At 55.9% G+C, this 215,290-nt stretch overlaps 12 protein-coding genes and 1 non-coding gene across 24 annotated transcripts; 6 read left to right on the forward strand and 7 right to left on the reverse strand.

The window, feature by feature from the left end:
- The first annotated feature begins 640 nt into the window (after positions 1–640).
- On the forward strand, positions 641–1,399 carry LOC122491100 (keratin-associated protein 12-2-like). The gene has a single exon (XM_043593450.1). The coding sequence runs from the start codon at positions 800–802 to the stop codon at positions 1,139–1,141; it is 342 nt and encodes a 113-aa protein (XP_043449385.1). The 5' UTR covers positions 641–799; the 3' UTR covers positions 1,142–1,399.
- A 12,516-nt stretch (positions 1,400–13,915) lies between these two features.
- LOC122491098 (keratin-associated protein 12-2-like) lies at positions 13,916–14,648 on the reverse strand. Its single transcript, XM_043593447.1, has one exon. It carries the CDS (start codon positions 14,614–14,616, stop codon positions 14,191–14,193), a length of 426 nt encoding a protein of 141 aa, XP_043449382.1. The 5' UTR covers positions 14,617–14,648; the 3' UTR covers positions 13,916–14,190.
- Positions 14,649–16,623: 1,975 nt separating this feature from the next.
- Positions 16,624–17,387, forward strand: LOC122491099 (keratin-associated protein 12-1-like). 2 transcript variants are annotated; one of them, XM_043593449.1, is made up of 2 exons: positions 16,624–16,878; positions 16,909–17,387. In XM_043593449.1, the coding sequence occupies exons 1-2, from the start codon at positions 16,756–16,758 to the stop codon at positions 17,104–17,106; spliced, it is 321 nt and encodes a 106-aa protein (XP_043449384.1). In that variant the 5' UTR covers positions 16,624–16,755; the 3' UTR covers positions 17,107–17,387. The 2 variants fall into 2 exon arrangements, with proteins under 2 accessions (XP_043449384.1, XP_043449383.1); XM_043593448.1 differs by having other exon boundaries at positions 16,670–17,387.
- A 2,795-nt stretch (positions 17,388–20,182) lies between these two features.
- Positions 20,183–21,677, reverse strand: LOC122491094 (keratin-associated protein 10-7-like). The gene is made up of 3 exons (XM_043593444.1): positions 21,222–21,677; positions 20,733–20,918; positions 20,183–20,672 (listed from the first exon to the last, which is right to left on the reverse strand). The coding sequence occupies exons 1-3, from the start codon at positions 21,675–21,677 to the stop codon at positions 20,487–20,489; spliced, it is 828 nt and encodes a 275-aa protein (XP_043449379.1). The 3' UTR covers positions 20,183–20,486.
- An 8,147-nt stretch (positions 21,678–29,824) lies between these two features.
- LOC122491091 (keratin-associated protein 10-7-like) lies at positions 29,825–31,013 on the reverse strand. Of its 4 annotated transcripts, none has more exons than XM_043593441.1 (2): positions 30,397–31,013; positions 29,825–30,366 (listed from the first exon to the last, which is right to left on the reverse strand). In XM_043593441.1, the coding sequence occupies exons 1-2, from the start codon at positions 30,946–30,948 to the stop codon at positions 30,115–30,117; spliced, it is 804 nt and encodes a 267-aa protein (XP_043449376.1). In that variant the 5' UTR covers positions 30,949–31,013; the 3' UTR covers positions 29,825–30,114. The 4 variants fall into 4 exon arrangements, with proteins under 4 accessions (XP_043449376.1, XP_043449375.1, XP_043449377.1 ...); XM_043593440.1 differs by having other exon boundaries at positions 29,825–30,351; positions 30,382–31,013; XM_043593442.1 differs by having other exon boundaries at positions 29,825–30,345; positions 30,376–31,013.
- Positions 31,014–56,327: 25,314 nt separating this feature from the next.
- Positions 56,328–57,911, reverse strand: LOC122491089 (keratin-associated protein 10-12-like). The gene has a single exon (XM_043593437.1). The coding sequence runs from the start codon at positions 57,834–57,836 to the stop codon at positions 56,745–56,747; it is 1,092 nt and encodes a 363-aa protein (XP_043449372.1). The 5' UTR covers positions 57,837–57,911; the 3' UTR covers positions 56,328–56,744.
- A 4,133-nt stretch (positions 57,912–62,044) lies between these two features.
- Positions 62,045–63,134, forward strand: LOC122491095 (keratin-associated protein 10-7-like). The gene has a single exon (XM_043593445.1). The coding sequence runs from the start codon at positions 62,087–62,089 to the stop codon at positions 62,798–62,800; it is 714 nt and encodes a 237-aa protein (XP_043449380.1). The 5' UTR covers positions 62,045–62,086; the 3' UTR covers positions 62,801–63,134.
- A 17,519-nt stretch (positions 63,135–80,653) lies between these two features.
- On the forward strand, positions 80,654–134,277 carry TSPEAR (thrombospondin type laminin G domain and EAR repeats). The gene is made up of 11 exons (XM_043593452.1): positions 80,654–80,884; positions 106,503–106,741; positions 108,617–108,707; positions 111,137–111,293; positions 112,651–112,782; positions 113,476–113,702; positions 115,143–115,329; positions 116,488–116,717; positions 128,467–128,654; positions 130,885–130,986; positions 133,536–134,277. Exons 1-11 carry the CDS (start codon positions 80,786–80,788, stop codon positions 133,687–133,689), a joined length of 1,806 nt encoding a protein of 601 aa, XP_043449387.1. The 5' UTR covers positions 80,654–80,785; the 3' UTR covers positions 133,690–134,277.
- LOC122491096 (keratin-associated protein 10-7-like) lies at positions 86,811–88,176 on the forward strand. The gene is made up of 2 exons (XM_043593446.1): positions 86,811–87,382; positions 87,461–88,176. The coding sequence occupies exons 1-2, from the start codon at positions 87,100–87,102 to the stop codon at positions 87,901–87,903; spliced, it is 726 nt and encodes a 241-aa protein (XP_043449381.1). The 5' UTR covers positions 86,811–87,099; the 3' UTR covers positions 87,904–88,176.
- LOC122491088 (keratin-associated protein 10-11-like) lies at positions 94,403–104,768 on the forward strand. Of its 3 annotated transcripts, none has more exons than XM_043593434.1 (2): positions 94,403–95,050; positions 103,813–104,768. In XM_043593434.1, the coding sequence occupies exons 1-2, from the start codon at positions 94,484–94,486 to the stop codon at positions 104,434–104,436; spliced, it is 1,191 nt and encodes a 396-aa protein (XP_043449369.1). In that variant the 5' UTR covers positions 94,403–94,483; the 3' UTR covers positions 104,437–104,768. The 3 variants fall into 3 exon arrangements, with proteins under 3 accessions (XP_043449369.1, XP_043449370.1, XP_043449371.1); XM_043593435.1 differs by having other exon boundaries at positions 94,409–95,635; positions 104,470–104,768; XM_043593436.1 differs by having other exon boundaries at positions 94,410–95,055; positions 104,046–104,768.
- An 8,714-nt stretch (positions 134,278–142,991) lies between the features above and the next one.
- On the reverse strand, positions 142,992–148,734 carry LRRC3 (leucine rich repeat containing 3). Its single transcript, XM_043593453.1, has 2 exons — positions 148,575–148,734; positions 142,992–147,944 (listed from the first exon to the last, which is right to left on the reverse strand). Exon 2 carries the CDS (start codon positions 147,784–147,786, stop codon positions 147,013–147,015), a length of 774 nt encoding a protein of 257 aa, XP_043449388.1. The 5' UTR covers positions 147,787–147,944; positions 148,575–148,734; the 3' UTR covers positions 142,992–147,012.
- Positions 148,735–159,284: 10,550 nt separating this feature from the next.
- Positions 159,285–214,023, reverse strand: TRPM2 (transient receptor potential cation channel subfamily M member 2). Of its 6 annotated transcripts, none has more exons than XM_043593455.1 (33): positions 213,902–214,020; positions 210,242–210,514; positions 209,405–209,493; positions 200,368–200,536; positions 199,675–199,855; positions 197,427–197,593; positions 195,940–196,120; positions 194,947–195,008; positions 193,684–193,884; positions 190,860–190,962; positions 187,443–187,564; positions 186,909–187,262; positions 184,479–184,616; positions 183,028–183,157; positions 182,695–182,840; positions 182,107–182,219; positions 180,961–181,174; positions 180,151–180,269; positions 179,509–179,641; positions 178,927–179,098; positions 173,709–173,892; positions 172,745–172,926; positions 172,377–172,509; positions 170,688–170,775; positions 168,745–168,832; positions 167,662–167,819; positions 166,846–166,922; positions 166,494–166,595; positions 165,117–165,203; positions 164,451–164,556; positions 162,791–162,892; positions 161,246–161,362; positions 159,285–160,613 (listed from the first exon to the last, which is right to left on the reverse strand). In XM_043593455.1, the coding sequence occupies exons 2-33, from the start codon at positions 210,404–210,406 to the stop codon at positions 160,530–160,532; spliced, it is 4,467 nt and encodes a 1,488-aa protein (XP_043449390.1). In that variant the 5' UTR covers positions 210,407–210,514; positions 213,902–214,020; the 3' UTR covers positions 159,285–160,529. The 6 variants fall into 6 exon arrangements, with proteins under 6 accessions (XP_043449390.1, XP_043449389.1, XP_043449393.1 ...); XM_043593454.1 differs by having other exon boundaries at positions 159,285–160,655; positions 213,902–214,019; XM_043593456.1 differs by lacking the exons at positions 159,285–160,613; positions 161,246–161,362; positions 162,791–162,892; positions 164,451–164,556 and having other exon boundaries at positions 166,846–166,885; positions 213,902–214,023.
- Positions 164,421–164,497, reverse strand: LOC122492515. Its single transcript, XR_006299689.1, has one exon. It is a non-coding gene; the product is annotated as a Z6 small nucleolar RNA (small nucleolar RNA).
- Positions 214,024–215,290: the final 1,267 nt, after the last annotated feature.

A 215,290-nucleotide genomic window follows, 5' to 3' on the forward strand; every position in this document is an offset into this window, starting at 1 on the left:
GCCGGCTTTCAGGCCCGAGACGTCAGGCGAGAGCCCCAGGGAGGAGAGGAAGACCCACCGCTGACTCAGCCCATCACCCGGGTCCCAAGTGACCCTGTGTGTCCATCCGCGGCCCCCCGGCCCTCACGCGCTTCCCGGGGACGCCCCTGCTTCCTGTAGGGCCGCACCCCTGTGCAGCGGATGCCCTGGCTTTGTGCAGCCTGCTTCTCTAATGATGAGGTTTTTCTCACGACGAGGATCAGAGGTCACTGCCCTCCAGGAGTTCTCCGTGACCCGTGCCCTCAGTCCACACCCGTGCTGTGGGCCAGTGGTCACCGTGTCCTTCCCGCGTACCGGCCGCCGCGTGACCTCCAGCTTCTGGGACACTCGGACGTGAGCCCGACACTCTCGATCTCCCCGTGTCTGCCCCGGAGCCTTCCTGACGGGCAGAGGCTGTTCGGGGACGTCATCGCGCACAGAGGGAGGTCGGGAGGTCTGCGTTTTCAGATTCACGCAAACGTAGCTCGTGTGAAATGGTGAGGAACGAGGCGCCAGTAACACACTCGGGCAGGTTTCCAAGTGCAACACGAGCGTGGGGAGGGGCAGTTAGTCACGCGGGCGAGCGCCAAACAAACAAAACACGTGCAACAGAAAACTAAGTTCTGGGAGACGGCCCGGAAGCAGCACAAACCAGGAAGACAACTGTTGTGTCCTGTGTTGCCAGGACGCCCACGGCCCGGTATAAAGGCGGCCCAGGCAAGGAGCCTCCAGACGTCCCCGCCCTCCTCCCTCCCGGACACCGGCCGAGCCCCACGCCAACATGTGCCACACCAGCTGCTCCGCGGGCTGCCAGGCTTCCTGCGGCTCCTCCGGCCCCTGCCAGGCGTCCTGCTGTGTGCCCGTGAGCTGCAAGCCCGTGTGCGTGCCCGTGAGCTGCAGACTCGCCGTGTGCGTGCCCGTGAGCTGCAGGCCCGCGTGTGTGCCCTCCTGCCAGTCCTCCGTGTGCGTGCCCGTGAGCTGCAGGCCCGCGTGTGTGCCCTCCTGCCAGTCCTCCGTGTGTGTGCCCGTGAGCTGCAGACCCGAGTGTGTGCCCTCCTGCCGACCCTCCTGCCCCACCCTGGTCTTCAGACCCGTGTGCTGTAGCTCCCCGTGCTGCTTCTGACCAGGGGTCTCCTAACACCTGCTCCGGGGGCAGAGGGGGCCCCACCCGTGCCCCTCCGGTGAGGACCAAGTCTTCGCCGGGCCTCCGGTTCTGCGTGTGGCAGGTCAAACATTCCCGATGAATCGTCTGAACCCTGGGGCGAGGACGGAGCAGGACGAGCCGGATCCCCCTGTGACCCTGCGTGTCTCCGCCAGGGTCCTTCTCTGTCTCCGGCAGGGAACCCAGCCCGTGTGAGCCCAATAAATCGTGCCTTCCTGAGGCAGCTTTCTACTCCTGTCTCTCTGTTTCTACGTTTCCTGCCCACTGAGTCGGCGCTACGGAGCGGGGAGGGCTAATCCCCTCCTCAAGGCGGCTCGTCCGCGCTGGGGGCTGGAGGGAGTGGCCGCCGGCCTCAGGCCCCCGTGATCCGTGGCCCGGTGCGTGTGGCCGCGGCCAGCGACTCGCCCTTTTCCAAGGCTGCTCTTGCTTCCCCTGGCTGTCAGTTCCGGCCCTCAGTTCATGATTCACTTGTGTCGCTGGTCCACGTGCGGCCCAGTGTTAATTGATCGATGATCAGTTATTATTATAATAAACCCCATGAACCCGCTACCCAACGTGGAAGCTAGAGCACCGTCGGTAATTCACCCCGGGCTTCTCAGGGAAACCGCTGTTAGAATCGTGTGCTACCTTCTAAAAAAGAGAGCGGAGTCACCTCTGCGTGGCCCTGAAGCGCGCGTTTTCTCATGCAGGGCCCTGAGGGGCGTCGGAAGGTATTGTCCTGCACTCCTGGCCTCGGACTCGCTTTCTTCACTCCGAGCACTGTTGCTAGGATTTCTCTCGGGTCCCGCGTCGTGTCGTGTGTCCTCTTGACCCTTCCCGCCTGCTCCATGCTGGGGCTGTTTCGGCTGAAACCTGCTCCCGTAGATGGGCAGGTGTGGGTGCCGAGGGAACGGGGGACCGGAGGGCCTGGCCGTGGACTGTCCACGCTCTCCTTTGGCACCTGTGACCTTTCCGTTTGGGGCAGCCGACCGCCCGTCCCCCGGCAAGGCTCGCTGTCTGTCTGGCAGTGTCTCAGGCTGGTGGGCAGGTGCATGGGAGCCTGCTCCACCCCCCCGGGAACACGCACCTGCCGCAAGCCCCGGGTGACAGTGGAGAGGCAGGGACACCGGCTTCTCACCCACCTTGTCTCCAAAGCCACTACACCTCCATGCCTGGTTTCTGGGGGTTGTTTTGTAATGAATTTTCTGAGTCGGAGAAGTGGGTGCGTTTGAGACCCATCGGCAGTGTAGTCTGCCGCCACCTCCCCCCACCCCCGCCGCCCCCCGGCTTTGCTCCCAGCTGAGGTCGAGAGGCCTGCACTGCGGACAGGAGCCTGGCTGCCCTCCCACCCCAGGGATGGCCTCCGGAGCCTCAGTCCTTCCTCCTCACCCAGCTCTGCGGTGACTAGATGTCACAGTACCTGGATCCTGCCCGACCCCACCCCCAGGCCCCGTTGTCCCTGAGCTCCCGAGGAGGCCAGTGGGGGCCGGGAGGCAGGTCAGCTCTCTGGATGTGGCTTTTTTTTTTTTAATTTAAATTTTAGTTAATATGCAGTGCAATATTGGTTTCAGGAGTAGAATTCTTTGATTCATCCCTTACATACAACACCCAATGCTCATCACAAGTGTCCTCCTCAGTGCCCATCACCCACTTAGCTCCTCCCCCACCCACCTCCCTCCATTCCCCCCCAGCTCATTCTCTGTCATTGAGAGTCTCTGGTGGGGGTGCCTGGGGGGCTCAGTTGGTTGTCTGACTTCAGTTTAGGTCACGATCTCCTGGTTCATGGGTTTGAGCCCCTTGTCGGGCTCTGTGTTGACAGCTCAGAGCCTGGAGCCTGCTTCGGATCCTGTGTCTCCCTCTCTCTCTCTCTGCCCCTCCCCTGCTCATGTTCTGTCTCTCTCTGTCTCTCAAAAATGAATAAATGGTAAAAAAAATTTTTTTAAAGAGTCTCTGTGGTTTGTTTCCCTCTCTTCTCTTCACCCCCCTTCATATGTGTTCATCTGTTTTGTTTCTACATATGAGTGAAATCATACAGTATGTGTCTTTCTCTGACTGACTTATTTCACTTTGCAAAATACACTTTAGCTCCATCCATGTAGTTAAAATGGCAAGATTTCATTCTTTTTCATTGCTGAGTATTATATATATATATATATATATATATATATATATATATAATGGAATACTATATCCATGTGAGATATATATATATATATATATATATCTCACATCTTCTTTATCCATTCGTCACTGGATGGACATTTGGACTCTTTCCATAATTTGGCTGTTGTCAATAGTGCTGGTATAAATATCGGGATGCGTGTGCTCCTTTGAATCAGCATTTTTTGTATCCTTCGGGTAAATACTCAGTAGTGTGATTACTGGGTCGTAGGGTAGGTCTATTTTCAACTTTTTGAGGAACCTCCATACTGTTTCCAGAGTGGCTGCACAAGTTTGCGTTCCCACCAGCAGTGCAAGAGGGTTCCCCTTTCTCCACATCCTCGCCAACACCTGTTGTTTCCTTAGTGGTTAATGTTGGTCGTTCTGACAGGTGCGAGGTGGTATCTCATTGTGGTTTTGATTTCTATTTCCCTGATGATGAGTGATGTGGAGCATTTTTTCATGTATCTGTTGGCCATCTGGATGTCTTCTTTGGAGAAGTGTCTGTTCATGTCTTTTGCCCATTTCTTCACTGGATATTTGTTTTTTGGGTGTTGAGTTTGAGAAGTTCTTTATAGATTTTGGATACTAATCCTTTATCTGACATGTCGTTTGCAAATATCTTCTCCCATTTTGTCGGTTGCCTTTTAGTTTTGCTGATTGTTTCCTTCACTGTGCAGAAGCTTTTTATCTTGATGAGGTCCTGATAGTTCATTTCTGCTTTTGTTTCCCTTGTCTCTGGAGACATGTCAAGTAAGAAATTGCTGAGGCCGAGGTCAAAGAGGTTGCTGCCTATTTTCTCCTCTAGCATTTTGATGGTTTCCTGTCTCGTATTTAAGTCTTTCATCCATTTTGAGTTTATGTTTGTATATTTTTATTTTTGTGTAAGAAAGCGGTCCAGGTTCATTCTTCTGCATGTCGCTGTCCAGTTTTCCCAGCACCACTTGCTGAAGAGACTGTCTTTATTCCATTGGATATTTGTTCCTGCTTTGTCAAAGATTAGTTGGCCATACGTTTGTGGGTCCATGTCTGGGTTCTCTATTCTGTTCCATCGGTCGGAGTGTCTGTTTTGGTGCCAGTACCGTACTGTCTTGATGATGGCAGCTTTGTAATACAGCTTGAAGTCTGGGATTGTGATGCCTCCAGCTTTGGTTTTCTTTGTTAGGATTCCTTTGGCTATTTGGGGTCTTTTCTGGTTCTGTGGATGTGGCTTTTGCGTCCTGGAGGCACCAGTACTTCCAAGGGCAGTCTCACTACTGGCCGTCTGAGATTTCCAGCCCCTTTAGTCTTCCTTAGGGACAGGTGATAAACTTAGAGCTGCAGAACTGCTTTTATGACCTTTTAGCTGCACGGACTGGAACCTATTACATTGTTTGAATTTGGGGGACTTTGGTAAACTGAGCCAGTTGACTCGGATGTATGTAGACATGCACCCACGTACTTGCATATGATGTATGTATGCACACACACACACAGTATATATGTATGCACCGTGCACACACCAGTGTATATCCCTCCTACACACACGCACACACATGCACGAGGCATCTGGTTTCCCCAGCCAGCAGTGGGAGGTGAAACCCACAGAGTAGAGATGGGGTGCAGACAGTGACATAATAGCACCCCCTGAAGCTCCTCCCCAGAGGCCCCACTCAGCCTGCTCAGAGCCTATGGGACCCTCAGGCCACTCGGAGCCTCTGTTCTCTGGTGCTGCTTTTCCACATCGGGCATGTTTTAGGAATGAGGTTTTAGAACATGAGAAACCAAAGAGGAGAATGGAAATCTGACAAATGTATGAATTAGGAAAAGGTCCTCCAGGAAAGTGCGATTTTCTTCAAAGCCACGGTAAAGGGAAGAAAATGAGCAAGTCCGAAACGGGGCCTGTGGGCTGTGTTTCCACCCGCCCCGGGAAGGAGGTCTGTGGAGAGGGGAGGCTGGTGTGGGTTGGGACGGGACAGATCTCGCTGGGCTCCTTGATGTGACCGGAGTGGTTCCTCCAGGACTTGGAGGCCAGGAACGGATGTCCTGCAGCAGGTGGGGGCACCAAAGGGGACAGGCGTGCAGGCGAGGGCAGGGCAGGAGGACTGTCATACACAGGGCCACCCGCACCTCACAGGGCACGCACGTGTGCGTACACATGTGCACACACACCCAGCTGCACACAAGGGCACACACATGCATGCAGATGCACACACACACACACACACACGGCACTCACACACTGCGCTGTGCTTATTGGGTCCCTTGTCACACTGGCTGATGGGAATTCCCGTGAAGCTCACAGTGTAGGCGGGACACAGGACACAGGATGCCGGTTTGGGAACCTTTGGCTACTTTGCCGTGTGAGAGGCACATGGTGAGAAAAGGCTGCTGGCAGAGTCCAGAGAAGGGAAAGGAGTTTTACTGGGTTAGAAAGGCCTCCCTAGCGCCCCCCACAGGAACCCTACTTGAGGCTGGGGTGGTCACCGCAGGGTGTTTCTTCACCCATGTTCTGGGACAATGTGTTATATTCCTTAGTGTTTTTTAACATTTACGAGGCATCATAAACTGTGCACACTTTTAAACATTAAAAAAATTTTTAATGTTCATTTATATTTGAGAGGGAGACAGAATGTGAGCGGGGGAGGAGCAGAGAGAGGGAGACACAGACTCCGAAGCAGGCTCCAGGCTCCGAGCTGTCAGCACAGAGCCCGACGTGGGGCTCAAACTCACAAATCACGAGATCATGACCTGAGCTGAAGTTGGACACTTAGCTGACTGAGCCACCCAGGCGCCCCCTGAGTCAATTTCTTTAATGGTTCAAAGTTATTCAAGTTTTAAATGGCTAATTTGGGAAAGTTACGTATTTTTAGAGATTTTATTGGGATTAAGTTGTTCATAATAGTCATTATTAAAAAAATCTCCATTATATCTGTAGTCCTGTTGCATTTTTTATCCCTAATTTCCTAATAGTCTTTATTTGTGCTTTCTTGTTTATTCCACTGGCCAGTCTTGTCACATAGTTGTTTTTTCATAGAATCATCCTTGGCTTTGTTGATCTGTGTGGTGTGATTATTTTCTATTCCATTAATTTCTGCCCATGATTTTGCTATTTCTATACCGAGTAACTTTTTTTTTTTTTAATTTTTTTTTCAACGTTTATTTATTTTTGGGACAGAGAGAGACAGAGCATGAACGGGGGAAGGGCAGAGAGAGAGGGAGACACAGAATCAGAAACAGGCTCCAGGCTCTGAGCCATCAGCCCAGAGCCCGACGCGGGGCTCGAACTCACGGACCGCGAGATCGTGACCTGGCTGAAGTCGGACGCTTAACCGACTGCGCCACCCAGGCGCCCCTATACCGAGTAACTTTAACAACGTTTCCGTGACACTCTCCATAGAAAATCTTCGGAAAACCGAGTACAGATGCTTTCAGTATGTCGTAGAGTGGAAGGAAGCCAACAGGGAAATCCCGGTCCCTTGTTTTACAGCGACGATAAATTCATATTTCTGACCTGCTGTGGCTGAGCCTCATTCATTGTGGCAGAAACCAGTGTTTTTTTCAGTCTCATGGAAATTCTTTGTTGACAGGTATAAAGGAGTCAGTGTATATACACCATGAGCTCAGATTTTTAGGCCACAATGAAATACATGAATATAATGTTTAACCTGAAAATAAAATACACGCTATCTTCCCGTGTACTGGGAGGTTTTGGAGACAAAATACTGTGTCTCATCTATAGCTAAAGAAGAGTATTTGCCACTTGTCGAATTCTGAATATGTTGGCCATCGATGTCCTTTTTCTGCTTGCCCCTGTCATGTTTGAGGACAGTGTGTCACAGTCTCCCTGTGACAGGAGCTGTCACTCCTCCTTGGAATGCACCAGACATTGATATTTGAGGCTATACTTTGTGGTACATAGAAGGTCAGGATCATTCTGTCTTTCTGGGGAGTTGGATTTTATCATCACCAATGAGACATTCTCTTCATCAGTAACGGTGCTTTCTACCCTCAAGTACGTGTTGTCTATTAAAATAGTTGTACTAGATGTTTTGGGTCAGCGTTTGCTGGGTGTCCCTTTTTCTCTGTTCACTTTCAACCTTTCTGTCTGCGTGCTCTGGACCAGGGGTTGGCACCCTTTTTCGGTAAAGGACCAGGCAGCAGCTGTCTGCAGCCTGCGGGCCTCCCGGTTGCTGCTGCAACCACGAAGCCCTGCTGTTGCAGCACGAGTTGCCATAGACGGGGCGCAAGCAAGGAGCGTGGCCATGTCCAGTGAGCCTCTTGGACACCTGGGCAGAGGTGGACACCTGGGCAGAGGCCCAGTGCTGCCCCAAGGGAGGGGTCCAGCCTGTACCCTGACTCAGACCACAATAGCACAGAGCTGAATTTCGTATCTAAAAGATTCGATCTCTGTTTTTTAACTGGAGAGTTTAGTCTATTTATATTTATTATGATCACTAATATATTTGAATATATTTCTATCATCTTATTTTGTGATCGTCTTTGCCCCCCACCTTTCCGTGCTGCTTCTCAAAGTCCCTTTCTACCTGCCGTCACGTTGACATTTTACAAGTTTCCTTTTGTTTTCTGTCTTCTCTGGTTCTGAAGTTCCTATGCTTTCAATTCTTTGATTGGCGGTCCTTAGGATTTCCGTGAGCATCCCTCATGTGGTCTGGCATCAGTCACGGCCCTTCTCACCTGTACATAAAGCAGATTCCCTCCAGCTTACTGGCATCGTCTGTCCAGGGCTCTGGTTTGCCTTTAAATTTTTTCTAACCCCACTAATTAGCATTGCTGCTATTCTCCTCAGTTAATATTTGTTTATCCACGTATCTACCAGCTTCTTAAGTCACTGCCCCGCTCCGCCTCCCCGATGGTTCCCCCTGGGTCTGGTCCTCCTCCCTGGGGGCGTCCTGCGGGTGCTCCTGTGTGTGCACTGCTGATGAGTGAGCTTGCCCGGGAACGTGCATGGAGGTGGAGGGAGGCACGCGGACCTTTCTGTCTGCCTCACTGCCTCCTCGTGTGCAGCTATGGAGCCCACTGCAGCCGCTCCCCGTGGGCAAGCTGGGCCGTTCTCTGGCTGCTTCCAGCACATTCTGTCCTGAGAACTCCCGGTGCTCGTCATGTGGGGGGGGACTTGGGTCTCTCGCACTTGCCTGTGCTGCTCTTTGGGACCTGAGGCTGTCCTTCATCGTCCCTAGAAGACAGCTTCTGCCCCTAGTTCTCTCTGGTCTCTTCCTCTGGAAGAGCAATTCATCGACTACCGGGCCTTCTCCGTCTATCTTCCAAGTCTCCGGGCCATGCTTTGTCCTCACGGGGTCCCTGCAGCTCAGCGCTGTGGCTCGTGGCAGCCCGTGGCAGTGCACCCGCCCCGCCGTCTCTCCACGCAGAGGGCTTTCGCTTCAGTGGTTTTACCCATTTTAGCTTTAGAGGTTACATTTGGTTCTCCCGAGTGCACGGATCTTAAAAAAAAAATGGAACCTTCTTCCTCTTTCGTGTTTCTTGTTTCATCTTAGTTTCACCCATTTGAAGCTCACGTATTCAACGTCTGTGGTGGGATTTCTACAGCATGAGGTTCTCGGGCGGCTGCTGTCTCTGTGGCACTTTGCCCGCACGGACGTGTGCGCTCACGCGTTTCGCGTCTGCGTCGCGAGGTCACGCTTCCGCTTCTGTAGTTGTGCCGACTCTGAAAAGCCCGGACTGCAGGTGTGTGCCTCTGGAGAGGTGCGCCAGGACTGGCGTTGAGCTCACCGCGCACGGCGTCTTGCTGAGCACCCACGATGGCGGCCTCCGGAGCCGGGCACTGGCAAGCACCCCCGTCACAGATGGGGACGCAGAGGCTGCAGAGGGGCTGTCCCAGGTGACAGTCTGTAGATGGCAGGGCTGCCGCTCAAACCCAGCTCCGGCCACCCGTGCAGCGGGGCTCTTGAAGCCACTGCACCTCGTGGATGGGGGCGCTGGGCCGCCCTGCGAGTGAGGGGAAGGGGAAGGAGGCCCGGCCCGCCGGGAGAAGCTGAGAACAGGGAGCGGCCATGAGTGCACAGCACACGTCCCTGCTCCTGGCACACGTCCCTCCGCGGCCTCCTGTGTTCTGTCTGCAGTGGCACCTTCACCCGGCCTGATGGCACACAGCCGTCCACCCCGGGCCCCGGGGCGGATGTGGTGTCAGGGCCAGGGAAGGGCCCCATGGCGTGTCCTGCTCCTCTCCGTCCCCAAGGGAAACGCGCCAGGAGCACCACAGCCCCGAGGTGCTGATGGCCACAGGCGCTGCTCAGGACACTGGCCAAGGAGCCTGTGGGCGCCACGCTCAGACGAGAAGGCCGCGCTGCTCTCGGCCAAGGGCGGATCGGTGGCAGAAAGCGCCGGCCCGGGGAGCCGAGGGGAACGGCCCAGCCAGGCTCCGCCGTACCCCGTGCCAGCTTGGTGCCGGTCTCCCCGCTGTGGCGCTGACCCAGGAGTGCTCCCTCATGGCTCTGGCCCAACATCCCGGGTGCAGCAGTGAGGGCAGCGCGGCAGCCAGCCCCGCGCGCTCGGCCTTGCAGGCTGCAAACAGTCTCATTTGTCAGTGCAGAGCCCGACGTGGGGCTCGAACTCACGAACCGTGAGATCATGACCTGAGCTGAAGTCAGATGCTTAACTGACTGAGCCACCCAGGCGCCCCTGAAAAGTATTCTCTATACAAAAAAGTCCAACTAACTAACAAGCAATGCCTCCACGTACAGAAGCACATAAAAGGTAGTAATGTTCTGCTCACATGAATGCAGTGTTCCTACTGGTCTTCCTAATTGGGTTTTATTTACATATTTTGTTTATTTTTATTCATTTTTAAATTTATATCCAAATTAGTTAGCATCTAGTGCAACAATGATTTCAGGAGTAGATTCCAGTGATTCCTCCCCTATGTATAACACCCAGTGCTCATCCCAACAAGTGTCTTCCTTAATGCCCTTTACCCATTTAGCCATCCCCCCCTCCAGCCCCTCCAGCAACCCTCTCTGTTCTCTATATTTAAGAGTCTCTTATGTTTTGTCCCCCTCCCTGTTTTTATATTATTTTTGCTTCCCTTTCCTTATGTTCATCTGTTTAGTATCTTAAATTTCTCATATGGGTGAAGTCATATGATATTTGCCTTTCTCTAATTTCACTTAGCATAATACACTCTAGTTCCATCCACGTTGTGGCAAATGGAAGGATTTCATTTTTTTTTTTTTGATTGCCGAGTATATCTCATTGTGGTTTTGATTTCTATTTCCCTGATGATGAGTGATGTGGAGCATTTTTTCATGTGTCTATTGGCCATCTGGATGTCTTCTTTGGAAAAGTGTCTGTTCATGTCTTTTGCCCATTTCTTCACTGGATCATTTGTTTTTTGGGTGTTGAGTTTGATAAGTTCTTTATAGATTTTTGGATACTAATCTGTTTTCTGATATGTTGTTTGCAAATATCTTCTTTCATTCTGTCGGTTGCCTTTTAGTTTTGCTGATTGTTTCCTTCATTGTGCAAAAGCTTTTCATTTTGATGAGGTCCCAATAATTCAATTTTGCCTTTGTTTCCCTTGCCTCCAGAGATGTAAGAAGTTGCTACAGCTGAGGTCAAAGAGGTTGCTGCCTGTTTTCTCCTCTAGGATTAAAAAAAAATTTTTTTTAACATTTATTTATTTTTGAGACAGAGAGACAGAGCATGAATGGGGGAGGGTCAGAGAGAGAGGGAGACACAGAACCAGAAGCAGGCTCCAGGCTCTGAGCGGTCAGCACAGAGCCCGACGCGGGGCTCGAACTCACAGACCGCGAGATCATGACCTGAGCCAAAGTCGGACGCTTAACCGACTGAGCCCCCCAGGTGCCCCTCTCCTCTAGGATTTTGATGGCTTCCTGTCTTATGTTTAGGTCTTTCATCCATTTTGAGTTTGTTTTTATGTATGGTGTAAGAAAGTGTCCAGGTTCATTCTTCTGCATGAAGAGACTGTCTTTATTCCATTGGATATTCTTTCCGGCTTTGTCAAAGAATAGTTGGCCATACGTTTGTGGGTCCATTTCTGGGTTCTCTAGTCTGTTCCATTGATCTGAGTGTCTGTTTTTGTGCCAGTACCATACTGTCTTGATGATGACAGCTTTGTGATACGGCTTGAAGTCTGGGATTGTGTTGCCTCCTGCTTTGGTTTTCTTTTTCAAGATTGCTTTGGCTATTCGGGGTCTTTTCTGGTTCCATACAAATTTTAGGATTGTTTGTTCTAGCTCTATGAAGGATGCTGGTGTTATTTTGATAAGGATTGCATTGCATGTGTAGATTGCTTTGGGTAGTATTGACATTTTAACAATATTTGTTAATCCATCAACATGGAATATTTTTCCATTTTTTTGTGTCTTCAATTTCTTTCATAAGCTTTCTATAGTTTTCAGTGTATAGATTTCTCACCTCTTTGGTTAGGTTTATTCCTAGTATTTTATGGTTTTTGGTGTAATTATAAATGGGATTGATTCCTTAATTTCTCTTTTTGTTGCTACATTATTGGTGTATAGGAATGCAACCAATTTCTGGGCATTGATTTTATATACTGCAACTTTGCTGAATTCATGGATCAGTTCTAGGAGTGTTTTGGTGGAATCTTTTGGGTTTTCCATCTGATCTTTTTTATATTGTGATATGGTGAGCGTGGAGGGCATGGAAGCTCCACGTGCTCTCCTCACGCCTTACCCTCCACATCCTTCCGTGAGCTGCCCTAAACAAATCAGTTGAACCCAAGGACCTCTGATCTGGAGCTGGTTGGTCAGAAACACGGGTGACAAGCTCAGCTTGCTGCAGGCATCTGAAGTGGTGTGGGGGTCAGTCTCTAGGACTGAGCCATTAACCTGTGGGATCTGACTCTGTCTCCAAGTAGATAGTGTCAGAACTGAGTTGAATTCCAAGACACCCTGGGAGGGTGTCCCAGAGCACTGTTTGTTGGAGGTGTGGGGAAGCCTTCTCACACCTATATGAAAATTGGGTCCAAGAACCCAATTTATGTATTATTCACAGTTAGTTAATTAATTAGAAGCCTTCTTTGCACCACACAATTCAGTGCTTCACTCCACCCCACAGGTAATTATCATCCTAAATTTAATATTCGTCATTCTCATGCTTTTATTTATGGATTTACCACACGTGTCCTCCATAAATATTTGCATCTCTTAACATCTCTTACCTATTTGCCACTTTGACTCTCTTTTGCTGCATGCTGGATGCTTTCTTTGGACCTGCCTTCTGATTTTTCTAATTCTCTCTTTAACTGTGTCTAATATTCTGTTTTAAGTTGTCCACGGAGTTTTTAATTTCCATCACTTGACTTTTTTGATTTCTCGAAGTTCTCTTTGTTTCCATCAAGTCTATTTCTTCTAGTTTAATACATTTACTCTGTTTTCATATTTACATTTCTCTCCCTAATTTCTTTAAATATAAACACTTTTTTTATAGTCACCATGCTATACATTACATCCTGAGGACTTTTTAATTTTGCAACTTGAAATTTGTATCTTTTGACCCCATACCCATTTCACCCCCCACCCCTGGAAAACATCAGTATCTTCTCTGTATTTATCACCTCGTTTTGTTTTGTTTTCTTTCCTTTGGTTTGTGTTTTAGAATTCACATATAAGTGAGATCATACAGTATTTGTCTTTCTCCAACTCATTTTGCTCAACATCATTATTTTAATGTTTCTGTCTGATAGCTCCAACATCTGTGTCATTTTTGAGTCTAGTTTTGTTGATTGCTTTGTTCTTAGAAAATGGATTGAGTTTTTTCCTTGCTTTTTAAAAATATGTCTTCTAATGTTTGATTGAATATCAGATATCTTGTATTAATTGAAAGGGACATACCCAGTGTTTCTTCCTAGAAACGGGTCAGTCTCTTCTGTCAGGTCACCAAGGTGGTGGGGGGTAAGTTTCGATCAGCCTGCTCAGATGTTGACCTTGGCTTGGGCGTTGCTGTTCTTGCGATGACCTTCAAGGTACCTAAGACTTCGGATTCCTTCGTGCTGGGCTTCCAGTGCCGTGTGCCCAGGGCGAGGGCTGGAGGCGCAGAATTCTTGCTCTGCCCTAAGTTTCCAGCAGCCCCTGTGTGCCCTGCCCACGGAGGGGACCCTCCACATGCCTGCCTCCCCCCAGTGACTGCTGCTGCTTCTGCGGCCGTGCCGGCCAGGCCGAGTCAGGGCAAGAGGGCTCTGTTGTCCTGGCCCTGGGTCAGTCCTGAGCAGGCCCGTGGGCCTGGGTCTTGGAGGGCGAGTCTTCCTCACTTCCGGCTGCTCCTCCCCGGGATGGCCAGACTCTGCTTCGTAGTTGGGGTGGGTTTGTGCGAGCTTCCCCGCCCTCCCTGTTGTAGCGATCCTCGAAGGCACCACGTCAGACCCAGCACCCGGCCTGATTCCCGGCCCCTGTTCAGCGGGGCGGGTTACCCCTGCACTTCCCCTTCTGCAGTGTGAGTCTCCGTGGTAGGTGTGTGGATGGCACCGCCCCCCTGCGGCCTCCGAGGAGCCCCCACCTCCAGCTGAGCTGTTGGAAAGGGGGCTCTTTGAGGAGGGGCGGCCACGCTTATGGTTTGTATATGCCGTCGAGGAAAGAACTTCAAAGTCTGTGAAAATAAGACAGGGGCAAGCTGCCTCAGGAAGGCACGATTTATTGGGCTCACACGGGCTGGGTTCCCTGCCGGAGACAGAGAAGGACCCTGGCGGAGACACGCAGGGTCACAGGGGGATCCGGCTCCTCCTGCTCCGTCCTCGCCCCAGGGTTCAGACGATTCATGGGGAATGTTTGACCCGCCACGCGCAGAACCGGAGGCCGGGCGAAGACTTGGTCCTCACTGGAGGGGCACGGGTGGGGCCCCCTCTGCCGCCAGAGCAGGTGTTAGGAGACCCCTGGTCAGAAGCAGCACGGGGAGCTACAGCACACGGGTCTGCAGACCAGGGTGGGGCAGGAGGGCCGGCAGGAGGGCACACACGCGGGCTTGCAGCTCACGGGCACGCACACGGTGGGTGTGCAGCTCACGGGCACGCACACGGAGGACTGGCAGGAGGGCACACACTCGGGCTTGCAGCTCACGGGCACGCACATGGAGGACTGGCAGGAGGGCACACACTCGGGCTTGCAGCTCACGGGCACGCACGTGGAGGACTGGCAGGAAGGCACACACGCGGGCCTGCAGCTCACGGGCACGCACACGGCGAGTCTGCAGCTCACGGGCACGCACACGGGCTTGCAGCTCACGGGCACACAGCAGGACGCCTGGCAGGGGCCGGAGGAGCCACAGGAAGCCTGGCAGCCCGCGGAGCAGCTGGTGTGGCACATGTTGGCGTGGGGCTCGGCTGGTGTCCGGGAGGGAGGAGGGTGGGGACGTCTGGAGGCTCCTTGCCTGGGCCGCCTTTATACCGGGCCGTGGGCGTCCTGGCCACCCAGAGGCACAGCTGTGGACTTCCTCATGGCTGTTTCCGCCACGTTTCCCCAACACCCTCTTGTCCTGAGACGCCCTCCCCCGTGTGATGCTCCGCTGTAAATTAAATTTAGCTTAGAGGCAGTTTCTTCTTCTGTAAACAGGACGTCCTGGTTCGACTTTACTTGGGGTCCGTGTCACTTCTCCAGGCCGATACTGTGCCCGGAGCACCACCGGTTTGACTCAGTGCCGAGCCTTTATTCCTTTTTGCCGTCAGTGGAGGCTGTGGGGCAATAATGTGTTTTGAGCTTTTATTTTGCAGGGGAAAACATTAAAGTAGGGATCTGCAAACTGGGGAGCAGAGAAGTCTGTGGGACAAAGGTGGCCTGCCGCCTGTTTGGCAAATAAAGTTTTATTGGAAACGGCCATGCTCGTTTGCTTACGTGCCATCTAGGGCTCGCGCTGTAATGTGAAGTGGTTACGAGACCGACCACGTCACTGCAGAGGCTGAAACATTTACTGTCTTCCATTTATAGAAAGGTGACCGACTTCTGCCTTATAGCCATCTATGTAATCATCGATTTGTTCGTGCAACAGACATATACTTTGTGCTGGCTATAGAGATGTCCTAGCCTCACGGGCCTTCTGGGGCAATGGATACATGAGTGCGTACAAATCAACGCCTGAAATAATTACAGAGAGGGCCGAGTCCCAGAAAGGAAAGCAGGCTCAGCAGGTAGAGAGTAATGGGGTGTCGGTGGGTGGTTGGGGGCCTCTGTGTGGAGGCGACGCTGAGCTGGCTCCTGGCAGATGCGGAGGGGTCGGGAGGCGGTGTTCCAAGCAGAGGCAGCTGTGGGAGTGTTAACGACACTGCTGCAGGATGGGCATGATCCAGGAGCAGTGGGAAGCGTGGATGAGTGCAGCGTGGATGCTCGTCCTTAGGTGTGGGTGGACGGGTTCAGACCGTGCAGCTGGGGGTCCAGGCATCCCAGTCCTGGGCCGACAGAAGAAGAAAGACAATGTCAACTTGAAGACACGTTGGGAGGAATCATCCAATCCGAAGAAGAGAGAACAGAATTACGAAAAACGAAGAGGGTCCCTGGGACAATATCAGGAAGTCGAACAACAAGCAAGTTCAACACAAGAAGGAGAAGAGAATGATACTGAAGCACAAGAATGTTTTGAATAATGGACAAAGCACCCAAATTTGATCTATTAAAAAAAAATTCTACCTAACAGCTCCAAGAATCTCAGAAACCCCCCCAAAGCCCCAGCATAATTTGGCCCAATGGTGAGGACCACGGACTCCAGAGTGAAACCCAGCAGCTTCCAATTCCTGCTGCTTGGCCGCCCCGGTGAGAACGTGCACACAGCACGGAATCCTTCCGAACCTAATTGCACATCTGTGTAAGTGGGGCACACCTGCCCCTCGAATGGTGGCAGGAACCGATAACTAATCAGTTATGAGACGATCCACGTGAGATGCTTAGCACAACACCCGGCACAAAGCTGGGACTCCCTCATTGTTATTCTTGCAATAATATGGTGGCCACAGCTCTCCCCGATGAGGAGCCCAGCCACTTGGCCCTGGCCAGGGGGGAAGGCCTTGTAGATCACTGAGTTTCCAAATCAAAATGGGGGGACCGCCCCCGCCCCCCCGCCCCGGGTCTGGTGACTAGGATGGTACTTGTGTGGACAGGGGGCAGGGTGTATAAACTTGGGGAGGACCTTGAACGTCCTAATGTGGAGTCCCCTGTCCCTGCTGGTGGTCCTTGGCCATCCAACCTGGGGTCTGAATCCAGAAATCTCAGGGCCGCTGGGTCACAGGGAGCCTGGGGGCTGAGACAGAGTTTCCTGAACTGAGTCACTTCCCACAGAACCTCCAGGAAGAGACGCACACAGGAGGAAGAGGAAGAAAACAAGCAGGCAACCAGGAGGAGGGCACCTGTGTGGCTTGTTGCCAGGACGCCACAGCCTGGGTATAAAAGCCGCCTGGGGAAGGAGGCTCCAGACCAGCCCCGTTTTCCACCCTGACTCCACTCCAGCCCTACATCGCCATGTGCCACACCAGCGGCTCCACTGGCTGCCAGCCGGCCTGCTGTGTGCCCAGCTCCTGCCAGGCATCCTGCCATGTGCCCAGCTCCTGCCAGACAGCCTGCTATGTGCCCAGCTCCTGCCAGGCGTCCTGCTGTGTGCCCAGCTCCTGCCAGGCGTCCTGCTATGTGCCCAGCTCCTGCCAGACGTCCTGCCGCGTGCCTGTGAGCTGCAAGCCTGTTGTGTACCTGCCTGTGAGCTGCAAGCCCATTGTGTATGTGACCCCCTCCTGCCAGTCCTCCGAGTGCTGCCGGCCCTCCTGCCCCACCCTGGTCCTCAGGCCTGTTCCCTGCGGCACCCCTAACTGCGGCTAGCCTGTGGCCTCCTAGGACCCCTCCTCCGTGGGGCCAGAAGTAGCTGCTGTCTGAACTCCCGGCAGGAAGACCTCGTCCACCTGAGACCTTCTGACCTGACTAGACCATCTTACAGCAAAGCCGCCTGATCCCCACTAACCAAGCGGACAGAGTCACCCCCGGCGTCCCCCGACCCCAGCCCGGGTCGTCCACACGGCACCCACCCTGGCTGGTGCAAGTGCCCAGGCTCTGCAGCCGCCAGCACTGAGCTCTAATAAATCCCAGAGCGTATGTGAAGCCCACCCGAGCGTGTGCTGTCTCTCTTTAGTGCTTTCCCCAAACTGCTTCCTCCAGGGCTCGCTCCCAGGCTTCTGGAAAGCTCCTTCTGCAGAGAAGCCACAGGGGACCAGATGGCTGTGCCCGGGGGACTGACCACTCAAAGGCAGCCCCTTGGGCGTATGGGCAGTCCTAGCTCAGCCCGACGGGCCCCCAGGGCTTCCTGTGTCCCTTGAACGTGAGGTCAGTTCTCACTCAGCTCTGGGCGGGACCCAGGGTGACCCTCTGACTTTGTGAGGTTAAAAGTCCCCTGCTTGGCAATTACTACGCGAGCCCACCCCGGTCTAACCATTAAAACTGTCCGCTCCATACAGAGTACAGGTCCTCCTGCAAACGTCCGGGTGCACAGGGCTTTGTGGGTAACTTCCGTGGGCCCCGGAGATGTCCGTGTCCCCATGCCCGGAATCAGCGACTGCAGCCCTACAGGCGAGGTGGCTTCCCAGACGGGGTGCACGGAGGGTCTCGCAATGGGAGACGCCCTGGAGTAGCCGGGCGGGCCCATGTCATCCCAGGGACAGGCGGGAGACGCACAGAGAGGGTGTGGTCGTCGGCACAAGGAAGCCGAGGCACACTGGGGTGCCGGGGGGGAAGCTGTTTGGGAACCGAGAAATAGTATAAGAGGAACACCATCAAGAGGGGGTCCTTCCTGCAATGGACACATATCTGGAAACTTCCCTTATCATGAGGTCACGGGATCATAGAGGATGTGAAATTCAGGAGCGGCTCTCAGAGCACCGGCTGTTTGCAGCCCTTCCTCGTCCTTGGTCCCGTTCGGACCCCACCGCCAGTCACTGTCTCACCGTCACAGGTGCTCAGTCGTTGCGTCAGGCCCTCGTCTTGCACACACCCTCCCTCCAGGACCCCGGGGCCACGGGCCCACCCACCAGGCAGCGGGGAGGCCCTCCCAGTCTCCTCAGTGACGTCTCAGAGGGGGTGACCGTCCTGGTCTCAGGCCCGACGGGTGACGGGGTGTCTGGGTCGGGAGTTGCCCACAGACGGGCTCCCCCGAGATCTGGAGGGTCCCAGAACATGCTGCACCGTGAACTGCGTTCAAGAAGCTTCCAACGGTAACGACAGCCATCACCTCCGACTCGTTCTCTCCTGGGCAGCGGTCCCCGCTGACGGTGTAGACGCTCTAGCTGGGAGTCATCCCGCTGACGGTGTAGACGTTTCTGTCTGAGAGCTGTCTGGCTGACCGTGTAGATGCCCCATCTGGGAGCAGTCTAGTCTGGCTGACCGTGTAGATACCCCGAATGTGAGCAGTCCAGTCTGATTGACCATGTAGATGTCTATCTGGGAGCAGTCTGGCTATGTAGACACCCTGTCTGGGAGCAGTCCACTGACCATGTAGATGTTCCAGCTGGGACTAGTCCTACTGACTGTGTAGACGCCCCTCTGTGAGCAGTCTGGCTGACCATGTAGATGCCCCATCTGTGAGTAATCTGGCTGACCGTGTAGACACCCCATCTGGGAGCAGTCCAGCTGGCCATGTAGACGCCCCAGCCAGGAGCAGCTTGGCCTCAGGGTGGCCGGCCCCGCCTTCTGCAGATGTGACCGACTTTCCCGGGGAGCCATCAGAAAGTCCTGGATGTTCTTGTGCCACGAGGCAGGGGTGGGGGCGGGGGCACGTCCTGCAGGGGCCCTGCCCCTCCCTCCCATGCACTATCCTGGCACCGTTGTGGGTTGTGGGTTGCTGGTTTCCACGTGAGTCAACATCCATGCACTGCGCCCTTTTTGGTTCCCGATGAGGCGGAACTTCCTCACGTCTCTCACTCTGTGCTGTGAGGAATCCAATCTGCCCGTCTATCTGTGCAGACGGTGGAATTTTTCTTAAAATTAGAATGGACGAGGTTTTGAATAAATGTGGGGAAACTGAGGGATTTAGGAGTCAAGGCAGGTAACAATCCAGCCCCTTTCTCTTCACAGGCCCCTGAGGATTTTGCTCTGTCTCTGCTTCCCTGGGAGGGGGGTGGGGAGAGCCAGCCTCTGCGAGGAGGTACCCCCCTCTCCCGGCTGCTGGCCTCTGCTGTTCTGCTCCCGAGGGCCTCTTCCGTCTGTCCCTGGCACCAGGGACAAATAGGGAGCCTGATGCTGACCTGGTGGGTCTGGCTGGTGCTCGCTGACCCTCTCTGGTGCTAGGTCCACTGAGACTGCAGGCTCGTCCTCTTCCACTGTCCTGAGGATTTGTTCACAAGGCAGCATTTTGCTCCCTGTCTCCTCAATCAGTCCTTGAAACCTCGAGCAGAATGCGTGATGCCTGAACCGACCCCTGCACCCCTCCTGGGGCCCGCGGGAATCTGCTGGTGCTTCAGAGCGTCAGCCCTCGTGCCCAGACCAGCACGCAGGCGTTCCTGTGTGTGGACGCCTCTCTCCAAGGGCGTCAGCGCGGTGTTACTGGGACCTCGGGTTCCCACCAGGTAGGGTCGTGCTGCCTCCAGCTCACCTTTAACCTGCACGGGCAGGGGGCCAGGCGTGGGCAGGGCCCAAGGCCCACTCAGGGTGCAAGGCTTCTGCAGCCGCACTCACGTGTCGGGCCCAGCCCGGGGAAGGCCTGGCTCTTCCCCGGGAGGAGGCTGGGGCCGCGGGGTGGGAAGGGAAGTGGAGTATGCGGACGGCGTCCGCGTGCAGATCTCCTCTTTCGGGGGCTTTGAACTTGGACTTGGAGGCTACATCTTTGTCGCTTGTTTCCACCAGGCAGAGCAAACGCTGCCCGCGTTGGCGTGGTCTCTGGGCTCAGAGGAGAGGGAACAACACAGCCATCTCTGTTTCATGATCCAGACATTTTATTGATGATAGCAGTGGCCTTTGTCACCCGGAATGAGAGCAACCAGCCCTGCAGGGGAGGGCTCCAGGGTGCAGCAGCCCCCCCACCCCCCACCCCGTTGAGGGACCTGTCTTTGCAGAAAGGGAAGCCGGGCATGTCCGGATCCCCGGGAGGCAGCAGCTTGCGTCCACCGAGGGGCAGGGGCGTCCTGGCGCCCCCAGAGGGGTTCCGGGGCTCCTGAGAGAGGAGCTCTGTGCTCTGGAGCAAAGATAGCAGCTCTAGAGGCAGAAGCTGGAGCCGGTCAGCAGCAGGGCTGGCCCGAGACAGGGCCGCAGCAGGCAGGGCGGGGGCACGCGGGGCGGCAGAGCAGGGACACGCAGGAGGCCGGGCGGCAGCAGGAGGAGGCAGGGGCGCAGCAGGCGGGGCGGGGGCACACGGGGCGGCAGAGCAGGGATACACTGGAGGAGGGTCTGCAGCAGGGGCTGGGCTGGCAGCAGGAGGGGGCTGAGCAGGGGGAATCCTCGCAGCAGACAGGGGTGCAGCACACGGGCTTGCAGCAGACAGGGGTGCAGCAGACGGGCTTGCAGCAGACAGGGGTGCAGCCGACGGGCTTACAGCACACAGGGGTGCAGCAGGCGGGCTTGCAGCACACAGGGGTGCAGCAGTCTTCCTGGCAGGGGGAGGAGGTGCAGCAGGACGGCTGGCAGCATGAAGAGGTTGTGCAGGGGGAGTCCTCACAGCAGACAGGGGTGCAGCAGACGGGCTTGCAGCACACAGAAGTGCAGCACACGGGCTTGCACACGGGGCGGCAGAGCAGGGACACGCAGGAGGAGGGTCTGCAGCAGGGGCTGGGCTGGCAGCAGGAGGGGGCTGAGCAGGGGGAGTCCTTGCAGCACACAAGGGTGCAGCAGACAGGGGTGCAGCAGTCTTCCTGGCAGGGGGAGGAGGTGCAGCAGGACGGCTGGCAGCATGAAGAGGTTGTGCAGGGGGAGTCCTCGCAGCAGACAGGGGTGCAGCAGACGGGTTTGCAGCAGACAGGGGTGCAGCAGACAGGCTTGCAGCAGACAGGGGTGCAGCACACAGGCTTGCAGCACACAGGGGTGCAGCAGTCTTCCTGGCAGGGGGAGGAGGTGCAGCAGGATGGCTGGCAGCATGAAGAGGTTGTGCAGGGGGAGTCCTCACAGCAGACAGTGGTGCAGCAGACGGGCTTGCAGCACACAGGGGTACAGCAGACGGGCTTGCAGCACACAGGGGTGCAGCACACGGGCTTGCAGCACGCAGGGGTGCAGCAGTCTCCCTGGCAGGGGGAGGAGGGGCCGCACAGGAGGGTCAGGCAGGGGGCCGGGGCGCAGCATGGGGGCTCGCAGCAGCTCTCTGGGCAGTCGTCCACCTGCCAGGAGGAGTTGGGGCAGGAGTCTGAGGCCCCAGGCAGGCAGACGCGGCTGCCATAGCTCAGGTCGCTGGAGCAGATGGACAGGGTGGACACGGCCATGGTGTGGGCGGTGGGGCTGGAGGAGGGAGTGTGTGTGAGTGTGTGTGTGAGTGTGTGTGTGTGTGTGTGTGTGTGTGTGTGTGTGGAACTCCGGCTTTTATACCTCCTGGCTGCATGTTGTGCCAGCCGATGGCTCACACGCCTCCTTCCTTGTTGGTCTGAGAGCTGCTTGCAGGGTAAGCCCTCATTAGCACTGCTTTATTTTCTACGATTGGATTTTACTCAGTCGTCTTGTGAGTCTGTTGCAGGACTCTGTTTTCCCACATGTTCATTGTTTGGTTCCAGAAAACTTGTGGAAAACATTTGAGGCAGGTTTTGCTGAGTGAGGTTCGAGGGGAGCCCTTCTCCAAAGTGATAAATTCTGGTTACAGCTCCCCTGTTTGGAACTGCTTTAAATATTTTAAAATTCCTTTGAAGTCTGATAAAGTGCAACTCACCTTATAAAATGCAGAGGACTGGCTCATAGAAAGCTAAGTAACCACCCTGTGCCTGTGTCAGGAGCAGTGTTTCCATGCCCCCAGACAGGCTCAGTCTCAGCTCCTCTTCGTCCTCCATGACTAACTCAGAGGCCCCTTGTTATATTTCAAGATACATTCTGGACTTCTTTTTTCCATTTTCATTGGCTATGTTAGAAGATCAAAAACATTTTTACATGTGGTGGTCGGTTTTATATTTTAGGACTTTTTTCATGTCTGAAATGCAGCAATTTATGATAGTTTGGCTGGGTATAGAATTCATATTTTTAACTGCTTGTTTCCTGAAAGCCTCAAAGGTACGTTTCCATTCTCTTGTGCTGTCATTGTTTATTCACCTTTTATCTCTCTCTTTTGTTTTATACTTGAGGAACACTTGGTTTTCTTTTTATTGTAGTTCTGAACTTTGTATGGTTGGAACTCATCGAGCATTTCAGTGCGAAGGCTCACTTCAGGAAATGTTTGTGTACAAGTCAAAAAAAAATCTCATCTTTGTCTAATGTGCTCCAGTTAGACATCAGACCTTCTGGAACCAGCCATTTAAAAAAAAATGTAGGGGCGCCTGGGTGGCGCAGTCGGTTAAGCGTCCGACTTCAGCCAGGTCACGATCTCGCGGTCCGGGAGTTCAAGCCCCGCGTCAGGCTCTGGGCTGATGGCTCAGAGCCTGGAGCCTGTTTCCAATTCTGTGTCTCCCTCTCTCTCTGCCCCTCCCCCGTTCATGCTCTGGCTCTCTCTGTCCCAAAAATAAATAAACGTTGAAAAAAAATTTTAAAAAAAATTAAAAAACAAAATAAAAAAAATGTAATGTTTATTTATTTTTGAGAGAGATAGAGACAGAAAATGAGCAGGGGAGGGAAAGAGAGAGAGACACACACACACACACACACAATCCAAAATACGCTCCAGGCTCTCAGTTGTCAACGCAGAGCCTGACACAGGCTCAAACTTGTGAACCAGGAGATCGTGACCTGAGCTGAAGTTGGACCCTTAACTGACTGAGCCACACAGGCACCCCTGGAACCAGCCTTTCTATCTCTCAACTTTTCTCTCATTTTCCTTATGTTTGTCATTTGCCCTCTTGACTCTCTTGGTTTTATGTTTTGGACCACGTTTCAGTCTTTAGCCATTTCTAGCCTATTATTTGGCATTATTTACAAGCTTACAGTTTTCAAACATCATCACCTGATGATTTCTTGTTCGTAGCAGCTTGATTTCATCTTGTGATGTGAAGGAGATGTGTTCTCTGCAACTCTGATTATGGTACAGGTGTCTCCATGCTTTCCACCGAGTCTTACACGTCTATTTCATTGGACATCAGGCAAGGCCTGCTCAATGGTGTCAGTTCATTTGATTTTATGAATGAAAAACTTCTGGGGCATTGAGGTCCTGTTCCAATTTATATACAAATCTGTTTCCATCTGCGTCTCTTTTCTACAAACATAAAAAAAATCCCGAGCTTCCTTCCTGCTTTTATACTATTTTGATTTAGTTTTCCTTATAATGTTTGAGATATCCTTTCTGTAGGCCTTCTAGGGATTGTGGGAGAACCATGCATTTAATCCACTCCCCTGAATGGAAGAATGCAGTGTTGCTATGGGAAATACGAATAACCACCTGGTACTACAGGGTGTTCTGGTGCTTTCCTGTGTAGACACACACAGTCACGGCGGGCAGCTTCTGAGGTCAGCCACTGTGTGAGGCACCCCTCGGGGACCCACTTTCACAGATGCAAAAATGCTGGAGAAGTGAACCACTCAATGGTGGGTGGGAAGTTCAAGAGCCCACAATTCCAGATACATCTCTCATGCCCCCTGGTCAAGCCCCCAGGCCTGGCCCCCAAAGCCTGGGGTTTTGTGAGTGGGAATGGGGAGGGAACGCGGGCTTGAGGCCAGTGGGGTCAGGGGAGGCTGTCGCTGGCTTTGGGGACAGGCCCTGGTGCCGGTTTGATGACTTCCTCTACTCTGCCCACAGCTGCTTCTGGGGTCCAGCTCAGTCTAACAGGTGTTGGGGCTCATCCTCCTCTTCTGCTTCTGATTTGTGGCCCACGTCCCTGTGTGTGATACCCTTTCCCTTGGCCCATACACTGCCTGCTTCTCCCTTCTCTGGACGGTCACAGCATCATTCAACTGCCCCTGCTTCAACCACACCTCCTCAGGGTTGCCAGCGCCCTGACCCAGGTCCGGACCCCTCTCTGAGACAGGCCACTGTGGGTTGGGGGCCTCAGGCTGGTGCCGGCAGGCCAGGGTCAGTGGGAGATCCAACGATCACATGATTTCTGAAAACAGGAAGAAAAGCTCTGGGCATCTGAGTGGGGACAGAAGGGCAGTGAGCTGGGTCCTGGCTCGCAGGCACGGAGGTGCCAGCAGTGAGCGAGAGTCCGGAAGGCTGTGTCGCAGACAGCCACGTCAGTGGCAAGGGATTCACGTTTCGTGTCTTCCTTTCCAAGCGCATGCGTTCTGTTTATTTTGCTGTCATGGCACCAGCTGGGATGCCTGGTACAGCCCGAGCCCCTGACAGCAGACCCTCCTGCCTCACTCCAGGGGGGAACCAGAGTGCGTGATGGAGCGTGTGGCCAGGCCGACGTTCATGGCTTTGTGGTGGAATTTGGTTGAACTTACGTGGTTTCTTTGTCTTCCCAGTTTGCCAAGAGTTTTGCTTTGGGCTTTTGAGTAAAGAATGAGTCAGATTGTGTGTGTATGTGTTCATCTGTTGGGAGGAATTCTAACGGCTTTTCTGCTCCCACTCTCCAGCATCATTGATCATATTTCTAACCTGCATTCGGACATTGACTCGACTTTTTACTCTTGTCGGGCAGCTCCGTATTGGATGAGCTAACGCTTTGGAATTTCTTACTTTGTATTCTTAGGTGAGCCTGGGTTACAGTCAGTTTCTCTGTCTCCTTCCCTCTAGAGAGAGGTTTTGGCATCAGAGTTTTACCAGGCGTGTTAAATAAACCCAGAAGACTTCTGGCTTTTTCTAAGCTCTGCAATGTTGTGAATGTAACAGGAAGGGCCTCTGTGTTGAAGGCTGGCGGTAGGCAACCTTACCGAGTCTATGCCTTTTGAAGATGAGACCTTTACATATCTTTTCAAGATCTTCTTTGGCTATCGTTGTGTTACAATTTTCATCTTGTTAGTCAATACAGGCAACTTATAATTTCTAGAACTTGGTATATTTCATTTACATTTTCTTTTTTTAATGTTTGTTTATTTTTGAGAGAGAGGGAGAGAGAAGGGGGAGGAGGGGCAGAGAGTGAGGGAGACACAGAATCTGAAGTGGCTCCAGGCTCTGAGCTGTCAGCACAGAGCCCAACGTGGGGCTTCAACTTACGAATCATGAGATCCTGACCTGAGCCAAAGTCGGACGCTTAACTAACTGAGCCCTCCAGGCACCCCTTCATTTACATTTTCTAATTTTAGGATAAATATACGCATATACTACTTTTTTTATGCTTAGAAACAAATATCTCTGAATCGGTGAGTGTATTCTTCTGTCCATTTTAAAGTTTATTGTTAGTAAACTTGCCAGAACTTGTAACATTTTACCGATACTTTTATTAAAATTTTTTTTCGTGTTTATTTTAGAGAGAGAGAGCGAACAAGGGCACAAGCAGGGGAGGGACAGCGAGAGAGGGAGAGAGAACCTCAAGCAGGCTCTGTGCTGTCAGTGCAGAGCCTGACATGGGCTCGATCTCACGACCCTGGGATGATGACCTGAGCCCAAATCAAGAGTCGGACACTCAACTGACTGAGCCACTCCTACTCTTTCTTAATTTGTTTTTTGAGGGACACCTGTGTGGCTCAGTTGGTTAAGTGTCAGCTCAGGTCCGATCTCACTGTTTGTGAGTTCAAGCCCCGTGTACGGGCTCTGTGCTGACAGCTCAGAGCCTGGAGCCCACTCAAGACTCTGTGTCTCCCTCTCTCTCCGTCCCCCACGCACACTCACACACACTCTCTCTCTCTCAAAAATAAATAAACATTAAAAAATAAATTTAAAAAAATTTTGTTTTTTCAAGTATTTTTTTCTAGAGTGTTGAGGGGAACACTTAACCTCTGTCCCAGAAGCCACGCACCAGGGGAGGTGAGGCTTTGTCGGTAATACTGTTCCACACGCTCTTGTTTAGGCTACCGTGTTTTCGGGACTGTCCTACCACCACCATAAGGCCAGGCCTCCCTAGGAAAGGCTTGACAGACTGCAGGCGGGTGAGTTTCTGCTTCGGAGGTGACGGATGGTGGTGTCACGGCAGGTGCCTCGGGATTCCCGCTGGGTCCCAGGCACGGATAGTATCCGTGAACGTTCTGTGGACACGTGAAGAGCCCAGGCCATTTCCGTCTTGCCGGAGATCGCCGAGCAGAAGTTTAGGAGGTTCATGGGCAGTGAACTTTCTGGGCTCCTGTTGTTTAAAAGCCATCCTCTGTGGTGAGTGGGGCAGGGCCAGAGGTTCCTCTATTTTCTAGTCTTTTCTCTTGTTAGAACCTTGTAGAAACTTCCCCCTCCTGGCCCCTGCCACCTCGGATTACCGTAATGCTTTCATCGCCTCGTTTCATCTTGCTCCTCACAGGGTCTTCTGGCTCCAGGCGCGTTTGTGCAACTTTTATGCCATGACTTTCTTCCGTGACTGGGGTTCGATCCTTCCCCTTCCACTCTACTCGGGGCCACGGATGCTGGCCGGCTGCGTTTGCCCTCCTCGTGTCCTGAGCTCTTCGGACCTTCCTCGCTCTGTCCTTCTGTATCGCGTTCTGTGCAGATCCTTCCAGAATTAGCTTTTACCCACACGCTCTACTGCACACACTCTTATGTCTCCTTTTATCTGGAGTGTCGTGCTTTTAGCTTCCAAGAAGTCCCAAGTATTTCCGTCCTTCTTCCCTCCCTCCCTCCGTCTGTCAGTCTGTCAGTCTGTCTTTCTGTCTTTCATAAGCATCCTGTTCTTACTTTAGGAAGTGGTAGCCTCTCCCTTCAGTGTCCGCTTGACCGTTAGTTCAGAGATTTGCTTCTCTTCCACACTTACGCTTTCCTTACGTGTTTGGAGACCTTCGGTGTTCCCGTGTTTACGCGAGGCTCTGGAGAGCTGGGTATTCCTTGGCGGTATGTGCTCTGCACAAGCAAACGTATCCTTCTTCGTGCAGAGCTGACGGCTGGGGCTCTGAGGAGCGGAGGGAGTGTCCTATCTTCCGGAAGTTTCTAAGAGTGCTGCGTGTTTCTCTCCAACCCTCAACCGGGATGGGAGCCTCCAGGCCACCCCGCCCCGTGTGGTTCCTCTCCCGCCACTGCTCTGCGTCAGCCGGACGCACCGGGGCCGCGCGATGCAGTACTGCAATCCAGGAGTCCCTGGCCCAGGGGTCACACACAGTCTGTCCTCAGGTCAGCCCCTGACGCCCCCACCTCGGGCCACTCCAGGTCCTCGGAGGAAAGCCACCGCGACAGTCTGCTGACACCTGCCGTACTTCCTGTCGAGGTTTAGAGTCAACCTGCGCTTTCCGCTCAGACTTTCCCAGAAGACCTTTTAAGGGTTTGGTCCCTGGGTGGCCCTCCTCGGTTTTCTCTCCCTGCCCGGGACTCACCGATTCTTGTTTGGATGCAGGGGAAATGGCAGCGTTTGTCAGCAAACCGGTCCAAACTGGAAATGGAATGAGGTTTTGTGCGTGTGTGTTTTAAGTTTGTTTATTTACTTTGAGAGAGAGAGTGAGCGCATGTGAGGAGGGGAGAAAGAGAGAGAGAGGGAGAGAGAGAATCCCAAGCAGGCTCCGCACTGCCAGTGCAGATCTCCACGTGGGGCTTGAACTCACGAACCGTGGGATTGTGACCTGAGCCGCAATCAAGAGTCTGACCCTTAACTGACTGAGCCCCCAGGCACCCTGAGGCTTTGTGTTTTTGACAGACTTCTTCTATATATATGGCTCACCTGCCGCCGTGTTGACCTACTCCGGGTGCACGGTCCGTGGTTTTATTGTGTTCGCAGACTTGTGCCGCCACCTCCACGCCTTAATTTTGGGGCCTTTTCACCACCCCTCCCCCTCAAATGTAGGGACTGTGATGGTTACCAGTCGCTACCCTCTGCCTTCCCCAGCCCCCAGCCCCCCGCAACCTCCAGTCGCTTTCCGTCCCTGGATTGTCCTACTCTGGACGTTTCTGATGAATGGGAACCCACGACAAGTGGCCTTTTGCGTCTGGCTCTCGCACTCAGGCCCAGCCGTGCTGGGGTGGACAGTGCTTCCCTCCTGATGAGACTCCATCGCGTGGCCCGGCCACATTTTGTGTGACCTCTTCGGCTGGTGGACATTCGGGTCGTTTCCACTTTTTGGTTACTGTGCGTCAGGCTGCCGCGAACACCGTGTCTGGATTTTGCTGGCACACCTGTTCTCCGTCTTCAGGGAAGGCGCTGGGAGGTGGGCCTGCTGGGTCATGTTGTGACTCTCGGGAACACGTTTGGAACTTTCTTCCTCCGGCCTGTGCCTGGGACCCGGGTTCAGATGGGGCAGAAGGACACTGCAGTGGGGCCTCCCCGAGGGCGGCCGACACTTCCCCCCGGCGCGCTCCCGGGGGACCAGGGCAGGCTGGGCCACGCTGGCTGTGACAGCGGCGCAGGACCAAGTAGAAGAGGAGGGGGAGGGAGCCCCGGACCCTCTGCTGCCACCCGCTCCCCCTGCGGTGGCCAGAGGACACAGAGCCCGGAGGCTCAGGCCGTGTGGGAGCAGGAAAGCCACACTCTCTGCTGCCTCAGGCCCTCACTGTGTCCCTCCCTAGGGAACTGGCCGCACTACCAGGAAGGCGGGCCAGCCTGTGTCACCTTGGCCTCTAGCTCTGGGGGTGCCTGCCCTAGGGGGCGGCCTCAGGGAGGAGCAGGGGGGCAGCCGAATGAGATGGGACAGCTCAGCCCTCTGTGCGTGCCTAGCCACCTGGCCGGCTGTGCTCCGTGCCGACTTGCTCGGTCTGTGTGCTTGGGATCCCGGACCGCGTGTCCCGTGGGGTGCCCTGGAGGGGGCCTGACCCCCAGCCCGAGGGGCGGTGGGCAGAAGCCAAGCGGCCATTTGGAGAGGCCGGGCAGACCTCGGGGTGCGGGAAGGGCAGCCTGGGGGGCAGTACGCATGAGTCCTGCTTCCCCCCCCCCCCGCCCCACCACCAGAGACGTGGGCATCTTCCCACTCACCTGGGACGTGGGCCTCAGGGGCCCGGTGCAGTGGGGGTGGGGGGGTGGGGGGCCGGGGCTTAGGGAACAGCGGATGTGGGAGCATCAGACCAGGTGTCGGGATCCAGGAAATGGTCAGGAGGCAACCGGGAGGAGGCCGCACAGGGGCTGGCGTCCTCAGTCGGTGAACACCGTACCCCCGCCAGCCGTGCCTGAAAGCCACGGTGGGGGCTTCTCCATCCTGGTGTGGGGTGGGGACAGGCCGGAGGAGAGGCTGCTGGGTGTGGGCAGCCAGCGAGCTGGAAGGGGGAGTGTGGCTCAGGCGCCCGTGGCTGCTGACGGCGTGGGGGTGGGCGTCCACTGTGTCCCACGAACCTCGGTCTTGGTTAGAGAGACAGCTTTTCTGAGATGGACCCGGGGGCCACGTGCTGGGGCTGGGGGTCCCCTAGGGCCCACGGGGGCCTGGCCTGTGGGGGTCCCAGAAGCCAGCACCAAGTGTCCACCATCACCCTGACCCTAGTGTGTCCACAGAAAGACAGGAGGTCGGCACGAGTCAGAGGCGGCTTTATTAGGACTCAGAGGTGATGTCACTGCTGGGGTGGGGCCAGGTCTGCTTGGGGACAAGGAACACCCCAGAGCTCATGGGGCTGGTGCCGCTGGGTGCCCTTGTGCAACTGGGGTCAGGGCAGATGTGGTGAGCATCCCAGGTCCCTGAATAAGCGGCCAGGCCAGGAGGAGGGCTCTCCTTCCCCTGGCGCTTGTGCCAGCCACAGGGGGCACAGCTGGCTTGAGGTCAGCGTCCTGCCCGGAGAGGACCCTGGGTGATGTCTAGGAAGGCTCAGCAGCAGGACTGGCCCGAGGCAGGGCCACAGCAGGCAGGGCGGGGGCACACAGGGCGGCAGAGCAGGGACACGCAGGAGGCAGGGCGGCAGCAGCTGGACCGGCAGGAGGAGGCAGGGGCGCAGCAGGCGGGCCTGCACACGGGGCGGCAGAGCAGGGACACGCAGGAGGAGGGTCTACAGCAGGGGCTGGGCTGGCAGCATGAAGAGGTTGTGCAGGGGGAGTCCTCGCAGCACACAGGGGTGCAGCACACAGGCTTGCAGCAGACAGGGGTGCAGCAGACGGGCTTGCAGCAGTCTTCCTGGCAGGGGGAGGAGGTGCAGCAGGATGGCTGGCAACATGAAGAGGTTGTGCAGGGGGAGTCCTCACAGCACACAGGGGTGCAGGAGAACAGCTTGCAGCAGACAGGGGTGCAGCAGGCGGGCCTGCACACGGGGCGGCAGAGCAGGGACACGCAGGAGGAGGGTCTGCAGCAGGGGCTGGGCTGGCAGCAGGAGGGGGCTGAGCAGGGGGAGTCCTCGCAGCACACAGGGGTGCAGCAGACGGGCTTGCAGCAGACAGGGGTGCAGCAGACGGGCTTGCAGCACACAGGGGTGCAGCAGACGGGCTTGCAGCACGCAGGGGTGCAGCAGTCTCCCTGGCAGGGGGAGGAGGGGCCGCACAGGAGGGTCAGGCAGGGGGCCGGGGCGCAGCACGGGGGCTCGCAGCAGCTCTCTGGGCAGTCGTCCACCTGCCAGGAGGAGTCGGGGCAGGAGTCCGAGGCCCTGGGCAGGCAGACGCGGCTGCCATAGCTCAGGTCGCTGGAGCAGACGGACAGGGTGGACGCGGCCATGGCGGGGGTGGTGGGGCTGCAGGAGGGAGTGTGTGTGAGTGTGTGTGTGAGTGTGTGTGTGTGAGTGTGTGAGGAGCTCCGGCTGTCTGTTGGCTTTTATACCTCTCAGGTGTATGTTGTCCCAGCCGACGGCTCACATGTCTCCTTCCTTGTTGGTGTTTTGGGCTGTGAGGACTGTCATTAGGGCCTATTCTGTTGTGGCATGATCTTGCCTCAGCTTGTAAACATAGGACAGCGCTCGTCAGGGCTGGTTGTCCCTGGCATGAGCCTGGTTCCCCTGGGACACCTGCAGGGAAGGCAAAGTCTCTCTGCGGCTGACTCCGCAGCTCCCACCTGGCCGGTCATGTGCCGGGGCCCCAGGTGATGGCTCTGGGCTCATGTGCTGTGCTCCTGTGGACCCAGCCTGGACCTGACCTGGAGCAGCTGGCCTGGCCCATGATTGGGAGAAAAGAGGACAGAAGTGCATGTTGTAGGGCACAGGCAATGTGGGACTGATCCTTCTGAGTGGGCTTATGAACTTCTGTGGTCCCAATGTCAGCCATGGCCAGCAAGGAGGGGGACGTCCTCAGACAGGACTGGATCTCCCTTCCCCAAGGAGGAGCTGGAATGTCCCAGGAGGCCTACACTCCCTAGGTCATTAGGAGGAGCAGATTCAGGGACTGACCTTTGGTTCCGAAATCTCGTTCCCCTGAGCCTGTGGTCAGTGGTCCTGGCAGAGGCAGGTCCCCGCTTGGGGCCTGAGGGTGGGGTGAGATTTAATCTGGAGGAGTGGGCGTGGAGCAAGGGTGATATGGGGACCGTCCATCCAGGACCCTCCATCATTGCTATATTTCAAAATTCAAAGGGAATCTTTTTGGAATACAAATTAAGGATGTTGAACTATAAAAAATGTTGACAATGTGCCTGATGGATGAAGGTCAATGAAATTGATAAAGTCCTCACAATGAAAGCAGGAGAGGGTACGAAAGAGTCACACACAACGTTCAAGACATTCAAATTTCCACTAAGCACATGGCAACTACTTGAGTTTAGTAATAATCAAATGTTCTCAAAGTAAAACAAAATGTCCTACCTGTGAGCTCAACAAGATTTACGACGTTGATCACTTCCAGTGCTGCTGAGTGTGGGGGCTCACTCCCAGAAGCCCCTAGCAGGCATGATTTTTACAAACAGAACCCATAATATATAATATTTATAATCATATCCATTTTATTATTTTTTAAAAATTTTTTTAATGTTTTTTATTTTATTTTTGAGACAGAGAGAGACAGAGCATGAATGGGGGAGGGTCAGAGAGAGGGAGACACAGAATCCGAAACAGACTCCAGGCTCTGAGCTGTCAGCACAGAGCCCGATGCGGGGCTAGAACTCACGGACTGCGGGATCACGACCTGAGCCGAAGTCGGCCGCTTAACCGACTGAGCCACCCAGGCGCCTCAGATCGTATCCATTTTAAAGTGCACAAGTCAGTGGCATTTACAGGAGTCACAATGTTGTGCAGCCACGACCACTGTCTACTTCCAGAACATTCTCATCAATCCAGAAGAAAATCTTGCACTATCTCGGAGCCCCTCTCCCAGCCCCCGTCAGTCACTAATCTGCTCTTGTCTCTATGGATTTGCCCGTTCCACACATTTCACAAACAAGGAATCCCACAGCACGTGGCCTCTTGTGTCTGGCTACTTTCACTGAAAATCATGTTCTCCAGGTTTGTCCGCGTTGTAGCAGGTGTCTGTGCTCTGGTCCTGTTCATGGCTGAGTAATATTCCACCAAACAGGGAGACCGCATTGTACTTACCCGTTCTCCAGTCAGTGGACATTTGGTTGTTTCCACCTCTTGGCTGTTGTGAAAAGTGATGCTGTGGACATTTTTGTGCAAGTTTTTGTTGGAATAGCTCTTTTCGGTTCTCTTGGGCGTATATACCTAGCAGAGGGATTGCTGGAGCAGATGGTCACTCTGTGTCTACGTTTTGATGAACCGCCAGACCACTTTCCACCGCAGCTGCGCCATTTTACATTCCCAGCAGTGAGGTGCGAGACCCCAGTTCCTCCATGGGCTCCCCAACACCGGTTCCATTGTGTTCGGCCTGAAAAACATTGGAGCCATCCTAGTGGGCGTGAAGTGGCATCTTCTTGTGGTTTGGGCGCGCATTTCCGATGACCAATGACACAGGGCTTCCTTTTGAGTGCTTGTTGGCCATTTGAATATTTTCTGTGGAGAAATGTCTAGTGCTTTGCCCATTTTTAATTGGGTTATTGTAGAGTTATAGGAGTTTGTTATGTATTCTGGATATTAAACCCTTATCAGAATTATGATTTGCAAATATTTTCTCTCATTCTGTGGGCTGCCTTTCACTCTCTTGATAGTGTCCTTCAATGTACAAAACTTTAACTTTTGATGAAATCCAATCTATCTATGTGTTCATTTGTTTGGTGTCATAACCCGAAAAACCATTGCCAAATCTAAGGTCAGGCAGATTTACCCCTATGTTTCCTTCCAAGAGTTTCATATGTCAGCTCTTATATTTAGGTCTTTGATGCTTGAGTTACTTTTTATATATGGTGTGAGGTAGGGTTCAACTTTATTCTTTTGCATGTGGATGTCCAGTTGTCCCAGCACCATTTGAAGAGACTATTCTTTCCCTACTAAATGATACTGATACCCTTGTTGAAAATAAATTGACCATAGAAATCCATTTATTTCTAGACTTTCAATTTTATTCCCTTAACCTATATATGTAAATCATTATGCCAGTACCACTGTTTTGATTACCGTAGCTTTGTAGTAAGTTTTATTTCTCCTTTCTAATTCGGATATATTTTATCTTGTTTTCTTACCGAATTGTTCTGGCCAGAACTTCCAGTAGTATTGAATAGAAGTGGTGAAAGTGGGCCTCCTTGCCTGCTCCTGGCTTAGGGGAAGGCTTTCAGTCTTTTGCCATGGTGGCTGATGTTTGCTGTGGGTTTTTCATCTGCCCTCTTATTATTTTGAGGAAGTTATTTTCTCACAGTCTGTTGAGGGTTTTATTGTGAGAGGGTGTTGCCTTTTGTCAAATGCCTTTTCTGTATCAGTGGAGATGATCGACTAATGTCGTTTTGCTAATGTCGTGCATTACTCTGGTTTTCATGCGTTGCATCACTCTTGCGTTCCTGGGATAAACCCACTTGGTTATGGTGTATGATTCTCTTAAAATGCTGCCAGATTTTGTTTGATTGTATTTTGTGGAAGTTTTTAAAATCTTTATCTGTAAAGATTATTGATCTGTAGGTTTATTTTGTTGTCTTTGTCTGGCTTTGATATCAGGACCTCACAGAATGATTTAGAAAGTGTTCCCTCATTTTCTGTTTTTTGGAGGAATTTGAGAAAGTTTAGTGTTAATTGTTTTATAACGGTTTAGCACAACTCATCACGAAATCATCTGGTCCTGGGATTTACTTGTAGGGGAGGTTTTCAATGACAGTGTTATCTTGTTACTTGTTTTATGTCTGTTCCAGTTTGTCTATTTCTTCTTAAGTCAGTTCACTCACTTGAGATTCAAAGATACAAATACATTGAAAAGAAAGGATGGAAAAAGATATTTCATGCAAATAGTAACCAAAAGAGAGCTGGATGGCTATAATAAAATCAGACAAAATATACTTTCAGTCAAATATTGTTGTAAGAGACAAAAGGACATCAAATATTGATAGGGGCACCTGGGTGGCTCAGTCGGTTAAGCATCCAACTTCAGCTCTGGTCATGATCTCTCAGTTCATGGGTTCAAGCCCCACATTGGGCTCTGTGCTGGCAGCTTGGAGCCTGGATCCTGCTTCAGATTTTGTGTCTCCCTCTCTCTCTGCCCCTCCCCAGCTTATACTCTGTCTCTGTTTCTCAAAAATAAATAAAGCATTAAAAATATTGATAAAAGTGTCAATATATCAAGAAGATATGACAATTATAAACACATATTCACCCGGTAGCAGGCCCCTAAAATGTACGAAGCAAAAATTACAGAATTGAAGAAATAGTTTCAGGTCTACAACAATAGTTGGAGACTTCAATAAGTCATATCCACTAATAAAAAAATGACATAATAGAACAACTAGATCAAAGATCAATAATGAAACAAAGGCTATAAACCAACTAAATCCATGGCATATACAAGACATTTAACTCAACAACAGCAGAATGCGTGTTCTTCTCAAGTGCCCATGGAACATTTTCCAGATTAGACCATATGTTAAGACACAGAAAAAATGTTAGTAAATTTTAGAAGACTGAAATCATACAAAGCATCTTCTCTGACCACAGTGGAAAGAAACCAATAACAGAAGAAAGATAGGAAAATTCACAAATATATGGAAATTAAACAACACACAGTGAAACAATTAATGGGTCAAAGAAGAAATCACAGGAGAAGTTAGAACGTACCTTGGGATGAAAACACAATGAACCGGTACTTACAGGATGCAGCAAAAACAGTGCTCAGAGGCAGATTCATAGCCATCAACACTTAATTTAAAAAGAAGAAGCATTTAAATCCATAACCTGACTTTACATCTTAAGGAACTAGAAAAAGAAGAGCAGACTAAACCCAAAGCTGGCAGAGGAAGGAAACAAAGCACAGATTAATGAAAGAGAGGGGTAGGAAAACCACAGAAAGAATCCATGAACCCAAAAGTCGGTTCTTTGAAAAGAGCAACAGCATGAACAAACCTTTAGTTAGACTAAGAAAAAAAGAGAGAAGACTCAGATTAAAGAAAAATGGGGACATCACTGCTGACCTTACAAAAAGATAGAAGAGTATTGTGAACCACTGGACACCAAGGAATTAGATGCAACACACAAACCCTTATAAACACACACACTACCCAGTCCGACACCCTTGCTAGAGTTCTTCATCCCTAACTATGTCTCCAAGTTTAGTGCCCTTTTATTTCTGCCCAAACGGTCATTTCTTGTGGGGCAGATATATCCACTAATAATGAGCTCTTTTAACTTTCATTTACCTGGAAGTGTCTTAATCTGTCCTTCATTTGGAAAGCGTATGTCTAACATGGACTTCTTGGTTGGTGGTCTTTTTGGGACTTTAAACACATCGTCCCACTGCCGCCTCGCCTCGCATTTCTGACGAGGAATTGGCTACTATTATTCCCACTTGCTGCTTTTAAGATTCTCTTTGCCTTTGCCTTTGGATAGTTTGGTGATAATGCATCTTGGTGTGGATGTCTCTGAATTTATTCTACTTGGAGTCCTTTGAGCTTCCTGTATGTGTAGCTTCCTATGTTTCTTTAAATTTGGGAACGTTTTGGCCATTATTTCTTCAGAATTTTTCCTGCTCCTTTCTCTCTCTTCTTTCTTTTGGAGATTCCTGTCAAGTGTATGTTGGTCTACTTGAAGGTGTCCCCACAGATCTTGTAGTCTCTGTTCATTTATCTTTATTCCTTTTCCCCATCTACTTCTTGTACAGGAGTATTTCAACTGGACTGTCTTCATATTTACTAATCCTTTCTTCTCCTGATCACATGTGTAACTGAAGCCTGCTGGTGAAGCTATCGGTTCAGTTATTGTGACTCATTCAGTGACCCTAGAATTTCTTTTTGGTTCCTTTTTATACTTCTGTCTCTTTATTGACATTCTCAGTTTGATGAACATTATTCTCTTGGTTTCTCTTAGTTCTTTGTCCACGGTTTTCTTGAACTCCTAGAGTATATTAAGAGTTTATTTAAAGGCTTTGTCCAAAAAGTTCAATCCCTGGGCTTTTTCAGGGACATTTTCTGCTAATTGCTTTTTTCCCCTGTCAATGAGCCATCCTTTCTTCCTTCTTTGCACACTTCATAGTTTTTGTTGAAAACCAGAGATTTCCAATATTATAATGTAATCATTCCAGATATCAGATTCTCTCCTTCCCTATAGTTTGTTGTTGCTGATTGTTGTGACCTGTCATTGTGTTTTGTTTAGTGAACCTTCTAAACCATTTTGTAAAAACTATACTCTTTGTCAGGTGTGGTCGCTGTTCCATTAGCTTAGTGGTCAGATAGTGGTTTGGCAGAGAGTTCCTTGAACACCTGGAACCAAACAGTATTTTTGTCCAGTCTTTGTGGCTGGGCTCTGCTTGTGTGTTGGGCCATGCCCACAACCCTGGGCTGGGGAGTTTACAGCTCTTCACCTCCACTTCCTGCCTTTCAGAGCGGGATGTGCAGCCAGCAGTGAGTGCGTGGGGCCTTCTCAGGTCCTCTCTGAGCACGGGCCCCTCGTGGGCATGGGTGGGGTCTTCTGGACTCGCGGCCATCTGTAGAAGCATTGAAAGCCCTATTCCCCCAAGAATTTCATCCCCCAGGCTTTCTGTCCTCAGTGTTTTGGGGGTTAAGTTGACAGACACTCTGTGTAGCTGCTTCTCTGCCTTGAAAGAGTTCCGAGTTAGGAGAAAGAAAGCCAAACCTTTGGTGTGGGTGCCTCCAGAGGCCACTGCACAACCACCCTTCTGGTAGAACAGGGGAATGGGCCCGCTCTCTCCCTCCAGCACCAGGCCCCTCACCGGGACCAAGTCCACAAGGCTGCAGTCGCTTTTGTCTTGATGACACATTCCCTTGGTTGTTGTAAACCTTCGGCCATTTCCCACGATTCAGATGAAATTGACTCCCACAGCTTTGCCAGTTTCTTCAGTGTCTGGGGCTGGGGAGCGGGCCCTTAGAGTTCCCTATTCCCGGTCTTTTCTGACATCACTCTCAGTAGGCACACTCTTCAAAAGTCCTTTTGAGGGCACTTGTTGACATCTCTCAGGATTTAAAATTGGCAAACGCTCTGACCTGGAAGTCACTTTGGAATTTAGGTGTGGTGAAAACGCACGCCAGTGCACACAGGCAAGTGGTGAGGACCTCACAGTGCGCTGTTTGTGATAATCAAAAGGAGAGAGACTTTAGATGCCTGTTCTCCTGTTTCTGCAAAAATAACAGACTCTTTTGAGAGAGAGAGAGAGAGCAGGAGAGAGGGGCAGAGGCAGAGAGAGAATCCCAAGCAGTCTCCACGCTCAGTGTGGAGTCTGATGTGGGGCTTGATCCCACAGCCCTGAGATCATGACCTGAGTGGAAATCCAGAGTCGGATGCCCAACCGACTGAGCCCCCGAGGTGCCCCTGTTTCTGCATAAGTAAAATGGCATATCCACACTTTGGGAGGCTATATGTCTAGGCAAAAAGGAACAGCAAGAAGGTATTATTCTCTATCAAGTTGGCAAAGATGGAAGAACGTGGGCTCCCCCCTCCCCTGTGGGACAGCCCGCCCCTGTGCCCACCCCCTGTGGGACGGAGCTGCTTCTACCCACGGGGGGTGGTGGTGTCTTTGTTCCCAGCCCAGGTGGTGCCCACAGATTTCCCCAAGAGCAAATCTTCATACCTGTGATGGTGGCCGGACAGCAGAGCGATGGCCCGAGGTAGACACGGCTGCTGAGTGTCACATGCAAGAGCCCCTGGTCCCCCAGAGGTGGCGATCTAAGCCCCAGAGAAGAGTGGCAGAGGCCCTTGGGCGCTGGCTGATGGTCAGGTGCCTCCCCTGAGCCCCCATTCCCAGATGAGCTGTGGGTCTCTTCGTCAGCAGAACAGCCACAGGACACAGAGGGAGAAGGTGTCAGACATGTGAGGATTCGCTGGGGGTTATTCTTCAGACGGGGAGTTGCATGGCCTGCCTGACCCAGGGGTTGTGTGGGGCTGAGGGAGTCAGCTCCTTGCCTGTCAGGCCCCGAATGCCCAGGAGGGTCCATGGTGTCTGCCTTTCAGGGCATTCTGGGGACACTTTGGGGGCATTTTCTGGGGGGGCTGCAGGTGTGGCTGGGTCAGGCCTGTTCACGATGATGGATTCACTGGCTGTGAAAGGGAAAGGCTGGCGTGGCTTCTTCCTGAGTCGAGGGTGGCCTTGGGGGTCAGCAGTAAGCAGGGTCCTACAAGTGACTGCTTAAGTGAGATGGGCAGGACCCTGAGGGGAAGCTCATGGGCGCGTGGCCGGCTGGGCTGCAGGAGCTCCCACGACCCCGGGGAGAGGGCGGCGAGCAGGGACACAGCCCAAGGTCTTGGGGGGAGCTGGCTGGCAGCCTGTGGAGCCGCTGGTGTGGCACGTGGGAGCTGGGGGCTGGAGGGAGGTCGGCGTGGAGGTCGGGGCCGGTCTGGAGGCCCCTTCCTTGGGCGGCCCTTAAATGGCGTCATGGCAGCCAGCCACACGGGTGCCTCTCTGCTGTGTTTTCCCAACTTTGTCCCGGGAGCATCTCTCTGTGGGACGCTCCTCTGGCTGTTATGAACATGTCTGCTTGGAGACTGGTTCTCCAAGTAGGAGAGCTCTTCTGGCTTTGGATAGAAGCTGCAGGCTTCTAGAGCATTCTGTGCCTACTATGTGGAGAGCCTCAAGTTTAGCCACGGCTCAGGGGGTGGGTCAGAAACTGCCCTCAGCACTACCTTCGGGCCTGGCCCCAGTTCCAGGGGACCCTGCTCAACTCCCTCCAGCTGTCTCAACCCCCTGCCTCCGGGGTGAGGGGTCCCGGGGCCAGTAGCAGTGTCTGGCCAGAGCCAGTGACCCCCTTCTAGACCACGCTCACTTCAGTGCCAACCCCCCAGATGCCCACCCAGGTGTCCCCAGGCCTGCCAAGGGCACACATGGGTCCTTCCATGGTGTGCCCTGGGTGCACTCCCCAAGGCCCCAGGGGCCCGAGGGCTGGTGGACGGGGCTTGTGAGGAGCAGTGCGGGGCTGGGAAGAGGAGGGCAAGGCTGCGTTTGCACCCTCACCCAGGGCCCTGACCCTGAGTGTGGGAGCAGTCTGGTCTGTTTTGGGCTATTGGGCATATGCTTCTCAGTCCCCCTCTGCCAGTGGGGCCCCCGACACCCTGTTTAGCCTGTAGCCTTCTGGTACCTTCCCAGCCACCATGACCACTCTTTGTTTCAGGACTGTCCCAGCTGCAGCACAAAGCACATGACAGAGGCCACCTGGTGGTCGGTGGGGACAGCCACCCCTGCTCAGGTGTGGGCCAGGCTTGGACCCGCCGTGGCAGCCAGGAACTGCCCCGTGGGCAAAGACTGGCAGGCGCCCTCGGGTGATCGGAGAGCGGGCCCTATGAGAGCCGGTGGCAGGGTGGCCCTTTGGGCGTGCACCATCCACGCCACTTGGGCCACGTCACTCAGACCCAGAATCCCATGTCTCCCGTGACGTGTAAACGTGCAGACAAACATCATCCTGGGGCCAAGAGACGCTTCTGTCACAGAAAAGAAGTTCTGCCGCAGGGCAAAGTTCACGTCTACGAAGTTCTCCCACAAAGGCAGCAGCCGGAGCACCGCCTGGATGGGGCTGGCTGTCCCGTGTGTGGCCTCAGCTTCCTCGTCGTGAGGGGCGTAAAGAGGTCTGAGAGCAGGGACCACAGTGAGATTAGCTCCCGAGGCCTCCTGGTGCCTACAGCTGTGAGGCCCAGAGAAGGGCTGGGCCAGGCCACTGCTTCTTGTGAATACATCCACGGAATGGCAGGTGGGCTCAGAGCGTTCAAGACCGTGTGCCTTACGGAAGCGACAGGAGAGCCCAGAGGGCCCGGGCAGGAGACATACCAGATGGGATCAGCAAACTGGGGCATGGGAGTTTATTAGCACACCTGCAAGGGGTCTACACGGCTGGATGGACGGAGGCAAGGGGCCTGAGCCAGAAACACAAGACCCTGGTTGGTGTGGACAGATACTGGAAGGGTCTTCACCAGCTGGGCTGGCACGGCTCCAGAGACTGGAGAGAAGCCCGCAGAATCGCAGGTCACGTGTGCAAACCACTCAGGACAAGTGTTCCTAGGGTGGGGGCAGGGGCCGGGGCGGGACGATCCCGGCCACCGTGGTGGGTGACCTCACTACATATCCCCGCCCTTGACAGCAGGTGCCCTCACGTGCAGCCAATGTCACCCTGAGGTCAGAGTGCACTGTCACCTACAGCACTCGGTACATCGTGGCCTGACGGGGTCCTCAGTTCACAGGGAGGGCCCTGCACCATGACTCCGTGTCCCTCATAGCCCCCCGGGCGGAGCCTAGCCTACCAGATGGTGGCCCCCAGAGTCTGGCCCGGGACCACCTGGGGGCCCTGCCACCCACCCTCATACTTTGTTTCAAACCTAGTCGATTTCTTTGAGAGGTTGGAGCACCGTCTGCCCCGCTCCATCACCTTTCTGCTAAATGGGTAGAGCCCTCGGGAGGACCACAGGGCGACCCCAGGCCTGTAGAGGCTGTGAGCCTGGAGGCCCCAGGCCTGCTTGTCTGGGGCCGGTTTGCCCGGATGGGGCAGTGGGTGGAAACGGGCCAGGCCACGACCCGTGTGCAGGTGACCAGCCTGGGAAGCCCTGGGCACTGGGCCCACAGGCACGGAGCTTCCTGGGCCAGGGCGTGAGTCCCACCCGTGGCCCTGCCCACACGAGGTAGGCCCGCCTCTGGGACTGCTCAGTCCCTCGTTCCTAGAAATGTTTGTGGCTGGAAGAGACCGTGTCTGGGCAAAACTCTGGGGTCCCCACACCCCCATGAGGGTCAGATGAAAGGAAGCAGATCAGCTGGCGAAGTGAGTTTATTGGGGTACCCAAGGAGGTACTGACAGGTTAGGAGTCGAGGTCAAGTGACCTGAGCAGAGAAAGGAGGAGGGAAGGACAGGTGACCCAGAACAGGTGCAGGTGCCCCCTGGGAGCAGAAGCTCCAGGAAGCCACGGGGTCAGCGTTCCTGGGAGGCAGGAGGTCAAGATCAGGTCAGGAGAGTGGACACATGGAGGACCCCGTCCTGGGTGGGGGCAGTCACCTAACACAGGTCAGGACTGACTGAGGGGTGGCCAGGAGGACCACAGTAACCAGGTGGGACCTGAGCCCAGCTGGCCCTGGGGGGACGTGCCCATCAGCAGCAGGACTGGCCTGAGGCGGGGCCGCAGCAGGCAGGGTGGGGGCACGCGGGGCGGCAGAGCAGGGACACGCAGGAGGCCGGGCGGCAGCAGCTGGGCCGGCAGGGGGAGACAGGGGTGCAGCAGGAGGAGGCAGGGGCGCAGCAGGCGGGCCTGCACACGGGGTGGCAGAGCAGGGACACGCAAGAGGAGGGTCTGCAGCAGGGGCTGGGCTGGCAGCAGGAGGGGGGTGAGCAGGGGGAGTCCTCGCAGCAGACAGGGGTGCAGCCCACGGGCTTGCAACAGACAGGGGTGCAGCAGACGGGCTTGCAGCAGACAGGGGTGCAGCAGATGGGCTTGCAGCAGACAGGGGTGCAGCAGGCGGGCCTGCACACGGGGCGGCAGAGCAGGGACACGCAGGAGGAGGGTCTGCAGCAGGGGCTGGGCTGGCAGCAGGAGGGGGCTGAGCAGGGGGAGTCCTCGCAGCAGACAGGGGTGCAGCAGACGGGCTTGCAGCAGACAGGGGTGCAGCACACGGGCTTGCAACAGACAGGGGTGCAGCAGACGGGCTTGCAGCAGACAGGGGTGCAGCAGGCGGGCCTGCACACGGGGCGGCAGAGCAGGGACACGCAGGAGGAGGGTCTGCAGCAGGGGCTGGGCTGGCAGCAGGAGGGGGCTGAGCAGGGGGAGTCCTCGCAGCAGACAGGGGTGCAGCAGACGGGCTTGCAGCAGACAGGGGTGCAGCACACGGGCTTGCAGTGCACGGGGGTGCAGCAGTCTTCCTGGCAGGGGGAGGAGGTGCAGCAGGACGGCTGGCAGCATGAAGAGGTTGTGCAGGGGGAGTCCTCGCAGCACACAGGGGTGCAGCAGACAGGCTTGCAGCACACAGGGGTGCAGCAGGCGGGCCTGCACACAGGGCGGCAGAGCAGGGACACGCAGGAAGAGGGTCTGCAGCAGGGGCTGGGCTGGCAGCAAGAGGGGCCTGAGCAGGAGGAGTCCTCGCAGCACACAGGGGTGCAGCAGACGGGCTTGCAGCACGCAGGGGTGCAGCAGTCTTTCTGGCAGGGGGAGGAGGGGCCGCACAGGAGGGTCAGGCAGGGGGCCGGGGCGCAGCACGGGGGCTCGCAGCAGCTCTCTTGGCAACTGTCCACCTGCCAGGAGGATCCAGTGCAAGCACTGGGTGAGCAGACGAGGCTGCCACGGCTCAGGTCGCTGGAGCAGACAGACAGGGTGGACGCGGCAATAACACAAGTCCTAGAGCAGCAGGGGTCAGCCATGCTGGAGTTTTGTGCTGGGCGCCGAGCTGGACGGGGGTGTGTGTGGCAGGTGCGAGGGCGAGGTGCTCCGGGCCAAGGGCTTTTATATCCCTCCCTGGGGTGCTGTGCGTCGCCGGAGTCCCGACCGGACTTCCTTTTCCTTGTTATTGCCGGCGTGTTTGCTGACGATGCTGATTGGTTTACCTCCTGTGAGGTGTTTGCGGCACCATCTCCAAGACCCTGAGTGTGTCTGGTGGTGGCTGGTGGCTCGTGTCCAGAAAGCAAAGCCTGGGATGCAGAGTTTCCGTTGGCTGAGAGGCCGGTGGTTGGGTGTGTCCACTCCATTTTTGCCTGTGTGTCTTTGGTGTGAATTCCGGTCTCTGCAGGTGCTCCGCACATGGCCCAGACCCTCCTGGCTGAACGAGGCTGTGTTGGCCGGAGGGGTGTCCCCTTGCCGGCTCCACCTGCAGACTCTGGCAGGTGCGCCCAGCCCTGCCGAGTGCGTGTGACTCCCGTGGTCCGTTCCAGACCCTGTTCTTAATTCCCTGCTTACCAAACCATTCACAGCTACCAAACCATGTGCGTTATTCTGTTCTCTCCTGAGTTTGCGGTTTCATTATTTTCTTTTAATTTTTGACTTTTTTCCAGTTTTTATGTTTCTCACCTGGTGCTCATCCCAAGTGCCCTCCTTGATCCCCATCACCTGTTTCCCCCATCCCCCCACCCACCTCCCCTCTGGTGACCGTCAGTTAGTTCTCTGTAGTTAAGGGTCTGTTTCTTGGTTTGCCTCTCTCTCTCTTTTTTCCCCTTTACTCATTTGTTTTAGTTTTTAAATTCCGCATGTGAGTAAAGCCGTATGGTATTTGTCTTTGACTAATTTTACTTAGCATAATACTCTCTAGTTCCATCCATGTCTTTATAAGATTTCAGTCTTTTCAAAGGCTGAGTAATATTCCGTTATATGCATATATCTATCTGTCTATCTCTGTATCTACACACACACACACACACACACACACCCCTTCTTGATCAATCGATGGACGTTTGGGCTCTTTCCAAAATTTGCTGTTTTAAGTAATGCTGCTATAAACATTGGGGTGCACATATCCCTTTGAATTAGTATTTTTATATCCTTTGGGTAAGTATCTAACAATGCAACAGCTGGATCGTAGGGTAGTTCTATTTTTAACTTTTTGAGGAACCTCCACACTGTTTTTCAGAGTGGCTACACCAGTTTGCATTGCCACCAACAATGCAAAAGAGATCCTCTTCCTCCGCATCCTCACCAACATCTGTTGTTGCCTGAGTTGTTAATGTGAGCCATTCTGACAGGTATAAGGTGGTATCTCATTGTGGTTTTGATTTGCATTTCCCTGATGATGAGTGATGTGAGCATTTTTTCATGTGTCGGTTGGCCATCTGGATGTCTTCTTTGGAGAAGTGTCTGTTCATGTCTTTTGCCCATTTCTTCACTGGATTATTTGTTTTTTGGGTGTTGAGTTTGAGAATTCTTTACAGATTTTGGATACTAACCCTTTATCAGATATATGATTTGCAAATACCTTCTCCTATTCTGTAGGTTGCCTTTTAGTTTTGTTGGTTGTTTCCTTCTCTCTGCAGAAGCTTTTTATTTTGATGTAGTCCCAGGAGTTAGTTTATTTTTGCTTTTGTTTCCCCTGCCTTGGGGAATAAATATAGAAAAATGTTGTTATGGTGGATGTAAGAGCAATCACTGCCTGTGTTCTCTTCCAGGATTTTTATGGTTTCAGGTCTCATATTTAGGTCTTTATGTGGAGTTAATTTTTGTGCATGGTGTAAGAAAGTGGTCTGGTTTCATTCTTTTGCACATTGTCGTCCGATTTTCCCAACACCATTTGTTGAAGAGACTGTCTTTTTCCCTTTGGATATCCTCCCTTGTTTTGTCGAAGATTAATTAACCATATAACTCTAGGTTTATTTCTGGAATTTTCTATTCTGTCCTATTGATCTATTTGTCTATTTTTGTGCCAGTACCATACTCTCTTGATGACTACGGCTTTGTAATATAACTTGAACTCTAGAATTATTATGCCTCCAGCTTCGCTTTGCTTTTTCAAGGTTGCTTTGGCTATTCAGGATCTTTTGTGGTTCCATACAAATTTTAGGACTGTTTGTTCTAGTTCTGTGAAAAATGCTGTTGGTATTCTGATAAGGATTTCATTACATGTGTAGATTGTTTTGGGTAGTATAGACACTTTAACAATATTTGGTTTTTCAATCCATGAGCATGGAATCTCTTTCCATTTCTTTGTGTCCTCTTCAGTTCCTTTCATCAGTGTTCTGTAGTTTTCAGAGTGCAGATCTTTACCTCTTTGGTTAGGTTTATTCTTAGGTATCTTATTATTTTTGGTTCAATTGTAAATGGGATTTTTTTCTTAATTTCTCTGTCGACTTCTTCATTATTGGTGTGTAGAAATGCAACAGATTTCTGTACATTGGTTTTGTATCCTGTGCCTTTACTGAATTTATTTATCAGGTCTAGCAGTTTTTTGGTAGAGTGTTTCGGGTTTCTTATCTATAGTATCATGTCATCTGCAAACGGTGAAAGTTTGACTTTCTTCTTACTCACTTGGATGCCTTTGTTGTTGCTGTCTGTTGCTAAGACTTCTAGTACTATGTTGAATACAGTGGTGAGAGTGGACATCCCTGTCTTGTTTCAGACCTTAGGGGAAAGGCTGTCAGGATGATGTTAGCTGTGAGGTTTTTATATATTGCCTTTGTTTTATTGAGGTATGTTTCCTCTAAATCTACTCTGTTGAGGTTTTTTTTTTTTTTATCATGAATGGATGTTGTACTTTGTCAAATGTTTTTTCTGCATCTATTGAAATGATCATATGGTTCTTATCCTTTTATTAATGTGGTATATCACATCAATTGCTTTGCAAATATTGAACCATTCTTTATATTGAATAAATCCCAATTGATTGTGGTGAATAAGTCTTTTTAAAGTATTGTTGGATTCAGTTTGCTAATATTTTGTTGAGAATTTTGCATCTGTGTTAATCAGGGACATTGGCCTGTAGTTAGTTCTGTGTGTGTGTGTGTGTGTGTGTGTGTGTGTGTGTGATTTCTTTATGTGGTTTTGGTACCAGGGTAATGCTGGCCTCATAGAATGAATTTGGAAGTTATTTTTCCTTTACTAGTTTTTGGAATAGTTTGAGAAGAATAGGTATTAACTCTTCTTTAAATGTTTGATAGAATTCCCCTGTGAAGCCATCTGGCCCTGAACATTTTTTGTTGTTGGGATTTTCTTGATTATGGATTCAAATTCTTTGCTGGTAACTGGTCTGTTCAAATTTTCTATTTCTTGCTGTTTCAGTTTTGGTAGGTTATATGTTTCTAGGAATTTATCCTTCTCGGTTGTTAATTTGTTAGTATATAGTTTTTTATAATGTTCTCTTATGATTATTTGTATATCTGTGGGGTTTATTGTTATTTCTTTTCTCTCATTTGTAATTTTATTTTTGGGTGTCCTTTCTCTTTTTGTCTTGATTATTCTGGCTAGAGGTTTATAAATTTTATTGAAATTTTTTTCAAATAACTAGCTCTTGGTTTCATTGATCTGTTTTACTGTTTGTTGTTGTTTGATTGTTTTTGTTTCTATATCATTAATTTCTGCTCTGATCTTTATTATTTCCCATCTTCTTCTCGTTTTAGGCTTTATTTGCTATTCCGTTTTTAGATCCTTGAGGTGTAAGGTTAGGTTGTATATTTGAGTCTTTTCTTGCTTCTTGAGGTAGAGCTGTATTGCTATAGACTTCTTTCTTAGAACTGCCTTTGCTTCATCCCAAAGGTTTTGGACCCACTTGTTTTCATTTTCACTTGTTTCTATGTATTTTTTAAAAATTTCTTTAATGTTCTGGTTGACCCATTCATTCTTTAGTAGGATGTTCCCTAACTTCCATGTATTCGTGTTCTTTCCAGAGTTTTTCTTGTGGTTGACTTCAAGTTTCATAGTGTTGTGGTCAGAAAAGGTGCATGATATGACTCCAGTCTCTTTAGATTTGTTGAGGCTTAATTTTGACCTGATATATGATTTATTCTGTAGAATGTTCCATGTGCCCTTGAAAAGAATGTGTATTCTGCTGCTTTAGAATGGAATGTTCTGAATATAGCTGTTAAGTCCAGTGTGTCATTCAAAGCCACTGTTCCTTGTTGATTTTCTGCTTAGATGATCTGTCCATTGTTGTAAGTGGGGTGTTAAAGCCCTTTACTATTATTGTATTTTTATAAATTAGTTTCTTTGAGTTTGTTATTAACAAATTAGTTTCTTTGTGTTTATATATTTGGGTGCTTCTCTGTTGGCTGTGTAAGTGTTTACAGTTGTTATATCTTGTTGGATTGTCCCCTTTATTATTATATTGTGTCCTTCTTTGCCTCCTGCTACAATCTTTGTTTTTAAATCTAGTTTGTCCTATATAAGTGTGGCTATTCTAGCTTTCTTTTGACCTCCATTTGTACAATAAATATTTCTCCATCCCCTCACTTTCAATTAGCAGGTGTCTTTAGGTCTAAAATGAGCCTCCTGTAGGCAGAATATAGATGGGTCTTGTTTTTTTTTTTTAAATCTATTCTGTCACCCTCTGTATTTTGATTGAAGAGTTTAGTCCATTTACATTCAAAGTAATTAATTGATAGATATGTATTTATTGCCATTTTATTGTTTTGTGGTTGTCTCTGAAGATTTTCTCTGATCCCTTTTTGTCTTTCTTTCATGGTTGAGACTTGCTGGTTTTCTTTAGTGATGTATTTGGAATTCTCTTTATTCTTTTTTATTTATTAGTAGGTTTTGACCTACATATTTATTAGTAGGTTTTGACATATGGTTACCATTAGGTTTCTATATAACCTCTTCTGCATATAGCAGTTCATCTTAAGTTGATGTTCATTTAATTTTGAACCCATTCTTCTTCTTCTTCTTCTTCTTCTTCTTCTTTTTTTAATTTTTGAGAGAGAGAGAGAGAGAGAGAGAGAGAGAGAGAGAGAGAGTCTGTGAGTGAGGAAAGGACAGAGAGGGAAGGAGAGAAAGAATCCCAGGCAGACTCCATGCTGTCAGCGCAGAGCCCAGTGTAGGGCTCAATCTCATGAACCATGAGATCATGATCTGAGCCAAAATCAAGAGTCAGATGCTTAACTGACTAAGCCACCCAGACACCCCATGAACCCATTCTTTACTCCTCCCCATATTTTAGGTATATGTTGTTATATTTTACATCCTTTTATTTTGTGAGTTCCTGGACTGACTTTTTACAGAAATATTCATTTTTTTTTAAATTTTTTTTTTCAACGTTTATTTATTTTTGGGACAGAGAGAGACAGAGCATGAACGGGGGAGGGGCAGAGAGAGAGGGAGACACAGAATCGGAAACAGGCTCCAGGCTCTGAGCCATCAGCCCAGAGCCTGACGCGGGGCTCGAACTCACGGACTGCGAGATCGTGACCTGGCTGAAGTCAGACGCTTAACCGACTGCGCCATCCAGGCGCCCCTAGAAATATTCATTTTTTACAGAAACATTCATTTCTACCTTCATACTGCCACTTTTGGTCATTCTTTCCACTCAAATAATCCTCATTAGTATTTCTTGCAGGGCTGGTTTAGTGGTCATGAACTCCTTTCATTTTTGTTTGTCTGGGAAACTCTTTATATCTCCTTCTATTCTGAATATTAGCCTTGCTGGATAGAGTATTCTTGGCTGAAATTCTCCCTTTCAGCACTTTGAATATACCATGCACCTCCCTTCTGGCCTGGAAAGTTTCTGCTGGAAAATCTCCTGCTCGCCTTAGATGTTTTCCCTTTTAATATAATTCTTCTTTTATCTTGCTGCTTCTCATATTTGTTCTTTATCACTGTATTTTGCACTTTTAAATACAATATGTCGGGCGCCTGGGTGGCGCAGTCGGTTAAGCGTCCGACTTCAGCCAGGTCACGATCTCGCGGTCCGTGAGTTCGAGCCCCGCGTCGGGCTCTGGGCTGATGGCTCAGAGCCTGGAGCCTGTTTCCGATTCTGTGTCTTCCTCTCTCTCTGCCCCTCCCCTGTTCATGCTCTGTCTCTCTCTGTCCCAAAAATAAATAAACATTGAAAAAAAAAATTAAAAAAAAAAATACAATATGTCTTGGTGTGGATCTGCTTTTGTGGATTTTGTTGGTGGTTTTCTGTGCCTCCTGCATCTAGATATCTGTTTCCTTTCCCAGACTAGAGAAGTTTTCAGTTATTATTTCTCTGCCTTTTTTTCTCTCTCTTCTTCTTCTGGGATCCATATAATATGAATTTTATTACATTTTGTTACATTTCATGGATTCACTGATTTCCCTAAGTCTATTTTCATGTTCCATAATTCTTTTTTTTTCCTCTTTATTCACCTTCGTTGCTTTCCATTACTCTGTCTTCTAGGTCATTGACTCATTCCTCTGCTTCTTCCAACCTGCTGTTGATCCTATCCAGCATGTTTGTCATTTCATTTATTGAAACTTTTATCTCTGCTCTTATACTTTATCTCTGTGTTAATGGTCTCACTGATGTCCTCCACTCTTTTCTCAAGTCCAATGAGTATCCTTACGATCATTGGTTTAAATTTTCCATCAGGCACGTTACTGATATCTATTCCTTTTAAATCTCTTGCCGTGACCTTGTCCTGTTCTTTCATTTGGGACAAATTTCTCTGTCTTCTATTTTGCCTAAGTCTGTGTGCCTGCTTCTGTGTGTTAGGAGTCACTGTCCTGTTCCTAAAGGTAATGGCCTTATGAGGAAGAGGTCCATTAGGGCCCCTAATGTAGTGTTCCCTGTTCCCCAGAATCTGATGCTTCCAGGAGTGTCTCTGGTGTGTTCTGTGTGTACTCTGCTGTTATGTCCTGGCCACTTTATCTTTCAAGCCAGTCATCTCTAGCCTCTCTTTGCCTGTTGTGGGAAGTGTTTGGTTCCTGACCTGAATGTGGCACATTTTAACGAGTTGTGCTCTGGCCTGCTTGTGAAATGAGACCTGTTGTCACCACCACCGGAACCAAGGTCTTGCAAAACTCCTGTGTTGGGAAGTGCAGTGTGAGCAGGGGTTTGGGCTGGTCTTCTAGGGGAGGGGAAATGTCATGCTGGGACTGTGGTGAGCATGACTGGGAAGGGTGGTTCTTCTGGAACACGGGGGAATGAGGCTTGGTGTAAGCAAGGTAGATAGCCAGTGTCAGCACTGGGCTGGTTCCTGCAGGTGGCCCTGTGCTTTTGATGGAGGTTGTAGGAGGGAGATGGCATTGGCCAGTTCCTTTGTTCACAGAGAAGTCTCTCCGTGAATGCTGCCTCTCTTGGATATGCTTCTAGATGAGCAAATAATATCCCCACTGTGTGCCCCAGGTGCTCTTCAGATTGCTGTTTCCATGCTGTATGTCTGTGGACTGTTTGCCTGTCTTTTCTCCAAGAGCAACCCAGTGTCCTCTGCGCTCTCCCAGAGACAAGTACACTGATCTTTCAAACTCCAGGCTCTGAGCCCCACTGGTTGTAAGAATTCATGAAACTTGGGCCCTTTCACTTTCTAAGCCACTTGCAGTGGGGCTTTGTTTCCCCCGTGTGCTTCCCTGTGTGTTAGTCTGTCTCTCCCCCTTCTCCACGACCACTGTTCCTTTCCCTCTGCAATGGCCACGATCTGTGTCTCTTTCAAACCACATTTCTGCACATCCTACCTTCTTTGATGTGACCTTTTCTCTCCCATTAGTTGTGGGGTTTGTTCTGCCAGTCTTCAGATCAATTTCTGGGGTATTTAGGATGACTTGATGGTTATCTAGTTGTATTCATGGGACAAGGCCAGCCTGGGGTCCTCCTACTCCAGTACCATCTTCCCCCCTTCTTGAGTCTTCAGTTTTAGATACGATGTGAGTTTCTGTTGTGGAGGAAGGCCCTTTCTCATATTTTCCACCAGGTCCATAAAAAGTTCCTTTTCCTAGAAGGCAGCAAAAGTTGGTCAAATCGGTGTCAAATCTGTATCATTTTAACCAGGGTGTATTGCTCATAGCCAGGTCTGTGTAGTGGAGCCAGGCTTAATTTCCTCATTTCTACATGTTTTGCTTTTGCTTGTGTTTTTCTGTTCTTAGAGTTAACAATTGCTTCTTATGTTTATTTGCTTATTTCTTTGTGTACCTATCATTAAATCATCCCCAAATCCTCTGACTAATGTATCCCCAAGGTCCACTCAAGAAGGTTGAACATATTGGGTAGTCTGCCAGCTCCATTTATTTTGTGGAAACATCTCTCCAAGAACTCTTTCTATTTGTGGACTGTTGTCTGCTGTCTATTCCCTCAGCTGCACGTGTGTACAGGTGTCATCCAGGGATCTCCCCTCACCATTGTCTTTGGATTTTCCTCCATATCTCTCCTACCATGAATCTCTTATTTCCTGAATGTGGTGTTCTTTTATTTCTGGATTTATGCCTTTTTTTGAGGAAGCACACCCTCTGGTAGCTTTCTGAAAATGGGTGCATGGGAGATAAGTTTTTGAGTGTGACATAACTAAAAATTATTTTATTTATTCTCCACTTATTCTTGATTAATAATTTAGCTGGGTATAGTCCTCTGGATTGGAAAGGTTTTCCCTTAGAATATTTTTTTATGTATATTTATTTTTGAGAGAGAGAGAGGCAGAATGAGAGAGGGGAGGGGAAGAGAGAGAGGGAGACACAGAATCCAAAGCAGGCTCCAGGCTCCAAGCTGTCAGCACAGAGCTTGATGTGGGGTTTGAACTCAAGAATTGCGAGATCATGGCCTGAACTGAAGATGGACACCTAACCAACTGAGCCACCAAGGCACCCTTCCCTTATAATATTTTGTTGAAGACAGAATGTTTCCAGAATCCCAAGTGTTCCCTTGTGCTGTTTCTCCATTAACCCACCTCCTCCAACGAGTCGCTATTCCACCTTATCTCTGCCTGGATTGGTTTCGCCTCTTCTGCCTACTCCTTGGTTTATGGCTCTTTTTGTTCAACACAGTGTCTGTGATAAGCATCCATGTTGCTGCAGATTCAGTAGTTCGTTCTTTTTTTGCTGTGCCATAAAAGTTGTTACATTAAACCTACTATGTGTTATTGATTCACTCTCTTTCCCAGTGATGGAGTTTGGATTGTTTCCAGATTTTGGCTAATATTAATAATGCTGCTATAAAAATTCCTGTGCATTTTGTTTTTGGTGGACATATCTGTCAATATCTCTTTAATGAGATTCCATGAGTGGGATTTCCAGATCAAATGTTAGGCACAGGTGCAGTTGAGCAGATATATTTTTTTGTCCAATGGCTTTCTAAAAACATTTACATTCCCACTGACCAATCTTACGACTTCTAGTCACTCTGAATCTTTTATAAAAGAGGTATTGTCAGTCTTTTAAAATTTTTACCCATTTTGGAAAGGGTGTAGGGATACCACATCATTACATTAATTTTCATTACCTGATGAGTAAAGCTGCTCATTAAACATTTGGATGTCTTTTCTTGTGAGGTGCCAGTTCAAGTCATTTGCTTGTCTTTTTGTTAAAAGTAGGATTATTTGTATTTCTCATTGGCTTATAAAAATTTATTATATATTCCAAATATGAGTTAGTTGTATGTATGCAGTGGTGTGTGATAAATGTTTAATAATTGGCTCTCTATAAAACAAAACAAAACAAAATGAGCCCTGATTTGTTGCATGTCCCTGCTTCTGTGCTGTAAACACACCACAGCTACCACCATGATGTTCTGAGCACAGACCTGGGAAGAGCTGATACATGTGTGCTTCAGCACTCCATTGGATATGGGCATTACACAGGACTCTTCCTAGAGGGGGTTTCATTTCCTCATCCTCTTGATGGCGTCCTTTTAAAAGAGTCAACTTCAGGAGCACCTGTGTGGCTCACGATCTCACAGTTTGTGGGTTCGAGCCCCACGTCGGGCTCTGTGCTGATAGCTGGGAGCCTGGAGCCTGCTTCCGATTCTGTGTCTCCCTCTCTCTCTGCCCCTCCCCTGCTCATGCTCTGTCTTTCTTTGTCTCAAAAATAAATAAACATTAAAAATTTTTTTTAAATAAAAAAGTCAACTTTATTGAGGTATGATTACATACTGGAATGTGTATCCATCTAAAGTTTCCATTTGTTGCGTTTTGGGAAAATCTGCCCTGGCATGCCCACTGCCATGAGCAAGATAGAGAACTTTTCCACCATCCCCCAAATTTCTCATGTGTTCTTAATCCCACCTCCTTTTAGCCTTGACCTGGGAAATTCCAGATCTCCTTCCCATCTAGGTTAGTTTTGTCTTCTCTACAGTTTCACATAAATTAAATTACATTGCACCAACTCTTTGGGTTTGACTTCCTCCCCTGAGTGTATTGAGATGTATAAACATGTACGTGATTGCCTTCTTTCTGTGCTGAGTAGCATTCCATTGTGTGGATATAACACAATTTGTTTATCCACTCAGCTGTTGATGCACATATGGCTAGTATGAACATTCGTGAGCAATTCTTCATGTGGACTTGTGTTATCTTTGCTCTTGGATAAACAGCCAGGGGTGGAATGTCTGGGCCACATGGTTGGCATATGATTAAGAGACTGCCAAACCGGTTCCAAAGTGGCTGTACCCATCCACGTTCCCACAGGCACACGTGTACGCTCTGGTTCTTCCACATCCTCCCTGACACTCGGGGTAGTTAGACTTTCTGACGTGTGGCGTAGACTACCCTGAGTTAGTCTAGTTAGTTAGGCGTCCTAATGGATGTGTTGTGGTTCATGGTGTCCTTTGACGAATAGGAGTTCCTAATTTTAATGAAGTCCAACGCAGTGATTCTCTCCTTTTATGTTTAGTGTTTTTTTAATGTACTATTTCCAGTCTTTGCCTACCACACATGGTGAGGATATCCTCCTGTGTGTCCTTCTGGACCTCCACTATTTCACCTTCCACATGAAGCCCTAAGATTCCTGCCTCCCCTCCATTAATTGTGTGTGTGGTGTGAGGTAAAAGGCAGTTTGTTTTGCTCGTACGGAGAGCCGGTGGGCCGGTCTCACCACTACCCCGCTGAACCGCAGTGACATCCTGATTGGGGATCAAGTGGCACTGGGGGTGAGGGTCATTACCAGGCCCCTGGGGGGCCCCTTCGTCTGTAAGTCAGATCCACATCTGGATCTTTGTGCTTTGTGTGACAGATAGTGTCGCCTGTCCTTTCAAGTTCGCCTTGGATCCCTACCTTTTCAAGTGTCTTAGCTTTCCTGACACTGATTTCAGGGATGATCTTTTCCTAGACAGTTACCCCTTTGCCTAAAAAGTTTGATTGTGTTGACTTAAAGATGTATATTTTTCTATAATTTCACATTTTCTCCATCGCCTGTCGTGTGCCTGTTTTCATATTCAATACCCATTATCTCTCTTTCAGGTTTCCAACATTTTTATTCTTTTATAGACCTTTTAAAAACACTCCGTTTTCTTGATTAGATCTACTATTGCTTTTTCTGTTTTTAACTCATTAATTTTATTAATTTGTTTCTTTTTTTTCCTTTGGAAGTTTTTTTTTTTTTTAACTTTCTGAATTGAAATCTTACTTATTGTAAACTTTGCTTATTTTCTGCTGTATGTCCTTAAGGATTTGGTTGCCCCCTGAATCCTGCTTCACTCAAACCCCCAGGCTCTGAGATGTAGGACTTGGCTTCCTTTATGTCCTGGGAACTTGCAATTGCGTTTCTGTTTCCTTTCCAGTTTGAGAAAGCAACTTTAAATTTTCCCAATGAAACTTCTATTTATTGCTCTAAGTTTGTCTTACTGAATCTGGCTCAGGAATTGGTCTATGTAACATGTCTTTACTTTTCTGCTAGTATTTTGATTATAAAATATTTCAAAAAGCATAGAAAATAATATAATAGACATCCACGTACCTAGGAATTAACAGAAATCTTAACCTTTTGCCATACTTACAGAATATTCCAGATGCCGTCAACACCCTCATGTGCCCACCACACCCCCTCCCTTGGGGTAGCCAGCCCCTGTTTGGAGACTGGTGTTCACACCCCCCCCCACACACACACCTTTGTAGTTTTAGTAGAGTTGTTTACAGTCGTGAAGACAAGATACTCCTCTGTGCTTTTAACCTTCCGATGTGTGCTCTTCTGCATGGATCGGTTGCAACGTGATTCTTGTTCTCACTCCATGTTATGTTTTTGAGACCCATTCACGTCGATGTGTTTCTCCGGTTCGGTCCTTTTAACCGCTACATGCACTTCCTTTGTGTGCACACGTGCACTCTAGCTGTCCATTCTCCCGCCGAGGAGTGCCCGCTGGTTTTTAACATTGACGCCTTTTGAACTCCGTGAAATAACCCACGTGGGGGTCAGGTGCAGCCTGTGAGGTCTTCTCCAGGAGAGCCACCTTGGGGTGTGCACGGACTCGGCCTCTCCGGGTTGTTACCACTTTGCCCCGAAACAGGAGGACTGTCGCCGGCAGCACTGAACAGAGAGCCGTGCTTGTTGTCAGACTTGGACATTTCCGCCAATCTGACGGGGGGGGGGGGTCCCCAGGATTTGGTGATTTGCCGGGGGACCTCGCACGACTCAGCACACACAGCACAAAGGCACACGGGGAAAAGTCGAGGGGCACCAGGCACACGTTTCCAGAGCCCCTCCCAGTGGAGTCATACAGGATGCGCTTCACTCCCCAGCTAGGAGCTGTGACAACACATGTGATGTGTCGCCCCCCACTCCCGCCCCCACCCAGGGACCCATCAGAGATCACGGTTTCTATCAGGGCCCGGTCACATGGGCACCCTCTGCCTGGCTCGTACCCAAATTCCAGACCCCCAGGCAGAGCAGGTATTCAGCACAAGCCATAGTATTTGCACAGTGTACGCCCACTGGGGCCCTCCTATCACCTGGGTGGGAACCCCAAAATCCACATTCCCAGACAACAGCCAAGGGCTCATGCTGTGAGCAGGCCTAAGGGCGGCCGTGCCGGGCCTGCGGTGCTAACTCCCAACTACACAGGGCCCGTGGCATCCATCCTTCTGGAGTGTGGGGGCTGGAGACAGTCTGGGTCCAGGGAAGTCGCCCCGAAAGGTGGCTCTTCCCCGGGGTGGATCACTCAGCCCTTTTGTCCTTGACACTGTGCTCTGTTTTGGACACACACGTAGCCAGAGGCACCGCCTCGACCGCCGAAGGCCAGGAACATGCGGGCCTGGGGAAAACCACAGGCCGCGCTCGTGGGGGATGTCAGGCAGGGGTCTTTGTTGGAAAGCACAGAAATGCATCCTGGTTAAGTTGATAAAGAAAAGAATTTATTGGAGGAACCGATAGCTCGTGGGATGAGGGACGATAAAGAAACCAGCTCGGGAATCAGTGGGGGAGCAGGGGCCACACAGGGTCCAGGGGTGACGCTGCGGGTACTGTATCTTCTCTCCCTCCGCTCCACATACGGTCCGAAGGCTGCGGGAGGCCCGGCTGGGGTCACTGCCAACCCAGGCTGAGGAGGCAGGGCACGCTGATTTGGGAAGTCAGCACTTGAGCAAACGAGTGAGCTGTTTGTAGGAGGACAGATGCAAAATGGGGTTGGTGACCGGTGTCCACTGCAGGGACCCAGGAAAGGGGACCTGACACCTGTCTCGGTGCTTTGTAAAGAACCCACAGTGTGTGGAGGGGCTCTCGAGATTCAGGACGCCCTTAAAAAGATCGCTCAGCGGCAACACTCCTGGCCCGAGGCAGGGGTGCAGCAGGCAGGGCGGGGGCACACAGGGCGGCAGAGCAGGGACACGCAGGAGGCCGGGCGGCAGCAGGAGGAGGCAGGGGCGCAGCAGGCGGGCCTGCACACGGGGCGGCAGAGCAGGGACACGCAGGAGGCCGGACGGCAGCAGCTGGGCCGGCAGAGGGAGGCAGGGGTGCAGCAGGAGGAGGCAGGGGCACAGCAGGCAGGGCGGGGGCACACGGGGCGGCAGAGCAGGGATACACTGGAGGAGGGTCTGCAGCAGGGGCTGGGCTGGCAGCAGGAGGAGGCTGAGCAGGGGGAGTCCTCGCAGCAGACAGGGGTGCAGCAGATGGGCTTGCAGCATGCAGGGGTGCAGCAGTCTTCCTGGCAGGGGGAGGAGGTGCAGCAGGACGGCTGGCAACATGAAGAGGTTGTGCAGGGGGAGTCCTCGCAGCACACAGGGGTGCAGGAGAAGAGCTTGCAGCAGACAGGGGTGAAGCAGACGGGCTTGCACACGGGGCGGCAGAGCAAGGACACGCAGGAGGAGGGTCTGCAGCAGGGGCTGGGCTGGCAGCAGGAGGGGGCTGAGCAGGGGGAGTCTTCGCAGCACACAGGGGTGCAGCAGACGGGCTTGCAGCAGACAGGGGTGCAGCAGACGGGCTTGCAGCAGTCTTCCTGGCAGGGGGAGGAGGTGCAACAGGACGGCTGGCAGCATGAAGAGGTTGTGCAGGGGGAGTCCTCACAGCAGACAGCGGTGCAGCACACGGGCTTGCAGCAGACAGGGGTGCAGCAGACGGGCTTGCAGCAGACAGGGGTGCAGCAGACGGGCTTGCAGCACACAGGGGTGCAGCACACGGGCTTGCAGCACGCAGGGGTGCAGCAGTCTCCCTGGCAGGGGGAGGAGGGGCCGCACAGGAGGGTCAGGCAGGGGGCCGGGGCGCAGCACGGGGGCTCGCAGCAGCTCTCTGGGCAGTCGTCCACCTGCCAGGAGGAGTCGGGGCAAGAGTCCGAGGATCCGGGCAGGCAGACGCGGCTGTCATAGCTCAGGTCGCTGGAGCAGACGGACAGGGTGGACGCGGCCATGGCGGGGGCGGTGGGGCTGTAGGAGGGAGTGTGTGTGTGTGTGGAGTGTGTGTGTGTGAGTGTGTGAGGAGTTCCAGCTGTCTGTCGGCTTTTATACCTCCCGGCTGCGTGTTGTCCCAGCCGACGGCTCACACACCTCCTTCCTTGTTGGTGTTTGCAGCCCAGGGGACTCTCATTAGTTTCAGGTTTATGTTTGGTTCTATGAGATGTTGCTTAGCTATAAAACTCCTAGTACATTTTTGAGTCTGTTGACGCACCCTGAGCATCCAGAACGTGCGTTGAGCTAGAAAAGGTGTGAGTGTGCAAATACCATGTTCTGTGGCTGCGTAAGAAATCCAGATATTCTAATTCCTTCTGCCCTTTTGAGGCACGTGGATGGGTTTTGCGCTCACGGGGGGGATCCGCTTGTCAGGGTGGGACAGCTTCCAGAGTGCCAGGCTAGAGGAACCAGGGTCAACGGGGGCGTGCGGCCAGAACTTTCCTGGTCGTGACCCCCCGGAACTCTGTGTGGTGCCTGAGGGCACTGGTCAGGTGGCAGGCAGGGAAAGGTGGGACAGTCAGGTGTCCTTGGGTGGCCGTGCATGCCCCTGTCCTCTGCCTGAGCACTCACTGAGGCCGGAGATGCCATCTGTCCGTGGCCTTCTGATTCCCACTTGCATTTACCCCAAACGCTGTGAAGCGTGAGTACAAACGGACGCCCTGTTTTCTCCCTGAAGAAAGCGTAGCCTCAGCTGAGCCTCTGTATGGAAAACAGTGACTGCTTTTGTGCTGATCAAATCCTGTTGATTTTCTTGATTGTGAACTGAAAAATTCCTCGGGTGACTGCAGCCAGCAACGTCATGCGGGCCCCTTCCTTTCTTCTGCAGATGCTATCCAAGTGGCCACCACGTGCTTTGGGGGTCCTCTGCTGGATGAGTTTCCATCCTCTCCGGTCCTGGAACCTTCCAAGCATGAGTTTATTCACTGTGGAGCCACGGCCTCCCCACCGTGTGCTGGAAATGTGGGCTAGCACCAGAATTGAACCTTCAGTGGGCCCTGCTGGCCGGGCACAGGGAGCCTTGTGGGCCAAGGAGGCAGGCTCTCGGTGCCCTGTGATACCAGAGAGAAGCCAACTCAGCAGCAGGGCAGGAGAGGCACCCCGGTGGGAGGGCCTGTGATGCCCCCGCCCCGGGAAGTCCCTGGGCTCAAATTCTCACCTTTCCCTCCGCCCTTCTCTTTCCAGCAATGGTTCTTACCCCGGTGAGAGGGGTTCATGACAGTCCAGGAAGGGGTTGTGAGAATGTGGTTAAACTGCGGGCCGAGTCGTCTTTCTGTATGTCTCGAGCTATAAAAATAGGATAGAGTCGAGCCTGGCATCCTGTGCTCAGGCCCCTCTGGAGGTACAGGAACTGATCCATAAGCTGGACGCGCGTGGCCGAGCAAAGGAGCGGAGGGAGGGGGGTGTTTGCCTTCCAATATGCTCCTGCCGAGGACAGCATAAAATACAAAAACGTCTGCGTAAAGCCTTTGATGGCTGCTGATGACACTCAGCATTGAGAGTCAACAGGTGGAGATGGGGTGACTTCTGAGAGGCGAGCTGGCATCTCTGAATGGCTTTTCCTGAGGTACCACTGATGAACCTTGGTGTGGGGTTCGAGGGGAAGTAACTAGCACATAGTGAGGCCGGCAGAGCTTCTAGAAACCTTGGGGGGGTGGAGAGAACTGTGGCAGCAGAGGCAGCACGGACTCTAGGGGACAAGCCTAGATCAGTGGCGGGCACCAGGGGGAGCCCCAAAGCTGCAGGTTAAACGTCCAGGCATTTGGCATGCTTTCATGCCATGTGGGAAAGATGCTGAGGAAGCCAGCAGAAAGCCAGGACAGCCTGAGCAGAGCCTTTACAGCCTCAACCAAGGAGGCAACGACTCTGATGACTGGCCAAGGCGGAGTGGCTCTGGGTGGACCTCTGGACAGCTAAATCCCAGGAGCAGCCTCACGTCAGTGAGTCCCTTGCCCCCACTCAGGCCACCAGCCAGAGCGAGAGGTGAAACTCTTCGGAAGGAGACAAACTCATCCACAGCAGCCAGAATTTTTCATAGACGATGTCAAACATTCAATCAAGAATTACAGTCACGCCAACAGAAAAAACGGATGATAGAAACAAACCTGAGATGACAGGGGTGGAGTCCTCGGACAGAGACTTGCAAAACAATGGTGGCGAATGTGCTCAGGGAAACGGGTGTGACACCGTAAAACTGAAACACGCGTGAAGAGACAAGTAGACATTCTAGACTGAAGAGAACAGGAGCGGCGTTTATCGACTCTTAGGTGGGTGTTGCGGTAGCACGGGTGGCGGAAGGGCCAGACAGCGGGAATGGAACAGTGGGGCGGCGTGTTTAAGGGCAAAGGAAAGGGCTGCGCAAGTGGAATATTGCTCCCCAAGAGCGCCACCCAGAGGTGAAGGTGCCCCAACACATCGCCAGACCAACAGAAATGGAGCACGGGCCACACCAGAAGATCCACTTTAAAGTAACTCCCAAGGGAGGGTTTCGGGTAGGACGGTGAAGGACAGAAATGCAGGAAGGTTGAAGAGAGCCTGGAAGGGGAAACAGAAGCACAGTTGAAGTGACAAATGGCCCACGTTTCCATTCACAACGTTACAATATGTATTATATTTACAATTTCCCGTGGGCTCTAAACTGTAAGTGGAAATGAAACCACGCATCATGAGAAGGACGAGGCCCTTAGGCTGTTGCTCTGGAAGCGGCCCAAGCGCCCAGGTCCCTCAGACTTGAATGTCCCAGGAAGGTACGCTGTGGCCTCTGGGGCAGCCGCCGAGACAATCCCCAAACCGCATACAACTAGTATTGAGTGAAAGACGGGAGATAAGTGATAAAAAATACCCAAAGCAGTCAGGAAATGAGTTTTAAATTTTTTTCCATGTGTATTTATTTTTTGAGAGAGAGAGAGAGAGACAGAGCATGAGTGGGGGAGGGGCAGAGAGGGAGACACGGAACCCGAAGCAGGCCCCAGGCTCCGAGCAGTCAGCACAGAGTCCGATGTGGGGCTCGAACTTACGAACCGCGAGATCATGACCTGAGCCAAAGTCGGACGCTGAACCGACTGAGCTACCCAGGCACCCTGGGAAATGATTTTTAAAAGGAACATAAAAATTTGAGAGAAATAGAAGACATGCACTCAGATAGTAGACATAAACCCAATTATCAATAATGAAATTAAATGTAAAGTATTAAACAGTTCGATTTACAAAGAAGGACCGTTAGTCTGCATGGAAATCATGGAAAACCTGTGTGCTGATTCCAAGAGCTAGGTCCTAAATATAAGGGCACAAGAATGATGGAAGGGCAAAGATGGGAAAGAATACAAGTCAATACACAGGACAGTGTGAAGTTCTACGCAGCTGCAAACTAGAAAGAGAAATCGTTACATATTCAGGGGAGCTGCACGTTGTATTAAGTTACGAAAAAGCCAAGTGGGTAGAACACGATACAGTCTGTATTTTGAAAACGGGTACACACAAATCCATTCTATGCGTATGTACACATGTAGAGAGAGAAGAGATGTAGGGAGGAGGATGAGGTGGATAGAGTCGATCTCATTGTTCGTGGATTCTTTATTTGTGGTTCACCTACTCGCGAAAATTTACTCGTAACCCCAAATCACTGCTTGTGACGTGTGCACGGTCACGCGAGGACATGTGCAGAAAGCCCCGACCTTGAGATGCCGCCACACACCCCCGGCTGACGTGGAACGAGGCGGCGCCTGCCTTCTGGTTTCAGCCCCCAGATGTGAGCGTGTCCTTTCCACCGTGTCCTGACCTCTAGTGCCTAATCCCCAGGGGAAGAGGCGCTTGAACCACAGAGAAACCCCCTAACGCGGTCCTCCCGCCAAGTGAGCACTGCCCTGGGGCTGCCCCGGCTGGTGCCCCCAGGACGGTCTCAACACACTTACCCGACACCCTCCACCCCTGCTTGGAGACCCAGGGCTGGAGCCTTGTCCATCCCACTCCCGCTCCCCTGGGACACAATGGGACCCGCTCTGAGTCAGATGCTCTGGGAGATTTACGAGCTGCAGACAACATCCAGGCAAATAAACATCCCTAATGCAGCCTGGGAGCCGGAACTAGAGGCTTGTGGGGCCTGGGACACAAGAGCCAGGAGGGTATAAAAGTCGTCAGCCTAAGGCACCTCACACACTCTCACACACACTCACACACCCACACCCACTCCCTCCTCCAGCCCCACCGCCCCGCCATGGCCATGTCCACCCTGTCCGCCTGCTCCAGCGACCTGAGCTATGGCAGCCGCGTCTGCCTGCCCGGGGTCTCGGACTCCTGCCCCGACTCCTCCTGGCAGGTGGACGACTGCCCAGAGAGCTGCTGCGAGCCCCCGTGCTGCGCCCCGGCCCCCTGCCTGACCCTCCTGTGCGGCCCCTCCTCCCCCTGCCAGGGAGACTGCTGCACCCCTGCATGCTGCAAGCCCGTGTGCTGCACCCCTGTGTGCTGCAAGCCCGTCTGCTGCACCCCTGTGTGCTGCAAGCCCGTCTGCTGCACCCCTGTCTGCTGCGAGGACTCCCCCTGCTCAGCCCCCTCCTGCTGCCAGCCCAGCCCCTGCTGCAGACCCTCCTCCTGCGTGTCCCTGCTCTGCCGCCCCGTGTGCAGGCCCGCCTGCTGCACCCCTGTCTGCTGCAAGCCCGTCTGCTGCACCCCTGTCTGCTGCAAGCCCGTCTGCTGCACCCCTGTGTGCTGTGAGGATTCCCCCTGCTCAGCCCCCTCCTGCTGCCAGCCCAGCCCCTGCTGCAGACCCTCCTCCTGCGTGTCCCTGCTCTGCCGCCCCGTGTGCAGGCCCGCCTGCTGTGCCCCTGCCTCTTCCTGCTGCCGCCCGGCCTCCTGCGTGTCCCTGCTCTGCCGCCCCGCGTGCCCCCGCCCTGCCTGCTGCGGCCCTTCCTCAGGCCAGTCCTGCTGCTGATGGGCACGTCCCCCCAGGGCCAGCTGGGCTCAGGTCCCACCTGGTGACTGTGGTCCTCCTGGCCACCCCTCAGTCAGTCCTGACCTGTGTTAGGTGGCTGCCCCCACCCAGGACGGGGTCCCCCATGTGTCCACTCTCCTGACCTGACCTTGACCTCCTGCCTCCCAGGAACGCTGACCCCGTGGCTTCCCGGGACTTCTGCTCCCAGGAGGCACCTGCACCTGTTCTGGGTCACCTGTCCTTCCCTCCCCCTTTCTCTCCTCAGGTCACTTGACCTTGACTCCTAACCTGTCAGTACCTCCTTGGGTACCCCAATAAACTCACTTCGCCAGCTGATCTGCTTCCTTTCATCTGACCCTCATGGGGGTGTGGGGACCCCAGAGTTTTGCCCAGACACGGTCTCTTCCAGCCACAAACATTTCTAGGAACGAGGGACTGAGCAGTCCCAGAGGCGGGCCTAACTCCTGTGGGCAGGGCCACGGGTGGGACTCATGCCCTGGCCCAGGAAGCTCCGTGCCTGTGGGCCCAGTGCCCAGGGCTTCCCAGGCTGGTCACCTGCACACGGGTCGTGGCCTGGCCCGTTTCCACCCACTGCCCCATCCGGGCAAACCGGCCCCAGACAAGCAGGCCTGGGGCCTCCAGGCTCACAGCCTCTACAGGCCTGGGGTCGCCCTGTGGTCCTCCCGAGGGCTCTACCCATTTAGCAGAAAGGTGATGGAGCGGGGCAGACGGTGCTCCAACCTCTCAAAGAAATCGACTAGGTTTGAAACAAAGTATGAGGGTGGGTGGCAGGGCCCCCAGGTGGTCCCGGGCCAGACTCTGGGGGCCACCATCTGGTAGGCTAGGCTCCGCCCAGGGGGCTATGAGGCACACGGAGTCCTCCCTGTGAACTGAGGACCCCATCAGGCCACGATGTACCGAGTGCTGTAGGTGACAGTCCACTCTGATGTCAGGATGACATTGGCCGCACGTGAGGGCACCTGCTGACAAGGGTGGAGATATGCAGGAAGTCACCCACCAGGGTTCCAGAGCTGTTGCAAACCCGGGACCAGCGTCCCCTACCGGTGAAGGATCAGATGGACTTCCACCCTTCCTGAACCCCCCACGGGGACTGGGTGTCGGCCCCCTGCCCCCGCGCTGCTTCCTCTCCCCGCGGCTGTGGCCATGGCCAGAACCCACGAAAGGAGCCGCTGCTGTCCCCAGGACCTCAATCTCCTTCCCTGAAACCCTGCCACCTTCCACCCCATGCCTCCTGCCCTGCTTGCTGCATTTTCCTTGCCCAAACCCTTCTCCCCACTTACCAGTGTTTTGCTAATACTTCCATTAAAATTGTCTTTTTGAGGTGCAATTTACATGTAATCAGATGTACCCTATTTCATTGTTCAGTTTGACGAGTTTTGAGAAAGGTCTTCATCTTGCAGCCTCCACTTGTGTCAAGATTTCCCTCCAAAGGTTTCTTTGTGGCCCTTCCCAGCCACCACCGCTGGCCACAGCCGGGCACCACTGCTCTGCTGTGTTACTAAAGGAGTGCCTTGAGAAGAGGCAACACTATGCGTGCCCGGGGTCTGGCTTCCTTTACTTGTCCCTTTGTTGTGGATACTCGCCGCGAATTCCTTTTTAATTGCAGGGTCATGTTTTATTGAATGGATCCGTCACAGTTTGTTTACCCATCGAAGTACATTCGGGGTGTCTCCAGGTGTTTATGATTATGGGTGATCCCACTGTAAACACCTGGACTCTGTGTGCTCTCACCTCTCTTGGGTCAATACCTAGGGGTAGGCTTACTGGGTCCGTGGCCAGGGCAGTGGGCACAGTGATATTTGCATCTCCTGCTGACTGATCTGTGGGGGTCGGTCAGTGGCTCACCTGCCTCTTTCCCATTCGGCGAAGCATCTGTTCAAATCCTCTGCCCATTTTCCATAATTGGATTGTTCGAGTTCTTATTCACTGTTCAACTTAAAAATTTTTTAAAATGTTTACTTATTCTTTTTTTGAGAGAGAGAGAGTGCGAGTGGGGGAGGAGGGGGAGGGAAGGAGAGACGATCTGAAGCAAGCTCGTGCACTGTCAGCAGAAAGCCCAACGCGGGTCTGGAACTCACGAACTGAGAGATCATGACCTGAGCTGAAGTCAGACGCTTGTCTGACTGAATCGCCCAGGCGACCCTTATTAATTGTTAAGTGTTCTTTGTGTATTCCTGGTACGATGCATTTGTCATACATGTGTATTGCAAATTCCTCCACCTGTGGCTAGACTTTGCATGTTCTTGACTGTGCTTTTGGAGAGGCTGGCATCTTTAATTTTGATGAAATTCAATGAATTTCCTTTCTTCGGTGGTGCTGAGAAATCTTTGTCTACATGCAGGGTCACGCCGGTTTTGTCCTGTGCGTATTTCTAGAAACTCCATGGCTTTAACTTTTATGTCAAGTTCTATAATCCCTTTCTAGTTAATTTTTGAATGTGCTGTTGGTTGGTGAGCATCATTTGTCGAGAGGACTATCCTTTCGCCATTGAAGTGTCCTTGCCAAAAAATCCATTGGCCGTGTGTATGTGTGCGTGTATTTCTGGACGCTGTTCTCTCATCTTCTTCTGCATTTGTCCTTGCACCAACAACACGCTGTCTCCATCAGTGGAGCTTCAAATTAAGTCTTGAATTCCAGCACTTAGTCAACCAATTCCTCTTTCCGTTTTCAAAATTGGTTGGCTATCCTAGGTCTGTTACATTTCTGTATCGATTTTAGAATATATTTTAGAATCAGCTCATTGCTTTCTGAGGAAGAAGTTGCTGGGATTTTTATTGGAATTGCATTAAACTTGTAGGTGAATTTGGAAGGAAGTGATATTTTAACAAAACCAAGTCTTTCAGTTTATAAACATAGTATATATTTCCAGCCACTTAGGATGACTTTTTTCCACAATATTTTGTCATTTTAGTAGATAGATGTTGTACATATGTTAAGTTTCTCTATCACTTCACTTTGCAAAGTTTTAGATAATGGTTTATTTATTACATTTCCAGGTATTCATTGCTAACATGTAGAAATTTAATTAATTTGTGTGTATTTACCTTGTATCCTGTAACCTTGGTAACTACACTTATGAATTCTAATAGCTTTTTTGTATATTCCTTAGGACTGGGCTTGGTATTTTCTTGGTGGGAAGGATCTTAACTATAATTCAGTTACTTCAACTGATAGAGGGCTATTTTGTTTTTCTGTATCTTCTTGTATTCGTATTTATAATTTATATCTCTCCAGTTATTTGTCCATTTCACCTCAGTTGTTGAATGTATCAGCAAAAAATTACCTTCTTCTTTTATTGTTGTTTTTAAAAATTCTAATGTTTATTTATTTTTGAGAGAGAGAGAGAGATACACACAGAGCATGAGCAGGGGAGGGACAGAGAGAGAGGGAGACACAGAATCCGAAGCAGGCTCCAGGCTCTGAGCTGTCAGCACAGAGTCTGACATGGGGCTCGAACTCATGAACCGCAAGATCATGACCTGAGCTGAAGTGGGACGCTCAACCGACTGGGCCACCCAGGCACCCCTTTTATCATTCTTTTAGTGGCTATAGAATCTCTAGTGATAACCCTTTCTTTATTCCTGATATTGTTAATTTATTTCCTTTTCTTTCTTTCTTTTCTTTTTCTTGAGTGGTCAAGGTAGAAATTTATCAATTTTGGTGATCTTTCAAAAAATTAGACTTAGGTTTATTAATTTTGTCTCTTGTTTGTCCATTTTCTATTTGGTAGATTTCTACACTTCTCAATTATTTCCTTCCCTCTACTTATTTTGGGTTCAAATTGTGCTTCTTTTGTAGCTTCTTAAGGTAGAAGTTTAGATAATTATAGACCTTCCTTATTTTCTAATATAAATAAAGCCTACACATTTCCTTCTATATATTGTGTGAGTTGCATTCCATAAAGCTTATTTTTATTTTATTTAAAATATTTCCAATTTTCCATTGTGATTTCTTCTTTGACTCATGGACTATCTTGAAGTTTGTTATTTAATATCCAAATATTTTTCAGTTTTCCAGATATCTTTCTGTTCATGATTTCTGATTTTGTTGTGGTCAAACAGCATTCTCGGTATGATTTCAATCCTATTAAATATACTAAGACTTGTTTTATGGCCCAGCATACGATTTATTTTGGTGAATGTTCTATATACACTTGAAAAAATGTGAACTCTACTATTGTTGGATGGAATAAATGTCAACAAGGTCGTGTTAGTATATATTGTTTCTCAAGCTTTCCATATATTTCTCAATTTCATCAAATTTGGAAGAGTTTTTTGGCCATTATCTCTTTAAATATTTTTTGTCTCCCACCACCTGAACTTTTTCTCAGGTACTCTAATTATATGTATGTTAGACCACTTAATATTGTTCCTCAGATCACTGAGGCTCTGTTAATTTAATTTTTTTTTCTTACTGTCTTTTGTTTTGGGTAATTTCTCTGATTATGTCTTCTAGGTCAGTAATCCTTATACTGAGTGTAAACTCATCCTTTAAATTTTTTATTGTTAATATTATGTTTTCCAGCTCTTGGAGCTCCATTCAGTTCTCTTTTGTACCTTACATTTATCTCCTCATTGTGTTCATTTTTTCCTTGAAATCCTCGAACATATTTATCATAGTTGTTTTGACTACCTTGTCTGCTAATTCCATCAACTGTTATTTCTGGGTTTATTTCTATAAACTGTTTTGTCTCTTGATTATGAGTTAGGTTTTCCTCTTCTTAATGTTTCTAGCAATTTTTATTGGTTTCTGGATTTCAATTAAATAATGTTGTCATACTGTTGACTGTCGTACTTTGTTTCCTTCTTTTAAGGAGTGCTGGGCTTTGTTCTGTCTGGCAGTTACGACCTGTGGGACGGCTTGATAATTGTGATGCTTCTATGCTTGTTTCTACATTTTGTTACGGCAGATCTAGAGAGGCCTTTATTCTCAGGCAGGTTTAGCACAACTATTATGTGATTTCTGGGATCTGTACTGAATGTCTCTGGTACTCAATGAGGTCTCTCCACTCTGGTTTTTTGGAACTCCAGTGTCTCTCAGCCTTGCATAAGCTCTGGGAATTGTTCACCTTCGAGCTCCATGGTTATTACTATCCAGCCTCATGGGGTTCTGAGCTCTGAATGAATGGCTTGGTATCAACAGTGGTCTCAGGGGGTTCCCATGGAGCCTTTTGCTGTATGTTTGCCTCTTCTCCTGTGTCTGCCCTCATAAATTCCCAGTGCCTCAGCCTCCTTGACCCTGATTTCCCCCTCTTTAGCTCTACAAAACACAATGCTGATAGCATTCCCCTCCATGTACTGTGGCCTAGAGACTCTCTTGGCCCTTGAGCCTGGGCAATTGTAGGGTTCACCCCCTCTGCTTTTCTTCTCCCAGGGATCCAAGTTCTGCACTGTCAGTTGTCCAATGTCTGAAAATGGGTTTCTTGTATCCTTTGTCCCATCTTCTACTTATTTAAGGTGGGAGGACAAGTCAGGTCCATCGTGACCCAAAGCAAAGCCCCACTCCTTGTTTTTGAGACTGCTGTTTCTTTTCTAGTCAATCCCTTGCTTCCCTCTTTGACTATTCAAGATCTTTCCTGACTCTGAAACTGAGTCTGCCTTTTTCACTCTGGGAAATGCTCCAGCTAGACTCAATTCCAAACTGACACATACCTGCTGCCCAGAACTGGAGCATGCAACCAACAGTCTCCCTGTAGAACTCTCATAATGGGTGCCGGAGCCTCAGCCTAACTTTTCTGGGGTTCCAAGCTCCATGAGAAACATCACCAACCCCACATCCCAACCAAGGTTCGGTGGAGTCCTGTTTGCACATACCCCAGGGTAAGTATATCAAGCCCCAACTGAGGGCCCCATATGTGGAGGCAAAATCCAGATTCACAGCTAAGAATCTTGTGGGTGAGAGTGGTCAAGGGAGGCGCTTGGACTTTCGTCCTGGCATTGCTGATGGTTTCTAGTGAGTAAATGAACAGAGGGCATTTCTAGGAAGAAATGGGACATGTGTAAAGAGTCTGAAGCCAGTCTGAGAGGCAGAAGCATGTGCTTATTTATGGGCCTTACAAATTCTCCAGGTTAAAAAAAAATCAATCAGACTGGTCTGTAAGGGTCCAAAACAAGCTAAGGAAGTGCTTCATCTGGTGATAATGAATTTCACAGATCAGGGTCCATTCAAGGGCATGGGAACACTAGGTCTTTGTTCCAGGCTCTGAGGATGCAGACAGGGGGCAGGCATCCCAAAGGTGCTGGTCTCTGTGCCTAGTGAGAAGCACCAGTTATTCAAGGGGGTAGATATGACCTCTAGTCACGGTCTTTGTCTCTTGAGTCATCAACATTTGTATTGTCGCTAAGTTAGAAATTGAAATAATATCTCTTAGTGAATGAAAGACCAATGAAGAGAGTTTTGTTTTTTGTAAACTAATTCTTCATGAGATGAGGCCCCACCCAAATGGCCAATGGAAATGGGTAACAGCGTTGGATATCTTGGTGAGGTTTGCTCCCTGCCTAGCAAATTACTTTCTGCACTCAGAGTTGACTTTGGTAAGCACACTGATGGCCTTGATCACGAATGGCCATCTCTGCTGGGCCACAGCAGTGGAGCAGCACTTTATTTTAAAGAAGACTCTCCCCCAGAATTCTCAATCTTTGGATGATCTTTACTCTCTTGTCCCATGTATTACAGTTGGCACACTGAGCTGGTGGCTGAAAACCTGTGTGATGAACATTCTCATCCATCCTGGAACCAGGCTTTCGACATGGCGGGTACTCTGGCATCCTGGACAATCTCTGCCTCTTCTGCGGTCAAGTTGTAGGCAACTCTCAGACACCTTCCCTTAAAATCCTTTTTGATTTTATAATCGTTGGAAGAGAATCAGTACTTCCTGCAAGGACTCCAACACATCAGTATTCCAAACATAATTTTTAAAACACTGCTAAAATACCCAGAAATCATGACAGTGTCTTTATGTTCTGACCAATCCACCTGTGCCCCACACATTCAGTGATCAGAATGTGCTTTGCCCTTCGCCATTATTACCAGTCCTTGTAAATATCGTAGGCATGAGTCCTATTAATCTGACCATGGGGAGGACGCAAAAGCCCAGAGAGGGTGAGGAAAATATCTCTGCTCACACAGGATGTAAGCAACAGATTACACCCCTGGGCGGCGATATCAGTGGGGCATGTGAGAGGATTTCAGGCAATACAGAGATGAAAACCCCTAATGCGAGTGTGTGCCAGGTTCTCTGGTTTTCTCTTCACACCCTCCTGGCTTGTGCTGTCCTAGCAGCAGGCTCCCTACACCCTCCCACCCTGGGTGCCAAGATTTTTGAATGTTGGTTCCTTGCAGAACCAGCCACAGCTGTTTTCCTTCCAGAGGTCTTGCTCCGTTCATAGAACTCAGGAAATTGGCTTGGGAGTCTTTCCCTGTGTTTAGTTCGAGAAAGAAAACTTGGGGGCAGAGTGTGGTTTCTTGTTGTTTTAGCAGGGGTCACCGGGGGCCAAGGTAGAATCCCTGTGTGTTGGGTGCTGGGTCCTAGGTCCTGGTCTGGGGCGAGTGCTTCCGCGGAGTGCCCTGCTGGCTGAGCACAGTCATGTGCCTCTGTGCTTGGCAGGTTATTTGGTTTCTAAATAGCAATGAGTCATGGTTTGTATGTGGCGCTCAGTCGGTCACAGTAACGAAGCACCACAGACCGTGGCTTAAACAACAGATTCGTTCTCTCACCGTTTGGAGGCTGGGGGTCTGAGATCAAGGATCGGCAGGGTTGATTCTTCCTGAGGCCACGAGGGAAAACCTGTCCCGTGCTTTCCCAGTTTCTGGTGTTTGCTGGCAACCTGGGGGTTCCTCGGCTTGTAGAAGCATCTGCCGATTTCTGCCTGCATCTGCACACGGCACCCTCCCTGGGTGCCTGTCTGCATCCACATTCACTCATTTTACAAGGACACCAGGTCGTATTGGATTAGGATCCCTCTCCCCCAGTGACCTCAATGTATCTCGATCCTCTACGAAGACCGCCTTTCCAACTAAGGTCACATCCGCGGGTACCGGAGGTTAGGGCTTCAGCACCCTCCTGGGGACACATTTCCACCCAGAGCGAGCACCTGCTTTGAAGCAGATCCAGAGCCAGAACCTGGGAGGGAAGAAAATGTCGAGTGGGTCTCCTTTCTCGGGGACTCCAGGCTGCAGCAAGTGAAGGACGGGGTGCAGGTAGCACGTGGCATGACATGACAGGCCAGCAGCACACACACATCTGCTTGTCCAGGCGTGGCTGAGCTCACGGGACAATTTTTGGTTTTGTGCAGTTGGCAGAATACTTGTAAAGAGAGGACAGAAGATTTACGGATGCCCCTCGCCCAGCTGCCTCTAGTAACATCTCACATACCCATAGATCGATGACGAGTCTTAGAAGTCAATGTTGGCACGTTACTAGTCACTAGAGGACAGACCCACTTCCCACAAATGTCCCCTCTCTGGTCCGGGACCCCACGCTGCATTTGTAAGGTCTCCCTAGTCTTGTAGGGAAGACTCAGTCTGAGAGTTTCTTGGTCTTTCCTTATCCTTTCTGTCTTGACAGTTCTGAAGAGCCCTGACCAGGTGTCTTGTAGAAATTTAGGGTCGTCCGAGGTTTTGTCACAACTAGACCAAGGTTATTATATTTGGGGAAAGAATCCCACAGTGAAACAAGGGCACGTGATGCTGATGTGTCTTGTCACGGGGGATATGGTTACATTTCCCTTTGTAATTGATAAATACTTGTGGTGGGGGAGGTTCTATGAAACTTTGCAGATATCGCGTTTGTCCAATGATTTTAGCGTCCCTCTGGGGACTGTGCCTGCAACAAGGTCCCTGCGGTGTTCTGATGGTGAGTTTCCACTTCCCCATCCCACCTCCACTTATTAACTGAAATCCTTCTATAAGGAGGAGTTGCCCCTTCTCCTCCACTTATTTACATGTTTTTATTCATTTCAATGTGACTTAGAGAGTATTTGTTGTATTATTTGAGTTATAATCCAGTATCATCATTATTTATTTTGTTGTCCGAATTGTCCCAGCTTTGACCACTGGGACCTCCTTCATTTGGCTCTTGTACCTTTCAGCACACCTGCAGCTTTCCAACATCTCACTTCTGGTCCCAGCTCATCTCGAATTCTCCCCGTCCCCTCCCTACAACCCACCCCTTCTCCAGGGAGTCCTGCTTCTTTCAGCGGATGATGGCATTTAGAAGCCAAGATCCGGAGCTAGATGGGCTCGTTGATGCTGGGCTCCAGTGGGCCAAGCGAGGAGGTGTGGGTGTGCACACTAGCACATCCCTGGTCTTGGGGGGAGGCGTTCAATATTCATGCCAGTTGGACCGTGGTCGTGGTGGTTTTGTCTAGATTAGCTTTCTCAGGCTATAAAGCTCCCTCTTATCACTGAGAGATTTTATCCTGAATGGATGTTGGGTTTCATGGAATGCTTTTCATGTACCTGTTGAGATGATTGCGTCATTTTCTTTTTTAGTCTCTTAATACAGTGAATTACATTAATTGGTTATTAATGCTTTTTATTTTGGTATTTACAGGAAATTGCAAAGCCAGTACAGAGAGGTTCCGTGTCCTCACATTAATTGACTTTTGAATTTTGAGCCAGTCTTGAATTCCTAGGTAAACCTCACTTGGTCGTGATGATTGTCCTCTTTATATGTTGCTGGATTTGATGTGCTAACATTTTATCCAGGATTCTCATGTCTGCTGTGATGAAGATATAGGTCTGTAGTCTTCTTTTATTGCAAGGTCTTCAATTTTGATAGTGCTGCCCTCGCGAAAGGAGTGGGCAAGGGTTCCTCCTCTTCTACTTTCTAGAAAAGATTGTGTAGAGTCAGTGTTTGGTCTTCTTTAAATATCTGGGAGAATTTCCTAAGAAACTGGAGTTTTCTTTAACAGATACAGGACTTTCTGGTCATCTTTCTTCTTTAATGAGTTTCAGGAATTTGTGCCTACTCGGGAATTGGTCCATTTCACACAGGGTGAAAAAGGTTGGTAATATCCCTCTTTTGCTCCCGATATTGGTAAGTTATTTCTTCTTGTTTTTTCCCCCTTGTCAGTCTGGCTGGAAGCTTATCAATTTTATTCATCTTCTCAAAGAAGCAGCTTTGATTTCAATTGATTTCCTCTATTTGTCTTGTTTTCACTTCCTCTGAGTTACATTACATACAATTACATTAACGTATCCTTCTGCATTCAAGTTTCTTAAGTCCAAATTAGTTGGTCAGTCTGATACCCGTCTTCTCGTCTAATGGAGCACTTAGTTCCATAAACTGCCTTCTCCTCTAGCCGCACACTACCAGTCCTCCCTGTGCCAATAGCCCTGATATGTCAGCCCTTTCCGGCTCCGATTCCAGAATCCCTGGGCCCAGTGCACACGTTTGAAGGCTAATAGAATCAAGGAGGAGTCGCACACAACGGGATCGGAAGGCAGGTGAAGCTCCAGGTGCTGAGCGGTTTGGACTTTCCACATCCTGCAGCCTGGGGCCACTGCAGCCGGATTCATCCTCTCATCCTGTTCTCACTTGCCAGAAGGACGTGAGATAAGGGAACAAGGGAAGCTGGCTCGATCGCAGAGATAATCTTGCCTGGCGGGGGAGAGCAGTGTTTTTATTATAAAGGTCCCCGGGGGGCAGGGACTGCCCCTTCATGTTCGCCTCTCCCACCTCTCAGCTCCTGGCAGAGGAGATTAGAGGTGGCATCTTGGATCAATAGGGACAAGTTCTGTGGGTGGGGCCCTGCGGGCAGCTGAGCATCCTGTCTTGGGAAGAGCTCAGATCAAACCCGCTTGTCCCCATGCCAACCTTGCGGTCTGTGTGATACGTGACCCGTGTTTCGCCTCCTGAATGTCCATGTGTCCGCTGAGGCCGGGCAGTTGCTATACCTAATGGACAACACTGGAGAAAGGAGGGAAGAGAAGGTTCCGGGTTGGGGCTGGCAAGTGTGGGTCCAGCAGGTGGACTTGTTCCAGCTGTGTGTGTATTTTTCGGTGTCAGCTGATTAAGGCACCCCCGGATACCCTATTGCCGATGTATGCAAAGCGGATGTAACACCACGCTGTGTCCTAGCCACGTGGGTCTTACTCGGCTCCTGCTTAGCCAACCCTGGGAGCCTGCCTTCCTGCAGGCGGCTACATCCTCCCACAGAACCCTCCTTGGGTTCAAGGGTACTCAGTGTGCACATTGCCCAAAGGGTCAAGCAGACGGTACAGCAGGGACTGGGGCCTTTGTGCCCAGCTCTCCTGAGACCTGTGTGTCCCAGAGCCTCTGTCATTGGCCCAGCACAGGGCTGACTGCCTCGTGAGGGACAGGCAGTCTGTTTCCAGATCAGTCACTGTGAGGCTGTCCATTTCTGGGGAGCGACTTCTACCTGCCAGACAGTATTTCCAATCCCTCCTACAGCCCTGCAAGGAAGGGGGATACCCTTCCCTATTACTAATGAGGAGACTGAGCCTCTGAAAGGCCAACGACAGAGGCTCTGGGACACACAGGTCTCAGGAGAGCTGGACGCAGAGGCCTCAGTCCCTGCTGTACCGTCTGCTTGACCCTTTGGGCAATGTGCACACTGAGTACCCTTGAACCCAAGGAGTTAAAGCAGACTTTGGTGGGAGACTGAAGCGGATGAATATGGATTGAAAAGTGTCGATGTGTGTAAGAGGGGTTAGCTCTGGCCGGCCACGGGCACTCTTGTTATGCCTTTTCGAGGTTATTCTTGGTGTCATTGCTATTTTGGCGCCTCCCTGAAAGTGCAGTGGTCCAACTGCCACGCTGCTTTTGCCTTCGCCGGTTTTGGATGTGTCCGTGCTGCAGCCCCAGAGAGCCCCAGGGTCCCGCTCAAAGCCCAGTGTGTCGACCTCTTCCGTATCCCTTGACTTCCTTTAAAACAAGTTACGAAAAGCAGGTTTGAACACACAAAAGGGACATGAGTTATTTTCCTATTCTTGCTCCGTCTTTACATTGTTTTCCTATTTCCTTTTTTAACCAGTATAACAGGAGAAAAGTGGTCTTTTATCAGGGTTAATTTGCATTAATCTGACTCCTTATTGACTTGAGTATTTCGTCATATGTGAGCCCTTTGGGTTTCTTCTTTTCTAGGTTGCCTACCTTTGTTTCTGTTGCTGTTGTTGGGGTTTTTTTGGTGAAGATTGTTCCTATGTTTTCCTTGTTGGTCTTCAGGGGCTTCCTGTTCCTTCTGTACCTTTCTTGGTGTGACAGACAACTTTCTTGTTCCGTGCTGGGACTATTGGCCTTGCCCGTGGTGTGGTGTCTTTCCTGAGCAGAAGTTCTTGTTCTGACATGAGCAAATGTACCGGCTTCTTTCTAATGGCTTGTGTTTATTGAGCTTGTTTGGGGAATCATCTGTACCCCAAAGTCACAGAGATAGCCACCAATCCTCCAACTTGGAACGTTCACCGTCCACCCTCCTGGGAGGAGGAGGGAGGGACGTCCTGGGAGGGACAACTACATGTCCTGTTCAGGGAGGAGTTCGGCCTGGTTTTCTCCCCACAGACACCCAGCCTTGCCATCACCCTCTCTTGAATGCCCTTCCCTCCCCGCTGATCCACGCGGACTACTGACCCATGGGCATTTGAATTCTCCATCTCTTGTCTGCATGGGTCCACCTGCCTCTTCTTAGGCCCAAACTGGCCTGATTTGTGATGATGGCTATACAGTCAGTCTTACTGTCCCACAGAGCAACACTTATAATACCCCAACCTAAATTCCTGGAAATAAACTTCTCCTGGGCTCTGGGCACACAATTTAAATCAATGAAATCCCCAGAGTAAGGGGGACTTTCTTGGCCATTGAGTTCTGCCTCCTTTCCCGCCGCAGTGGGGGAGCCAACCTTCTTGGAGGCCATCTAGAGTGTCAGGGTCCAGCTGGCTGAGGAGCTGTGGCCCACACCTGCACTGCTAGCCGACACAGGTGGCCTCTCCCGAATAACCCGGGTCTTGACGGGCTCCAGTATAGAGAGCCCTCCCAGGACACAGTTCTGGAGCGTGAACAGCCTGGCTCCGGGCCAGAAATCCTATGCGTGACCTATCAGCCCAGCCGCAGTCAATCACGAAGGCTTCACCCGGCGGGCGGCACGAGAAAACCCGGCCACACACCGGGATTGGGACACAGCCAGGGCACTGCCATCCCGGGGAAACTGCAGCAGGGACCCAGGCCGGCCAGCCATGCTCCGACTACATGTGCATTTCTAGCCCTGGCGCCGCCATCAGAGGCCTCCTCGTGGGATGCCTGGAAGCCCCTCCCCCCGACTCAGTACCCGGTGCTTCATGCCCAACCCTCCCTCCCGCTCCTCTCCACTCCAGGACTCCTCGAACCACAGGAGGCTTTCATCCTGGGCTCCTGGGCATGACCCCCACCACATGCCTTTCCCTGGGGGGGGGGAGGCGGGGGGCAGTCCGTGCTTCCTCTGGTTTTAGCCTCTTGCTCAGACTACCGCAGTGAGTGATGACAGCCTTCACTGTTTCCTCCGCTTTGCCTTGCTGCTGTTACCGGCTCACCCACCCAGCGGCTCAGCTGGGTCCCTGACGGGGGACGCCCCCACCTTCCCATCTTACAGATGAGAAAACCGAGGCTCTGAGAGTTTCAGTTTCAGTGAGTTAGTTGTGGGACGGCTCTTAAGATCCAGAGGCTCGTTTAGGACCTACGTGTGGCCGGTTTTGAGTTCATGTTTTCATGGCTACCACCGCTAAATTGTAAGTACCCTGAGGACAAGTACCCCTGAAGCTGCGCTTTCAAGAAGCCTCTGTAGAGTAAAGGAAGCCCCCCTAAATGAGAAGAAGCAGGGGCTGTTTCTTCCAAGCTGGCTGTGACAGGGGTCCCCCACCGGCACCGGCTTTGGCAGACTCCCAGCCGGGGAGGGAGGGAAGTCATAGGGGTAGAAGAGAGGCTCTGGGCAGCCCGGAGACCGTGGGGTGGGGAAGCTGCAGGCAGCCAAGGCGAAGCCCGGCCTCCGACGTGAGCGGTTAGGGGTTGAGGGAGGGGGTCAGTCGTCCGCCAAGTCCCGGCTCCTTTGGGCCCACGGCTTCGGGGCCGGCTGCTGTGGAGGCCGGGAGTCGGGGTCCTGTGGCCATGGACACGTAGCGTGGTCACATTCTGCACGAGATGTGGTCACGGTCGGCACGCGGCGGGGTCGCGGCCCGCACGCGTACGCAGCCTCCGGGCGGAGGAGGGCGCTGCGGTGCGTGTGTGTCCAGCTGGTTAGAACGAACTTGCCGAGCGTCTCCGTGTGCGTCTGAGTGTCCTGCGGTGGCTCTGCCTCTTGTAGACTCGGTCACCCCTCCTCCCTGCCTCCAGCGGGAACACCTCCAGGGAGGCAGGAACTCCCCGCCCACGCGTGCAGACGGCACGCGGGGCGGGGGTGGAGACCCGGAGGCCACGGACCGAGCGTGTGTCGCGGCGGAGCCTGCGCGTCTGCATGGCAGTGGGGGGAGGGGGCCCAGGAAGAGGCTCTTTAGCCAAACGACGGAGGGAGGGAAGGGCTCGCGGGGGGATCAGCCAGATTCGGGGCTCCCTGTGCTGCTGACGCACCCTGATTGCCTGTGTCCGGGGCGCAGCCGGGCCGAGGCCCGTCCTGGGTGCTGGCGGCCTGCCTGGTGGCGCGCGTGTCCTGAACGAGGGGCCAGAGCCTGGTGGGGCCTCGGCCTAAACCGTCTGGCCGGGCCGTGCACCCAGCGTCTCTCGGCGTTTTGGGGGGTGAATGTGGGGCACAGTGTTTCCTTAGAGCCTCACACCCCCCAGGGGCCCCACCCCGACACAACCCCAGAGGACTCGGAGTCCGACCCTGGTGCCCCTCCCGCCCCAGGCGTCGTCAGGGTTAGGTCCCGGAGCCCAGGCTCGCCCCCACCCCTGAGATGCCAGTCTCCTCCCTACAGTCGGTCTGGGACCCTGCCCCCCCCCCCCCACAGCTGCCTCAGGGGTGACTCCTGCCCTTGGCGTGCAGACCCTTGAGGGACGCAGACCCTTCTCCAGGAGGGAGGTCTAGCGCCGCTCTTTCCAAGAAGCCCACGGGTCCCCTGGCTCTCCACGTGCCATTTGTAACACGGGAACAATAGTGACAATGCTGATATACCCGCCCCTCCTCACAGCGCCCCCCAGAGTCAGTCGCCGTTGTCCTCCTGACCCAGTTCAGGCCCCTCTCGCGCCCCACTGACCCCCACGCGCCGTGCACAGCTCCCTCCTGACCAGCGACCGGCAGGGATCTGAGGGTGAAACCCATGGGGGGGTGGGGGGCGTGGAGGGGGTGGAGGGGGCAGGTGTGATCTGGGTCGTGCTCCATGCTCCTGGGCAGCGTGGGCAGGTCCATGGTCCCCACCGCAATGGCTGCTCCGGGCTCCCCTCCTGTGAGCCCCGGGGGCACAGCCCTGCTCGGTGTCCTGCTGGGGGCATCAGGGAGCCGGAGTATCCATACTGGGGTGCCCATCGTTCTGCCCCCTCCGCCTGGCCCCCAAGTCCTGATGGCACTCAGTGCTGCAACCCAGCAGCGCTTGGGACCCGTCTTCCCCGACTCCGGACCACAGGCCCGCGGCTCGCTGTCTTGTCATTTCTTCTTTGCACCTGGTGCCTGTCCTCTGAACTCCTGTTTCAGACTTTCCTTGTTACGTCCCTCTGATCCGAGGGGGGGGAAATGTGCCCTGTCCTCACGGGTCCTGGTCCCAGGCCACCTGGCTGCTCAGCCCTGAGGGGGTGGCCTCTGGGGGCTGCTGGCCCAGGGCGGGGGCAGGGTTTGCGAGCTCAGCCTGCCCTGTCCTCAGAAGGGGGTCCAACTAGGGAACAGCAAAGCCCCTCTCAGATGCATCAGTCGCCACCCACCATTCTCGCTGGTGCTGCCTCCAGACTCTGCTTCTCACAGAAATGGGGAGTCGTGATCATGTCGTCCCCCAACAGGCTGGAAGTGACCCCAGACCCCCACTCCCCCTGAGCCACAGCCCTTGCTTCAAGGAGGATCACTGGTTCAACCCCTAAGGGAGGGTGTCCCTGGGTTTTCTGGATTATTCTGTGGGCTGCCTGAGAACTGTAGGTGTACGTCTGCCCCGGCTGCTGGGGTCTGGTCCGGTGTGACTGCGGTGGGTGGCCATGTGACTCAGGAGAGGGAGTGATGTTCCCCAGCCTCGCTGGGAAGGAGCTCTCCACTCTGACTGGTCACCTGGTGTCCTCACCCACGTTCAGAGAGCAGACAGAGAGCTGGGTGCCCTTCCTCTGCACCCTGATCAAGGCCTTCGAGGTTTTTCCAGGCGCAGGGAATCGGTCACGTCCTCTGTGCGACACCAGCCTGGGCCAGTTGTGCATGAGGTGGACGTAGCCCGCAGGGGCGCCTGGAAGCTGGCAACTGTCCCCAAATATTAGCCGTCTGTCCCTTCCAGCGGGGACTGGGCTCGGAACCCATACAACAGGAAAGGTGTGTTTCGTCCACCGAGCGCCCATGAGGACAGAGCCAGCCAGAGGGGTGGCAGTCACTGCTGAAGTTTTCTGGGTTTTGTTGGTGACGGCGACCCTGCTCTGAAGAGCTGTTCCCCTGGTAAACCAGAGGACCGGTCAGTGATGGCCGAACGTCCATCTACTTGGAGCCAGCCACGAACCCAAAGTGGCGCTGTGTGCTCGCGGGAGGCGGTCCGGGTTCCTGGGTCCCAGCACCTGCTACAAACTACTCTTGCCGCTGTTTCTCTGCCCATGCCCTCACCATGAGTGGCGGACACAGCCTGTGTCCCTCGAGGCTCTCAGCCTGTGGCGGCAGGCACAACCCATGTTCAAGACCCTCTGCAGGGTACCCCGCTTTCCCTGCCCAGTTCACATCAGTGTGGCAGACATTTATCCAGCGACGACGATAGGCCAGGGGCCGGCCACACACTTCTGGGGAAATGGAGGTACCACAGTGTCCGTCCTGGACAGGCCTTGCACTTGGGAGAGGACACAGGCCACTATGTCCCAGACCAATGCAAGCGGGTATGTGCCATGGGCCTCGCCAGGCTGCGACGGCACAGAAAGCCCTTTAAGACCCCGGTCATGGGGCCTCCTGTCCCAGGGAAGCCTCTCCCTCCTGGAAGGACACTGAATCAAGGGACCATGGCTCCTGTAGGGACGGAGGGAGGGACACCTGTGACAGACCACACTGGACCTCAGGTCAGCCTCCACTGTCATTGCCCGCTGACCTCGTGTGGCCGGGTCGGGAAGGGTCCGGGCGGCAGCCACGGGCTCTACTCCAAGCCGGCACCTCCCTTCTGGAGGCCGGGCCCTGTGAGCTGGTCCAGAAACAGCCTCTCTGGGCACAGGTGCCCCCCTCCGGGCTCCCCATTTTCCTTTCCCATCATCTGGCCTCAGCTGAGGCAGGCCAGCCCCTCAGCTGTGTTTCTGATGACCTTGAACTGTAGGACAGAGGCTCTCCGGGAGCATGTCTGCCCCTCTGCAGGCTGTGTGAGGAGCAGTGCCCGTCCCACGACGGCCCTACCTCCCACAGCACGCGGGGACACGAGTCACGGAGCCCCGCTGAGGCCACAGGAAATGCCATGCTCCATGTTCCAGGGTCCCTGAACTCCTGAAGCCCAGCCCCCGAGGGGACTCGTCCGTCCTCTGTCCCCTGGCTCGCCCAGCACAGGGCTCGGCTATCAACTGGGAAACAGTGGCGCCACGGGATGTGCTCCGGGGTTTGGCGGAGGGGGGAGGGGTTGCCACAGACTCAACTGCCGTCTTAACCCTCGGGCCTCAGTTTCCCCACTGGTTCAAGGGGAAACTCGTAGGGGCCCCATGAGGGTTCAGAGCCTGCCGCGCCAGGCACCCCGTAAGCACCCGCATAACCCACGTGTGGTTTCCCTGACACAGACCTGCGCCCCCTGGACATCCTGGCAGAGGCCCTCCCTCCAGATGGCGCTGCGGGCGGAATCAGGGTGACACAGGCGAATGGCGTGCGAGGACTCCAGCTCTCGGCCGCCGCCCCCCACGCCATGAGCTTCCCCGCATCGAGGATTTTCTTCCAATGCGACCTCTTCCCTGAAGAATTTTCGATCGTCATAACCTTGAAAGTTCCCAGTCTTCCCCCTAAGGTCAGTGATGCTTTTTACTCATGTTCCTTTGTGATGTCCTCACTGCCCCCACATACAGCGGGCACGGCCGCTCCAGACTGTGGCCAGGCTCCAGCCAGAGGCTCCTACGGTATCTGTAGGGTCAAGAGTGGCCGGACCCGGTAGGTAGTGAGGTCCCCATCACAGTGTGTGTGCAAGAAGAACCTGAGACACCGTTTGCTGGGAATTCGTACCGGTAATTCCTGCAATGGAAATTTTTCTGGTGGGCTGAACCGTCGAAGGCTAGGGATGATGCTTAGAGTTTTTACTTTGCCGTCTCTTCATTGGAAATGTAAACAATAAAACGGTAAGAACAGGCCCTTTTGGACGTGGTTACCTGCGATCTGGGGTTTCATCCACCTCAGATCCAGCTAATATTCCCATTCCCCCACCAGGCTGGAAGCCCCCCAAGGTGAGGCCCCCAGGGGCCCGTTGCTGCTTCCCCGTGGGGCCCAGGACAGTGCATTTCATAGGTGTGTGACCAGGTCAGAGTCCTCAGTTAGGAAAGGAGGGCCCTTCCACCCCCGGTCACGGTCCTGATTGGCTTGTGCTGTGGAAGGCGACACTCCCCGATGCGTCAGTGATGTCTGCTCACGAAAGCCCCTCTCTTTCCTGCCGTCAAGCCTGCCGAGTTTTCTACTCCATTCGCTGCATTTTCCCCTTTCTATAATTTCTGTTTTCTTCTGCTTTACATAAATTCCACTTCTCAGCGTAAAGCCTCTGTCTTGTCAGCTACTGTCCTGAACACGACTCCAATAGTTGGACGCAAGGACTCTACTCTGGACGACTCTGATGTGTGTACCGCCCACGGACTGGCTGTGCTGTCCGCTTCATCTCTTACTTTCTGCTCTGCTCAGTGATTATTTCTTGGGGCAAAACTTGTGTTGCAGAAACGTCTTTTATCCTAGTGCTTCTACGTAGGGGATTAAGTACAGCATGTGGTGAACACGTCCTGTCACCGAGATCGCGCTACCCGGGGGACTCAAATTACATCACTCCGGGAAGCAGCTTTTATACAAGTGGCTTTCTTTATGTTGTATTTAAAGCTTATTTATGTATTTTGAGAGAGGGAGGGAGGGAGCAAGGGAGGGGCAGGGAGAGAGAGGGAGAGAGAATCCCAAGCAGGCTCCACAGGCTAGAACCCACAAACCTGTGAGATTATGACCCGAACACGGGTCGAAATCAAGAGTCGGACGCTTAACCGACTGAGCCACCCAGGCGCCCCAGGTCTTCTCATCCTTAAACGGGGGTGTTTTCCCACGGATTTATATTTTCTTTAATGCAACAAAATGATGTTCTACAGCCTCTAGAGTACCAGTCTGACAGTTATTTTGTTCCTAAGGATTTGTTCATCTAACGTATATAATTTTTCGGCACACAGTTGTTCACAGCATTTCTCTGTAATCCTCTTTGTTTCTGTAAAGGCTGACAGCACTGTTCTCTCTTTCATTTCTGATTCTCACCATCTGAGTCTTCTCTCTCTCTGTCTCTCCGTCTGTCTCTCTCTCCCTGATCAATGTAGCTGAAGGATTGTCAATTTTATTGATCTTTTCAAAGAACCAGTTTTATTGGCTTTATTGACATTTCTGTATTATTTTTCCATTCTCTGTTTAACTTATTTATGGTCTGATCTTTATCATTTCCTTCCTTCTGCTTGTCTGCCATGTCTTAAAGTGGAATATAGCAACTTACAGCTGTAAATCTCTAAGAAGCTGCATCCTGTAAGTTCTAGTATTTCAATCTTCACTTTCATTCATTTAAAAGTATTTTTTTAATTTAAAAAAATTTTTAAATTTATTTTTGAAAAAGAGAGTGAGAGATCACAAGCAGGGAGGGGGGAGAAAGAGGGAGACACAGAATCCGAAGCAGGCTCCAGACTCTGAGCTATCAGCACAGAGCCTGATGCAGGGCTCGAACCCACAAACCATGAGATCATGACCTGAACTGAAGTCAGACGCTCAACCTTCTGAGCCACCCAGGTGCCCCTAAAAGTATTTTATGATTTCCCTTTTGAATTCTTCTTTGACGTTTTGGTTATTCAGGAGTGTGTTGTTTAGTGTCCACATATTTATGAATTCCCCAATTTCTTTTCTGTTACTAATTTCTAATTTCATTCCCCTGTGGTCAGAGAACATACTTTGCATTTTTGTATCCATTTTAACGTACTGGCGTTTGTTTATGGCCTAGCCTATGCTCTGTCCTATTGGATGTGCCATGTGCGTTACTGAAGGACGTACATTCTGCTGTTGTTGGTTGGGGTGTCCTACAGATGTCCATTAGGTCTTGCTAGTTTACAGTACTCTTCATGTCCTTGGTGATCTTCTCTCCAGTTGTTCTTTCCATTGTTGAAATTGGGATATTGAGGTCTTCAACTAATGTTATTGAATGGTCTATTTTTTTCCTTTATGTGTGTCAGCTTTTGCCTTGTCTATTTTGGTACTCAGTTATTATTTGCATATGTGTTTATAATTGTTACATGTTCCTCATGGATTGACCTTTTTATCATTATAAAATATCCCTCTTTGTCTCTAGTAACAATTTTTGTTTTAAAGTCTACTTTATCTGATGTTAGTAAATATTAATATTTTCTTGTGGCTGCTGTTTGCATATGTTTTTCCTATCCTTTTACTTCCAGTCTAGCTGTATCTTTGACTCTAAAGTGTGTCTCCTATAATGAGTATATAGTTGAATCTCAATTTTATCCAGTCTAACAATCTTCCCCTTGATTGTATTATTTAATTCATTCACAATTGATGTTATTATTGATCCTTGTTATTCATGGATTTGGCATTTGCAACTTCAGCTACTCACTAAAATTGATCTGTAATCTTAAAGTCAATACTCACAGTGCTTTCACAGTGTTTCATGGACGTGCACAGAGCAGCAAAACATTGGGTGTCCCCACACACAGGTTCCCAGTGGAGGCCAAACAGGTGTCTTGTGCTGTCTATTTAGTGCCACATTTTCCATGATCCTGTGCTTCTTTTGGTGATGTCACTGCTTGACATGGCCTCATAAGTGCAAGAAGGCTGCGATGTGCCTCATGGAGAAAATACATGCGTTAAATAAGATTCCTTCAGGCGTGAGTTATGTTGCAATTGGAGGTGAGTTCAGAGAATCAGCAATGAATGCTAGATATTCACTGTGAAATAATAATGTATGTTGAGATATTTAATATGATATATATAGAGAGAATATGTGTATAATAAAATATATGTGTCTCTGTCCTGGTTCTTGCTAATATTTGGTCTTTGACCCCAGTTCCTGACACAGAGCTCCTAAATGCCTTGGGACTTCCTGGGTGGTAGGAATGATTTCTGTTCTAATGAGGTGATTGACTCTGGGTTAGCTTCAGGATGGGGGCTACTCACCAGAACGACCAAGCTTTGGTTAGAAGCTTCATGCTGTAGGCTCCATTCCCATCCTCAGGAAAGGGGAGAGTGGCTAGAAACTTAGTTAATGACAGATCGTGCCTGCATGAGGAAGCCTCCGTAGAAACCCCAACGTGCAGAATTCTGAGAACTTCCAGTCTGGTGAATGTGTCCATGTGCCGAGGAGGGTGGCGCACCCCAACTCCACAGGGAGAGAAGCTCCTGTACTTGCTGCCCCCCGCCACAGGCCTCGCCTTGGGCATCCCTCCATGCGGCTGTTTATCTGTATCCTTTAAAATAACCTTTGTAACAAATCAGCAATAGAGCTCATCTATTTCCCTAGCAAAGTAATAACCCCAAGGGGGAGGTCACAGGGACCTCCGTTCTGTAGCCAAGTCAGGCAGACGTTGTGGGTAACTGGGCACCTACTACCGGTGGCTGGCCTCTGAAGTGAGGGCAGTCTCGTGGCCCGCACCCTTAACCTGGGGTCTGCGCTAGCGCTGGGGAGTGTGGGAATGGAACTCAATCATGGGGCACCCACGCAGCTGGCGTCAGGAGCATTATGTGCGGGTGAAGGGAGATGCTGTGTTTTTTCCTGGACACACATGAAACGGGGTTCTGTATTGATCGGTTGATGAAAGTGAGACCAGGGGCTCACAGGAACCTGACTCTAGTCCCCCAGGAGCCAAGCGTCAACATTTGCTAATCCAGCGTGAGCGGCGATTTTCCATCACGTGACCGCCACCCGCGGGGAGAACCAGCCGCAGCTGGAGGGAGCACCTGCTACTACCCGTTCCTCTCCCTCTGCGTCTCGTGTCGCCTGCCTGCGTTCCTCTTATCCTCCGTTGGCACGTTCCTGTGCACCTAGTGAATGTTTTCTCAGGCGGCTTTTTTTTTTTAATTTTTTTTTTCAACGTTTATTTATTTTTGGGACAGAGAGAGACAGAGCATGAACGGGGGAGGGGCAGAGAGAGAGGGAGACACAGAATCGGAAACAGGCTCCAGGCTCTGAGCCGTCAGCCCAGAGCCTGACGCGGGGCTCGAACTCCCGGACCGCGAGATCGTGACCTGGCTGAAGTCGGACGCCTAACCGACTGCGCCACCCAGGCGCCCCTCAGGCGGCTTTTTTATTTAATGATTTTTCACTTTAATTTTTTTTTGCAACGTTTATTTATTTTTGGGACAGAGAGAGACAGAGCATGAACGGGGGAGGGGCAGAGAGAGAGGGAGACACAGAATCCGAAACAGGCTCCAGGCTCTGAGCCATCAGCCCTGAGCCTGACGCGGGGCTCGAACTCACGGACCGCGAGATCGTGACCTGGCTGAAGTCGGACGCTCAACCGACTGCGCCACCCAGGCGCCCCAATGATTTTTCACTTTAAAGAAAAGTTTTTCCTAGTGTTTGCTCTCTAGGGCTTACGCGTGTTTATTTTACCTTAGCCGAATTAGCTTCTGATTTATACCAGCTCCACTCCCGTGACATAAAAACATTCTCCTTTTCATACAGGACGCTGTCCCTTCTTGTCCCTTTCGTATGGGATGCTGTCCCTTCTTGTCCCCTTTCATGGTCTTGCTGTTAACACACACTCCATCGGTCCATGTAAAAAACCCAATAATGTATTGTAATTATTACCTAATGCCTTTTATGACTTCGAAGAAGCTGAGAGAAGAAAGGAAAACAAGGATGAAATGCAAGGCTTTGCTCTCCTGGCCTTTTCATCATTTCTGGTTCTCTTCCCATTTTCCTGTGGATCCACGTTGCCATCGGCACCCTCGCCGCGACGTGTCTGTCTGCGGGTCTTTTGTGCGTAACTTATTTAAGTGCGTTGAGCCTCCTGGATGTGTAGATTAAAGTTTTTCAATAGATTCGGTAAGTTTTAAGCCACTATTTCTTTGAGATAATAACATTTGTCCACTGAGGGCTGACTGGCAGAGCCCCCAGTCCCATCCATCAGGTGTCAGTGAGGCTTTAAACCCAGAAGCCCCCTGGGCCCCAACAAGCCCCCGCCGGAGGCCTGCAGCTTGGAGTACCATGGCCGAGTGTCCACGAGGACGTGAGGGGCCACGTGGGGTGTTACGTGCTCACTAGGTCTCAGGTGTGGAAGCAAGCATGGGGCATGAAGCGGTGAAGCAGACACGTCGCCCCTCACGGTCATTCGTACGGTGCTAGCCCATGCCTGTGACCCTGGCCCCTTCTGTGAGCCAGTCTCTGCCCCCAGGACACTTTGTCCTCACACCTGCCCCAGGACTTCCTCCTGGGAGAGCGAGTCCAATCTACGCCCACTGCAACCAGCGGCATCACCCCACACGGTGCATCCTGTCCCGTGGCCAGGCCGGCCGAGCATCGTCAGACCTGTCCTCAGCTGGGCCTCCCTCCCTTGGCTCAGAGCCCAGATTCCAGGACTGCCCCCCTCCTCGTCCCTGCCCTTGGAGACAAGGTCTATTTACACAGGCAGTCCCCCACGGGATGGAGCCCAGGCTGTCGCTTCCAGAAAATCTCCTGATTGCTACGGTCTCCACAAAAGCATCAAAGCATCTCTGCTGTCTCTCCTCTGGGACGAACGCAGGTCAGGATGGCCTGAGGTCCACTCAAGAGCCTCACAAGCCAGCAGCTTTTGGACTGGGAAGCAGCATAGTGAGCACTCAGCAGAACACCAAACACCAACAAGGAAGGGGAGCTTCACTCAGCCTGCTGATGAGACAACACACAGCCGGGAGGTATAAAAGCCGACAGACAGCCAGAGCTCCTCACACACACACACACACACACACACACACACTCACACACACACACACAACGCCTCCTGCAGCCCCACCGCCCTCACCATGGCCGCGTCCACCCTGTCCGTCTGCTCCAGCGACCTGAGCTATGGCAGCCGCGTCTGCCTGCCCGGGGCCTCGGACTCCTGCCCCGACTCCTCCTGGCAGGTGGACGACTGCCCAGAGAGCTGCTGCGAGCCCCCGTGCTGCGCCCCGGCCCCCTGCCTGACCCTCCTGTGCGGCCCCTCCTCCCCCTGCCAGGGAGACTGCTGCACCCCTGCATGCTGCAAGCCCATGTGCTGCACCCCTGTGTGCTGCAAGCCCGTGTGCTGCACCCCTGTCTGCTGCAAGCCCGTCTGCTACACCCCTGTCTGCTGCCAGGACTCCCCCTGCACAACCTCTTCATGCTGCCAGCTGTCCTGCGGCCCCTCCTCCCCCTGCCAGGGAGACTGCTGCACCCCTGCATGCTGCAAGCCCGTGTGCTGCACCCCTGCATGCTGTAAACCCGTCTGCTGCACCCCTGTCTGCTGCAAGCCCGTCTGCTGCACCCCTGCATGCTGTAAGCCCGTCTGCTGCACCCCTGTCTGCTGCCAGGACTCCCCCTGCACAACCTCTTCATGCTGCCAGCTGTCCTGCGGCCCCTCCTCCCCCTGCCAGGGAGACTGCTGCATCCCTGTGTGCTGCACCCCTGTGTGCTGCAAGCCCGTCTGCTGCACCCCTGTTTGCTGTGGGGACTCCCCCTGCTCAGCCCCCTCCTGCTGCCAGCCCAGCCCCTGCTGCAGACCTTCCTCCTGCGTGTCCCTGCTCTGCCGCCCCGTGTGCCCCCGCCCTGCCTGCTGCGTGCTCGCCTCGGGCCAGTCCTGCTGCTGATGGGCACGTCCCCCCACTGCTACTAGGACTCCCACCCAAAGTATTCGGAGCCTCGAGCCCAGTCTGGGGTCTCCTTCTGCCCCCAGATGCCCACCGCAGCAGACAAGGCTGAGCCCTCACTGTCGGGCTGGCTCCCTAGGGCAGCTGCAGCTTCCCGAGGGCCCTGTGTGTCACCCGGTGTCCTCCTCTCTATCATAGCCGGATTGAGGTCACTTTGTCCTGTCCTACGTGAGCGACCTATCTGTTAACCAATAAAGTCACCGTCAGCCCCTCCAAAGGCCTCGAATGCGCGTCTCGGCCAGCAGGGAAGGGCTGTGATGTTGCACGCGGGCGGGGCTGCTCTGAGAGGCCTGGAGTCGCGTCCGTCCCAACAGCACCGTAGGGCAGGGCGGCCACCCGCACCCCCTGCTGGGCCTCCTGCGCTGGCTGTCCCCCGACAGCCCCACAAGCCGGCCCACCTGGGAGGCCCCTAGAGCCCTTCACCAGTGAGGGACGGAGGGCCATCTGTCGGGCCCTGAGCCTTTGCCAGGGACAAAGGAGGCCCGGTTAATAGAGCTTCCGCCTTGGGGGCATGCATGGTGCCAGCCACTCTCCGGTGGCCCTCGGCACAGGGGCGAGCGCGTCCCTCTGTGTGAAGACGCCAGGAGCATGAGTGCTGTGCGCGGTGATGACGGGAGCCCGTGTCGGTCAGGATTCTCCACAGACACAGCCAATAGGATGTGTGCATAAACATGCGGCGGTTTTGAGGCATAGGTTCACGTGAGTGCGGGGGCCGGCAAGTCCAAAATCTGCAGGGCAGGCTTCCCAGGGATGAGCTGATGTTGGAGCTTGAGCCCAGAGATGGTCTGCTGATAGACTCCGGCTACCTCTTGGGGGACCTCTGTCTGTGCTCCGAGTCCTTCAACTGATTGGGTGAGGCCCACCCACCATATGGCAGATAATCTGCTTCACTCAGAGCCGACCGATGTAAATACCAGTCTGGGCCTTCACAGCAATGTTTGTATGTGTTTGACCAAACAACTGAGCGTGATGGCCTGGCCAAGACGACGCATAAAATTAACCATCTCCCCGGACCAACAGCCCAGGGTCTGGGGTACTGAAAATGGTGGGTCTCATTGGGCTGTCCCCTCAGGATTTCAAGTGTTCAGGCAGGTCACCTTGGAAGAAACGGGGAGGAGGGATTCCCACTGGTCCTACAGGCACGGTGCCCAGCAGGCACGTGCCCTGGGCCACGGATGATCCCCAGTGAGGAGGGGCCACGTCTGGGAGGCCTCACAAGCCCTCGGGCCACATTCGAGGGAAACCATGCCTGGCAACATTGTGATGTACCAACCTGCGGTCAGAAGGAAGCAGGTGTCCCTTGGGGAGCGTTTCCTGGCACAAAACATTGTGACTCCTGGATGGCTGGCCGGCCAGTCACCCGGGATCCCTGTGGATGCCAACATGCCCCCCCACTGTGGTGCAGGGCGTGTCCTGTCCCTCGTCCCCGGTCCCCAAGTCGCTCGGTGAACAGCCACACCCACCCACCCAGCAGCCTGGCCTCTCCCTGGGCGCCGCCCCTCCCCTCCTCTGCCCCATCTCACTGAGCTTCAGCTTCTGGCCCCCACCCCACCCTCCCTGCCAGGACGGCCCAGGCGCCCGGCCCTGTCCTGCTTCTCCCTGAAGACCCCTCCTCCCCTTCTTCCTCTGCCCTCCCCGGCGGGCGCCTGCCGTTGACTTGCGGTCCCTTCGACCCCCAGAACCGCTCACTCCCGAGTCCCAGTCGGCCAGACTGGCACGTGCCCTGGGGACCAAAGTGACTCTGGGTTCTGCTAAGTGCTGTGGATCAGAGCAGGGGTGCTTCCCTGGGCTCTAACCCGGGATGAGAAGAGAGGAATGGCATCTTTAGTCTCACCAACTGTACCCAAAATCCAGCACTTCAAGTGGTTGTGAACAGCCAGCAGCCCCGAGTGGATCAGCAGGGCCCGAGCCTTCGCGGCCGCGGACGTCAGGTGTGCGGGCCTCACGGGGACAGCTGGCCCCACACTCACCGATGGCCGGGCGGCCGGCACCCACCCCGCAGGACATCACCTGGGGCTCACTGGAGGAGTGTGCTAAATCACTCGCTTGTTTTCAAGTTTCAGCGTGCCTTCCTGTAATCGGTGCCCTTTGATTTCCATCAGGTTTTTTCTTTCTTCATTTAGAACCAGCTGAAGGCTTCTCAAGCTGGCGGGGAGGGGGGGCAGGCACAGAAAGGGTCGGGGCGCCCGGCACCCTCTGGCCGTGAGCAGCTCTCTGTCTGTGGCTCTGACCACCAGCAGGACGGTGGTCAGCCCCGCTCGCCCACGGGTTCCCGGAGGTGAGGCACAGCCCCCGTGACGCCCCGACTCTCAGGAAGGATCGTGTGTGTCCCCCTGTCGTTTGTGGACCCTTAATTCTCGAGGGGCCCTTCCCTGTCAGCCACGGTGTCTTCATTTGTCCCTCGTGGTTTTTACGGCGGGTGTGTACAAACCTGACCGGAGAGTCGGAGGGCCCCCGAGGGAGGGCGGGCGGCGGGGAGAGCTGCCCAGTGAGCCCCCGACGTGCAGGAGGCGGGCGGTCCCCACTCCGGGTCAGCGGCACCTCAGCGGGAGGCGGGAGGCAGCTGAGTGCGGCACCCGGCCAAGCACTCCTCAAGGCCCTGTTGGCTCCTTGGGTCGTGATGGTACCACCGCCTTTCTGGGTTTAGATATGACGAACCGTTTCGAGAGTTTTGTTGCCTAATAAAAAATAGTAGATGAAATGTACTTTGGGTGTTTTTTTTTAGTTTACTTATCTTAGAGAGAGAGAGAGAGAGAGAGAGAGAACATGAGTGGGGGAAGGGCAGAGAAAGGCAGAGAGAGAGAGAGAATCCCAAGCAGATTCTGAGCTGTCACCGCAGAGCCCGACTCGGGGCTCAGACCCACAACCCGTGAGCTCATGACCTGAACGGAAGTCGAGAGTTGGACACTTAACTGACTGAGCCCCCCAGGCGCCCTGCCCTGACAGATGTGATGGCCTTCGAAACCGACGGCTGAGCCCCGCCTGCTGGCATTTTCTTTTTGTTTCTGCTGCTTCTTGTCCTTAAAATACCCACCACGGATGTTTTTCTTCTACTTTCCCTGCTGTTTTGAAAGACACACATCCTGTTTTCAGTCACACTCGTGAATGTCTAAGTCTCCCTTCACATTTGTGTTTCAACTGGTCAAGTCACGAATCGATGATACGGCGTGAGAAATTCCTCCTTGAGACGGAACTGGGTGTTTCTCCCACCATCTGGCCGCGCCCCACGCCTTTCAGCTTTCTGGGATCATCTGAAGGGCCACCGTCTGACAGAAACATGGTACGAGCCACATATGTATTACAGCCATCCCAGCAGCCGCATTTAAAAGTGAAAAAGAGGGGGCGCCTGGGGGGCTCAGTCGGTTAAGCGTCCGACTTTGTTCGGCTCGGGTCATGATCTCACGGTCCATGAGTTTGAGCCCCATGTCGGGCTGTGTGCCGACAGCTCGGAGCCTGGAGCCTGCTTCCGATTCTGTGTCTCCCTCTCTCTCTGCCCCTCCCCTGTTCGTGCTCTGTCTCTCCGTGTCTCAAAATAAACATAAAAAAAAATAAACTTGTAAAAACTCAGCAATATGTGTGCAGGGTTGACTCAAAGTGCGTGACGCTCTTGAAACTCACAAGTCCTTCCAGCCCACACGCACACGTCTTGTCCATTCAGCTCCGGGCAGCACACGCTCTGTTACTTCTTTGACTGTTTTTTTTTTTAACTTTTTTTTAATGTTTATTTATTTTTGAGAGACAGAGAGAGAGAGAGAGAGAGCATGAGCAGGAGGGGGGTGCAGAGAGGGCGGGGGGACACAGAATCCAAAGCAGGCTCCAGGCTCTGAGCTGTCAGCACAGAGCCTGACGCGGGGCTCAAACTCACAAGCCAAGAGATCATGACGTGACCTAAGTTGGACGCTTAACCGACTGAGCCACCCAGGCACCCCTCCCAACCCTTTTTAAATTTCTTTGACTGTTGTTTTGATCTTAGCTGCTCCTCTCCCTCTCTGGCCACTGGGTTATCGTGTTTGGTCTCGGCTGAACACCCCGTCCGTGCGTTACATGCTGTCTGACCACATCTGTGGGTGTTCTCTTGTGTTTTGGGGGTACCACCAGCATTTGTCCTTCCGACTGCTGACATGATTGCTGTTTCCTGCCTCTGTTGTGAGTCTTTAATCCAGCTGCTTGGTGTTCAATTTCCTTGAACACTTGCTGTCTTCCACCATTTTGTTAGGAATGAGGAAGTCCCGGTTAGAGCGTAGATCCCGTATGCGCTGGCTTCGGTCCCGCTTCAGCCACGTTGGGCTGCGTGACCTTGAATAGGTTGCTTAACCTCTCTGTGCCCAGGCTCCCTCCTCTGTTCATTCGCAGTATGGAATGACGTGTCACTTAGTTGATGTGAAAATTAAGTGGGTTACCAGATGTGAAATGCTCAGAGCCCCCACTGACTCAGAAAATGGTAGCTAACGTCACCAACATCGTCATTAGTGCTATTTGGGGGGTCTTCTCCTAAGACGTTGAATTCCCGCCCCCCCCCCCATCACCTGCACACGATGACTTTCTGTTCTGGGTTCACTGGGACCATACCTTCTTGCATCCCACGTTGCCTGACGTCTTCTTTTGAGCGTTGCTGTGGATCCACGAGTGTCCATCACTCTCGCGCAGTCTTCAGGAGATGTGCTCTCTCTGTCCACACTGTGTGCTCTGGGGCATCGTCCTGGGGTGAGGGGGTGCTGTGCTCAGCCGTGGGCGTGGAGGGCACGGGCACCTGCTGAAGGCCACCTGTGCGTGAGTGGAATATCGATGGAAACCGAATGGCCAGGCAGCGTACCGGTCCTGCGCCCTGGGACCCCACGGTTGCATCTCAGCCCCTCCACGAACCCAGACCCGTCGTGGAGTTTCACAGCGTCCCGCTCTAGTCCCTTAATGCTCCTTGCAGAGAGAGAAGGAAGGGAGAGGCAAAGAAGGTACTGGTAGAGAAGCTGCCGATCGCTGACACGGACAGTGAGGGGAGCAGCCTCACTGGAGGCCCCCGGACCCCCCAGGAAGTGTGATGAGGGGACATCATGAGCCACGTGACGTGCGTGGATTCGACAACCCCAGTGAAATGGACAAGAACGTATTTCTCCACTCAAGAGGAAATACATAACCCGAACAGCCCCGTTCTATTAAAGACATTGGATGTGGCCCTAAGAACCTTCCCACAGCCCGCCCGTCCTTCAGCAGGCGAACCGTAAAGCGGCACAGAACATCGGACCACAGAACCGTGCCTGCGTCTCAAAGGAGCCAAGTACGAGAAAACCTCCGACAGTGGCCTGCTGCGTGATTCCCCTTCGGCAACGGCCTCGGTACAGCCAAGGAGGAGAGGTGGAGAGGCGGGCGTGCGCGGCCAGGGATGCATGTGCTGGGTGTGGCCGTCAGGGGCGCCGGAGGGGGCCTCCGGTCGCGCCCACACTGACCGCGGTGGCCGTATGATCCATAAATACGAACACTGCAGAGAGGCACATGCGTGCCCACACAGAGACACACGCACGCGGAGATGCACACACACACACACACAGACCGATGTGGGTAAATGTGGTGGGATCTTGGGTGGCCGATCTCCTGGTTGTGACTTGTGCTAACGTTACACAAGTGGCCGTCACTGAGGGAAATGCGTAAAGGGCGACAGGAGCTCCCAGTATAATTTTTTATAACTTCTGGTGAATCTATAATTTCAAACAGATCCACGTAGAAACCCCCAGGCCCACGTGGCTTCACTGCTGGGTTCTATCAGGGGGACACCGACGCCAGGGCAGGATCCTGCAGACCCGCCGTCCGCCTCCTGGCTGGCACAAGACGCTGTCCCCTGCTGTGGCCCCGTCACCCCTCGACCTTACACCAGGGCACTGCCCAGATCCCCGTCAATGCCACGGAATCGCCAAAATCTCTGAGAGTTGTCCTGTGCTGTCATCACTGCTTCCGTGACACCCACACCGCCTCCCCCATGGGAGCACCGCGCACCCATGGGCGTAAGAGACAGACCCGCCCCGGCTGCCTGCCTCCCTCCTGGGGCTGCTGTCTGTGTGCTGGGACCCTCGCGCCCCACGGCCACACCCCCGCACCTCGGCCGCGGGTGTGCATGTGACAGACCAATGACCCCAGGCTCCCGGTGGCACCAGGTGCCTGCGACGCTGCCCTCTGCTCCCGCCCAGCACGTGGCCCCCCCACGGGACCTGATGTCCTCCTGGGCCCGCTGGGGCAGTGGGAGCAGGTCTGCACCTTTCTCCCATGTAACCCGCGGAACCCGGTGCAGCCACAAGCAGCACCATGGGGGGCCGTCACGGCCGTCTGCCACAGGGAAGCACAGACACCCACTTCCCTGACTCCCCACAGGGACCCCGGCTTCCCCGAGGGCCAGACCCCAGTCAGGCGGTCATCAGAACCTCCCGGGCAACTGACTCATCTAATGTGGCTTCCCTGACCTGGCACCACACCAACAAGGAAGGGGGTGAGGCTCCTGTGGGGACAACACAAGCCCGGGGCAGATATAAAAGCCATGGCCTCCCAGGGTACCCGGCACACATTCGCACTCACGCACACACCCACACCCACACCCACACCCACTCCCTCCTCCAGCCCTACCGCCCCCGCCATGGCCGCGTCCACCCTGTCCGTCTGCTCCAGCGACCTGAGCTATGGCAGCCGCGTCTGCCTGCCCGGGGCCTCGGACTCCTGCCCCGACTCCTCCTGGCAGGTGGACGACTGCCCAGAGAGCTGCTGCGAGCCCCCGTGCTGCGCCCCGGCCCCCTGCCTGACCCTCCTGTGCGGCCCCTCCTCCCCCTGCCAGGGAGACTGCTGCACCCCTGCGTGCTGCAAGCCCGTCTGCTGCACCCCTGTGTGCTGCAAGCCCGTCTGCTGCACCCCTGTGTGCTGCGAGGACTCCCCCTGCTCAGCCCCCTCCTGCTGCCAGCCCAGCCCCTGCTGCAGACCCTCCTCCTGCGTGTCCCTGCTCTGCCGCCCCGTGTGCAGGCCCGCCTGCTGCACCCCTGTCTGCTGCCAGGACTCCCCCTGCACAACCTCTTCATGCTGCCAGCCGTCCTGCTGCACCTCCTCCCCCTGCCAGGGAGACTGCTGCACCCCTGTGTGCTGCAAACCTGTGTGCTGCACCCCTGTCTGCTGCAAGCCTGTCTGCTGCACCCCTGTCTGCTGCAAACCCGTCTGCTGCACCCCTGTCTGCTGCAAGCCCGTGTGCTGCACCCCTGTCTGCTGCAAGGACTCCTCCTGCTCAGCCCCCTCCTGCTGCCAGCCCAGCCCCTGCTGCAGACCCTCCTCCTGCGTGTCTCTGCTCTGCCGCCCCGTGTGCAGGCCCACCTGCTGCACCCCTGTCTTCTGCAAGCCTGTCTGCTGCACCCCTGTCTGCTGCAAGCCCGTCTGCTGCACCCCTGTGTGCTGTGAGGATTCCCCCTGCTCAGCCCCCTCCTGCTGCCAGCCCAGCCCCTGCTGCAGACCCTCCTCCAGTGTATCCCTGCTCTGCCGCCCCGTGTGCCCCCGCCCCGCCTGCTGCGCCCCTGCCTCCTCCTGCTGCCGCCCAGCCTCCTGCGTGTCCCTGCTCTGCCGCCCCGTGTGCCCCCGCCCTGCCTGCTGCGGCCCCGCCTCAGGCCAGTCCTGCTGCTGATGGGCACGTCCCCCCGGGGCCAGCTGGGCTCAGGTCCCACCTGGTGACTGTGGTCCTCCTGGCCACCCATCAGCCCTGACCTTGACCTCCTGCCTCCCAGGAATGCTGACCCCGAAGCTTCCTGGGGCTTCTGCTCCCAGGAGGCACCTGCACCTGTTCTGGGTCACCTGTCCTTCCCTCCCCCTTTCTCTGCTTGGGTCACTTGGCTTTGACTCCTAACCTGTCAGCACCTCTTCAGGAAGCCCAATAAACTCACTTCACCGGCCGATTTGTTTCCTTTCATCTGACCTTCATGGGGGTGCGGGGACCCCAGGGTTTTGCCCAGACACGGTCTCCTCCAGCCACGAACATTTCTAGGAATGAGGGACTGAGCAGTCCCAGAGGCGGGCCTACCTCGTGTGGGCAGGGCCACTGGTGGGACTCACGCCCTGGCCCAGGAAGCTCCGTGCCGGTGGGCCCAGTGCTCAGGGCTTCCCAGGCTGGTCACCTGCACACGGGTCATGGTCTGGGGGTCCTCAGCCCCTGGCCCGTTTCCACCCACAGCCCCATCTGGGCAAACCGGCCCCAGACAAGTGGGTCTGGGTGCTCCAGGGAGTTCTCCCATAGGGAGAACATCCTCTATGGGCCTGGGGTCATCCTGTGTTCCTCCCACGGGCTCTCCCCATTTAGCAGAAAGGTGATGGAGCGGGGGAGGCAGTGCTCCAGCCAAGATGGGGTAACAGGGACGGGATTCCTTCCCACCTGGGCCAACTCTGAAAGTTGACAAGATCATGAAGCAAGGGTGTCAGATCCCGGGCCCAAGATGCACAGAACCAGTGCACTTGTGAGGGAGATAAGCAAGGTTCCTGTCACTGTTGGTGCCCTCACCACCTGGACAGGATCTCCAGCCCCCGTGCAGGAGGGCGAACCGCACGGAACTCCAAGGACCCCGAGTTCCATAGATGGCCTTGGGAAAAGCCCGGGCAGACAGTGTTGGGGTCAGAGTGCTGGAGAAGAGGCCCCGTCCCAGCGGTCTCCCCACCTGAGACCCTCTGTGCTCTGCCGTGTCCCCTCCCCGGCCCTGGCGCCCACGCTTCTGCTTTCTGTCTCTGAAGCTCCTCACATAAGTGGAATCACATTTCACTCGGCCCAACGTCCTCATGCCTCATCCGTGTTCTAGTCCGACTTGCTTCCCTTTATGGCTGAATAACGTTCCACGGTGTGGACGGGCCACGTCTGCACATCCATCTATCTGCTGAGGGCACCGGGGTCACTGTGAACATGTGTGTCCAAGCCTCTCTTCGAATCCCTACTTGCAGTTCTGAGCATACTCCCAGTATAATCCCCAGACCACAGAGTAAGTCCGTTGCTACTCCTTCAAGAACCACCACACAAGCTTCCACGGTAGCTGGGCCTTTTCTCTCTCCCACTAACGACACGCAAGGACTTCGGTTTGTCCACGTCCTCATCAACACTTGTATTTTCTCCTTGTTACGTATGTAGATTACGTGTTATCTCCTCGTTGTGTTTCTATTCGCGTGAATATTCTATATAATATATGTGGTTAACTCCTTGTATTTACATTCATATAAATATTATGTTATATATTATGCATATATATTTACCCTAATGGACGTAAGGTGGCTTCTCATGGTAGTTTTGATTTGTGTTTCTCTAGTGATCAGTAACGTGGAGCCTCTTTCACATGCTTATAGGTCACGTAATTTGTACTTCTTCTTTGGAAAAATGTCTATTCAAGTCCTTTGCTCATTTTGGAATTGGGTTGTTTTGTTTTTTGTTGTTGAGTTTCGGGAATTCTCTACACGTGTTATATATAATTTCTTATCACACGATTTTCAGATATTTTCTCTCATTGTATTTAGGTTACCTTTTCTTCTCCATTGGCATTGCCTTCTGATGCAAAATATTTACAATTTTTTGTGAAGGCCACTTTTTGTATTTTTCGTATGTTGCCTGTGCCTCTGGTGTCACATCCAGGAAATCACCGCGAAATCCAGTGTTGCAAAGCTTTTGCCCTGTGTTTTCTTCTAAGAGTTTTATAGTTTTAGGTCTTCCTTTTAGGTCATGGGTCTATTTTGAGTTCGTTTTTGTGTATGGTGTGAGGTAAGAGTCCACTTACCTTCTTGTCCCTGGGGATAGTCAGTTTTGCCTGCACCGCTTGCTGAAGAGACTGCCATTTCTCCATTGAATGGACTCGGTGCTCTTTCAAAAATGATTGCACCTAATATGTTTATTTCCGGACTCTATTCCATTGGTCTGTATGTCTGTTTTTATGCCAGTATCACCCTGTGTTCATTATTGTAGCTTTGTAGTGTTTTTTTTTTTCCATATAATTTATTGTCAAGTTAGCTAACATACAGCGCGTACAGGGTGCTCTTGGCTTTGGGAGTAGATTCCCATGATTCATCGCTTACATACGACACCCAGGGCTCATCCCAACAAGTGCCCTCCTCAGTGCCCATCACCCGTTCCCCTCCCCATCAACCCTCAGTTTGTTCTCTGTATTTAAGAGTCTCTTATGGTTTGCCTTCCTATAGATTTGTAGTTTTGAAATCAAGGAGTGGGAGTCCTCTAGCTTTGTTTTTGTTTTTGTTTTTTTTTCAGGATTGTTTTGGCTATGCAGGATCCCTTGATTCCACATGAATTTAAGGATGGGGTTTTAGGTTTCAGTAAAACACCTCACTGAGATTTCACTAGTGATTGTGTTACATCTGTAGATTGCTTGAGATGACAGTGATGTCGTAACGATATTGAGTGTTCCAATCCTTGAACATGGAATGCCTTTCCATGTATTTGTCTTCCTTACTGTGTTTCAGCAATGTTTTGTAGTTTTCGTAGGACAGCTCTTTCACCTCCATGGTTGTTAATTCGTTTTACTTTATTCTTTTTTGGTGCAATTGTAAATGGAATTGTTTTATAAATTCCTTTTGGGGTTGTTCATTAGCAATGTATGGAAACGCAACTGAATTTTGACTTCGTATCCTGCTGTCTTTCTGAATTCATTTGCTAGTGCTAACGGGTCCTTAGGGTTTTTCACAAATAAGATCACAGCGTCTGTGAACAGAGATGACTTTACTTCTTCCGGTCCAATTTGGGCTACTGTATTTTATTCTCTAACTATTCTCCTAGAACTTCCAGTCCTGTGGTGAATAGAGGCAGTGAAAGTGGGCATCTCTGTCTGTCCTGATCTTACAGGAGAAGCTCTCAGTCTTTCACTGTTGAGTATGATGTTTGTTGTGGGATTTTCACATATATATTTTATTTTGTTGAGGTAGTTCCTTCTACTCCTAATTTGTTGAGTGTTTTATCGTGAGAGGGTGTTGAACTTTTTCAGATGCTTTTTCCGCATCAATTGAGATGATCGTGTACTTTTTTCTTTATTCTGGTAATGTTGGCTATTATATTGACTGGTTTTCATATGTGGAACCACCCTTAAATTCGAGAAATAGGTCCTCCTTGGTTGTGGTGCATAATTCCTTTACTCTGCTGCTGAATTCAATTTGCTAGTGTTTTATTGAAGATTTTTGCATAGATGTTCATAAGGGATATTGTTTTGTAGTTTTCTGTTCCTGTAGTGTCTTTGCCTGGCTTTGTTGTCACAGGATTATAAATCTCATAAGATGAGTTGGGGAGCGTTCCCTCCTGTTTAACTTTTTTAAAGTTTATAGTGAACTAGGAATGATTGAACAAACTCTGAACCTGATATAAGGCATCTATGAAAAACTTACAGCCAACATCATACTTAATTGTAAAAGACTGAATGCTTTCTGCTAAAGATCAGGAAGAAGATACAGATGTCCTCTCTCACTGTTCCTGTTCAACATCACACTGAAGCCTTACCTGTGCAACAAGCGAGGAAAAGAAATAAAACGCATACGTATTGAAAATGAAGAGGGGCGCCTGGGTGGCACAGTCGGTTAAGCGTCCGACTTCAGCCAGGTCACGATCTCTCGGTCCGTGAGTTCGAGCCCCGCCTCAGGCTCTGGGCTGATGGCTCGGAGCCTGGAGCCTGTTTCCGATTCTGTGTCTCCCTCTCTCTCTGCCCCTCCCCTGTTCATGCTCTGTCTCTCTCTGTCCCCAAAATAAATAAACGTTAAAAAAAAAAAAAAAGAAAAAAGAAAATGAAGAAATGCAGTTGTCTCCATTCCCAGAGGACATGATCATCCACATAGAAAACCCCCAAGAATATACAAAAAACTCCCAGAAATATAAGAGAGTTTGGCAAAGTTGAAGTATGTAAGCCTAAAATAATAAAAATTAATTCGTCTATTTTTTTTATTAAAAATTTTTTTTGACGTTTATTTATTTTTGAGAGAAAGAGACAGAGCACAAGCAGAGGAGTTTCAGAGAGAGAGGAAGATGAAGCAGGCTCCAGGCTCTGAGCTGTCAGCACAGACCCTGATGTGGGGCTGAACTCACAAACTGCGAGATCATGACCCGAGCCAAAGTTGGATGCTTAATTGAGACACCAGGTGCCCCCAAATTAATTCATTTCTTTTTTTTTAAATTTTTTAAAATGTTTTACTTATTTTTGAGAGAGAGAGACAGAGTGTGAGCAGGGGAGGGGCAGACAGAGAGGGAGACACAGAATCCGAAGAAGCCGGATACGGGGCTGGAACTCACAAACCACAAGATCACGACCTGGGCTGAAGTCGGATGCTCAACCGACTGAGCCACCCAGGAGCCCCAATTCATTTGTATATAATAGCAATAAAGAATTGAAACTGAACATTTTTGTTTAAAAGTTTGATTTACAACAGAGTGAAAAATGAAAGCTTAAGTATAAATCTCACAGAATGTGTGCATGAGAATGATAAAAAAAATACCGATGGGAGTAATTTAACAAGACGTAAATAAACGGAGAGCTCGACTATGTTCTAGGTTACGGTCGGGTAATTGTCGTGACGTCAGTTACCTCCAGACTGATCCACAGATTCAAGGCAATCCCAGCAAGAGATTTTTGTCACTGTGAACAAGCTAATTCTAAACTTATTTGGAAAGGCAAAGAAGCTCCACTACCCAAACCATGTGAAGATGATGAGCAGGGTTGGTGGACTTCACTACCTGATTCCAGATCTGCTTTAAAACTATAGCAATCAAGACAATGTGATGTCGGCAAAGGGACAGAAGCGTGCAGATTAATGAAACAGGATAGACACACACACCCACACGAAAACAGGCAACTGATTTCTGACACATCAGTGACACAGTGTGTTTGGAATATCTAGATGTCCATATGCAAAAAAAAAAAGTGAATCTTGACCCATACCTTACACTTAGTGTAAAAATGGAATCAAAATTGATCCTAGGCCTAAATGTAAAATGTGAACGTTTTAAACTTGCAGAAGAAAACACAGGAGAACATTGTGACCGTGTGTTGGGCGGAGTTCTTAGGTTTAATACCAAAGGCATGGTCTGAAAAAGAAGGAAATTGATAAGTTGGACTTTACCCATATTAACTCTGATTGCTCCTCAAAAAAGCCGGTAAGAGATACACAACATACAGATCCGTGTCCATCGACCGTGTGCGTGACCAGTAGGGCTTCCGGTCAACAGCAGGCAAGAAACAGTTAAGGTCTTGGGGAGTCAAAGTTATACACAAATGTTTGACGGTAACTCCCGTGTTAGCCGGAGGTCCACCGTATGCATCCGCGGTGCTTAAAGGACTCTCAAAATTCAATGTCAAGAAAGCCTACAGAAGGGAGGGGCCTGAACCCTTGCAGAAATACCAAAAAGACGCATGGATGGCAAATAAACACTTGACACCGTTAGTCATCAGGGCAATGCAGAGGCAAATACAGGAAGATACCCCTGCTCACCGATTAGAATGGCTACTGTTTAACAGAAAGCCGGCAGCCTCAAGTGCTGGCAATGATACACGGCGACTAGAGCTCTACTAGAACTCTCCGTGCTGTTGGGGAGGGAGGGAACGCAAAAAGGCACAGCCACGGTGCAAAACAGTTTGGCTGCTATTTATTTATTTATTTAGAGAGCACGTGCACAAGCAGGGGAGGGGCAGAGAGAGAGGGAGGGAGAGAAGCCCAAGCAGGCTCGGTGCTATCAGCACAGGGTCCGAGGCAGGGCTTGGAGCCACGAACTGTTGAGATCATGACCTGAGCCGAGATCGAGAGATGCGTAACCACCCAGGCGCCCTGCAGTTTGGTGGTTTTTTATCACGTTAAACAGGCTCTTGTCCTGTGACCCAGCGACGCCACTCCTAGGTGCTTACCCTGGAGAAATAAAGACTCGCTGCATTGCAAAAACCTGCACACGATGTTTGTGGCAGCATGTTCATAACCCTCAAAAGCAGGAAGCAATGAAAATGTCCTTCACCGGGAGCGCCTGGGTGGCTCAGTCGGTTAAGCGGCCGAGTTCGGCTCAGGCCATGATCTCGCGGTCCGTGAGTTCGAGCCCCGCGTCGGGCTCTGTGCTGACAGCTCAGAGCCTCGAGCCTGTTTCAGCTTCTGTGTCTCCCTCTCTCTGACCCTTCCCCGTTCATGCTCTGTCTCTCCCTGTCTCAAAAATAAATAAAACGTTAAAAAAAAATTTTTTTTTAAAAGAAGAAAAAAAAAAGAAAATGTCCTTCACCCGTCGACGGAATAATCAAGTTGTGGTACGTCCATACAGTGGAGTCCACTCAGCAGTAAAGAGAAGAGAACTGTCAGTTCACGACATGCGTGAAGCCCAGTGCATTCTGCTCAATGAAAGAAGCCAGACCCGAAAGGCTGCACACTGTATGCATAGAACATTCTAGAAGAGGCACAACTGTAGTGACTGAGAGTCAGTGGTGGCAGGGGTTTGGGATGGGGAACACAAGGGGCTTCCGCATGGTGCCGCCACAGAACGAGTGAAACGTAGAGGGACGCGGGGTGGGACAGCGAACAGTTGCTCTATAGATTCTGTAAGGCCAAGCGGCCAAAATTCTTCCCCCTGAAGACGTCGAGGACTGCAATCTGCTCTTTGCTGATTTTTTTTCTTTTTTGCTCTTGATTATTTGTTATGTTCTGCTTCCCTTTGTTTCTGCACCGAGTTTTGCTGGCCCACGGAGTCCCGGCTGCGTTCATAGACGGTGCGTGAGTAGCAGGGTCTCGGAGCAGCCGCGAACCTTCCCGTCCCGTGCACCAGAGGGCTCGGTGCTGCCGCGTAATCGATCCCATCTCCCTCCAGCTTTGCAGATGTGGTTCCAGGTCTTTAGGCATCTCGGTTCGCTGAGTGGCTTCCAATCACTTCCGATCTCTCTGGAAGCTTCCAGGATGCTTCTTTAGGTTTGGTGTAAGACAACTCACCAGTGTGTCCCGACGTGCAGCATTCTCTGTGTATCTCATCCCACGTTTGGTCAGATTCCACCTCCGAAGACCACATCTCCCTCTGTCTGAGAAATGTTGCCTTTTGTCAATCGGTCTTCCTGGAAAGCTTCGTCTGATGAACGTTGGATGCTGTGCACATCATTTCTCTTAGGTTTTGCACAGTCCATCTCTGTCGTTCTGCGCTGAGACACTCTGTCCCCTTCCCGTTCGCTCCTGACTGCCTGGCCTCCACTCAGCACTCGGTGTGCGGACGTCCTGCAGCCAATGGGCAGACCTGTCCCGGCGTTCCGGTCCTTCTGCTCGCTGACCCGGGGATGCACGGTGCTCACCTGGACCGCCGCAAACCCCCGGGCATCAGGGCGCACACTGGGCAGTGAGCAGGCGGCATGCCCGCAGGGCTCCAGGACTCTAGAGTTTTCCTGTGGTGTTTGCTTAGAGAACCAAAAGTAGTCAGGGCCAACCCAGTCCTTAACCATGACAGGCATTTTCCAAGCAGCAAACTCTTTAGTGTAAATAAACCAGAAGTAATAAACACTCTCAGGACTCAGTCAAAACACCAACAAGGAAAGGGAAGTCTTGGTGACAACACACAGCTGGGAGGTATAAAAGCCGACAGACAGCTGGAGCTCCTCACACACTCACACACACACACACACACACACACACACACTCACACACACTCCCTCCTGCAGCTACACCGCCCCCACCATGGCCGCGTCCACCCTGTCCGTCTGCTCCAGCGACCTGAGCTATGGCAGCCGCGTCTGCCTGCCCGGATCCTCGGACTCCTGCCCCGACTCCTCCTGGCAGGTGGACGACTGCCCAGAGAGCTGCTGCGAGCCCCCGTGCTGTGCCCCGGCCCCCTGCCTGACCCTCCTGTGCGGCCCCTCCTCCCCCTGCCAGGGAGACTGCTGCACCCCTGTGTGCTGCAAGCCCGTCTGCTGCACCCCTGTCTGCTGCAAGCCCGTCTGCTGCACCCCTGTCTGCTGCAAGCCCGTGTGCTGCACCCCTGTCTGCTGTGAGGACTCCCCCTGCACAACCTCTTCATGCTGCCAGCCGTCCTGCTGCACCTCCTCCCCCTGCCAGGGAGACTGCTGCACCCCTGTGTGCTGCAAGCCCGTGTGCTGCACCCCTGTCTGCTGCAAGCCTGTCTGCTGCACCCCTGTCTGCTGCAAACCTGTCTGCTGCACCCCTGTGTGCTGCGAGGACTCCCCCTGCTCAGCCCCTTCCTGCTGCCAGCCCAGCCCCTGCTGCAGACCCTCCTCCTGCGTGTCCCTGCTCTGCCGCCCCGTGTGCAGGCCCACCTGCTGCACCCCTGTCTGCTGCAAGCCCGTCTGCTGCACCCCTGTCTGCTGCAAGCCTGTCTGCTGCACCCCTGTGTGCTGTGAGGATTCCCCCTGCTCAGCCCCCTCCTGCTGCCAGCCCAGCCCCTCCTGCAGACCCTCCTCCAGTGTATCCCTGCTCTGCCACCCCGTGTGCCCCCGCCCTGCCTGCTGCGTCCCCGCCTCAGGCCAGTCCTGCTGCTGATGGGCATGTCCCCCCAGCGCCAGCTGGGCTCAGGTCCCACCTGGTGACTGTGGTCCTCCCGGCCACCCCTCAGTCAGTCCTACCTGTGTTAGGTGGCTGCCCCCACCCAGGACGGGGTCCCCCATGTGTCCACTCTCCTGACCTGACCTTGACCTCCTGCCTCCCAGGAACGCTAACCCCGTGGCTTCCCAGGGTTTCTGCTCCCAGGAGGCACCTGCACCTGTTCTGGGTCACCTGTCCTTCCCTCCCCCTTTCTCTGCTTGGGTCACTTGGCTTTGACTCCTAACCTGTCAGCACCTCTTCAGGAAGCCCAATAAACTCACTTCACTGGCCGATTTGTTTTCCTTTCATCTGACCTTCATGGGGGTGCGGGGACCCCAGGGTTTTGCCCAGACACGGTCTCCTCCAGCCACGAACATTTCTAGGAACGAGGGACTGAGCAGTCCCAGAGGCAGGCCTACCTCGTGTGGGCAGGGCCACGGGTGGGACTCACGCCCTGGCCCAGGAAGCTCCATGCTGCTGGGCCCAGTGCCCAAAGGCAGAACAGGGGGATGTGGGGATTCGGTCCCAGCAGGTGCCATAGCTGCGAGGTCAGTGCTCCTTCCCGGCCACCTGCCCACGTCCCAACCGTCACCATGTGAGGATTCTGTCCTGACTTAGTGGGTTTGGCTTCCACGCCTCACCCCCACTCCCTCCCCTGTGGAAGGTAAGTGCAGGCGGGGCATCCCACCGTGGAAACTAACGGGGCCACGCGTGTCCCTCAGCACACAGGCCACATAACCCAGGCCACGCTAAGTGTATTTTACTGGCTTAGGTGTTAAGTTAAATACGAGGGCCAGGGAGGCTTTAATTTCTTCAGCGGAACAGTTGCACGGGTTTGGTCACAGTGCCCCTGGCCGAGGCTCGCTGCAGAAACCACAGTGCAGAGTTTCCCCGGGCCCTGGCGCCCGGCCGGTCACTTTCATGCGGTGGCCCCGTTCCCTGTGTTAGGCTGGGAAGCAGTAGACCCTAAGCCGCAACGACGGAAAATCAAGGATGCGTCTACCGCGTGCGGCTGGCCTTAGCGTTCCGTGTCCATTTCAGCGCAGCCATCCCGCTGTCCTTGTGCAGACTCTTCCGTCTTCCCCGACCGGCCCCCTTCCCCGCCTCCCCAGGCCTGGCGCCCCCGTTCCAGGCTCCGCCCCTGAACGTGACTGGACTAGGTCTCTCACAGAAGTGGGCCGCGCGGTATTTGTCCTTGGTGATGGCTTACTTCACTCAGCGTGACGTCCCCCGGGTGCGTGCGTGTGGACGCTGAAGCCTCTTTGTAAGGCTGGGTGACATTCACTGTATGGCTAGAGCACATCTCACCGCACTTACCTTTGCGGACGTGGGTGCCTCTCTCGGGGACCCTGCTGTCAGTCCTGTCGGGCGTCGGAGGTGGGCTTGCGGGGACACGTAACAGTCCTATACTAACTTTTCCGGGGACCACGGGCTGTGTTCTAGAACAGCTATGCCGTTTGGCAATCCCACCACCGGGGCGGACGGCTTCCGATCTCTCCACATCCTCAGCGGCACTAGTTTCTGGTTTTCTGATAGCGGCCATCCTGACAGGTTGGAGCAGGGATCTGGTGGATCACAGACCTTGGTCACCGCAGTAGGCCCTGCCCTGGGAGCCCTGTCCTCCCGCCACACCTCCCCTCCCACACCTCCCCTGCCTATCCTCCCTCACCCATCCTGCCTCCCACGCCCCGCCCTCCCCTGCCCGTCCCCCCCCCCACCTGTCAATGCCTCCCCTGCCCGGCCCTCCCCTGTCCCACCCTCTCCTGCCCCACCCTCACCTGCCCCGCCCTCCTCCCCTGAGCCCTCCCCCACCCTCACCTGCCCCGCCCTGCCTCACCTGCCCCCTCCCCTGTCCCGCCTGCCAGCCCCCCTCCTGTGCACTATTCTCCCCTGCCCCGCCCTCCCCTGTCCTCCTCCCCTGCCCCACCCTCTCCTCTCCCCCTCCCCTATCCCGCCCTGCACTGCCCCGCCCTCCCCTGCCCCGCCCTCACCTGCCCCGTCCCCTGCCCCGCCCTCTCTTGCAGAAGAACGAATACCTGTTCACTGTGGTGACGGAGGAGTCTGACGGGCTGTTGCTGGGTCTGCGGTACTCGCCCACCAGGCTGCACTTCCTGTTCCTCAGCCAGGACGCGGCGGGGGCCTGGCAAACCCGCGTGACCTTCCTCAGTCCCGCTCTGATGGACAACCAATGGCACACGCTGGTCTTGGCCGTGTCCGAAGGATCCTTTTCCCTCACCGCGGACTGCGGCGTCCCCGCGGACATGTAGGTAGCGGGGCGCCCGGGGAGGGCCGGGTGCTGCCGGACACGGCGGGTCCAGGGCCGCGGGGCGGGCCGGCTGGCCGGGTGCTGCGGGCACCGTGCGCCCTGGGCTCGTGCCCGTGGGCAAACAATCTTTAGGGACCATCCCCTGAAGCGGGAGCTTCATCAGCAGGGTCGGCCACCAAACCCGTCCTCCAGAGCGGCCGCAGTGGGTGGGGGCGAGTGCAGGCGCCCAGGCCGGGTAGGTTGGACTTGGCTGGGGGGCGGGGGGGGGGGGACTGTGCCTTGCAGAGCGGGGTCACCATCAGGAAACACGCAGAGGAAGGTCACAGAGAGCTCAGGCACCAGAGCCAAACTGAACCTGCAGCCTGACTGGGCCTTGTGATTTTCAACACATCGTTTGGCCTAAGACCCGGTTTGCCCGTCGGGACGAGTGAATAGTCACTCTGACCCCAAATAAACACGCAGAGTAGCCCTTCTGGCAGCTTCGGCACAGCCCCAGGCACCAGCAGCCTGAGTTCCCTCCCTGCCCTCGCCATCGCCTGGTCACTAGGCTGGACCAGGGAGCGTCGGTCCCCATAGTCCCACCGGCTTGTGACGACCATCCTGGCTCAGTGGGGCTGGTGACTCTCTTAAATCACAAATTGTCCGGTTTACATTAAAATCCATCATTATTCCAGATACTCCTTTCAGAGGTAGAATCTCACTGTGCTCTGTTACTATGAAACTTATTCCATAATAAAAAGAGTCTTTGCCATTCGGACACTTTGTTTAAACCCGTCTCTACCACAAGGGCTCCTTCTGCTCCCAAGCGCGTCAGGGCCTTTACCAGGGTGATGACGGTGGGGACCCAGCAGTGGGAGCAGCTCTGTGATGGGGAGGGGAGGGGGCCAAGGAAGGGGAGGGAAGGAGCCGCGGCTACAGCCAGTGGCAGCCAAGGAGGACTCCGGGGCCTGGGGGTCTGGCATCACAGGCCTCGTGGGCACCACGGAGGGCGCGCTGTGATCAGAGCACGGGGGATTCTGGGACGGCGCTCAGAAAGTGGCCTCACCACGGCCAGCTGCAGCCCGATGCAGGCCTGGAAGGAGCAGGTTCTTACAGGGGGAGATGCCTGGCTCATCCACCCCTGAGGCTCCAGTCAGGCCCTCCCCTCCAGCAGGCACCCACCTTCTCCCCCACCCTCGGGGTGCAGCGTCCACTTCTGCGTCAAGACCCAGCTCTGGCCACATCTGCCAACGCCTCCCAGGCCATCAGCGAGGACCCTTCCCACCCGGACACCATCTGTTTCCCCATAGACGTGGTGGAGGGTGGGCAGGCTGGGGACTCAGTGCCGCTGGGAGCCACTAGAGTTTCCAGAGAGATGGGAGAACCCCTGAACGGACACCTCTGTGGCCACGCTTTTGCAGAAGACTCTTGTCCTGGGGAAAAGAGCGCTCCTCAAATTCACGTCCACCAGAACCCTGCAATGCAAACTTGCTTAGAGACAGAGTCTTTGCAGGTGTAATCAAGTTAAGTTGAGGTCATGACTGCAGTCGGGCGGGCCCTGACCCAGAGCCTGGTGTCCTTATAAGGAGAGGCACAGACAAGGCCATGTGAAGACAGGCAGAGGGGGTGACGTAGCTACAAGCCAGGGAATACCAGAAAGCCCAGAGCCGGATGAGCCTCCAGAGGGAGCGGGACCCTGCAACGCCCTGACGTCAGACTCCCGGCCTCCAGAACTGTGGATAATCTGCCACCTAAGCCCCCAGTATGGGGTGTTCATTACAGCCACCCTGGGAAACTGATACCCCCGTGCACTGCTTCCCCTGTCCTTTTCTGCATAAATGGGCTGTGACGCTGCTCTCCCATGGCCCTAAAGCCACCCTCAAATGTTTTCAGAATGGCTGACGTGCCCTTCCCGGCCACCCTCTCGGTGCGAGGAGCCCGATTCTTCATCGGCAGCCGGAAGAGGACCAAAGGCCTGTTCACGGTAAGCACGGGAGGGGCTGCCTGTCTGGCCTCCCAACAGCAGTGCTCACAGAGGGGCCGTCACTACAGGCCCCGTGTCCTCACACTCTCATCCGACAGATCGGTGTGTGCCGCACGGGAGCAGGGAGCCCTGGGGTACATGGGGCTCCACACTTGCGAGGCACAATTTACCACAGGGCCTTTTCACTCGCCGTTCCCTCTTCCTGGCACACTCATCCCCACTGTCACCACAGATCACACCCTGTACCCTCAGGACCTCGCCCCATGTCATCCTCCTTGGAGACCTTCCCCTACCACTTGGAGAAGATGAGCCTTGTACCCAACCCCTTCTCCTGATTGTCTTTCCTCCATAGCCCTGACCACTCTCAGACCAGCTGTGTGTTTGCTCATTGGCTGTCTCTCCCATAGAGGGCAGGTGAGGGACCCTGTTCCATACTGTGTCCAGTTTCTAGACCCATGCGTGATATATAATAGGTGCTTGGTGAATATTTGTGGATGGCATGTTTGGATGGATGGATGGACAGATGGATAACTGTATGGGTGGTGGGTGGACATATGGATGGATGGATCAGTGATGGACAGATAGATGGGTGAACATAAGGCTGAGTGACAGATGGGTAGATAGATGGATGAGTGATTGATGGACATATGGGTGAATGGATGGGTGGATGGGGGGATGGATGGATGGATGGATGGATAGGTGGATGGATGGTTGGATGGATGGGTGATGGATGGACATATGGGTGAATGGATAGGTGAATGGATGGGTGGATGGATGGGTGATGGATGGACATATGGGTGAATGGATGGGGGATGGATGGATGGATGGGTGGATAGATGGATGGATGGGTGGATGGATGGGGGATGGATGGATGGATGGGTGGGTGGATAGATGGATGGATGGGTGGATGGATGGGTGATGGAGATATGGGTGAATGGATGAGTGGATGGATGGATGGGTGGATGGATGGGTGATGGATGGACATATGGGTGAATGGATGGGGGGATGGATGGATGGATGGGTGGGTGGATAGATGGATGGATGGGTGGGTGGATGGAAGGGTGGATGGATGGTTGGCTGGATGGATGGGTGATGGATGGACATATGGGTGAATGGATGGGGGATGGATGGATGGATGGGTGGATAGATGGATGGATGGGTGGATGGATGGGGGATGGATGGATGGATGGGTGGGTGGATAGATGGATGGATGGGTGGATGGATGGGTGATGGATGGAGATATGGGTGAATGGATGAGTGGATGGATGGATGGGTGGATGGATGGGTGATGGATGGACATATGGGTGAATGGATGGGGGGATGGATGGATGGATGGGTGGACAGATGGATGGATGGGTGGATGGATGGGTGATGGATGGACATATGGGTGAATGGATGAGTGGATGGATGGATGGGTGGATGGATGGGTGATGGATGGACATATGGGTGAATGGATGAGTGGATGGATGGATGGGTGGATGGATGGGTGATGGATGGACATATGGGTGAATGGATGGGGGGATGGATGGATGGATGGGTGGGTGGGTGGATGGATAGATGGGTGGGTGGATGGAAGGGTGGATGGATGGTTAGCTGGATGGATGGGTGATGGATGGACATATGGGTGAATGGATGGGGGATGGATGGATGGATGGGTGGATAGATGGATGGATGGGTGGATGGATGGGTGATGGATGGACATATGGGTGAATGGATGAGTGGATGGATGGATGGGTGGATGGATGGGTGATGGATGGACATATGGGTGAATGGATGGGTGGATGGGGGATGGATGGATGGATGGATGGATGGATAAGTGGATGGATGGGTGGATGGATGGATGATGGATGGACATATGGGTGAATGGATGGGTGGATGGGTGGATGGGTGGATGGGTGGATGGATGGATGGATGGACAGATGGGTGATGGATGGACATATGGGTGAATGGATGGGGGGATGGGGGGATGGATGGATGGGTGGGTGGGTGGATGGATGGATGGGTGGGTGGATGGAAGGGTTGATGGCTGGCTGGCTGGATGGATGGGTGATGGATGGACATATGGGTGAATGGATGGGGGATTGATGGATGGGTGGGGGGATGGGGGATGGATGGATGGGTGATGGATGGACAGACAGATGGACAGATGGATGGATGAACAATGCAGCCCAGTCACTCTAGGCTGGTTCACAGGAAAAACCCCTTCCATGGCTGTTGCCTTAGAATGGTGTAGAATTATCCACCATTGCTCCCAGTGCTCCCCACACTCCCAACCTATTAGCAGATTCTTGTCACCTGGCTCTTGAGGTGGCCAGACCCTCAGTCCTCATTCTCACCCCTCCACCAGGGTCTGGCCAGGCTGAGCCCAGGGGTGGGTCCAAGCACTCTCTAGCAACGATGTTCTGAGCATGCTCTCCGTCTCTCTGCAGGGCCTGGTGAGGCAGCTGGTCTTACTGCCTGGCTCGGATGCCACCCCAAGGCTCTGTCCCTGCAGGAGTCCCGAGCTGGCTGTGCTGTCCATCCCCCCAGTCCTGCAGGGCCCCCCGGGGAAGCCAGAAGATAATGAGGTGCTAAAATATCCCTATGGTTAGTAGGTCAAAGCCACCCACTCCCCCTCACTTATGGCAGACCCTGAGAGCCTTGTCACTTGGTAACAGAGAAAGGAAGGTGACTATTAAGTTGACAGAGGGACTGGCCTGATGCAGATGGGCAGGGGTCCTGCCCAATGGCCACCAGAGAGCCTGGTTCTTCCTGGACCCCAGTGCTTTCCCTGACCTCGTCTTCCTTCTCTTGAGCCTCTGACTTCCATCTGCTGCCTGTTTTGTCCCCAGAGAAGTATTTGGGGTCTTTACCCCCATCCCTCTCTGATAGGCATCTAAGCCTCAGCCCCCACCCCAGCGGGGACCCCAAACTGTGAGAGGCACATTCCAATTGTCCGTGACCCCCCAGCCCAGAGGGTCCCCAGCATTTAGCCCATGCTTGCGTCTCCTGGGGCTGAAGTCACCATGCTGCGTATAAGCCACACACCCCGCCCCGGCGAAGCCGGATCCTGCCCCCACTGCAGCCCCCACCACTCAGCGAGGTGGGGGAGACAGCCCCAGCCCCTCCTCAGCCTCACGGTCATGCCTCACCAGTCAGGGGACGCCCCTTAAGCACATCCGCCTTTACACTCCCCTCCTGGGATGGGGTTTCCAAACTCCCAGAAGCACCAGCTGTAGCTTTTTCTATCGTGCTGGAGAGAGCTTTAATGGTCTATAAACTGATGCAGTTTGTTGTCATGCTATGTTGAATAATTTTGTAGGAACGGTACAACTTGGAATGATTTTTATAGTAAAAGAAGAGACACAGAGGAAAATAATTTCCCTGCACAGTGGAATTTTCATATGCTACACGGGAAGTTTGCACATGTGTCCCGTCATCTCAGAATAGGCGGGAGGCAGGACTGCCCCCTTGGGGCTCTGCTGGGCGCTACGTCAGGTCGAGGTGCCCCGGGTCACAGTCGAGGTGCGGGTGTCGGCTTGGCGGCGACAACGATGTCGCTGTGAATCCGCCACGCGGCATCACCGGGACGTGCGGGCCTGGCTCGAAATGAGGTGTAACCACCAGCAGCGATGGGGTCAAACGCTGCGGAATAGGCAAAACTCAAGCTTAGATAAACTGATGCCAGGGAGAGAGGTCTGAGCGGCGAGCAGGGCAGTGGGTGTGCGATCACCAAGGCTTTTCCAAGGGGGGAGGGCCGCCCTCTGGAGTGGGCAGTGAGGCTGGCAGGAAGCCGGACGGCGTGCATCCCGCCCCACGGACACCCGGGGGGGAGCAGGCCACAATGGAGACCCCTGTGTCCTCATGGTCCCCACACGCAGAGGCAAAGGTGGGACCGCCTGGGTCAGGGGTCCTCCTCCAGGGAGCATGTTCTCTGGACACTCCCCTTCCTTGTTCCCCCCAGAAACCGACCTGAAGGTGACTCTGGGGTCCCGGCCTCCGTGCACCAAAATGGAGGATGCCCAGTTCTGGTTTGATGCTAGCCGGAAGGGGCTGTTCCTGTGTGTGGGCAGCCAGTGGGTCTCCGTGTTAGCAGGTGAGGAGGGCGGCGCGCCTCCTGGGGCTCTGGGGACTCGGGGGTTCTTCTTGGAGCCAGCACGACTTGGGAATAGGGAGGACCCCCCCGGACAGCAGGCTGCATATTCAACCTGGAGACGCGTGTCCTCCTGGGCGGGACACGAGGGGGGCAGGGCTCGCCACCCCTCCCCTGATGCACGTCCAGTCCCCGTCGAGGGGACACCCTCCTCGTGCCATGTCTGCCCCCGTCACACATGCTGGGGGTGACACCAGGAGCCTGGATGTATGTTGTTCCCCTGGGACCTTCCGGCAGAGCCTTCCGTATGGGGACAGGGGGGTCGAGGTCACCCAGCGCGCTCTGGACAGTCACCCACGGGAAACGGGAGCTGGCTGCGGCCGCCGCCCTCGGCCGCTGACCCCGCTGCTCATGGGCACAGCTTTGTGTAGAGCAGCGGGCGTGGGAAATGTCTAATGAGGACGCGACACGTCAGTTCCGTCCCTTCAGCGTCCCTGGACACCGCATAGACCCTAAAACCCGCACAGCCTCCCCTGATGGCCTCTCCATGAGGGTGAAATGCCCCCAGGCGAACCACCCTGGCAATCGCTGATGCTGTGGGGTCACGGCTCGGGGCCCTGGGGTCACACTCCCAAGCCGGCCTATCGGCTTCCATGCGGGGAGGCATTAAGTGGGTCTCCACGTTTCTACCGCCAGCCAAGGAGAAACTGGACTACGTGGAAGAACATCAAAGCCTGTTCACCGACTCGGAGACGCTGGGCATCGAGGTCTTTGCCATCCCCGAGGCCGGGCTCTTCGTGGCAGCCGCCAACCGCAAAGCCACGTCCGCCATCTACAAGTGGACCGATGGGAAGTTCGCCTCCTACCAGAACATTCCCACGCACCAGGCACAGTCCTGGAGACACTTCACCATTGGGAAGAAGGCAAGTCCGCGTTCGGCGACTTTCTCAATCCCTCTTATCTTGGAGAAACCCGGAGTCCAAAGGTTGGGACCCCTTCCGTAGGAAATACGGGAAGGGTATTCCTCGTGGTTTCAAAGTCTTACTTAGGTTCTGAGGGGCTTTCGAGATCAGACACTTGGTGGGGTCTCTAAGTCCAAAGTGTGACGTGCCTTTGGCTTCCTACAAAATAAAGACAAGACCATTCCTAAGATGCTGTCAAGTCCGTGTAGACCCATTGTGACTAAATTGAGAGCTTGTTGGCTCACTTGATGAGCTGGTCAACAGCGCAGAAAGCATCTCAGAATGTGGACGACCACGGTCCTGTCTCCTTGACTCACTCCAGGTCCCGAGGACATGCGGTGTCCAAACGGAGAGGGACAGGCCCTTAGGTGAGGGTGTGAGACCCTCATGGACAGCCCCCTCCCAGCCGGGGCTGGATGGACCAGAGGGCATGGGGGGGGGGTGGTCTGAGCCGCGCCCCCAGGACGATGCACTCTCTCCCCAGCCCCGACACCTTCTGCTGCAGTGTCAGTGGCCGAGGGCCTCCCCCCACGACCCCGTGCCCGTCCTCCAAAGCGCTCACTCGCCAACACGAGTGTGCCCCGTGCGGCCCTGCCCTCACTAGGTGCACCCTGACGAGGAAACAGCCAGCAGGTCAGACAGACCTTTAGGCCACCGCCCACCATGGCCCAGCCGTGCTCCTAGTCCAGCATGGCAGATGAGCGACTGGTGCTCTGGCCTTTTGGTTGATGACATTTTCATTATAAAAAATGCAAACTTTTCTTTTTTTATTTTAGAGAGAGTGCGAGAGCACAAACAGGGAGGGGCAGAGAGAGAGAGAGAGAGAGGGAGAGAGAGAGAATCCCAAACAGGCACCACACTGTCAGCTCAGAACCCAGTGCGGGGCTCGATCCCCCAACCATGAGATCATGGCCTGAGCCGAAATCAAAAGTCAGACGCTTAACCAACTGAGCCACCCATGGGCCCCTAAGAAATGTTAACTTCACGTCAAGAAATATTAGGAAATTCAGAAAAACATTTCACCAAAGCAGGTGCCGGGCTCACTAAGCGCACGCTCGCTTCCGGGCTCAGTAGACACACCCCACACGCCGAGCCGGCTTGCCTCCTGGTCCCATCCCATGTTGGGCACCTGCGTGTCCTACTCAGCTATGTGACAACACGTGCGTCTGTGTGGGAGGAGGACGTGATCGTGTGTTTCTGCTCGTCCGGGTGATGAGAGAGTTCTGTGCACAGAGCCGTTCCTGATTTTGGAGACAAAAATGGAGACAACAGACTGATGAACTTGACTGACAGATCCGGAGAGACAGTGGCCATCGGACAGAGACGCAGGCGCTCAGAAGATCAGCCCCAGGCCCCTCACACAGGTGACAAGAACCAAGTGTCCCGGGTCCTGTCTTTCAGGTCTTCCTGGCTGTGGCTAATTTTGAACCGAATGAGAAGGGCCAGGAGTTCTCTGTCATTTACAAATGGAGCCACAGGAAACTGAGGTTCACACCGTACCAGAGGGTCCCCACCCACAGCGCCCGGGACTGGGAAGCTTTCGAGATGGCCGGGGAGCACTTCCTGGCCGTGGCCAACCACAGGGAAGGTAGGCTGTGGCCTCCCACCTGGAAGGGAGCCACGGAGCGGGGGGGCTGACTCACCCGAACCCTCACCTCCTGACCACGTTATAATAAGCCACACCCAGCCTGATTCTTCGGGCTTGGCCATCTGACAGTGACGTCTGAGGGTGAACACACCTGAGCACCCTGTCAGCGTCCGGGCAGGCGGACAGGCAGACACAGTCCGTGCGGGTGCCTGCCCTTGGGAGAGCGGTTATGGAAATGCGGGCCGCCTGGCTGCACAGACTGCCACATTCGAAACTGACCACCCGACTGACTAACCAACCAAGTGACTAACCTTCCCGGAGGAGGTGACTGAGGCAGGTGTGAAGGCCAGCTGTTCGCCCGGCATGCCCGTGTCCCCTGGAGGGACGTCGGCGTGGACTCCGGCTGGCAGAACAGACTCGCTGGAAGGATGGGGAGGCTTGTTTGCCCCAGAACATGCCTTCTGCACACAGACCCTGTGACACAGCGGGTGCGGTGGGGGGGACAGGCCTGGCAGAGGCCGGGAAGCCTGGTTTCTGGGTCAGTGACGGCCTGAGTGACCGCAGCAGGCCCTTCCTGGGTGTGTAACTCTCAAGGGCAGGGTTCAGGGCAGCTGTGCCCACAACCCGCGGGGGAAGAGCCCTGCCTCCCGGCTCATGGGCAGGGGGACCCCAGGGCCCGCTCCCCAGTGCTCCCCAGGGAGATGAGTGTTCCGGGAGAGGCTGGCCCAGCCAGGGGGGCTCCTGGGAGCATGTTGCGGGGAGGGGCCTTCCGGGCAGAAGGTCAGGAAGTGCAAAGGCCTGACCCGTGGGGGACAGTGAGAGCAGGGGGCTCTCAGAGGGAGAGAACAGGGGGCAGTGTGAGCAGTCAGGCTAGGGAGGGGTGGGGGCCCCATCTCCAAGACAGAGGGCCGCGGGGCAACGGGTCTGGAGCCCTCAAAGGCGGGGACCCAGGGAGGGCCTTCCTCTGGGCGCAGGGACAGGGAGTGCGGGGTGAGCAGGGAAGGTGTCCGGTGGCCAGAGGCCTCGGTGCACAGGACAGACCCCTCCCTCCGGCCTGGGGCAGGGCCAGGGCGGGCCAGGGCTCCACCACGGCTGCTGTGAGGCCTCGGAAGTCTGCCTCCCCCCCCCCCGCCCGCCAACGCGGCTGCTTGGTGGCAGGTGATAACCACAACATCGACAGCGTCATCTACAAGTGGAACCCGAGGACCCGACTCTTCGAGGCCAACCAGACCATTGCCACCTCGGGCGCCTACGACTGGGAGTTCTTCACCGTGGGGCCCTACTCCTTCCTGGCGGTGGCCAACGCCTTCAACGGCACGTCCACCAAGGTGCACTCCCACCTGTACGTCTGGCTCCTTGGCTCCTTCCAGCTGTTCCAGGCCTTCCTGGTAAGGAGCCGGCGGGAGGCCCGCGTCTCACCCCTGCCGGGCCGCGTGGCACCTGCGGCGTGGCGGCCGGACCCGGGACCCCCCACCCCAGACCCTCCTCACCCAAGCACCTCCCCCACAGGGCTCAGGCTGAGCCCGTGTTGCCTGCAGCAGCCTGTTACCCCGAGTAGGGCCTGGGGGGCCCTAACGTGTGGCGGGAGGGCCCCTGGCCTTCCCTCCCTCTGGCACGGGGCTCCCCCGGGCAGCACCGGGTGCTCGGGGGCCCTCATGCTCCCCGACTCGCCTTTGTGGGGGCGTCAGGCTCCTGTCCTGGGGCAGCTGAGCAGCGGCCCCGGGCCCCCCCGGGGGTGAGGGACGGGGCAGCACTGCCCACTTCTCCGTCAGACCACGAGTGTCCCGTAGCTGGTTCCAGGCTCCTGGGCTACCCGCTCGTGAGCAGAGGATCATGAAGAGGAAGCACAGGTGCTGGTGGGGGGCGGGGGGTGGGGGGCCACTGTCTCAGTCTCAGGGCTGGAACTGGCTGCCCATCTGTTTTCCTGGTGGAGCCGTGGGGACTCCCTGTCTACCTCTGGGAATGGTGGAGAGGATGCAGCACCAGTGTGACTCCTTCCTCCCTGGATCCTTCTGGAACATTCCTTTTCTGGTTTATCTGTCCCCTCATCCGCCCAGGAGAAATGCTTCAAGGGCCCTCTGAGCCTCGGGGTGGTGGCTCCTTTGGCATTGGACATCCCAGCGAGGCATCCTGTGCGGGCGGTGCCCACAGCCTGAGGCCGGTGGTCACAGGACAGAGGAGGGAACACGGGAACACACGGCACCCACCCTCCCTTCGGCTCTGCGGGGAACTGGGAAGGGCAGGCGGGCTTTGCTAAGCAGCGCCTACCTTGAGACCAGCAGCCGTGCAGAGAGGCTGTAGTGACCGAAGGCAGTCTAGAACATTCCACACGCGCCGTCCCATCTAGGACAAGCCTGGAGGTGGCACGTGGGGTGGGCCTCAAACGCAAGGGAGGAAAGATGAAGTTCAATGTTTCGGGCTCGCTCCTCTGCGGGGCGGTGGAGGGGTAGCATAGGGAGGTGGAGCGCTCAGAGGAGCCCGCGGCGAGGACACGGACAGGCTCGCGGACAGCAGCTCGAGCCAGTTCCTGTTTGTTCCTGCCACCAGACTGGGCTTGCACCGGTCACGGCCGGCCAGCTGGAGGCCGAGGCGCTGTCCGCCGCCCGCTTGGGGGGCTCACGCCGCAGCCCCCCCAAATCCCAGCCAGGGCACCGCGTCCCAGCGACGTTAGGACAAGCCCCAGAGGGCGAGGACAGCTGCAGGAGGGGCAGCCGGGTCCCCGAGCGCTGACATTGCCCCAGAGGGTGTGGGCGTGAGCGGGGAGACGGCCCGACCCCGAGTTTCCCGGCAGGGGGGCGGTCATTGCTAGGGCTGCTGGTTCCTGAGATGGGGCGCCCCGGGGAGAAGTGGGACCGGGGTGGGCACGATTCCTTTGCAGCCACGCGCCTTCGTAACGGCCAGAGGGGCTGAGCGGGCTGAGCCGCGTCGGCGGCTGCTGCTGGCCGAGCAGTAACCACACAAAGCACCCGGACCAGGAGCTTCGCCCGCCTCCTCCCACTCAGTCCTCACAGCCACCCTGTGAGCTAAGTGCTGCCCCAGTCTCCCTGTACAGCTGGGGAAACTGAGGCACGGGGGTCCCAGGACTCGCCCCTGCCGGAGCCGCAGCTCTGGATGGGAACCCGGGCGGTGCGGTGCTTGCTCTTACTCCATTCGGCGTAGGACAGGGTCCTCGAGCACGCGCTCCTTACGCGGCATCCGCCATCGCTGTGATGCCTTGTGAACGCCAGGACCCGGAAAACAGCTCGGACGGCCCGGGGTGGGGCGGTCCCCAGCAACGGGCCTGGGTGTGTGCACGCCGGTTTGAAGAGCATCCCGCAGCGGGCTGGCCTGGGGTCTGCCTGTCAGGGCCCACGTGGACCTAGACGCCAGGCCTTTGAGACTAAAGACCCGGGAGCGTCTGGGGCCTCCGCTGGGGCATCTGGGGCCGGACGGCCTGGGAAGCGGGCCTCCACGGTGGCAAAATCAGGAATCCCCAGGAGGCCCGGACACGCGGGGACGGTGGCTGGGAACGAGCTTGTGGCACTGAGCAGCTGTGAAAGGCGACAGGCTGACGCAGCTCGTGTGGAAAGTCCGTGGGCTCTACACTTACTCCGCGTCACCGGGTCGCGTGGATGTCCTACCATGAGCGCGCCCAGCCTGAAGTGGGGTTCCGGGTGCTCGCACATCTGTAGCCCACACGAGGGGCGACCGCAGGAACTGAAGGCTTTATTCTGGAGGAAGATTCAGGAAGCTTGTTTCCAGGTTCCTGCCTGGCTTGGGGGTGCAGTTTGGAGATTTTCACCAATGCCCACCGACGCCTTGACCCTAAACCTCCTGCATCTGAAAAAAGGCCAAGTTAGAGGGTGTTCGTCGTCTTGGCTCCTCATCCGGGGCCACGACCAGGGGGCCTGGCTCCCGGAGCACAGCCCAGCACCGACCAACCTCACCATCACGTCCAAGCCGACGGCTGGGGCCTCCGGGGGTTTGAGCCGATCACACGAGCTGGTGGCTAAAACAGCACGTACGTCCATGCTGGAGACCAGGCTGGCTCTGGGACACAAGGGGGTTTTAAAAATTATACTGATCTGCAGAGGTGTTCAAGAAGGTATTACATTTATAAAGTCAGCACAGAGCTCTGAGGAATCACAAGTACGTTGCTGGCATCACATTGTTAACGTGACTGGAAAATCAAGGCCGGGGAAACTTCTAGAATGCAGAACCAGAAGCTGAGACAGAGAGGATCAAGCCGGGAGATCCAGAAGAAGTGATGCTGGGGAAGAGAGCAACGGGGCCATCAGAGGGGATCCCCGAGACCCGGGAACACCCCCTCGGAGGGGGCGCTGGCCCCGGAGACCGGATCACGCGGGTCTGACTGTGTGAGGAAATTCGCGGGCGTCGCAGGAAAGCTCTTAGGACGCTTTCCCAGTTTCTCACCCGTAGCCGTGCGCCCTGGCCCAGAGTCTGCCCTCCGTGATCCTGGGGAGACCACTCAGCCTGGATTCTGTTTGCTGCACTTTGTGTAGGAGGAGGGACACAGGGTGCCACAAATGTCAGTGGCTTCCTGCCACCGAAGGTTAGTCCTCACCAGGTGAAGCACTGTGAGGTTCCCGGCTCTCCCCTGCCACGTGTCTGCACCGTCGGAGCCTCGACCACGGCCAGGAGAGGCGGGAAGGCCCCATTGGCCGGCACTGGTCACATGAGCTGGCGTAGCTGCATGGGACACTGGGAGAAGTAGGGGAAGGTGCTGTCCTGGAGGTGTGCCCCGTGGGAGTCACGCCCGACACAGGAGATCAGAATCAGAACTGGTGGCTCCAACCAAAGATGGTGGTGAAGGAAAGTTCCAGAATGGGAACCAGTGCCCAGATGGCACAGGTGGGAGGTTAGGGAAGCAGGACTCCGTGCAGGTGGGCTGAACGGGATGCAGGAGTGACCACGCGGGTAGATTCCCCGGGATGGCGTTGTAGGTGCAGCATCCGCAGGGCAGGAGGGAGCGGCTCCCAAGGTGGGGGGCTGGGGAGGGGGTGCGGCGAGAGGCTGGAAGACATGGTCGTGTGCAGAGATGGGGTCTCCTTCCCCAAGAAGGAAAAAGAGGGAAGCAGGGGTGGATTCCGGAAGAAGCAGCAACGAGCATCTTGTTGAACAGCCACGATGGGCAGCCCTCCGGGGCACGTGTGCGGGAAGCCACAGACAGAGCCGTCACTGTTCAGACTGCACGTGGGGATGGTCCCCAGGGCTGGCCCGGAGCTCCTCCCACCACTGAAACCCCCGGGCAGGGCGTGAGCTCAGCCTGGCCCCAGGCTCTGCCAGAGTGACTTTGGGGCATGGCCAGCGCGCTAGAAATGCGAACAGTGATGTCTGGATTCTAGAGCCATCCTGTGGACAAAGTCTGGGGTCCGACACTGAGTGCATCTCTTGGGGCTCGTCAGTAGAGGGCCAAGGGCAAGGGGAGGTGGAAGGAGGGTGGGGCCCCCGTCTTCATCCTAGAGCTGCAGTGCGGTGTGAAGAGCCCATGCCCGCACTGCTGGCAGGAATCGGAGGGGTCTCCGCAGGACCCCCTAAGGGGGACAGGCAGCCGCAGCCCCCAGGCAGGGGCAGCTCTGTCTCCAGGTGCCCAGGCCAGGCGCGGGCAGCCTGGGGCTCCCCAACAGGCAGGACCAGGTGGCGCGGAGGCCCGCCCTGTGCTTGGGACACGGTTTTCCCCCTTGCTGGCAGCCACTCTGGGATTTCCGCTGAGGGCCACCTTTCTTGCTTCCCCTTTGAAAAGCCTTTCTGCCATTTACAGAGATAATTGAAGGGAGGTCTGCGGCTGCATTTACTGGCTCCTGATTCCACCTCAGACCCATTTCACAGCTGAGAAAACGGAGGCTGGGAAGTGAGGGGACCCAGTTGGGGACACGGCTGGTACGTGCAAGAGCCAGTGCATGCAAACGAGGCCCCATCGCTGGTGTGGAGCCTGGAAGGGGCCCCTGGGGATGCGTGTCTCCTCGCCCTGCCTGTGTGTGTGCCCCGTCCCCCTATCACAACAGGGTCGGGACAGGTGCTGAATTCCGCCGAGCAGACTCACCAGGGTCTTAGAAGGCAGGTGGGAGGCACTCCCGGGCTGGGGTTGCAGGAGTCTGTCCTCAGCGACACGGGCGGCGGTGGACAAGCCGGCCTGGGAGGTGGAGGGCGGCCACGCTGCATTTTCGGGCGGCATCTGAGAGCCAGCACCAGCCTGTGCCCAGGCTGGAGCTGTCCCAGCAGCCAGAGCTCTGGGGGCACCGCCACCACCCGGCCCGACGGGCGACAGCAGCCCCGCGCCCAGCCCGGAGGCCTTCTCCCGCATGCCACACCGCCTCATGCCTCGACCACACCTCAAACCCACAAAATCCCACTTTCATGTTTTGCCAACATTTTTCACATCACGTTTAAGTCCTTTTAGGTCCTGGTGATGCCTTCGTGTGTTTACGATTTGGTTTGCAGTTTGTAACGTCTTTTGTGACCGTGAGCTTTGAAGCAGGCAAGGTTGGGTGCTCTGAAGGCGTGCGCACGTGGAGAGGTGCTGACCTCGAGGAGGCCCTTTCTGGAGGCACCAGCCAGACATGGGGTGCAGTGGGGGCAGGGGGGCGTTTGAGCAGTGGCTGCGCACACAGATGTGCTGGGAGGGAGCCGGGGGCATCCCAGGGCTGCAGGGTTTGTGGCTCACCTGGGGCGCATTCCTCAGCCTCACCCCCTACGTCTCCCCACCTCTCCCACCAGGAGTTCTAGAACCTTCCTTCAGCTGGCAGAGTCCAAAGCTCCAATGACTTTGGCCCATCGGCTTAGATCAAAGAAGGCCGGAGCTGGGGGTGTCCGGGAAGGAACGAACCCCACCCACGGGAAACCCCGCCTCTAGCTGTGGGGCCTGGGCCCGGGTCACCGGGTGTGGACCCAGAATGGAGGGGAGAGGCGAGCGGCTGACCAAGTCAGGGTGTGGATGTGGGAGGCGGGACTGATGCATGTGCCGCTGGCAGAAATGAGGTCCGAGAGCCAGAGGGGCCAGCTGAGCGCCCAAGGGAGCCCTGGGAGAAAGGGTGTGAAGTGTGGGGAAACAGGTTGTCTGGGGGGGGGGGGGGGCAGGCAGGCTGGTTATCAGCGGGTGTGCGGGGCCGGGGGCTTGAAGCTGAAGTTTGTCAGAAACGTAGCTTCCACCGGGAATGTAAAGGGCCAGGAAGGAACTGGAAGACAGGCCAGAACGTTGGGTTCAGAGCCCTACCGAGGGGAGGGTCGCGTAAGAGTGCCCCTCGGTGGTCGGTGCGCCGGACAGCCCTGGGAGGGGGCTTCCTCCTGGTGACTTCTGCGGCCAGGCAGCCTGGGGGATGGGACCCTCGCCCACTTCGGCCACCTGCATGCCACGAGGACAGCAGCGTCCCCCCGGGACCCTTTGGGGGAGCTGCCTGCGTGCCCCTGGCAGCTCACCCCGCCTCCCGTCCTGCACCCCAGGCACCCCCTGACCTCGATTCTTTGCTCCCCGAAGCCAGAACCCAAGGGCCTCCTGGCCCAGCAGCTGATCCTCTCCTTCCCGGGAGCCCACCCACCCTGGAGGGAGGTTGTCAGGGGCTCCAGGTACACCTGGCTGCCGAGTCCCCCAGAAGTGCCATTATCCCCGTGAGGTGCGTGGGCAGCCCGCCAGGCCGCGTGCTGGGGGCTGTTGGGACAGGGCACCGGGGGATTTCCACTCAGAAGGAGGGAGGGAGGGGCCCGCCCAGCCCAGCAGGTGCCTGGCTACCTTGCTGGGTGCCAGGCAGGGTTTGGCAGAGCTGTTTGATGTGGGAAGTTCTTCTTCTCTCTCTGATGAGTCCCTAACGTGCCTAGAATCCAGGAGCCGCCTGACATCGAGCCCCAGGCCCATACACCCCGTGCCCAGGCTGGTGCAGCCCCAGGTAGAGACTCTCCCCACTCTCACTTCTGAGCCACGGGAGCCCGGCCTCCGGCCCAGGGCGAGGGTGTTGGCCCTGTTCTGTGAGGGCCGCTGGCAGCCCCGTGCGGGGAGGAGGGGTCGCTGACGGCCAACGGCCATGATCGGGGAGACCTCGTGTGGGCCTCTGCCACCCTCTGCCCAGATGAAATACAGGATGCCTCGTTCAGTCTGAATTCCAGGTAAACAATGAATCATTTCTTGTAAAATCATGTCCCAAGTCGTGCATGGGATACACATAGACTGAAAACTCATTGTTTATCTGAAATGCAGATTGGATGAGGCACCCCCATACTGGCCGTGGCAGGCGCCCCAGGGCGGTGGGCGTGCGGACGAGAGCCTCGAAACCACACACACCTGAGTGCTCCCCCCTGCCTTACTGCCACCAGACACACCTCGTCCTTCCTCCTCCCCCGGGACCTCTTCTCCCTGTGCTCCCAGAGCCTCCCGCAGCCCCTCCGTGCTGGGACTGAAGACAGGTGAGCAGGCCGAGGGTCACTTGGAGCTGGAAGGAAGCCGTGGCGACTGGGGAGATCCCGTCCTCAGAGCAGCTCCCGGCCGCTTGTACTGCAAGGGTGGGCCCAAGCGCATGTGTGCGTGCAGATATGCACACGTGTGTGCATGGGTGCGCGTGCATGTCTTGTGTATGTGAGTGTGCGCGGGTGTGTATGTGCCTACACACGTGTGTGCATCCGCAGGCACGCAGGCACGTGCATGTGTGTATACAGGTGCGTGTGTGTGCGTGTTTGTACAAGGTGCATGTGTGTGCACAGGTGCAGGTGTGTGTGCAAGCATGTGCGTTTGCAAGTGTTAGTTTCCCAGTGACGTGGCTTCTTCAGCACAAGGCTGGGGGAGCATGTGACATTCTGACGACTCCCGTTCGGTTTCTGGGAAGTCACAGAACCGCAGGCGGAACTCTGCATCCGTGGGTCCTGAGCAGGTGTCACAGAGAGGACAGGGTTGAAGACTCCATGAGCCCCAAGTGTCTCAGAGCCTCCTCAGATGTTGTGAGGTGGCCCCAGGGGACGGAAATCGTGCCACCTCGTGGAGCCACAGCCACGACAGGACAAGCTCATCCAAGAAAGCTTTAGCCCGGCTCCTGGCCCCCGCGTGGAGGCAGTGAGTGCCCGGTGTCCTGGCCCCTTGTCCTTGTCCTTGTGGCTCTTATTCTTTTAGCCGAAACTCGCCTGTTTCTGCTCCTCAGGACAGGTCCGGACCCGTTTCTAGAGCAGCAGAACTGGGAGCCCAAGCGGGGCGAGGCCTGTCCTCCGTCAGGGCCCTGTTGGCTGGGTCACGGCAGGCAATGGCGCCCTCTGCTGGGCGTGGAGAGAATGCCGCCACGTCAGGCCAGAGTTTGTTCTTTGTCCCGCGGCCGGGGTTGGCTCGGCTCTGAGGCTGACGGGGGACGGGGCAGCACATCCCGAATCTGCACGTGGGCAAAGTGACAGACGTGCCGAGAAGGGGCAGGCACGTGAGGCCTCGCTGGGCATTGTGTAGCCAGGGAGGGACGCGGTGGCGGGTCACAGGAACGCTCCTGCCATACGGCCAGCTCCGGCCCAGCCAGGACAATCTGGGACCCACCCCCCGGCTGGACGCAGTGTCCCCAGGGGAGCAGCCCGGTCCCCAGCCTGCCCGCTGCGTGGCTTTGGGCATCCCCTCGCCCCTGGGCTCGGTCCTAGTCCACACAAAGGAATCCCCCTAGACCCCGGCCCTGAGCACGGCCCCAAAATGTGCAGGGCGGGGACGGTGCTAAGAGCCAACTGTTGCCCAAACACGAGGAGTGTCCCTGTGTCCGGGGCCGCTGCGGCCGGCAGGATGTGTGGAAATGACCTCCTGTCCTTAGCACGCTGCAGGGGTTCCCCAGCAACGTGCCTCAGACACTGACCCAAAGCACCGAAGACAAATCTTTTTCTTGCCTCTGAGGTGCCTGTGGACACAGATCCTGGATCTATTGTCCTGTTCCAGCTTTCTCGGTGGCCAGAAAAGCTGAAAGTTAGCCTTGGAAGGAAGGAACGGACCCTCTGCCTTCCACCACGCTTCATTCTCACAGGCCCCACCCCCACGCTTTCTGCCCCCCCCCACACACACACAGCTCCCCACTATCCCCTGCCACCGGGCAGGTGCACCCAGAACACGCCGAGCACCTCCTCTGGGCTCCACCACGGCCCCACGGAAGATTCCAGATGAGGAGAAAACGTTTGCTTTTGTCAGCATTTTTACACATTGGGTGCGAAGTGATGTCTCTGTGTGGTTTCAAGTTGTTAATTCCCTGAGGACTCAAGATAGGGGGCGTGTGTCCACGCATTTATTGGCTTTCTGTACTTTCATTTGGGAAATGTCTTTTGTCCTTATTTTAATTTTTTTTTTTTTTGCCTTTTCATTATTGAAAGACAGCTGTGCTCACCACTATGCCACCAACACGCCTTTTCACTATTGACAACGTAGGAGTAATAGCCTTGTGACAATATAATGTTATCCCTACCTGTGTGTCGGGCTGCTGTGCAACGTGTGTGTGCACGTGTGTGTACATGTGTGCAAGCGCGTGCATGCATGTGTGTGCGTGCACATGTGTGTGCATGTGTACATGTGTGTGCTGTGTGTGCTTGCTTTAGACGCCCGGGATCTGTCAGTATTTTGCTGTGAACGCTCAGCTGTCTGTATACGCCCAGAGCTCACCTTCCAGCGCCCTTGAGCATCTGTGCGGCAGACCCTGGCTCGGCCCGGCAGGGTCCGCCCTCAGCCCTGGCAGTGGCCTCCAGCTTTCCTGCAAAGCAGGGCTGCTGGCAATCATTCTGTCACTTCTGTCTGAAAAGGGCTTCATTTCACTTTCATTTGTGAAGGATAATCTCACCAGTTTTAGAATTCAGAGCTCATACACTTTGAGGATGTTTCTCCTTTGACGCTGAGCACCCCTGGTCTCCAGTGAGAAGTCCGGGGTCACAGGCACGGCCGTCCCTGCGCTGATGTAGCGAATGTGTCTTCTCCCGCTGCCTTTGAGGTTCTCGCCTTGTCTTCTGTTTCAGTGATTTGAGCACCACGTGTCTGGGCGTGGATTTTTGTGTTTATTCTGCGTTGGGTCTCTGATCTCGGATCTGTGGTTTGGTGTTTTTAATCAAATGTGGGAAGATTTTGATTTAAAGGTTTTCTTCTGCCTCGTTCTCTTTTCCTTCTGGAAGGTCCAGCTGTATGTGCGTTGGATCGCGTTGCATTATCCCCGTTCTGTTCATGTTTGTTACCATCCCCTTTGTGTGTTTCAGTTTGGGTAACCGCCAGGGGTCTCCCTTCTGGCTCCCTGACGCCCTCTGGACAGCCGGCCGGGTGGCTCCCCGTCCCAGCCCTTTTCCCTACACTCTCATCAGAGTCATCGTGGCTTCTGCAGCTTCAGTATTGGCACCGTTGGTACATTTCTGTCCAGTATTTTCTCTTGATCAGGGGTCACGCTTGCCTTCTGCTTACGCTTCTGGCCTCTCGCCTGTTGTTTGTCTGTGGGTCCCGGGAAGCTCGCCCCATGTGTGCAGTTCGGGAGCCAGACAAGGACTTGAGAGAGGTTAACGGGGAGACATCGGGGCTCCCCCTTCTGAGCCTCCCTCCTCTCTCGGATATTCCCCTTCTGTCTCTAGACACTCTGGAACTCCAGACTCTCCCCTCAAGACCCCCAGCCAGTCAGCCTGCTGCACCCACCCGAGTGCAATGCCCATGTGCGGTGGGACAAGGACAGTCTGGGACAGTCCTCAGAGGAAAAGTCAGACAAGCACACACCTTGTGCATGTGATTCCCTTTGTTCAAGGGTCACGGCCCCTTCGGTTCTGCCCCTGCCCTTGGCCACTCTCCAGAACCTTCCGATAGTTGCATGCACAGTCGTGTTTACAGTTGCTTTCGGCAGGGGTCAGTCTAGCAGGCAGCCCTCTGCCACCATCAGAAGCCGAAAGTCAGGAGGCAAACTTCAAAAAAAATTTTTTTTAATGTTTATTTTTGAGAGAGAGAAACAGAGCACAAGCAGGGGAGGGGCAAAGAGAGAGAGAGAGAGACAGAATCCAAAGCAGGCTCCAGGCTCTGAGCTGTCAGCCCTGATGTGGGGCTTGAACCCATGAACCATGAGATCGTGACCTGAGCTGAAGTCGGACACTTAACCAACTGAGCCCCCCAGGTGCCCCTGGAGGCAAACTTTTAAAGACAACCTCAATGCAAAGTGTGCCACTGGAGAGTTTCTGCAGCTCTCACCAGCCCGTGGGGACAGATGGGGTCAACAGAACCCCCTTCCTGCGGACATGGGAACTGAAGGCCCGGCAGCCTGCACTTGCCGTGGTTCAGGCTCCCCTGGGCGTTGACATGCTCTCCCATCGGCCACAGACCCCGCCCCGGGGAGCGACCACGTTCTCCCTCTCCTCGGCCCCTACCATTTGCTGTCGCCCAAAGGGCCTCTCCCTGTGCCCGCCCCTGGTTTTCCCGGGAAAATGTCTCCGTTTATTTCCGCCCCCGCCCTCTCCCTCCAGGGCTCAGACCCAGGGCCCGGACCCGGACCCCTCGGGTCCTCTCCTTCCCTGCACCACCTGCGTCACCACAATCCCTGAGATGCTGGCCATAAACCGGACGTGAACTTCCTCCTCGTGGGCCCCACGTGCAAATCAGCGCGTGCAGCTGGAGGTCGGGGCAAAGGCTCCACGGCTCGCCACTCGTGTCCAAGTCCGGCCCCGTTGCGCCACGTGTGTCTCACCCCCGAGGGCTGTAAGTGATTTGTGGACGAGCAGTCTGCATGGGAGCCCAGAGACGGGGCTGCCGACGGGGTCCGAAGAAAGCCTCAGGCCAGGGAGAGCGTGTGGTGAGGAACACAAGTATCTAGAGGCTGCTCCCGAGTTCAGAGCCAGGACTGGAGGAAGCAGGGAGGGCTCGCTCCCTGGAAGAGGTGTCATAGCAGCTGGAGGGGCAGCATCGCGCATGGGGAGTGGGGGACTCAGAAGGCTAAGGGGCACTTTGCACAGATGACCTCTTCGGGCGTGGGTGCAGCTGGGCACCCACCCTCGGGACAGGAGTGGTGGCGACGAGGCCGGGAAAGCGAGCGAAGCCAGACGGGGACCGCCACCCGACTGGTGCGTGCAGCGCTGCGGGGCCCCAGCCGCGTCTGCGGGTTAGGGGTGTCTCCCCCGCGGCCGCGCCGGGACCCTTCCGAGGGCCTCTCTTCACGCCCGCCCCCCCCCCCCCCCGCACTCCTCTTTCTGTCCCAGACGTTCGGCGCCGCGGACTGGGAGGTGTTTCACATCGGAGAGAGGGTCTTCCTGGCCGTCGCCAACAGTCACAGCTACGACGTGGAAATGGAAGCACGCAACGACTCCTACGTCATCAACTCGGTCATCTACGAGCTGAATGTCACCGCGCAGACCTTCGTCAGGTTCCAGGAGATCACCACCTGCAGGTGCGCCTCGAGGCTGGGGGCCGGCTAGAAGGGCAGGGCACGGCGTCCCAGGGGCTCTGGGGCGTCGGCTGCCTGCGCTGCCCGCTGGGGCCCACCCGGCGGAGGCGGCACGGCTCTGAGCCCCGCGCCAGACTCCCAGGGCACACGCGGCGGCCGCCTGAGGCGCGGTGCGCGGCCGCTGGGGGCGTGACGTGGCCTCACTCCTCAACACGTTGCGAACCTCCCGCTGGGCCCGCTGACGGACTCCGTGGCCTCTGGATTGCGAGTCTGCACGACGAGCAACCGTCTCGAATAAGCTTCGACTTGGCAAACGCGCGACGTCTTGCCACACGCCCAGCGTCACGTGACCCCAGCTGAGCCAGCGGTCTTGAAATGTGCTTTGAGATACGAGTGCTTTGGATGACGAGCCTGTTTCCAGGGCGAACTGCGCTCGCAGACCAAGGTTTTACTGTATTTGTGGGCTCGGCTCTCACCGCTTTCCAACACTGTGGCTGGTTGGTTGGCTGCGATTCAGTGATTTTTACTAAATTCACAGAGATGTGCAACCACCACCAGGTAACTTGGAACGTTTCCATCACCCCAAGAAGAACCCCTACCATTCAGCTGCCCCTCCTGCCCCCACCCCAACCCTGGCAACCAGGCTCTACTTTCTGTCTCCACGGGGTTCCCCATTCTGGATGTTTTCAAGACATGGAGTCATATGGGAGGTGGCCTTTGGTGCCTGGCCGCTGTCACTCAGCGTGGTCCTCAAGGTTCACGCACGCTCCGGTGTGTGTCAGCACTCGCCGAAGAATACTCCATTATGCGTGGGCGGATCCGTTTTGTGTACCCCCTAGATGATGGACATGTGGGTCTCTCCACCTTGACCAAACGGTGTGGCTCTGGAGGACAGAGATATACCCGTTCTGGGGGCTCGGCAGGGACTCACGGCTGGACGCCTCCGTTTCTACCGCGTTAAAGCAAAGCTGGCCTCTGCTAGGAGTCTGGTGCAGACAGCGTGAGTCCCACGCGCCTTGACTCGAGAACCCGCCGCCTCTGGACGACTACCTCCCCGGGCACGACCCTGCCCGTCACCCGCGGCCACACCGCACAGGCGAAGGCGTGGCCGGCCTCTCCTCGGGGAGCACTTTGGAGCCGAATCATAACTGGCCGTCACTGGAGGCGGCCCTAGACACGAACCTGGTGGTGGAAGAGAAGAGGCAATGACCCCGAGTGTGCCAGGGGCCACGTGAGCCCCCTGCTCTAGGCCAGCGCCTCGGCCCCCACAAGGAAGGAGCCCAGAGGCAAGTCCGCAGTAACACGGGTGGCCCTCCACCCCCTGAACAGGCCACGGCTCTGAGCTGCTGGACGCAGACACAGTGGCCTGGCCTTGGGCGCCCGGCCGCATCCCGCCTGCCGCACAGCGGTGGCCTCGGCTTCCCCATCCAAGAGGAGTGCGGCGGCAGGGGGTGGGGCGTGGGACGAGAAACAGAGCTTCTGAACGCAGGAGGAAGTTTCTGTGTCGGCACCTGAGCAGGTACCAAGCAGGGAGCCGAGGGGCAAGCCCGCGTCCTCACTCCTGCCTCCAGGGGCTCTGCACGCCCCGGCAGAGTGACCGCAAGCTGGGGACCTCTTCTCCGCTGGCTCCCCGCTCTTCACGGTGACGGAGTTTTGCCTTCGTTCCGCGGCAGCACCCGTGGACGGACGGAGGGATAAGCAAACCGTCCCTCCACACGGTGGAGGGTCATCCGGCCTTGAAAGGGCTGTGACACAGGCCACCACACGGCGGACCTCGAGGACGTCATAGCGAGTGAGATAGGCCAGTCACCAAAGGACAAAAACAGTGTGATTCCACTCGTATGAGGCCCCTCGAGCTTGCAATTCAGAGACGGGGAGCGGGGTGGGGGCCAGGGCTGGGGGCGCGGGGCTCAGTTTGGGGACCCGAGAAGTTTCCGGAGACGGACAGTGGCGATGTTAGACAGTGTTATTAATGTACTTAACACTGCTCAACTGTATGCTTGAAAATGGACGGGATGAAAATTTGATGCCATTTGTATTTTATGATTTAAATTCAAAAAACGTTTTTAAAGTGAACGACCAGTTCACACCTCCCCGGAACGGACCCATGCACCGTGTCACGAAATCGCTCTGGATCTTGGGTGGGCAGTGGGCCCGGGGTTCTGCGCCTGGGCGAACGGGCTGGAAGCCAGAGCGCCGGCTGCCGCTGATGCCTGCTCACCTGTCTCCGCAGCGCTCTGGACTGGGAGTTTTTCTCGGTGGGAGAAGATTATTTCCTGGTGGTCGCAAACTCCTTCGACGGAAACACCTTCCTGGTAAACAGTATTATTTACAGGTAAGGAGACTCCGAGGGGCACCCCCTTCCACACAGCCTGGGTTTGTCGGCAGTGGGGTGAGCGCCGGCCACAGCCAGGCACAGGCGGGCAGTCTGTGGGTCCCCTCAGAGCAGGCCGAGTCTGGGTCATGCCCCGGGGTCAGCCGGGTGGCCCGCTGGTCACGCAGACGCCCCCACCGTCGGATCCTGGCCGCAGGCACGGTATTCCGACACCGTGCCTTGAGATTTCGCGATATTTCATCCTATGAAATGTTCCCGTCCAGGACTGTGGCAGCTCTGTCCCCATGTCAGATGTCCTGCCTTTCCTCACACACGCACCGGGGCGCTGTCTTGAAGTCGCCTCTGGGAGGTCTTCGAGTTGTGTGAGCACAACACCTGGGACGTTTCCCTTTCTATCTCCAGCTGTTGATCATGACATTTTCCACCTGCCCCCCCCAGACTGGGATGGTTCAAATAGTAAGATGTATCTACTTCCTTTGTGGTTAGCTTAAATTCTTTTTTTTTAATTTTTTTTTTTTTACATTTTTATTTATTTTTGAGAGACAGAGCACAAGCAGGGGAGGGGCAGAGAGAGAGGGAGACACAGAATCCGAAGCAGGCTCCGGGCTCCGAGCCGTCAGCACAGAGCCTGACGCGGGGCTCGAACCCGCAGACGGTCAGATCATGACCTGAGCCGAAGTCAGACACTTAACTGACTGAGCCATCCAGGCAGTCCTGGCTTAAATTCTCTTATAAAGCCACTGGGGCTTTGTTCACGTTCAATAGCGTCTCTTGAACAACTTGCCCAATTTCTCCCAGGGTTATCAGTGAAGTCAGTTTTTTCTTTTACCTGTTCTCCAGACAATTTTGGTCATCTATATCTTACTAGAAAAATCGCCAAGTTTCTTTAGCCAGTTTGATTTACTAGAAAGTAGAATTTTTAACATGCCAAAGTAGTTTTGAAATTCATGTGGAAGAATAAATTTTCAAATGTGGCCAAGATTTTGAAAAAACACAGTAGGGGAGGAGGCCTTCAGACAATGGAAACACAGCAGGTGGTTTCTGCGAAAACTAAACACGCAGGCGGAAAGGCATATAGTCCAGAAGAGAAGCCAGCAATTTATGAACATTTAATGTGATAAATGTGTTTCAAGTCAATGAGGAAAGCATGTGCTATGTGTTAATAAGTAATTGTGTATAATTTCCTATCCATCCGGAGGAAAACACAGCCATACCCTGCTGCATATTATACACAGAAATAAACTTTACAGGGATTAAAAATCTAACTGTAAGCAAGTAAACAACAGAAATATTAGCAGAAAAGCTAAGACAACTTTGACCGCAAGCTTACCCAGGAGGGCGCGACGCCTCCGTAAACAAGGCCTGTGCAAGGTTGCTGGGAAGATATCCTAAACTTCAGGGTTCTGGGGGAAAAGGCATCCTATTCACAAAGAAAACTATTGGGACGCCTGGGTGGCCCAGTTAAGTGTCTGACTTAGGCTCGGATCATGATCTCACGGTCTGTGGGTTCGAGCCCCGTGTCGGGCTCTGTGCTGACAGCTCAGAGCCTGGAGCCTGTTTCGGATTCTGCGTCTCCCTCTCTCTCTCTCTCTCTCAAAAAAAAAAAAAAAAAAAAAAATTAAAAAGAAAACTTATGACCACACATTTAATGGAAGAGGAACCCCTACAGGTTAATCAAAGCTAATTTTAATTTGGAAAACTGGGCAAGGGCACGAACAGGAATCACAGGAAGAAAATCAGAAACCTGAGTAGAGTACACATTAGGAGCTGTTCTCTCAAAGCCTGAGGACGGTGCCTCCCCAGCCTTAAAGGCTGTTTGAAGGCCCCGCCCCTTGCGGAACAGCCCCGCCCATCCTTCCCCCGTCAGAACAGGACCTGTCCAGGCCTTTCTGGGAAGTTTCTGGTCAAATACCCAATGAAAACCATGGTGCCCTTTGACCCAGGTGCCCGCTGTGGGAACCCCACCCTAGAAAGTGAAGCCACCGCCAGTGAACCCCTTTTGGGTGGCAAACCCTAGAACGACTGATGGCCACACATGGTAGGCAGGTGTGGGGGCCCAAAGTGGGAAGGGGGCCGGGCTGCAGAGCCCCCTGTAAACAGACGGCACGATGGTGATGCCCTTGTGGTGACAGGTATGTGTTTGAGGGCACGTGCTCACTGTCAACACCGACCCCAGGAGTAGGGGAGGCCCTGGCTCAGCCCCTACAATGAACCTTCTGGAACCGCCGGGATCCCGTCCACGTCCCCCCTGCCTGTTGAGGGGGGGTGCCTGCCGCACGGCACTCTGGACCAGGGGCAGAATCTGGGATGGATGCGAGGAGCTGTGGGGTCTGGGACAGGGCAGTGTCCCCCTTCCTGCCTCAGTTTCCCTCTCTGCAGGCTGACTGTGGTGCGGAGAGCTTGTGCAGTCCGGGGGGGGGGGGGCAGATGGGGGCAGAGGGGCAGGAGCAGGCCCGGAGAGGGTCCCGGAGGGTCCCGCTCGGACGCCCAGCGCACCTCGCCCCCCCCCCCGCCTGTGGCCGGCCAGGCTGACGGTATGTCTCCGGCAGGTGGCAGGGGTATGAAGGGTTCGTGGCCGTGCACAGCCTCCCGACCTTCGGCTGCAGAGACTGGGAGACCTTCCGCACCGCGGCGGGTTCCTACCTCGTCTACTCCAGCGCGAAGGAGCCCCGCTCCCGGGTGCTGAAGCTGAGGACGGGGTGAGGGCACCGGCGCCCCTCCCGGAGCCCTGGGAGAAGCCGGCCTTTTCTGGGCCCTGGCCCTCGTCCGGGGGGCCGTCCGTCCACCTCTCTGCCCCGGTGACCGTCGCGGCGGATCTGGGGGCTCCGCGGGCGGTCGGGCCGGAGTCGGGTGCTGCCCTGCGAGCCCGGGCGGGCTGCCCGGGGTTCGCCTCAAGGGAGAAGTTCATACAAAATTTTACCTCAGAACCAGCGGGACCTCCCCACGGTCCTCCCGGCCCACCCGGGCGCGGGCACAGGCTTCACGCGGATTCACGTATCTCACACCGGCTATTTATTGTATACTGTCTGTACAGAAATATATTTATGATGCTCTTTACCAAAGGCCTGAAGGCGTCTGCGTGTTTGTGGGGGGGACGGTTCACTCGGCCAGCGCGGTGGGATGTGCCCTCGGGTCCCGGGTCACCGAGCCGGAGGGCGCCCCTCCTCTGCAGGGACCCGCTGCCTCTTCTGGCCTCGGTTTAGCCAGGAATGCGGCGGGGGTCGGTTTCGGGGAGGAACCAGCGGTGCGGGGACTGGGTCCCACCCCATCCCACCCCGTGCAAAGCCACGCAGGCCGGCTCCCTGGTCACTGCACTGGCCTCGTGGACGTGCGGGGTGCACTGGGGACACCTCCTCGGGGCCCGCGCTCACTCAGCTCCCGTGTCTAGAGCCCCAGCCCTGCCCGGCGGGGGCCTCCTGCCTCCCTGGGCGCGACAGGACACACGCCCTCGCAATCTGCGTGTGAAAGAATGGCCACGTGCTGCAGCCTTTGCTGGGAAGGCCTGTGGGGTGAGCGCCAGGCCAGGCCTATTCCATCACCCGTGGCCACGGGCTCCAGGAGAGCGAGGGCCGGGGAGGGACGTGGAGCCGGGCCACTGCCCGAGCTCAGGGGCCCACCCTTGGTTTGGTACTCTGCTGCTTCTGTCTTTCATGTTTCAACTCTCGGTGATCTTTGCCCAAGATCACAGAGCAGGGGGCACGGTGCAGCCCCAGCTGTTGCCGGGGTCTGGCTCCCCACGGCCACGTGCATGTGAGAACGGGGTGCCCCTCCCGCTCCCAGGAAGGAAACCTGCCCCACGCCTCCTCCGGCCAGGCCAGATTTGGGATTTCAATACGGATTTCCAAAAGCTGAGATTTTTCTGAGCCCCCTTCAGGCCAATAAGCGGACCGTGTGCCTCGGGGAGGGCTGGAGCTGACCCCGGACGAGGATGTCCCTCCCCAGGGAGAGCCGCAGAGGGCAGGGGGGCCTGGGGCTCGAGGGAGTTCTGGGCCAGGTGGTGATGGCGACAGCCGGTCCAGGGACAGCCGGCTGAGGGTGCCACATAAAAATGCAGGCTCTCCAGCTAAATCTGAATCACAGGTGAACCACGGATGCTGTTTTTAGTATATGTGAACCCCAAATACTGCACGGAACATACACTAAAGGGGTATTTGTCGTTCCCCTGAAATTCAGATTCAAAGCGGTGTCTGCACTCCCAGAGAGGGGTCGTGGGGAGACGAGACCTTCTTTGGGCCAACGGGGGGCGGGGCCTCTGATTTTATCTGAGACTTGACACAAGGAAGAAAGAGACCCCACGGGCTGGGGTGGCCTGCCGGGGGCGGGCAGCCCTCGGGCAGGGTCGGCAGAGGGCGCTGGTGGGTGGTCATCTTGGGGGCTTATTCCACAGGTGCCTCCACACAGGAGAGGGGAAGGCGGCCCGGGATGGTTACTTTTATGTGTCAACCGGGAGGATGTTTCTGGATGAGATTAACACACATCACAGGAGTCTGGATAAAGCAGGTGGTCTTCCGCAATGCAGGGGCCTCACCCAATCAGGTGAAGGGAGGAATGGAACAAAAGACCAGCCTCCCCGGCAAGGGGGATTCTCCCGCCTTCAGACCGGAATGCACCTTCGGCCCTGCCAGGTCTCCCCCCGGCCGGTGGCCCTCAGCAGCCGCTGAAATCCTCCGCACCCGGTCCCTGTGACAAAGCTCTTGTTTCTACACATCCCGTCCTGGCGGTTTTGATGCTCTGGAGAGGCCTGGTGAACACAAGAGGCTAACAGGCAACGGCCCGCAGGAGTCCCACTTGCCACTTCCTGACCACCGAGCCTCAGTTTACCCATGGGGGAGGGGCCAGCCGGGCGCCACCCCACGCAGCTTCTCTCCCCCTGGAGTGACCCAGACGTACACCAGTGGCCTCTCTGCCAGGCTGGTGTTGCTGTGTCTGGCTCGCCATGGGGGATGCGGTGGTCCCCAGGGAGGAAGGAGGCAGGTGACAGCGGCACATACAGTGGGAGCCACCTCATCCTGCCCGGGACTTTGCAAGCAAACGGTGCCCCCGCGTCCTTGGCACAGAATCTGATCTCCGTTCTACTGGGTGGAAACACAAAAGTGTAAATCAAGATCTGTTTAAATTACAAACGCAAGCAAGAGGGGAAGTGGAGAGAACACTAAAATATTTACATCTTTTCAAGTAAGCTCTCCTGGTTTTTGTCCGTTGATGAGCATTTGCAAGGCGGCCTGCTCTTTCCCATGAATTCGCACGTGGTTTGACGTGGCCACCTGCTTGTCACTTTGGCAGCTGAGCCGCATTTCACCGAGGCGGTATTCCGGAGTGTGCCGGGCTGGGCGTCTTTTGTTAACCCGTCGGACTCTCAACCGTCTTTACGGCGGTAAATAACTTGAAGGACGTGTTGGTACAGCTGCAGTTCTCTTGGGGTCATTTCTCCGAAGTCGCGATTTCCGGGAGAAACGTCTGTGAAAACTTCTGCACAGACTTCTCACTCCCAGGGCTCCCTCCTGAAGCCCGGACGAGGCTCGGCACGACCAGGGTGCGGGATCACACCTGCCCCGTCAGCCCGGCCAACGCGGGGCTTCGCCCATTTCACCATCCGCCAGGTCAGCACGTGGAGCGCCCTGGCAAGGTCGCGTGTTCACCGCGGTCGACACTCGACACTTCTGGCGCGATGGGCTCCTCTTCCGGGCACCTCTTAACCTCGGCACCACCAACATCCCCCTCACCCTCTGCCACACATGCACATGTATACCTCACACACATGCATGTCCCCCCCAGGCACACATGCCTGCACACACGCACACACACACACATACGCACCTGCACACACACACCCATGCACATCCCCCTCACAGACACACCCACTCATGTACACACACATAACCACCCCATGCACACACGTGCACATGTATGCACACACACACACCTCATATACATGCACACCCACACCCACCCACACACGTGCACACACCCCCACATACTCCCTCCACATACCCACTGATGCACATGCACATGTGCACCCCATGCACACATATGCACATATACGCACATACCACTTCACATGCACGCACACCTACACACACCCACACACATGCACATCCCCCACACATACATAGACACCCACTCACGCACACACACATGCACACACATGCACATACACATACATTCCACTCAAACACATATTCACTCATCCACACATGCCTACACACACGTACACGCACCCATGCATATACACCTGCATGTGAACACACACCCATGCACATGTGCATATACACTCTTACATGTGTGCAAATGCACATATACCCCACAGCTGTGCACACACACACGCACACAGGTGTGTACAAACCTTCCAGGCCCTTCTAGCCAGGGACCGTGTCTTGGGCATGTCCCCAAGGTGCCCTGGGAGATCCCAACCTTCCCCGGGGTGTAGATGCTCCAGGTCCTCCCTGACCTTCCCCAGGGTGTATGTGCTCCAGGTGCTCCCCACTTTCTCCAGGGTGCACATGTTCTAAGTGCTCCCCAACCTTCCCCAGGGCAGGTGCCCCAAGTGCTCCCCAACCTTTCCAGGGTTCACGTGCTCCAGGTGCTCCCCAACCTTCCCCAGGGTGCAGGTGCTCCAGATGCTCCCCACCTTCCCAGGGTTCACATGCTCCAGGTGCTCCCCGACCTTCCCCAGGGTGCAGGTGCCCCAAGTGCTCCGCACCGTCCCCAGGGCAGGTGCCCGGAGTGCTCCCCAGCGTCCCCTTCTCTAGTTGTATGTTGCTGAGAAGACCGTCCAGCGGGACCGTGGAGTGCACACACTTCCTGTCAGATGGAGCGGGGTCAAGCCCTGTTTCTTCTCTTTACTGTTTGAACTCGAGCAAGTAACCGAACCCCTCAACCTTGGTCTCCTGGGGTCCCTCACATCGAAAATAGGGGACCCCTCATCCCCGGGGCTGCAGCATGAGGACGTGGTATGGCCGCTGCGTGGCCCGGGGCACCATTCCTGGACACACGAGTAGGCAACGGTTGGACCGGCCTCGTGGCCACTTACCTGCCCAGGTGTGTTTTCCAAACAAACTTGGATCACGTAAAATCACTTTTGAAAGAGAAAGACAGGCTGTCCTACTTCTGAACATAGATTCCTTGCCTTAAACCACATGCTAGCAAATCGGCAACACACAACGCCCAAGGGGGTTTCCCCGCTCCTGGGAGGACCGTTTCGTACCGGGACAGCCTCTAAAATGATCTGTTATGATTAGCAGCTCGTAAGCGAGCCTGGAGTGAAAGGGCATCTCCACAAGGCGCGTGGCTCCGTGACTCCGAAGCAGCTCCTTAATTTTGCCCTCATTTTTCATTTTCTTTTGATTTAATTTTATTTAACTAAGACGCACGGACCGTAAGTGTCCCGTTCAGTGAGTTTTGCCAATTATGCAAATCCAGACAACCAGCCCCGGACAAGGTCTAGAGTCTTTCCGGGGGGGGCCCCGTTCCGGCCAATCCCCGCCGCGCCACCTCCCGCCTCTGTCGCTGGCAAGCTTTGTCACCCCCGGGTTCCCTTCAGCGGGGTGCACACTCGCACTCCCGTGTGCCTCTGTCTCTCTGCTACGTGGTGGCCACGCCTGCACTTTGCTCATTCTTATTACCGACCTTATTGTTCACTTTGTCGCTTCCTCCCCTGGCAGGACTAGCTCGTCGCTTGTGCACCCGTTGATGGGCCTCTGGGTGCTTTCCCGAGTGCGACTGCTGCGAACGTCACGGGGCGCTTGCGTGCGGCACGTGATTTCCCCTCTCTGGCTGCGTATCTAGTGGTGGAGCTGTCCCAGGACAGGCAACAGCTGGGCTTTCGGAGCCAGCCGTCCTCCAAAGGCCGGGCGCATGCGTGGTAACCAGGTAAACCGCGGTGACACCGTGCGTGCGCGGGAGTCCAGGCGGCCCGGCCTCTGGCTGAGAGCACAGGACGAGGAGGCGCCGTGTGGGGAGAGGACAGCGCGGGGACGCCTTGCAGACGGCCTCTCTGCCCGGTGGGAAAGTGCTAGAGGGTCAGTGGAAACCTGCCCGAAGCCGTCAGAGAACCTTGTGGGCTCGGCTGCCCGTAGGCACATATAAGGACCCGAGCCTGACTGGTCCTGCCTCGTCCCCAGGGAGGGAGGGCAGCAGATGCCGGGGAGAGGAACACCGCCCGCCACCTCCACCCAACAACAGGCTGGGCCCCGTGTGTCAGTCTCCTGTGGCCGCTGTCACAAATTGTCACACACTCAGTGGCCGAAAGCAACAGAAATGTATTGTCTTATAATTCCGGGGCTCGGAAGTCCCACCTGGGTCTCACTGAACCAAAGTCAAGGTGTGGGCGGGGCTGCACGCCCCCTGGAAGCTCCGGGGGAGAACCCCTTCCCTGTCTCTTCCAGCTTCCGGAAGCGAACCTCTCCTTGACTCGAGGTCCCTTCTCCATCTTTGCAGCCAGGAGTGGCAGGCCGGATGCCCTCTCTCTGGATTGCTTTACTCTGGCTCCTCCTCCCACCTCGTCCACCAGCAACAATCTCGGGGACTGCAAGATGCCCACAGGGATGACACAGGATAGCGTCCCTTTCCCAAGGCCAGCTGGCCAGCACCCCTAATCCCACCTTGCTGTGAGACCTGATGCATTTACAGGTTCTGGGGACTGGAGGAGGGCGTCCTTGAGGCCGAGCACTCCCAGGGGCTTTGACCCCTCCCCCCCCACTCCTACCCCTCCTGCCTGGGCCCCAGACCCCCTTCTGTGCCCCCAGCACTGGCAGAAGTCGGGTACCGTCCTGTGCAGGCAGAGGGGCAGAGCTGCGTTCAGTCATGACCCTCAAGGTCTCACCCAACAGAGTGTGGTGTTTGCAAAGGCTGACGGTCGCCCTGTGCACAAACACAAACAGTGCCTGGTTAAAACTGCCCAGCTCCTTAGATGAACTCTAAGGAGACCCCAAAACTCACACTCCTAGAGATAAGATTCGGACAAACCCTCCAATGACACCTCACACTGTCACGATTTCCTACATGTGTGGTTTTTGTGCATGTTGACCAAAAGCTCAGCGCTGTCCCTTTTAATGATGAACAGAGAAATCCACAGAACACTTCAAAGAATTAACACAAAAAAAAAATACCTTGAAAAATAAGGGAAATCCTGGCCTCCAGGTATTCAATTATATAAAAACAATTCAATTTGGTCTTGCCATAAATTTGGAGAAGTTAAAGTTCCAGGTGTCAGAAAAAAAAAGATTCTGAAATGGAATTTTTTCTATTTGGAGGGAAACTTTTTTTTAATGTTTATTTTTGAGAGACAGAGCACGAGCAGGGTCCGAGGAGCAGAGAGAGAGAGAGGGAGACACAGAATCCGAAGCAGGCTCCAGGCTCTGAGCCGTCAGCACAGAGCCCGATGCGGGCCTCGAACTCACAAACTGCAGGATCGTGACCTGAGCCAAAGTCGGATGCTCAACTGACTGAGCCACCCAGGCGCCCCTGGAGAGAAACTTTTTAAAGGTAAACACGAGAGCAGTAAATGAAAAGGGAAGACTATATATTTGTCAAATAGATATTTATATATTTTTAAAAATATCAATAAAGTTGAAATACCAGCACACTGGTACATCCAAGGCTTGACTGGTGCAAATGGCCGACGCCCGAGGTCCGAGGCCGTGAGGCCCGCAGCCAAGCGGGAGCAGAGCACGGGAAACAGAGCAAAGAGCGCGAGCAAACATCCACAGCAGAGGAAATCCGAACGGTGGAAAACGGGCTTAAATTCTGATGACTTAAACACACTTGGAATGGAATGGATGTCACAACGGCAGGTGCTCCTGGGCCCGCCGCGGTGACAGGACCGGCCCGGCCTTCCCGTGGGGCCACATAGTTAAAACCTGAGCAGAGCGGCTCCTGTCTGTCAACAAAGCAAGTCACTGGCTCGGAAAACCTCACGCTTGGTGTCCTAATTATTGTGACATCTGACTGACAGGCTGTGATTCTCGGCCCAGGGCAAGGACAGGAGGTCTGGTGTCCGTCCCGAGCCCTCGCTCCAGCAACTCCAGCGGGCAGCTCTGGAGAGACCAGAGAGCAGGGGAGGCTGGGGCGGGGCGGGGGGGCCTGGCCCCGGCTGACCACACGCAGGGCATGTCAGCACCACCAACCCCGGGAGACGGCAGGACCCAGCCCTCTGGCCGAGCGAGGCCCACCCTGGTGGTGCCCAGGAGTGGGCGCAGAGGGGGTGCTGGCAGATGTGAGACAGCAGGAGTGCTGAGAGCCCTGGAGGGCAGGAGAGCGTGTGCCCATCCAAGGGGGCCACGGCCAGCTCACCGTGTGGATGGAGGGCACGGTGGGGGCCGGGCAGCGGTGCGGGGGCCCCGGGGGGCTCACCCTGTGCGTGGGCTCCGACAGCCGGCCCTCGGGGGAGTCCAGCACTGAGGTGGCCGCTGTTCAGGGATGTCCCAGGGGCCTCCTTCCTTTGGAAGGAATCTCCCTGCCCTTCCGGAAGCCTGTGGGGAGGGACAGGGTGAGGAGGGGAGGGGCAGGTTCTCAGTGAGCACCCTCATCGGCCCCGGCCTCCTCGGGCTGGCTGCGAGCTGGCGGCCGGGTGGGCTTCACGAGGTAAGAGGCTTTCCACAGGTGACCTCCGGGCTGCAGACTCCGTTCTGGAGCCATGCCTTCCACAGTCACCAGCTGGGCGGACACACAGTCCCCACACCTCCACACAAATGCACTCTTCCCGCTCCGGGGTTTTTGCCACACCTCAACTGCTCAGATGCCTCTGCCAGCTGCTGAGGTTTCAGAGACGGTCCGATGTCCGTCTGCCCCGACGTCTGTCTGCCGTCCACAACCAGCGGGGCATTCACCAGCCCACAGGACCTCGGGGAAGTCATCGAGTGTCCCCGCCCCCTGCCACTGCCTGCGGCCACACGCCACACCGCCCCCCACCCCCACCCCCAGGCTGTTTCTCCCTCCCTTCGCAGGCCCAGCGTCTCCAAGAGGGTCAGGAGAGCTCAGCCCAGTGGGCCTCTCGCTCTGGGACGCGGTCTCCCCACCTCCGTCGCACAGGTACCCAGCAGGCGCTAGGTGCCCGACCTGGCAGCCAGCCCCGCGCCCGCTCCCTCCAGGTCAGTGTCGGTGCCAGGGTGGCAGAGGCAGACCCCGCACTCCTGGCCTTGCCGGGCCAGGCCGTGGACGGGCTCTGCTCCTCCTGGCTCCCCTGGCGCTTCGACCTGGGGTGAAACCCAGGCCTGCCTCTGCTCTCTGACAGCCCTCGGGCCCGTCCTTCCTAGAGTGAGAACTTCCAGGCCTGGGCATCAGAAGGCCCAGATTCCTGCCCAGCCCAGCCCCACACAGCTGCCTCCCAAGTTGGGCATCTGTCCCCTCCAGACCTCAGAGTCTCGGCTTCTCGTCTGAAAATGGAAATATTCCCGACAGCGGCCAGGCCCCGGGGGAGTTCGCCAAGGCTGGCTGGAGAGCAGGCCGTCCCACCTGGGGCCTGGGTCTGCTGCAGGCCTCCCCGCCCACTTGCCGCAGGGCCCTGCACCCTCCTGACTCTGGTCCTGAGCTTGGGAAGAAAGCGCACACTGAGATCACAGGAACTCGTGCCCAGCAGGCGCATTTACTGCGGGTTACGGTGATCTCGGTGACCCTCCCGCCAGCCTCCTGCCCCCACCGCCCTGTCCCCAGCAGCGGTTCGCTCCCACATGGCTAACAATCTCCTGGAGCGGGAGAGCGGAGCCTGGTTGTGGTGCCATCAATCGCCTGGGGTACAGACTCTCCCCGTGGTCAACCTCAAGCTGCCATCATGATGTCGACTGGCTCACAAGATGCCCCCCAACTTAACTATTGGCCGTCGTGAGCCGGTTGGAGCCTGTACGAGCTGGCTCCCGCACCCGCGGCACCCCTCTGCCACGCCGTGGGCTCTCAGGTGTGCTGGGTCCGGAAGCTTCAGTACTGGCAAGGTCTGCAGCAAGGAGGAACGGGGGGCAGGTCTGGGTCGAGTGGGTCAGAGACGCAGATAACAGAATCCACTCCAGCCAATGTAAGCACAAAGGGGTTTATTGAACGGTCAGAGGCAGCGGGGAGGGCAGTGAGACTTTGGACCCAGCTTCCGGGAAAGAGGACTACAGAAACCATGCCAGGCTCCTGAGTTTGCCGGGAGCTGCCACAAATCCAGAACATTCCATCTCTGTCACAGTCTGCCAAAGCAGCCCTGGCTTCTCCCCCGGTAACTCAGTCCAGGATCAACGTCTCCTGTAAATGCATCTGTCGAGAACCCGCGGCAAGGGAGCCCGGGGAGCAGGTGCAGGAAAGCCGGCAGGGCTGAGGCCGGCACACAGCGCCCACCGAGCCGTCTCCAGTGCTCGTGACCGGGACCCAGCTCCACTGCTCAGACGCCCTCGCACCCCAGCCTCGACTTGGCTGATGCCCCAGCGTTCTGCTGACCCTCTGGGAGGAGCTGACCCCCTGCAGCCCCGCACAAGGGCGTCTGCATGCACACTCCTTAGACCGCGTGCAGAATCCAAGACGCCACAGGGCGGAGCCAGAAGCGCTATGCTGTGCAGCCCCTGCTCTCAACCGCCTGACTCCCCTCCCCTGCTGCCCGCAGCCACCTTCCATTAAGAAAAGCACACCCGAGGGGCACCCGGGTGGCTCGGTCGGCTGAGCGTCCGACTTCGGCTCAGGTCTGATCTCACGGTTCGTGGGTTCCAGCCCCGCGTCGGGCTCCGTGCTGGGAGCCTGCTTTGGATTCTGCGTCCCCTCCTCTCTCTGCCCCTCCCCTGCTTGCACTCTGTCTCTCTCAAAAATAAATAAAGAACATTTTTTAAAATTTTTTAAAAAAGAGGAAAATACACCTGGGTTTACCCAATCGCGTGTCCAATTTAAAACCATCATCCACCCTCACTGCAGGCCAACCTGGGGACTTAGGGCCCCATGGCGGGAGGTGGCCCCCGGTTCCAGGGCTCCTCCTACAAGAGGAGCCCCCAGTCCCAGCCGCGCAGGAACCCTGGCGGTGCACGTCCTGTCCTCCCCATGGAGCCCAGCTGGGGGCGCCCTCCACGCAGGGGTCTTCTGCCCAGGAGCCCACCCACCAGGGACGGCCCCCGAGTGTCCAGATGGCCCATCCCCACCACTGGGCCACCCAAGGGAGCGACCCCAAAGCCCAAAGTGGAGGCAGGCTGGGGCACCAGGAAGCCACGAGTTATCAGGCATCCCCTCCTAGGGTCAGGTTGGGGGTGGGACTCTGGGCTCCACGAGGCACATCCACGGTGAGGCTGGGGACCAAGGGAGCAGGAAGCCCCCCCCAGACCAACCAGAGCAGCTGGGCAGGGAGACCAGGCTCCCCGAAGGGTTCCATGAGCCTCTCACGGCCCCTCGTCACCCCTCTGGCCCTCAGGCCTCCCTAGAAGCCAGACCCCTTCCACCAACCCCCATGGGAAGGAAGGGCGGCCCCGCCACCACCCTGAGCTAGGGTGGCTGCTCCAACCTCCTGTCCCATGGGGAGCCCTGGAGTCACCCTGCCCTGACCCCCAGACCTTGTGACGCGTTACCTCCCACGGTAAACGGGCTTCACAGACTGGATATGTGTATGTGCATGAAGAGCTTTGAAGGTCCCTTGTTTGGGGATCACAGTGAGAGCCAAGGGCCACCCACGCTCCATAAGGCTGTGACCCCACTACCCCTGAGACTGGCCAGCCAAGACACCCCCTTTGTCGCGTACCTGACACTGTCGCCACGGATTCTCCCTGGGAGGCCAGCTAGACCCTGCCCCGCCCCGGCAGATTTAAGACGGAAGTAAATGCCCACTGGTGCAGGGCTGGGGCCGCTCAGCCGTGGGGCCCTTGGGGGCGTCCAGCAGGATGCACTCACACGTGGCAGCGAGGAAGGGGGTGGGCCCTGGCAGGGTGTCGTTAAGGGGTCCCTCAAGGGGAGGGGAAAGAGGGGAGACGATGATCGTAGCCCGGGAGAGCAGAGGGCTCCCGGGGACCAGGGGGGGAGCGCACGAGCAGGAAGGAGCTTCGTGGCCCCGGAGTTTAGGGACCCGGTGGTCTTCCTTGGAGGGAGGCGTGCGCTCTGGGACACCCCCTGAAGGGCGAGGTCCCGGAAAGGCCAGGAAGGCCTGGCAGCCGGACCCTGGCTCAGGGTACGAGGGAGAGGACCCTCTGGTGTGTCCAGGGTCCTCAACAAGGCAAGGGGGGAAGGAGCCCCCACGCCCCGCGCTCTCCCTGAAGAGCCGCGTTTGGGTGGAATCCAGGCTCTCTGGGCTCATTCTGGCGTAAGAGGAAATGTCGAGTTCCCTGGCAGGGGACAGGCCCCCACAAAGCCAAGGCCTCCCTCACAGCACGGAGGCGTACCCGCAGGACCCCGGCACGCCGCCCCCGCACCTGTAGCGGGTCACCTCCATCGGGCAAACCCACAGGTGGTGAGCTCCTCGGGTGGTGGCCCCCCTCTCCCCACCACATGCACCCTGGGCGGGTGGGGCCCCTGCCCGGCTGGTCAGCCAGCAGCAGCACCTACCTTCGTCCCTGGGAGTGTCAGGCTGCGGGAGGCGGCCCTGGGCCCTGCCCCCCATCCCTGCACACCTGATCTGGACGGGGGGGCAGAGAAGTGGGGGGTTTGGGTGCGGGAGGGTATTTGGAAGCTGACAGCTGTTTCTTTTTAATGCACCATAACTGAAAAAATCATGACCTCGTTTGGACGAGCCTTTTGGGTCTCAGCCGGGGAATCTGAATCTCCGAATCAACACTCAGATAGGATCCCGTGTTCGTGTCCCATGTCAGATCATGTGACGCTTTCCGAGTACAGACCACCCTCTATTTTAAACCTTTCCAAGCATCTGCTCGATGAAACTTGTACCCTTTATACCTCAAGTTCATGAGCAATGTGTCCCAATTTTGTCTCCCCCCCCAAATATTTGAAGCAATTTAAAAATAAATACTCATACAAAAGACATCAAAAAATAAAACTGGGAAGACAGATCACAGTTACACAGGTGGAGGTAATGTCTGCCCCGAACATAAAGTTGTACAGGAATTAGCTTGAGATTCCTGGTGGCAAAGGTGGAGAGAGAGGCAGAGAGACAGAGAGAGGAAGGGACAGACTTCCTGTTGCTGGAGAAAGGTAGCATCCCGTTGACTGGCCTTGAGACACCAAATCTCAGTCCTCCTGTCCTGGAGAAGGACCTGCTTTAGGCATCGGTGAGTAGAAAAGCAAGGCACAGTATCGACCCAGGATGACGGGCCTTCCCCCAAACCAGGCTCGGACAGTGGCGGGACCGAGGGCAGGGACACACCGGTCTGGCTGCGGACACTGCCCTCCTTGACGATCCACTCTGGACCTTTTTCGGGCTTCTGTCCATGGTTTTCTCGGGTTTTGATTTTTACGATTTTTCCCCCTCTCCCCGGAGTGAAATTTCAGTACAAACGTTACTCTTAACAAACATTCTGAGAATAAACAAAGCTGTTCAAAGGTTAGTTTGAACTACGCTTTTTCACTTACCTCTCGAGAAAAACCTGGTCTCTACTACTTTGCTCTGGAAAGAGTTCTGCGGTCAGGTGTGCTCAGGAACCGCTACTCGGGGGCAAGGCAACCCAGTTCTGCGGTGTAGGACTCTGCCTCCAACAGACCAGTCCGCACCCCACCCTCTGCGGGCTGACCTCACGCTCCTGGGCGCGAGCCCATTCTTCTCTGAACGCTGTTCACACCCTACGGACGCCACGGGGAAGCGGCCAGCTGAGTGCAAGGGACATGGAACGTCACGACAGGCGGCCCGGTGTTAAGTGCCGACTGGGTCGTTTCCCAACTGTGTCGTGGCGGGCGATGCCGTTTCTCCAAGCTTTGGTTTCCTGGCCCGTCAAGCGGGCCCGACGGTAACATGTTGGACTTGAAAGGCGGCGTGGTGACTAAAACACAACACGAGAGAGGGTTCTGGAAGGGTGGGGTGCTGCACAGAAGGGCTGTGGGGACCCGCCGCTCAGGGGTCTTGCAAGCAGGAGTCAGTCACCATCCTCTACAAAAGTGCTGGGGGACAGGCGGGCAGCGCGCTGCTCCGGCCGGCGGGCACTAGGGCGCGGGGCCGACGGGGTCCTTGGACGCGGGGGCGCTGGGCAGGGACTTCAGGTACTCCAGGTGCTTCCTGGCGTCCTCCTGGTTCTGGCGCACGTAGTACACGACGTAGGTGATCACCATGGCGAACCAGCCGAACATGGTGACCAGCATGGCCACGTCGGTGGTCTTGTGGTGGGTGCTGCAGAAGCTGACGCCGGAGTCGAGCGCCTGGATGAGCGGCTTGCCCACGTACTCGTCCCGCACGGCCGTGTGGCAGGCGATCTCGTCCACCGACTCGGGGTCCAGCTTCAGCTCCCACAGCGCCTCCTGCAGCGCACACTCGCAGTGCAGGGGATTGTGGGACAGGCGGATCTTGGCGCTGAGCTTGCCCAGGGCATCCTTGGGAATCCTGCGGATGCGGTTATGAGACAGGTCCAGCAGCCGCAGGCCCCCGGCCAGGCCCGAGAAGGCAGCGGGGCCGATGGTCTCGATGGTGTTCTGGGACAAGTCCAGCTCTCTCAGCTGGTTCAGGTGCTGGAAGGCCCCGTTGGGGATGTGGGCGATCTTGTTGGCATCAAGCTTCAGGAGCACGGCGTCGGCAGGGATGTCCTTGGGGATCTCCTGCAGGCCCCTCGCGCTGCAGTGGACGGCCACGGCCCCGGCGTGGTCAGGGCACTGGCAGCCCTGTGGGCAGGAAGCGCCCAAGCGCAGGCAGAAGAGGAGGAGGAGGCAAGACCCTCCAGTGGGGCCCGGTGGGGCTGAGGGGCTCTGCTTGCCCACGGGGCCCATGCTGAGCACGCCCGGGGACACACGACAGCGTCCGCTCACTCAGTGCCGCAGAGCTGCGTTTTTCCCCACTCCCCCGGCCGCCGCTGCGCAAGCGACCATCGGACACACACATGAACTCTCGTTCCTCGCGTGCCAGGAAAAGCGGGGTTCTGTCAGTTCTAAAAGAGAGCAGCAAGCAGCATCAGTGACCGTGCTCCAGCAGGGAACCCCGGAGCGCTCTGACTTTGGGGGGCATGTCACGGGCACACTGAAGCATCTGACCAGCGGGGGTCTCTGTAACTTATTTCCAGGGATTCCCAACGCCACCCAGAAGAGCAAGGACAGGTCGTGCCGACCGCTGGCTGGGTCCAGGAACCCTGGACACACCCACTGCACACCTAGGGGACCAGGGGCTTGCCCGGCCCGGCGAGGGTCCACCGGCCCCCAGCTGCTCAAGGCTGGAAACCGAGAGGACCGGGCTGCAGGGTTCTCTTAAGAAACCGTAATGCAGGGCGGCCGGATGAGCCACCGACTGGCGGCGCTCCCTCCGACAGCCCTCGGGGAAGTGTAGTAAGAGCTAAAGGTCCTCTTTGTCAGCCCCGACAGGACGGAGCACGCGGCAGCGGGGGCGGCGCCTTTTTATTTCAGTTGTGTTAGAGAAAGAAGGAAACCGAGAACAGAAAAGCCAAGCCCTGGGCGCGCGGCCGCGCTGGGGCGTGGAGTGGCGGCGCCGCGCGCCGGGCCTGGCGGGCGGGGCCCGGACCCCGCGACCCCCGCGACCCCCGCGACCCCCGGGGCGGGGGCTTTACCTGCGCGGCCGCCTCCGGACACCGTTCTGCGCGACGCTCCCGGCCGCTCGAGCCCGACCCGAGCCACACCCCGGTGCGGAGGCGACCCCGGGCCTGCGCCCACCTCTGCGGCCGCTCGGGACGCGCGCGGCTCTGCCTGCGGCTCCGCGAGGCGGGGCCTGGGGCGGGGGCGGGGCCTGAGGACGAGGGGCAGGGCCTGTGGGCGGGGCTTCAAGGGCGAGACGGGGTGGGGCCTGTGGACGAGGCCTGCGGTGGGGGCGGAGCTGCAAGGGCAGGAAGGCGTGGAGCCAGGGGTAGGGCGGGGCTGGAAGCGTGTCTGTAAGGAGAGGCGGGGCGGGGCCTGGGTGCGGCGAGGGGGCGGGGCTGTGAGGCACAATGGGGCGGGGCCTGGGCGGAGTCTTGGATGGGGCGGGTTGGGGGCGGGGCTGTACTGCATCGTGGGGTGGGGTCTGGGGCGGGGTCTGGGGCGGGCCTTAAGGCAGAATCTGGGATGAGGCGGGGATTGAGGCGGAGGAGGGGCGGAGCAGGGCTCGGACGGAGTCCGCAGAGGGGTGGGGCCAGGGCAAAGAAGGGCCTGTGGGACAGGGGCGGGGCCTGGGCGGAGTCTGGGGGTCTGTTGGGGGGAGGTGGTGCCGTTAGACCGGAGGTGGGGCGGGGTCTCGGAGGCTGTGGGCGGGGCTGAGGGCGGGCGGTAGGGCCGCAGACCCAGTCCCTGCCCTGCCGCCCGGCTCTGAGGCTGGGGGCGGTGGGTGTCGGGCGGAGACCGAAAAAGCGGTGCTTTTTCCCGCAGGCCCCCGAGGCTGGTTAGTGACGTTGGGTCTCCGCCCGGCTGGGTCCTGCCCCAGCCCCCACCCTCTCAGGTCCTGGCGAGGGAATGTGGGGGTGGGGTCTAGCGTTTAAGCTGGATCAGAGCCCTCTCCAGGGTTTCAAAAGCATCTTTATTGTGGTGTAATGACACACGTATTTGCATTCTCTGTGTTTGACACCTGCATGCACGCGTGAAGCCATCACCGCGAATAATGCAATAAATAGCCCAGAGTTTCCCCTTTCCCTCCAGCCCCCTCCCCAGGCAAGTACCTGCTGAGCCCAGTCCATGAGCTCGCGCTTGCTGGAACTTGTATAGGCGGAGTCTAGCTCATTTCTCTCTGCACTCCTGGTACTGCAGCAGTCGATGGTTATTCCTTTGTAGGAGCACGTAATATGAATGTGCCATGCTGTATATGCCCACGTATGTCTCTTATCCATCTTGAGTTAGTTTGGGTACATGGCGTGAGATATATAATTCAAGTCTGTTTTTTTCTGCGTGTGGATATTCAGTTTCCAGGGCTGTTTGTTGAAGTAACCGTCCCTTCTCAGCTGAGGTGCCTGTGACCCTCTGTTGAATATCAGTGGTCCTAGATGTGTGTGAGTCTCCCTCCGTGCTCTCTGCGTTCCATTGGTCTGTTTGCCTATTTTTATGCCAATTGTCCAAGCTGTCTTTATTGCTGTGGCTTTATAACAGTTCTTTTTTTTAATGTTTATTTTTGAGAGAGATAGAGACAGGGCACAAGCAGGGGAGGGGCAGAGAGACAGGTTAGACGCATAATCCAAAGCAGGCTCCAGGCTCCAAGCTGTCAGCACAGAGCCCAATGCTGGGCTCAAACACATAAAGTTGGACACTTAACCAACTGAGCCACCCAGGCGCCCCTTTATAATGATTCTTGAATCAGGTAGTGTAAATCTCCCAGCTTTGTTCCTTCATATTCTTTTGGTCATCTAGATCTTTCGCACTCCCTCATGAATTTTAGAACCAACTTACCAACTTCCACCAAAAAAACCTATTGTGTTTTGTTTGGGATTCCACTGAATCCATAGATCAGTTTGAGAGAATTAATATCTTGACAATATTGAGTCTTTCAGTCCATGAACATGGTATATCTTCTCATTTATTTAGAACTGCTTTTGTTTCTTTCAGTTGTGTTTTGTAGTTTTTGGTTTACGTATCTTGCACATCTCTTGTCATACTTATTTCTGATAGTTTTATGTTATTGTAAATGGTATCTTTATTCTAATTTCTGTTTGTTAAATGATAGTATACAGAAATAAAAGTGATTTTTGTATACCAAACTTAACTTTGCTAAAATCACTTATTACTTCCATTAACTTTTTCATACATATCTTAGGATTTTCTACATATACAATCATGTTATCTATAAATAAAAAGAGTATTCTTTCTTTCCAGTCTGCGTGCCTTTTACTTCAATCTGTGCCTAATTGCTTTGGCTAGAGCCTCTAGTTCAGTACTGAATAGGAGGACTGAGAGCAGATATCCTTGTCCATCCTGATCTTAGGGGGAAAGCAGTCAGTCTGTTAGGAATAACGTTGGTGGTAGATCTTTTGAAGCTGTTCATATCAATTAGAGGAAGTTTCCTTTGTGAAAATAGAGGAAACCTCTTGAAAATGGAGTCAGGATGTACCGAAGGGGTACTTTCACACATGTATCGCTCCTTGAAGCCTGCATCACCAGCAGGAAGAAGGAAGATAATTATCTTGTGAGGGAGGACATTTTTCCGATAGGAATTTAATGTCCTTTTAAGAAAAGGAAGGAAGATCCCTCCCTGCCCCAGCAACAACACACCTACCACCACTTCCTGCCAATCAGGAAATGTCACAACCTCGAACTCTTGTTCTTCTCCAATAAACTCCTGTTCAACACAACCCTCTCCAAGTTCCTCCTACAACCTAATAAAAGCTGTCCTTTCCTTTGTCTCTTCGGACTTGCATGTGGCTCACTGTAGTTTGCCGTGTTCCAAATTGCAATTCCTCTGCGCTTCCTGAATAAACTCATTTTGCCAGTAAAATAACTGGCTATTTTTAAGGTTGATACCTTCTATTTCTAGTTTGCTGAGCGTTTTTATCAAGAAGCGTTTTGGATGTTGTCAAATAAATGTCTTTTCTTCACCCATTGAGAACCTTTTTTTAAGATTGGTATGTTTATATGGAAGATTATATTAACAGATTTTCAAGTGTTAAGTGTTAAGTTAACCTTATGCCCTTGGAATAAATCCCACTTGGCTATGATGTATCACCATTTTTGTATGCTGTTGAATTATTTAATAGAGATAGAGCTGCTGAGGTTATTTTTTTTTTCCTTGACCGAATGTTGGTACTTCATCTCTCTTGAGGAATTGTCTGTTTCATCTGAATTAATTGATCAGCATAAAGCTACTCATAATGCTCCCTAGTTATCTTTTCAATACAGAGTATGAAGTGATGTCAATCCATTCCTGATACGGGTAGTTTGCATCAGCTTTCTTTTCTTTTACTCATCAGTCAGTCAGGATAGAAGTTTATCAATTTTATTGACATTTTCAAAGAACCCATTTTTAGTTGCATTGATTTCTTTTTTTTTTTCTGTTTTCTTTCCCAATTGACATCCATTCTGATCTTTTGCTTACATCGGGTTTAATTTTCTCTTCAATTTTTTTTTTGTTTGTTTCTTACAGTGAAAGTTGAGCTCACTGGTTTGAGACTTTTCTTCTTCTCTAGTACAGGCATTTTAGTGCTATAAATTTTCCTCCAAGTCCTGCTTTAGCTACATCTCAGGATTTTGTAATGAAATTCACTAAGTTTGAAACACTTTCTAATTTACCTTTTGATTCGTTTTTTGACTCATGGACTTAGAAGTGTTTTATTTTGTTTCCAGATATTTGGGGATTTTCTGAAGATCTTTCTGGTTTTGATTATTCATTTAAATCCATCATCAGAGAGCACACTCTGTATCCTTTGGGTCCTTTTAAATTTGTTGGGGTTCATTTATGGCCCAAAAAGTGGGCTGTGTTAATAATCGTTATATGTGTACTTAAATGTGTTCTATGGTTGCTCAGCGGAATGTTCTAGAAGTGTCGATGAGGTCAAGTCTGCTGATAGTGTGAATCTAGTATTTTACATTATTGCTGATTTTCTATTTGTTTTATTAATTACTGAGAGAGGGGTGTTGATGTCTCTGTGACTGTAGATTTGTCTGCTTTCCTTCAGTTCTACCAGTTTTTGCTTCTTGCATTTGAAGTCCTATATTCAGATTAATATGTATTTATTATTAATTGACCCTTTATCATTATGAAATAACCCTCTTTACCCCGAGATTTTTTGCCTTGACTTCGGTTTTGTCTGACACCAGCATAGTCACCATGGCCTCTTGCAATTAGGTCAGCACAGGGGTCTGCTTCCATCGTCCCGCTTCCTTTGGGGTTTCTATAGCACCAAAGTGTCTTTCTCACTACATTTGTTAACTACAAAGGGAAAAATAATGGTTTTACGGTAGAGAAGCCTGGCAGAAGCCACCCTACCTATGTGACCAAGGTTAACATCATCGGTAATAAGACAAGCCGGCGTCACTCAGCCCTTGATGTGATGGACCCAGAAACACACAACATCGCTTCTGTGACGTTCTTGCCAAAAATGCATAATCTCACTGCACTGGTGAGAACACTTCAGACACACCCAAACTGAAAGACATGTTACAAGGTGACTGGTCTGTGAACTTCGTAAAAGACAGGAGGAAAAGACTGGGTCACTGTCACAGACCGGAGCAGACCACAGAGTGAGAAGAGCTAACTGCCATGCGGGTCCTGGGTCGGACAGGGATGTGGGGGAGGGCAGAACAGAATCAGGCCACAGCGTTTCCCGGCGGTGGTGTCCTGGCTGTGAGAACCCACACTCGGCGCTCGGGCTCTAGCCTGTTTTCCTCTGCTCTGCTCCCTTCTCCTCTCCCCCTGCCTCTGTTGGCAGTGAGTGTTATGATTGCGTCTTCCGTCCTGAGTTGACCCCAGCTGTAACTCTCTGCCACGTTACTTCAGTGGCTGCTCCGGGTGTCACGTCCAGCTGTCGCTGCTTACCACGGTGGTCCCTCGGGCCACGTTTGGCCACGTCACGTGCAGTGGGTGCTGCGTTGCTGACACGGCATATACGTCCTCATGTGTAGGAACCCCACAACACGGGATTATTTCTGCTGTGAGCAGCCAGCTCTCTTTTAAAGAGATTAAAATCTTTAAAGATTAAAGAGGCTTGAAGCTGCCAGCATGTTAGCGTATGGCAAATCAAAGAGAGGCTGGAAGGGAGCCCCAAGTTAAGGAATATCTTAATGTTTAAATTAAGCAAATTAAACGGGGTTACTACCAAAAAGTACGGTGCCGATGCAGGGGGATCCACAGACATTAAGCAGAGTGGGAGAGTCCAGACACTGTGAACTCACGCTGTGTGGTTCTGCTTAGGGAACGTTCTAGTAGGGATGGGGCGGGGCGGGGGGGGGGGGGTTGCTCCTGGGCTGCATGATCTGGATCTGGAGCTCAGTGCTGGTTGTTACCATAAGTAAAAACACATCGGGCCGCTCATAGTTAAGATTTGCCCAGATGACGAAGCGTATTCTGCCTCGATAACAGAAAATAGTAACGTGCCACCCAGGTTTGCGCTTCAGGGATGGTCACAGGTGTCAGTGGTTCTGCATCAGTGGACAGACGGATGGATGGATTCAAGGTGCTCGTGTAAGGCTGTGTGGTGAGCGGTCTTCCTGGCCGCAGGCTGCCCTCACAGGAGGCTCTGGCTGCCGGCCAGACCCGGGACACAGAGCCCTGAGAGAGTCTGGCTCTCCGTCCACTCCAGACCACCAGCCCGTGCTCTCAAAACACCAGAAACCTTCTAATGCTTTCCTGGCCACGCGGACCGCCCTCTGTAGCTGCCCTTCCGACTGTAATTGGGCTCAGGGCTGATTAGCTCACCCATTTATCCACCCAGAGTCCAGGCTTCCTGTCCCCAGGGATGCCAGGCAGCTGCACCAGCCGGCTAATTGCTTCCCCATCAGGAAGGTGGTTTTGCTGGGCAAGTCTGAGAGCATCTCTCTGGGGACCAGCACGGAAGAGCCGAGCTCCTGGCAGCCGCGGGAGCCAGGACGAAACCAGGCCAAGGAGTGAAACATCTCGGTGAGGCTGGAGTGCCGCTCTGCTGTCTCGACCCCCTTGCTGGCCCGGGCTCAGCCCTCTCCGCCCCAGCCTCCAGGCCGCCCCAGGAGGCCCCAGCTCCTGCCCTGGCCCAGCCAGGGGACGCCCAGACAGAACCCCAGCTGGCTCACAGGAGGGGCTGCCGCCGCACCAAGGGAGAGGGCTGCGGGCTGCTGGTGGGGGACCCGAACAGGCAGGGCCAGGGGGCCAGCGGCCCTTCGAGAGCCCAGCCGGTGGATGGATTGCCACATTTTGTCTGCTTTGTCTGGACTGTCTTTTCCAAGAACCAATTTTTTAATGTATTCATCACACCATTGCTTTATTTTTTCCTCCTCCGTAAACCCTGACTTCATTGGCCCCTGCATTTATGTCGTAGCCGTTTCTTGAGTTTCTTAAGTTATAACCCTAGATAATTCACTCTCAGTCTTCCAAGTGCAGCTAAGGTTAGAAACCTTCCCCACGAGACTCTCCAGCCACAGCCGGCAGGTCGGGACACGAACATCCTTGCTGTCTCGCGTTGGTCTGCTCACGACTAACGGTGCGGGTCTCAGGCGGGGAGGAGGGTGTGGAAGGGCACGTCCTCGCGGGGCGTGGTGGCCCCCTTGGGTTCCCTGGCCAATGCCCAGCTCCGGGTCCTCACCGGCCCCTCCCCGAGCAGGTGGGAGTGGCCCAGAGACCGAGCGCTGTGCAGAGTCGCAGGGACAGCGCCTGCTCTCCCAAGAGGCACGGCCATTCCCCACCAGTGCTCCCACCCAGGAAACAGGCAGCTTCAGAGTGAGGACAGAAGCCCCCCAGGGAGAACGGAGACCAGAGGGACACATCATCCAGCGGTGCCCTGCCCTGGACGCCACCTCCTTGCCCTCCGAGCTGGTCAGGGGACCGGTCACTCAACATCCCAAGCACAGGCTCCTGGAACCGCTGGACGTACTTTCTGTCCCTTCTGCTGTACGTTTTTGTTCTAATGTGACTGTTCTAAGAGTGTGGAGCGTGTGGCCCCGTCCCAGAGCCGCCTTGGCAAAGTTGCTGAGATCTGCTCGGTGGTGTATATAGAGCACGCCTGGTTTTTGTGAATGTCCTGTGTGTGTCTGAGAACCGTGCGTCTCCTCTGGGCCTCTTGCTGCTGCTATTGGGGTGGGGGGTACAGAGCCATATACACACACATATATAAGCAGTGTATGCTTATGGATGTGTCACGTGTGTATGCATGCTAAAAATTGTTTTTAATGATTTATTTATTTTTGAGACAGAGAGACACAGAGCACGAGCAGGGGAGAGGCAGAGAGACAGGGAGACACAGAATCCAAAGCAAGCTCCGGGCTCCGAGCTGTCGGCCCAGAGCCCGACACGGGGCTCGAACCCACAAACTGTAGGATCACGACCTGAGCTGAAGTCGGACGCTCAACCGACTAAACCACCCAGGCGCCCCTGTATGCATGTTACACTTAAGTTATTATACAGACATAAATATATATTTCTTATTATGTATATAAATACGTTGCACATCATTTATATAATTTATGTGTCGACAAACTTACGTATAAGTTGTACATAATGTATATATGCTTAATATATACATTACATATATAAATACATAACATGTATGAATGTATATATGTGCACACACACACCACACAGAGTGACTTCGGTCTTCATTGTGTTCTTCACATTCTGCCCTATTTTCCTCTTCCTCTTTGATTTCTTGATTCCTGAGGAAGTATCTCAAATATTACTGTGAATTTGCCAATTTCCCCTGAATTTCTATCAAGTTTGCCTTACATATTGAAAAAGCGAGGGTGTTGGGTGGGTCACGGCTCCTGACAGCGATGCCTTCTCCGTAGATGGGTGCCTTTCTCTAACCCAGGACCCGCGTGTGCTCCTTCGAGAAGGCCCGGACCGGGGTTGGCGGTCGGCTTAGCGCTGTCTCCCTAACCATTCTCTCTGAGAGCGTTTGCCCAGACGACTTCTCCACTCTGCCAGCTCTTCTGAGTCTCTCTGTCTCAGGTGATACAGACAAATACACAGAAAACAACAGAAATGAGTCGGGTTATTCTTTTTTTTTTAACAGTCCGAGTCCTTTATTTCCAAGCTGCTCCATGCCTCCCAGAAAACGCAGTAGATACGTTCTGCTCAGAATCCTTTCCTGAGCTACCCCACCCCCCGCGGAAGAAGCCCTCCCGGCCCGTCTCTACCACCGTCACAGCGTGGCCTGGCCTCTCAACTTGAAGGTGTCTCTTGCACACTTTATGCGCCATCAGACTGACCATGCTCCCTTTTCTCCGACCCGAGTGTCTCCCGGTTGATCTGTTTTGCTGTGAATGAAAAAAATTAATTAAGGTGGTTTGATAAGGCATCATCCTATTATTTCTTGCTCTTTAGCCTCCGTCTCTTGGCGGTCTGCCCCTGGCCCCCTTCAAGCGGCTGCCCACAAGTCTGCCGTACTCTGCAGCTCCTGCTTAGTCTTCTTAGCGTCCTGATCCTTCCGAGCAGTGCGCCGACGTCCCTGCTGGAGGACACGCGGAGGAACAAGACCCTGGGCGCTTTGGCCCGAGGTTTCTCACCCTCTCTGTTTAGGGGCGTTCTCACAACGTGCTGGCGGACGGCCTCTTCCTTCGAGAGACTGAAAAGCTCGCGGATCCCGCTAGTTCGGGGTCCGTGGGTCAGTGAGGCCGGCAATATCCTTCTCCCCTGTCCCACAAGGACCAAGTGGAGAGCACTGAGATTGGCATCCGCGACGCACCCCGAGCAGAGTCGCGCTTTCTCCCCCCATCCTCCCGGGTCGGTAGCAGGAATCCCCCTGCTCAGCAGCAGGCGGACGCAGCCGTGGGTCAAGACACCCCCTTTCACGGGGAGGCCTTGTCCGTCACGGCCACCTGTGACCCAGACCACGTCACCCCTCCATTCTCCCCCAAGTCCATCCAGCGTCTGCGGCCATTCGCTTCTCAAAAAGGGTACGAGGTTTCCGTTCGGCGAGTTTCCGGCAGCCGGTAGCTGGGAAGACGTCCCGCGTCATCCTGAAGCAGCCCACCGCGTCCGAGGCGCCACGAGAAAGAACGAGTCGGGTTGTTTTTTATCCCAGTATGAAAACCCCGATTCACGCGTGTCCTGATCGCTGAGGCGTTTTGAGTGTCTCCTCTCGTTCTGTTGCACAGCGACCATCCTCCGCTGGTTCCTGTTTTTCCCCGATTTTGTCGTTCCACTTGACCCCGCCGGGGGTTCACAGTGATTCGTGTGTGTCTGTCCTGCCAGCGGCCGCTCGCCCCGCAACAGCCCGGCTTGTTGCCCGCGTCCGGGAGCCGCCACCGTCCGCGTGGCAGTGTGGCCGGCCAGCCCGCCCCCGTCGTCCTAGGCAAGAGGACACCCGTGCGCTGGGATCGCCCTCCATCGCCAGCTGCCAGTGACCCCATCGGGGGCTTTAGTGCTGAGCGCTTGTTAAATTTTCTTTTTATGCTGTGCCTCAACAGGTGTAAGATGCAGCCATACATCTTAATGGTCTCTTGGCTTACACAGAGCTTGGGCTGTGCACCTGTGCACACGTGTGTGTGTGTGTGTGTTATTGTGTCCGCCCCACCCCCAAATTCATATGCTGGAGCCCTATCTCCCCTTGTGGCTGTATTTGGAGGTGGGGCCTCCAATATAGTAATTAAGGTTAAATGAGGCCTTAAGAGTGGAGCCCTGACGTCATAGGATTAGAGTCCTTCTGAGAGGAGACACCGGAGCACTCGCTCCCTCTCCGTGCACACACTGAGGACAGGCACTCGGCACACGGCGAGAGACAGCCATCCCCAAGCCAGGAGGGGAGCTCTCACCAGAGACGGGTGCTGGCCCCTGGGTCTCAGACCTCCAGCCTCCAGGACTGGAAACAAGTCCATTGTTTAAGCTGCCCCGTCTGTGAAATTTTGTTACAGCAGCCCAGCTGAGTGCGCGGTTCGCTTTTCTGGAATCCGTCTTAGAGAAGTTCTTTTAAAGGGCAACCCTCTTGCACTGCTGGTGGGAAGGCAAACTGGTGCAGCCGCTCTGGAAAACAGTGTGGAGGTTCCTCAAAATATTAAAGATAGAACGACCCTACGACCCAGCAATAGCACTGCTAGGAATTGACCCAAGGGAGTCAATACAGGAGTGCTGAGGCACAGGGGCACATGTACCCCAATGTTTACTGCAACACTTTCAACAATAGCCAAATTATGGAAAGAGCCCAAATGTCCATCAACTGCTGAATGGATAAAGAAGATTATGTATACAATGGAATACTACTTGGCAACGAGGAAGAATGAAATCCTGCCGTTTGCAACAATGTGGACGGAACTGGAAGGTATTATGCTGAGTGAAATAAGTCAGTCGGAGAAGAACAGATACCATATGTTTTCACTCATATGTGGAACTTGAGAAACTTCACGGAAGACCATGGGGGAGGGGAAGGGGAAACATAGCTTCAGACAGAGAGGGCGGCAAACCGTAAGAGACTCTTAAATACGGAGAACAAACTGACAGTTTGAGCTGGGAGGAGGGGCAAATGGGTGACGGGCACCGAGGAGGGCACTTGCTGGGCTGAGCACTGGGTGTGGTATGTAAGTGATGAACCACAGGAATCTACCCCTGAAGCCAAGAGCACACTGCATACACCGTATGTTAGCTAATGTGGCAATAAATTATATTCATAAATAAATAAGTAAACAATAAAAATAAAAACAAAGAAGATCCTTCAGAAAGGATGCACGAGCGACACATTTTCTGAGTCTTTCCATTCTAAAATGTTTTTGTTCGGTGCTGCCAGTCGGATGCTAGTTGGGAGTCTAGGTAAAAAACCAAGACCCCCCCACACCTGGGCGTGGGCAGCCACGGAAAGGGCGTGGCCTTGCCGAGTCCCAGCCTGGGCACCGGGGGCCATGCTGGAGGCGGGTCCAGGATGAAAAACGGGGGGCCGGTGGGGGTGGACCGGTCTGGGCCCGAGGAGCCTGCAGGGTGTCCAAGGGGAGGAACCCGGGGGGAGATGGCCACAGGAGACGCCCTCGGGCCACAGGCAGCTGGGCCGCGGGCCAGAAGAGGTCTCAGTGGCCCAGACACAGCCCCCTGACCACTGCCCATGTCTGTAACTTTGTCTGTAGGGAACACAGAGAGGCTGGCCGGGCTGGTACGGGCAACAGATTTAATGTTGGGTTTTACGATATCCTGGCCCTGATGACTGTTGGCGGTTTATGCTGATGGCTTGTGAGTCACGGACACTGAGCAGAGCGCCCCCCCCCCCCACCATCTAGGCCCACCGCCTACCCCGCCCTGGGCTCACAGGGAGCGCTGTGCGTGGAGAGCCCCTGCCCGGATCCCCAGGACATCACAGAGGCAGACACACTTTGACCCCCAGAGAAGGCGTGTGCTCGCCTGGCTCTTGCCCCTCAAAGGGGCTCAGCCCTGAGAGGCCAGGGCAGTGAACTGAGGCTCCCACGGGGCCCCACCCCAGGGCAGGTGAGGGTTCGAGTGAAGTCACGGTGGGTGCCACCTCTGGGGTGTGGGCTCCAGGACAAGGCCACAGTCCCAACTGTGCAGGAAATGGGGGCCTTGGGCACATCTGGTGATGGGTGAGCTGCTCACGACATGACCAGGAGGGAGTCACTTGGGCTGAGGGCTGAGGCCGCCAGGGGCAGCCATGGCTGGCAGGATCCCAGGAGCCACGCCGGCCATGAGGAATGGCCGTGTGACCAGAGCCGGCCCTGGGGTGGCCTCGGCTCTCCTCTCAGGGCGCCCTGACGCCCTCCAGTTCACAGGCTCGTCTGCTCAGTGACTCGAGGTGGCTGTGAGAAGCAGCAGATTCCCAGACCACACCGCGAGGTGTCCCAGCAGCAGCCCCTTGCCCACCCGAGGCCCAGGGCGGCCCGTGCCTTGGGTGGCCGGCCTCGGCCTGAGTCCCTGGCAGCCGAGCTTCCAAGGGGGCTGTGGGTAGACCAGCCTCACCCGCCCCGGGCACCGGGGCCCGGCCAGAGTCCACGGGTCAGTAGAAAGCCCCATACAGAGTGGCCACCTTCTGGAGGATGGTCTTGTGGTTGGCATACAGCGGGATGCGCCTGTCCACGACCTGCCATCGGACGGACATCCCGGGGTCACAGGCATGCAGGTGCTGCAAGGGCAAACGTAGGTCCTGACTCCCTCCTGAGCCGGCCCCGCCTCTGCCCCACACCCCAGAGCTGCGGCCGGGCTCAGAAGGGCCCGGTGGGGGGGGGGGGGGGGTGACACACACCCCTAGTCTCTGCCTAGGGCTGCCTCCCTGTATTCTTCTATCAAAGGGGAGAAAGAACAGCTACTTCAAGCATGACGGGAAATTCCCGCCAAGCTCTGAAAGTCCTTGATGAGAAAAGAGCAGGTGGCCTTCATCTCAGGTGTCCTGTCCTTTAAATCCAGTCTGGATTAGGGACGGTGGGACTGATATAAATGTGGAGACATTATCCCCATGAAGGCATGGGAACCAGCCTCCCCCAGGGAGTCCCGTCCGAGGGTCCCCATCCAGCCACCTGCTGGTGGCCTCTCGCCTCTCCCAGTGCCTCTCGGAGCCCTCTGTTCTCTGCAGCCCCCGCTCTCTGGTCTTGGCCAGCTCCGGCCCCCTGGGAGGCCAGGCAGACCCCTCCTGGAGGCCCCGAGTGACCCCCAGAGCTCACTCGCCTGCATCTCCCCCCACCCCCCAAACCGGGAGCCTGCGGCCCAGGCCCATACAGAGTTCAGCCTCTTCAGGTCCATGTCGCTCTGGTCTGAGAAGTGGATGCTGATGGCCACGGTCTCAATCCAGGCGTTGTCCGTGTTCCTTGGGTCGTCCACGTACCCTCTGTACACCTGGGAGGCAGCGCAGGGGTGAGCCCGTCCGCCACGGCTTCCTCCCCGAGGGAGGGGCCCCACGCACGTCCTCTGCTCCGTCCCGGCCCAGGGACACTGAGCACAGCCGTCCACTGCTCCCGGGGCCCCGCCGGGCTCTCTCCCTGCCCCGTGGCGCCTGCTCCCCAACGCCACCTCCCGCGTGCCCGACCCACCGCGGGGTCCGCGCCTCCCTCAGCGCCCTCCTGGTCTCTGGCTTGGCATCCACACCCGCCTCGACTGTCCTCGGGAGGATAAAAAGGGATGGCGGACGTCACAAACATTGCACTAAGTGAAAGAAGCCAGACGCCAAAGCCCGCGTGTGTCCTGTGTGATTCCACTTACAGCCGGTGTCCTGAACAGGCCGGGACGCAGAACAGAACGCAGGTCAGTGGGTGCCAGGGAATGGTGGGGGGAAAGGCAATGACTGCTCATGGGGGATGGAATGTTCTGGAACAGGTGGGAGGTGATGGTGGCACAACATGGCCAATGCACTAAATGCCACTGACCTGTTCACTCTAAAATGGTTAATTTTATGTTATGTTTCACCTCCATAAATAAACTACTTAATTCTTTTCTACAAAGAGACGGTGCTATTCCCTGGGGCACTGCACAGGACAGCCCTTATGAAATGACCAGGTTCACAGGTCAACACCCTAAATATCAGCGATCGCCTGTTTCATCCTAAGATAGGAGAGACACAGGACCAGTACCAACTCTGGGTCCACCGAGAGGACGTTCAAGAAATCATGACACAAATCATTATGCGACCATGGAAAAGAGGAGGCAAATTTGTAAATATGAGCATTGCAAATTAAGTGACAAAGCAAGTTACAGAGAAGCGTGTGCTGTGTGGCCCCGTTTTTATTAAGAGTGTATGGGTGTTCGAGCGCAGAGAGAAAACTGGCAACAGAGCCCGCGGCAGGCGTGTAAAGAAGTAAACAAAGTCTGGAGCGGGGCTCCTGTGGGTGAGTGTGAAGGGGCGTGTGTTACACCAAACGTGTAACGTACCGCTTTCGTAACTAAGAAAAGACGGTGGAGAATACAGGCCCCCCGCCCCCACCCCCGTCCAGCCCTTGGGGAGCCGGGCGCTGGCCCAATGCCCCCTCTGCCCTCGGAGACTCAGACACTGTGGTCTGAGCACCCACGTGTGCACCCACGTGCTCCAGGGCAAGAGTGTGTGTGGCGGAGGAGGCGGCCTGCCCCCCTGACCTGGAGAGAAGAAGGTCAGGGAGGGAAGGCAGGTGCCCAGGGACCAGAGCCAGGGCCACGCCTCCTGGTCCCAGCTCCTTCCTGGGGCGGAAGCAGGGTCCCCAGTGCCCCATCCGGCTCACCCTGCAGCCCTCCCCACCAGCACACCGTGGGTGGCCGGGGCACACAGATGGGACCGCAGCAGAGAGGCCACCTTACCTCTGTGCCCTGCGTCAGCAAGTTCTGGAAGGAAGACCAGAACTCTCTACGGAGGACCTGCTTCAGCTTCCGGGGCAGTATCTCTCCTGGTTCCCGGGAGCCCTGGACAGAGAGGAGGCAGGGGCAGGTCTGAAGGCTGTTCGGAGACCCACCTCCACTGGCCATCTGCCCAGAGTGGGCAGCAGGCCAGCCCCCTGGAGCCACAGGCAGATGAGTGTCTGGCCGCTTGGCTGTCTCAGGGCTGGAGTGACATTGTCCAGAGTGCACTGCCCACGTCAGCCTGTGCGGAGCAGGGGTGCGTCAGACCAGAGGCACAATGTTTGGGGAGTACGTGTGGGCGCCCATAAAGCAACACGCGCCCTGCCCTCCAGTGCCCTGGCCACCAGCAGAAGGGCACGTTTTAACTATTTGCTTGCATTCCCCTACATGCCGTCTCTCACCTCTGCTCCCCCAGGCTGAGCTCCCAGCCTCTCCCAACGCCACCCACCCCAGGGACATGGGCCCTGCACCTGCACTGCCCAGCCTCCACCCCTCCGAGAGACCCTGTTTGTTATTAACGTCTCTCGAAGTCCACATCACATCCATCTGCTTTGTCCCCTGAGACGCCTGTGCCCCCCAAAAGCTGCAGTGGTGGGGGGACCCATGCAGGGTCGGGGCTATAGGTGCACTGCTTGGAAGATGCCACCAGGGACTGGGCCAGTGTCCCACCCGGAGAGGCCAAAGTGCCCAAGAGGAAGGCTGAATCGTGCTAGAATCTCCCCCTGGGAGAGAGGCCGGCCCGATACCTGGTTCAGAGTGGTGCTCCTTCAGCTGGGGGGCACAGGGGATCGTGGCTGCAGGGCTGGAGCTGCCCAGAATCCTTGTTGCATCCTGGGGACCCAGTGGAACCACCACCCCACACATGCTCACCAACAGGCTGCCCCCAGGAGAGCGGCCACTGGGCCACGGTGGGTGCCGAGTTGGGGTAAATCACGACTTCCCAGAAGCAGGCTCAGAGGAGAGGCTCCCAAATGGGGCTGCAGCCCAGATGCTGTGCACCGACCCAGAGCTTGTCAGGGAACGTGGTCCTCTTGCCAGGACCCCCAGAACACGGGTGGGAGTCGGGGCAGGCAGACTGATCTGGGAGTAACACCTGGGGGGCCCAGCCCGGGCCTTCTGCAGCCCAGTTACGTTGATCCCCCCAAGGCCCCGGATGCTTTCTGGCCGTCAGCCCTGCAACCAGCTGCCACTCCAGAGCTGAGGGGCCATATGCCCCCTCCTCCCAGCCCTGGCCCCTGTCCTGTCCTTAGGGCTCAGCTCAGGGCCGCACACCAAGAGGCAGGTGCCTGCCTGAGACACTTGCATGGGGAGTCATATTTGCCTCCAAGGCCATGAGCTCCTCGAGGACACGCAGCCTAGCCCCTGACGCAGCCGCAGTGCTGAGCCTGGTGCTCGGGACACAGTGCTCACCCCAGAGAGTATCTGAACCCGTTTTCACTACAGCAAAATGAGTAGACAGCAGGGAGAATCCCTCCTAAAAAGCCAAGTACCGGTTTGTCCTTCAGCACCAGGGACAGAGTCCAGAACTGCCCAGGGCGGGGACTGTAGGAGCAGGTGTTCCGTCGTTGGGTGGGATGGGTGGAGGGACAGACGCTCTGGACAGACAGCTTGCACGGCTTACCCCTGGCAAGGCCCAGTGTTCCGAGAGGGAGTGCTTTACGACCAGCACTTCGAGCATTTTCTTTATGCTTTTCCTGCAGATGGCTCCATCCTGGTTCCGCCTCCACCTGTAAAAGGGGCAGCTCACGGGGACTCTGCGGTCAGCCCCCCCCCCCCGCCCTGAGGAGGACATGGGGCAGACGGGGGCAACCCTGTCTCCTTTCCCAACATGGCTCCAGGGGAAGAACCGAGACGGGGACCATTAGGATGTCTTTCCTGCTTCCACACCACTGGAGGGACTGGAGTGGACGGGCCTTTGAGGAAAATATTTTTTTTATCACGAGCCTCAAAGAAGCACACAGCCTGGCCCCACCTGCTCCTCTCCTTACTCTGGAAATGCTGGGCGGGATCATCTTGTCTGTGGTCCTGGGCCCTGGCCATGGCTTTGCCCTCCTCCCAGAGGCCCGCTAACCGAGGGGGGCCCACAAGGAAGCAAGGGCAGCTTCCAGGGGTGGGGACAGGCCTGGGCTTTTCCTAGGGGACAGGGACACCCCCGCCCTGCATCTCGGGTGCACTTACACTTATCCAGGCCCCACCATGAGCCTGGCACCATGTGCCACGTGCGATCTGTCCCCTCAGCTCTGAGCACGTGGGGAGGGGCCCGTGGGTGCCTCAGTGGCACACTCACCGGGTGATCACAGGCTGCAGCGTGTGGTTGGGTCCAAAGCAACCGAGGCTTCCACGTCCACGCAGTCCTGTGCGGCCCATGGGGTTCCTGGGGAGGACGGGTCTGCTTAGATTGCTGCCTGCATCCGGCGGGACCAGGTGGGGTCGTGGGCGGGGGCCACTCACGGGGCAGTGTGCCAACTCTACCTGGACCCGCCCTGGCCCAGGGCTCTCAGACCCCAGGCCGCTCTCCTCGGCGGGAGGCAGGGAAGGAGCCAGTGCGTGGAGGCTGGGATAGGATCCCCTCCACCAGCCTGGCCGAATCTGCCTCTCCACCCAGGACTGTCCACCTAGGGACAAATCTTGTCCTTTAGGGACTCCAAGAGATGAGGCAAGAGATTCGGGTCACCTTGGAGTTGATTGGAAAAGAAAGAGATAGATCTCCTTGGGAGCAGAAGTCCAGCACAGGTGTTAATGTGGCCGTCCCGACCCCTAGAGACCGTGTGACCAGCCCACTGCGCCGCACGACACGCGTCTGCGTCCCAAGGCCTCACACATGCAGGGGCAGGGCCGGTGGGTCCCTCTGTGACTCTCCAGCCTGCTCTCTCCCACGGCACCACCTGTGTCCGCCCCATCGCACGTGGCCTCCTGCCACCTCGACTGGGACCAGGGACTCCGCGTTCACACCCCGCCGTCTCCCGCCACCTCTTATACCACCTCTGGCTCCGGGCACAGACACCCACTCCTGTTCCAGGACATTCCCGAGAGGCCGCCCCACCCGCCCCCTCTCCCAAGCCACCTCTGGCCCCGTCTGTGGTCCCTCCCCTAATTCTCATGGTGCCTTCCTCTTCCTCCGGCCCCTGGTGCTGCACCCTGGGCAGAGGAGGTTCCTTTATCTCCAGGACCCCAGGCTGACACCCAGAGGTGCTCACCAAGTGACTGCTGGGTGTGACGCCACCATCACCCAACATCTTGACATTGGATGTACTCAGTGTACAATGGGACACGGTGCCCGTCCCCACAGAGAACAGAAGTAGGAAACACCACCGTCCCCTGACGCCACCCCGCTGGCCCCTCAACTTCTCCCTCTCAGGGCAAGCCTGCTCTTTGTCAGAATCTGTGGAGATGGCAGGAAGTCACCAAGGGCACTCAGGGACGAGGGCCAAGCCCCAAGGCCAGCCGGAGTAAGTGTGCCTCCCCAGCTCCACGCCAGTGTCCTGGGAGACGCAGAGAGGGGTCTCATCGAGTAAGGCAGCGTTTTACATGAGCATCTCTTTTCTTCTGCATTTTGTTCACTTCTATCAGAAAGATGGCTAGTTTGCCAGGACAGGACGGCTGACCCCAGAAGCAAGCCCCACAAAGGCCCGGCTGACGCGGGATGGCGGGCGGCCGCACTCACAGAGGGAGCCCGTCCTGAACCACGTAGACCCCGTGGAAGCTCCGCCGGTCTATGGGTCCGTCCACGGCGTTGTAGCTGATCCCGGACAGAGGCTCCAGGGCGCTGGGAAAAGCGGAGAGGCCATGTCCCCGTAAGAGAGGGCAGTGACCAGGACTGTCAGAGAGCCCCGTGTCTCTGGCAGGTGCCCCCAGCCAGGTGCCTCCCCGGAATGTCCCAGCCCTTGGGGAGGACAGGGCACCCTGCCCAGGCAGGAGGCAGGCCCTCACCCTGAGCTCCTTCTGGCCGTCACCCCGGAGCACCTGCTGGTCCCCCACCCTCCCTCCTGCCCAGGGCCAAGGATGTGCACACTCACTTTCCCATGGGGTCCACCAAGCCCCTGTCCTTCCTGTCGTCTGTGTAAAAGGGCGGGTCGTAGATGAGAAACGCCGTCTGCACAAAGACGCCGGTCCTGCCCTCAGACTGGCACCCCCGACCACGGCTAGGGCCCCCGCAGCCCTCAGACTGGCACCCCTGACCACGGCTAGGGCCCTGCGGCCAGGATGACCGACAGCAGCACCTCTTCCTCAAAGCGCTCACGCCATAGACCCCGAGACAGACCCCAAAGTGCACAGGGTAGCTCTGAGCTCAGGCAGGCTGAGCGTACCACCCCCAGGGACCCAGCCGAGGGGGCTGGCGACGGCACTGGTGGTCCAGGGGAGCCTCCAGGATGGGGCAGGGGTCTAGGCTGGACTCCAGAGGGACTCCAGCTGGCAGAGTCCCTGGGGAGAAGGAATGGAGGCAACAGCCTGGAATGTTCTAGAAAGGCCAGAGGGAAAGCCCGTGGGGGCGGGGAGGGCACACAGATGCTGCTGCCCTTCCTCTTCCTCCCTCCTCGATGCTATCCCTCACCTGCGCTCACGAAAGGGGCAGCGACCAGTCCCTGGGGATGCTGGGGTCTGGGATGAGTGAGGCCACTGGAGGTAACGGGGCAGTCAGCTCCCTGTAGGGTCAGCAGCCCACTGGGCGCCCAGCTCCACCACCTCTAGCTGTGTGGTCCTAGTGACTCGGTTTCCCCCTCTGCCCAGCACGTCCCTGTGAGGCTGCACAGGCTTGTCCACCTGGCGCCTGGCCGTGTCCAGAACACGGGGCACCTCTGGCCCGGTGGGAGAGCGCCAGGACCCGCACTCACCTCCCAGGGCACCTTCTCGTTGGGCACGGGGAAACGGGTGACGTGGGAGTTGGGGTACAGGAGGTGCCGGGCGTTCACGTGGTGGGTGTCGCCCACGTCCTCCTCCTCCTGTCTGCCGTCCGGCTCGAGGTCTTGCCCCTCTGAGGCCTTCTGGGGTGCTGGGAACAGCCACAGGGAGCCGTGGGCAAAGCCGGGCCCCGGCTCAGGCACCTGGCCCACAGGACAGGGGCGTCCTCGATGGTCCTTTCCCCAGAACTGGGCCACCTCCGCCTCCCCGAGACCAGACTGAACACCACCAGCCCCGAAGGGGGGCTCCCCACTACGGCCCTGGGGGGACAGAGATCTGGGGTCGGGCAGTGTCCCCCCAGCCAGCACCTGCCTCCTTGTGTGGCTGCCCCAGAGCTCTCGGTAATTAGCTGGACTCACGGCCCTTACAGAAGCCCATCCGGCTAGGGAGGGCACGTGTGCCCCCTCCGGGGTCAGCACCGCCCCAGGAGGGCCAGTCTTGCCCATTTCTTGGCTGGCTGCAAACTTAGAAATATGGACTTTGGGGGGCCACCTGGGTGGCTCAGTCGGTTGTGTCTGACTTTGGCTCAGGTCACGATCTCACAGTTCGTGGGATCAAGCCCCACGTTAGGCTCTGTGCTGACAGTGCGGAACCTGCTTGGGATTCTCTGGCCCTCTCTCTGGCCCTCCCCCTGCTCACCCCTTCTCTCTCTCTCTCTCTCTCTCTCTCTCTCTCTCTCTCTCTCCCTCAAATAAATAAACATAAAAAAAAAAAGACACACGGACTATGGTTTCTGCCACCTGGTCTGGGTCTTGGGTGCATCCTGGAGCGGCCCCTCCTGTATAGCATGATGCGCAGGCCCCCTCTCAAAGCCCCCCACCAGGTCCAGTCAGGGGCTCGGTTGTGCAGGGCCCCTGCTTCTGTGGGGCAGTCTACCCTCCCCCGGGCCCATGGGACCCAGGAGCAGCTCAGTCGGCCTACCCCCAGTCCCCGCCAGAATCTAGCCTACTGCCTCTCCTCCCCACAGACCCCCAGACTCAAGCAGGTACCAGCTGCTGGCAGGGCCGCGCACTCACCCGGGGTGGGGATGCCCTCCTCTGAGCCGAAGCCACCGTCCCTCAGGGCCTTCATGACCCAGTGCAGCGCTCTGGACGTCTGGGCCACCTGGAAGGCACGTCCCAAACAAGATTTGGTCCACGCCTGCCTCCGTACAGCACACCCAGCCCCCCACCGAACCGGCGAGGGCACTATGGGAAGGCTGCAGTGACCCCACGGGCATCAGAGCCTGCCCTGCCTCCCTTGGTGTCACAGGCAGTGCCCACCTGTGAGACGCAATGGCCACTGGGACTGAACACGGCAGAGGCCGCTGAACCATCCTGAAGCCACAGTACGACAAACCTGAGCCGCAGGAAGGTGGAGCGTGGCCGCCCACAGAGGCTCCCCATGGCTCTTGCTCCTCCCAGAGAAAAGAAACTCCTGGAAGTCAAACATGTTCAACTACGGGGGATGGTGGCAGCCAGGGGACCAACGGGGCCAGGAGAACTCAGTTCAGCAGCAGCTGCACCCGTTTGGGAGGGCATCAGCAAGGCAGGGACCCACAGGGGAGAAGGCAGTCGGGGCAGACCCCCGTGTACAGCGGTCCCAGGGCAGGGGCTGGCTCACGGTGGGCACCCCACCATCACAGGGCCGAGTGGCTTGCCCCCACCTGACACAGCAGAGCTGGGAAGAGACAAGATTCCTGTGACAGCGTGTGGGGCTCAGGTGTTGCCTGCTGGGAGGCTGCTATGGGCAGCAGGGGTGCTCATAAGAAAGCCCCCAGCAAGAGGGGCACAGAGGGGCAGGGACCCAACCTCCTCCCAGTCCACCCCTCTTATTCTGAAGGCCCGAGGCCTCCCTGACCGCCAGCCCCTGCATCTGCCTTGATTGCTGCACTTACTAAACCATACTGTGACAATGGGCGTTTATGTCTGTGCCCCCCAGACTGCAACTCTCTGAGGGGGAGGCAATGCCTGTTTGCCTTGATGTTCCCCAGGCCAGCCCTGGATGTGGCATGGATGAGGGGCACAGGAAACATGAAATGACGGATGGATGGGTGGATGAATGGATGAAGAGAGGGAGGGAGGGAGGGGGGAAGGAGGGAAGGAGGGAAGGAAGGAAGGAAGGAAGGAAGGAAGGAAGGAAGGAAGGAAAGATGGATGGGAGGAGGAAGGAGAGAAGGAAGGAAGGAAAGATGGGAGGATGGAAGGATGATGGATGGACGGATGGGTGAAGAGATGTTCAAGCACCTGAGCCAAGCTGGCCTGCAAGGTGATAACTCTCAGATGTGAGGCTGCTCAGGGCTGCCTGTCTCAGGTCCAGGACTTGGAGCCAGCAGGCGTGGCCCGACTGGTGGGGGGACCATCAGTGGGCATTGATGGGGGACGAGTGGGGCGGAGGCTGTTCATTGACTGCCTGCTGCCTATTGGCAACGTCCTCTGAGCTCCCCCTCGTGCAGAAGCATCAGAACCTTGACCCAGCATTCCAACCGTCTGGGGCTGGTCTGAGACGTCCACACGCTTTCTGATGTTACTCAGCCCAGTGCTCCACCCAGACGTTCAAACGCATCTTGCTGCCCTGGGGCCCTCCCTCCACAACAGCATCCGCGGTTAGCCTGGGAAAGCAGCCGCGGGCGTTTGGAATTCCCACAGCTTCTGAATGTGGAGTCCTGCGGCCACGGTCACCTCGGAGGACAGCTCTGAGGAGGCCAGAGCTGGGGAGGAGAGCGGCTCCCTCAGAGCAGCCCATGGTGTAGACGCCCCACAGTGCAGAGTGGTGAAGCTCAGTGGGGAAGTGTTTGGCAGAACGTTCTGGAGGGCAAAGATGGCACCTCTTCTGGTTGGGAACGATGGCCCCAACATCCCCCAGCTCCTTCTCCTGGCCGTTTCCCCAGCGTGCTCATCCTTGAAGCCCCTGCACCAGAGCGGTGCCCCGGCCAGGCAGATCCATGACCCGGAAACAGAGGCGCTGGCCTGGAACTCACCTGCTCCTCCAGGGAGGCCAGTCTCTGCTCCATGGAGCCTGAGCGCTTCAGACTTTCCATTTCCAGCAGGTCCACCATGGTGCTGACCCTGAAAGAACACCCAGCTGAGCCCAGCCGGGCCGGCCCCAGGGGCCTGGATGTCGAGGATACACAATGCTAGTCTGTAGGTGCGAGTCCCTACCTGGGACCCCTTAACTTCAGGCACCTTCCCCTGAATCTGAAAGTATTTCTAACCCGTTCCTGTATAGAAGGAACACTGCCCACGGCCCCGAAGGGGAAGATCTTCCAGCAAGTGGACGCCCCCAGCTCACACAGCCACACTGCCAGCCGTGGGAGCATCGCTGGGAGTCACACAGGGATGAGCAGTCCTCCCTTTGATTTGCTGACAGGTCGCTAGACAGCCAAGTGCAAAGATCAAAGCTGCTTCTGGGCACCGATGGGCTCGGGGGATGGGCGGTGCCGCTGTTTGGGGAGCGTCTGTTTGGGTTTGCCTTATTTTGCTACCACATGGGGACGTCACCCAACTTTGGCTGCCAAGTGTATAGGCAAGGGACCCCGTGGCCGAACGCCGCCCAGACTCTCCTGCCTGGCTGTGCCCGGCGTTTCCTACTTCTCCCCTCAAGGGCACCTTCAGAGAACGCTCGTAGTAACACAGTCAGCAGCCCCTTCAGTGACCAGTGAGTGCTGAGCTGGGCCCGGGACCCGCTGTGAACAGTTCTTGGGGGGCGGAGGGGGGCGCAGTTTACTCCCCCCTTCACCACGTGTTCCCCAATCCCACAAAAGCCACGGAACCGCTTCCTGCCGTGTTCCCCAAGTCAGCCTGCGGATATGCTGTGTGGTTACTGGAGAGAAGGTGACGGGGTGGCTTTGGACCCCTGTGACTCAGTCCCCATGACAAGCTTGTCGGAGACCCCACCTCATCACCAACAAACTCCCACCCCCACCCCCTTTGTAGGTGCATGTGGGGGTCAGCTCAGCTCAGCCCTGGGGGCTGTGGGGCCGCACAGGCCATGCTGCCTCCCTGGGCCTCGGAGCCCTCACCCGACCAGGGAGAGCAGGTAGGTGGCTGGTGCAGGGCAGCATGACCCCCTGCGTCTCCAGCCGAGACGCGCACCCGCTCTCCATGTGCCCTCCCTCCGGCACGCTCTGGAAGCCGTGCTAGGCGATGGCTGCCATCATTGGCTCCAGCCCACGGATGAGCTGAGAGACACCCAGCAAGGCAGGTGCACAGCTCTGAGGAGAGGGTGCTCACCTGCCTGCAGGGAGCCCGCCTGCTGGCTGTCCCCCCCCCCCCGCCCCCACCAGGAGGCAGGACGCCCCTCTCCCTGCACGGCCCATGGGACTGCACCAGGGCCGGGAGCTGCCATAGCCACATGGCACGTGTCCCCTCCTCTCCTGGCCCAGGGAGAGACACAGGGCCAGCAGGACCAGCTCCCACGACCCATGCCTCCTAAGGAGGTCAAGGGTCAGCCCTGCCCCCAGTGCTGGTGCAGCCTTCACCCTCCTCCCCACCCCGCGAGATCCGGGCTTCCCAAGGGGGGAGCCATGGGTCAGCTGGAGGACACAAGCTTCCCACCGCAGGAGCAGTGCCCGAGCCTCTCCCCCCCGCCCAGGTGGGCCGTGTCCCCGGTGCGACTTGGGGCCGTGGGGGGTTTTCGCGCGCGCCTGGGCTGCCCCGGCCTCCTGTACTTATTGCCAATGTCTTGAATCTTCTGCTCCGGCCTCTGCTTCTGCTGGTACTGCTGGTTCTGCAGGTAGCTCTCTTTCAGGTAGATCTCCCAGGACAGAAGGGCGGCCTCCTCGTTCTTCTCCAGCTTGCTCTCTGCGGGCGCAGGGGGGCGGACAGAGGGGGCCTGAACGCCGCGTGCAGGGGACACGGGAGGCTCTGGCGGGGAGGGGCCCTGACGGGGAGGACCCCGCCCCACGCCCGTCCGAGGGTCTGCACGCCTGCTGAGCCAACAGGGTTCTAGAAGGAGCAGCCACGCTCACCCACCGGCCCCCCGACCGCACCCCAAGCCAGCGGAGCGCGCCCCCGGGGACGGCGCAGGCGGCCTTACTGAGCTGCTTGCGCCGCCTGGCGGGGATCTTCAGGACCACCCTCTTGATGAAGAGGTGCAGGTGGCTGAGGAGGATGAAGGGGGGCGGCGCGGGGGGCCTGCCCTGGTACTCCTCTATCAGGTCGTGACGCTGGAACTTCCAGATCTGGTCCGTGTGCTCCTGGACCTGCTGGAATGTGTAGCTGGCGGGAGGCAAGGAGAGCGCGGGTTACAGGAGACGCGGCCGGCGCTGCGAGAAGGACCCGCCCACCGCGCTCTCCGGGGGCGAGAAGGACCCGCCCACCGCGCTCTCCGGGGGCGAGAAGGACCCGCCCACCACGCTGCCCAGGGGCAGGAAGGACCCGCCCACCGCGCTCTCCGGAGGCGAGAAGGACCCGCCCACCGCGCTCTCCGGAGGCGAGAAGGACCCGCCCACCGCGCTCTCCGGGGGCCAGAAGGACCCGCCCACCACGCTGCCCAGGGGCAGGAAGGACCCGCCCACCGCGCTCTCCGGAGGCGAGAAGGACCCGCCCACCGCGCTCTCCGGAGGCGAGAAGGACCCGCCCACCGCGCTGCCCAGGGGCAGGAAGGACCCGCCCACCGCGCTCTCCGGGGGCGAGAAGGACCCGCCCACTGCGCTCTCCGGGGGCGAGAAGGACCCGCCCACCGCGCTCTCCGGAGGCGAGAAGGACACGCCCACCGCGCTCTCCGGGGGCGAGAAGGACCCGCCCACCGCGCTCTCCGGGGGCCAGAAGGACCCGCCCACCACGCTGCCCAGGGGCAGGAAGGACCCGCCCACCGCGCTCTCCGGAGGCGAGAAGGACCCGCCCACCGCGCTCTCCGGAGGCGAGAAGGACCCGCCCACCGCGCTGCCCAGGGGCAGGAAGGACCCGCCCACCGCGCTCTCCGGGGGCGAGAAGGACCCGCCCACCGCGCTCTCCGGGGGCGAGAAGAGCCCGCCCACCGCGCTGCCCGGGGCCCTCACTTGAACATGGCGATGAGGAGGTTCAGCAGCAGGATGTTGGTGAAGAGCAGGTACAGGCAGAGCAGGATGACCGTCAGCCACTCGGGGAAGGCAGGCTCGTGCCGGACGGCATCGCTCTCCGGGCACTTGGGCTTGTAGGGATCTGTGCCGTTGGGGCTGCACTGGTCCAGGCTGAAGTTCACACCTGGCGGGGGGGGGGTGGGGGGGAGGCACAGGGAACAAAGACAGCCAACGCCGAGTCACCAGAGTCCCTCGGCAATGAGCGTCCTCAAGGCCTGGACACCTGCACAACGGGGTGACCTCAGCTGTCAGCTCAGGTCCAGAGAGAGGTGTCTGTCTACCCCCAAGCGTCCTCCGCGGGCGAGGGAAGTGAGGAGCCAGAGCTGTACTCCCGCCCCAGGCACATACGCCCACCCAGCACCCAGCTGTCCCCTCCAGGCCACTTCCTGGGCCCGGGACAGGGCCGGCACCTGGGAAGGGGGAGGGGCTGTCACCACTGAGACACAGCCCCCAACCACAGGGAGCCCACTGCCGTGGACAGAATTCAAGCGGAGTAAATGAACAACTCTCGGGAAAAGAAGGGAGGCGGGGGGGGGGGGGGGGGAATTGCGGCACAGGTAATGTACCCATACCCAACAGGTGATTACAAACAGAAATGTAGTCCCACGTTTGTAGAAAAGTGAAGGGCATATTCAACAAAACATATGTCCAGCTTGTACGTTAAAAAAACCAAACCCTCCAAGGGGCACCTGGGTGGTTCAGTTGGTTAAGCACCCAACTCTTGATTTTGGCTCAGGCCATGATCTCAGGGTTGTGGGATCAAGCCCCACGTCGGGCTCTGCACTGACAGCATGGAGCCTGCTTGGGATGCTGTCTCTCCCTCTCTGCCCCTCCCTGCCTCAAAATAAATAAACTTAAAAAAAAAAAAAACTCTAAGGAAACACACTAAGTGGCAGTTATTAATGATGGTTAACACCCGGGAGTGGGATTATGGACATTATTCTTTATACTTACTTGGATTTAAAATTGTCAACAGTGAGCATGCACTAATTTTTTAAAACTGCAAGTCAGTATCCTGCTGCCCTGCGCCCAGTTGTCAGTCCCCCTACAAGAAGGTGCTATGAAAAAGAAGAAAGAGGGGTGCCTGGGTGGCTCAGTCGTTAAATGTCCAACTTTGGCTCAGGTCATGGTTTCACAGTTCATGAGTTCGAGCCCCGTGCCCAGCTCTGTGCTGACAGCTCAGAGCCTGGATTCAGATTGTGTCTCCCTCTCTCTCTGCCCCTCCCCTGCTCTCTCTCTCTCTCTCTCTCAAAAATAAATAAGAACACTTAAAAATGTTTTTAAAAAAGAAGAGCTCAAATCAATAACATAATCTACCACTTTTTGAAAGAGAGAGAGAGTTCAAGCAAGGGAGGGGCAGAGAGAGAGAGAAAGAGAGAGAATCCCAAGCAGGCTCCACCCTATCCACAAGGAGCCCGACACAGGGCTTGATCTCATGAACCATGAGATCATGACCTGAGCCAAAATCAAGAGTCGGCCACTTAACCGACTCAGCCACCCAGGCACCCCAGTAACACAACCTTCCACTTTAGCCAACTAAGACAAAAGAAAAGCAGACTGAACCCAGAGCAAGCAGAAGGAAGGAAATAATAAAGATCAGAAGGCAAATAAGTGAAATGGAGAATACAAAAGCAATAAAGAAAATCAATAAAACCAAAATCTGGTTCTTGGAAAAGACCAACAAAATTACAGCCTAGACTGATCAAGGGGGAAAAAAAGTTCAAATTGCTAAAGTTATGAACGGAAGAGAGAACATCACCACCAACCCTACAGAAATAAAAAGAACTGTAAGGAAATACTGCAAAATTGTGTGCTAACAAAGTAGATGGTGTAGAAAAAATGGACAAAAAGTCCTAGAAAGAGGCAAGGCACCACAGGGGACTGAGGAAGAAATGGGAAATCCAGACAGACCTGGAACAAGGAAAGAGACAGAAGTAATAATTTTAGAACTTCACACGAAGAAAAGTTCAGGCCCAGGGGGCTTCACTCGTGAATTCTCCTGAACGTTTGAAGAATTCAAACCAATCCTTCACAAAGTGTTCCAAAATAGTGAGAGGAGGAAACACTGCTAACTCGTGCTAGGAGGCCAGTGTCACCCTGATACCAAAACCAGACGAAAACATTACAAGAAACGAAACCACAGACCAATGCCCTTTATGAACATAGATGCAAACATCCTCCACAAAACGCTGGCAAACTGAATCCAGCATCACATAAAGAGAGTTACACACCGTGACCGAGTGAGGTCTGTCCCAGGAGGGCAGAACCGGTTTCACATCTGAAAATCAGTTAATGAACACACCGTGTTAGTAGCATAAAGAACAAAAAATCATGCAGACATTTCAACAGGTACAGGAAAAGCGTTTGACAGAGCCGTGCCCGCTTTTATAATGAAAGCAATCACGACACTAGGGGTGGGAGGGAGCTTCTTCACCCGGATGAAAGACGTTTACAAAAACCCGCAGCGAACTTCGTACTTAATAGTGAGACTGGAAAAAACTCCCGCCTCTAAGATCAGGCACCACAAAGAGATGTTTGTCCTGGATACTTCTATTCAATGTTGTACCAGAGGTTCTAGCCAGGATAATTCAGCAAGAACAAGAAGTAAAAGGTATCAGGTGGGAAAGAACAAGAGAAAATATCTCTATTTGCAGAAGACATGATCTCCTGCACAGCAAATCCCGGGGAATCCACTAAAAACTGGTAGTGCTATAAAGAACCTCAGCAAGATCGACGTGTAAGTACAGTGTATTAAAAAAAAAATTTTTAGGGGTGCCTGGGTGGCTCAGTCAGTTAAGCGGCCAACTTCAGCTCAGGTCATGATCTCGCGGTCCGTGAGTTCGAGCCCCGCGTCGGGCTCTGTGCTGACCGCTCAGAGCCTGGAGCCTGTTTCGGATTCTGTGTCTCCCTCTCTCTCTGACCCTCCCCCATTCATGCTCTGTCTCTCTCTGTCTCAAAAATAAATAAATGTTAACAAAAATTTTTTTTTAATTTTTAATATTTATTTATTTTTGAGAGAGAGAGGGAGAGACAGAGCGTAAGCAGGGGAGGGACAGAGAGAGAGGGAGACACAGAATCCAAAGCAGCTCCAGGCTCTGAGCGGTCAGCACAGAGCCCGACACGGGGCTCAAACTCACAAACTGCAAGATCATGACCCTGAGCCACCCAGGCACCCCACGTACAGCGCATTTCTATACCTTAGCAACAGACAATCCAAAAATAAAATGAATAAGGCAATTCTCTTTACAGCAATATGGAAAAGAATAAAACACTTAGGAATAAACTTAACAAAAACAGCGTAGCTTAGACCCGGAAAATTACAAAATTTTGTTGAAGGAAGTTAAAGATCTAAATAAGCAGAAAGACATCCCACGTTCATCATCAAAGTCCTAGATGCCTTTTGGAGAAATTGGGAGGTTGATCCAAAAATGCGTGTGGACCCAAGGGACCTGGAGGCCAAAGCAATCTTGAGAAAGGAGAGCAAAGCTGAAGGCCTGACACGTCCTAATCGTAAAACTTACTACAAAGTGACACTCACCAGGCTGTGTGGTGTTGGCCCAAGAGCAGACACACAGATCAGTGGAACCGAATGGAGAGTTTGTAGATAAACCCTTTCATTAATGGTCCATTGGTTTTTGACAAGGGGCCAAGACAATTCAATGGGGATTTCAACAACCTGGGTATTTGCATGCAGGAGAGTGACCCCTGCCTCACACTGTTTACAAAATTAACGTAAATAGCTCAAAGGCCAAAAGTAAGAAGTTATTCTAACTTCTAGAATAACAACACAGACGTAAATGGTCACGATCTTGGGTCAGGCAGCGGGTTCTGAGATACGACAGCAAAAGCACAAGTGACCAGAGCGACTGGGGGGGGGGGGGTGGACTTCGCCAAAATTAAAACCTGGTGCTTCAAAGGACACCATCCAGAAAGGGGCAAGACAGCCTGCAGCATGGCGGAACATATTTGCAAGTCAGAAGGGACTGGCGTCCGTGTAACTCAGGAAGAAAGAAAAATAACCCACTTGAAAAATGGGCCAACGATAGGAGCAGACGTTTCTCCAAAGAAGGCACGCGAACGGCTCCGTGAGCACACGAGCACATTTGCCGTCAGGGAAATGAGACGCGTCTCGTGCCCACTGGGATGGCCAGAAGCAAGAAAGACAACAGTGACAAGCCCGCTCGAATCTGGAGCGCTGGGCCCTGCATTGTTGCGGTGGGGACGCGAGACATGGTGCAGCTGCTGTAGAAAATAGCGTGGCCGTTTCTCAAACTGGTAAAGACAGCACACAACCCAGCAGGCATACGTTCCACTGCCTGACCTTCATCCAAGCGGGAGGGAAACACGTCCACACAGACACATAATTGGAAACATCACTGTTACAACCCTTCCGAGCAATGTTATATACATAACAGCCAGAAGGCAGAAACAACTCAGGAGCTCACCGATTTACAAATGCAGAAACAAAATGTGGCCTGTCCGTGCAATGGAACATTGTTTAACAACAGCAAAGGGGGACTAAATGCTGACGCAGGCTACAATATGGCTGAGTCTTGAAAACGTCACGCTAAGACAGAGCAAGACGCAAAGACCGCACGTTGCACCATCCAGTTCATACGAGATGTCCAGCAGAGGCAGACTGTTTAGAGGGAAGGCAGATTAGAGGTCGCCAACGGCTGGGGACAAGGGGGGTGACTGCTAAGGGGGGTGCGTGTCTTTGGTGGGTGATGCAAATATTCTAAAATGCGATTCTGTAAGTACGGTGAAAACCACTGAAGCACACACCTCAAACAGGTGAGCTTTTCCTATTAGGTGTTCTATCTCGATGACGCTGTCGAAAAGAAAAAACTCAGCGTACAGAAAGGATTCTCTCCGTCTAGAGGAGGAGGAGGAGGGACAGGGTGGCATGTGGTGTCCGGGAGGGGTGTCAGAGCCCCAGGCCGCACCCTCGGCCCACCCCAGATCTCAGCCACGGCCCAGGCTCCCCCACCCCGCTGATGCCAACCCCCCCCCCCCCGCCGCAACTAAGCATCACATGCACTGGGTCTCCTGCCACACGGGCCCCCGGGGAGCCACCCCACTCCCCGCCCCTCACCTCCCAGCCTTCAGGGAGCTTTCCAGGCACCCCTGCCGGAGCCGTCAGGGACCCGTGTCCTACCGTCGATATAGGCTGGCATCTGGCCGAAGATGGTGAGGTACGACTGATAGACGACCCCCCGGAAGATCCAGTCCACCCGGCTCTCGTTGTGGATGAGGATGGCCTGCTTGGCCACCCCGAAAGACACCACCCACACCGCCAACAGGAAGAGGAAGAAGAAGACGTCCTTCATCTGCAGAGACAGGGTGGCACCAGCTGCAGCCGCCCACCCACACGCTCCCGCTGCCCCCCATACTCAGGCTGTGTGCTCTGCGGTGGTGGGAGGAGCTGCTGTCACCCTGGACAGGGACACTTGGGGCCACAGCCCTGGCCTGCCCCCACATCCTAATAGGGTGCTGGGCATGATGTGTAGGAGGGGCTGGGTATGACTGTGACCCACGGAGGGAGTGATAGGAGCTGTAACAGGGGTCGGGAATGAGCTGTGGAGATCAGGGGAGGCTGTCTGGAAGAGGTGACATACAGGCGAAGACCTGCGATGGGCATGCTGGGGTTGGGAGCCCAAAGGCAAAGCAGGGACGTGCTTTGCTCAAGCCCTGGAGCACCCCGCTTGCAACTGGCATCCGGACCCCCTGATCCCCTTACCATCCGCTTCACGATGATGATCTTGGGCCCCAGTGTCTTACTGATGGTGAAAATGTGCATCAGCCGGAGGCAGAACATGATGAAGTCCAGAGAGAGGATGATGCGCCCGGGGTACAGCAACGCTGGTATGAGCCTGGCCCCCAGCAGAGTCAAGGACCCCTGAGCTCACCGCTCCCAGAGCCCGTCCCCAGCTGCCCGCTCGCCTGACCAAGCCCACGTGTGCTCTGGAGGCCCCCGGACCCCAGAGAACTAAAAACAGGGTGTGAGCTCATGGAGCAGTGCCTCCAGGGAGGTGTTATCCGGAAAGGTCCAGAAGCCCAGCCTTGGGCAGGGGTGGTGGGCCATGCTGGCCTCTTGGGAAGCAGCATGGCTGGGCTGGCCCCTCTTGCCTCATGGAGAAAGGGACTGAGGCAGGGACACCCGTGGCCCTAATGGGCAGGGGAGCGGGCGGGGCCCCAGCAGGAGGCGGAGTCATTGGGCTGCAGGTGCGCAGCCTTCTGAGGGGGCGGGAGCTCTGGCAACTTCCCCTTTGCTCAGGGCAGATTTTGTCCCCCAGACAGACAGCAGACATGGCCAGAGGGGACGTGAGCCCGCCGGGCTGCAGCCGCAGACGGGAAGCCGCAGAGAAGACAGGCCGCTCACCTGCAGGTCAGTCCTGCTATGAACAGCAAGATGGCACCGATATCCAGTTTATTCCAGAAGTCACTGAAGTACAGGAGGGCCATCTTCATCAGCCCGAACTCGTCAGGGTCATAGAAGAGCTGCGAGAGGACGAGGTTAGGGGTCTGTCTTCACCAACCTCACCAGCAGCAATGAAAACACTCCCTCCTTCCCGGAGAGTGAAGCTAGCCAGGAAGAGGACAGATTCCCACCGTCCCCGCGTACCCTGGGTCGAGGAAGAGTGGGAGAGGAGCCCAGGCAGAGGTATTGCCAGGCGGCCCTGAGCCCACCGTCCCACCCACCGCAACCCTGCTCAGTCCACAAATGTGTGTGGCAGGGACAACCCCCTCCTGTCTGTGTGAGCCAGCTTCCCACGGGACCCCTGTCCACCTGCTTCCGCAGAAGACCAGAGAAGCAGGACCACGGCAGCCCCGGTCCCCGGCAACCGGATGGGTGGGGCAGACGGCCCCCCTGGGGGAGGAGGGCACACCCACCCTCCGATCTGGGGCTTTGCCCCCTGGGAGCGGGTCGGACTTCAGGAGGCGGCACAGCCAGAGGGGAAGCCAGCTGGACAGCGCCGCCTCCCGCACTCGTCTCCTGGGGAACTCTGATGCCACCCTGGACCCTGACTGCAGCGTCTAGGTGCCCGGTTAGCCCGCCATGGGCCTACGGAGAAGGTGAGCCAGCCGCGGGTTCCAGTGCCGGGGGACGCGGGTGGGGATGGGGACCAGTGGACAGGCCGCGGGGGCCGGGGACCCAAGGGAAGCGGGGAAGGGGGCTGGGCGGGCACACCTGCCGCAGCTCCTCGCACACGAGGGAGAAGAGCCAGAAGTAAATGAGGTACTCGCAGCACGAGGGTGTGGGCTGGAAGTCCACCATGAGCACGTAGGCGAACAGGCAGAGGAAGGCAAAGTAGGACAGGATGTTGAGGTGGAAGATGACCACGGGGGCATTGAAGAAGGCTCGGACCCGGGGCAGACCCGGCCCGGCCTGCAGCCTCCTCTCCCTGCAGGGCAGATGCAGACGGGAGGGGGGTGGGCTGTGAGGGGCCTGGAGCCCAAAGGACCTCCGGCTCCCCTAAGGAGCAGGGCCACCGCGCTGGTGTGTTCCTGTCACACGGCAGAGACGGGCCTGGGCACAGGGGGCATCCATGCAGCCCACGGACTCTCCACACACAGCCACACGGTGGCTCCACCACAAGGCCCCGCATGGGGAGGGCCCTGAGAGCACCTGTCTCTGGTTCCACCGGGACTGAAAATAAATATTGGGCCCAGGGATGCTCAGTGCAGGGGGGAGCTCAGTGCAGAGCCAGTGCTCAGGGCAGGTGGGTGCTCAGTGCAAGGGGGTGTTCAGGTCATGGAGGGTTCTCAGTGCTGGGGTGCTCATGGCAGGGGGGTGCTCAGTGCAGGGGAATGCTCAGTGCAGGATGAGTGCTCAGTGCAGGGGGAGCTCAGTGCAGAGCCAGTGCTGAGGGCAGGGGGGTGCTCAGTGCAGGGGGAAGCTCTGTGCATGGGGGCTGCTCAGTGCAGGGGTGTGCTCAGTGCAGAGGGGGTGCTCATGGCAAGTGGTGCTTAGGGCAGGGGTGCTTAGGGCAGGGGTGCTCAGTGCAGACAGGGTGCTCAGGGCTGTGGTGTGCTCAGTGCAGGGGGTTGCTCAGGGCAGGGAGCGTGCTCAGGGCAGGGCCAGCACTCAGTGCAGAGAGGTGCTCAGGGCAGGGCCAGTGCTCAGCCCATTTTTGGTGCTTGGCACAGTAGGTGTTCAGCACACAGGGAGACCCCTCCCCCCTTGCCTCCCGCCTGCATGCCTCTCTATCACCGTAGGACCTGGTAGCAGCCACCAAGACAGGTGTGACCTGCCCCCAGCAAGCACATTTGGGAAGGAAGGTCTGGGGCCCTGCACCCCCTCCCTCCCCCTACAGCCCAGTGGCCAGGCTGGCACCTGAAGGAGATGAGGCCGGTATAGAGCAACGGGAAGGCCAGCATACACACGATCACCCGCCAGAGCCCATTGTCCACGCAGAGCTGGCCCCACCACACCTTGGTTAGAAAGGCCTGTGGACAGAGGAGGCAGCTTCAGGCCGGTGGGCACCCCCTGTGCCCCACCCCTGAGGGTGAACAATGTGTCTTCTCGGCGCCACACGCCTGCATGCCCCAAGCACGGCACTCTGAGCCCCCAGCCACGCAGCGTGGTGGGCAGCACAGGACAGGCCCCGTCATCTTCCGGCAGAGGAAGAGGCTCGGGTGGGCAGGGCCGGGCAGTCTTTCCCGGAGGTAAGGGCTGGGGCCGCGTGGAGGACTGTAGGCTCCCAGGTAGGGGACCCCCCGCCCACTCTCTCTTAGCACCAGTTTGCTGACTTGCAAAGGGAGTGGAGAGGGTGTGTCGGTCCGCAGCACAGGACCAAGGCCCAGGCCTGTCCCCCGGTCCCCGCAGCACAGGGACCCATGTGCCTCTGTGTGAGCTGGGGCTGCACCCGCACCGGCAGCACCATGGACAGCTCCTCCCGGAAGCAAGCCTGCAGCACGTCACCTGGACGCCTCCGTGAGACACGAACTTCATGTCCTTGGCCTCCAGGGCTAGCTGCAGGCAGGTGGTCTTGCCCCAGGCCTCCGACACGCGGGTGAGCAGCTTCTGAGCTCGGTCCTCATCCTTCCGGTGGCACTCGGTGAACACCCCTGGGACGAGGAAAACCGTGTCATGGCAGCAGGGTCCTAGTCCCTGATGCCGGGGCACTGAGTCAGGGAGCAGCCCCAGCCGATGAGACGGTCTGGACAGAACTGGGGGCGGAGGCCGGGGACGAGGATCCTGGGGTGACATGTGAGGAGGGGAGCCGTGGTCCAAGGCCGCCACCTGTGGACTCACCGATGGCTCTGTGTTCATACTCGTCAGCGAGCGCCAGCATCTCCTCCAAGCTGTCCGTGTCCTCCTCCTCCTTAGACAGCTCCTTCAGGATCTTGCTGCAGGCCAAGGCCGCGGCAATGCAGTCCTGGCTCTGGGCACCAGGGAGGCCACAGTGAGAACCTGGGTGGTCCAGCCCGGGAACCCCAGACACGCTGCCCAGGGGTGATGAGAACAGAGGCCCCGCGACACATGGGCCACTAGCTGATTACTTGTGCTCCTGTCTGTATCACCTGGGTCACCCCAGATCTAGAGGTGAGCCTTAGCTGGTGGCCCGGGCTCCCGCACTGGCCAGCGGGAGCGGTCTGCTCGCCCACCCAGAGCACGGACCCGATGCAGGCATGAATCTCAGCGCTCCCTGGGCATCTGGTCAACCCCCGGCATGGGGCTGAAGGGCACAAATGGGACCAGGTCTACGCAAGAACTCTCAAGGCTCTGGGCGCCCTGCCTCAGCGGCACCAGGGATGTTAAGAAAATCTCAAGGAAAGCTCTCAAAGCACTGCCTGGTCAGAAGGCAGCACTGGCCCAGGACGAGGGGCCGGTGGCAGAGCCTGGAAATCTCTGGGCCTCCCATCCACTTTGCCCCACAGAGCAAGCCTGAGGCCACGGTCAGGCTCAGCTCCACCACGGACCCACCACACACTTTGGGAGAGGGCAAAACCCCCAGAACCACAGACCAGGTAGGAAGCCACCTATGCTACTCTGCTGGTGTCACTGGGGAGGGGACCGGTTCCACAACAGCAATTTGGAAAGGCCAACACTGAGAGGTAGGGGACCTCTCTGAGAAAAAATGACACTTTGTTTTAAGAAGAGAATCTGCTTGAAGTAAAGGAGAACCACGTGTGAGAGACTTGGGCCCACAACACTTGGCTTCAGGCCCCACCTGGCATGTCCTCCGTCATGGCCACCAAGCTGCCCACGGGCCCAGTGGCAAGGGAGCTGCTGACCGATGTTCTCAGGTGGCTCAGAAAGGGGCTCTTCCCCCATCTAAGTACCAGACTGTCTCTGTTGAGACCCCTAACGGTCAGTGGAAAGAGATGTAGCACCTCCGGGGATGTAACTTGCCTACAGACTGTCTAATGAACAGGACGGCCACAGCACAGGTGCCGACCCACCGGAATCCCCCTGTGTGGGCCATGGAGGGCGGCTCCTCCCAGCTGTGTGTGCCCCCTGAGCTCAGCCCCTGGACAGAACAGCAGGGGGCAGCACAGCTTCTTAAAATTCTTTCCTTGCCTGAGCCAAATTCTCTGTTCTCCACCACTGGGCACCCTGGGTCTCTTCTGGGGTCATGGACGCCCACCGCCCTCCCTCCAAGGCCACGTGCTCCTCCACCTGCTGTCGGCACTGGCTTTCTGGCCACACTCCCTGGCTGAGTCCACATGTAGCCGTGTGTGCTGAGAAACAGGTCTGGTTACCTGTGCCCAGATGATTTCTGCCAGCTCCCGACGGTTCTGAATGATGGCCCAAATGAGAAGATCACGGACTGGGTCCATGGTGAAGGCCACGTGGCCTGGTGAACGCTTGTAGAGGGACCGGAGACTCACTCCCTGCACCTGGTGAGCAGTGGACATTCAGAACCTCTCCTAGGTCCCCACTAGCTTCAGCATCCCTGGGTGTGCCTGCTGAGCATGCAGGTCCTGAGCCCAGCTCCACACCTTTCTGGAACCACTGTTCCTGGAGGGTGAGCCCTACAACCTGCATCTTCAGCAACACTTTAGATCAATCTCAGGTACACTGGAGTTTTAAGACCATCACTCTGGAGACATGTGGAAACACTCAGAAAGTGGAACACCCAGCTAACTCCTTTGCCAACAATTGTAGCCTCATGTTACACACCAGGCACCTCTAGTCTCCTTCATCTTAGCTGATGGCATCCAGCCTTTTTCTGTGAGGTAAACTTCCAACACAGAGTCTGTTATAGATTCGTGGCAGTGAGCTCCTCAAGGGAACCTACAGTGTCGCCTGCAGAGAAGACCAACAAGGAACTGTTGCTGAACAGACAAGGATTACTTGTGAGCAGGAGGGCCCCTCGCCCCCAGACACACTCAATTTACACAGTCACATGGGAATCCAGCTTCCTGGCTGATCAGTAAGTAAACACCTACTCAGATGGTCTGGAAATAATTACCAGAGGTGAGAACAACTTCCCACTTCAAGCACAAAATTCCACTTTCTTCAAGTCATTTTGTACATTTCCTAAAAGCTTATCTTTATATTTTTAAAAACTTAATCGACAAATTAAGTTGTAGACACAGTTAACTGTAGCTTCCAATTTTGACCTTCTTAAAGGGCATCTTAAATACGCTGGAATTAAGAAATGCAGAACTGTGAATATACAAAACCAAGCCACAGCCACGTCTTTCTCCAGAGTCAGGCATAGCCTACCTGGGACGATGGATGAATTTGAAAACTCAAGGAAGCGGGTAATTTTCTAGCAGAAGAGAAAAACCCAAATCTAATCTTAGAACACATAGAAAAGCTCAACAGATCAATTATCAGAAAAGAAACTGAGAAAATCCTCAGAGCTACTACCGAAAAAGGCACTGAGCCCTGATGGACTCCTAGGAGAGCTTGCTGATCTGTAAGAACAGGGAGTTCCAGCCACATAAACTGTTCCAGAGCAAAGAAATGAGGAAGATTTCCCAATGGTTTCCACAAGGACAACATCAAGCTGATACCAGAACCTGACCAAGACAGCCCCCAAAATAAAACCACAATCAAAGCTTCAAACATTCTGATGCAAAAACCATGAAAATATCAGCAACATAATCCAGTATCATAGTAAACACATGTTACAATGCAATCAAGTTGAGATCAAAATAGGATTAAAAATGTTTTGGTAACAGAGCGTCTGGGTGGCTCAGTTGGTTAAGTGTCTGACTTTGGCTCAAGTAATGCTCTCACGGTGTATGGGTTTGAGGCCTGCGTCGGGCTCCATGCTGACAGCTCCGAGCCTGGAGCCTGCTTCAGATCCTCTGTCCCCCTCTCCCTCTGCCCCTCCCCTGCTCACGCACTCTCTCTCTCTCTCTCTCTCTCTCTCTCAAAAAGAAACATTAAAAAACTTAAAGAACTGGGAGACGGATACTTGCTAACATAAATTCAGAAGCCAGGCTCCCACTTAACACCGAGATGAGTCAAGATTCCCATCAAACATGGACGGAGACTAGAAAACAATCTCTCCCGCGCTCCTGTGTGGCAGTGCACATGCTGGGCACCTCACAGCGATGTGGCGGAATCTTGCTGACCTGACCACATGAAAATCCAATTTCACCTGGTGGCCAGGACGGGGGGGTACAAGGCACGAAGGAGATCATTTTCCCTGCATAACCTTTTGTACTGTCTGAAATTTTTAGAAAGGGAGAATAATGGATGAAAACATGTCCCCAAAGTTCATACATTGAAGCCCCAGCTCCTAAAGTGACCGTATTTGGAGGTGATTAAGGTTGAATGAGGTCATAGGTTGTGGCCCTGATCTGATGGGACCTGTGTCCCTGTAAGAAGGGGAAGGGACCCCGTTGCTCTCCGTATCTCTCTGCCTGCACGCCGAGCGAAGACCACGTGAGGACGTGGCAGGAAGGCAGCTGTCCTCAAGCCAGAAAGAGAGGCCCCCCTAGAAACCAGCCCCGCGATGCCTCGAGCCCAGACTTCAGCCTCCAGACCGTGAGGGACTAAACATCTGTTGTTTAAGCTGCCCGGTCTGTGGTATTTTTTTATGGGGGCCCAATGGAGCATATTTCTTTCCCAAAAAAATAAAGCACAATTTCTTTTAAAAAGAAGCCCTAAGGACATAGCAGCAGCCCAGCACACGGGCCAAGTGGGGCTGGGGCCACGTCACCAGCACGCACGTTTAGCTTGATGTTCGGCACGGGAAGCAGGAGCCGCGGCCGGTCGCCGGTCCGGGGCCGGGGGTACAGCGGCTGCGTGAAGTCCCCCAGCAGCTCCCGGAGCACCTGAGCCACGTGGTGCATCTGCACCCGGGGGGCGGGGGGCGCGCAGACCGGCCGCTCCGGCTCCTCGGCCAGCACCTTCTGAAGCTTGCTGTGGAACAGGCAGGAGGGGTCCAGGTTCTGGTACAGGTAGAGCAGGGTGTCCCACGTGACGAACTCCTTCAGCCGCACCCCGTTCTCCAGGAAGAGCTTCACGAATTCGGGCTTGTTGGAGATGAGGGCGGCCGTCATCACGGGGTGCAGCTCTGAAGGCTGAGAGAGAGCACCGTGGGGGGCAGGCCTCGCACACCCTGATGGCGAGGCCGCTGGAGACGGGACTGCCGTTGTCTCCACCGGGGGAAGGGCTGGGGTCGGGCAGAGGCCCCCCTCCGGGGCCTGGCCTTGCTCCCGGGGGCCAACAAGGCCCTCCACGGGGCAGCCCAGGAGCCCTACCTTCCACTGCCGCTCGTCGGTGAAGATCTCGCTCCGGGCGATGTCCACGCGGTTCCACGCCACCGCTAACTTCAGCTGGTGGTCCCAGTTCTCGTGGCCAAAGTGGTCATGGCTCCGAGAGGCTGCAGGTAAGAGCACTCGTGTCAGGAGGCTTCCGTCTGGGTCTCAGAGCCACTTCCCTGCCATCTGATAATGTCACACAGGGAGGGATTTGTCACCAACCGCGGTGTCTCCGTGTGCCCAGTGGCGGAATCCCCCCCACGCACACACCTTTGTGAAAAGCACGTTTCCTTTCAGTGCTGGAATCGGGGAATCTCCAGGTTTCGGCCTCACTCTGGCTCGTCCCCGCCCCCACCTCCTGGTCAAGCCCCTTGGCCCCAGTGCTTACAGAAGACACGGGTGTCTGAAAGGCAGGCGTGTTCGCACGAACCCTCGGAAGTTACCACTGCATATCCTGTCAGTTTCCTTTCTCACCTTGACTGCAGAACCACCGCCCCACCCAGGCTCTACAGCGGCTTTCCCAACTGCTTCCTGCTCTCCCTGGTGGGTTTCACACCTTAAAGCATGGGCTGCTATTTGGGGAAGTGAAAAGGGAACTTGGACCCTCGCCTGACACCACACACAAGACCCAAGCTGAGATGTGCCCCAGACACCTACACGTAAAGGCGGTGCCTGCAGACTCTCCACGGCGAAACACGAGACAAGATCTGCAGCCACAGAGCAGCTAAAGATTTCCTGGGGTGCGAAGGACACGGACCAGACAGGACAAAACGGACAGATGAAACTCCAGTAAAATGTAAGCCTTCTGCTCGTCAAAGACAACTTGAAGGAACTCGGAAGGCGAGCCAGGAACCAAGAGAAAACCTCCCCGGGGCATCTCTCTAACAAAGGATTCGTATCAGAGTATTTCAAGAGCTCCTGCAACTCGAAACTGAGAAGACAGACCACCAAACAAACACGGACAGACGATCTGAAAGGCACGTCCCCCGGATGCTAACTCGCGGCCAACAAGCCCAGGAAGAGACGCATCGTGTCACGGGCCATCAGAGAGACGCAGATCCAAACCACCCCGAGCTGTCACTTCACACCCACTAGGACGGCTTCGGTTTGAAACACTGACCCTGTCAAGCACCGGTGAAGACACAGAAAAGCTAGAGCCCACGTCCACGGCTGGCAACGAGGGAAGGCGGTGCCATCTTGTTGGAAAACAGTTGGGCGGTTTCTTATAAACGTGCCGTGCCACAGAGAACCATAATTCCACTCCCCGAGATGCGGACCCGAGAGAAACAGGAACAAACTGCAGCTTTTATCGGAGCCCCACACCAGAGGCGGCCTTCGGGTCCGGAGACAGGCGGGTGGAGAAGCGAGCTAACCCTAACCTTCGCGCAGTGAAATAACACTCAGCAGTAGAAAGGAACAGAGCTCTGACACACGCCCACGTGGAAGAATCTCAAACGTGCTGCTCTGAGCCGATGCAAGACACAAAAGAACACCGAGTGTATGATTCCATTTCTGTGAGTTTCTAGCACAGGCAAAACCGTCTCCAAGGACAGAAAGCAGACAGATGGTTACCCAAGGCACACAGAGGCACGAGGGAGCTCTTGGGGGTGGGGGGAGCTGTCCTATATCTGGATTGCATCAGTACGCAGGGTGCGCACCCGCTCAAATGCATCCGGCAGTAAACCCAGGATGGGGGACTTCACCTTCTTTAAACCATAACCTCGATAAAGTTGATTTTTAAACGGGGTTGTCATTGGGGTGCCTGGGTGGCTCAGTCGGTTAAGCATCCGACTCTTGGTTTTGGCTCAGGTCATGATCTCGCGGTTCACGAGTTGAAGCCCCATCAGGCTCTGCGCGGACAGCACAGAGCCTGCTTGGGATTCTCTCTCTCTCCTTTTCTCTCTGCCCCTGCTGCTTGCTCCCTCTCTCTCCCTCCCTCTCTGTTTCTCTCTCAAAATAAATAAACAAATCTTTAAAGGGGACTGTTATTGAAAAACCATATACGCATTTCTATTGTTTTCATATATTACACACATAATAAAGAGAGAGCCACTTTCTCCCAGAGGCCCACCGCCTCTCCCCTGAACAACCAATTACACTGTGTTGGCTTCCAGAAATAAATATGCCCTCGCTCTCCCCCAGGACCTGCCCTGCCCCCGGCACACGTGGGAGGCACCGTGACTTTTGGCCGACGGCCACACCTGTGTAACCACCGCCACGAACGAGAAATGAAACATTCCCACAGCCCAGAGGCCCGCACTGCCTCCCCGCTCAGCTCCCCCCGCACCCAGGAGAAACCACGATTCACAGCATTATCTTCACTTGCTCTTGAACTCGGAGAACAGGCGCTGGGCTCCGTCCTGGCCGTGAGCAGGGGTCCTTCCCCACCCCGCCCCGGCGCTGTGCAGGGATGCCCCCGCTCAGGGCCCGAGGCCCCTCGTCACCACCTCCCAGGCGTGGCAGCCTGGCATTCTCTCTTCCTGCTCCGTGGTCCCTTCACGGAAGAAGGCAAGGAGGGGACAGACGCTCTCACTGCCCCGTCTGTGAACAGGAGGGTCGAGTGCCACGAGCGGACACTGTCGAACCCCTGTGGTCACGTGGATCTTCACAGGGGCTTCCCGGCCTTCGGCGTCCTTGGTGGCATCCCGGCTCCTGCACAGCTGCTCTGAGTCTGTTCAACCGGCTCTTCCCGGTTCTTCTGTCTCCCCGGACGGGGGTCTTCAAATGAGAGCCCCGGTCCAGGTTTTAACCGTCTCACTGGCTCCGTGAGGTTTTACGTGCCATCCCGAGTCCTTCTGTCAGGAGGAGGCCACGGAACAAGCCCAGGCTTGCCCCCCTCTCCCGGCAAAGCTTCCTGCCGCCCTGCTCCGCCTGGGCCGCGTCCCCCGGGGGTGAGGAGCCAGCACGACGGCTTCCTGGCGTGGGGACGTCGTCCACAGCGGGAGGGGCAGGAGCACCTGCCGTCCCCCAGAATCGGAGGGAGAGGGGAGTGTGGGGCGGAGGGCAGGCCAGGGGCTGGCCCAGGGGCGGCCGCCGCGGGAGCTCTATCGCCCAGGAGGGGCCGTGGGAGCGCCGGCACATGACAAAGCACGCAGGTCAGCAGCGGGCCTCCCAAGGCCTTCTTCCTTCCCCGACACTGTATGGGCGGCTGCGATGCCGCACAGGGACCACTCGTGCGGCTGCACTCGGGCTCCGCTGAGGAAGGTAAGTCGGAGAAAGGAGCCCGAACCCCCAGCCCCGGCCGCGGGCCCCCACCTGCCTGGCGGGGCCGTGAGCTGGGCCCCGACGTGGCCCACCCCCGGCTGCCCTCTGACCGGTGCCTCTGACTCAGGGGTGGGTCTTCTGGTGCCTCCAAGCTCGGGGCCCCGGGCACCTCCCCTCTGCTTCTCCCTCCGCCCCACCTTGCCCGGCCCTCACCTTTCAGCAAGGCCTGCAGGATGGCCACGTCCACGTCCTGCTGGCCATCCTTGCCTTCCCGGAAGATGGTCAGCAGCTGCCGCCTCCGCACAATGTCTTGGATCTGCAACCAACACGGCCCAGGTGAGGTTTGGGGCGACGGGCGGCCCCCCGCCTCCTCGAGGGGAGCCCGCAGAATCGAGGCCCCGGACACACAGCCAGCGCCCCGGCACGAGGCCACCACCTCGCCTCCCCACGGTGAAGACGAAGACGTGTAAGGACTAAATACACCACGTGTGCGAGAGGTCTGCCGGGAGGAAACACACCCAAGTGTAAGGGCTTCCGCCCGCCACGAGACTGTCTGCAGAACGCCCGACACCGCTGAACTTGAGACTCCTCCCCCGCTTCCTCACCTTGCCTGCCCGCCCACCCCCAGAGCCCCCAGTCTCTCTTCCAATGTTTGTGGTGACGTTCTAGAAAATCCTTGCAATCTGGTGGCTGGCTAAATAGCATCAGGCTTAGGAAGGAAGGAAGGAAGGAAGGAAGGAAGGAAGGAAGGAAGGAAGAGAGGGAGGGAGGGAGGGAGGGGGAGGGGAAGGAAGAAAGAAGGAAGGAAGGGAGGGAGGGAGGAGGGAGGGAGGGAGGAAGGAGGGGGAGGGAAGGAAGGAAGGAAAGAAGGAAGGAAGGAAGAAGGAGGGAGGGAGGAAGGAAGGAAGGAGGGGGAGGGGAAGGAAGAAAGAAGGAAGGAAGGGAGGGAGGGAGGAGGGAGGGAGGGAGGAAGGAGGGGGAGGGATGGAAGGAAGGAAGGAAGGAAGGAAGGAAGGAGGGGGAGGGGAAGGAAGAAAGAAGGAAGGGAGGGAGGAAGGAAGGAGGAAGGAAGGAAGGAGGAAGGAAGGAAGGAAGAGAGGGAGGGGGAGGGGAAGGAAGAAAGAAGGAAGGAAGGGAGGGAGGGAGGGAGGAAGGAGGGAGGGAGGAAGGAGGGGGAGGGAAGGAAGGAAGGAAGGAAGGAAGGAAGGAAGGAAGGGGAGGGGAAGGAAGAAAGAAGAAAGGAAGGGAGGGAGGGAGGGAGGAGGGAGGGAGGGAGGAAGGAGGGGGAGGGAAGGAAGGAAGGAAAGAAGGAAGGAAGGAAGAAGGAGGGAGGGAGGAAGGAAGGAAGGAGGGGGAGGGGAAGGAAGAAAGAAGGAAGGGAGGGAGGAAGGAAGGAGGAAGGAAGGAAGGAGGAAGGAAGGAAGGAAGAGAGGGAGGGGGAGGGGAAGGAAAGAAAGAAGGAAGGAAGGGAGGGAGGGAGGGAGGAAGGAGGGAGGGAGGAAGGAGGGGGAGGGAAGGAAGGAAGGAAGGAAGGAAGGAAGGAAGGAAGGGGAGGGGAAGGAAGAAAGAAGAAAGGAAGGGAGGGAGGGAGGGAGGAGGGAGGGAGGGAGGAAGGAGGGGGAGGGATGGAAGGAAGGAAGGAAGGAAGGAAGGAAGGAAGGAAGGAAGGAGGAAGAAAGGGAGGAGGGAGGGAGGGAGGGGGAGGGGAAGGAAGAAAGAAGGAAGGAAGGGAGGGAGGGAGGGAGGGAGGGAGGAGGGAGGGAGGGAGGAAGGAGGGGGAGGGAAGGAAGGAAGAAGAAAGGAAGGAAGGAAGGAAGGAAGGGGGAGGGGAAGGAAGAAAGAAGAAAGGAAGGGAGGGAGGGAGGGAGGGAGGAAGGAGGGGAGGGGAAGGAAGGAGGAAGGAGGGAGGGAGGAAGAAAGGAAAGGAAGGAAGGAAGGAAGGAAGGAAGGAAGGAAGGAAGGAAGGAAGGAGGGAGGGAGGAAGGAGGGAGGGAGGAAGGAGGGGGAGGGGAAGGAAGGAGGAAGGAGGGGGGCGCATAATGAAAGGGAAAAGGCTAAACGCGATGTGGTAGAGTCTGATTTGGATCCCGGGACGGAGAAAGGACATTAGCAGACCAACGTCAAAAGCAACAGTGCGAGCTTTGGCTCGTCTCTCAGTTCTGACCGCAGCTCTGCGGGATGTGACCCTCGGGACGGGCTGGGTAACGGTTGGCCAGAAGCGCTCTGCTACCTTCGCAACCATTCTCCGGACCTAAAATTACCCCAGAACCAAAGGGCGAGAGAGAACCAGCAGGACACCTGAAATGAGGGCCGCGCCCGGTCCTCACGAGGAGGTCCTGATGACCTGAGGCTCCCTGCTTCCAGGCAGTATAACCAGCCTGCCCCCGGGGACTGGGTCTCCCAAACACCCCGGAGACCGGGGCTGGGGTCCCCTGGAACGCTCACCGGAGCTGCGAATCCTCAGGATGGGCTCACGCCTGCCGACGCCTCCGGCTGAGGGGCGCGCAGACACCCCACGGCCCCCAGGAGCCGCGCTCAGGCCCCCGCGGCCTCACGGTCCCCCTGCCCCCCCCCCCGCCTTGCCAGGGCTCAAACGCCCCCATTAATCTGCCCGGGCGGCCTGGGGCTCACCAGGCTTGGAGGCTGCACCAGATCCCGTGGCCGTCACCCGGCAGCCCCGCGCCGCCTGAAGCTCGCCCTCTACCCCTCTGCCCTGCGCTGGGCTCAACGGCCGCCTCCTGCCCCCTGACCCAGGCAGTCCTCGCTCCCAAACGGCTGTGCTGTCAGCCCCGTCCGTTCCCCAGTCCAGCCTGCAGTTCTGGGGACAGAGGTTCAAGACATGCCCTCCCCCTGGGCGGGACAACGTGCTGCCTCAGTTGAGGGCTCTCCGTCCACCCTGGGCCCCCGCCTGGCACAAAGCCCCCCGCTCCTCCAAGATCACATCCATGCTCCAGGCCCGCGGGGTCTCTGTTTCTAGGCCCTGGTCCTGATTCCAGGCTAAGGGCGTCTGGGAGCCAGCAGGTGCCTGTGTGCCTACCTTCTTGGTCCATTCCGCAATCCTGCTCTCAGTGAGGGTCTCAAACACCTCCTGGAAGAACACACTCAGCTTCTGCTGGATCCGGGAGATGGTGACCTCAGATATGGGCAGGCCGGCCACCTGGGCGATGACGTCGGCCACGCGGCCCGAGCCCTCCACCACCACGCAGGGGGTGCCGTTGGTGATGGCGTTATAGATGGTCTGAAACGCAGGGGCCCACGGTGAGCCCCGGGGCCCGAGTGCCCGCCCCGCTCTGACCCCTGAACCACGGGCATCTCAGCGTCAAGGCTACGGGGCTACTGAGAAATGAAGCGAAAACACTGAGTCTGGACGCCTCCGCTGCTGGGGGCGAAAGGCGCTAATCCTGACACAGGGGCGTCCACCTGACAGACCGGCTCCTTCAGGCCTACTGCTCAGGTGGACCGTGGCCACCGGAACGGGAGCCCTACGGCGTTTCGGCCCACGGGTGTGTGGTTGAGGGAGCCATCCCCGGGGGACCGTGCCGCCGGCTTGCGGTTTCGCTCTCTCGTTAAGGCCCAGGGTGAGACCAGGGCCACACGAGGAGACCCCTGGACACCCGGCACGAGGTCAACTTCAGGAAGGGACTCGGACCCCCGCGGGAAGGACACCCTCCACATGAGCAGGCACCGTGCTCTGGGCGTGAGGGAGCGGGGCTTCCATGCAGAGAACCCCGCGTGGGGAGGGGACAGGGGACCAGATGCATTCCTGTCCCCCGGGGACTGGGTCTGAAATGGGGGAGCTCTCCTGCCATTCCTAAGCATGAACACACATTTCCTCCAGTCCCATAAATGCAACGTCCTTGCTCCTGCCCCAAACCTGCAGGCTGTAAGAGCATCATGTGTCCCTGTGGTCAGCCTTCCTCCATCGAGGAGAATGTGTTAAAACAAGCAAGGAACTTGCTTTACGTCCAGCTGCTAGTCCCACGGGGCTGGGGTGCCCGAGGGCCGGCACTTCGAGAACTGCGCAGAGTGGCCACCCTGGGGTCCTGCAAGAAGGTGCCGTGCGGGTCCCCCTGCGGCCCCTCCTACTGGTCAGCCACCCAGGCCCGGAGCCAGTGTCCCCCCACCCCGCAGCAGGGCACCTCCTCGAAGGCTGCCTTCCCACCCACAGTCACCACTCTTTCTCCTTGCCCCTCCCCCTTGCCAACGACCCCGCTGGGGTGCCAGTCACGGGGCTCTGGGCCAGAGCGCCCCCCGCAGCAGGGTTGCACCTCAGATCCCCACCCCACAGGCCAGTACTCACGTGCAGTGTGCCGGGTCCCCCCTCCAGCACCACACAGACTATGGGGATCTTGATGGCCACTCCTAGGACGAAGCATGAACCCCGAATTAGGGATGCGGGGGCCCAGACCCTCCCCCTGGGGCCCTCTTTCCCGCCTCCTGCCAGCTCCAGAGGCATCGATGGAGATGGGCAGTTGGTACTGAGTGGTTTTCAAAGGCTGACGCCCGGCCGTCAGTGGACCATCTGCCTGTTGTACGTAATGAGAGCAAATTCGAGCCCTGAGATGGCTCGTCCACCTTCTACTTCTGTTCCCTTTCTGGGGGTGCAGGCGAAGGCAGGGCTGTCTGCCTCAGAGGCCACCCCGACCAGCCTGCTTTCCTCGGCATGCCTTTCGTGGAGCCTCAAATCTGCGCACGCCAAGCGGGTGGGCTTTAGGCACCACACACATGGCAGGGGAGCACAGCGTCGGGACCTCCATCCTCTGTCCCGTCCGCTCAGCCCTCGCCCTGAGCCCCCCCATCCGTCCCGGCAGCCAGGGCACCTGCAAAGACTTCAGAAATCTCTCCGGGGCAGCAAACGTCCCCCGACGTGCCGCCTTGGTGTCTCCGGCCCCACACCCCCACCTAGGCTCTCTGGGACACAGCGGGGCTCTCACGCGGTCCCCGGGCCGGCAGCCTCAGCCTCACCTGAGCACGGAGAAGGGCAAGTTCTCCCCGCACGCCGGGGACTCTGACGCGCAGTGAAGCTTGAACACCATGGCTCTGAAGGGGCCCGCCCAACCTGGCACAGAGCTAGGACCTGCTGCTATTCCAGGCCCTTCTCCGCCCCTCACATCCTGTGCATTTGCCCTTCCCGTGTCCTGGAACTTGGCCCATCTCACCCACGAGGGAAGACACGTCAGGGCCGAGTTATGCACGTTGCTATTTCCAGACTGAGCCGTGCTTGTGGTGTAGAGTGACTACCGGTGGTCTACGTATGACCTGAGGGACAGCAGACACATGGGGGCTCCCTCACCTCCTCTTTCCTTTGTCTGCTCCGATATGAACTTCTCCAGCCTCGTCCTCAGGGGAATCTCGACCCCGTAGCGGCCGTGGGTCCCGTCGTCCACAAGGATGAAGTGGGAGTGGTTACTGTCCAGGCAGGTCAGGTGCCCTTGGCCTTCCTCGTCCATGACGTACTCGGCAGGAAAGCCGCCCTGGGGACGGCCGGAGAGAGTCAGACACAGACAGACAGAGAGTTCTGCATCTTGACTGCCAGAAATGGGGGCCTAGTAGGCTGGAAAGTGACCCCCAAAGATACGAAGTCCTCATTCCTGGAAGCTGTGAACGTTCCCTCATTTGGAAAAAGAGCCCCTATAGATTTAAGTTAAGGATCGTAACACGGGGAAGATTTATCCTGAAGTATCCGGGTGGGTCCTATATGTCTCCACAGCGACCTTCCGAGAGGGAGGCAGAGGGAGACTTGACCACAACAGGAGGAGAGCCCAGTGACCGTGAAGGCAGAGATCGGGGCAATGTGGCCACGGCCGGGGAAAGCCAGCGGCCACCGGAAGGCAAGGACCGGCTGCCCGCCCCCCGCCGGCCTCCGGCCTCCGGAGGAAGCAGGGGCCCGCCGCACCGGGATCTGGGCCAGGCGAGGCCGATCCGGAGCCCTGGCTCCGAAGGGGAGAGAACGCATTTCTGCAGCTCTGAGTCACCAGGTGCGCGATCGTCTGTTACAGCGGCCGCGGGAAACCGGAACAGATCTGACAATCAGGAAGTGGAGCGTCGCCATAAGAAACTCGCACAAATGTGGAGATGGCCTTGGAACCGGGCAACGGGCGGAGACCGGAAGGACGCTGGGGACGCGAGGGACAACGTCCGAGGGGCCTTGAACAGGCTGCGGTAGGAGCACAGGTGCAAGGGCACGCCTGGTGACGCCAGACGGGAGTGGGGGGCGGGCAGAGCGAGCTTCGACCGGCTTCGACGCGCCGGCAGAGCATCCGTAGCTCTGGACACTGAGGAGCCGCCAGCCAAGGCCCAGAAGGACATGAGGACCGCGGATCAGAAGCCGGAGGGAAGGGGGGCGCCTGGGTGGCTCGGTAATGACTACCAGAACCAGAGCACCGTGGCGCCTGGACTCAGGGCACCTGTGAGGGCCGGGTTCACAGGGTTCAGAGGTCAGGCTTTGGGATCAGAACGCGACACTCTCTGGCCGCGCAGAGGCGGCCACGCCCCTGCTTTCTGCTAAGTCGTTTCTGCGTTTCTAAGACCCGTGGTGGCTCTTACGTGGACCCATCCTGTAATCGCAAGGGGGTCCAGCCACGTCAGCCGCTCGCCCTGGCCATCAGGGTCTGTGGTGCGGCTGGGCGTGAGCCCCGGTCTCCTGCACCCCTGTCCAGGCTCCGCCCTCCGTGCTGCATTTACCCTGGTGTCCAGGCAGCGGCCCGTCCACTGCAGACCCAGGGGGCCCTAACGTCACCCCCTCTGACGCCGCCCACCAGGAGAGGTGGCCGAGCTCACCGAGGGGTGGATCAGGTCTTCACGGTTGTGCACGGTGCCCCACGTGGCCACTCCGACGGTGACGACTTCTCCTTCGTTGTGGCTGCTGCTCAGCGTGAAGTCACGCACCGCCTCGCCCACCTGTTTCATCACACCCGCGTGGGAGCCGCCGGTGATGATCCAGGCCCCTGGGGACAGGACCGGAGCTGTGCACCCTCCACGCACACGCCTGATGCCCGCGGCCCCGTGTGCTTCTGACGCCCACTGTCCTTCATCTGCGGGGCCCGGCTCAGAGGGCTTTCAAACTCGTCATCAGGTGTTAAGTCTCGGGACCGGGACCATGGAGGAAGCGGCCACAGCGCGATTCTGCCTTCACGGAGCAGCTCTGGGGGCCGAGGGTTCCCACCTTGCTCAGGGAGGTGGTGCGGCCGGGAGCGGGGACTGTGGGCCTCTCCCCCCACCCCACGCCCCACCCCCCGCCTGCTGCTGCTTCCCTGCCCTGCACTCGGGACGCATGTGTCTGAATTCTTCTACTCCAAGTCATAGACGTCCCTTCTTCTCCTCAGCTCTCGGGGCCTGAGTGTGGTGGACTGTACCCCTGCTCCTGGCCACTTGTCCTGCCACACTGCCCACTGCCATGTGACCTGCAGGGGCCCTGACAGGGCACACACTTCCCAGCCCTGTGTGACCTGACCAGGGGATCTGCTCAGGGCATCGCACTCGGGAAGCACCGTGACCAGGGGACCTGCTTGGGGCATCGCATTTGGGTAGCACCATGACCAAGGGACCCTCTTGGGGCATCGCATGTGGGGAGCATCATGACCAGGGGACCCGCTCTGGGCATCACATGTGGGAAGCACCGTGACCAGGGGACCCGCTCGGGGCATCGCACTCGGGGAGCACCATGACCAGGGGACCTGCTCGGGGCATCGCACGCGGGAAGCACCGTGACCAGGGGACCCGCTCTGGGCATCACATGTGGGCAGCACCGTGACCGGGGGACCCGCTCGGGGCATCGCACTCAGGGAGCACCGTGACTGGGGGACCCGCTCGGGGCATCGCGTGCAGGGAGCACCGTGAACACCAGGTCTGGGAGCCCTGAATCTGCACCGGCCATCTTTGCTGCACCTTGTCTGCCAGGAGAAAGCAGGTCCCCAGTGCGCTCTGCTCCTCCAGCCCGTGTCCGGATGAGAGGAGACACGGGGTAGACGTGCAGCTGCCTCCTCGGAAAAGGGGTGAAGTTCTCTATCATTCGGGCTGCCTGCTACCGGGGCAGTGCCGGCCACGGCACACCACCCGGTGCCTAGAAACCAACTGTGCGTGGTGCTGCCGTAAGGAACCATCTAAAACGTGTGGCCCTGGCTCTGGGGCTGGGAGGTGACAGCAAGGACTTTGCTGTCGAACCCTAAAAAGATAACTGTCAAGACGAGGTAAAACCATCACCTGTGATTACCTGGGGGACAGGTGAGCACCTAATGGGCTCACTGCACAGGTCACGAGCGTGCCTGGGGGATGGCAGGCTGCATTTAACCAAATCCCACGTGCTGCGGAAGCCCCAAGAGACACGGGCCAGTGAGACCCTGACCGAGCCTCTGTTTCAGGGCAAAGACCAAATGGAGAGCGCGGCCCTCACGTGCTGCTAAAACCAGATCCTAAAGCCAGCGTCCTCTGGGTGGCCCAGTCTCACCCGGACCAGAATCCTTGCTCTCCTGCCCTTAACCAACCCGGCGTAGCCGCCTTGGAGGCCACGGGCAGCACCGCTGCTTCTCCGGCGTCACTCTGAGGGAGCACCCGGGGCTGCCTGCGTGGAGCTCACGCAGCCTGGGGCCTTGCCCTGTGCTCACTGGGGGTGCATCCCTGGGGGGCACAGGACCCCGAGGCAGTCACGTCATGTGTAAAGATGGACACCGTTGTCCCCCCCTCCCACATGTGAACAGATGGGTTAGGTTAACAGGGGTTTGGTTCGTGGAGACCCTCCCCGAAGGCCCCACGGTGAACACGACCCCCTCCAGCCTCCTCCACCTCCCGCTGTTACCTCGCGGCTAAACGAGGCCTCCTGTGGGGGCAGAGCAGGGAGTCCCTCTCGGGAGCTGGCTGGAGCCCTGTCTGCCCCACGAGCACGCCCAGCGGCAGCCGCCGTGGGCCGGCGAGGGCTGGGGAGTCTGACTGGGCCGGGCACGGCCTGGGTGGCCCCCGAGGACCCCCCTAGTCCCAACAGCCGTGGTGCTGCCTGCTCAGCCCGCCCATGGCTCCAGCCCCCGAGGGCTACCTGTGGTCTGGGCCACCTTGACCAGGCCTCTTCGGAAGACACTCTTCAGCCTGGGCTTCATGTTGAAGTCCTTGGCCCCGCCTGTCACCGAGATGAGGAGGTTGGGGACGTCCAGGCCCCAATACTGGGTCATCAGGTGATAGATCACGCTGGGGGGTGTGTCCTGGGAGAGGCGAACGTACTGCAGGGAAGTGACAGGGCGGCAGGGGGGACCCTGTGTCAGCGGGGGGCCCAGCCCAGCCCTAGAGACGGCAGGGCAGCTGTGGGCACCCCCCCACCAGCCCGCCAGAGAGCCCAGCCAGGTAGGCGGCCGCCCCCCACCCTGGGTCTAGATCCAGTGAGCAGGAGCGGCCGCGCCTAAGCGGGACACGGATCGAGAGGAAGGGGGAAGGGGCAAAGGCCCAGCGGGACAACAGGCCGCCCTGGGAAGACCAGCCCCATCTTCCAGCCCCCTCCGCCCAGCCTGCACTCACGGCACCCCTCTGACCCCCGCCTCTCTGCTGTGGGACGCACCTGCCCTGCTTTGTGGTGACTGAGAACCCCGAGGGCACCCTTGGGTCTCCCGTGAGCCTCGTGAAGCCCCGCCCGCCCTGTCCCTAGTGCTGGCAAGGCTCGAGGCCTCTCCGGAGGCGCCTCAGGTCACGGAAGGGTGACGCGAGTCACAGCGAGAGCAGCGGAGGGGTGGAGACCAACCTTCCCCACCTTCTGGCCCAGGCCCGTGAAAACAATGTCACCAAAGGCGTCCGTTGGCATCTCCTGGACATGCTTTTTTGGGTCCCAATCCTTGCCCTGCCAAGTGTGGGGCCTGGTAGCCTCCTCCAAGTGCTGCTGGCGTGTGTAGCCGCACTCGCACACCACCTTCCTGCAAAGACCACACGGTCACGGTCAGCGGAGGGAAGGAGGTGCCCCGTGCCCCCCGCGGGGGGTGTCAGCAGGGGCCCAGCGGAGCGTCAGGACCCCACCCCCCGCTGTGAGGAGGAGCCGTGTCAGTGAAAGCCCAGCGGGGAGCTGAGGCTCCCACCCCTTCCCACCGAGCGGCAACCCGGGCTGAGAGGGGCTTGGACTCCCATCGCCACGTGGCGGTAATGAGGCAGGGCCCCCCTCCCCCACAGACACGTCATAGGGCACCTGCTAAACCACAGGATGCAGTCTCATAACATAATACCCCAAAGGTCAAGGTTTCAGACTGAACATCACCATCACACCAGGAGCCAGGAAAATCTCCACCAGAATGAGAAAAGACAGCAGCCACCGATGCCAAGGTGACGCTGTTGTTAGAATCATCTGACAAGGACGTTAAGGCAGCTACCATAAAACTGCTTTACCAAGGAATCACGAACACACTTGGAAAAAAGGAAAATATATAAAGTCTCAGCGAAGAAATGGAAGACATATCAAATGGAAATTTAAAAACTGAAAAGAATGCACTAACAAACCAAAATCTTTTCAAAACTCAGTGGATGGACTCAGCCACAGAATGAAGGTGGCAGAGGAAAGAATCCGTGAACTTGAAAACAGAGCATAGCAATGACCCACCATGAATGCCAGAGAGAAACAGACCTAAATGAACAAGGACGTGAAGAGGCTCTGAGCCTCAGAGCTGTGAAGGAAGCGGGAGCAGGCACGTCACAGAGTCCCCAAGGGAAGAGGGAGAGGGGGCGGGGCCGAGGGAAGGGGGGCGAGGCCGGAAACGAGTGTAAAGAAATTGTGACCAGCCGTGATGAGCACCGAGTTAGGTACAGAAGTGGCTGTATTGCACACCTGAAACCAATCTAACACTGTATGCTGATTACACTGGAATTAAAATTAAAAACTTAATAAAAAATTATGGCCCAATGGGAGCTTTCCTAGGAATGCGAGGTTGGGTTATCACTTAAAAACCAATCAACATAGTTTATCATATTAGCAGAATAAGGGAGAAAAGCCGTCTGATCGTTTGCTTGGATGCATAGTGTTTTATCAAATTCAACACCCAGTTGTAATAACAACTGTCAGCAAAGCAAGAACAGAGGGGAACTTCCTCAACCTGGTACAAAAGCATCTATGAAAATCCTACTGCTGACATCATACTCGAGGATAAAAGGCTGAACCCTTCATCACTAAGATTGGGAACAAGACAATGCTGTCCACCCTCAGCACTGCTATTCAGCATGGCACTAGAGGTCCTAGCTAATGGGGTGGAGGAAAGAAAGGAGAGGAAAGGGTACAGGGGGAGGGGAAGGGAAGGGAAGGGAAGGGAAGGGAAGGGAAGGGAAGGGAAGAGGGAAGGGAAGGGAAGAGGGAAGGGAAGGGAAGGGAAGGGAAGGGAAGGAAGAGGGAAGGAAGATGGAAGGGAAGGGAAGGAAGAGGGAAGGGAAGGGAAGGGAAGGGAAGGGAAGGGAAGAGGGAAGGGAAGGGAAGGGGGGAAGGGAAGGGAAGGGAAGGGAAGGGAAGGAAGAGGGAAGGAAGAGGGAAGGGAAGGGAAGGAAGAGGGAAGGGAAGGGAAGGGAAGGGAAGGGAAGGGAAGGGAAGGGAAGGGAAGGAAGAGGGAAGGGAAGGGAAGGAAGAGGGAAGGGAAGGGAAGGGAAGGGAAGGGAAGGGAAGGGAAGGGAAGGGAAGGGAAGGGAAGGAAGAGGGAAGGGAAGGGAAGGGAAGGGAAGGAAGATGGAAGGGAAGGGAAGGAAGAGGGAAGGGAAGGGAAGGGAAGAGGGAAGGGAAGGGAAGAGGGAAGGGAAGGGAAGGGAAGGGAAGGGAAGGGAAGGAAGACGGAAGGAAGATGGAAGGGAAGGGAAGGAAGAGGGAAGGGAAGGGAAGGGAAGGGAAGAGGGAAGGGAAGGGAAGAGGGAAGGGAAGGGAAGGGAAGGGAAGGAAGAGGGAAGGAAGAGGGAAGGGAAGGGAAGGAAGAGGGAAGGGAAGGGAAGGGAAGGGAAGGGAAGGAAGAGGGAAGGGAAGGGAAGGAAGAGGGAAGGGAAGGGAAGGGAAGGGAAGGGAAGGGAAGGGAAGGAAGAGGAAGGGAAGGGAAGGGAAGGGAAGGGAAGGGAAGGGAAGGGAAGGGAAGGGAAGGGAAGGGAAGGAAGAGGGAAGGGAAGGGAAGGGAAGGGAAGGGAAGGGAAGGAAGAGGGAAGGGAAGGGAAGGGAAGGGAAGGGAAGGGAAGGGAAGGGAAGGAAGAGGGAAGGGAAGGAACAGGGAAGGGAAGGAAGAGGGAAGGGAAGGAAGAGGGAAGGGAAGGGAAGGGAAGGGAAGGGAAGGGAAGGGAAGGAAGAGGAAGGGAAGGGAAGGAAGAGGGAAGGGAAGGGAAGGGAAGGGAAGGGAAGGGAGGGAAAAAGAAAAGAAGGAAGGAAAGGAAAGAAAAGGCACATATAGAAGAAAAGAAGTAAAACTATCTTTATTCACAGGTGATGGAATTGTGTGTGTAGAAAACCCTAGGGAATCTACAAAAAGGTGTAAGACTGACAGTAACTCTAACAAGTTTGTAGGATACAAGGTCAATAGAAATAAATCAATTTTATGTCTATACAGAAGTAACAAACAGAAAGTGAAATTGGGGCACCTGGGTGGTTCCGTTGGTTAAGCGTCTGACTTCAGCACAGGTCATGATCTCACAGTTTGTGAGTTCGAGACCCGTGTCGGGCTCTGTGCTGACAGCTCACAGCCTGGGGCCTGCTTTGGATTCTGTGTCTCCCTGTCTCTCTGCCCCCACCCTGCTCACGCTCTGTCTCTGTCTTTCGAAAATGAATAAACATTAAAAACAATTAAAGAAAGTGAAATCAAAACAAAACCCTACCTATAATAGCAAAGAAAAATTAAAAGTGGCCAAATTTCCCACATTTGGAAAGAAGTCATAAATTCTACATTCAAGAATCTAGGGAACGCCACACAAGGGAGACCCAAAGAGATGGGTGCCAGGATACTAAAGTCAAACTTGCATCAACTGAAGACAAAGAAAAAATCTTGGAAGCCGCAAGACAGAAATGACACTTTGCCTACTGGGGCAAAGTAACTCACAGAACAAACAACTTCTCATCAGAAATCAGAAAGAAGTACCAGGAGCAGGGCGCCTGGGGGGGCTCAGTCGGCTGAGGGTCCGACTCTTGGTTTCGGGTCAGGTCACGATCTCACAGTTCGTGGGTTTGAGCCCTGTGTCGGGCTCCGCGCTAACAGCGTGGAGCCTGCTAGGGATTCTCTCTCTCTCTCTCTCTCTCTTTCTCTCTGCCCCTCCCCTCATGCTTCACGCGCTCTCTCTCTCGCAAAATAAACTAATAAACTTAAAAAAAATTTTTTTTTCAGGAAGTACAAGGAGGAAGGGGCACAACAGCTTTCAAAAAGCACCAACCCAGAATTGAACACTCAGCAGACGCATGGCTCAGCCAGACGTTCTCGGATGAAAGAAAACGGAGGGACTCTGTCACCCACAGGACTGCCCTACGAGGGTGGATAAAGGTCGTTCTCTAAGCAGAAGCGAAGTGATGGACGGTGGAAAGGTTGAACAGCAGAAGGAAGGAAGAATGACAGAACGGGTAAACGGAACTCTGGAAAAATGTTCAAGTCACCTGGAAAGGCAGGAAAAGAAAAAACCTTAAAACGGAAAGATGCGATGGCGGACTTAAGTCCTAACATCAAAACTCACCTTAAATACAGTGTCGTAAATACACCAGTTTGAAGAGACACAGGTTTTGCAGAGTGGATGGAAAGAGTAAGACCCGATTATTTATTGTCTACACAAATCTCGCTTCCGACGACGGAGGCAAGCTGAGAGTGACCGACCACTTGGCAGCAAAGCGGGGAGGACTGCCCATACGCACAACCCGGATGGATGGCGTAGGGATCGCGCTGGGTGGAAAGTGACACGGTCACTTCGGTCGGATTCCTCAGGTGACGAGCTCGAAGTGGCAAGGTTGCGGGCATGAAGAACAGACTCGTGGCTGCCGGGGGCTCAGGGCGGCGGGGGCGGAGGACGCAGGGGCGGGACCAGGCTCGGAACCCGGGGAGCCCCCCGCGTGGTGCAGGCTCAAAACAGCACGCGACAGACGCGGGCCAGCCCGCCGGGCACCTGGACGACGCTACGGGAGAACCCGCGCCCGGGACTCCCCGCTCTGGGTTCTGCTTTCCCTGCTGCAGCACCTCAGCACCTCCTTCCCACGGTGACCTCCCCTCTCGTGTCCTTCAGGTTCGGGGACTGAGACCTTTTCACTCCTTTCCTGCTATTCACTGGGGCTTCGGGAGACAGAGGAGATAAGTGTGTTCTCTACACCTCCTTACATTGGAAATTGTGAATTTTTAGGTTCTGATATCTCGTTAGTATCAAGTGACCTGAAGGACGAGAGACAGATGAGACAAGCAAGCAGTCCGAGGCCAGGTGAGCCTGGGGCCAGGTGGCACGGGGAAGGACGCTGGGGGGCAGGTGGCTCAGGGGAGGATGCTCGGAGGCAGGTGGCTCAGGGAAGGATTCTGGGGGCCAGATGGCTCGGGGGAGGATGCTGGGGGACAAGTGGCACAGGGGAAGGACGCTGGGGGGCAGGTGGCACAGGGAAGGACGCGGGGCTGCCCCGCTCAGACGCTCTGGCTTTCCATTTCTCCACCGCTACAAGGGGAAAACAGTACATCCCCTGACCCCCAGCCTACAGAATGCCCTGAGGGTCTAAAGAGGTTCTAGAAATAACGTATAAAATTAGTGCCAAACAACTAAGCATGCAGAGCACCCAGGATGGGTTAAGACACCCGTGGCCTGCCCTGCACCCAGGTGCTGCTGGGCTCCTCCCCAAGGGCTGTCCCTCCTTCTGCGTGTGGTGACCGCAGGGGCCCCCAGTGCTCTGAGCGCAAGCCCCACCCGTGGAGAGCTCGGAGTGCGCCCTCTGACCTCCATCGACCCCTCAGGGAGACTCAGGCGCTTTCAGACCTCCAGGGAACACAGGGTACACGTTATGTGTTGTGTGACCACCTCGATTTATGGTCAAAGGCAGGGAGGGGGGAGTCACCAGGACGAGGACCCAGCTCTCGTATCTTGGCCCAGCGCTGCCCCCAGGCTTTCTGTTCAGTCTCTAATGGCCTAAGACGGGTCACCTCCTTACCTCGTCTCTGAGCCACCCCCTCTGCTGAGATTAGATCTTAAATCTACGTGGCCGCCCAAGCTCTCCATCTGGGCTGCTCCGTGCAGTCTGGAGAGGCGCCTCGGTCTTACTAAGCATGCACGCCTCGTCCTGAAGACAGCTTCTGAAGCATCCGCTTCGGTCTCTGTGTTTTATGGATGAGGGTTCCAGGGAGGAGAAAGAGCCAATACATCAAGGTCGCAAAGTAACTGTGACAGTATGGGGAAGGTCTGGGGTGGCGGTGGTGGGAAGGGAAACGAGTCAAATCTGGGCAGAGCTGAGAAGGACCCTCAGGACGTGGGACTAATTAGATTATGGGGATGTAGGGAGGTGGGGGGTGGGGGGGTTCAGGTCTGGAAGGCGGTGGGGGCGACCCCAACGCCTTTGATGGAAATACGTAAGGTGTATAAATAAATCTGTTCCAAGGCTCCGTTCGTGACGGGGAGGACCTTCCCACCGTCTCCTCCTGGACCGCACTCTGCTCTCGCAAGGGAGCACACCCTCTCCATCTGCTGGAGGGACCCCTTTGATGGGGAACACCCTGTGCAGGACACAGTCCCCCGCAGGCCTGGGACCACTGTCTCTGGAGGGGCTGCTCACTAGGCTGGGCTTTCAGAACGGTCTGCATTCCCCAACCCACTCATCCCAGACTGTGCAGAGGACACAATTTGTGCTCAACACCTGCTTTCCCTGGGCGTCTGGAATGTGGGGGGTGCTAGGCAGAGGTGCCGATGTCACCAGCCCGGGACTAACCCCGGGCGCTAAGCCCCTAACAGCTTCGCAGGACAGAAGCCCGGCACACAGCTGCATTCTCCCCTGCTGGCATGCCCCTGGGGAGGGAGACGGGGGACAGAGGTCGCAAGCCTGCACACGGAGTCTCGGACCCGCCCGTGTGCTTTCCCTGTTGAGCCTGCTGGGCGTCCCTGCGCTGTGACTGCTGTCCTAGAACACGTACGGCGACCCCAAGGACCCCCAGAAACAAGTCTACACCGCCGTCTCTGACTCGAATCAGAACCCCATCTCTCTGGGGTCTGCCGGCCCCCGGGGAGCACCTTCCTTTGCTTTCCTTCTGGTTCCACGTGGGGAGCACAAGGGGGCCCATGAGCATCAGGGCTGTGGGCACACTGCCCACCTCCATGCCAGGCAGCCGGGACAGCCCCCGCCACCAGGATCCCGGCCGCTCCGCACACCCCGCTCTTGCCACGTGGGGTCCCAAATCTTTGAGAAGGAAAACAGGAGGCAAGGAGAATGCCCTGTTCTTCCATGAGGGAGCACCAGAAAACAATCTGCGGGCCACTGGTGCTTCCAGACAAAGACCCAGGAACCGGCCGCCCCCAGGACGTCCAACACGCCTGGTGAGTTCCCAGGCAGCAGATGACCAGAAGCGCCCACTCGGATGCACCTCGCCAAGCTCCCCGCCTTCCCTGTGTTTCCTGCCGTCCCCGGGACCTCCGGGCACCTGCTTCACCTCTCCAGCTATAAACCCCATCCCCGGCTTCCATCAGGTTCTGAAACATAATTTAGGAAACTGCTTTAGGTCGTAAGATGCGGCTAATCAGGACACCGGTACTTCATTCTAGTTGCCGTTAACCAATCACACGGTACCCTACAAGAAAATGTCTCTGGGTGCCCCCACCTTTCTGGCCATCACTGGGTCCCGTGCTTCCCAGCCCTCAATGTAACATCCGAGCGACAGCCCCCTGTAGCAGCCCCTTGCGTCAAACCCGATGCTAGTAAACGTGCTCCTGGAAATTTCCAGAACCAAAGGCATCCTGAGCAGTATTTCTTCAAAGCAGGAAAGGGGCCCTGAAGGAGTAGGAAGCCCCGTTTCAGCCTCAAATCCCAGCTGAGTCCCCGGCCCTCGCTGACCCTTGTCAGCATCCTCCACTGGGTCTTAGCTCAGAGGAAAGAAGGGGCCCGGGGTCGGGTGGGTGGCGGCTCCGGGCCCCGCGAGCCGGAGACCAGACTGCCGCGTAAGTCTTCGGAACGACTTTGAAGCCAGCGAGTCCTGCACGGGCCGCCCGGGTGACACTCATTCCCTCGGAGGCTATTTTCATAAGCTTCCTGTAAGCTAATGAAGACTGGAAACCTCGACACAAAACGCTCTCTGTACGTCGTCAGAGCGAGCAGCGTGGCTGGGAAGCTCCGATGACGCACCGAGTACGTTGGCACTCCCTGCCAAGCTGCCAGCTGGAACATGCTGGCAACCCTCTCTGGCTCAAGGGTCTGCTCCCAGGACGGAGAAATGAGGACGCGGCCCTGACGCGGAGCCACGCCGGAGGCGTGAACCCCAGCCCCTCAGTGACGACGGCGGGCAGATCGCAGGGCCCCGGGAACGGCCTCGGTCGGCGGTGATCCCTCCTGCCTGAGCCGCGGCCTAATCTCTCTCCCTTCCCCACGCGGGCTCCTCCCCCCAGGTCATTCGACACGCGGGGGCTGGATGCTATTCGTCCACTGTGGGAAGCGGAAGACGGATTCTGCCGCCACGAAGCCACACGATCTTGGGGCGCGAGGGACTGGTAAAAAGAGATAGATGGAGCGTGTTGGGGAGAGAGGTTACTTCCCCGTGTGGTCAGGGAGGGCCGCACAGCAGAGCCGGCATCCGCCACAAGAGCTCAGTAGGCGACAAGGAAGGCGGAGGAGAAAAAGCGTGGCCGGTCGGTGGCACAGCACGTCTCGGGCACGGCTGGGGGGGAGGCGCTGACACAAATCATACTCCTCAAGGAACGGCGAGGACGCGCCACACCTCCCAGGAGGTTCCTCCGAAGCTGCCCGCAGCGCCCCCAAGCTCCCGGGCGGCCCTGCTGGGCAGCCAGTGGCCCAGGAGGGAAACGTCCAGCCGTGTGGAGGTGTAGAGGCCACCGCTGCCCGCGGAGGTGGTCTTGGCCCCACAGGTAGGAGAGGCAAGGGGGGGGGGCGGTTCCTGAGGGTGAGGTGGCCCGGTCTGCATTTGGCACCGACCTCAGCGAGGGGCCCAGGCTGGGCGTTCTCCCTGAGTCCCCGTAGAGCCCCCACGGCACTGTGACACCCTCTACTCCAGAGGGAAATGAACATTCTAGAGGCATGCAACGTGGCGCCCAAATGAGCACGTTCAAGTCCAAGTGCCCCTGCGGAGCGGTCCCCTGATGACCCTGGATGAGTCACCTAAGCTCTCTGCACCCCACCTGCAGGACGCATGAGGCAAAGCTGCTCACCCACAGACAGCTGGACGGGCACGTGGGGCTGCCGCAAGCGTCCGAGGCCACGCGGACACGGGCTGGGCCCACTGAGGCCACACAGACACACAGACAAGGGACTGTGCCCCCGAGGCCACACGGACACGGGACTGGGCCCCCGAGGCCACGCGGACACAGACTGGGCCCACTGAGGCCATACACACACACAGGACTGGGCCCCCCAAGACCACACAGATACACACACACACACACAAGGCCACACAGATACAGACACACACACACACACACACACACACGGGACTGGGCCCGCGAGGCCATGAAGACAGGACTGGGCTCGCTGAAGCCATGATGCAGACACGGGCTGTGCCTCCCAGGCCACACATGCACGGACACAACACACACAGACACACACACATACCAACGGAGCCCGCCGAGGCCCCGGCCCGTGGGAACAGGGGGAGGGGTGGCCACACTAACAGGCCCCTTACCCAGCGTCAGACAGTTTGGAGCTCTCCACAAAGTACATGCATTCCTTCTTCTTGATATTTTCGGGGATCCACGAACTGAGGCTTTCTTGCTGAGGATAAAAAGGGCGCTTTGAGATCCCCGGGCAGTCATAGCAACACTGTTCGGGACAGCAAACCCTCCGCCACTCCTAGATACGCCTGGGCTCCCTGTCGAGCTACACGGGACTTTTCCAGAAGGCGTGAGCGGGGCGGGGGTGCCCGGCCCCGGCTCTCAGGTGTGGGAGGAACAGCCCTGTGGGACCTCTTCCTCCTTTGCCCTACTTAAGTAGCACGGCACTTTCCAGTTTCTCTGTCAATGCTGCCTTCCTCGGGAATAAAGCGGTGCGGCGGGTAGGGGTGTGGACACCTGCCTCTGTCCTGACGAGACGGCAGGCCAACGCCCTCCCGCCACCTGACCAGGGGCCGAGGGAGTCAAACATGCCCTTCAACACACTCTTGTCGCGGGCCTTGGGGAATCTAGCCTGGGACGTCGGTGGTGCTCAGGGCCCTCCAGTGACATCGGAGACGTGAAGTCATCGCACAGTGAGGTCAGGGGTGACGGCTTCCGGCGAGTCTGCCCGGGACCGGGTTGCAGTGCTTGCCTAACGCCCTCCCAACCAGACCAAGAACAGGAAGGGGCGTGCGATGCAAGGAGGGGGCGGACCTGGCCACTGACCATTTTCTCCAGGTCCCCTTTCCCCGGCTCAGCCGAGCCTCTGCCCAAGCAAGAAACACACCCATCCCTGGGTGGTCGGCGTGCCCCACCAGGGCTCTGGGGGACCCGGCGGAGGGGGGCCCTACTGGCCACCGGAAGCCTACCTTCTCACTGTTGCCAAAGAGGTTCTGGGACCTCCTGACCTTGCGCAGGCTGCTGTTGCTGCGCCGGAGACTGGGGACCGTGCCCAGGTCAGCGACCCTCCGGGGCTGCACCCCAAAGGCCTCCTCCTGCTTGGAGCCGGCTTTCCTCAGGGTGGGGGGCTCCATCGTGAGGGCTGCCTCCTCTCCAGCTGCCACGGTCTCCTCCCTCCCTCAGGACAGCCTTTACTCCAGCTCGTGAGGCTGAAGGTTCTGGAAACACACCATGGAGGGCTGCTGGAATAGATCAGAGAGGGGAATGAGGCAGGTGTCCTGACAGCACGGGGCACGTGCTTCCTCGCGTGGGGCCTGTCCACTCGTTGGTCCGCGCCTTTCCCCGGCTGCCCCAGCTCTGTCCGCCAGCAGGGGCCCCGGGTCGTCTGGAAGCACATGCACATCCCCAGGGCCCCAGAGGCCCGTGTGTAGCCACAGCGACCTCAGGTCACTGTGAAGGGCCGGAGGAGGCACTCCATCCCCGTCCATGGGGCCGTCCTCCCAGCACAGGCCCAGAGTGCGATTGCAAACGGGGAGCCACAGCTGCCCTGCACCCCGCTCATCTTGGGCCCGGCTCTCCCAATTCCCCGCAGCCCCAGGCGCCGCTCCAGCTGGCCCCCTGTGGCCAGGGTTAGTGGCACCTGCACGATGCCATCACTGCTGTTCTGAAAAGCGTGCAAGTCTGGGGGGTCAGCCGCCTCCACCCAGATTTTAACAGATGAGGCCACCAGAGCCTTGGGCACCCGACCCTGGGACAGGGCCGCTGCCAGGACAATACCCAGTGGAGCTGTGGGGTGGGCTGTGCCCAGAAAAGCCATCGGGCAGGACCACCAGGCCAGGGGCCTTAAGGTTTAGGTTGGCTTGGACCCCGTCACCCCTCCGGTTGCTCCCCTTCGGAGTGGGAGTGCCCGTCCGGTGCCCCACCGTTGCTGGCGGGACAGGCCCACAGCCGGAGAGGAATCCGCCTCAGGATAGACGCAGCTGGGGTCTCCCCCACCCCTGACTCGGATGAGCTTGAGATCAGACTTCGGAGTAGCTGCTGGAATGAGTTAACACTCGGCTGTTGGGATGGAGTGAATGTAGTTCTCATGCGAGAAGGACGTGAATCTGGGGGCCAGGAGTGGACCGCTATGGTCCGAACGTGCCCCCTGAAGTTCACATGTGGAAACCGCCCCCCAGCGGCGATGGTAGTCGGAGGCGGGGCCTCTGGGAGGTGACGAGGCCCTGACGACCGACCGGGGTCCGTGCTCTGATGGAAACCCCAGGGAGCGCCCTCGCCCCTTCCCCACCGTGAGGACAGAAGTCTGCAACCCAGAAGGGGGCCCTCCCCACCCCGTGCTGCCACCCTGACCTCAGCCCTCCAGCCTCCAGGGCTGTGAGAATAAACTTCTGTTCACAAGCTGCCTGAGTGTGGCAAGCCTCACACCTGAGCAGCCCTAAGGCCATCGCTGTCACCTGGCCCCTCAGGCAGGGCCAGGAGCCATGCAAAACGGGGGGGGGGGGTACTGGGGATGCTGACTGACCTTCTCTCTCCTCCCCTGCCCTCCCCTCCTCCTCCCTCCCCCATCCAAGTCTGGGCCCTGGAAGAGTCCGGAAACCCAGGGCTGACCATGACCTTACAAAATCCCCCATCCACCTTCTCGGGGGCTCCCCCCCCAAATCCAACCCTCCATTGTTTTCTTCACATATCACCAAGAAGGCAGTTGTGGTCACCCCGGTTTGTAACTCTAACTCTCTATATGCAATGGCAAACACGTGTGGTAAGAACGATGAAGGTGGGGGCACCTGAGTGGCTCAGTGGGTTAAACGTCCACCTTCAGCTCAGGTCATGATCTCACGGTTTGTGAGTTCAAACCCCGTCGTCGGGCTCTGCACTGACAGTGCGGAGCCTGCTTGGGGTTCTCTCTCTCTCTGCCCCTCCTCCCAAGCGCTCGCTCACGCTCTCTCCAAAAATACATAAATAAACTTAAAAAAAAAAAAGAGCACTTTGTAAGTAAATGACTTCCAAGAAGACAGGCACATAGATACATAAATGGAACATGATGGCACACGGGTCTGCACATACAGTCACACAAAATGCACATCTAAGGATCACTGCAAAATTCTTTCAACTTTGTGTATGTTTGGAAATTTTTATTTAAAAAGTAGGAAAAAGGGGCGCCTGGGTGGCTCCGTCAGTTAAGCATCCGACTTTGGCTCAGGTCATGATCCCATGGTTCGTGAGTTTGAACCCCGCATTGGGTTCTGCGCTGACAGCTCGGAGCCCAGAGCCTGCTTCGGATTCTGTGTCTCCCTCTCTGCCCCTCCCCGGCTCACACTCTGTCTCTGTCTCTGTCCCTCTCTGTCTCTCTCTCAAAACTAAGCAAACATTTAAAAATATATATAAATAAAAAGTGGGAAAAAAAACCAAGGACACAGACTCAAAAAATAGAACGTAATGGTATAAACACTAACGATAATAAATATATGACATCAGTGTATCTAGATAAGTGTTTCTGAAAAACAAACAAACAAATGCACATCTATAGATGCCCTTCGGCACAGGACCCCCGACAGACATGCGAAGCTGTTGCCATGGAGTGAGCGGGCCTGCAAGAGGCAGGGCCACAGTGGGGTGGATGTCCAAACGCAGGGCCGAGGAGGAGAGAGGAGTGGGAGGGGCCACGGGCAGCGAGCACAGGTGCATGGGGAGGGCGCCACACGGCAGCGCCTGCGCCCAGGTGGGCCCCCCATCCAGGCTCCTGCAGTCCGGGGGTGGCAGGCTGGAAGGCTGTGCCCTGGCGACATTGGGAATAGACACCAAGTCCAAACAGAACAAAAGTCCTGAGGACTGTCCTTTGCAGCAGCCACTAGGCCCGGACCCTGGGAACTCACAAAGACAGGGTCTCCGCCCCATATCCCACCAGCCCAGCCCAGAAGGCTGAACCCACAGACTCCCTATGTGAGGCTATTCAGGGCACGCTGGCCAGACGTCCCCCCCCCACCCCCTCTTCCTACTTCTCTTTCTAAACCGTTTGCATGCTCCCTGCCCATCCCCAGGTCAGGCATCCTCAGAAATCCCTGCAGGGAAAACACTTTCCAGACTGTAAATAGCAGTACACCCATCAAAGGAAGTGCCTGCCGCCGGCGGCAATGGGCCCCGTGGTCTTGCGGTGGGTGGGGGTGGGAAAGCTGTGGTCAGAGCCTAAGTCCTAGATGTGGCAAGTTCCTCATCTCCCCAGGTCGGAGCAAGGCGCCCCCGGAAAGACTTCACCCTGGCCCCGTCGCAACGCCTGTGCCGGCACCCTGCCTGCAGCCTGGGTCCCAGCACCCCGCACTCCCGCCTGAGCCCAGGCCCGCATCTCCACCCCGGAGCTTACACTCGAACCTGCGCCCCTGCGGCGCCCCAGTGTGTGCCCCGCGCCCGCACCGGCACCCCGGCCTGCGCCCAGGCCCACCCGGCAGCCCGCCCTCTGCTTGTACCAGCAGCCCGGCCCCCGGCCCTGGACCCTGGGGGGCACCCTCCGCCCACCCCGCGCCCCCGCCCCTCCCCCAACCTGCGCCGGCGGCCCGCGCCCCGGCCCCAGCGCGGGTCCTGTCACGTCTCTCCGCACCCCGGTGTTGTCCATCCCCGGCGGCGGGCGGGCGTACCTGCTCGGAGCCGGCCCGTGTCCCCGCGTCACCCGCGCCGCTGCGCAGGACCGCCAGCTGGCCCCGCGGGGCCGCCCGCATGTCTCGCCGCCGAGCGTGCGTCCCGCGCGCGCGGGCCGCGTCGCCCGCAGCGCGCTCTGCGTCACCAGCCCGGGGCGCTCAGCCCGCGAGTCCCGCGCCCGCCAGCGCCAAGGACGCACGGAGACGCCCCACCGGAGGGGACCCCCCGCCCCGCCCCGCCCCGGACCGGGCTCTTGGGCCAGTACCTGCCTCCTGAGGGAGGAGCAGCCGGCTTCTCCTTGAAAGGCCCGACGGAACCGCGTCGGGCAGGGACGGGGAGTGGGGGCAGGGGTCGGCTGGTGGGCGGGACAGGAGACCGAAGTGGGCCCGGAGCCTGGGACCCACTTCCCCTACAGACCTCAGGATGCTCCTCCGCCCAGATGCCTGCAGCCACCCTCACCCCCCGTCTTCCTGGAAGTACCCAAAGCCAGGAGACCATTCCCAGTGAGGCAGGGACCGAGGGGGCAGGGAAGATCTAACCTCACAGCACCCACGTGGCAGGTGCTGGCCATGGGGTCCCACAGATGTCTAAACTCTACCCCGGTTGGACTGCCCCTTCTCAGTCCTCCCGGCTGGAAGAAGGATAAGGATTCTGACTCCACCCCCTCACACAAAAAAGCTGACCACAGCTTTCCCAAAGGTCCAGACCACCCCCCACAGTGCCCTCACCTCACAAAGACCACCGCCCTCTCCTTCCCAGACGCCAGTGCACAATGCCCCCCACGGTGGCACAGTGCCACTCCCGGGCCCTGCACTTCTGCCAGCTGACTCCTGGCCGCCTGACCACGCCCTCATTTCCTCCCCTGGGCGTGCTGACCTAGTGTTCAGATTCCTGCCCGTGACACCCTCCACTGGAAGGCGCCTGGCCTTTATCTGCCCCTGCCTCTCCACAGAGCGGTGAGCCACAGCGCCATGGGCCCACAGGACCCCTGTGGCCCATCAGAACCCATCAGAGCCCCTTACGTAGGGCAGTGCTTGATGGATTTCTCAAGGCACTGTGATGGGCACAAAGGTGGTTGGAGCCCTCCTCCGAAGCGGTCAGCACCGTGGAGGTAAAGGGTGGACAGCAGCGGGGGTGTGACGACTGATTGGAGGCTCTCACCTGCAGGAGGCGTCCCCCTGTCACTGCTGCGTTGTCAGAGTCCGGCAGTCCAGGCCTTCGGCCGGCCGGCACCCGCCGCAGGAGCTGGCTTGCCACCGCCCCCGGGAGGGGTCTTAGACCTTAGTTAACAGGCAAAGCAAGCAGAGACCCACGGCGTCTGCAGCTGGTTTTTGGCAGCCGTGCCCAGACTCTGGGCTAGTGCTCCTTCCCTGGGGGGCCTTCTGGCC

Source organism: Prionailurus bengalensis, chromosome C2 (assembly GCF_016509475.1).
Source record: "Prionailurus bengalensis isolate Pbe53 chromosome C2, Fcat_Pben_1.1_paternal_pri, whole genome shotgun sequence".
NCBI classification, from domain to species: domain Eukaryota; kingdom Metazoa; phylum Chordata; class Mammalia; order Carnivora; family Felidae; genus Prionailurus; species Prionailurus bengalensis.

What these genes read in the sequence shown, in the direction of transcription:
- LOC122491095 (XM_043593445.1), top strand. Translation starts at nt 62,087, where the DNA reads ATGGCCATGTCCACCCTGTCCGCCTGCTCCAGCGACCTGAGCTATGGC.
- LOC122491099 (XM_043593448.1), top strand. Translation starts at nt 16,756, where the DNA reads ATGTGCCACACCAGCGGCTCCACTGGCTGCCAGCCGGCCTGCTGTGTG.
- LOC122491096 (XM_043593446.1), top strand. Translation starts at nt 87,100, where the DNA reads ATGGCCGCGTCCACCCTGTCCGTCTGCTCCAGCGACCTGAGCTATGGC. An exon ending in CTGCACCCCTGTCTGCTGCA is followed by an intron (nt 87,383 to 87,460) that starts AGCCCGTCTGCT and finishes TGTCCTGCGGCC; the next exon opens with CCTCCTCCCCCTGCCAGGGA.
- TSPEAR (XM_043593452.1), top strand. Translation starts at nt 80,786, where the DNA reads ATGAGCTTCCCCGCATCGAGGATTTTCTTCCAATGCGACCTCTTCCCT. An exon ending in TTCCCAGTCTTCCCCCTAAG is followed by an intron (nt 80,885 to 106,502) that starts GTCAGTGATGCT and finishes CCTCTCTTGCAG; the next exon opens with AAGAACGAATACCTGTTCAC. An exon ending in GTGGGTCTCCGTGTTAGCAG is followed by an intron (nt 112,783 to 113,475) that starts GTGAGGAGGGCG and finishes TTCTACCGCCAG; the next exon opens with CCAAGGAGAAACTGGACTAC.
- TRPM2 (XM_043593454.1), bottom strand. Translation starts at nt 210,406, where the DNA reads ATGGAGCCCCCCACCCTGAGGAAAGCCGGCTCCAAGCAGGAGGAGGCC. An exon ending in TGGCCTCCCTGGAGGAGCAG is followed by an intron (nt 168,833 to 170,687) that starts GTGAGTTCCAGG and finishes CGTGCCTTCCAG; the next exon opens with GTGGCCCAGACGTCCAGAGC. An exon ending in GGAGGGCATCCCCACCCCGG is followed by an intron (nt 167,820 to 168,744) that starts GTGAGTGCGCGG and finishes GGCTGTTCCCAG; the next exon opens with CACCCCAGAAGGCCTCAGAG.
- LOC122491088 (XM_043593434.1), top strand. Translation starts at nt 94,484, where the DNA reads ATGGCCTCCCAGGGTACCCGGCACACATTCGCACTCACGCACACACCC. An exon ending in GCACCTCCTCCCCCTGCCAG is followed by an intron (nt 95,051 to 103,812) that starts GGAGACTGCTGC and finishes TCCCCCTGCCAG; the next exon opens with GGAGACTGCTGCACCCCTGT.
- LOC122491094 (XM_043593444.1), bottom strand. Translation starts at nt 21,677, where the DNA reads ATGGCCGTGTCCACCCTGTCCATCTGCTCCAGCGACCTGAGCTATGGC. An exon ending in AGCCTGTCTGCTGCACCCCT is followed by an intron (nt 20,919 to 21,221) that starts GTCTGCTGCAAA and finishes GTCTGCTGTGAG; the next exon opens with GACTCCCCCTGCACAACCTC. An exon ending in CCCCTGTCTGCTGCAAGCCC is followed by an intron (nt 20,673 to 20,732) that starts GTGTGCTGCACC and finishes TCCTGCTGCCAG; the next exon opens with CCCAGCCCCTGCTGCAGACC.
- LOC122491089 (XM_043593437.1), bottom strand. Translation starts at nt 57,836, where the DNA reads ATGGCCGCGTCCACCCTGTCCGTCTGCTCCAGCGACCTGAGCTATGAC.
- LOC122491091 (XM_043593439.1), bottom strand. Translation starts at nt 30,948, where the DNA reads ATGGCCGCGTCCACCCTGTCCGTCTGCTCCAGCGACCTGAGCTATGGC.
- LOC122491100 (XM_043593450.1), top strand. Translation starts at nt 800, where the DNA reads ATGTGCCACACCAGCTGCTCCGCGGGCTGCCAGGCTTCCTGCGGCTCC.
- LRRC3 (XM_043593453.1), bottom strand. Translation starts at nt 147,786, where the DNA reads ATGGGCCCCGTGGGCAAGCAGAGCCCCTCAGCCCCACCGGGCCCCACT.
- LOC122491098 (XM_043593447.1), bottom strand. Translation starts at nt 14,616, where the DNA reads ATGTGCCACACCAGCTGCTCCGCGGGCTGCCAGGCTTCCTGTGGCTCC.